Source organism: Podarcis raffonei, chromosome 14, assembly GCF_027172205.1.
Source record: "Podarcis raffonei isolate rPodRaf1 chromosome 14, rPodRaf1.pri, whole genome shotgun sequence".
NCBI classification, from domain to species: domain Eukaryota; kingdom Metazoa; phylum Chordata; class Lepidosauria; order Squamata; family Lacertidae; genus Podarcis; species Podarcis raffonei.
The window spans coordinates 34,084,441-34,336,994 of NC_070615.1; the positions used below are offsets into that span (position 1 = coordinate 34,084,441).

Consider the following 252,554-nt stretch of genomic DNA (forward strand, 5'->3'; position numbering starts at 1 on the left):
GGAAGACCCCGTACTTCTTCATCATTACCACTCCAGTCAAACTAGCAGCCTCTTGGAGGTGCTTTTTTATTTATTTATTTTAAAATTGTGCACACTTTTCTGTAGCATTCACACATCAGACGCTTCCTACGCCTGAAGTGTGCCGGCTGGTCATTCCAAGAGTGACTGTTTTAAGAATTGGTGTTGAGTTTGATTTTCCCACCTGTTCGTCCCTCCCTGTTTTTATCCCTTGTGTGACTGTAGTAAGCTTGCAAGCCGAGACTGTCTTGTCTGAATTGACTGTCTGGAAGCCAATCTGGAAGCCTTTTTGGCTGAGGAACGGGATACAAATGCTCTAAACAAATAATAATTTTTAGCTTGACCTTTGAGAGCAGAAGTGAGTGTGCATCTGTACTCAGGGTGTACACTAAAGGAATCTCGTAATGGTGCTGATGGGTGTGAAATGATCAGTTAAGGCTGCAACCCAAACAACACCCTAAGCCAGGGAGATAAAAACAAAGTCAGTGGCTGAAGAAGACTGCAAAGATATTTCACCACCGTAAACAAAAGAAAAGATACACCCAGATAAGAGCTAAGCGCTGGTGTGTTTTTTCCAGCAAATGGAAATTGTGAAACAGCCACAATTCCACAGATCTGGACCACCCATCTTTTTGCTGGCATTTTTGCCAGCACGCACACACACACAGAGAGAGAGAGAGAGAGAGAGAGAGCGCTATATGCAGCTAAGATAACATTTCATTTGATCGTAAGTTATTTGGTTCACAGCACGCAGTACCCCTGAGCTGAAATATAAACCCTTTGGGCATGAAAGTTTTCAGATGTTGTTACGATGACATCGGCACACTTGGGTTCAGGGATAAAAGAATACCATCACTGGAAAGATTTGCAAGCAGGAATAAATATATTTACTTGGTCCCCAAGTATATTTACTTGGTCTCTGTATCTCTAGTATTGGGAATAGGTGGGTTCCTGGCAAGGTGGGATCAGTTGTAAATTGTTGGTACATAATGTGATATCTGGCATATAGAGAACAAAATTAAACTGTCTTCTCTTGTTTCCCGATCATCCATCTGCTTAGACAATGGAAAGTAGTGTTATAGAGCATCTGTAATTCCCTCCTGAAACACATTTTCTTAAAGGCAGTGGTTTTCAAACAGCAAATTTTGGGGTACACTGGAAGCTAATTAATGGTTCTTCACAATCTGAAGATTAGTAGTGGTGAAATAGCACCCCTGAAGATGGCTTGTTCACGGCTAGCTGTCTTAGTTTCTAACCCACATTTGCAAATCCACAACCAACCCTCTTCCGAAACCACATCTGTGAAGGAATGCCTGAGCTGAGCAGCTGAGCAGATAGAAGGTACATGGGATGCTGCCTTATCATTACTGGTCCATCAGGTCTCTACTGTCCACACTGACTGGCAATGTCTCTCCAGAATTTCATGCTGGAAACATTCCAAGCTCTACCTGGAGATGCTGGGGGTTGAACTTGAGACTTTTGCATGCAAGGCAGATGCTCTTCTCTCTGAGCTACGGCTCTTCCCATGTAGATGCACTGTAGATTCCCAGGCAAGTGTTAATTTCTGAGTGACTTGAAGCACTTTTGAACCAGTTGGTGAATTTCTAGCAAAAAGGAAACAAATAGGAAGCTCCTACAAGCATAATATTTACCCTCTCCAGCCCTTAAACATATTCTCCAGGGTCCTCTGAATTGTGCAGAGGTTCCTTAGCAGGATTTCGGGGGTTCATTGACAACATCAACAGGACAAAAGGGTCCCTGAAGGAAGACATTTTTCTTAAACCATTGCTCTCAGATAAATACACCCAAGCAATCATTATTTCACAAATAAAACTTTGAACTAGGAATACATTCTGACCAACCAACAACGATAAACAACACTTACATACATGTTTGATGCCTTTAATTCTCTTTTTGTTTCCTTCTCCATCATCTCTTGGTAACAGAACAAGGTGACTGAACTCAAGATGTCCGTTCCAAATATTCAGCAGTGCCTTCCTTATGCAGAATGCTTTTCATGGAAGCCTCATTTACCTCTGCATGACAATTTGGTATATTTTTGGATTTGGGGTGGGGGAGTTAAAGGTACATCTCATGGAAGGGAACTATAGAAATCCAAAATCCCTCAACATTGCATCACTCACTTCCTTCAGCATCTGAGACCATTTAAGTAGGGTTTAGTTTGGGCTCACTATCATGAAAGCTTAAAAAAAATGGCAAGAAGATATTGTTCCTAGAATGAGGAGAGAGTTCCAAGTAATTTTTTTTTACTTGAGTTTTTCTAACCGACTAGCAATCCTGGCAATGCCTTCTCTTCTCTGGAATTACTTCTCTCATCAATGCCTATTTGTTACTTACCCCCCAGAGGGCTAGGCTATGGTGAAGGGAACTGATCTGGTTCTGGTCTTCCGGGGAAGCCTTTTACCCCTGGAGTATTTGAACTCAAAGGGCCTTGGTGGCCATATATCAGCCATACTCCTTGTGGTCCTTTCCAACTCTATGACTCAGTACCTCATGCTGTGACTTCACTCCCTGGCACCCAGACCTCTCATTATTCGGACATCACCTCTGTGGAGAGAAAAGCTGTTTTGGGCTCTCCCCCAACTGTCACTGTCAGCAGCCACTGATCATTATGGGAATTGTAACTTTAAGAACTGGCTCCTTTTTTCCTTGTGTCTTTCAGATGGTAAGCCTGAGGCACTGCAAGCCTTGCTACCTACTTCCTGTTACCCTGCTCTTTAGCTAAAAAGACTCTTGGAGTGACTTACAGGAAAAAAGCAGAAAGGTTTAAAATGCCTGAGGCAAATAATAATAATAATAATAATAATAATAATAATAATAATAATAATAGTAAGACACACCATGAAAAGGGGATGGGGAGAGAGGAGTAAAAAAAAGCAAGCTCAGTGCCAGTTCTTGGAAGTTGCAGATCTTTTACCTAAAGCAGGGATGACCAATGTGGTTCCCTCCAGATTTCGCTGGACTACATTTCAAATCAAGCCCAACCGTTATGCTGTCAGGGGCTGATGGGAGTTAGGTTCCAGCAACAACTGGAGGGAACCACATTGGCTGTTTCTGGGCTAAAAAGTAGGGTATAGGTGCTTTAAACAGATCAGTAAATAAATATACTGCACTTTCAGAGAATTCTAGAGAGGGTGGGACAGATCTCCAAGTAAGTTTTTTCCCCTCAACTTTCAGAGTCCGCAAACTCAGCTGTCTCTGCATCCATTGAAAACTGCTCTGTGTCCTCTTTTATCTCTTACACCTCCGCCCCACACCCCATGGTATGGATTTAAAGTGTTGATGTCGTTCTTCAAAGTTTGGGACCAAGTTACTTGAACAACCATCTTTGCCTATATAAACCTGCCTGGAATAAGGTTACTCTAAAGTCTGGCTCACAAACTGATTGATTGGTTGGTTGGTTGGTTGGTTGGTCGCTTTATACCCTACCTTTCCTCCAGAGAGCTCAAGTTGGTGTACATTGCTCTCCCTATTTTATCATAAAAACCCTGAGAGGTAGGTTAGGCTGAGAGTGAGTGACTGACTCATGGCCACCCAGTGAGCTTCATGGGTGGAGTGGGGTCATGGCCAAATGGGGGTTTGAACCCTAGTCTCCCAGATTCAAGTCTGACACGCTAAAAAACTGCACCATATGTAGTTCAGAATATATGGAAGGCATCTTGTTTTACTCCTGATCTAACCATTAGCGTCCAACGAGAGAAGGCACATCAGTCGGACATCCCAACCTATTAATGCTCCCTTGTCAAGTCCAAGACTCTGGGAAAGCATTGCCTGTCTCTGGCCCTCCATGTCATTGGACTCCCATCAGTCTAAGCCAGCATGGCAGACTTGATTCTGGAATGTCTCATTTTTCCTTAGGACATCCCTATTTTCATTGGAAAAATGTTGGAGGATATGGTAGGACATCCCTATTTTCATCAGAGAACTGTTGGGGGAGTGTTGAGTTATGCAACCCTCAAGTCAAGGAGATAAGTAATTATTTCACCTTTGGAAGACATCTGAAGGCAGCCCTGTATGCAAAAGTTTTTTTAATGTTTAAAGTTTCGTTACGTTTTTATATATGTTGGAAGCCACTCAGAGTGCCTTGGGCAACCCAGTCAGATGGGTGGGGTTTAAGTAAATAAAAAACATGATGGAATAGGGTGTCCCTATTTAAATTGGAGAAATGTTAGAGGGTATGGCATGGCCAATGGCCAGGTTACAATGGAAAGTGTAGCCCAACGATATCTGGAAGGCCCTGGGTTGCCTACTCCCTGCGGCAGTGCATGGCTCAGCCCTTAGACTCATTGTCCCACAAGATCCAGCATCTTCTAGGAATGCAATGAGACGCACAGAGACGCTGAGCTCATTAGCAATGGACAATCCGGTAGCAATGGGTGCAATTAAAACTGAATGTTTTCAAATGCAGCAATCACTCTAAAGTTTGCAATAAGAATGGTAATAAGTCCAAATGGGCCCTATTAAAAAGTTTGGCAAAACTTTGCTAGGGTTGACATGGACTGCAGACAACGGCTAGAAGTAGATTTTACTGGGAAACCCTACTGCAGATTGACCTTTATACTAAGGTTGGGGGTACAGAATGGGGGGTGGGGTACAGAAACCTGGGGAGGGTGGTATGGAATGCAATGTCTAGAATGCTGAACAGGAATACTCCACACAGCAACATCCTAACAGCAAACCCAGGGCAGATCTGCACCATGGGTTGAAAGCACATTTGATGCTCATTTATAGCATATGGTTTCCACCAAAGAATTCTGGGAATTGTAGTTTTGGGATGCTGTGAATAGCAGCTCAGTAAGGGGAAAACTACAGTTCCCAGGACTCTCTGGGGGGAGTCACATGTTTTGAATGTATGGCATGGATCTGCCCTCTGTTTTCTGAGCAACTGTACTATGTAGCCAAAATACCCCCCTACATGCACACAAGGGAGATAGCAGCAGCCTAAGGGGGAATGGAGCTAAACTTTGCAGAAGTATTTGCAACCAAATAAGGACTGAGTATGCTCAGTGAGAATAGAAAATTGAAAGGGGAAAACCAGAAAATCAAAGAGAGGGAAAATGGAATGGAATAGGCAGAGGAGGGTATGGCTGGCTATAACCCCTGAGCAGGAACATCCGCACTGCTTCAGTTAAGGCCTTTTTAAGGTAATGCCTCTCCCACTTTAGCCTCTGTGCCTGTGTAAATATCTGCACTTTTGATGTACAAGCAATAGAAATGAGTGAGAAATTATTTGACTTGAACTGAGCTGAATACATGAGTTGCCAAAAATCTGTAAAGAGAAAAACGTGAGTCAGCTTCATCCAGAACCCCATGTGGTGCCTTAAGAACAGGGGTAATGGGTGCTAAGGGACCAATCAGCTTTATGGGGTGACACATTCTCCTTAAGGAGAGAGGCTGCCCCAGGAGAAATTGCCGCAAAGTTCATTTATGGAAATTCTCCCTGTTTGGCTCACCAAGCCAAAATCCCACTCAGACAATAAACTTTGCAGTATGTGTTTGACTAGTGCCTGGGGAATCATATAATTTAGGTGGGGAGAGGAGGGAACCTGGGGGTCATCTTCTTGAACTTTCAGTTCAATGCAAGATCTAAGCGTACAGGATTGTCCTTCAAAAGGGCTTGCCAATTTGGTGGACTCCAAATCCCATGAGCCCCCAGCCAGCATGGCCAACAGCTAGGGATAAGAACATTATTTTTATATCGCACACCTAATCCTGGTTGTAGTCATTAACAGACTTATGTTCCACAAACTTTTCTAGCCCTCTTTTAAGGTCAACCAAGTCGGTGCCCATCACTGCTTCTTGTAGTGATGAGAATTGTATGAAAATACCTAAAATAATGCGTTCTCTAATACTGACTACCTTGGACCCTACAACTTGACAGGGCCTTTTCAGTAGTAGCTCCCTGGTTGTGGAATGCCCTCACTAGTGAGGTGTGCCTGCCTTCACCACTATTAACAGTTAGGAGGAATCTAAGCATTCCTGTTGACACTGGCTTTTGGTGGATGAAGAATACTGTTTCTGGAAACCTCAAGATCGTTGGAGGGAAGAACCTTTGTAATTGTAATTGCTTTTGGAATGTTTTAATCTAGAGATAGGGTTTTTTAAAGTTGTGCATCTGTTTGCCACCCTGGGCTTTTTGGGGAGGAGGGATGGGGTAATCATCATCATCACTTATTATTTATACCCCACCTATCTGGCTGTGTTTCTCCAGCCAGTCTGGGTGGCTCCCAACAGAATATTAAAAACACGATAAAAGATCAAACATTAAAAACTTCCCTAAACAGGTTTGCCTTCAGGTGTCTTTCTTCTAAAAGTCAGATAGTTGTTTTCCTCTTTGACATCTGGTGGGAGGGCGTACCACAGGGTGGGCGCCACTACCGAGAAGGCCCTCTGCCTGGTTCCCTGTAGCTTCATTTCTCATAGTGAGGGAACTGCCAGAAGGCCCTTGCAGCTGGACCTCAGTGTCCAGGCAGAACAATGGGGGTGGAGACGCTCCTTCAGGTATTGCTGCTGATTATGATAACATAAGAAGGGTTTGCCAGTTCAGGTCAATGGCCCATCTAGTCCAGCCAACCAGATGCTTGTGGGAAGCCTGCTAGCAATTCCTAGCAACTGGAATTCATAGGCATAACACTTCCAACAGTGGAGATAGGCATCACAGCTTTGTTGTTGTTTAGTCGTTTAGTTGTGTCCGTCTCCTGTGACCCCATGGACCAGAGCACGCCAGGCACTTCTGTCCTCCACTGCCTCCCGCAGTTTGATCAAACTCATGCTGGTAGCTTCAAGAACACCATCCAACCATCTCATCCTCTGTCGTCCCCTTCTCCTTGTGCCCTCCATCTTCCCCAACATCAGGGTCTTTTCCAGGGAGCCTTTGCTGGCGGAGGAGCTTAACCTCTTCTTTGCTCGCTTCGAGAAGGAGCCACCTGAGACGCCGGTATTACAGCCACCAGCCCATAGGGGCCCCTCATTCACGGTAGAGGAGCATGAGGTGAGAAAGGTGAGAAAGGTATTGAGGATGGTGAATCCGAGGAAGGCGGCTGGACCTGATGGCATCACTGGAAAGGTGTTGAAGGGCTGTGCGGATCAGCTGGCGAGGGTCTTTACTAAGATCTTCAACAAGTCCTTACACCAGTCTATTGTCCCACCCTGCCTGAAGTCGTCAACTATTGTCCCTCTGCCTAAAAAATCCACAATCAGTAGTTTGAACGACTACAGACCAGTTGCACTGACTCCAATCATCATGAAGTGTTTTGAGAAACTGATGCGCCGTCATATTATTTCCTGTCTTCCATCAACTTTTGACAACTACCAGTTTGCATACAGGGCAAATAGATCCACAGAGGACGCAATCACCACCACTCTCCATGCTGCTCTGTCCCATCTGGAGCAGCCGGGGAGTTATGTGAGGCTGCTGTTTGTGGACTTTAGCTCAGCTTTTAACACTATCCTCCCCCATAGACTGGTGTCCAAGCTAGAGGCGATTGGACTCTCCAACTCCACCTGTCTCTGGGTTTTGGATTTTTTGTCAGAACGTTCTCAGAGGGTTAGAGTAGGGTCACATATGTCCACAGCCCTTAGCCTTAACACCGGCTCACCACAGGGTTGTGTGTTGAGTCCCCTGCTCTATGCTCTCTATACGTATGACTGTACAGCCACCTATTCCAGCAACAAAATCATCAAGTTTGCTGATGACACTACGGTGGTAGGGCTCATTTCAGGAGGGGATGAGTCCGCCTATCGGGACGAGGTGGAGCGGCTCTGTGTTTGGTGTGGAGAGAACAATCTGGCTCTTAATACGGCTAAGACCAAGGAATTAGTGGTGGATTACAGGGAAAAAAAGGCGGACATTCAGCCCTTGCATATCAATGGGGAACGGGTGGAGAGGGTGGCGGAATTCAGGTTTTTGGGAGTAACTATCGATCAGGGCATGACTTGGAGCGCAAATACCACTGCTCTGGTGAAGAAGGCCCAGCAGAGAATTTATTTCCTCAGACTTTTAAAGAAGAACAATCTGAGTGAGAGACTGCTGGTGTCCTTCTACCGAGGCTCCATAGAGAGCATTCTTACATACTGTATTTGTGCTTGGTTCTCCAGTTGTACAGCTAGGGAGAGGAAGGTGCTCCAGAAGGTCATAACCACAGCACAAAGGATTATTGGTCAACCTCTCCCATCTTTGGAAGAATTGTACGGTTCCCGTTGTCTTAGGAAAGCAAACAACATCCTGCAGGATTCATCTCACCCGGGATACAGTCTGTTTGCACTACTGCCTTCTGGCAGGAGATATAGAAACATCAAGTCAAGGACAAATAGACTGAAAAACAGTTTTTACCCGAGAGCTGTGGCCCTTTTGAATGCTGTAACTCGATAGTGTGACCTGGGAGATTGATGGGTGTGGGTGTGGTTGGAATGTGGTTTGTTGGTTGTTGTTGTTGTTTTGCTTTTGTTGTTTTTAAGGGATGGCATCCAATTTCGTTGCACTTGTGCAATGTTGCACGTGTGTAATGACAATAAAGAATCTATCTATCTATCTATCTATCTATCTTCTCATGAGGTGGCCAAAGTATTGGAGCCTCAGCTTCACGATCTGTCCTTCCAGTGAGCACTCAGGGCTGATTTCCTTAAGAATGCATAGGTTTGATCTTCTTGCAGTCCATGGGACTCTCAAGAGTCTCCTCCAGCACCATAATTCAAAAGCATCAATTCTTCGGCGATCAGCCTTCTTTATGGTCCAGCTCTCACTTCCATACATCACTACTGGGAAAACCGGCATCACAGCTAGTAGCCACCAATAACCCTTCCCTCCATGAATTTGTCCGAAATCTTCTTTTAAAGCCATCTAAGTTAGTAGCCATCACTGCCTCCTGTGAGAATGAATTCCATGGTTTCATAGGTCATAGAGTTGGAAGGGTCATCCAGTCCAGTCGCGGATGACTCTGGGATTGCGGCGCTCATTTTGCTTTACAGGCTGAGGGAGCCAGCGTTTGTCTGCAGACAGCTTCCGGGTCATGTGGCCAGCATGACTAAGCCACTTCTGGTGAACCAGAGCAGTGCATGGAAACACCACTTACCTTCCTGCCGGAGTGGTACCTATTTATCTACTTGCACTTTGATGTGCTTTCGAACTGCTAGGTTGGCAGGAGCAGGGACCGAGCAACGGGAGCTCACCCCATCACGGGGATTCAAACCGCTGACCTTCTGATCGGCAAGCCCAAGGCACTGTGGTTTAGACCACAGCGCCACCCACAGCAAAACATGTCCCACAGCAAAACAACTCCACACCACCAGAAGTTCTTAAATTTAAAAAATTAAAGTTCTTAAAGCTCTCATCCATCATGTTATTTAATGTTGATAGAAAACCTTCTGTACCTCCACTAATTCTCCATAGCCCTTATGATGTTCAAATCACTGCATTCCCATACTTTCCCCTCCCTTAATCCAGATTTTCTCATACCCTCTGCTTTTTGGACTATCCCTGGTATGAGAAAATCCAGACTGTGGGAGGGGAGAGAGTGGGAAGATCTATGAATCTCACATTTGGTGGAGAACATCACATGGGCCACAGAGAATTAATGGAGGTGCAGGAAACTTACTATCCATGTTAAACAACTGGATGGATGAGCACTACATTTCAATATGGACAGCCTGGATAGCTCAGTTGGTTAGAGCACAGTGCTGATAACACCAAGGTTGCAGGTTTGATCCCCATATGGTACAGCTGCAAAGTCCTGCATTGCAGGGGGTTGAACTACGTAGATGATCCTCAGGATCCCTTCCAACTCTACAATTCTATTATTCTGTGCAATTAAGTACAAGATTAAGTTTTCTACTTAACTTTGATAGATGCATCTGGATGGGCATGCAATATACCTGTGTATCTAACTATGTGCTAATCTAGTTTAATTGCACAGTTGAGTTTGCGAGCCCTGTATCCCCAAAGAGTTAGCCTATTTCAAAGAAACGTATTTAGAAAATACGTTTCCTCCAGAGTCTCTCTCTCCCCCTCTCTCTTGGTGAAAAACACCAAGAAGTTCTCCCCATGATTGGTATTAGATTTGGGGAGAGGAAATGGTTTGAATCCACTGTTTCTTTCAGAACACCATGAGAGTCCAACAGCATCTTAAGCAAGAGGGAAGTTTTGCTTCACCAGTCTTATATGGCTGACCCTTTCCCATGACTCTGAAGTTCAGAATTAGGGAGGTCTACAAGAGGAAAAAGAGAAACTGCTTCTGCATACAGACTCTGTGCTGAGAATGTGATGATGACATAAAAAGCCATTCCTTCAGGTAAATGGGGGGGACGGGGACGGGACAGAAGGGGAGACAAAAAAAATTAAAACCTGACTGCAATTATGCTGACTGCAATTGCCAGTGTAACATTGCAATAATGTCTATATGAATACCACAAGATCTCGGCTGGAATTGTGTGCACAGTTGTGGTCACTGCACCAAAAGAAAAGAAAAGAGAAAGGCTCAAAAGGTGCTGAAAGGGGAAACCAAAATGATCAGGGGACTAGAAGAATTATTCTACAATAAATTATTCCACAATACAATGTTCCACTTTGGAAAAAGTTGAATTAAGGGAGAGGTATGATCAAGGTGTATAAAATGATGCATGGTTGTGGAGAAAGCAGGTAACAAGTCATTTTCCTCTCTCTTTCAAAACACTAGAACCCAGGGTGATCCAGTTTGGTAGAACGACCTACAGCTATGCTACCCTGAAGATGCGACATGTTAACTAATCTCAGTAGCTAAAGAGGGTCAGGCCTGGGGTGGGAAATAGCTTGAGGATACTGATTGCCATGGGGCAGCGGGTGGCGCTGTGGGTAAAAGCCTCAGCGCCTAGGGCTTGCCGATCAAAAGGTCAGCGGTTCGAATCCCCGCGGCGGGGTGCGCTCCCGTTGTTCAGTCCCAGCGCCTGCCAACCTAGCAGTTCGAAAGCACTCCTGGGTGCAAGTAGATAAATAGGGACCGCTTACTAGCGGGAAGGTAAACGGCGTTTCCGTGTGTGGCTCTGGCTCGCCAGAGCAGCGATGTCACGCTGGCCACGTGACCCGGAAGTGTCTCTGGACAGCGCTGGCCCCCGGCCTCTTGAGTGAGATGGGCGCACAACCCTAGAGTCTGGCAAGACTGGCCCGTACGGGCAGGTGTACCTTTACCTTTACTTACTGATTGCCATAGGGTATTTGCCCTTTCACTCTCAGTTCCTTTTTTACAAAGTTGCTTAACAAGCATAACCGATCAAAGATTTTACAAAAGAGAAAAACGACATTACAAAATCTAAACCATGACCAACTGTACAAAAACAAAAAACTAAGAAGCTTCTATGTGCAGACCCCACAGAAAGTGTTCAAGTAAATACTGCAGAGATGCAGTATTTAAAGTAATAAAAAGAGAAAACGTTTAACAAATTTATATATCAGCCAGTCTTTTGACATAGTGTATATTGATTTCAGTATGGTTTTTGACAAAGTCCCCCATGATATTCTTGCAGAGAAGCTCATAAAATGTGGTCTGGGTGAGGTAACTGTTAGATGGATTTGTAGCTGGCTGGCTGACCAAATCCATTAAGTGCTTGTTAATGGTTCTTCATCGTCCTGGAAAAAAGTGACAAAGTAGGATTCTGCCGCAGGATTCTCTCCTGGCCCATTGTTGTTCAACATCTTTATCAATGACATAGATGAAGGTGTTGAGGGGATGCTCATCAGATTTGCAGGTGATACCAAACTGGGAGGGTAGCGAATGCCACTGAAGACCGAATCAGGACTCAAAATGACTTTAACAGATTGGAGAACTGGGCGCAAGCTAACATAATTAATTTCAAAGGGACAAATGTAGAGTTCTGCACTTAGGCAAGAAGTACCAGTTGCATAAATATAAGATGAGGGGCACCTGGGTTGCTAATAGTACACGTGAAAAGGATCTAGGGGTCTTAGTAGACCATAAAGTCATGAGTCAACTCTGTGTGATGCAGCAGCAGCAGAAAATGCTAATGCTATTCTAGGCTGCATCAACAGAGGTGGTGTCCCGATCAAGGGAAGTAATAGTGCCACTCTATTCTGCCTTGGTCAAACTACACCTGAAGTACTGTGTCCAGCTCTGGGTGCCACAATTTAAGAGGGATGTTGACAAGCTGGGACGTGTGCAGAAGAGGACAACCAAGATGATCAAGGGTATTGAAAGCAAGCCTTATGATGAACGATTGAGGGAGTTGGGTATGTTCAGCCTGGAAAAGACAAGATTGAGATGAAATACGATAGCCATCTTCAAATATCTCAAGGGCTGTCACATGGAGGATGGGGCAAGCTTGTTTTTACTTGCTCTGGAGGGTAGAACTCGAACCAATGAATTCAAGTTCCAAGAAAAGAGGTTCCAACTAAACATCAGAAAGAACTTTCTGACAGCAAGAGCTGTTTGATCGTGGAAATCTCCCATAAGAGGTGGTAGACATGGATGATCTAGTTGAGATTCCCACATTCCAGGGGTTGGACTAGATGAACCTCAGAGTCTCTTCCAACTCTATGATGTTATGACTTTCCTTCTATTGTTGGAATTTTTTGCATAAGCAATCAAGCCTCTGCCGACTCTCCCAAGCATGTAGCTGCATTTATTTCCTCTAGCTATTCTTAGCCTACATGCTAGTTTCTCTGCTACGGCCATCTGCCAAACCCTTTTATACCATGCTGTTAAATTAGCTCCTTTAAGATCCTTCCAAAAAGTGGCAATAGTCATACGTGCAGCTACTAATAAGATAGAGATGGGAAAGCCTCCATCTCAAAACCTGGAGAACTGCTGCCATTCAGTGCAGACAATCCTGAGCCAAATAGACCAATGATCCGACTAGGTATAAAGTAGCTTCCTCGGATGCAACAAGCTAAAACACTGGCAGGACCAAACATGGGAGCGTGTGCCGCTACGAAGCAAGGATTGGATGCAATCTGAAGTAGTGGATGGGAGGAAAGAGCTAATCGTGTTTTTCCACCTTGATCCACCTTTCTTTGGTTGTTTCTTTCCAGTGGAGCCTGTTAAAAGACTGAAGATGGAAGACATCTGGAGAACTGTATGTTAGCTACCCATAACAGCAATATTTAAATAAAAATCAGGCAAATTAAAACCAGGAGCACAATACTCCACTCAGCATAGAAGAAGACAAAAGACTACTATTTAAGCCAGGGGTAGTCAACATAGTGCCCTGCACATGTTATTGGACTACAACTCCCATCATTCTTTACCCCATTGGGGCTGTTAGGAGTTAATTAGCCCTGATCAAAGCAGTGAACTGCGGCCGGAAAACCCCCATTGCTTTTTTTCTTCCTTTAAAAAATTATCTGTTTCGTAAGTTCATTAGCAGCACTGAATAGATGCTAATTGCAAATACACTTGTAGGCAAGGTTGGCAGAACATATTCTTATGCAGGGAGCTGAGAGAAAAGGAAGGGGCCTGTATGAGAGGCAGGGTGTCTTATGAGGATCATGTGAGATTTATTAATGTATTTTAATTTCCCCCCTTTATTTCTGTTTGATATATTTGTTATTATTCTTTTTAGTTTAGTTGGAAATTTATGGTATATTAGATTGAAAACCTTTAATAAAATTGATTATTTTTTTAAAAAGAACATTTTCTGGTGCAGGTGGAAGATTTTTCAGTGCAAATTACCCTATGCGAAATAATTTTTTGGGGAAAGTGTTCTAATTTAAAGTTTTCTAGAAAACTTGCATCCTTGGATCTAATAAGTCTAAATATCATGACAGACTGAGGCAAATGAAAGAGGTCTTCAGCTGGTACCATTGCCATAGCTTGACATTTATTGGCCTGTGGCAACATAGTAGCAGGCTTTTTTCCACTAATATCTCCAGTGTTAGGAAAAGCACTCCGTGCTATCAATACAAAAGACCCCCATCTCTACTGGCATTCCACCGGCTTTTGACAACTTGCCTGTTTACACAGGCATTATGTTTATTTCTCAAACCGAGTGCCTTGTTGTTAACTGATATGTGCTGTCTTATTGTACATTTTAATTGTGTAACTTGGTTTTTCTACTTCATGAACCACTTAAAATCCTATTTTGGCATTAAGCAGGATATATTAGTAACGGTGGTGGAAGCAGCACTCAAGAGGGCTGCAACTCTGTGGTAGAGAACATGTTCTGCATGAAAATTCAATCTCTAGTGGTTCCAAAAAGGGCTGAGGAATAGCCCAGTGTGAAATTGTGGAGAGGTGCTACACATCAGTGGGCCAAGGCTCATGCTTGCCATAAGGCAGTTACTTGTGTTGAAAAGCCTCCAAGGCTCCTCTAGAGCCTCCTACTTAGGTAGATTTGTGCACGTGGTGGTCCCCACATCCCAATCAGGTACCTTACACCGACTTCAGTTTCCCAAAGCAGCACAGAGACAAGAGGTTTTTTAAAAAAATATAAGAAACACATTTATTTTAAAACAAATTAAAAAGGTGAGCGATTGGGGGACAAAACAGTTCTGTAATCTATTGTCTGTGGAAGTTAAATGATGCATCTCATCTTGGCATAACAGGGGGCTCCAGAGCTCTGAGACAGAAGTCACAGGTACAGTCTCAGCCATCTCCTGTTAAAAGGGATCTCAAACAGCAGGGGGAGCAAACCCAGTTGAAAGAAACAGAAGTGGGTTGGCTGGTCTGTCACAGCATGTAGGGCAGGTTGTGGCAACTTGTGGCCCCCTAGGTGTTGTTGGACTCCGACTCCCATCAGTCCCAGCCAGCCTGGCCAGTGGTCAGGGATGATGGAAACAGTAATTCAGCAACATCTGAAGGGCAACAGATTTAACTCAGAGAGGTAGTCAGAGAATGAGGAAAATAAAGTGGTATGGTTCTCTATTTCTTTTTCCCATTGACAGCCGTTTAAATGCAGGCACTTAGTTGCAACAATAGTTTCCATTTCTAATTGAAAGCTGAAGATGGCATTTCAGCAGGGTTAAGATCGCAATGTGTTTTGAGAAGTCAGAAATGAGATTGACGGAAATGACTACTAGGTATCTTTGCATTGGACTGCAGATGTGCCAATCCTAATCAACTGGGTATTATGCTATGTATTGCAAGTGTGTGTAGACTCTCTTCATGGGCATAGCTTAGGGGCTGTCAAGATGAGTTCTTGCACTTTTGACCACTAAACCACTATTGTTCTTCCCACAGAAAAGTATAGAAATGAAAAACATAACCGTCATCACAGAATTTGTTCTCTTGGGGTTCCCTTTCTCCCCACTGGCCCAAGTCTTCCTCTTCATTATATTCCTTGTGATCTACACCGTAACTCTGATTGGAAATATTGCTGTAATCACTTTGACAAGCCTGGATCCCCACCTTCAAATGCCCATGTACTTCTTCCTCTGCAACCTGGCAGTCTTGAATATCATTTGCACTTCGGCCGTTGTCCCCAAAATGCTCATGAACTTCTTGGTGACAAGGAAGTCCATCTCAGCCGAGTTGTGTGAGGCTCAGATGTATATCACGCTGTTCCTAGGGGCGGCAGAATGCATCTTCCTTGCCGTGATGGCGATCGACCGATACGTCGCCATCTGCCACCCGTTGCGCTACTCTGTTCTAATGAACAAATCGGTTTGTATTGGCATGGCTGCTGGGTCTTGGCTCAGCACCTTCCTGGGGTCAGTGGTTCCACTCTTCGTCCTCAAGCTCCCTCTCTGCGGCTCCAATGTCATTGACCACTATTTCTGTGAAGTCCCAGCCATGCTTCAGCTGGTGTGCGCTGACACCTCTGTGAGCGAGAGCGCAATGTACATGGGGGGCATAGCGACGGAGATCATCCCCTTTCTCTTGATCGTACTCTCTTACGTACGCATCATTATTGCCATACTGCGACTCGCCTCTGCCGACAGCAGGCAGAAAGCTTTCTCCACCTGCTCAGCGCACCTGACAGTGGTGACTATCTTCTACACGACTGCCATGCTCATGTATATGCGGTCGAAGGGGCAGCGCACGCCGGAAGAGGACAAGGCCATCTCGGTCTTCTATACTATCATCAACCCCATGATAAACCCGATCATATACAGCCTGCGCAATAAAGATGTCAAAGAAGCCTTGATGAGAGTCTTAGGACGAAGCAAAATGGCCAAGGTTTAAATGAGGCAAAGCTTGAATAGAGGCAAAGCTTCTTGGGCCAAGATCTCCAAGTCCTACAATTTCATCAGCCAAGCCTGTTTGGTCCTTTTGCTTGCAATACAAATGTCTACCCTGAACAAAGAGATCCCAAAATGAAATATGATTGAACACTCAAGGCATTGTTTTAAACATGAAATCCAAATACCAGCATGACCCCTTTTTCAAAGGAGGAGGAAAATGCTAAATGTACTGTAACACAACATAGGCCGTGGAGTTTAAGGTTTCAGACCCCGCATGTTCTGGGTAAAATTCTCCATTTCATGTTCAAATACAGTGGTACCTCGGGTTAAGTACTTAATTCGTTCTGGAGGTCCGTACTTAACCTGAAACTGTTCTTAACCTGAAGCACCACTTTAGCTAATGGGGCCTCCTGCTGCTGCCGCGCCACCGGAGCACAATTTCTGTGCTCATCCTGAAGCAAAGTTCTTAACCTGAAACACTATTTCTGGGTTAGCAGAGTCTGTAACCTGAAGCGTATGTAACCTGAGGTACCACTGTACCAGTTATAAAGTGAGGTAGGAAACAAATAACACACATCGCAATATGGTATCTCCTTTGAACGTGAAGAAGTTATAAAGATTCACAGTAACATGTTTCCACTTCAAATAGGGAATTACCAGCTTGCAACTTAGGCAACAATAACTGAAGGCACCACAACCTACTTCATTACTGCATTTTAAAAAAACAACAGTGAAGCAGTAAGTAGATACAGAACAACATTGGCTCTATCCACAGCATAGAAATTAAGAGGAAAAAGTGGAAAAATTGCATAAGCCTAAACGAAGCTCCAGATAAAACTTTTTATTCACCATATAAAATCACTTTTTCTTTTGTAAAAAGAATTTTTGATATACAAACACGCTTGTGGTGTTACAGATTTTGAGAATGTGCAAGTTATAAATTAACCTCGAAGTCGTATCAGCTTAACTGCTGCTAAAAAGAGGAAGCACTGTCTGCTCCCAACTTTCATCCCACCGCAGCTGCTTGGTTGTGCAAAGATTCCTTCGGAATAAATTGAGCTTGCCTTCTGCAGAAGAATATTCCAAGAAAAGCATCTGCAAGGTTAGAAAGAGTGAGTGAAACAGATTAATACAGTATACAGGAAAATGGAAAAATATTCTACTTTCTATACCTGCAATTATGGAAAGATGCAGGTATTTTTCCCAGATAAAACTACATTGAATCAATTGCTTCCTCAACAAACAAACTGATGTCTCACTAGAAAAGTACCACCTTCAAAATTGGCACATGAACAGTAATAATGTGATAAGTCCCTGGGATTATCAAAGAACTGTTTACGCAAGTAAATTATAGTCAGAACTATGTATTCCAAGATTCAATAACCTAACCCATGCCCGATCATTATGAAATCTTGCTGACCTACTGAGAAAATAATGAAGGGCTTGGGGGGGTGCAATTCTATACTCTATGCATCCTAACTAAATTGGTTGTGTTTGATTTTTTTTTCCTTTAAGAAAATTGATTATATGTTTAGAATTCCATATACTGGAAAATCCTTAATAAAAAAATAATAAAGCTATATATTTTTAAAAGGACAACATACGCACAAGAGAGAGAGAGAGAATGAATGTCCCTTTCCACTTATTTAAAAGCAACTCCCTGCACAAAGAAAGCTAGTGCTTCAGGGAGCATGTTAGCTTATATATTTCTCCTAATTTTCTATGATCAGGAAGTTTTTGTTTTTAAAATATGAAGCAGCATTCAAATATGAAACTTCCCTCCTGCCACCAAAACATCCAGCTTCCTTGATGTTTCCAGAGCAATGAATGCTCAATGAGCCCCAGCAGCAAGTCAAAGTTCTCTTTTTCTAAGTTACCTTCAGTTGCTCTGCAAGTTCGCTTGAGTCCCGGAACACCAAACCATTTACTTCATGCTTCACAAGTTCATGTATACTGCAAAAATAAGCAAAACAGCACTAGAAAGAATCTCAAAGTTGTTTTCTTCAGTGAGGGAGCGGGTTAACAGTTAACATACCACATTAATGCACCAGCCTGGTGCCTTCCAGGTATTTTGGACCACATCAGCCCCAAACACAGCACAGAAAAGCACAGCAAGATTTCCAAATTAAAATAAAAACAATAGTTTCCCAATTATTTCTAACTAAAGGGAGCTGACAAGGACCTGTGAGCTGCCAGGGAGTATAAAAAAACCAGAGGAATCTGCAAGGAGCTCCAGACTGGCTGCAGCCTGAACAGGAGCATTCTGCAACTTTTTTTTGCAGGGCCCATTTGTAGTAACAACCACCACCAATAATAATAAACAAATAAAGATCTCAAAGAATAGAGAGATGGATTAACCAACAAGGGATACACAAGATGGGGGAATAGCTGTAACTCATCAGTAGAGCATCTGCTTTGCATGCAGAAGGACTCAGCTTCAAATCCCATTATCCTCAGGCAGGACTGGGAAAGACTCCCTGCCTGAAACCCCTGAGAGGTGCTGCCTGCCAGTGTAAACATTACTGCACTAGATGGACCAATGGTCTAACGCCAGGTTCTTTTGAAATGCTGAAACACACAGGTGTGCTCTTACCACTGGAAGTGCACTGCACACACAGGCAAGCAGCAGCCAAACATGTCCACGACCTTCATAGGTAGATCCAAGCCACTAGAGGACATATGAAGACAGACGCCCAAGTCAGCTGAGCCTGTAAGAGAAACCAACCCCCCATTGAGTATATTCTGCAAATGAGTTTTGTTTTGTTTTTTGTAGCTGCTCAAGTAATGGATGGCTTGTCACTGGGGGAAAAAATGAGGCATACAAATCAAGTGGTATTGAGGCCTGCCAAGGAGGAGTTTGTGGGCCAGTTAAAATGAGGCACGCAGGAACTGTACACCAGCTCTTGCATAGCACCCACTTGAAACTGTTTCACTGTCGCTCAAACATTCCCAAGCCCAGGTCACTTAGGAACCTGAGCCAGAATACAAGACCCTCTCTACTGACATCTTCTTCCCCCCCAGATCATCTCAGGTGCCAAGACCAGCAGAGAGGGGCCTTCTTTGTAGTTCCACTGCCCTTGGAGTTTCTAGGAGTGGTGGCCTGGGGGAAGCCATTCTCACTGGCAGCCTCCATGCTGTGGGATACCTCCCTCCACTGCAGAGGTAATTCTGGTGCCTTCCATTATGTAGCTTCCATTGTATGCTGAAGAGACAGTTCTTTACCTTAGCCAATTTGTACAAATCACTGCCATCTTGTTTTCCCTCTGCCCCGCCAGTCAGCACCCTTGTGGAGAAGAAAAGGGAGGAAAGGGTGCAAGTTCCTCTCCTGCTTCAAAGGACCCATTTCAAGTGAGTCGGGGCATCTGGCTGTTAACCAGAAGGTTGGTGGTTCAAGCCCACCCAGGGATGGCTGTGGGCAGGATTCCTGCAGTGCAAGGGGTTGGACTAGATGACCCTTGGGTCCCTTCCAACTCTACAATTCTATGATTCTATTATTCAATAGCAGGTTCTGCTATCACAGTCCTGCAATGGACCACTATCCTATACTCCGAAGATCTCATGAGTCTGCTCCTGTAAATTTTCAAAATGGCACACTGAAGCACACTGAGAATTCGAATACCTTCCTTACCGAGCAGAAGGGGGTAATCCTCTGCTTCCAGCCAGGGAGTACAGATCTGGATATGCTTGAAATGCAGCTCTGCAATCAGCTTTTTGTAATACTCCTTCAGAGGCCCTTTGCCTTTTTAAATGAAAGAAAATGAACAAAACGGTTTGCTGCTGATCCAAAAGGGAGCATTGTGAGAGTTATCATCCTCTGGGCAAGATTTCATTTGAATGCCCAGAACCAGCGTGGTGCCATGGTTATAGAATGTCAGGCTATGAGCTGGGAGAACAGAGTCAAAATCGCTGCTCAGCCTTGGAGCTCACTGGGTGACTTTGAGCCAGTTGCAGTCTCTCAGTCTAGCCTACTGCACAGGATTGTAGCCAAGATAAAGCACAGAAGGAGGAGAAACATGCCACCTGGAGTTCCTTGGGAGGAAAGGTAGGATGTAAATGTAACAATTATATAGTTCTCCTGGGGGGTGGGGCTGACACCATGCCAGCAACCTAGGGCAAGCAGCTTAAGGCACAAACCGAATACAGTGGTACCTCGGGTTATATACGCTTCAGGTTACAGAAATAGTACCTCAGGTTAAGAACTTTGCTTCAGGAGGAGAACAGAAATCGTTCTCCAGCGGCGCGGCAGCAGCAGGAAGCCCCATTAGCTAAAGTGGTGTTTCAGGTTAAGAACAGTTTCAGCTTAAGAACGGACCTCCAGAACGAATTAAGTACTTAACCCGAGGTACCACTGTACAAAAATGAAAGCAGGGTCCTCACTAATGCACTCAACACACAGAGAGCTCTGGAGCTCACAGAAACTTCCTTGCTTCTTCAGTGGTGGTGGAGAAAATGGGTTTCCCAGTATGAATATATAAGATGAAAAGAAGACAAATGATTTAAAAGCTGCTACCTGTTATCACACACACAAGAGGAGGAAGCTTTGCTCCATCGTTGAGATAGCGTTCATATTCTGTGCAACAAAAAAACAGTAAGAGTTGAGACTTTACCAAAACCATCATTGGAAAAAAGTGACAGGCTACAAAAGGCAACTTTTTTTATTTTTAACAAGTTTGGGATTTCTACAGCAAGCAGGAAGACTGAGGTGGGAAGAGCTACAGTCTTACAGCCAAGATTGTTTGTAGACAGATCCCAAAGTGAATCTGCACCAATAGGAGAGAAAAATTTGGGGGGGGGGAGTGGGCACCCTTGTAGTTGCTACCTATTTTTTAGTTTAGGCATCTAGATGCCACCCTATAACCAAGTTTTCAGCATGCCTTGATAAAAGAGTATTTTAAGTCAAGAATGACGCAAAAGGAAACTTTGTAGCCAACACCTGAATCCCAGATATGCACAGAACACATGTGGCAATGCAAACAGAACTGTTCCCCATCAGAGAACAAGCCTGTTCCCTGATGGGGGCCTTTTCCTTGGTGCTCTCACAGCTCTCGCTTTTTCTGATAGACATGTTGGAACTGCTGGTCCCAGTCCTCTGCTGAGAAAGATGCTCTGCCAGGGTAGAAGAGCCTGCAGCTGCCACTGCTTTTCTCTCCAGCCCCCCTTTTCTTTTTGCAGCTGTGGGCAGGAGAAGTGGGAGATTGAGGTTCACAGGACTGAGGCAACAATAGCTTTGGTTGCAGTAGGGGGTAACCACAGTTGAGTTCTGCTTATTAGCATTCAAGGAGGTGTGTTCACCTATGCAAATGTCTCTCCCCCACTGCTCAAAATACCCTTCCCACTCTTAGCCACCTAATAGTACACTGTTCCCAGAAAGTGAAGAAAGGAAGAGGATAGACCACAGTTCCTGCTTTCTGATCCAGTTGCCAATTCCGCTAATGCAGGGATGGGGAATCACTTTCAGCAGGAGGGCCAGAACAAATCAAATTATGGGCAGCCCACACTGTTGAGGCCGCCTGTGCCTCCAGTGACAGCAGTGGATCCAGGTTTGCTTGTTTAGAAAAACAAAATGCTTCCTAAATAACCCACCTTCTAAAGCTCTTAATAGGATAGAAAAATCTTCATCTTCTAGAAAAGGGAGAAAAAGTTTGCAGTTAATATACAAGAATCACAGCAATAACTCTGGTTTCACCTAAAGCAATTCTGCTTTTGAGTGCTGTCTCTGTAGCAACTGTATAACGTAGAGCAAATGAGGCAATCAACACGGTGCTTCTCTCTTGTACAGCCAAAGGGGCTCACAGCAGCTAGAAGACATGCAGCTAAAGTAATTTCTTCTGTATTTGTCACATTCATTCAAATAGCAATGTATTCTGTGTTGGCATTAGACATGTTTAAGCCCACTGAGACCAACTCTGAAATCAACTCCAAATGCCTTGTGCATTTGCTGGATTCCTTAAGGCCTTTTGACTATTCCACTGGCTCTTCCACAACTGTCTCCCAACAGAAGCTAACTGAACTGTTTTGCCATTATAAGAACTTTGTAACCTTTAAGAAACCGCTGCCTGAGGTTGCTCATTTTCATCTTCCCTTCCCATCGCTTTTAGCTTTTGTGTCTTGTCTTCTTGAGTGGAAACCTGAGGGCAGGGATTCATTTACTCTATAAGCAGCTCTGGGAGCCATTTTGACTGAAAGAGTAAAAATGCTTTAAATACATAAAATGACTGTCTACAAACTTTACACACACAGATGATCCCAATATATTTTGGTGTCTAAGGGAGAAGACTCAAAGAGTCTCCCAACCATATACTGTAATCCTAAATAAATTGTACTCCCTCAAAATATTCCATCTTACCCTGCCTAGTCCTAGGGTCAGCTCTGTTACTTTTACTAGGGAAAAGAATGGAGCTCTGACATAAATAAAAAAATAAACCCCGTTTATATTAGGCTGCCGTGTGCTCCAGGTCACTTATTTCATCCTGTCAATTTCAAAACTGCTTCATAACCTACAAACATTAATTAAAACTCAATTAATATTTGCTAATAAAACAAATGTTTTCCAAACATTTGCAAGTAGACTGTGAAAACCAAGCAACATCATCATGAAGGGAATGAAGGGGAAGAGAAAGGCTGTTGAAAAGTTAGTGGCCTGACACAGTTTTTGGAGAAATTCTAGTACAGAACAAGACAATGTTTATGTTATACTCTTCATGTGGAGCTTTATGTTCACAGCTCCTGCCCACATGATGAGATTATATTTTTCAACACAGCCATACATGATCAGAAATCCAAGGAAAGAGGGACATGAAAATTATCCTCTCCTTGGAAGTGGGATGCAATCAGCTTCTGTAAGCAACCATGATTATGTACTTCCGCTAATTTTTAAAAAAAGAATTCCAAGCAATCTTGAAGTTTTCTCTGCTCAAGTACTTGGTACACAGTTAGTACAAAGTCTTACAGCGGGAGTGGGGCACCTTTCCAGCCCAAAGGCAGCATTCCCTTCTAGAGGAAACATTGCCGTGGGGGGCAGAGCCAGGGGCAAAAGAGATGGGAACTGCAAATGTGAATTTTAACTTTCTACAATAGGCTAGTTTCTACTCCCAAACCCCTCTCCATCCAGACAAGCAAGAAGCATTATCAGAGGTTCAAGAGCACATTCCAGCCAGGCCAAAATACCCAAGCATATGAAGCAGGGCTGGTGAGAGGTGTGGCTTAGGAGGGGGTGTGGCCTATGGAGAGTCCCAGGGGCCAAGCAAAGAGACCTGGAGGGTTGCATTTGGCCCTGGACCTGAGGTTCTGCATCCCTATTTTACAGCTTCATGTACAAGCATCTCAAGCATACTGTATGGAAAGATACACAGACAATGGTATAGAGCCAAGACCTGTCCAGCTGGTGCTGCTGATGAGGAGAGCTGGCCGGCCCATGCAGTGCATCACGTTTCCGCTCCTGGTGTCTAGTTGTGTAAAGGCAGTTTTCTCAACATCACCTGGGAGGCTGGACTCTGCTCTGAGGAGAAACAGGATTCTGAAGACTAATCTTCAAAGAACATGTGTGATCAGCAAAAGCACACGCGCCAAACCAAACATTATAGCTCCCAAAATGAGATTAATGGAAGCCATAAAGGTCAGCTCCATATTTAGGCAGGAGATGTTGTCAATATTTATCCCTTCTCAAAGTTCCCTACTAAGCTTCTCAACCCATTAGTATTTAACCAAGCTGCCTTGGTACCAAATGAACACAAAGCATTGTTACTAACTCATGCAGAGCATAGCTAAATTATGGAACTCATTCCCACAGCAGGCAGTGATGGCTAATGTAAAGGTAAAGGTGCCCCTGACCGTTAGGTCCAGTCGCGGACGACTCTGGGGTTGCAGCGCTCATATTGCTCTATAGGCCGAGGGAGCTGGCTTTTGTCCACAGACAGCTTCCGGGTCATGTGGCCAGCATGACTAAGCCGCTTCTGGTGAACAAGAGCAGTGCACGGAAATGCCATTTACCTTCCCGCCAGAGTGGTACCTATTTATCTACTTGCACTTGACGTGCTTTCAAACTGATAGGTGGGCAGGAGCTGGGACTGAACAACAGGAGCTCACCCAGTCGCAGGGATTTCAGCCAGCCCTAGGCTCTGTGGTTTAGACCACAGCGCCACCCACGTCCCATTGATGGCCAACTTAGAAGGCTTTAAAAGAGGAGTTTGGCATATTAATGGAGGAAAAGGCCATCCATGGCTACCAGCCACAATGGCTATGCTCTGCCTCTATAGTTTGGTGGCAGTAATGCTTCTGTATACCAGTTGCTGGAAACCACAGGAAAGCAGAGGGATCTTGTGCCCAGGTTCTGTTTGAGGTTTGCCCACAAGCATCTAGTTGGCCACTCTGAGAACAGGATGCTGGACTAGTTGAGCCACTGGCCTGATCCAGAAGGCTCCTCCTGTGTTCTTAAGCACGCCAGTTCCAAACTAGGTAGGAGTGTATACAACAGCACATTTTAACTTACACAAGTTGGCCTTTAAACGGAGCATATTCTTTGGCTAGTTTCATGAACAACTTATGCTGATCGATCAATGGCGTTTCCTTGAAGAAAGAAGCTGGCTTGTCATAGAGGGTTGTCGCTCTGCAACGCAAAGGGGCCCAGGAGTCAAAACAATAAAGATATAAATCAGATACTATACTTGATCTTAGCCAAAATGACAATAATATTACTCATATATCTATTTAATAATGTATGGAAATGTAACTACGCTATATTTAGCATATTTTTTCTTTTTTTCTTATTGTATTCTTTATGTTTTGCTTTCTTTGTTTTTCTCTTCGCTTTATTTCTTCCAACTGAAATTATCTTAATAAAATATTAATATATATATATATAATCAGTGAATGTAAAAAGGTACTATAGAAGTGCCCTGGAAATATTTTTACACAAAATTAAGGCAGGAAAACTATGGGCAGATGTTATGTTAGAGAAGAGAAAGGGTACATGTGGTGAGAGCACTTGAGGCTTCATCCATGCTTGATATTCACACACTGGGCATCACATCTGAGTAGGCTAAGGCAGCAAGGACCAATCTGCACACTGTGATTTTGTGGTGCAAGATCCCAGGGGTTGAGGCGAAGCACTTTGGGCTAAACCTCTGTAGGCCCCTCAGTAAACCTAACATTCAAAGTGCTGGAGGAAGTGACCCTGCTCTCCCATTTGTTCTTATGATATGCATACTTTCATATGCTGTTTTTCAATACAATAAGGTTCAAAGAAATTTGCAGAGACAAAAAATACCAATATTAACAATATTATATATAAGTTATGTTTTAGTTAATTGTTAATATTAACAATATTGTTAATATTCCACTGGCTCTGCTGGATATTTCTATATGGTCTAGTAAAGGTCCTTGCAACACATACAACTCATTTGGTAGAGCCAATTGTGAGCCACTCATTTACCTGATGTTACAGTTCACCAGAAGATCCTCTTTCATTGAGTTAGTCACACAAATGTTATAGTCAGACAGGCGCCCAAAGAATTCTTCATACCTGAAATAAATTGAATGTCCATCAGTTACTAAATACTGGTTCTAACAACCCATCTCAGATGCTTTCATGGGAATATAAGTTTCTTCCCCGGTTGCAATGCCTTTTTTAAAAAATAAAAAGTAAAGCAAAATCATATGCTTTCCTTCATTTCTCAAATCCATTTAAACCTCAAAAATGCAATATATGTTCATATATTTCCTATACACAATTCCTCATAACCTGGGAATTCAATGGTCTCACACACTAAAAACAACAACCTGAGAATAACGTCAAACCTAAAAAGTTGCCCACCACATAACGTCATGGCCCAACTCCATCTCAAAACATTTTCAGCAGCTTTTATGCTATTACCCTATGAATAACTACTCAAAAGTAAACTCCACTGAGAGAGCTGGATCCAGACTATATTAACTGCATGAAATTCCCACTGAAATAATTGAGATTTAAGTCTTGCTGTGGCCTGAAGTTTTCATATTGATTTCAATGGAACCCATGTTCAATTAACTTAGTCCAGATGCAGCCCACTGCATATAAGATGAAAGCCATAGGCTTGACTAGCTTTACCTGGAGCGGGGCCCACACTTGTCATCATAAGAGATACACACCAACAATTTTATCCACATGCTATGTAAGCCAGTGACTATTCTAGTATGTGACTAATAAAATCAAAATCAATATGATAACATGTTCAAATATGGCAAACCTGTCCTGTTTACCTAAATACAGGACAACTGCATCTTAAGCAGGGGTTGGGTTCAAAGGGTTCTACGTATACACAAAAACAGTGTATATCCAAACTCTTGGAGCCACTCTTGGAGCAGGGGAGAGAGAGAATCCCCAATACTCCCACAGTCCACATGGTGAGCAAGCCTTGCCCAGCAAGCAAGGTGGAGAGCTTACCAAGCTCTTTTCATGCCAGGTAACCCAAGTGGATCTGGCACAAAAAGAGCTTTTAAGCTCTCTGCCTTGCTTGGATTTAACTTGTGCATTTTCAACCAGTCTGCCTTCAACCACGTATGGCTGCCAGTTAACTGCGTGTAAGATGTGATCATACTGTATTCACCTTCAGCAATGCACTGCATGAGGCCAGTTGCTAATGGATGTACAAATATTTCATCAAGTTTCTAGCGCTTCTGAAATACTCACAAAGGAGCATTACGAGGGAGTGTGGTGCAGTGGCTACTGTCAGATGAGGAAGATCTCATTCTGCCATGGTTCAAATGCCCACTGTCATGAAGTCACCTTGTGCCAATCACCAAATCTCAGCCTAAACTGCCTCCCAGGGTGGTTATACAGATAAAATGGGGGGACGGGGCAATATAGGACACTGTTCATAGGCCCTTTAAAAAGCACATGGGTTCAAAACCATCTTCTGTTGGGTTTCAAAACCATTATATTGACCCATAAGGAAGGAGATGGCTATTTTTAAACCTACATAAATACACGTGCACACACACACGCACGCACACACACATATAAAACAATGAATAATCCCCATGGTTCACTGACGACTTGGCCAACGGTGTCTAATAAACCATAAACAGCTGTTGTACAAACCACTTAGCAATCCGGACAATAGGGTGCCTCGTTCCATGTGTGAGGCTCATTATGGTATAGCCGTAGTTGTGCCAATCGATGATGAGCTTACTGCTTCTTAGAAGACAAGCCACCCAGGTAACAGCTATGCTGGGCAGACCTGGAGGATTCTGGTCATAAAAATGAAGAGAAAGAGAGCCTGTTTCAGAGAGCAAGAGACAGTGCAATACCAAAGAATAAGAGCTCTTGCTTTCTTCCTCTGACTGGGCCTTTAACTCCTACCCAGAATGCCACATCTCTCTTCCCCTACCCTTCAAATATTTCCTCCTAAGTCTCATTTTCCCCGAAGCCTTTATCTCAGTGCCATAGGTCATATCAACACCACACATTTTAAGCACATGGCTTCCCCCTAAGAATCTTGAGAACTGTAGTTTAACACCCACAGAGATTGAATTACCAATCCCTTTTACAGTTCCCAAGATTCTTTAGGATGGTTGCTAAGAGTCTCAGGTGAGCATCTTCTCTCAGTCCCATAAACATCAAAAGCATATTGTGGAATTCCCTCCCAAGAAAGGTTAGGCTGGCTGCTTCATTGTTATCCTTCTGCTGGCAGGCTAAGACCAAAAGACCCATCTAGTCCAGCAACCTGTTCTTACAGCAGTCACCATCACCTAATGATATTTGCTTGTGATTATATAATAACAGGCTGCTACCCAAATTTAAAAGTTAAGGCAAAAATGTAAGAATCTGCTCTAAAAACAAACCTTGGACTACTGCAGACAAAGCATACGTGTATCAATATTCCAAATATAGTATTCAAATTAAAACACACTTTAAATAAAACATTTCCCAACTGCCACTGCTTTAAAAGTGGTATGTTTTAAACAGACCTAGGAGACACAAATACTGTATACAGTTCTCATGATGCATATATACCTGGAGAAGTACATAGTTTGGTTTAGCTATCCTCAGCATTGTATACAATAGTTGGATGCTCTGTAAAATGACTTTTGCGATATACTGGAACATCTTTGGCCCAACTACAAGAGGAAATAAACAGTCATCAGAGTTGCAACACACATAATAAAACACAGAAAGCTGTTTACAATAAGTTCATTAAAAATACCAATAACAAACATTAAACTCAAGTTACACAATATGTTTAAAATACAAAATAGCAAAAAAATGCAATTTTTTCTGTCAAAGGAGCCTTGATTTAAAAACTGGTGCATCCTTAAAAAAAAAAAACCTCCAAATACTGCAATGTTCACCATACCTTGCCAAATTTTGAGCTCAGACATATGAACAATCTGTATGTTTCCATTACGTATAATCTCGCTGTGTGGCTTTGTGCCTGAAAGAAAAGTAAACAATTAAGAAAATCCATCCAGCACATACATAAACAGAACAGAATGTGAAAGCAAATTAAGTGGGAACAGCAAATATTAATTCAGTATATAAGCCAGCAATGTGGGTGTTCTGAGGGCAAAAACCTATATGTACACATATTAGGGTAACTCAGTGTATACCTATGGCAGTTTAAAAGGACACCCACTGCTGAAGGAGTGGGGAACCAGTAGGCCTTCAGATGACCATCTCTAAATGGTTGCATCTGAGTATATGAAGAGTGCCCCTTCTTCCCCAAGCACTTAAACTCTCTCACATACCTGGAACACGGGTTAGCAAAAAATTAATTATAATAAGATGCATGGCTAGCTACATTAACAGCATTCTGTTAATAACAACAACAACAACACTGCTGTGCAAGAGTGCATCTGAACATATGCAGAGTACCTTTCACAACGCTTAAGCTCCCTCACATCTCTGCAATGAGGGTGTGCAAAGAAGCAAGATCCCCGGCTGCATACCTTAGCGGTATTCTGTTAAAAATAACAATGTAGTGCAAGAGTGCCTCTGAGCATATGCAGAGTGCCTTTCATCGAACCAAAGGGAAGCGCAAAAGCCCTCGGACATCTTTTGGAACGAGAGGTTGCAGCAAGGAGGCGTGGCTTCCAGGCTGGAAAAAGCCCCAGCACCTCGGACTCACCCGGGTACCCGATGAAGTCGACGCAGCGGCCGCGGCGGGCCAACGACAGGGCGTGGTACTGCATGCGGGGGCTGCGGCCCAGGTCGCCCAGCACCACCACCGCCACGCGGTCCTCGGAACCAGCAGGCCGCTGCCGTTGCCATAGTAACAGGAGAAGCAGCAGCAGCGTTAACGTCGCCGACCCGCAAAGCGTCAGCCAAAGGAGGGCCGCCATCTTGTGGGAGATCGAGTGGGAGGGCTAGAGCGCCTTCCGCTGAATCTGACAGAGGAAGTATCGCCTGCATTATGTAGGTGGGGGATCATTGCCGAGATAGGCCGCTTTCAGATCGGTCGCCATCTTGGATCCAAATCCAGGCTGGATGGGCGGGATTCTTCTCTGCGTCCCTGTGCGGAGGAACCATAGCATTGTATAATTCGAGGGGATCCCAAGGGTCATTTAGCCCAACCCATGCAAGGAAATTAAAATATGCCAAGAGAACTACGAAATCTGTAATGCATGCAGGTTATGACAAGGGAAGCACAAAGTTCAGTCTTGAAGTTGTCTATTTGCAACTCGTGACTCGGTTGACCCTCTCTCATGGAAAGTGTGGGTGATGCGAGTGGTGGAGTCCAGTGAGCTAGTCCTTGCCCCAAACCACCACGGAAGCCCACTGCTACCAATAATTGCTTACGAACTTATTAGACCTCTAACCTTTCCTACAAGGAGCTCAAGGTAGCATATATAGTTCTCCCCATTTTTATCCTCACAACCAGTGCTTTTTTTTTCTTTTAAAAATGTTTAGGGATACGTACTCTCATGTTTGGGGACGCGGGTGGCGCTGTGGGTAAAATCTCAGTGCCTAGGACTTGCCGATCGCATGGTCGGCGGTTCAAATCCCCGCGGCGGGGTGAGCTCCCATCGTTCGGTCCCAGCTCCTGCCCACCTAGCAGTTCGAAAGCACCCCTAAGTGCAAGTAGATAAATAGGTATCGCTTTATAGCGGGAAGGTAAACGGCGTTTCCGTGTGCTGCGCTGGTGCTGGCTCGCCAGAGCAGCTTCGTCACGCTGGCCACGTGACCCGGGAGTGTCTCCGGACAGCGCTGGCCCCCAGCCTCTTAAGTGAGATGGGCGCACAACCCTAGAGTCAGACACGACTGGCCCGTACGGGCAGGGGTACCTTTACCTTTACTCTCATGTTTAGGGACATGGGTGGCGCTGTGGTCTAAACCACTGAGCATCTTGGGCTTGCCGACGGGGTGAGCTCCCGTTGCTCGGTCCCAGCTCCTGCCAACCTAGCAGTTTGAAAGCACATCAAGTGTAAGTAGATAAATAGGTACCACTCTGGCGGGAAGGTAAACGGTGTTTCTGTGCACCGCTCCTGTTCGCCAGAAGCGGCTTAGTCATGCTGGCCACATGACCCGGAAAAACTGTCTGCGGACAAACGCCGGCTCCCTTGGCCAGTAAAGCGAGATGAGCGCCACAACCCCAGAGTTGTTCGCAACTGGACTTAACTGTCAGGGTCAGGGGTCTCATTTTCCTACCCATATGAAATACTGTTCCTCAGTGAGGCCAAACTTAGATTAAAATAATGTTTAGGCATATGTGTACCCCTGCGTCCCTTCTCCCCCCCAGAAAAAAGCACTGCTCACAACAGCCCTGCGAGGTAAGTTATACTCAGAGTGTGTTCCCAGGTTGCAGCCGGAATGCCAGTAGGAGGAGGAGGAGGAAGGCAGTGGGCAGATGCACTAGCTGTCATCCTGCATCTGCAAGCTGATGGACCTGAGCAGCCCCCAGGAGATGTTCAGCAAGCTCTCCACAATGATCTCCCCTTCTTCCTAGAGGGCACAGGAGAGAAGGATGGTGACGGGTGGATGGTCCAGAAGCTGGCCTACTCCAAGGATGCAGATAACATCCCCAAGCCCTACAGACTGCACACAAGGATGCTGATTTTACCTCCAGAGCTGGTGGACCATTGCTCTAATGGAAAAGTTAACAAAAGATGCCCAAATCCTACACTATCCGAAAAGGAACAGCAACTTTTCAAATGTTTTGCATCCATTTTCTGAATACGTTAAGGTAAAAGGACCATGACTGGCAGCCACCCACTTCTCATGGACCGCTATGCAGAAACATTCTTGAATAGTAATGTATTTGTGAAGGAGAATTGTTAGGAATTATAACACTGTTTTTTGAATACTAGCACTCTCTCCTCTCCTCACTGCCTTGCTTTCTTTTCTTTAACTCACTTGCTTTGTCTATTGCTTTTTGTGTATTATAAAGTAAAAATAAAAACAATCACCCCACCAAAATGGGAATTGGAATCAGGGGTCACCAGCTGGACTCATCCAAGACTTTGCCACCTGATGGTTCTATTCCCAGCTCAGCTGGATAAATGCTTGCACAGTCACAATTGCTTGAAAAGGGGTGTTTTGTCAAGGCATGAATAAGGAGGGGACGACAACAATGCACCAATTTAACCTTGAAATGCTAATACAACATTTAAAGGGCATGTCCCCTTTAATTTTATGCCAAGAACTAGCAGAGCATGGTGATGGCAGGGGAAATCACACCTGCTGAAAACACTCAAATTGCCAATGATCGAGATGGCAACAGAGATAGTTGGGAGACAAGCTCTTCATTGTACTTACAGAAAATCTTTTTTAAGAATTGCTTGATTCTTTAGTGAGGAAGTTGGCAGAGGGGAGAGGGGTTTTTTTTGGCATGACTTCTGCAAGGCAACAGGATAAGACTTACAACTTTGTAAAAGTTTACAACCATGCCATAAAGTCTTTTTAGAACATTTTCCCTTGGTCTTTGGCTGACTGATATCCAATGCCCTTTTAAATGTGTGTTTGTTTTTGTTCATATTTTTATTACATGTTTTGTGTTTTTTACATTGTGATTTTATGTAGTGAACTGCCCTGAGATCTACAGGTATCCAAGGTCGTATACAAATTTCTGGTATACAAATTTCTGGTTTTCAGCTCTTGTTTCCAGTTAGGGCATATCCACACTTATCTTTTGATCCACTCTTTCCAGGCACATTTCCACACTTTAAAGCTCCATGTCCAAGTGTTTTTCTTTCTTCCTTTTCTTTTTCTCCCCCCCCCCCCCCAGACAGTATGGACTGTGCCTGGAAAGAGCAGTGGAAAGGTTAATGTGGATAAGCCTTTAAACTCTGCAGGAAAACTAGACTGAGAGAAAACAACCAAAGGAGATTCAACTCTGCTCATTAAATTGTAAAACTGGGCCCTGGTGCTTTAAGTCCCTGGGGATCTCCGATCTCACAGAGCATGAATCACCACAAAGGAATAGGCAGACAAGACGTTCACCCATTTATCTGTTAGAAATGGCTGCCCTTTATCACATACACAGCCCAACAAGATGACAAGAATCCACCAACAGCATACGAATCAATATGGCTAACCTGATTCAAAAACACCCACCCACCCCACTCACACACGAAAACAAAGTTCACCACAGCCAATCACAAACAGGCAACCGGCGACCGCACCCTAGGCCAACCCCAATTTCTCTCACCACCAAAGAAACACAAGTGAATAGCAAAGAGAATCTGCACAAACGATGCTGATGCAAAACCCCACACATACATTAAGCAAAATAGAAACATCGCCTCCTGACCCCACCCCCACTCGCCTTTCCTCCCTCCACCTCTCTCCCCCCCCCCATTTCTTCCTGTTGTTGTTGTTTAGTCGTTTAGTCGTGTCCGACTCTTCGTGACCCCATGGACCAGAGCACGCCAGGCACCTCTGTCCTCCACTACCTCCCGCAGTTTGGTCAGACTCATGTTTGTGGCTTCGAGAACACTATCCAACCATCTCATCCTCTGTCGCCCCCTTCTCCTTGTGCCCTCCATCTTTCCCAGCATCAGTGTCTTCTCCAGGGAGTCTTCTCTTCTCATGAGGTGGCCTAATTTCTTCCTAATGTAACCCTAATGTCTCAACAAATGAAACTGACCTATGGAAAATGTAACTTGAAAAAAGAGACATTGCGCATACCTTTGTAAACCAATAAAATTTTAATAAAAATATTATTTTAAAAAAGTAAAGAAAAGGAGAGCAATAAAAAGAAACATCCACTCTATACACAAACACCTTAGACTGAACTGCGGAACATTTATGGAAGAAGCCTGAAACACTAATTTAAAAAGAGAAATTCTTAAAGAAGAGGAGGTAAACTTGTCAACTGAAGTTGTTCAAGCTGAAAGCTCAGAATGGTTAACTCAGGGGGGTTGGAGTAGATTTGATTTGTCCCCTGAAGAGGATTGGATTCAGGTATCTCTCATGCTGAAATTCTAGAAGAAACAGCCACTGAGAAGAACCAGAATACATGGACTGACTAAAGGATCAAGAGGAAGATGAAATTCATAGCATCATAGAGTTGGAAGGAACAATGAGGGTCATCTAGCACAACTCCCTGCAATGCAGGAATCTTTTGCCCAACGTGGGGCTTGAACCCACAAACCCGAGATTCTCATGCTGTACCACCTGAGCTACCCTGCACATCCAGGAGAAAGGATGTGTGCAAATGATTCATCAGAAGAACAGCACCTGGACATTCACATACCATGCAAATGTTTCCCGAAGGTGTCCACGGAGTCATAGTGTAGTGCTTTGTCCCTCCCTTTGACAAGTATTTGCACAGAAAATATTTTGCTTTGAAAGAGTGGAGGAGGACACTTCCCAGGCACCGCTCAGAAGCAACTGGCACTCCTCAGTGGCAGAGCCCTTCTAGCAAAGCATGCTGTTCTTCCGTTTCCAGCTGTTGATTTTCCTCCTTAACCTGAATTTATCCAGATGTGAGGACAAGAGGAATTCGATCATCTCCGCACTGGAGAAAGCAACTTTGTTCCTGGAAGAGCAATATAATGAACTCAACATAGATGGAGTGTTTGGATATCGTCTGTTGCAAGGTACAGTTCCAGCTACTTTGGAGACATATAGCACAACCCTTAGGCATTTTTACTCAGGAATAATGGCTTATCCACACTCACCTTTCCTCCCCTCTTTCCAGGCATGGTCCGTGCGCTTTTGGTGTTTTAGCTCCGGAGCTTTCCCCATGAAAACTCGCTCTTTGAAGCTGAACTGAAGCAATCCCTAGAAAACCTAAAATGACATTTGCTCTGACTGAGCAGGTTTCTGTAGGGAAAGCTCAGGGCCTACAAAATGTGGGCCTTTGTCTGGGAAGAGTAGGGCAAAAGGAAAGTGTGGCTGAGCCCTAAGTCCCATTATGTTCAATGGGGCTCCCTCCCTAGCTAAGTGTGTTTTAGACTAATTCTTCCTATTACACCGCCTTTCTTTCTTTCTTTCTTTCTTTCTTTCTTTCTTTCCTCTCACCTTAAAAATTGCCAGCTTCACTCGTCAAGTCTGGGTGTGACTTTATTTTGTACAGTCATTTTCCAGACATCTTTCTTGGGTGAGGAGTGCTTCCTACCCCTCTGAGCATTAAAAACCAAGCAGCTTTTCCTTCAGGTTCTTCTAGACAGAGGCAAAATTGTCTTTGTTATAACACTGAATGAAGGGGCCAGAAAGTAAAGAAATAAGTGTAGATTTATTTAGGGGGCTGGGGAGGGAGAAATGTGCAGAAATGTGAAGAACTGTGGGCTGTGTCCAATGCTGGTCCTACCCAGAGTAGACCCATTGAAGTAAATAGGCATGACTCACTTAGGTTCACCAATGTCAATAGGTTTACAGTGAATAGAACTTAGTTGGATATAACGGGGGGGAGGGAATTGACCCACCCCAACTCTTCATCCTTTAGAGGCAGGATTCAAACATCTTCTTTCCCTTCTCTAAATATCCAGCGTATCTGAATGGAACATTGGAGAAATGGGCCTCGGTGTCTGGATTAGAGTCGGAGCGAGTGCGAGTGCGACGCTTGGATGCGAAGGTGTCAGCTCTGATTGAAAAGGCAAAGCGTGCTCTAGAGAAGAACGAGCCGGATTCTTACAGAGGTAGCATCAAACCTCACCATAGTGGAATGGGGGTGGGGATTGGCTGTAGCTAGAGAGGACGGTAGGCAGGCAGGAATCTGTCCTTAGGGCAAAGACGTTCCCCAAATATCTGCTATCCCCATGTTTCAAGGTGACTTATCACAGGGGTGGCAAGGCTCAACCCCAGGGGGAAAATGTCACCCTCCAGGCCTCTCTTTCTGGCCCCTGGAACTCTCCCCAGGCCACAACCCTCAATGGCCCTGCTTCACCCAGAAATGTTTCTGCCTGGCTGGAATGTGTTCCTGAACTCTGATAATCCCTCACGTTGGACTGGTTGGAGTATCAGGGCCAGCCTGTCCGTGAGGTAGACCTCAGGCGGCAAAAGGGGTTGGGCCGCCCCTGTGGAAGACAGAAAGGGGTGTGCAAGTGTGTGCAGAAATTAGCCTAGTGAACAATGGTAAAATTTGCATGCATTGCTCCACCCACTTTCACTTCTGGCCCCACCCCCCGCTGGCATATGGCCCCCAGGAGGTTGCCAAGAAGGGAATGTGGCCCTTGGGCAGAAAACGATTCCCCACCCTGTATTATTATTATTATTATTATTATTATTATTATTATTGATTTTTATTTGCAAATTAAATAAGAAGAAAAGAGAAAGAAGAAGAAAAAGAGAGACAATAAAATAAAATATGATAAAACAATAGGCTACCGTCAGTTCACATTGCAGTTACAGTGATCGTCAGTATATTAATCTTAAATGAAACATTTATATGCCAGCCCTCCCTAAGTTCAAATAGGTATCAACACAAAATTGACATATGTATGAAATATGTTTGAATGTAGTCAGGGCAATGAGGCCCTCAGGCAGGATGTACCTGCCTCTTAGCCATGTAAGGCTTCACAGATTCACTGTTGTCATCCATTCCTAAAAGGTAAAGGTAAAGGTACCCCTGCCCGTACGGGCCAGTCTTGACAGACTCTGGGGTTGTGCGCCCATCTCACTTAAGAGGCCAGGGGCCAGCGCTGTCCGGAGACACTTCCGGGTCACGTGGCCAGCGTGACAAAGCTGCATCTGGCGAGCCAGCGCAGCACACGGAAACACCGTTTACCTTCCCGCCAGTAAGCGGTCCCTATTTATCTACTTGCACCTGGGGATGCTTTCGAACTGCTAGGTTGGCAGGCGCTGGGACCGAGCAACGGGAGTGCACCCCGCCGCGGGGATTCGAACCGCCGATCTTTCAATCGGCAAGCCCTAGGCGCTGAGGCTTTTACCCACAGCGCCACCCGCGTCCCTCATCCATTCCTACCCCTGTCCTATTGGGACATAGGAAGCTCCCCTATTCCAAGTCATAACAATGGTCTCTCTAGCTCAATATTATTGCCTACAAACTAAGTCATTGCAAAATAATAACAAACTATTACCTCTGCCCCTTGCCACCCCCTCCCCCTTTGCAGCATTTCATCAAGCTTTAAGCCCAGGGTTTTGGAAGATTCCCCATCAGTGGGCTCAGAATGACCCTCCTGTTTCTTTCTCCCCAACCAACGGCTCATGTCTGGACTTGGAAACAAGCGATTACTGCCTATCCATCCTGCTAGGATCAGGGTAGGAATTTTGCTTACCTCTCTTTCATAGCTAGTGTTAATATTGTGGCTCTAGATCAGGGGTTGGCAAGGTTTACCTCGCCTGGGCTGGTTCATTTCTGCGGAGATCGCGCCGCAGGCCAGATCGCCGCAGGCCAGATCACAGATGTGTTTGTGGTTTCCGGCGCCACAGAAGCGAGTCCCCGCTCTGTGCTGCACCGGTTTAGCGCAGCATGGGGGGACTTGCCAAGCAGGCAGCTCGGTTTGGGGGCGGCTCATGGGCCATTTAAATGACCCCTGTGGGCCACTTGTGGCCCATGGGCTACAGGTTGCTGACCCCTGCTCTAGATTTATATATGTAAATGAAACCATAAATCCTAAAGATGCCACAGTCTCTGTTGACCTTCATTTTAAGAAAACCAAATGCTAGGTAATGGCTGGAACCCCAGGAGTCTCTCGCCACCTAGAGATTGGGGTGCATGCAACAGTATCTTGGTTTAACACCACAATACTGGTGTGTCTCGTGCAGTCCAGGTACACCCGAAGCATGGGTTGCCTGTTGCACAAATCTCTCACCTGTCTGGCTCTTGAAATTGCCTAATGCCATGCTTTTCTACAAAAGGGCTGGTGGCACACCTTGCCTTGTTCCAGATAACTGCAGAAGCATCATGATAAAAACACACTGCTCGGGATATGGCCTGTCCCATCAGCTTTTCTACTTCCTGTTTGCAGAGATGGTAAGGAGTTGGTCATGTGCTTTGCTTACAGGGCAGAAACATTAATGGGGGGCGGGCAGGGGTAGGGAATGGGAATGAGCCTAGCATTATGTTCAGAATACCACCTTTCATCCAGAATCAAGAACCTTGGATGAAAAGTACCATGAATACTACTACTACTACTACTACTACTATTACTACTAGAGTAGTACTACTCTAGTGGTAGTGGTGGTGGTGGTAGAGTAATTTATTACCCACCTTTCACTCACAGGACCCAGGACCGGTGACAATTTAATTCAGAATTAAAAATAGTTAAAACAGGTTAATGTTTGCAAATGACTTCTAAGGCACATTGTACATAAATGTGTGTGCATGAACAGATTAGTCAAATATTCATAGAATAAGTTGTACTGTCTGTATTTGATGTGGTTTTAACATTCAGTGTCAATATTTGACAGCATTGATAGTTGACATGCATTGGTTTAGTACTGGGTAGTATTTAATGGTTGACATGTAATGGTATTTAGTACTTGAGAGCAGCTGTTAGGTGGAAAGCACTTATATTTAGGGCTAACTGCATGTTACATAATTGTGTAAATTGCAGTTGGGTTATGGGGTATTGGGTTTTGGGTTTTGGGTTGTTGTTTTTTTAAAAAGAATCCTTGCTAGGAGTGGGGGTGGTTTCTTGCAGGACCACAATGCAGCCACTATCTTGGTTGAATTTGCCCTTCCAGTACTTCAGTTATCAACAGAAAATCTAAAGAACTATTATACCACTTTAAACAGTCATGGCTTCCCACAAGGAATCCTGGGGACCATACTTTGTTCCAGGTCCTGAGACTTCTTAAGAGACCCCCCTGTTCCCATTCCAGAGTAACAATTCCCTGGGAATTGCTAGGGGAAATGACTGATTGTTAAACCACTCTGGGTATTGTAGCTCTGTGAGGGGAATAGGGTCTTTTACCTATGTAAACAATCACAAAATGCCATCGGGTTGAAAGCACACTCATTTTGAATCTTTTAAGGTTCAAAGGTCTCATTCTAGATTTTCCCACTCAAATGTGTTCTGGCGAAACTGGAAATCTTCAGAGTGTTGAATATTTATGAATATTTACACTGGTTCTCTCTCTGTACCTAGTTTAATGATGATATTGGGAGGAAGAGTAATGGCAGTTTCTCTGATTAGCTGAATATTTTCAGTCTTCACCATCCCTTTCTTGCAGAGCAAAACTGTGCTACAAGATGGTATATGAAAAACAGTCTTTCTTCCCCTGCTTCTTGTTCACATCTAGAAAGGATGCTCGGATCCCCTCTTCCACAATGCGCAATATTACAAGAGTGTGTTCTGTCATTTAATGATGCAAATCAATGTCGAATCTGAAAAGCAAGCGCTCCTAGGGACCGTGGGAGACCTTTTTACGGAAAACAGTAAGTGGCCTTACTGCTGTGTTGTAGTGTCACTGTTCAAGGCACTGTTCTTCACTCAGGGAACCACTTTACAGTGGTACCTTGGTTCTCAAACTTAATTTGTTCCGGAGGTCCGTTCCAAAACCAAAGCGTTCCAAAACCAAGGCATGCTTTACCATAGAAAGTAATGCAAAATGGATTAATCCGTTCCAGACTTTTAAAAACAACCCCTAAAACAGCAGTTTAACATGAATTTTACTATCTAACGAGATCACTGATCCATAAAATGAAAGCACTAAACAATGTACTACAGTCACACAATCAATCAGTAGCTGAACTGGGTTCCACACAGTCACAAAAACAAAACAAAAAGAGCCGCAAAAACAAAAATGCAAAATAAATAGCAAAAACAGGCAGACCTCAAACTGAAGTATGGCACTCAAAACGGAGCATGTTCGGCTTCCGAAAAAAGTTCGCAATCCTAACACTTACTTCCAGGTTTGCAGTGTTTAGGTTCTAAGTTGTTTGAGCCCAAGGCGTTTGAGAACCAAGGTACTGTTAGGATGCTTGCCCCATGTTTGTAGTCATGAGATTGTTGTCTATCACATGACGGCATATGTTTTCATTCCACAGTGTGGGAAGTGATGGAGACAGGATGTTTTGTGCTACTGTGTTCCAAAATGTAGGGCTATTGTCCTTTCTTTCTTTCTTTCTTTCTTTCTTTCTTTCTTTCTTTCTTTCTTGTCTGATGGAAAAGAGGAAGGAGTTAAGTCAGAATGCTCCGAGTGTACTATATGTAAATGTAATGGTTATAGGGGTTGCTCGTGCGTAAGTTGCCGCCACTCCTGGCTAGGTTGCCTGGTTAAACCTTTTCTGTCTGGACAGCCCTTCACTTTGTGGCTGCTTCAGTTGCTAGCAGAATCTGTCAGTGGGCGTTTCTTGAACCTCTTCCAGCACAAAAGTTCTTTGACGCCAAGTCTGCACCTACTCTCCCTGCGCGGAAGTCTCCTGCGCAGGGTGGGTGTGGGTAGCGGAGGACCCATGCTCTCCCCGCTGGTCTCCGGCGAGGAGTCCTGGAGCCCCCTCGCCGATTCCCCCATCTGCCCCCCTTTATCCCTGGTGTTACGCTGATTTCCTTCCCCAGCCGATGAGCTGCCTCTCCCCCTGCTGGGCCCTTCTCCAGCATCGCTTGGGAGCCTTGCCTCCGCCTCTGGCTCCGATGGCAGTTCCCTGACAGTAAATAAAGTAGATTAGCCAAAATGCTGTGCTACTGAGTTCTGTTACGTGAACTGCAATACTCTGCAGGATCCCTAAGCATGCTAATGCCTTTTGGCATCAGTCGCTGTGATGTTCAGGCTGAAGAAAGCTTTTGAAGCTCGTGAACGATTGACCAGGAGGGAGAGGACATGCCAGTCGGGCATGTGTCTCTGCCAGGGTCCTACATGAAAGTAGGACAATCCTAACAGGTACCACTGCATAAAAATGGGACCAAAAAACCCTCAGAACATTTGTGGTATGAAAAGTTAAAGAATTTCAACAACAACAACAAAAATGCAAGATAAGCACTGAACAGAAATGAAGCAGTATGTCCACCCCAAAACTTTTGCGGGCATGAATAAGGTTGGAGGCAGGATTGTGTTGGGCCATCAAAATAGCACCATGAGCACAAAGCATCACAAATGCACAATAAGAAGGGCAGGGCCCCATGAAGACATGTGAGGCTACCATCTTTGCTGAAGTTAAGCTGGTCCAAGTCTGCTTGGTGTTTGGGTGAGAGACTGACTGCTGGGTTCTATGATCGATGGAAAGAAGGAAGGATGGATGGAAGACAATAGTTGCCATTTAACATGTTTGCATTCTGTCTCTCAGTTTTGTTTTGTGGCCTGGCTGGATTCTCTGATTTCTATAAACCACGGTGGCTGGACATCATTCTCAACTGGCAAAAAAGGGAAAGAGGATGTTTCTGGATGTTCGGTGAGTGAGCACAGCTGTTTGATTCATCCAGTGCTAGAGTGCAAATTACATAATTTGTGTTTTTTTAAAAAATCTATGGAGAAAATGAATGCTGCAACTTGAGTTGAGTTGCTACAAATTCAATAGTATTGGGCAAATTTTGGGGAAGGGGGTACCATCGTGGCCGCTCCCCCAGACGCTCGCCATGCATCCCCCAACCGAACCGGGCACCACACCCCTGTGGATGGCGAGCCACACCCCTGTCTGCTCTCCGCTCCCAGTGCCGGAGCATGCAGCTCTGCCACTGGGCGAGTCTAGCTTTGTTCACGCCCTCCGAAAACCTGGCTGAGGGACTTACCCTGGTGTATCTCTGGCTCAACCGGTGTAAGGTACCCAAGCTGGGAAAGTCCAAGACCTGCCAGATTCAAACTCTCATCTTGGCAGATCTTGGTTTGGATTGCACTGTTGGTAAAGAATAAGGCTACGATCCTATACCCTCTTACCTTGGAGTAAACCCTATGGAAGAGAACAAGACTTACTTCGGAGTAGATGTGTCTGTGATTACTCTGTAAGTCCCATCAAGCTCAGTGGGAAATCCCACTGAGTAACATGCACAGTTTGCCTTGTAAGTTTGTGACTGAATGAGGACCCACATTCTAAAGCACATCTTCTGCCTTCAAGCAAATGACTCTTTCTTTCTCGGTGACCTGTTAGACTCCTCCAGCCCAGTTTCTGAAGACCATCATAAGGAAGCACGAAGAGTTAAGAGAACGGAGAAGATTCTTGAAGGTAAAGATAATGGCAACTGGTGTGGGTGCATAGATAAAAATTGTTTCCCAACCTATCACACATTTTAAAAATAATGTACCAAGTCACCCATGAGTAGACCCATCGGATCCATTGATTTCAATGGATATGCTACTCTTAGTATGTCTAATACTTTGTTCAGAGACCTGCATTGGCTACCAATTTGCTACCAGGCAAAGTTCAAGCTGTTACTATTAGTATATGAAGACCATAACAACTTGGAAACAGTTTATCTGTGAGGTTGCCTTACCCTGTATGTGTCCGCTTGACAGCTTTGAGCTGCAAAACTGGCACCATTACAAGTGCCACGTAACACTCGTTCCATGTTTGTAAGAAACCTATAAAGCACAGAGCCCATTGTTGAGATTATACAGTTTGTGGGAACCTTCCCAGAATTTGCTAAACTAGAACTCCAAGCATCCTTTGGCCTTGGCCATGCTTCCCGGTGCTGATGGGAGCTGTAGTTAAGCAACAACAGGAGGGCTAAAGGTTCCCCAACCCTAGTTTAAATTATGACCCTCTCTTCCCTTTGATAACCAAAGGTCTCATTTCCTTGCAGGTGAATGTGCTTCTCACAACACCGCCGTGGCCGTAGGAGCGATTGGAGGATTTCTCCACTACGAGTTCTGATGCTTTCGTGCTTCTTTTTTCTTATGCAACTGAGCTTAACTTTCTGGCTTTATTATGCAATGCAGGACCTGTCGCTCTTCTCTCTAGGTACATTTTGGGTGCTAGTCAACATGACTGTGCTCTCAACCAGGGCACTGGAAAAATCATATTCATATTGTGGGGTGCTGTACTGCTCCCTAATTAGAACAGGGAGGAGACTCACCGTCTTCTTGAACTGTCTCCCCAGCATGGGGCAGGGGCAGTGATGTGCTGGCCCAGGATCTTTGGGATTGAAGACCTCTTACAATTTCTGTAAGAAACTTCTGTAAGAACACTCACGCTCAGGAAGCAAGGGAGAAACATGCTAAGAGGGAGGCATGCTTGGCATATCCACACCGTGATCAGCTCCCGCCCAGAAACCAATGTCCCCACTGTGGAAGGATGTGTGGATCCAGATTTGGCCTCCACAGTCACTTACAGACTCATTGTTAAAACCGTGTTTATGGAAGACAATCTTACTCAGGTACGAGTGATCGCCAAAGACAACAATTTCTGCAGCAGGGTCTCTGTGTCCATTGTCCTAGAGTCGCCCAATGAGCACGAAAGGGGAGCTGTTTAGCCACGGCATGCTCCAAAGCTAAGCATTTACGGACACTGAAAACACACGGTGCTGCAGTTTTAAGGGAATGAGTGGTGTGCAGGTTCTGTTGTGCACAATGGAACACAACTTAAGTCAATTTCTTCAACCTAAGGACCACATACCAGTGGTGTGGGTGGGGCCAGAGGCAAAAAGTGAGTGTACAAAAGTGTACAAAAGTTAAGAGTCACAACAGATGTGACTCTTAACTTTTGTACAGTAGGCTGCATTCCAGCCGCATGAAAGTCAGAGGCTTCTGCACAGAGGTTTGTGCTCTAAATGTCTGGTGCAGATGTGGCCTCAGACTGACAGCTTCATCCACACCTAGCCTAGGTGTCACTTACATTTTAATCTCTTTTATCCTATCTAATTAGGCTCCTCACTTGTCTATCTGGCTCCATTTGCATTGTTCCCTCCTTCGGCACCTTGTGCTATCCTGCTTCTCCCAGTCTTCCATATCTTCTGCCATCTCTATAGTTTTAACCAAATAATTGCCATTTCCACCTGAATGTGCCACCCATGTACTTAGTCTTTTTTTGCAATAAACTGCATTTTCAAGTACCCTAAGATCTGACTTGTCGTTTCTCCACCTGGATGCTCAGGTTTCTGCCATGGTTGATTACAATTTTTGGTTCAATACCTCAACAGGCATTGTTCAAGTCTGCATTGCATCTACACTCAAGTTGTAAAAGTGTGTTAATAAACCATATTTCTTAAAGACATGACAGTCTCTGCTGTGCTTTGATTCCTAATGGAAACACGAAGAACCCCCCTGGAATCTTCCTACCACTCAGTAGATGTTAGGGGTGGTGCAACCTTTGTGACTATGTGAAACAAGCCCTGCTAAAGTGTGCATGTGTGATCCCCCCCCCAGCTATTTAGAACGCAGAGGGAAAATGTATGTTTAGAAGACATAATGTTGCTTTTCTTGACACTAAAACAAAAACAAAGCAAAGTCTCCCATGTATATACATGTACTTATTTTGGTTTTGAGCTAACCAAAAGCCAGAGGGATGGTTTCGAGTTTGGAATGCACCGGAGACTAGAAAATAAGTCTCAAACGTATCTTAATAAGGAATTCCCCCCTGAAGCATTTTAAAGAAAGCTGGGAGACAATAATAAGGCCCCAGGCACCACGTCTGAAAGTTAAACAGGTCCTTTACTAGAAAAAAACTACAGCTAACTTTTAATGATCCCACACATTGTGCTTTACGTAGCAGTAGCTGAGGGACAGTTCCTCTGGGAACAGGTTAAAAAATTAACACTGCAAGAAGTTAAGTCGCTTGCATCTCTTATGAGCCTGCTGTTCTCCTAGTGTGCATTATCTGGGCAGAGGCCCAGCAGCTGGATCTGACCCCTGAGGCATTTGCATCTGTCCATTATCCAAATTTCAGTCAAGGTATTCCTTAAAACAATGGCTGCTACTAGGGATATGAGAAGCCATTGTTTTCCGCTCCACCCAGTATTTCACATGCATTTATTTGTAACATTTATATCCCACTAAGGAGCTCAAGGTGACGTACACAGTCCTCCTCCCACCCACCCCCCATTTTATCCTAACATCAACCCTGTGAGGTAGAAATAAATTTAATTTTTTTTTTTAATTGTTCAGTAGCACCTTAGAGACCAACTAAGTTTGTTCTGGATATAAGCTGGACAATTTTTTAGTTTTTTTATTTATTTTGACTGCGTCAGACCAATACGGCTACCTACCTGAACCTGTGAGGTAGGTTAGGCTGAGAGCGAGCGACTGACCCCAATATCACCCAGTAAGTTTAATGGATGAGTGGGGATTTGAAACCGAGCACTGTTTCCATTCTGCTGCAGATCATCTTCCCAAAACGAAAAAAAAAACCCACTGTCCACTGTGGCAAAATCACACACTTAATGTAATTTACATAATTAATTCCACAAATGGCATCATCATTATGTTATTTCACCCCATTTGTTTCCATGCAAAGGAAACACACTGCAAATAGCGGATGACATAATCAAGAATGTATTTTCTGTGGACTGAAAGCAACTGTGCCAATTGTATTCACTGGATACCAACACTTGCCCAGGGTTCGGTTCCCTTGGAATGAGGCTCAGCGGAGACAGTGGTGTCTTTAGGATATGCAGTTTTATTCAGGCATATATACAAACTGTGCAGCAAAGAACACCTCTCCCAACTGCTCCCCACGGCTTCACCTCACCTCATGGGTGGGCCAGCCCTGGCCTACATCCACATGAACCTGCCAGTGCGGCAGTGTGTCTTACTACTGTACAGAGGACAACTCTCTCCATCTGATGGGTTCTCTCTTTGAGGGGCTGCCTGGCCCAAGAACAGTTTAAAGATAAATAATCCCAAGGAAGGAGAGAAAAAGGGGCCTCAAAGTTGCCCACACCCAGTGAGCACCAGCAGAGCAGAGTGAGGAGGAACACTGTGGGGTCTCAGGAAAAGCCACAGAGGCCTTGTCCTGTTTTTTGGTTAGCCTAACTGATGCCATTTTGCTTCTGTAAAAAAACCTGCCTGCTTTAGAATTTAGGAGCGTGAGCCACAAATATGTGAAGACCAGATAAAGTTGCTAGGCGATTTTCAGGAAAACCTCCCTCTGCCAGGTGACTCTCCCTTTCAAGACCTTGAGGGCAGGGTGTTTTGATCAGTGCAAGGAATTTTGATAGAGGGAAAGGGAGGGGGGTGCCTATAAAAAGTATGAACAAAGGCTATTTGGAGAGGCTTCACCATCACACTGGTGAGTGTGGCTCGCCTGCTCTGTTTTACTCAGCTGAATAAACGAGTAATTATGGGAATCTCCTCTGTCTATAGCATTTATTGGCTTTTCAGTGACAGCTCGGGCCCGATTAGCAGACCCCAACAAAACAAGTCACCTGCTCACCATCTTCCCCACTAGGGTGAGATGCATTGTGTCTCCGTTTAGATTGTGCAAATATGTGCTGTTTGGTTCTCTAGTGCCACTTCTGTGACCACCCTAGCATCAGTCACAGACCCTCCAAGTGTCCCTATTTTCCAGGGACAGACCTGGATTTACAGACGCCATCCCGGTTTCTGATTTGATCCCAGAATGTCATGCTTTTCCTTAGGATATCCCCGTTTCATCAGATAAATGTTGGCGGGTACATCACAAACAGGGTTGTTTAGGGTAGACCCCTAGAAATGCTTGAGGAAGGAGCCTGGCTCGGTGGCAGAGCATGTGCTCTGCATGCAGAAGGTCTCGAGATCAAGTCTCAGCATCTCCAAATGCAGCTTGGAGAGGCCCTTGCCTTAAAGCTTGGACAGCCATTGTCAATGTAGACCAGGAGTAAGGAGCACGGAAACGCCGTTTACCTTCCCACTGGAGCGGTACCTATTTATCTACTTGCGGTGGTGTGCTTTCATATTGCTAGGTTGGCAGGAGCAGGGACTGAGCAATGGGAGCTCACCCCGTTGTGGGGATTTGAACCGCGAGCTTCTGATCGCCAAGTCCTAGGCTCTGTGGTTTAACCCACAGCGCCACCTGCGTCCCAGACTAGGGGTAGTCAACCTTTTTATACCTACCGCCCACTAATGCATCTTTCTTGATGCCGTAGAACCCCCTACCGCCCACCTAGAATTCTGAAATGCCCACTAGTGGGTGGTAGGCAGCAGGTTGACAACTCCTGATGTAGACAATATTAAGCTAGATTTATCTCACCTGGTCGGCCACTGTGAGGACAGGATGCTGTCCTAGATGGGCCACTGTCCTGATCCAGCAGGCTCTTCGTATTTTCTTATGTTAATTATTCCCTTTTCATTATCTGTGACAACAAAACCCCCACGGTGTGGATTGCTGGATCTGAGAGCCTTTGGTGAATACATATCCTCAGAGGCACAGAAGCATTTTTAAATGTCAACCCAAGTAAGCACGTTTCTACAGACCTTGGCTCCCAGCAAGGTAAGCACCTCTTCTTCCCCCACCCCTTGTTAAAATCAGGGTAGATGTTTTTCTAGTTAACCCAGCTCTGATGGTTCAGAAAGGAAGATTCGACATTAATACAAATGTGGAAAGATTCTGGGGGAAAAGACAAGGGCTGGTCCTCAATAGTGAGAGAACATCATCACCGATTGTAGCTGTACCGCATTATAAAAACACTGAATTTTTTCAACAGATACATGCAACAGATTCTCAAATGCTCTGCAGCACCTCTGTTTTCTTCTTTCATGTCCACAGGTCCCTTTGCTTCACAATTCTGTTCCAGTGAGGCAGCCTTCTGCAGTGGCCATCATGGCTCCTGGCTTCAATGGTAGGTGTTTAGATGGTATAAGTGGAAGCTGTAATGAGGAACAAAGGGAGAAATTAGGTTCAGTTTGCATGTAACTTGTAATATGTACAAAAATGCATAGACTGGGCTAAAAGGTGCATTAAAATGCATGCATTAGTGAAAATAACACACCCAAATGCATTTGGGGGAAATTTGCTTTGCAGAGAGGTCTACATATGAGGCAAAATTGCACACGAAAATGTGAATATTGGAAAAGAAAAGACATTTCTTGGAAAAGAAAAGAAATTTATATACAGCTTACTTTAAAAAAACTTAAAGCAGTTTACTAAAAGAATAAAACAAGGAAATCATCAATAAAGAGAGAGAGAGAACAGAAAAAACAGCTGTTTAAAACATTTTAAAAAATTAAAATCAATGCTAAGCTAAAGCCCATGAGCTCATGTCAACATTTTACATGAATGAATAGGTTGGCCTAAAGAAAAATGTTTATAGCAGGTGCTGAAAAGAGTACAGTGAAGGCACCTGCCAGATGTCAACAAGGTTCCAAAGTATGAGTGCTGCCACACCAAAAGATTGATCTCTTACAAATGCACCTGGGCCAGTTCTGCACTGTTGAAATGTGGAGAGCTGGTCTTAAGAGTGGGGAAATTAGAAATTGGTGAAACTGAAATTGACAGATTTGCCCATCCGCACCAGGAACAATGTCTCAGTATAAAAGAGGCTGCTAGTTTGATATGATATGCAGGAAATGTCCTTAATAGCTCCTGTAGAGAAGGAGGAGGAGGAGGATGGGGAAGAAGAGGCAGGGGACCTGTGGCCTTCCTGATGTGGCTGGACTCCAATTCCCATCACCCCAGACAGCATGGTCAGTTGCCAGGGATGAGGGGAGTTGTAGTCCAGCAGCCCCTGGCAGGCAAAAGGTTCTGATTTAGGGCTCATCCAAACCTCCCTTTGCTCCACCACTTTCCTCCGGTTTCCCCAATTGCTGTTTGTTCTGATTTAGTGCTAAAAAGTTGGTTTTCAGTGGGAAAGCAGCAGAGCAAAGGCAAAACCGCTCAGAGCCATGCCAAGGAAGCACGGGGCAAGCAGAAAACCACTTGGACTCATGCTTTCTAGGCACGAGACAAGTGGAAATGTGGGAGAGCCCTTAAAGTAAAATGCATGGCGTCACAAATCAGCAAAACACCGCTCAGAGACCAGCTGAAGGCAGAAACAGAATTTAAAACAAAGGGTTCCATTTGCTGCAGCTCTTTCCTCGACATTCTTCATTTTGATCCAGAACTGTTGAAGTAACATTGTTAGATTTTCAGTTGGTAGATTTTTACTTGTATGCCTCTGTCCTTTTTTGCCACATAATTTCCATAAGCCAGGATGCGGGTGGCACTGTGGGTTAAACCACAGAGCCTAGGACTTGCCGATCAGAAGGTCGGTGGCTCGAATCCCTGCGAGGGGGTGAGCTCCCGTTGCTCGGTCCCTGCTCCTGCCAACCTAACAGTTTGAAAGCACATCAAAGTGCAAGTAGATAAATAGGTACTGCTCCTGTGAGAAGGTAAACGGCGTTTCCGTGCGCTGCTCTGGTTTGCCAGAAGCGGCTTAGTCATGCTGGCCACATGACCCGGAAGCTGTACGCCGGCTCCCTCAGCCAATAAAGTGAGATGAGTGCCGCAACCCCAGAGTCGGTCACAACTGGACCTAATGGTCAGGGGTCCTTTTACCTTCGATAAGCCACCTTGAGCTCCTTTCAACTGAAAGGCGGGTATGCATCCTCAAGACAGACAGAGAGAGATTTGCAAGTTAGATTTGGTTTTAGTCCCCTGGTCTTAGGCTGCCAGCATTTCTTATGCTCCTTTTGAATCTGCGTCTAGGGGGCTGTTGGGACAAGGAATTGTTGAGAGTGAGGGAAGGCATGTTTGTGTGTGTAAATGTAGGTGTAGTTTGTTTGGTGTGTGAATGTGTGTGGCATCCATGCGGCAAGGAGGGAGTGGAAGCCTGTTCTATGGATTTCAATGCTGTTATTGCTTTATAGATTCTATCACTTACTTTTGTTGTTCTGTTTCCCTTGCAAGCTGCTTTGCAATCTTTTCTGATGAACCCCCAGCCCGCTTTCTTGCTCCATACGGCATTTTAAGGTATCATTGGGGTTTTATGATAATTTTTTTTGTTTTCTTGTCTCATTTTCTTTAAGTCCACTGCTTAGAAATGTGAATAATTAAATGGTGTATAAATATCTTAAATAAATTTTATATAGCATAAGAGCAACAATGGCTTAGAAGTATTTAAACCTGAGCATTCTGCTATTAGAAATCCTCAATCTTTATTCTTTTCCTCCTTTTCCACAATGCTTTCTAGAATTTCCCTAGATAAAGTTGGTGGTGTTAACAAAAGTTGGCTGCTGAGTAGGTCTTACCAATTCAGCCTGCCTGTGATCTGAAAAACCAGAAAATCAGGTTTGCGCCATTTCCCAATAAAACTTTTATTTGCTTATGTCCCCATATAACTTTGCACTGCATATCATATATACATGGTTCATGAAAAGGAGACAAAATAGAAATTTGATTGAAATGACCCACCAGAAGCAATGAATAGATGGATGTTGCAGATAAATGGATGGATTTCATAGTTTACTGGAATGTGTGTTCTGACCACAGAAGTCTGTTTCTGTAAATCTTTTTTGCTGGATTTCTTCAAAACTACCACCCTCCCCACACACGTTGCTCTTTTTACTCTGTTAATAAGTGTTGCTTTTTTTTGTAACTTTTGTGAAAAATATATAATCAACAGGTAAAAATGAAGTAATTCTCTCTCCATATCTTGGAGGGTGATGATGATATTGGCATGCATGGGGGGGGGGGGTCAGACAAGGGGGCATAAATCATCCAACATATGTGCCAGGCAGACTGGAGTCAAGAACCATTGATGGATTATTTTTAAGGGGTTTCCATTGATATTTTTTTGAGACGGATCTAAATGTGGGAGTAGTAAGCCATAGCTTTTCCCACTGCACATTATCCAATACACTTCCAATATCAATCTCCCAAAGAGACTTCAAAGGAAGGAGAGAAAACTGAAAGTCAAGTGTGTATGCAAAAGACAATGGACATTCTGCACATTCTGGATCTAACCAAAGCCTCAGATGAACTCAATTTCTCTTAATGCAATCATTGTGCATGGATTTATACTGGACTGTCCACGCCTCATTCCATTTTCTTCGTTGTTCTGTGATGCTTCCCCATATTACTGCATTATTGCTGCCCAGAGGGGCTCCCTTGCACTACGGTACAACAAAAGCCGAACAAAAATAAGAAAGAATGTTTGCAGTATAAAGAGTTGCGGGACTTTGGCAGGAAGTTGCAGAACAGGCACAAATTGAAGACGAAAGAGCATGTCCACCCCAAAACTTTTGCAGGCTCAAACAACATTGAAGGTGGGATCTTGTATAATAGTCCTGACAGCATCATGAGCGCAAATAATTGCAAGCAAAATAAAAAGGACTTCAGGAGGGGCCATGTGTGTGTGCGTGCACAGAGTTATAATTCTTGCCCCATTACTGCCCCCCCTCAAGATTTTAACTTTTGGGGATGAGAACACCTAAATAAGGCTTAGGTTAGTGACCATCACTACGTCACATGACTTCCAAAGCTTCATTCATACTCTTTCTTCTTCCCAATGTGTAGGAAACCTCCAAAATCAAACCTCCATCCGTGAATTCGTCCTCCTGGGATTCTCAAACCATCCCGAATTGCAAATATTTTTCTTCTTGGCCTTCTCCATCGTTTACACAGTGGCCTTGACAGGGAATCTTCTCATCATTCTGGTTGTCATGGCCAACAGCCGTCTCCACACACCCATGTACTTCCTCCTCGGCCACCTGTCCTTCATTGATCTTTGCTACATGACCGCCACCGTCCCCCAAATGCTGGCAAATTTCCTCCGAGAGTCCAAGACCATCTCCTACGCTGGATGCATGGTCCAAATCTTCTCCCTCATTTCTTGTGTTGGGTCAGAGTGCATCCTCCTAGCGGCCATGGCTTATGACCGATATGTAGCCATTTGTCACCCGCTGCTGTACACGGTCATCATGAATAGGAAAGTCTGCTTCCAAATGGTGGCTGGGTCGTGGACAGGGGGCTTCCTGAACTCCCTTGTACACACTCTCTTGACATCCACCCTGTCATTCTGTGGGCCGAGGGAGATCCGCCATTTTATGTGTGATGTCCCCCCGCTTTTGGAGTTGTCCTGCACGGATACAGCCCTGAATAATATTGTGCTCCACACAGCCAGCATGTTCATTGGGGTTAGCCCTTGCTTCTTCATCATCATCTCCTACGTCTTCATCGCTTTAGCCATCCTCCAGATCCGTTCCACAGAGGGCAGGAGGAAGGCTTTCTCTACATGCACGTCTCATCTTGCAGTGGTCATTATGTTCTTTGGGACTGCTCTCTTTAATTACAACCGGCCCAGTGCAGGCTATTCCTTAGATGTGGACACACTGGTCTCAGCCCTGTATTGCATCGTAACCCCCATGCTAAACCCCATTATATACAGCCTACGGAACCAGGAAGTGAAGCTGGCAGTGAAAAGACTGGCAAGCGCAAAGTGGAACGTCTTCTAAATCAAAGGTGGGCAGATACCAGGCTTACTAGATCTACTATTTTCGCTATTTGCTAGAACCCTGAGGTTCCTGATTCAGAAAGCGGAAAGACCCATCCTCAGAGGAGGCTGCCTGGTGTCTCTCTGGATGAGCCCCTGCTCCCTTGGCTTTTCTCCTTCCAACCACGAGGCATACCTAGAATCAATAACTCATGTAGAAACACTGGGGTTTCCTGTGAGAAGATACTTTCCCATTTAGCTACTATTACTGTGGATATGCGGGACGCGGGTGGCGCTGTGGGTAAAACCTCAGTGCCTAGGACTTGCCGATCATATGGTCGGCAGTTCGAATCCCCGCAGCGGTGTAAGCTCCCGTCTTTCGGTCCCAGCTCCTGCCCACCTAGCAGTTCGAAAGCACCCCAAGTGCAAGTAAATAAATAGGTACCGCTTTATAGCGGGAAGGTAAACGGTGTTTCCGTGTGCTGCACTGGTGCTGGCTCGCCAGAGCAGCTTCGTCACACTGGCCATGTGACCCGGAAGTGTCTTCGGACAGCGCTGGCTCCCGGCCTCTTAAACGAGATGAGCGCATAACCCTAGAGTCGGACACGACTGGCCCGTATGGGCAGGGGTACCTTTACCTTTACCTTTACTGTGGATATAGCAGGACACTTTAAAAGACAAATAAGTAACTAGGATTGCAGTCCTTTACACTGGGAATAAGCCTCATTGAACTTGGAGGGATTTATCTCTGAGTAAACATGTATGCTTGTGCTGTTAAGAGTAGATTTTTTCTGAAGACCATTTTAAATTTCTTCCCTCCCACTTTGAGCACCCTGTTCTGCTCGCTGTCGTAATGACAAGCGGTGCCCCACCCCTAATCACTTAAGCCAAAGTGTCCTGAAAAATCCACTCTGAGCAAGAGGAACTCTACACTGGATAGGACAGTTGGTGGCAGCGGTTGTTGATATGCCCCGCTTCGAATTGTTCCTGAACCAAGCTCTCATTCATTAAGTGGAGGCTGTCCATCTATAAAGCAAATTTCCACCCCACTCAGAAAACAAAACAAAACCCTAGATAATGCAAAACATCAATTTAGAGATGTGGTGGTCCCAGCCTGTCTACAACCCTCTTAGGTGCACTGACTTAAGAGCATAAGACGAGAGTCCTAGATCTAGTCCAGCATCCTGTACACACAGTGGCCAACCAGATGCCCACAGAAAGCCCACAATTGGGGCAGGAGCACAGCAGTACTCTCCCCTCCTGTGGTTTCCAGCAACTGGGTCGTTTTCATCTGACCAGGAGGCAGAGCATAGCCATATTGGCTAATGCTCATTGATAGCCTTGTCCTCCATGAATTTGTCCAATCCTCTTTTAAAGTCACCCAAGTTGGTCGCCATCACTGCCTCCTGTGGGAGCTAGTCCAAAGTTGTTGTTGTTGTTGTTGTTGTTGTTGTTGTTTATTAAATTTGTTCATTGCTTTATCTTGCCCAAGGCTCCCCAAAGTGACTTACAGCCAACAAACCAAGAAACCCACATAAATATATTAAAACCAAGGGTGGTTGGAGGGGGGTGCATTTAAAACATCCCACACATTTCTAAAAGTCCACAAATAGTTGAAGGCCAAAGGTCTGGTTATAGAGCAAACTTTTTGCTTGGTGCCTTAAGTATGGACTGCATGAAGAAGTATTTTGTCTATCCTGACAATCTTCCAATATTCAGCTTCATTGGATGGCCCCAGTTTCTAGTGTTATGACAATTAATGGAAAAAAACTTCTCTCTATCCACTTTTTCCACCTTTGCTCTGCAGGTTGGGGTGCTAACAGATTTCAGGGCCCGCCCTAACATTAGACAGTGGGGTGTTGTCCTTAGGAAGCAGGTGCTGGGTGTGGTTGGGTTCAATGGGCAGACAAAGGACCTAGGCCAGTGATTTGTGATGTGCTGTCCCTTGCTCACAGATTCATATCCCCAACTGCTTCATGTAAACACAGCTGAGGAAACTAATAGGCAAGCAAGTCCCAGGGTCAAATGCAAAATCATCATACAGAGCAGCAAGCTGTGCAAAGCAGTGGGTGGAAACTGCTCGTCTATCCCAATGAAATACCATTAGAGGACTGGAATAAGGTAGAATGGAAATGACGCGATGGCTTAAGGGTGCAATCCTAGCCCCACTTACCTGGGAGTAAAGCTCCACTGAATTTAGTGAAACTAGCAGCTTATCCACACTTACTTTTCCAGACACGGTAAATCCTTTAAAGCTCCGTGTCAGAGCACCTTTGGGGGGGGGGGCTTGGGAGCTTTCCACGCAAAAACCCACTTTTTAGCAATCATTCGGAGCTAACATGAATCCCAAAGAATCCCAAGAAATGTAGTTTGTTAAAGGTTCTGGGAAGTGTAGCTTTGTGAGGGGTAAATTACAGTTCCCAAGTCTTTGGGGGAAGACGTATGATTTAAATGTCTGATGTGGATGTGACCTTAGTCAGGACTGCTGCCTTAGCTGCACTATTGCAATGGAGCCTGCACCCAACCCTAAGCAACATGTAGCTGGGATAATCAAAATGTGGTGTAGTGGTTAGAATGCTGAACTAGTTGCTGGGAGAGCAGGGTTCAAATCACTGAGCTCCTTGGAGAAAAGGTGGGATATAAATGTAGTAATAAATAAATATTCCTTCCCTCCTCAACCCAGCACCTCCCCCTTCCTTTGTGGTTTGTCTGGTGTCAAATTTTAGATTGTAAGGCGGGTGACAGTGTGTCTTAGTTTACAGAAGCTGTGCTCAAAACAAAAATTTTTTTTTCCTTCCAGTAGCACCTTAAAGACCAACTAAGTTAGTTCTTGGTATGAGCTTTCGTGTGCATGCACACTTCTTCAGATACACTGAAACAGAAGTTGCCAGATCCCTCTATATAGTGAGAAGGTGGGGAGGGGTATTACTCAGAAGGGTGGTGGGAATGGGTGATTGGCTGATAGGTGTGATGAGCCTGTTGACGACTCTTAACGACTGCTGTGCTGTTAGAGGACAGCTCTCCTGTCTGAAAGGCTGTCAGGTCCAACGCCCACTTGAAAGATAAGTTAAAGTCATAAAAGGGAGGAGGGGGTTTCAGTTGCCCACCACGAGATAACACCTAGACAGAGGACAGAGAAGGCACACTGGTCCCCCGGGTCAGTCTTTCCCATCACCATGAGATCTGGTATGTCTGTTTAAATTACAGTAGTTATTATTTCTAAATTTGCATCAAATTAGCATAGTATTTACATCAAATTAGCATATGCAAATGTTATGCAACAACACATCCTGTTCCAGCGTAAGTGGCCGCCTTAAGGACACAACAATAAACAACAACAACGAAAACAAGAAGACACTTGCTCCTCCTAATCTCAGGCGAGCAAATTCTGTGACACCTCTAGTGGGCCACCAGAAGGAGCAGTGAAACCACGCTTCCTTTTTCCGATCCCGGCTTTGCTGCTTTTGAAATAGTCTCACGTGATGGCTTGTCATGCGGCCGTGCGGCAAGCTCAATATGGCGGCCTCCATAGAGCGCCTAGTGCATAGAGTAGGCGAGGAGCAGCGACCGACTGCTTTGGTTGTTTTTTCTATGGTGCTGCTCCGCTGCTTTCTGGGAGTTCAGGGTCACGCCGTAGCTTGGTAAGTACTCAAACCAGAGGAGAAGCCTTTCCACCTCTGAGCATCCTGTGGGCGCGGGGGTGAGAGTTTCCGGCTCTTCCCACCCCCGCCGCATTTAGCTAATCTTTAGCTGTGCTTGTACGTGAAGGAAACTCAGGTGATAAGAGGGCCGAAGAGATCAAATTGACAATACCTGGGCTGATGTCCCGTTGAACAAGTAACACTGCTTGCAAATATAAAGGTAGTAGAACAAGGAGAGGATTTTGGAATAGCGCCGTATTCCCAGCGTGTTTTTTTGTTTTAGGTTAGAGAGTCTATATGCATACGCATACAAGTTCTTGCAGGGAACTTTTTTAATTTGGGAGAGCCTTAAAAGTATGCCACGTCACTACTATCCCATCTTAATCTTATCACATTTGTGGATCTGGCTTTTTTCTCCGCTGTGTGCAGGAAGCTCTCCAGTTTTCTCGAACATTCTTCTTTGTAACTAAATTAGTTCTGTTCTAGAACCTGGTGGTAGTTTTGTCAGGCGGAAATGGGGGAGTGAGACCTACTAGGAGGGTTGCTTTTCATTTCCTCTGTTCCAGTTGCTTTAACACAGAGACTGAGTGAAGTTTTTCAGTGGTGGAGAAAACTCTGGGCACCTTAATTTCTGGCTCTCAGGCTGCATTAAAAGGCACGGGGGGGGGTAGTTTTCTTAAATCCACTGAGTGTTCCTCCATCTTCTTACACAATATGGGTTTCCTTAGAGTCTAGTTTAGCGCAGAACTGCCCTCGACGTGTGCTTCCTCATCCAAGCACAAGCCTGATCTTGCCTGTCACCCTTTTGATTTCTGACCTGCTTAGTGGCAGTTGTTTGCAGTCCCTTGAGTCAGAGCTTCTTCTTTGGTCAGCCCCCTCCCCTGGCCTATTTAGCTCGATGTAAAATTACAGGCATGGGAAAAGAGCAAACTTAATGTGTTTATTACCTGAGTATTAATGGAACTGCTTTTAATGGCTCATTAGAGCTGCTTGTGGTGAAATAGAGGCGTTGTCTTAGAAAGATCTTCACTCCACGTAGGTGGAGAGGTGGTGTTTCCTAATGGATACCAGTCTTATAACAGATGACATTTCTTCCACCCAAATATACTCCAAGTTCTAAATGCCTTCCTCAGTGCATCCTATGATAATTCAAAAAAGTAATCTAGAATTTAAGATTTCACAGAATAATGACATTATGAGGCTTGCATAGTTTGGAGGGGATATCTCGCTAGCAGGGGGTCCCACTCTGCAACTTTATTTGTAACGCAATGCTTTTCAGTTAAAGGGGTAATAACATTGAGGACACCAGCTATCAGTCCATATTTAATTATATGGGTTTTGCATTTCTTGGCCCAGCTTTGTACAGATTTATTAGAAATTTGCTCCAAATTACATTTTGGGGTCAATCTTATACCGGACGTATGTTGTAAGGAGGCAAGGTGGTGCAAACGATTTGGCAGGGCAAGCTAGTGAGTCTGAACCTGTATGATTCACACTGGAAACTTGCAAAATTTCAGGAATTCATTGAACGATGACCTATTACTGCCGTATCCCCCACCTCAACACGGTCCGCGGCATCACCATCGGTACGTTCGGGACTGTCAAGCTCTCCGACACGGCAACACAACACATGAGTCCTGGCCTAGCAATAACAGCACTGTCTCTCCACTGACCGTCACAAGCATCTTCATCTCTGACATCCCTCCAAAGGGTCAGAATAGTCGACATGTCTATGGCCATCTCACTACAGTGAGGGACCCCCTGAGGACGTTCTCTGTGCTGGAGCCTGGTGGGCCAGGGGGCTGCGGTAAACGCAGCCGAGCAACAGTGGAAGAGACTGCCAGGCATGGCAAGTGCCTTGTGGCCCAGAATGGGGGGTACTTCAACACGAAAAACGGAATGTGCCTTGGGAATGTTGTGAGCGACGGGCATCTCATCCAGTCCTCCGGAGGGATTCAGAATGCTCATTTTGGCATCCGGAAGGATGGCACTCTAGTCTTTGGGTAAGGGATCAGCAACTCTTCCTTTTAAAGCAGGTGTGGGGAGCTGGAAATCACATAGTACCTGTCAGGCCATTGGGCCATCTGGCTTAGCATGGTCAATACTTACTGGCAGTGACTTTCTAGGATTTCTGAAATCCTAGAAAGCAGGGGAGATACCATGATCACAGACTTGGAGTTTAGAAGGGACTACGACGGTCATGCAGTTCAACCCCCTGCAATGCAGGAAACTTTCACCCAATGTGGGTCTCGAACCCACAACCCTGAGATTACAAGTCTCATGCTCTTCCACCTGAGCTATCCCTCAGGTCATGGTGAACTGTGAACTTGGAAGGGACGTTGGTGGCCACACTTGGGTCAACCCACTCTTCAGAGCTGGGTTTGCAGTGCAGAGTGTACTGCAGCATCCCTGATGGAGAGCCATTCAGCTTCTGCCTCATAGGAGAGCTCTACCACCTCCTGAGATAGCCTGATCCACTGGCCATTAAAGCTGTATCATACCACAGTCAAGGCTTTCGCCAGAGGATCCTGGAAAGTGTGGTTTATTAAAGGTGCTGAGAACGGGCCTTTGTTCCCATCACAGAGCTACAATTCCCAGAGAGGAATTGTCCTTTAAATATTTTCAAATGTCGCTTCCTCCTTACAACATGGCTCCTCTGTTGTCTTTTCAGCTATCTCTCTGAGGAGGACGTGTTGGCTAAAGACAACCCCTTTGTGCAGCTTGTGAGTGGGGTGGGTTGGCTCTTGCGAGATGGGGAGGTCTACGTGAATCAGAGTCGGGCGGTGGAATGTGACGAGACGCAGGAAACAGGTAAATGTGGGGAGGGGGCCTGTTCCTTTTGTCTGCCTGATGCACTGGATGGTCAGAAGGGGAGAAGGAGCCATAACAGGGGGCGTGTATAGATCTGTCCATAATGGGAAGCACCCACAAGGCTTGTTAGCCACCCAAGACTGGAAGGAACTGATGTGTCTTGTGTCTTTTCCTTCAGTCCACTGTCTTTCTGTGCCCCCCCTCCCCTCATGCCTTCTGCACTGTTGGGTGGGTGAAGAGCTATGGGATTCACTTGGTTCCTCTGGTGAGTAAGGCTTGGGCGGGGGAAGAACACGTTCCATGATGGTCCTGGCATGACCTAGCAAGCTCTAGACCACCCCAGGCTCAGCAGGCTCAAGGCCAAGGCTGTCCATGGCCCTAATGGAAAAATTAAGATATAAGATGTAAGCATTAGGAAAAGGTAATCAAAAAGACAAGTGGTGATTTGTGGTACTGTTTAATTGAATTTGTATGCAACAAAGAAAACCATTTTGCACCTCCTCAAACACACCAGTGACTTGTGGTTAATGGACTGCAGCTAATCGTATTAATTTTTATTTCCTTCCGAGAACCAGATATCTGGGGGTTTTTTAATGTTCTTTCGTTATAATCACCATGCCCACGCTTCAGCGAAACTGAATTCTTGTATTCTCTCTTCAAATGATTCATTACATTTATGTTTCTTGTCTGTATGCTCATGAAAATTAAATACATATGTTTATATATGGTGAAACAAAAGACCAGAGCTGTGATGGTACCCAGTTTAAAGCAGACAGTATTTAAGAAAACAAAACATGCATACACCATTCTGCTGTAAGGAGAGGTTTTGCCCTGTGATTATTTTTTTTTTAAAAAACCATTCTTGTAGCAGAGTGATTATGTTTCTCAGCTATTTGTACTTTGTCTCTCTTTCTCCCCACCCCTTTGTGGTAGGTACGTTTGACAAGTTCATCAATACTGTGTCTGCCAGGACAGCGGTGGGGCATGACAGGCAAGGACAGCTGGTGTTGGCACACTTTGATGGGCAGACACATACAAGGGGGTAAGTCTGATTAGTTTTTGAAGTCGTTCCTCCTAGTGGGGCAGGTGGTCCATGCCTCAGATTAAGCTCTGCTTGGAGGGCCTCTTTGTCTCCTTGATGTGTTGTGGGTCAGTTTTCCTTTTTTTATTTAAGTAACAATTCAGGAGAAAAGTTAAATAAGGAATCCAACTGTAGGTGCTAGCATTTAACATGTAGGTGTCTGAAGAATTTCCATCCTATGACTCAACAAAGAGTGATGAGATTTGGGCATAACGCTAAGCCATGGTTCAATAAACCATGGTGTAGGGACACTTGGTTCTGGTATGTTTAGTAAACTAAGGCTTAAACAATCCCAGAGGACTTAGTGTCATGTATGAACCAGGCCTGCCTAGCACCAGACAAGTATGATTCTTTAATGTATCCCGGTTTGCCCATAATGCTAACAGGTTGGTTTGCAAACCTTAGTTTATGTTAAGTGCAGCAAACCACGGCTTACAGGCTAAGGCACTGGAGCAGGTTCAGATGATTAAATTAAACCACAATTTAGTTAGCCAGGTCTATATGAAAGAGCCTTCTTTTTTTAATGACCTGAATTGACCCTCCTCTTAAAGAAAGCAGAGCCAGGTTTGGAAGGCTGGTTACTGTGGTACGTGAATTCTCTCTCACATGAAAATACATGGTCGTCCCCACCAACCCAACCCTCAAGCTGTTATCTTGCCTGCGCTACAGTAATCACTGGCTCTCTTTTCAGCGCTGCCCTAAGACTTCTCACTGCCCGAGGCAGATGGTGAAGTCATGTACAAAAGCCTAGCAGACAAACAGTTTAATCTTGCGTTGACACTGTTAATGTGCCAGAACATTCCACTACACACAAGGACCACAGGCTAGTGTGGCCGGGAACAGAGCATGCCACATGGCTCATCCAGTCCTAACACTTAACTTTTGCTCCCTTCTCTCCAGCATTTGCCTCCTTCCTCCGCCTAAGGATAGGGCCGGCCCTTACTCTTCTTCCGCCTATGCAAGGCATCTTCTCACAGCTATCCCCATTATCGTTTGCACAGCCTCAGCCTTTGGGATATGGCTGATTTCCTGAAGCAGCAAGGCGTCGTCAATGCCATCAACTTGGACGGCGGAGGGTCTGCAACCCTGGTCTTAAATGGAACGCTTGCTAGTTACCCTTCAGATCACTGGTAGGTGCTGTCGCTGTTTGCTAAAGGGGAGCTTGACTCTATACTTGTGGACAATGCAGAAAGAGCCGCCTGCTGTCACACTTCTGGTCCTGAAGTGGTCAGGCTATGTTTGGGGGGTGAGACAGTTTTCTGTGGGTCTGCATCAGTGTCAAATGAAGTTACTACAGCTGAGAAACCTCACTGTTTCTGCCAGCATTAAAGAAGGGGCAGGATGTGTACTAGGGCTTAGCCTGGCTGTTGTTGTTTTTCTTTTGGTGCAATCAGTATTTCTTTCTCCCCAGCGAACCTTACCCCATGTGGCGCTGCCCTCGGCAGGTTTCAACTATCCTGTGTGTCCATGAACCTGTCTGCCAGCCTCCGGACTGCAACGGGCATGGGCACTGCGTCCTTGGGGAATGCCAGTGCGACGGAGCTCTCTGGAGAGGACCAGCATGCGATGTCTTGGACTGCGGCCCTTCCAACTGCACCATGCATGGAATCTGTACAGAAGGCAAGGCCACGTAGGCTGGGAGAGCTGTGAGCATGTGGGTCAGGTAGAACAGGTGCCCGGCCTCCAAGTCAGGGCTGCCTATAGAGATGGGGCTCTCGAAAGCACATCACAAGTAGCAAGTAAAAGGTAAAGGGACCCCTGACCATTAGGTCCAGTCGTGGCCGACTCTGGGGTTGCGGCGCTCATCTCACTTTATTGGCCGAGGGAGCCGGCGTACAGCTTCCGGGTCATGTGGCCAGCATGACTAAGCCACTTCTGGCAAACCAGAGCAGTGCACAGAAACACCGTTTACCTTCCCGCTGGAGCGGTACCTATTTATCTACTTGCACTCTGACATGCTTTCAAACTGCTAGGTTGGCAGGAGCAGGGACCCAGCAACAGGAGCTCACCCCGTCGTGGGGATTCGAACCACCAACCTTCTGATTGGCAAGTCCTAGACTCTGTGGTTTAACCCACAGCGCCACCCGTGTCCCTACAGCACCCTTGATTTGGAGGCTGCCTATAGAATTAGGGTTCTAGAAAGCGCATTGCTATTAATAAGTAGGACTCCTGCCGAGACTGCTTCTGGGCAAAATGGGTTTTTAAAAAATCCTTGGATATATAGCAGTGGATGCTTTTTCACTCCCTTTTTTTCTTTTGGTTAAAGGCAGCCTCGGACTAACCTGTTCTGATTTGTTAGGATGCTGGCTCTACCATTGGGCAGAGTGAAGCAACTTCTTGGTATCCAACATAGGAGCAGTGATGGCAGTTTCCCACCTACTCCTCCTGAATCCCCCATCTTGGAGGACAGAGCTGTGTTTGCCCCCCAGGCTCCCCTTTGCCCCCTAAACTGGCCTAGGCTTTTAACTATCTGTTTCCTTTTTGTGTTGGTGGTTCTGCTTGTTTTTAAATAGAACTCTCTTTTAGACTTGTTAATGCTGTTGTAATGTATTTACATGTTTGTTACTTTCTTCAAATATTTTCAGTTGCTTTGAGTTGTCATTGAAAAATAAGGTGACTAATTTAATAACAATATTCCCCAAATGTCTTCTGTTTCCCCTTGGCCGTGGCTTATCTGAAAATCCCATGTTCTGTCCTGAATCCCCTCCTTTGCTGGCACTGGTGTCTCTATTCCCGGTTGTTTCACAACTTACCTCTCTGTGCCCATGATCTCACTGCTCCAAAATCACATCCATTTCTTCTTTCCCCCTTTATTGCAGAGGGATGTCTTTGTGATGCTGGCTGGCAGAGCCCCAACTGCAGTGAAGGTAGCTGGATTTCCTCCCTAACAATCCTTCCTTTGGAGAGTTGTGTGTGTTTGTGAATATTTATTTATTGCATCAGTTTGTAACTTGGGAAACCAATTGCAAAAGTTAGGGCAGCATTTGCCAACCTAGTGCCCTCCAGTGGCCTTGGACTGCAAGTTCCATTGGCCCCAGCCATCGTGGGGCAGAGTATAAACTCAAACAAAACAAAACAAACTTTTCTCCCTTTGGCCAAATAATAAGCTGAATTGTTACAGTCCTTGAAAATACGCTGCAGTTGATTGAACTGGCAGTAGCTGTTTTTCTCCAGTTTTATTGATTTTATTGCCTTGTTCTTCTTTTATTGCTTTACTTTGTGTTCCTTGCTCCAAGCATTCTTTGGTCAGGATAGAAATTAACTACGGTAAATATATATTTCCAGGGCACCTTACAACGTGATTGACTTTTCTATCTTGACTTTGCTACAGATGTGTTGGGAGGAGGCACTTTTGGTGGCCTGCATTGTGGCCACCAAATGCTGAGTTTTTTTTATTATTATTGTGATTTATTCCAAAAGAAGGAGGAGCTTATGCAAACTGCAGAAACGACATGGGCTGCATTTTCTGTCCTGGGACAGATGTGGGGGATGGAGAGATCCACAGCCCCCCTCTTATCCAGCTTACTCATGTCCATGCAAGGTCCTTACCATCTGTGTTACCAGGCTAGTGCTTAAATGCAAGGTTGGAATAACTGTGTGTGTGACCCTTTGTAGCAGGGAAAGCCAGCAGGTGTTCTGTGGCTGTTCTTGTTGTTGGACTCCAGCTCCCATCAGCCCCAGCAAGTGCGGCTTGTGGTCAGGCATGATGGGTGCTGTAGTCTAGCAACATTTGGAGGCTGCCACGTTGGCTATCCCTGCTTTACAAGGGAGGGGTAGAACATGTGCTCACTGGTAGAACATGTGCTTGGAATGCAGAAGGGTCCCAGGTTCAATCCTTGCATTGTATCAATTGTCTGTATATAAATATATCTATAAATAAAAAATCCTGGCGTCTGTGGGGAAGGCTGGGCAAGTCGGCCATTCTGAAAGCATGGAAGCTGCTGCCAATCAGTGCAGACAGTACTGAGCCAATTGAACAAATAGTCTACTTTGGTATAATGCAGTTCTATTGGGGCTTCCCTTGCTCTTGACCTGGAAGCTGCAGGCAATGCAGAATGCTGCTGCACAGCTGCCCATGGGACTGACACCCCACCAGCGTATAGCACCTCTGCTCAAGGATCTGCACTGGCTTTCTACCAGGCCAAGTTCAATTAGTTTATTACTGTTGGTATATAAAGCCCTTAACAGCTTGGGAGCAGTTTACCTGCGAGATCACTTTGCCCTATATAAGCCCACTTGGCTGCTCTGAACTGGCCCTGTTAAAAGTGCCACATAATATTTGTTCAGCATTTGTAAGAAATCTGCGTTTTAGCATGGCAGAACCTTCACTTTGGCTCGCACTATTGACATCAGGCAGAGTACTTACAGCGAAGGCAACTTTCTGGCGCCTACTAAAAACAGTTTTGTTTAGACAAGCCTACCCACACCTGTGGAATGCTGGCATGTGTTTTCATTAGGCTTTTAGCTTATTTCTGAAGGTTTTTAATTGGTTTTTAACTGATAATTTTATTGCTTTATTCTTTTCTTGTAAAGAATTTCAGGTTGTTTTCTTTTTGTAGGATGAAGCGCTATATATAATTTTTGCGAAGCAAACAAACAGTAAATATATATTCCTCGCCACCCAAAGTCCTGATGGTGTTTTGCATGTGGTCTCCTCCCTCCCTCTGTCTCTTCTGCCATAGCCTGTGCTCCTGGTTCCTATGGCGACGGCTGCCTTCAGAAGTGTCTCTGCCTCAATGGTGGTGTCTGTGACCCTGTCCACGGAACTTGCAATTGCTCAGCTGGCTACCAAGGCACGCATTGCGAAGAAGGTGAGAGATTTGTTTATTTTAACTTGGCTGTGGCGATAACGTATTTGCTCTACTCCCTTCTTGCCGAGTTAAAGCTTGCTGGTTAAAACAGCACTGTCTGCACCTGGTACTTGTGACTCTCGCTGCTCCCCTCCCAGCCTTTATAATTCCTTAATGTGGGGAGGCATGCTTTGGGCGCCAAAGAAATTGGGACAGCCAGAAGACAGGGTGGAAGCAGCGAAGAAATGGGCGAGTTAGCTGACAGGAGAGGCTCAGTGGAGCCAGCTAGTGGGTGAAGAATGTCCAACCTTTCCACATCTTCTTTGTTTGCATCACAGATTCTACACACAGTGCACAGTTAGACTGTGGAACTCACTGCCACAGGAGGCAGTGATGACCACTAACATGAGTGGATTGGACAAATTCATGGTTATTAGTCACAATGGCTCGGTTCTGCTTCCACAGTCGGGGTATTCATGCTTCTGAATACCAGATGCCAGAAACCACAGGAGAAGAGAGTGCTCTTGCACACACGTCCTGCTTTCTGGTTTCCCCACAGGTATCTGGTTAGCCTCTGTAACTTGCTCTGGGCAAAGGCAGAAGGGCTTTGCAAGCTTTGGCAATCAGCTGCTCATCCATGCCTGAAAACCCTGCTGTAAGACAGAGAGCCAGGCCTGATTCTGCCAATGTGTTTCCCTGGCCTTCTTGCTGTTGTGTAACCCCCAACTTGTCTTCCCTGTGATTGTTTTCTCAGCCTGCCCCAGCGGACGGTACGGGCCAAACTGCCAGGATGCCTGTCCCTGCCCAAACCAGCGTCCTTGTGATCGGAAGACGGGCAGTTGCAGCGTTTCTGCTGAATGCCCCCTGCCTGACGACGTAGTCAGAGGTAAGTGGCTCAGGGGCCTCGTGACTCAGGAGGAGACACAGCCTGAGCTTTTCTTTCGGAAGGTTTGGCCCTTGGCCTTTTTGCTTCCTGTTTAAAAGGGTCCTGGAAAGATAGGAAGAGGCCTTATTTAGACTCTGGCTCATTGGCCTACCAATCTCAGTATTGTCTTCCCTGACTGGCAGCTGCTCTCCAGGGCTTCGGGCAGGGATCTCTCTCATGTTGTGGAGGGGGCTGACTAAAAATCAGCCCTCCTGCCAGGGAAATATCTCCTCACTCATATTCATATTCTCTCTCTCTCTCTCTCTCTCTCTCTCTCTCTCTCACACACACACACACACACACACACACACACAGATATATGAGAAGCAAAGCTTTAATAGTAGAAAAGTGTAACATGTTGACTGAGAGAAATGAAACATATTGAGGCAAGTGATAGGTAGCCTTTTTAAACGGACAACCTGAAGAGAGGGGCCAATTCTAAAGTACAGCATAACAGCCCAACTCACTAGAGGCCAGGTATTCTATTGATAAAATTAGGACTCAGTGCTTTTCTTACACCTTAGCCCAGGCATAGGCAACCTCGGCCCTCCAGATGTTTTGAGACTGCAATTCCCATCATCCCTGACCACTGGTCCAGTTAGCTAGGGATCATGGGAGTTGTAGTCCCCAAACACCTGGAGGGCCGAGGTTGCCTTTACCTGTCTTAGCCCTACCTGGAGATGCTGGAGGCTGTTGCTCTGCCTGAGCCATGTGGTTCTTCCCTGTGGTGTTATACCTGGGACAGCTCTTTCTCTCCCGGGCTGCTGCCTGTCAGAATAGCGGTACCGTGCTGAATAGGCCAAGAGATTTGATGGCTTCATATATCCCAGCTACCCTCTTCTTGGTCTACATTCGAGAGTGCCTGTGCATTTTGGGGTAGCTTTCTAGTGGTGCAACGTACAAGGGAAGACGACGGATCAAAAAGCTGTGGGAAATGGGAGGATGCCACTGTATAGAAAAGGGGGGTGGGAAGTGGACTTTATTCCTGGTGCGTTTCAGGGCAGCCTCTTTCCCAAGGAGTGTAAACACTGTAAATTGAGGCTTTGAACCAAGTGAAGTTAAGACCTGCTTGAGTCCCATTGGAAATCTCGTCGATTTCAAGGGTGCTTAAGCTCCAGTTGCATTGGAACCAAAGTTACTAGGTCTTGATCTCTGAATGCTTGAAGTTGAGCAGATTACAAATGGATCGAGTCTGATGGAATGTATGGATTCTTTGAGAAGGAATTCCTTGAAACAAGTTAGAGCACTAGGGGCGTCGTCTCTTTTTTTGTCGCCACCCCACCCCCTTGCACAGTTGTCATCTGCGTTCGTCTTGAACAAACTGTCCTGCCCATCCCTTTCAGGACAGCAAGAGAAATCTAGACTCTTGATCTGACGCGACAATTAAGCCTTCATAGATCCTTTCCAGTCTATTTGCTGCATTGGAGATTTGCCTTGTCCCTTGTGCTTGGCAATTAAGCATCTAAATGCATCTCTCTCACACAGGGCAGTGCTTGCTGAAGGCTGATGAGGAAGGTGTGCTCCTTGGGTTTACAATGTAAGTTGTGTGCTTTGTGTTTTTGTAGTGTGGTTGTGTGTTGTAATATTTTCTAGCCTCCTGTAATAGAGCTAGTCACAGAGTCCTAGTCTACAAGGCCACCTCCACCTCTGCGTGGTCCAGTCCATTGCCCAGTGCAGGCAGTATAGATCACCCCCAATAGACAGCTGTCCATCCTTATCAGGACACAAGAAGAGTCCTGCTGGATCAGGCCAGTGGCCCATCTAGACCAGCAACCTGGTCTCACGGTGGCCAACCCAATGCCTACAGGAAGGCTGCAAGCAGGAACTGAGCACTCTGCACCTGCAAATCCCAGAAAGTGGTATTCAGAAACATTACTCTGGAGGCGGAGCATAGCCATGGCAGCTGGTAGCCTTTGTTAGCCTTTTCCTCCATGAATTTGTCCCATTCTCTTTGAAAGCTATCCAAGTTGTTGGCCATCGTTGCCTCCCACGGGAGCAAATTCCATAGTTTTGACTATGCAGTGTGTGCCTCCGCTTTGAAGAATCTGCATCATGGGAGATGCTCACCACCTCTCTAGGGAATCCATCCCATCTGGCCTTGCCATCAGGAAGCTGCTTCTAATGTTCAAGCACAGTCTCCCCTCCTGCAGCCAAAGGCCATTCTAGCCTCGTCTGCTGGGACAAGTCTATTCTAGCAAAGTGATTACAAGGATGAAATGGGAATCTCTTGACTTCTATTGTCAGTTCGCAAGCTGGTGTGTTAAGGCACTGTAAACATGCTGATTATTATTTTCATCGGTTAACATTATTAATAGTATTTTTATTTTGTTTTTTTACAGTAAGGGATGGTTTATAGGAGTCTTATCTGTGCTGCTTCTGGTTAGCGCCGGGTTCAACATAAAGCACTTTTGCTGCAGCAGCTCCACAGGCCGGCAGAACTATAACGATTACTTCTCCAGGCGTCCCAACAGTTCCCACTATAAATTATTAGGGAAATCAAACAGTTTTCCACTTGCAGGAGGAGAGAATGAAGACTACACAGAAGACACAGAGACCTAACACAGACGCCTGTGATCCTTTGATGTGAGAACCAGCAGGAGGCCCCATCCATCACTCTTGTGTGATGACACACTGTAGCGGAACCTTCCAGAAGGAACTAGTGACTTCCACGTAGAACTTGACTACTGCTGCTCTCATTGGCCTCGCCTAGGGGCAATGGACCTTTTCCCAGTCCAAGGCCCCATATTCCCATCTGGAAACCCCCAGCAGCGAGCAGGACCTAAGGCGAAAGAGGGCAGAGCAGTTAACCCAAGTTTTACCTTTTTGTGTACTGTAGGCTAGTTTCCACAAACACACCTCTGTATCCTCCATTGCGCTAAGCAAGAGGGAATATCAGAGTTAAAGGACACATTTCAGCTGTCAAAAGAAACATCTGGGGAAGTGTGGGGCTTGGGAAGAGGGGTTGCGCCGTGAGGAGGGTCCTGACGGACAGATAAGAGAAGGATAGATTTGGCCTCCAGGCCTGAGGTTCTCCACCTCGGACCCATCCTTTCCAGAATGAGCCACTGCCCTTCCAGATGTTTTAGGTTGGGGAAAGAAGTCTAGAAGTCGCTGGAGCTGGCCTTGATCTCTCTGCTGCTCCAGTAAAGGACTCCAAATAGAATCCCCTGCGCATAAAAATAACCACCACATTACAGTATGGACTCCAACTCCCATCACTCTCAGCCACCATGGCTGATGGCCACAGATGAGGCAAGTTGTAGCCCAGCAACAGCAAAAGGGCTGGAGGTTCCCCACCTGTGGTGTGTCATGAGCCAAAATGGCTCATGTAAAACTACCAGTTTTTCCTTGCTGATAACAGGTGGATGTAGCCAAAGTGCAGAGTGGGGCTGTTTAAAAGCCTTCTTGCAAACAGCCCTGTGCTGTTTTGCAGAGGCTGCTGCCTTCCTCTCTTTCCCATGCCCCCTTGACAGCCCAGATCCGGCCTAAGCCTGTATGCCTCTGCCCCATTCCCAATTGGTTTGGGATCCAGGCTTGGGCCGGATCCAGGGGTGTCATGGGGCAGGAGAAGATTCTGGGTACATCCTTACTAATTTCTTTAAGTGGTGGTTGCAGCTTTCGCTGGGAAGACTAATGGGCTGCTTCAAAAATAATGTTAAACCCTAGTTACAAATTAACTGGCTTGATGCAAATGAGCAGTGTGCTGGTTCACAGTGCTCATTACTTGTTCTTGTATTGCTCCAGTCTGTGCCATGCTGGGGGGAGACGTACCAGAGCCTGGTTCAGCATCACATGTTGAGAAAGTGCTAAAAGAATTAATAATGAAAAGGGCTTCACTGTGAGGAATTTTACTTCCAACTCTGGTTATCAGAGTGCTTGACTCCTAACGCCTTAAGTATGATGGCCTAAGTTAGGCCTATAGCATACAATCTTATGACAAGTTTTTTAGTAATATATTTTGTAAGATGTAGCTGAGGGTGGGGTTGCCTTCCGATAATTTATTTTAAAGCAGAAATTGTCTCGGCCTGAATACATAAACCACTTTTTCTTTCTGTTGCACTTTGCCTCTTCCTTCATAATGCCAGGGGTCTTTGGCAGCCCATGTGAAATGTTGTGCCATATTTTAAATTGTGTGTTTTGTTAGCTTCAAAAGTTGAACAACAATTGCAGCAACCATCCATGTTTGGTGCAGGGATATACTTTTTATACAATCAGGACTATATACTTTTTACACAATAAAGTGACATTTTTTCCTCTTGAGTTATGAATGTTGTCCTTTGACTAGCTGCAAGAGGGTGCCAAGACTTGACATTGTTTCCAGATGCATAGTGACAATAGTCTCGTCCATTTTTACATGGTCCCCAGATACCTTAAAGCCTACATACAAAATTGGAACTCTACAAAGGTTCAAATGCACAAAAATACTACTTTATTTTAGATCAAAAATTAAAAAAACACATCTTACTAAAAACTTCCATCTTACTATAAATTACAAACAAAAACTCTAGCAATGTAGTTATGTGTTAAGGCCACATTTGAGATACAGTAGTGGAAATATTAATTGTTCCACTGCCTGGTTTATGAGCAATTCCATTTCTATCAGCTTTGCACCTCAGAAGCAAACTATTGCCCAATCATCTGTGGATTCTAAAAAAAACACAAACATTTGCAAAATCTGAATTAAAAAAACACTCTAGAACATCCCTGATAATACTCCTTAAAAATATCTTTCTTTCTGAAAAAAGAAAGGCAAATTTGTGCTCACAAAGTTTACACTCAGTGTTTATCCTTATCATGGTCATGGCTGATTTTTGTGTGTGATTTTATATGTTTTGCCACTGTATTTGCTGAGAGAATACAGCAAACTGCTGGAGTGTGTGTGTGTGTGTGTGTGTAATCCCTTCTGGTTCTCATACAGTCAACATAAAACTTAGTAAAGAGAACCATAAAATCAAAATTTAGTATTGGGACAGATGAGCGAGGAATAATGAACCCATTTCGGTCTCTCTTTTTGGGGGGAGAGGGAGTAATGTTCAATGTGTACACATTCTTAATGCTAAGAATCAAGAAACTCATCCTAATCCATATGTACAGCAAAATTGCATTTTATACACATTTAACTTGCGTGATTTGAACCTTACGCAGTTGAAAACCAGCCAGTTGAAATCAGACAAATTGCTTGCACCCATGATGGGAGAGCTTAAAAGCTCCTTTTGCACAAGGTTTTCCTGGCCCAGAAAGAGCTTTTAAGCTCTCATACTTGCTTACTGGGTTCTGGGAAGTTCTTGTGGGAGAGTGGTTTGAGTATATGTGTTTTTGCGTATATGCGCCAGGCCCAGACCTTTACCCCTGTGCAGGACGCAATCGTACTGTAATACATAACAAGTTATAGTTGGGTATAACGAGCTCAACTAATATATAGTAAAAAAATAGAACGAGATCATCTCTTCGTCAGCATTTCAAAAGTGACATTCTGGAAGAGTATCTAAATGACCACCGCTGCTCTTCATGAGGGGCTGGGCTATTTCTGAGTGACCACTGCCCATCCTTCAACCTCAAGGCGGTCAAGGAAGTGTGAAAATGCTGGTGTGTTGGAGCCTGATCCTGAGCAGCTTAGGTCAGTCAGTCCTAGAACCTTCCCTTTCAGAAAATGTGGATGGGGATATGCCCTGCTTGCTTGAGAAGTGGCTGTTATCAGATACCTGCATTGATGCCCACTGCATCCAACAGGAAAGAGGGCAACAGACACCCCCATAAAATCCAGGCATCAACCTACAAGCTTGCCTGCCCCAAATTTCAGGAGCTCTGATCAAGCTAGCTGTCCTACCATGGTGAAAAAGGAGATAAGACAGCCAGAACGTAGGCAAATGTAGGAAAGGGGACTCCTTCCCGTCCTCCATCCCAATATGAAGCAGAGGGGGGTGATTGACAGGTAAGGGGCTTGTATGCCTAAATGGAGGAGAAGCACATGTGGAAGAGGGGGGTGACGTTGGCGTTTTGGCTCCCAATCCCTGCAGGCTCTGGCTAATCGCCACTGACCACTTTCACTTCCTGGAATGTCAAATGGAGATCATGGAATGGTCCCGCCTGGGTCCAATGGGAATGGTCCAATGGGGACAGCTGTGCAGCCCCTGGGCATTTTCGGTTGCTGAACTCAGAAACAGGAGGCTGGAACTGGTGCACAGCATCGGGATGGGGAGTTTTCAGGGCTGTGAGGTAGCAACCATGTTTGCATCCGACTCAACTGGTGATGGAACCTGCTTTCTGCGTTCCTCTGCTGTGGACCTCCCACACCAGGATCTCATTATAGGAAGCTGTGAAGAGGCGTTTCCCAGACGGGGTGAACCGGCAGAGGCACACAGCATCATCGTGGCCCAGGTAGTCTCTCTCGGCCTTCTTTGGGTGCTCGATCAGCCTCAACATGCGCTCTGTAGGGCAGACAAAACCACAGACTAAAAAAACATCCTTTTATAAATCAAGGACAGTGCCATTCTGCATTTGAAGGATGTGTACATGTATAAAAATCATCTGCCCAAGAATCTCAGCCAGGGTTGGTGTCAAGATTTTTGAGTTCCCCAGACAATAAATCATCAGGGTGCCCTGCCCTTGGGGGGGGGCAGAGACATTAATAAAGAGCACCCAGGAATCTTCTGACCAGATGACTCATGCAAGCAAGTCTACATTGCTCTGAAGGTGTTTTTTTTACCAGCCATATGAAATTGGTCATTGCTTTGTCACCTGAGGGCAATAACAGAACAGGTTTTGAAAGAAAAAAAGCAAAGGCGATGCAGTGCCCGAGTTGGAAAGTTTTGCTAGCTTCCTTGGACCTCCTCGGTGGGCTCCCTGTGGGCTTTAAGACAAAGCCGACTGCCCTGCTTTCTGCTCCCTAAAGGTGCGAATGATCTCAAGTTTCTAGGCTTAATGACTATGAACGTATGCTCAAAAGCATACGACTAACACTTAGCACCAATGAAGTCTCCTGCAAGTCCATCCCTATGCACAACTGGATGGCTTTATAAAAGGATTAGACAAATTCAGAAGGGTAAGGCTATCAGTGGCTACCAGCCATGATGACAATGTTCTACCTCCACTGCCTGAGGCAGGACACCTCTGAGTACCTGGGACTCATAAGTGGGGAGAGTGCTGCTGCACTCAGGTCCTGTTTGTGGACTGCCCATGGGCACCTGGCAGGCTCCTGTGAGAACAGGATGCAGGACTAGATGGGTGATGGCCTGATCCAGCAGGACTCTTCTTACGTTCTCACAAGTGCCCCACCTGTCTGACAGGTGAGAACACGTCTGTTGGGAACTGGAAACTGCTAGAGCATCTGCCTTGCATGCAGGAAGTCCCTGGCATCTCTAGGTAGGACAGAGAGAAACTCCCAGTCTGAAAACTTAAGAGTGCTGCTACCAGTCAGTGTAGACCATACTGAGCTAGATGAACCAATGGTCTGACTCAGCATAAGGAAGCTTCCTATGTTCAGTGCTGTATTTCCAATGCAGGCGGCAACTACACCACTCTTGACAGCCATCCAGCATCAACTTAACTACTTTCATCACAGGAGAGCCCCATCACCTTCCAAGGCAGCCTGAAGTGCCATAGATATTTAAGTAGAGCATTTGCTTTGCATTCATAGAGATCCCAGGCTCAGTCCCTGGCAGCTTCTCCAGGTAGGGCAGGGGGAAAACCTCTATCTGAAACACTGAAGAGCTGCCAGTCAGTGTAGCAATACTGAGCAAGATGGACAAATGACCTGACTCCATGTGAGACTGTCTCCTATGTTCCTATGCAAGGTTACTTGGCTCATTCCATACACAGGACTGCCTTCCCAGGGGTCTTCAGACACTACCCCCGCCTGCCCACTGGGGTCTTCTGAATACCCACCACTGAAGCCAACGGCTATAATGCAGGCAGCAGGAGACAAGCTTAGCGACGTGGCGAAGTACGGCAAGGAAATCTTCTCTATGACCTGCACACAAGCGAAAGGAAAAGTCCCAAAGTGTTAGAATCTATTGCAAAATGAAGAGGAGGTGTTATTTTTGCAGTGTGGAAAAGGCTGCTTATTTTCCACCCCAATACACACCAGGAAGGCACAGGAGGAGAAACTTCTCCCTACAGGCATTTTTGAACAGAAAAATGTCCAAATCAACAAAGGAATGCAACCTTTGTATGTGTGGGCTTGCAATAAATGTTGCAATCTGCTCTAAGATTCTGCTGCAGAAGTGATGGCTTCTTCCGTTTTGCAGAGTCAAATTGCAGCATCTGGCAGAGGCACAAAAGGTGGAACCCATTAGGCTGGGCAATTTGACTCTGCAAAACGGACTCACTTCTACAGGAGAATCTTAGACATCTGAGAAAATGCAAAGAAAAGAAAAAGGTTGGGGAGAGAGTCAACCTCCCCAGAGATAAGTTGAGTGGTCTATTGAGAAAACGGAGCAATCCATGGGTTGCTCTGTCCCTCTCCATTTCAGCTGCAGTTGAAATCCAATCCTGCTCAAGTCTGGGGGTGGGAGAGGCTGGACGTTATACAGCGTCCAAATCTGTTGAACTGCAGTGACCTGCTACATCTCGACTTCCTTGGCGCTGCTTTGCTTTTCAGTCAAACTCTATGAGCTAAACAGAACAAGGAGAAGCTCCCTGTAACATTTCTGGTGCTAGGGGCATGTGGCATTTTTGAGACTAAAGGCAGGGGGCCACAAGTCTTCATGCTTCTCCCACATAGGAGAAGGGTCATGGCTCAGTGGCAGAACATCTGTTTTACACGTGGAAGGTTCAAAATTCAATCCTTGGTATCTCCAGGAGGGACTGGGAGAGACTCCTGCCTGAAACCTTGGTAAGTCACTGCCAGTCAGTGTAGACGGTAATGGATCAATCATCTGACTCAGTATAAGGCAGCTTCCTATGTTCACCAAACCACAAACACCTAGAGATTCAGGCAAATAGCCAGAAACCCTTTGTGTATGTGAGTTTTGCATATATAACAAATATCCCCTGCTGCCGCAGGCTGAAATTGTATAGCCCAGGAACATAGGAAACTACTTTTTGATGAGACACATCACTGGTCTTTCTAGCTCAGCACTGTCTACACTGACTGGCAGCAGCTCTCCAGGATCTCAGACTGAGGTTCTCTCTCAGCCCTACCTGGAGATGCTGGGGAATGAATCTGGAACCCTCTGCATGCAAAACAGATGCTCTAACACTGAGCGACAACTCTCATATGATGTCAAGTTTCTGCTTGTCTAGTGGAACAGCTAACAGAGCTAAAATAGACCCATAACAAAGATTAAGGGAAGCGTGCCAACAGAAGGTGACCCACCACCAAGTCCACGGCTGAGCCAATAACATTAGGCTCACTGGTCAGATGCAACTCCAGCAGTCCTGCTGGTAGAACACACAAGATCTCAGACAAGCCAAGATATGAGGCACCTGTTTCTGTTGCAGGCTGTAGAAGAGGATCTCCTTCTGCAATCCAAAGCCTGTATAAGCAATCATGCTCCTGTCCCAAGGGCAAAATGCTGCTAGGCTGGGAGGCAGAGGGTTGGGTACCTGGAGGGGAAAGGCAAAAGCATGAATGACAAGGCAGGTGTGCATCATTTGGAGCTAACCAACCTCCAGTTCAGGGCTAGCACAAAGTTAATGGAATCTGAACAATTATTTCTTCTGGGGTGTGGAGTGGAGCGCTTTCCCCTCTTCGAAATATGGAAGCTGCAGCCAGAAACCCTTCTAAGCATTTAGTGCAAACTAAACCTGCCATTTGACTATGTAGCTCTTTTCCACAAAAAATGAGGAAATAGAAACTAGTCCTTTATTTAAAGCCAAAATTCTACAGATTCTTTGTGACCACGGTTTTCTAGATCTCCTGAGCTACACAGCTAGCCTCGTCCTATATATTCATTTGGCAAATGCCACGAAGGCACTCAAACTGGCTTCTCCCTTGTAAAATTTTCCAGCCTCAGGAAATTTTAACAAGCAACACTACAAAACACACCACATGCTGAAAAGCTTATTGCTCAACTCATGAGCAGAGGACTGGAGGCTACAGCAAGATATCCTCACCTCGGGACCTGTAGGAGCTGGGAAGCTTAGCCAGTCAATGAGCTCACATTTGTCCTTCATCCAGTCAGAGACCCAGACACTGACACGTCGGTCGTCACTTGCAGCCAACCAGAGATCATCACCTTCAACGCCAAGTTCTAGGTGCTAGAGGACAGGATACCAAAATGACAACGGCTCTTGTTTTACACCTGTCCTCTGAGACTGCTGGTGCAGCGCATGATGACATACCATTGTACGGATATGTAAAAAAAGGGAGTAACAAGGGCTCAGTATAAATCCAGAGTGTGTGTCTTGAGGACTAGCCACCCTACTACTGCTGAATACATAATGTGAAATAAATGTAAGGAGGGAACAAGAGAAATCATTAGGGGCACAGAACTGGTTACATATGAAATAATAATACAATTAGAAAATAGTATGAGATTGGTTAAAATGGTATACTCTTATTTTTAGACTGCCTTTCTCTACTGAAGATTTTCCAAATCATAAGCATAAAGACCCAAATTACTTGGAGAACAAATACTTGGAAGGAATGTCTTTCCTGATACCAACTGGCCCATTTTTCAAGAGCTGCAAGCGAGGTCCTTTTGTTGCCTTGTTGCTGGATGTAGTAAACTGCACAGTGATGCACAGTAGGATCTTCTCAGCAGTGGCACCCTGTTTATGGAATGCTCTCCCTTCTGACAGCGTGGTTACTGTTAATTTTTCAGTGCCAGCTGAATAAAGACCTCTTTGCTAGCCTGCTGTGCTGTGCCAACTGGTTTAGGAATTTGTCATCAAATGTTTTTACATTTCATACTGCAATTTTTTTTCTGATTTGAACTGAATTGTTGAGTCTTACACATGAATCTTAGTGGTTGAATTATTGCCTGGAGTGAGACAAACCAACAGCCCGAGTCTGGATGTAATGGGAAGACAAACCATGGTGGCAACAGCAGGATGGAGAAAGGAGTGCAGCGCTTGGAACCTTTGTTCAGTGAAACTGCACATTTCCTCATTCACGCTAAGTCGTGGTTTGTCTTTGTGCTATGCGCAAACTGGGTCAAAGTGGCTTACAGCACAGATTCAATTAAAAATCAAATGCTGAACATCCATTGATCCGCCAGTGAGGAAAGGTTGTTCGGACATCACACAGATTTCTGTCTCACCTGCTTTCTTGTGCAGTGGATAACATTGATAGGAGATGATCGGTGGTCAGTCAGGACACGAATGGTCATCCCTGTGCGTGGACTACTGACAGCCATCATCCCATCCTTGCCTCCAGACAAGATGATTTCCCCTAGAGAGTGAACGGAGCACAAAGAAGAGGGGAAAGAGACTCTGAGGTTGCCATCAGGGGGTTGGATGATTTCATCTGCCTTGCCCCACCCTCCAGCCCTAGGAGCCGTCAGAAGGGAGCTGCTTAATGGATACTTAAATTCACCCACTGTGTGTTTACTTAAAAGCTTACGTATGTTAAATGAGCTGTTGATTGTTGTTATTAATTTTTAGTGACCCCTGAGCAGTACTTTTTATTATTTTGACAAAGTAATAATCATAAATAAATAAGAATAAAAATGTGCACCCCACCACTGAGACCATTCCATTGTAACTATCCAACTTCCCAAAACTTCACACCTCTTGCAATGGTTGGACCCCTTTCCATTTTAACAGTACAATTTCTACAAACACTCTCCATATCGCCTCAAAATCATTTCTCCTGCATATCCCCCATCTTACCTTAATGGCACATGTTAATTTATCATTAATAGCTATATCCCACACCTCTTTACACAATTCTTCCATTTTATATTCTGCTTGCCCCTTCCACTTCCTAACTATAATAATGCGTGCAGCTGTCAATAAATTTGTGAGCAAGTCCTTCAAAGCCTGCGAACCTTCCACCCCATTGCAAATTGATAATAATGCAGTGCTTTTCGGGGCAAGATTTGATGTTGGCATCTAACAAGGTCCTACCGTCTGCAGAGTATCCAAGTGCGGTTACAGCCACAGGGTGGGGGTGCATCTTGAGTTCCATCTCTGTCCGGGAAACGCTGAACACCCGGATGGTGCCGTCGCTGTACCCTGCCACAATATGCTGGCTTTCTTCCCCACTGACAGTGGTGGCCACTGGGCTCCACGCCAGGCAGAGGGAACTCTAGGGGGGAGTAAGGAACATATTGGGAACCATTGGTTCTTTCAGGCACAACACCACAAATATGAAACTTCTGGGCTAGGAGGTTATGCCATCAAAAGAGTCACTCATCTCTAGTGAATTCTAGGGTGTTGTGAGACTGCATTTCATCTCGGCAATTACCTGATTGAGCACTTGAAACTGCACCACCAGCTCCATGCTGGCAAGGGACCAAACTCTCACGCTGCCATCCTCCCCACAGGTAGCACAGTGAGACTCTCCAGGGCTGAAGGCCACCTCGCTAACCTGCAGTGGCAACAGAGAGGATAGAAGAAGAAGAAGAAGAAGAAGAAGAAGAAGAAGAAGAAGAAGAAGAAGAAGAAGAAGAAGAAGAAGAAGAACAACAACAACAACAACAACAACAACAACAACAGGAAGAGGAGTTTGGATTTGATATCCCGCTTTATCACTACCCGAAGGAGTCTCAAAGCGGCTAACATTCTCCTTTCCTTTCCTCCCCCACAACAAACACTCTGTGAGGTGAGTGAGGCTGAGAGACTTCAAAGAAGTGTGACTAGCCCAAGGTCACCCAGCAGCTGCATGTGGAGGAGCAGAGACGCAAACCCAGTTCACCAGATTACGAAGCTTTGATAAACTTCCAAGAAGAGTGGTCTCTTTACCATCAAGGAACTGCTTACAAAACTTCTTACCTGGTTCTTGTGCCCACTAATCAGCCGGATACTGGTGTTGTCTGCCCAGCTGACGTACCACAACGTCCCTGCCGTCGTGCCAACAATGCCCATATCCATACAGTCGTCGAAGGCGGCACTTACAATGGTTCCATCCAGGGTCATTTCCTGTTCCAAAAGGACTGAGCTAGATCTACAGGGAGGGAAAAGCACAACAATAGATCACACTCTACCTGGGCTTCAGAGAAGGGGTGGGGAGCCTGCTTCAGTCTGAGGGCCACATTCCCTTCTAGGCATCCTCCCAAGGGCCACATGTCAGTGGTGGGCAAAGCTAGAGGCATGATGTGAATTTTACCCTTGTACAGCAGGCTAGTTACTACACACATTCCAACTTTCCTCTGTGTTCTCCCATCCATACAAAGAAGAGGCATTCTCAGATTTCAAGGACACATTCCAGGCAGGTACAAACACTCTGGGTAAAAAGACAGTGGCAGAGCATTCCAAGGGCCAGAAAGAGGGGCTGGGGCTTATGGGAATTGCATTCCAGAGCACCAGGTTAGGCAAGGCAACCCTAGATGCTCTGTTTACAATAAGGCCCATGTAAGAGCCATGTCTGTATTCAGTTCTTCAGTCCACACAACGTGACTGTTCACTAGAGCTTTATAATGCAAATTATTAACATGATCCCTAATATTCATTTGCAGACAAATCAGGAAAGAATCATTAAGCCACCTCAATTAAGCAAAGAAATATTCTTTTGCCTTGGGAGTAGTCATTTCAAACACAAAATATTCTTCTTTAAAGAGTTTGTCAAAGATAACCGCCTAGAAAAAGTGTGAAAGCACTTGCTGGTAAAAATATAAAGGAGCTGCTGCTCTCCAAAATCAATAAATGGCTCATTAATCAAGCTTATCTTTTATTGATGCTGGCCTGTGATCAGGGAACTGTTGGCTCTCCAGATGCTGATGAACTAAAAAAACCCATTAGCTCCAACAACCATGGTCAGTGGACAAGGATGATGGGAGTTGTAGTTCAGCAACACCTCAAGGCTGAAAGGCTCCCCACCTCCCTGTGATCATGGAACTGATTTTTAAAATATGGATTGTTGTTCTCCCCTCCACCCACCCACCCAGTACAGGTTCCTAAGTGGACATCTGAAATATCACTTCTCTCTAGGGCTAAGCAAACCTGAGTCAGATGATGCATTACCTGGCACTGGAACCTTTTACTCTCAGCTCCTGAACCGCTGCCACTGACCACAGCTGAATTCTTTTGGTGTTGCTGCCGCTGACTAGCCTGTCTCTGTGACACTGCAGCACCCCTAGACAAGTCAAGCGTTTATTCTGGTTAATGGCTGGGTTTCCTCCTCTGGTGATGTCAGCACCATAGAGACATCCCTTCCAGAGATCTTTGACTATCCAAAGCGGAGCATTGAGGGTACAAACCACAAGACTCTTTTCTTCCAGCCTTCGCTACTGCAGCTCCCACAGCCAATGACACAAACAACTTTGAAAAATCAGCAGCAGCTTGCCAGGGCGGCTGTGGGAGCTACAGCAGTGAGGGTTAAGGGGTGCTTTATGGGAAAAAATGACACAGACAACATAAAAAACATCTTAAATCCAGCCACAATCAATTCTAGCATCTGAGAATCAAAACTGGGCTGGACCAAGGTGCTAAGACAAAGCCAGAACATTTCTCCAAGTAGCTTAGTACAGTCCACACTGACTGCCAGGGTTTCAGATAGGGCACATTCCCGCCTGTATCTGAAGATGCCAGGGATTGACCCAAGACCTTCTGCATGCGAAGGAGATGCTCTTCCACTGAGCCATGCCCCTCTCCTGCTTCTCCTGAAAGCTTGGTTGTGTGAAGACAGCTGCCCAAAGACTCACCAATCTCCCCCTCAACAGCTTCCCATGTCATGAAGCAACGATTCGTCTGCATGTCCCACGCACAGATCTGTCCCGTGCTGGTCCCAGTGTACAGAAGGCAGCCGGCACTGTAGCACAATGAGGTCAGCTCCACTGGACCAATTGCATCAGGGACAGGGACTCTGTGAACCTGAAGTCAGAAAAAAAGTAGTGCCTTGGGAGCTGTTTATGTCCCCCCGCTGTCAGCCTTAAGGCTGAACTCCTAACCTCTACTCCTTTTCTGGGTCTCAAAAACATGGGTAGGGCACCTGTTGCTGCCCAAGGGCCAGATTCTCTTGTGGGTAAACAACTGGGGACCACATGTCATGAAGGGCCTGAGGCAAAAGTAGGTGGAGCAGCTATCCCAAACCTTGCAGTAGACTACTTTCTGCACACATCCACCCACCCACCCTTTCTATCCTCCATCTAGGTAAACAAGAGGCATTATCAGAGTTCAAGGATACATTCCAGCCAGTGAAGGATGTGGTCTTTGGAGGGTTTGTGTGGTCAGGGGAAGAGTCCTGAGGGCCAGATTAGGAAGGCCACATTTGGTGTCCTTGCCTGAGGTGCCCCACTGTCAGGATGCTGTCAGCAGCTCCCAGCTGGTTGCCCAGGAAAGTATAAAGACAAGGAAAAGTTTCTTACAGCTCTTTTTTATTGCAGTCTTTACAGAGAGAGGCTATAGAGCCCAGCCTCTTGGATAATGGTGTTGTCCCAAGTGAATCTCCACCCCCTACCTCTCCCAACTTCCTCATTCGTCATCCTCTTTGAGCTCTTTGCTCTCCTACTTTTAAGGCTCGCTGGGTTCTGGGAGATGGAGGGTCTGGAATGCTTTCTAATGGCAACGTGTCAGCCAGGTTTTGCTCTGGTTCTCCCAGGATTTCCCAACTTCTCCCCTCATCTGCCTCTGAGCTGCAACCTCCCTCAAACTCCTGTTGTAAATCTATACTGTCTTCCTCTTCCTCCTCCGTGGAAGGGTCAGGATGGGGGGGGGGCAGTCACCACCATTCCTCCTCTGCCCAGTCCCTGACACCCACCCCTGCTGTGAAACACCAGAGTGTGACGCAGGTGAAGTACCTTGAGGCTAATGTCAGCTCCCTGTTGCTCCGTTAGCCAGAAGGTCACTGCTCCCTTCCCCACGCAGGCAAGGTGTCCCGCAGAAAGCGGACTAAAAGCGATTTCGTGGACTGGCTCGGAGACGCGAGTGGATGACATCAGCTCGTAAGTGTGGACGTTCCACAAGGCAATGACTCTGTCAATGTAGTCCCCTGGGAACCACAGAGTACACAAAAACACATCAAAACGAACAAACCCTTGAACAATAAAAGCCAAGATGCTGTTCAAACCATCTCTCCCAGCCCCACCCTAGCCTGGAGAAGAGAAGATAGACAGGTGATATGATTGCCATCTTCCAATAACTTTAGGGCTGTCATGTGAAAGATGGGGCAAGCTTGCTTTCGGCTGCTCCAGGGGGTAGGACCTGAACCAATGGATTCAAATTACAAGGAAGAAGATTCTAACTAAACATCAGGGATAACTTTCTGAGGGTAAGAGCTGCTGGACAGTGGAATGGGCTACCTCGGAAGTAGGTGGACACAACTTCATTGAGTTTTTTAAAGTGAGGCTGGATGGCCATCTGTCAGGGAGTCTTTAGCTGTGATTCCTGGGTTCCAGAGTTGGACTAGATGCCCCTTGGGATCCCTTCCAAACCTACAATTCTATACCTGGAGAGTCCAAGGATTGAACTCTAGGTCTTTCAACATGAAAAGCTCTGCCAATGCCCTGTGTGCTCTTCACTGCTTATGCCCACCTAGAGTAGCAAGGAGGCAGTCATCCCGAGAGTACGCCATGGCTTGGACTTGGGTCTCGTGATGGAACAGAACCTTTTGGCAGGATCCATCCTGGACATTCCAGATGCGAATTTGGCAGCGAGACTCTCCACGACCCTGACCAGAGGCAGAAGCAAGCGCCTGCAGGGATATTCATTTGTTCATTTTATTAGTTAGCATTTTTCTTATCCTGCCCTTCTACTGACCTGGAGTGCAATCTGGGCGGTCAACAATACAAATCACTCAAGCAGCAGCAGAGCCAAGTGGCAGCCCGCTTTGCGTCAGGGGCATGAACAAATACCCAAATGGCAGACCAAAAGCTAAACACAGCCTAAGGCTTAGCGAAATGCTTGGCAAGCACATTCTTCCTCCTCCCGTTAGTGATGAGAAAAGGGAGCAGAGCATTCATAGCCCACTGGCTGTTCAGAAGTGCTGTGCCTGTCACCAGAAGTACCCACTGCATTAGAAGGAAAGCAGGTGGTTTGTGCTAGCGAGACCACCCAGATGTTCTTCATGGAAACAGGAATGTTTGTACCTGAGCATCATGGCTAACAGCTAATGTTGAAATCTCTTCAGGGTGACCAAGCCAATGCTTCTGGAATCCAGAGTGCAGGTCTTCGACAATGAGCAGACAGCCACAGCTGTAGGCAAAGAAACCTAAGGAGAGAGAAGAGATTGGACTTCAGTGCTTGGAATTCTGCATGCAAAGGATGGGCAAAGCCACAAACCACCAAATGCAGTCAAGTTGGAAGTAGGAGCCTGTCTGGATCCACCATGTGAAAAAGCAAGCACCCTCTGAGTGTCCACTGCCTGGCAGGCTTTTACCTTCCAATATCTCACTCAGCCAATTATTGTCTCTCCCACATTTCCAGAGAGTAATAGAATTATAGAGTTGGAAGGGACCACGAGGGATGTCTAGTCTAACCTCCTGCGATGCAGGAATCTTTTGCCCAACATGAGGCTCAGACCCACGACCCTGAGATTAAGAGTCTCGTGCTCTACCAACTGAGCTACAGGAGATAAGCCAAGGGAGGTAAAAGAAGGAAGATGTCTGCTGCTGAGAGACCTCTCCTTCTCTATCAACACTGACTTCAAGGCAAACCCCTTCCGCTCTCCTTGGAGGTCAAGAGACAGCTTTCACAAGAAGCGCCTGGCTAATGGGATGAGCAACTAGACTCTAAGACCAACTGATTTCAGAGGGCTTTGCACTCCAGCCCTGAACATGCTACATAATTTCAGTAGAACTGATTTTCTTGTAATGCATTTCTGACAAAGATGCCAGCTGGTTTGGTCGTCCAGCTGAAGGTTTAGGTACAGAAGATTTACAGATTTTGGAATCTCAATTCGCAAACGCAGACTATACCTGTATCTGGATTCCAGACCATATTTCCCCGGCCATTCCCATTGTAGCCAATGACTGCTTTTAGTTTCAGGCCCTCGTTACTAGTTACAGCAGAGGAGAATACCTAGAAGAGAAACACACACAGCTTCAGCGTAACTTGAGAAGAGATTCCAGACATGTCTCTCACACTGCCTTGAGAAAACTTGACCATGTGCAAAAGGGGCTCTCAAAAGCACCGAGACTCTTATTTTGCTCAGAAACCATTTCATCAAGTCTTGAGACCAGACCAGTATCGCTCTGAACACCAGTTGCTGGGGTTTTCAAATGGGGGGGAATCCTGTTGAACTGGGGTCTTGCTTGAAGACTTCCCATGGGCATACTGCTGACCACTATGAGAAGAGGATGCTGACCCTAGTTAGGCCTTTGGTATGATTCAACAGGATTTTTATGTTTACACCAGGCCATTTCTTACCTTCTGGGGTGCCGATGTTTTGAAACGAGGGGTAAAGTGCCTGTAGCAGTCTGGGCGGGTGTTGTTTTGGGGTTTGGATCCTTTGCTTTCCTTTCTACTTTCTAGCACGCAAGAGAAAACAATTGGAAAGTATCTTTTAGCACAGAGTTTATGACAGCATTATTGAAGAACCATTGCTATATAGAATTTTAGCATGTTTCCCAATACGAGCTGTGAAAATTGGTCTGAATACTTTGCAAATTTGGGAAACGTATGAAGCATACAATCAAACTGGATGTACTAACATACATATGGATAAAAAGCAAGGATCTGCTATCTTGAGAAGAAGAAAAATTAGCAAAGCCACTGTACATGTTGACTTACCATTCCCTGCATGGCTATGGGGTCTTGGACAAGGCTGAATAACTTCAGGTTTCACAGCCAGAGAGTCTTCACTAGGGACAGTGCCCTTCAATGCAAGAACTAACCGGACTTTATCCTCCTTAACAGCCTCTCTGTGGCTGCCTTTCTGATATTCTTCCTTTTCTTCTTCAGATTCAGAAGTATCTGAAAGAGAGGAAACAGGGGAAAGTGACTGAAAGAAGAGCAACAGCCCCTTGTTGTACATCAGTTTCTGGAGCTCAAGTATAGCGATGGAACACTTTAGCTTCAGTTCTTTCATTTAGGTACTCCAAAATACAAAGCCCCCTGAGAACCATGCCTGGAAGAGAGACCAGGCCAGTTCTGCAGGGCAAGTCCCATGAATTTTAACTTACACCAAGTGTGCTAAGGATGAAAGTGCCAGAAAGAAAGGGCTACTTCCAGCCTTCTGCCTGAACAGAGAAGGAATCAGATTGATGTTTTTTCATCCAGTTTGGTTAGAGTGCTGTTCACAGCAAGCGGTAAGGGGGAGGGTCATATCTCAGTGGTCAAGAATCTGCTTTGAACACAGAAGGTCGCAGGTTCAATTCCCAGCACCTCTAGGTAGGGCTGGAAATGCCCCCTGCCCTGAGACCTTGGAGAATTGCTGCCAGTCAGTGCCTGCAATATGGAACTAGATGGTCTGACTCAGCGTAAGGCAATGTCCTGTATTTGGATAACTTTTCAGTGTTTGTTTTATGGGATGCAATTGATAATCCTTACCCCAAACAAATGGAATGTTCGCCTAGGTCTACTCGGAGTAGACCACTTGAAATTAATGACATTACTCACTTTGATTTATTAATAATAGTAAAGGTTAGCTGGATTCAACCCACTTTGATTAAGCATGGAAGGGAATGAAAACAGCAAGTGGCAGACAACAATGGTTCAGGGCGCCTGGAGGATTTTAAGGGGCTGACAAGGATTTGCTTCATTTGGAGTGCTCTCTGCTCACCGCAATGCCCCATTGGATGGATGGAGCTGAGCTCCAGACAAGGCGGGGACACAATGGTTGGCCGAGGAACCACCTGGCGGGGGACATCATTAGCCCTGGGCGTCAAATCATGTGACCTTTCCAGATTGGCTTCTGTGAATAAAGAAGAGAAAAGGGGGGTGAGAGGCAGGGTGGCTTAATGGTTAAAGTGCTCAACTGGCACCAGGGAGATCAAGGTAAAACATTCCACAGTCATGAAGTTTACTGCGTGACCTTGGACCAGTCATTCTCTTGTCAGCCTAGCCTACTTCCCAGGGTTGAGAGGATATAAAGGAGTGGGGGAAGACAAAACCTTGAACTGACCTGAGAAAGGATAAGATACAATTATAATGAACAGAAGCAACACCTTTGTCACCTCTTTTGATGGTTGTAGTTGTCAACAGCTCTAATGTCTGTTAGGGTTAAACTGAAAATGGTTATGTCCCCATTTTTAATTTTTTAAACCCCCCCCCCAGTCAAAACAGGAAACTTCCTGAATTTAAAAGGTCATAGTTATTAGCCCAAACCATTTTTACTGGTCCCTCTGCCCCATATATCAGGCATTTGGTCCATAAAAGGAAATAGCCTTAACCATCCCTCCCTGCTCTGCTCCCCTGGAAAATCTCTCTACTTGCCAAAGACAACCAGGAAAATGTCTGTCTACAAATCTGTGTCAAAGACATACACAGACAGTAATAGATGCAATGGCAGAGCTCTTTAGAGACTACTGTACTGATGAATACCCAGTCCAAACCCCCTGATGATCTCTCCCAGCGGCTGCATGTAGATGTTGAAAAGCATGGGGGAGAGGACAGAACCCTGAGGCACTCCACAAGTGAGGGCCCAGGGGTCTGAACACTCATCCCCCACCACCACTTTCTGGACACGGCCCAGGAGGAAGGAGCGGAACCACTGTATGACAGTGCCCCCAGCTCCCAGCCCCTCTAGACAGTCCAGAAGGATGTCATGGTCAATGGTATCAAAAGCCGCTGAGAGATCCAGCAGAACTAGGAAACAGCTCTCACCTTTGTCCCTAGCCCGCTGGAGATCATCGACCAGTGCGACCAAGGCAGTTTCAGTCCCATGATGAGGCCTGAATCCCAGACTGGAAGGGATCCAAATGGTAGATTCTTCCAGGTGTGCCTGGAGTTGTTCAGCAACCACTCGCTCAATCACCCAGCGAAGTAATGATAGCTATTTCATTGTAAGACAGCTGTGGGATTTTGAAAGTAGCATAACTCAGCAACAAATGCAGACTTACCAACTCTGTTAGAATCTGAGGACTCGGAGGAATCGATTCTGGAATGGTAACAAGTCCAAAGTTTAAAAGACGGGAAAATGAAGAAGTAGATGTAAATATGCAGGCACCTACAGACTATCAAATTTCCAAAGACAATTGCTTTATTGAGGAAACATTGGGCTCTTACTCATCCTTGAAGGACTCCTCTGCAAACACACCTAGGAAATCCCAGAGGAAGATGGCATCTCCAACACTGATGACTTGCCTTTGGTCAGGGGTGAACCTCACCTGCTGTATTGGCTCAGAATGGCCAATAAACACCTGGAGAAAGAAAAGCAAAAGCAGAATGTCCTTTGTCAGTGGCTGGCCTCTTGGAACTACATTGCAGAGCATGTAAAGACAGGGAAACCCAAATTATTATAGCTATACCATGCAGACTAGTGGTTAGAGTGTTGGACTAGGATCAGGGGAGAGCAGAGTTGAAATCTCCAGTCAAACATGAAACTCCTCTGCGCTACTTAGGATTTCAATATTTCATTTTCAGGGGTGTTTACAATAGCAGCTTCAGTAAATATATTATTGCATATATTTCTGGCAGCTCTATCCTTTTGTTGTTGTTAGCAATCTTGATTAGATGTAATTATTTTCAAACAATAAGTGAAATGAATAAATGAAAACTTATATGCTGAGGGCTCAGATCCTAAGCATGCACACTAGATAATATGTCGCACTGAACATGGTGGGACTTACTCCTAAGTAAACATGCATGTGACTGTGCTACAGAGCGACGGCACTGCAAGCCACTAAAAAGATAGATGCAAATTTTAATCATCACAGAAGACAAGCCAACTAATTTTTCTATCCAAATCACACCTGGTATGTTCTTTAATTAAATTTGCACCCCATCTCAGATCATTCCAAATCACTTCCTTTACACTACGTTTTTCAACAGTCTGCTCCAAATCAATTCAATTCCCCTCCAATTTCCCCCACTAATTTACTCCCCAAATCATCTTTAGAGAAAGTCATCCTATCTTAATTTATTCCCTCAAATTAATTTCTTATTCAGTAATCAATGTATCCACTGTATTCACAAACATAACATGCAGAATGAAGTGGGGGGTTTTCTCAACAACTGACCATTGCAATGTATTCTTACATTTTTAGAGGGTTGCTTCTATTCAGGATTCCAGTCAACCATTCTATTCTCTCCTCACAATTTCCCCTTTTTTCCTTTTCCAAGTGAGGTTCAACATCCAATGTCTGCTGAACATTTTCACCTCTCCTTAATCAGTTTCAGGGAGTTCTGCACCTCTTGGGCGTTGTTGTTGTTCGCCGAAAGATATTCCCCCGAGCACAACGATACTTCTCCCCCCTGTTTGTTTCTCTGTGGCCCTGTTCTGGCTCCATTTCATCACTTGAATGCTCTACTATGCTGTTCACTGTACAATCTAGCCTGAACACTGACAACTGGAGGGGAAAAGACTGCCCTGCTGTTGAGTGTAGTACCTGAGAGTTGACATCAAATCTCATGCCATAATCCCACACCTTGAGGACCCTATCGCCAGCTGTCAAAAGAAACTGGGCATCGGAGCTGAAGGCCAACGAAGAACAAGACTGCTTGTGCACTTGCGGGACCTGCAATCAAGACAAACCACCCCCAATATTAAACCTACCTGTTTCCACCAGAAAGACAAATACACTGAGAACAGACACAAAGAAAAGAATGTTTGTTAAAGAGATAGGAAGTAATCAAATAAGCGGAGTTAGCAACCCTGCGAAGAGATTTATATAAAGGTGAACCGTATCTAGTGTCAATATTTCAATGCTTTAATCTCCTAGCTACTGCCTCCACTATTACGGTCCCCATGGAAAACTGGGTGGGGTCCCGGGTAGCATTGGCAATGGAAGCTACCATTTCAGAAATCGTGTGTGTGTGTGTTTTTGGACAGAGTCATTATGTGGTTGCTCTACCAAGCCATCCAACCAAACCTAGCAGAGAAGGCTGCCCTAAGGAAGAGTGAACACAGGCTCCTGAGTAGGGTTCAGGTCAAAGTCTGAGCAGTGCTCTGACACATCTTTGAGAAGCGCATCTCCATCAGTCTGCTACAAAGGCATCCACTGCTGGGACTTTAAGGTCCTCTATGGCTTGCTGATCAAAAGAATAAAATCTTTGTGCAAAGCCATTAGATCATTTGGCTATGTCTAGCCCATTCTGACTTTGAAAGATAAAAGGGAGAGGAACTGCACACTGAGAAGATTTTGGTTCATGAAACATGGAGGGTTTTTCAAGAGGCTGCAGTAGACAGATCCTTTGAGACCAGTTGGAGACCCAAGGATAAGATTACTTTGAATAGGAATGGTAAGAAATCAGCATCATTAGAGTCTGGTATTGGAATCACCATCTACGTGGCCTCATTCCATTTCTCAAGATCTGAGAAGAAGAGTCCTGCTCTGGAGCATGGGGCCTGTGGGGGTGGCCTATTTGTGGGCTACATTAAGCTGCTGGGAACCAAATGAGGACAAAGAGATTCATTTCCCTCTTCTTCAGAGGAGTGCTGTCTGATCATGATGATTAAGCCGAATGGCCTTTGCTCATTCCTTTGCCATCACTATGTCTACAGCATGTTTCATTTTTGGGTACCAGCTCCTTAGAAACGTCAACCAGGAGAGTATCTTTTGTTTCTTTGAATAAAGAATGTCTCCATAATAAATTAAGGGAATAGGGAGCACTAGCTTGATCAACTGAGAAACTTCAAGAGATACAAATAAATTGGCATCTGGCAATAATTTAGTAATTTCAGAATGACACAATCCCTAGGATTTTCACTGCAGAGGCAAATACACATGGAAGAAACACCCTGGAAACTGTGTGCGAGCCCAACCTCAGAACACAAAGAAGTGACCACGGGAGTCCCTTACCACTCTGATCAAGCGTCCAGACTTGGCATCAATCACCAGAACCTTTTGTGAGCATGTCGCCACCAACAAGTGGTCCAGAGGGAAAGGGGCAAAGCAGAGTCTCTCAGCCATGTCCAGAACAGTGCTGTCCAAATCCAAAATGCTCATATCTACTCTCAGCAGCTGCCAGGCAGAATAATAATAATAATAATAATAATAATAATAATAATGTCCCATTTATTGAAGCAAAATATTTCTGCACTAAAACAGAAGACGAGGAATATTTAGAAAGAGAACACTCAGGCCTGGTCTATACATACAGCACAATTAAGTGAAGTGGACTGTACAACATCATAAGGCATGAGATGCACTATTTATCAATAAAGGAGCAGGGGCCGACCTTAGTAATACAACCCTCATGCCACCTTCCCGAAGTCAAGTAAATGGGCTTTTGGGGAGGAGGCGCGAGAGCTCTGGCAGGGTCTTAGAGCCTTCCTGTCTCCTTCCCAAAGCTGGGCAAGCATTAACTGGGCTTTGAAAAGGAGGAAGGGGGACTCTAGGACCCTGTCATAGCCATTACACCTCCTTCCTGAAGCAAGTGCTTACTAGGCTTTGGGAGAGATGGGAAGGCGCTCCCTTGGCCCCTTCGACCTGTGTGGGGAAACCAGTCATGCTGTCCTACATCCACCTCTGCAAGAAGGGATCCTGGCCAATCAGGATCAAACAAATGTTTGTCAGGAGAGAACGGCAGCACTATGTAGTGACAACGGTGGACAGGAATAGCCCCCATGTTTATAAAACAAACTGAAGGGGATGTGCATATCACCCTGCTATTACTGCAGCCCAGCAGATGTAGCTAAGGGCCACCCTGACTGAGAACAGGCCAGCATTTCAGGTGCTCCCTGGGTTTAGACAAAAAAACCCTGCCAACTTTTCCACTCTGTAACTGTGAGGGTTACGTGTTTCTGGAAGCTTCTTTCCTGAGGAACAGCGAGTTGTGGGCAGGTGTCAAGTTACCTCATCTAAGGAATGAGCATCCATGAGAGTCACAATGTACTTGGAAGGTCCCACAAAGGCCAAGAGATGTCCATCGCCGCTGACAGAGAGAGCATCAGGACCGAGGTCAGCATCTTGTGAGGTGACATTTGCTGAATAAAAGGTAGATATTTAGTATGAGAGTTTATTTGTTTTATTAAATCGGTGCATTTCTACCCCACCTTTCCCTGCAAGGAGCTCAAGATGGCTCATTTTATTCCCACAACAACCCTGTTAGGGTGGGACTCAGTGATGGGCCCAAAGTTACCCAGTGACTCATGGTGGAGAGGGTATTTGAACCCTGGTCTCCTGGGTCCTAGCTGGGCACTCTAACCACCACACCAAGAAAGCAGAAGGAAAGACTCACTCATCAACTCACACCAAAATCATAATGCAGCACGAGTTCACAAACCATTAGGGCCCAAGTGAGGACCCCTTTTCCTGTCAATGGCCACATTCCCTTGGGGGTAATTTGTTGACTGCAGCACACCAGTGGTGGCAGAACCAGACCCAGAAGTGGGTGGGGGGAACCCCTTTTCATGGAAGCCTTTCCCAAATGAGGAAATAAAAATGGAAAATGAACTTTGGCAAAAGAAACGCAAGCAAAGGCTCTTGCTGGTGGTGGAGCACCACTTAGTTAATAGCCGTTGCAGGGATAGGACTGCAAGAGAAAGGAAGCAAAGAGCAGGGTGCTTTAATGGGCGCTAGTACAACTAATTGGTCTTAAGAACAACTGTTTAAGAATTGTTACCTGAGTTTGCTTGCTTCCTCTTCCCTCCCTATACCCTTTTCCTTTTGTGCCATGTTGAAAGAGTGCAGACAGAAGCTGTCCTGTTTTAATTGATGGTATACAAGCTGCTCTGGGACCTACTAAAGCTGAAGGGCAGAGTACAAATGCTCTAAGTAAATATATTAACAATCAAACAAAAACCTTACCTAGTACTCTGATAATGTGGCTTTTCTGGATGGCAGAGTTATAAAGAGCCAGGGTCCCATGGCTGCAGGAACTGTACATGAAATTGCCATCTGGGGAGAAGGTCAGACCTGTGATTGACCCACGGTGCTGCCTGCAAAGTACCAAAAAGAATGAAAGAAAGCAGAATGGGGAACCGGAAATTAAGATGGCAGTCAAACTAGTTCATGTATTGATCCTTAATGAGGCAGCACACATGTCAGGGCCATAACACTTCAGATGGCAGCAGTGAGCTCACATGATGGAGTTAAAGAAACATATGGAGGGCAAGGCCATCAGTCACTATTAGCCACAGTGGCTAGGTTCTACCTGCATTGATGGCAGCAGTATGCCATTTGCTTGGAATCTCAAGTGGGAAGAGCACTGTTGAACTATAGGCATTTAGTTGGCCATTGTGAGAAAACAGTGCTGAACTTGATAAACCATTTGTCTGATCCAGAAGGACTCTTCTTATGGAATGTTCCTCCATTAAAAACCAAAACCTTTCGCATAGAAAACAAGAAGGATTCTAGCCTAGCCTTCTCTCCAACAGGCAGGTTTTCTATATGGAGGGATATATATTTTTTTGTAATGGAGGTGTGTCCCATTTGATTTCTTCCCCCTACACTCTCAAGTGGTACAGCCCATACAGAGCTTTTACCATTTCACTGGTCAGAACCAGGTCCATGTCAACAGAGAAGCCCGCCTGCTCTCCTAGACCTCACCCCACCCTGCACTTTTAGCCTCTTTCCCAGCTTCTCACAACATCAGAACTGGAACAGAGAACTCCAAAGTCTGCAAGAAGCTAATATCTACACAAGATAATGTTGATCTCCCACATTTCTGTTCCTCTTGAAAGAGCATCCAACTGAGTTGTATCCAATGCTACTCAGAGTAAACCCACTGAAATGAATGGAGATTAGTAACAGGTTCATTAATTTCAATGGCTCTTCTTTGAGTGGATACAACCCATTGCCCTCAACTTTCATCATTTTGGATTGACACATGGAAGAACGCTCAGGATGCAACTTTGAAAGTATATATTGAAAACATACTTGTGTTCCTCAAGGAGTTTTGAGGCAACCAGGCTGATGGTTCTCACGACACCAGTATCAAAACCGCAAGCAAAGATAAATTGTGAGGGATGGAAAGAGACGGCACACGGTGTTTCGTCAGAGGCAGTGAATTCATAGAGCTATAGGGGGCAGAGGATCATGCTGATCAGACACAAAACGGGCTGGCAATAACAAGCTACCAAAGTCTTAGGCCTCATTCTCACTACACATTTAAAGCACTATGATACCACTTTAAACAGCCACAGCTTCCCCTAAGGAATCCTGGGAAGTGTAGTTTGCAAAGGGTGTTGAGAGTTGTTAGGAGACCCCCTACTCTCCTCACAGAGCCACACTACCCAGTGGTATATTAACTAATCCGTCTACCCAGGGAAACCTGAGAGCTGTAGCTTTGTGATGGGAATAGGGGTCTCCTAACAACTCAGAGGAGCCTTAACAAAACTACAGCTCCCAGGATTCTTTGAGTGAAGCCATGACTGTAATACTTTCTTGTTTCAATAGGCTTCTGGGAATTTACTATTTTTTTAGGAAGGAGCTGTTGCTGTGCTGTTTGTATTGTAAGGATTTGTATGTGATCTTCTATATGTATATATTTGAATTCTACTAATGGTTCATTGTTTTTTAATGACCATTTTTTTTAGCTGTTTCAATTTTAGTTGTAAGTAGCCTTGAGTCCTATCAGGGAAAAAGCCAGGATATCAATAATAATAATGCGGTATCACAGTGCCTTACATTTATAGCACAGGTGTTGCCTTAACCTCAAATCTCAGCTCAATGTCACACAAGCAGATAGGCTTGAACCCAGCAAAACAACTAACAGGAGATAACTCACCAATTCAATCCAATAGACGTATCAGCTATTAAGGAAGGACTGAACCATGGTGGGGGGAAGACTGACATTAGTGCTGTCATCTAGACCTAGGATAGTCACGTCCATTGATTTCAACAAGCTGACTCCAAGTAGAATTAACGTTTGATATGATCCTCTGAGTCCCCGGTAGACTTTACAAAAAAGGCATTCTTGACATTACCTGCTGCATAGACTCAAGGTTCCAGACGCGAATGGTGTTATCCTGAGAGACAGTCACCAGCTGCTTCTGGGATCTCTCCACAGAGAATGCCAAAACAGAATCCAGATGGGAGCGCATGACGGTGCAATAGTCCTTAGACTGGATGTCCAGGCAACCCACATTCCCAGAGGCAGTTGTGCACAAAACCTTCAGGTTATCTGGGCTGATGCGGACCGAGCTCACCGGGCTGTGATGCTCTGCAGGAAGACAAGCCGCCCAATGAAGAGTCTGCAGGTGACATGCTTGTGACTCATTTATGCACAAACTTATTTCTCACTTCCAGGCATGAGTGTTTATGCTTGTGAAACCAAAGCGACACCAGCCACAGGTTTGGCAGAATGCATTTTTTAAAAGAACAACAACAATACCCGGAGGCTCAGAGGCAGCATGCCTCTAAATACCTGTCACTGTGAAACAATAGCAGGAGATGGCTATGGACTATCCTGCTTGCAGGCTACCCAGATGACATCTGGTTGGCCACTATGGAAAACAGGATGTTGGACTAAACAGGCTTCTAGGTAGGCCATGAGAACTCTTCATATGATTAGGGAAGCAAATGGGCACAGATCTTACACAGTTTTTCTAAATTTACATGTAGCCTGTTAATGAGACAATGAAAGATGTCCATGGTGAATAGGTTACTGGAGCCATGCCTGCAGGGTGAACATGCCACAGGGATTGGTAGTGGAATTGCCACAGAGCCCTGTTTTTTAAAACAGGGGACCATTTATCAGTCCGAGGGCCACATTTCCTTCTGGACAACCTCCCAGAGGCTACATATCACTGGTGGGCAGGGCCAGAGACAAAAGAGGACAGAACAAAGGATGTGAATTTTACCTCTGCACAGTAAGGCAGTTTCTGCACATGTTCTGCTATCTCCTCCATCCAGGCTAGCAATAGGCATCATCAGAGTTCTAGGACATATTCCAGCCAGGCAAAAACTCAAAGAGGCTGCAAGGATTGGCCAATGAGGGGTGTGGCTTGGGAAGAGCTCCTGGGGCCCGACGGGAGAGGCTGAGAGGACCACGTGGGCCTGAGGATCCTGAGGATCCTTAGTTTACTACACAGATCTCGTCTTGAGATGTCTCAATTATACACCTACGCAGAGCTTTAACAGCATGATCCCGAAGCTCTACGCACCTGCCTCCAAGAAGATTTCAGAGAAGTCCAGTGGCCACAGGCGCAGGTAGCCATCTTCAGAGGCTGTGGCACAGAAAGTTGATGAGAGACATATGCTGTTCAGTGCTATCCCAGGACCTGAAAGAACAAAGATCCAGTACACTCTGAAGCACAAGAGGTGGGAGTGAAGGCCTCACACTGTATAGAGTCAGCTGTAATCTGAGCAAGATTTGGAGCTGGCCCAGATACCCATGTAAGCCATTGTGGGATAATTCTGAAACCCTTTCCGTGCTAGAAGCCTTTAGTGCAACCTTCCACAGCTAGCCAGAAGTAGCTTGTGTAGAGGAACCTGATGAGATCTATCCCTCAATCAGCCATTCATTTCTATAGAGCTGGGCAGGAGAATATTGCATGGGTCAGAGCCATATCCCACCATGACACTCTTAAAGGCATCAGAGCCTAGCTGATTTCTGCCACCAACATGTTGCCATTTGAGCGCTAGGAAAATTAAGCAACACTGAAACAGAAATTATTCCTTGAAAGAAGACTGCTCGCTCCTGCACAACAGCTGTGTTACAAACGGATTGTCTCCAGGCTGTTTTGAACTACAAATCCCATCATCCTTGACCATTTGGCTATGCTGACTGGGACTGATGGGACTTTTATTCCAAAACATCTGGAGGGGACCAGGTTGGGAAAGGCCAGTTTGGCAAGTTCCCAAGAGGAAAGTTCTGTAGGCAGCCATGGAGAAACCTATGCAGCCCACCTGAGTTAAAAGTTTGCTTCTCCCGCCGATGAGAGTGCTGCCCTTCCGATGGCAAGAGGCGCCGGGCATTTCTGACAGCGACATTCTTATAGTTGATTTCCAAAACGTGTCCACTCCGGCTGCAAACAAACCTGAGAGGAAAGCAGCAAGGTCACCCAGCAGCAACATCATTATAGGACCAAAAGCAATTATAAGACTTTTAGGGGTGCCAGCTTTAAATCAGTAGGTCAAGCAACAAAAGTTGTAGCTGATTAAATCTACGGCTGGCAATTTAATTAAACAGGAAGAGAGTTAAGGGAGCTCCTGCTTATTTCATGTATACTGTATTTCTCAGAGAGTTATGCAGTTATCAGCTTTTTTCAAAAGCATTCATCAAGGAGCAATAAAGTGGAGCAGCTTCTTACAGTGTCCGGTCTTGTGGCTCTCGCTGGGTGGAATGGCCTGCTTCAAAGTCCAAGTCCGTGAACTCCATGGAACGGTACTCGCCCAAATTTACTGGGCAGGAGCGCAGTACTCCACTCCGGACCCGCCACAGCCTCACGTTGTCTCGGCCACACGACACCATTCTGTTATGAGAAATGCTGGGAGTATGAAACTAGACAGGACTTTGTTTTTAAGGTACAAGTCTTGCATCGTGCATTGTCACAGTTCAGGTTCCCACAAGCAAAGGGGTGCCTCTTTCTCTCCTCCTGCGTGATGCTGCCTTTCCTTTTTCAGCCTCTGCTTGCTGCCCTGGGCTCCTTTGGGAGGAAGGGCAGGATACACATGCAATAAAACAGCAACAACAAGCTCCACTCTTTACCTGGTGTCATCAAAAAAGGCAATCTTTAAGGCCTGGATGTCCACATCTGTGTGCGCTTTGGCAAGCATCACCACCTCTCCCCCATGGTTCACCTGAACAGTATTCCACACCACCACCATCTGCAAAGGGAGGGGAGAGAGAGGCAGCTGGGTGGGACACAGGAGAGCCAGGCTCAGATCCCTCCTCTTCCCTAAAAGCTCACCAAGTGGATCTAGTCAAAGTCAGCACAAACCAAACAAACACATTGCCAGGAGCTTCTGCACAGACCCCAAAGGCAACTTCTCCAGCAAGCGTCAGACTAGGGCCCTGCGGGACTTGACATCTTTCCACAGGGCCTGTTCTACCTGGCCTTTGGTTTGGACTCAGTCTGACCCTTATGTTTCCCTCCCCTTATGGTTTTGATTTATGGGCTACTATTAAAATAAGGCTGCATTTTAAATTGTTTTTCAACCCATATTTTAATAAACTGGGTTTTTGATTTTTTTGCTTTTGTTTTTTGTCCCCTCCCATTATGTTTTATTGTAATTTTATTGGTGTTAGCCGCCCTGAGCCCGGCTCTGGCCGGGGAGGGCGGGGTATAAATAAAAAAATATTTTTATTTTTATTATTAGACATTCAGTGGCATTAAAAACACAGCAGCTCAAGGAGCAGACCACTAGCCAAAATCTTGGAAGGCCTATGGCATGAGCCTGACCCTGAAACAACTCCAGCAACTATCTCAAAAAACAGGTCAAAGACATAGCCCTTGCAGAAGGGGCACGTATCAGTAGTGTAAAGGTAAGGTAAAGGACCCCTGGATGGTTAAGTCCAGTCAAAGGCGACTATGGGGTTGTGGCATTCATCTCACTTCAGGCCGAGGGAGCCGGCATTTGTCCACAGAAAGCTTTCCGGGTCATGTGGCCAGCATGACTAAACTGATTCTGGCACAATGGAACACCGTGACAGAAGCCAGAGCGCAACTCAGCCTGACATCCACCTGCAACTCACCCTAAAGCAGCACTTCCTTGTCATATAATCAATGCAACACTCTTCTAAGGTACTGAGATTTTTTTTTTTTTAAAGCAATAGCAGCTCTAGTAAAGTTTCATTTGGATCTCAGTACATTAACAACCAGGTGAATAACTGATCAGGAAAACCTTGCACCCCCTTCTTGCCACATGCTATGACAGAACTCACTCAAGAATGTTAGACAGCAGAGACCAGAGATGGGCAACCTCAGGAGAGGGCATGGGGAGTGGAATGCAGCACCGCAGGTGTTTCTAGCCAGCCCTTTGGATGCTCCGCCCACACCACACCCACTGCAAAGAAAGAAATGCTGATTCACTCACTGTTTTCCCATGTCGGTCCTTCCCAGTGCCACACAGGATACCCCCACTGTAGGAGAAGCTGCAAAAGAACGAGGGGCCAGAGCTCAGCAGCACGCAGAACAACCCGGGTTCAATCTCCAGTTAAAAGCATCAGGTAATAGCAAGTGATGTGGAAAACCTCTGCCTGAACCCCTTGGCAACCTTATGCCCATCAGAGTAGACAGCACTGGCATAAGTGGAGAAGCAGTCTGAGTACTTACTCTAAGCCAGATTCCGCTGTTCACTAAAAACCCAGTTTTGACAGCATCAAAACTGGCAGTCTTTCATTTTCTACCTTGCTGCCATGAGTCCTGTGAAGGGGTCATGAACAGGGTGTGTGTGAGAGAGAGAAAGAGAGACCTTAAGGAGGAGTTTGGGCATAGCAGATTTTGATCAAGAGACATCTGTTGAGATCTGCCCTCCAAAGGAGGCTCAGGAAAACTCTCAGAGGTGCCTTCTGTTATCTTTGTTCCAGACACACACTCCTCAGCTTTACCAGCTGAGATGTCTCCAGTGCCTTCCCGTTACACAGCAGCCTTCCCAGGAAACAGAGGGGAATACATTTGATGCCAAGCTGGCAACTAGGGCATGGAGATGCCAGTGTGCACAAACCTCACCTAGCCAACCCACTACAGAAGGAGTGCCCTTTTGCCTGCCTAGCCTCAGGGCTCTGGCTGCTTGGCTTGCTAAATGCTGTGCCCTCCTGTCCCTCAAATGGAAGGTGCAAGGGGCTTGTCACTTGTCGGTTCAATATTTTAGAGCATGCCCAACCATGCCTTTGACCTCCCATGTAACCGCTGGTTCTTGCAACCTGTGACTTGCCTTACGTACCATACTAATCTTAAAATTAAAGCCTATGGGAGTCAAGAGTTCCAGCTCCTCCTTGCGCCCCAGCCTACCCTGCTCCCTCCTGCACTTACCTGAGGCAAGAGATTGATTGCATCCCCGTTTTAAACATGCAGAGGCACCTCCCCGATGGAAAATCCCAAAGACGTATCACACTCAGTTGTCCTATCTGTGCAGAGGCCAGCAAAGTGCTGTTGCCGTTGAACGCCAATGCCGCCACCTGCAGAAAATTGAGACATTGTGGGAAAGGGTACCCTGTGGCATTAAGCAGAATTGGATTCCTTTCAGGAGAATCATGTGCCTTTTACATAGGAAGGAACTGCCTGTCACTGCTCCGCTTTCAAACCACACCAATTTGCCCAACATACAGGAGCTGATCAAAGAGCTGAAAGGTAATCAAATCCTTCTTATGGGGTTTTTATTAAACTGGTAACAAAAGCATGAAGGTCTCCAGAGAATGGCTGTTGCTGCTGTAACCTCGGCCACCACCTGCTACTTAGCATTCACATAGAACTGGAAGAGCTTCACCTTCACTCCCATCACCCCTAGCCAGCTAAGCCAACTGCTGGGAGTTGTACCTCAATCTGGATGACCACAGGTTCCGCAACCCCACTTTCACAACAGCTGGGTGAAGTCTATGAGATACCGAAATACTGCTTCTAATTCTACCCAAGTCTCAAAATGCATTCATCTGATGTTATGAATGCTCCTGGTGCATACCAGGCTTCTTCAACCTGGTGCCCATTCCTGGCCACTGGCCATACTTGCTGGGGCTGAGCAGAGTTGCAGTACATAACATCTGGAGATCCCCAGGGTGAGAAGGGCTGGTGTATTTTTAAGTCTCTCCTGTATTTTTATTGACATGTAGAAAAACAAGACAAAAGAAACAAATATTACCTTATCGGTGTGCCCAGCAAAGAACCGCTGTCTGCCAGTGTCTAACGCAATTGCTATAATCAGAGCGTGGCAGGGGTAGACCACCACAGATCCATTTGCAGCCCACAGAGCCTGGGTGACAAAGACGAAAGGTCAAATGAGAGACTTCTGCAGGGAACGGACTACACTTCTTACTTGAAGCATTAAGTGCTAAATACGTACAATGAATAAATTCAGGTATACTGACCCATTTGGTGCTGCAGCCTCCAAACCCAATAACCCTCTTCAACTTCAGGATTGGATCTGGCAAGAGCTTCTGGAGGAGAAAAATCAATCCGTCATCAGATTTAAGATACAGTGGTACCTCGGGTTAAGAACTTAATTCGTTCTGGAGGTCTGTTCTTAACCTGAAACTGTTCTCAACCTGAAGCACCACTTTAGCTAATGGGGCCTCCTGCTGCCGCTGCGCCGCCACTGCACGATTTCTGTTCTCATCCTGAAGCAAAGTTCTTAACCCGAAGTAATATTTCTGGGTTAGCAGAGTCTGTAACCTGAACTGTCTGTAACCTGAAGCGTATGTAACCCGAGGTACCACTGTACTCTGCTAAGGCCAGGACTACATACAATAATACACTGAAGTGAGCCTCCATCTTTTCCATTCAGGAAAGGAATCTCGACATACGTAGAAGTTTCCTTTAAGGGCATGTTACCCAACCAAATTATGGGATGGGAGAGGCCTCTCCTTAACATAAGGACTGTTGTTCTATGACAAAGCGCTTGCTTTTCAAGCAAAGATCCCAGGTTCAATCCCTGGATAGGGAAAGGTCTTGTTGGAAGATTAAGGACGGATAAAATAAATAGCTCCCTCACACAGTGCATAGTTAAACTAAGGAACTCACTCCTGCAGGAGGCAGTGATGGCTGCCAAGTTGGCTTTTAAAAAGGGAATGGAGAAATTCATGGAGGACAAGGCTATCTATGGCGACCATCCAGAATGGCTATGTTCTGCCTCCAAGGTCAAAGGCATTATGCCGCTGAATATCAGGTGCTGGGAACTGCGGATGGGCAGAGTGCTCTGGTTAGCCCCTGTGAGAACAGGATGTTGGACTAGATGGGGCACTGGCCTGATCCAGCAAGCTCTTCTTACGTTCTTAAGATTGCTGGCCGAAAGGCCTGGCGAGCTGCTGCCAGTCAGTGTAGTTAATAATCACACAGATGGACCAATGGTCTGACTTGGGATAAGGCAGCTTCCTGTTTCCAGCAGCTGCTCCATGCACACATAGCTTGTGGCCAAAATTGGAGGGTTGGCAGCCACTGCTAGCGCAGGGACTGATGTGGGCAGCAATGATCATAGGAAAGAGGCCAAGACTCAAGAGATCCACAACTTCTCCAGCCAACCTGTGGATTCAGAATTGATCCTGATTTGCTTGTACGAAAAGCTTTTGAAGTGGTAAAGCCATGGCCAGTCTTTATTGAGCCTACGTCATGATTTGTTAAAGGGGTGTGTGTGTTACATGACAATGAGCATTTATCCTGATTTGTTTACAGGGTATTTGCACATCTTACCATTAATTATTTGTTCATATCAAACTTTTCAATTCATTTCCTCGCTGCTTTTCAAACCACTAATAGTCTTGTTCCTTTTTAAAGTGGATCAGTTATACCAGGGCAGTGGTTTTCAACCAGTGTGCCGTGGCACCCTGGGGTGACTTGAATGATGGTCAGGGATGCTGTGGGCAACACTGGTCTCTGTCCCTGTTTCCTTCCCATCCTTTGATGCCTTCCCACATCTCTGCTTCCCAAAGGCTTGCACAACTGTTTTTTTGCAGCAGCCCTGGCTATATGTTCCGCAGGTGAACGGTGGCTCTGGGAGGCACCTCTATTTAGTGGGGAGGAAGCTCACCAGAGACCAGGACAGCAGCAGCAGCTGCCTGGAGGACTCCCAAGGAGAGGGGAGAGGAGACTGAGGGAACACTCCACAAGTGAGGGTGTCCGAAAAAGTGAGAGGCTGTCAGCTCTGCAGGCAAGGGTTGCCATAACTGGACTCTTGAGCCCCACAGGGTTGCCGCAGAAAGAATGGATTTAGCTGGTTAAGAAAACAATGGCCTCAAAAAGTTTGAAAAAACTCTGCACCGGGGTAAGAAGTGTGATTTAATCCACTATAAATATGCAAATCTAAAGTTTCAGTTTGTGCCTGAAACTCTCCTGCAAAATACTGACAGTCTGCAGCTATCAGTGGCTGAAGAGGCCTGTGAAATCAAGGCATCTCTTCCAAGTAGCAAGGGGAGATGGGAAGTTAAACAGTGGCACTTTAAATAGTTCTAAAAGGCAGGATCTCTCACCATGCAACGAACTGAGTCCTTGGTGGAGATCACCTTTGGTCCCATCGCTTGTGCACACACATCCTGGAAAGAGACAAATTAAAATGTTGGCATGGGAGTCAAGAACCATTTAGGGGTGTGTTATTATTTATTAGCCCTCCAGATGTAGTTGGACTGGCCAGCATGACCAGTGGTCAGGATGAAGGGGGTTGTAGTCCAACCTCTGGAGGGCAGTGGGTATCCCACCCATGTCATAGAGCATTATCTTGTTTCTATGTTGCTTGCACTCTTTGTGCAACCTTATAAAGGTAAAGTTCAGTCTAGTGGCTATATCCCAGATGGCTCCCCATAACATACAATTTCACTGCACATAATACTCTCACAATCAAGCAAAAGGAAGTAGCCATTGAACACTTCTCCTGACAGAGACAAGAGTCATCTTGCTGCCCTGGAGTTCTTTGGAAGGAATAGTATTATATATCTTCCCCTTAACAGGTAAGAGGTTCTCTGGGAAGCAGCAATGGTGGCTCTTTTGCTGTCTATTTCTTGAGGACTAGCAGATAAGCCTTCCTCATCTGACCATCTCTTCCAATCAAAGGTGAAAACAAGCTATGGATTTGTTATTCTAGAATGTGCACTCAAAAGTCATGGCTCTGGTGCATGCTTACCTCATCAGAATCAACACTGACAGCATGAACAGTAACATTCCCATTTTTGTGGGCGTAAACATGAATGCTGCCATCGCCCTCTGAAGGTGCTGGGAGAGAGGAATCCCCTCTGGCCTGTGGTTCTTCCCTCCAGCAGGTCTGGTCCACAGTGTCTACTGTCTGTAGAGGCGCAGAGGTTGCCCGGTGAATCTTGGGGATGCTCTTTGTAAGGAAGGGAGACCGGCGAGGAGTCTGAGAAAATGATAAGCGTTGAAAAGCAAGGATCACAGTCACAAATCTCCAATTTCTAAGGAGGGCTAAATCAAGACCCTTTGCCAGATGCCATAGAGCACTGCTTCCTGAAAAGGCAGATGCAATCCAATTCCAAAATATACATGGCTCTGGGCAAGAGAAATAGCTACCAAGGCATACTCACTCGCTTTGGACTGGTAATTTGTTGGATGAGAGACACTCTGTCCTGAACAGGCTTGCTCAGAAATACTTCCTTTGGAAGCTGGCCAACTGGATTGTCTTCTACATGAGCAACTGAAAGGACAAGCAGAAGACATGTGACAACAATCCACTGCAGGTTTGCTCAGAAATAAGTCCCACTGCATTCAATGGAGCTGTGCTGTCAGGTAATCATATCTAGGCTACATAACCTCACCTGGGACTTCCTTCTGAATAGATATGTAAAGGATTGCACCATTAGGTTATTGAAGACCTCTAGGGTAAACTGTCTCAAATGGGAATCGATTCCAGGACCGGAACAAGCCACACATTGCTGCAAAAAGGACTGTATTCTATTGCTAACTCATTTCTTACTGAATTCAGGAAGGGAGAGCAGAAAACGTCTGGAAGCAGGCCTGAGTGCAACAATGTTCTCCCCAACTTAGGATTCCCAGAAGCTGATACGCTGCCTCCAACAGTGGAGGTAGAACATAGTGATCATGACTAGTAGCATCTTTTAGTACAGGGTTAGCCAATGTGGTTCTCTTCAGATGTTGCTGTACTACAACTCCCATCATTCCTGACCACAGTCCATGCTTGCTGGAGTTGATGGGAGTTAAGAGTATCTGGAAGGCAGCACATTGGCTACTCCTGTAGTAGATGTTTTGCTCACATCCACTCTCATCTGGCATAAGGTGGTCTGTGTTGGATGGATTTTGTCCTGGGATGAAGAGCTTCCATTCCCCTACAGCCTCCCTTTTCTTCTTTTTTGCCTACCTGCAGCAGGATTCAAAGTGCCTTTTTGAATAGAGTCAAATGGCATCTTGGACCCATCAGAAGGAAACCTGAGAAGAAGATCAGAGAAAGGGTGACTGGTAAAAAGCATGGAATGTAAGGAAGAAATGGTTTTGTTTCACTGGCTCAAAGGAGGATGCTGGACTACCAGACAAAAACCACAGAGTTACACTGACTATGTCCATTGAAATGTGGCCAGATGCAGCAAATTCTGCATGTTGCAATAAACAACCTTGACAAACCAAAGAGAGTGACCACATATCAAGATACTCTTAATGAATGGTTAGCAGCCAAATGGCTTTCTTCAGGGAGCTTTCTGTATTTACACATATGCGGAAAATATCTAGTTCAAAACCCCAAATGCAGTAACAGGAATGCAGCCCAATGATGTTCCTTGGTCCCAGCACCATAGAGGTGTTTATCGAGATCTTGCCCAGTGCAGTATCACTGCCAACACTAAGTTCTGGAGGGGCACCTCTCTTCCTACTGAGCTATGTGCCAGACTCGAGAACCACAGAAATACAATTCAGCAAACCATACCTAACATAATCGTAGAGGTCATGCCAATTTTCACCTTTTGGCACAGGAAATGTCATTTCTCGTGGCATAGGGGAGATGCCCTGAGTCGCTAATTTGGACTGTTGAGCCTCAGAGGAGGTCACACCTAAAAGCACAGAAAGGATGAAGGAGGCAGAAGCATCATTTGTTAGAAAAACAGCTTGCAGAACTCCAGTATTGACCTCTAGAGAACAGTATTACACCAGCCCAATCCTATGGTATGCAAACTAGTCAGTATCCTATGACTGATTGGCAGACTGAGGTCTGTTTGTGCTATAAGTCTCAACAGCTGGAATTCATGACTTCCAATTAACAAGTGGGGCTCGGCATGAACATGTTGCAATCTGGAGTGTCCAGGGTTCCAAGCAACTGGACTGCATTCCCCGCCTTCTCAGTTTTCTTCCACATTTCAGTATTCCGTGCCCACTGAGGACGCTCCATCCTCACTGGTCTATAGCTGTAGGTGGTAATTCTTCATTTTGGATTTTGGGGTGAATACAAGGGGGGCAAACTTGTGCCCAATCCCAGTTACATAACGATCTTTGATTTTCTTATGTTGAAAAAAGGCTGTTCCGTTTTGCTGCTAATGAGGCTGCTTGAAATGTGGATTTTTTTGTTTGTTTTTCCATTTGATTTTCTTTCATGTTCTTTTTTTGATATATTGTTACACTATGTTTGTGATGTTTGAAGAAATGTTGTGGGCTGTGTATTCCCCGCCCCCCAAGTAACGTGGCATATAAATGATTTAAATAAATAAATGCCCTAGATATAAAACGGCTTTAACCATGAGATTTTAGCAGCCACATTCATGCAACTATTAAGTCAGTGATCCTTTATACAAGTTCCTTTTAATTCTCACCTGGATCAAAGAGCAAGTCACTAGTGAACAGGTTTTTCACCAGCAGGTTGGAGCAGAGCTTGACACTCTTGAGATGGCTATAGCTTCTGTTCAAGTACAGAGAGAGGATGTAGCGGAGGTCGAGAATCAGGCAGGTCCACCGCACACTGCTGGGAGCCAGGCCCACCAGGTCTAAAGGTCAGAAACACACCAAGGAAACACCTGAATTTATATAGACATTCAACACACTAAATCCCAAACCTTACAGGCAGAATGGGCTTCACGCATTAGACCACTTCTAATTTTCAAATGCTTTGTGAGGGAGTGGCTATGATTGTGAGCTGGGATCCAGGTAGGTACCCAGTTCAAATCTCTCCTAGGTCCCAAACTTCCTAGGGAACCAATAATCTTTCAGTGCCTGCTTCCCATATAAAGTATAAGGATCACCATCATGGTCTACTTTAAAGGACCCTTAGAAGGACTGCTGTGATGACATATAGGAAGCGCTGGGAACAGTCAAAGGTGCTATTATATAGATGCCCAAAGCAGTATTATTTTGGGGGTGGCAAAGCTTTGCTTCTTCATCCATAACCACGTTCTGTTCTCCCTACCAGATCAACTCAGAGTCTGACCAAAAACCTAGTTTCTCAAGGAACTTTTTTTTCCCCAAGTAAATTTTTATTGTTTTCCTTACATATTCTTTTCCAACAAATTGTAATAGCACCATACATTCCCTTTGACTCTGCCGAGTCGCAACCCCCCTCCCTCCCCACAACTGGTATATTTATCCTCTTTCCATCACGCACATCATTCTCATATTAGTACTATTATACATTGGAGGTATTATGTCAATCCTGCTAGGATAGCAGGTTTCTCAAGGAACTTTTAATTTCAGCCACCAGCATCCTGAGGACCAAATCAGAAGGCATTCAGAGCTACCTAAGCTTGCTGAGCAAACAGGAATTTGGTGGGTCTTCTTTGCGTTTTACCTTGCTTGGAAGTCTTGGATGTGCTTTCATAGACTGACCCTCTGGCTGCCCCACAAATAAACGGGAACTGCAGCCATGTGGCAGTTGACTTGAACTCCTTAAAGAGATTGGAAAAGGAAATGCGGACCACCTGGCTGTCCTGGAAATAAAGAAATGCAGACTATTCACATGGGTTAGCTATTTCAACAGGAAGGCAGCAAACACCCAGTTCTTAAGAAACAATAAATATCCATAACAATGGCTGATGAAAGAAAACCTACATTTTAAGCAAAGCTACATACTGTGACCCATGTGGACCAATGATGGGCAGAAGGTAGTTCAGGATCTACTGAGTGATCTCTGGATGATCAGCAAGGTGTTCTAACTCCCAACTGTTTGGCTCCACCTTCTTTGAACTGTGTTCATTCCAGCTTGGTATTACAGGAACAACAACAATCTAACTTTAAGAACTAGTGTCTGAGTTTTTATGGCTTCCCCCATCTTCCCTCCTCGCTTCCTTTTTCTTTTTTTGCTATGCCTTTCTGACTGTCTGTTGGTGAGGAATGTCTTTTATTGCCCCTGATTATATGTAAGCTGCTCTGGGAGGCTTTTTGGCTGAAGTGTGGAGTAAAAAAAAAAAAGTTAAGATTAAACTAGTGGTGTGAAGGATTTCATTTGAGCTTTTCTGTATGCACAGCAACTGCTCTATAAGTGAGCCAGGGAGTGGGGAAGCTCTGCCGGGCAATGACTTTCCATTCATGTCCCACAGTAATCTTATTCCAGAGGACCTTTGAGATTTCTTCAGGCCTGTCTTTGACAACCGAAAGGACTAGAACTTTGCATTTCATAAAAGCGAAAGCTACAATGCTCACAAAGCCAAGTTCTGCAAAGGTGAATGGACCAAGGCCTCCAAAGAGGATAGGCCCACTCGATGGTACCACAAAGGGTACTGTAAGAGATCTGCATTTCCTCAGACCACCTAACATTGCCCTCTTGCTCATTTCATTACACAACTGGTCATTAATAAATAGGAGAGAAACCCTCACCCACCTCTGTGGCAACGTCCAAGTGCACCACGAAATATTTGGTCGGTGCTGGCTTGAAGAGGATGTAGAGGTAGCGACCGGTGAGACCCAATGACTGTGTGCTGGTCTTGGGGAGCTGGAGGTAGTTACTCGCAGGCACAGCACCACTGATGCGGTACACTGTCCCTTTCAGAGTCTTGTCCTGGACACAGGAGGATAAAACAGATGGAACAGCTCAGGTAAAATAAATCAAGTCACACAAAAGCTGGAGGAAACCAAGGATGCTGACTCCCGTATGTAGCATAATGGCATTAAGGACACAGCATTAAGGAAATATCAGCAAAGCACTTAGTGTTCCATTTCACTCTCCCTGATGTGATCCCCAAGTGGAGGGGGACAAGGATCCAGTTCAATTCCCAGAAAGCTCCAGGTTTGAGACCTCCAGCAGATGGAAGTCCTGACACATATGAAAATGTACAGGGCTTTGGTGTGAAGGCATATGATGCAGAAACCTTCCTAAACCAAACAGGTCTGTGGCTGACCCAGCCTTCTTCAACCTGGTGTAGTGGGTCAGTGCGCCTGGCTGTTGACCAGAAGGTTGGTGTTTCAAATCCACCCAGGGATGGCTGTGGGCAGGATTCCTGCACTGCAGGGAGTTGGACTAGATTACCCTTGGAGTCCCTTCCAACTCTACAATTCAATGATTCTATGATTACAGGGTTTTGGACTACTACTTTGTTGTCCAGATATCTGGAGGAAAAGGTGCCCTTATGCATGCTACTTTTGAGTTCCATTAGGGAAAGGCAGGATAAATTTGTCGCTCCTTCCCTCTTCCCCCCATTCATGGAAGGGAGAGCTCACATGCAGCAGTGGTGGCAGTGCCATACTTGGTTGTCTGCAGACTATTTCCACTCACCACAGGTGACCAGCTGAGTGCTAATACCAAGGCTACATTTAACTACCCAAGAAAGGATCAGGAACTTCTGACGCTACCATAAAGGTTGTCACATCGCCCTCCTTTGTGGACCTTTTCCATTCCTCAACTTTAAAGTGCTTGAAGATGTTTAGATAGGGATGCTGCCACACTGTAGAGAAAACAGATCAGTTAACCCACAAACAATGTAATTCCTGCTCTTGAAACTACTTCCCTCCCTTTACACACAGCCGGATTATCCCTATGCTATCTTCCAAAATTAGAATTAGACTCCTAAACAGAAGGACAGCTATGAGTCTCAGGGGGGGGGGATTTGTATTTTTGCTAAAATGATCTCATTCTTTCAATTTTCCCACAAAACAAACTGTTAAAGAAAATCAATAGAAATGCCATCTTACTTTCCAACATCAAAAAATGAAGAAAAAGAAATAAAAACTCAGCCAAGGTATATGTGAGAAGGATCAATGCCTAAATAATGACCTTACTTTTAGTAAGGGGATGGGGGTTGATTCTTGTTTTGTTCTATGTGACTTTTTGGAATGAACACTTTTAGTATATTCTGCTTTCCCAGATTGTATTTTACTTTTTCTATTAAGGCACTGTAAGTCCTACTGAGCATTTAACTACTGCATATCAGACAGATATCTAACAGGTGAAGACCCCCCTTCATACCAAAAAACTTCACTTGTTGAATTTCTACCTGTCATATAGCTGCAAAATGCCTATAACAATCATAGATGCAAACTATTTTTCCTAACAGTGTTCCTGTGCATTGAGCTGCATGGCAGACAGAAATATAAGAGGTTTTTTTCCAGGGATGAATGAAGAATAGTTAGCAGTGCCTGTCATGCACTGTGAAATGTACAGGAGCTCAACCCAACTAGGAAAACAATAATGGATCTCAAAGAATGGAACACCTTGATGGAAACCAGAGCTCATGGAAACGCCGTTTACCTTCCCCCCACAGCGGTACCTATTTATCTACTTGCACTGGTGTACTTTCAACTGCTAGGTTGGCAGGAACTGTGACAGAGCAACGGGAACTCACCCCATTGCAGAGAAGCTCAGTGGTTTAGCATCCCGAATCTCAAACAATACTGCAGAAACAATCTAACAAGTAGAGTGGGGAGGCAGAAATGGGGGAGGGGGCAAGAATAAGCCTGTTGTGACTTATGCCCATCATACTATATATTAAAAAATTTCCCCTAGCACAGCTCCTGTGCATTTTAACACTGGTATGTGAGACAGAGATCTGATAGCTGGACTTTGTTTAATCAGGGATGGTAGAAATCACCACCAGTTGCATTTTATCCATGTTGTGCAGCTGTTTAATACAACATCGTATAAACAGAGTTCCTGTGCATCCCAAGCTTCCTTCCTCTCGGGGAGGGTGGAAGGCTGGACCTCTGGCAGCTATACGACTGCTCAATACAATACAGTGGTACCTCGAGTTAAGTACTTAATTCGTTCCGGAGGTCTGTTCATAACCTGAAACTGTTCTTAACCTGAAGCACCACTTTAGCTAATGGGGCCTACCGTTGCCGCTGAGCCAGCGGAGCACAATTTCTGTTCTCATCCTGAAGCAAAGTTCTTAACCCGAGGTACTATTTCTGGGTTAGCGGAGTCTGTAACCTGAAGTGTATGTAACCTGAAGCGTATGTAACCCGAGGTACCACTGTACATGCAACTTACCGGTACATTCACTTATTCATTAATTGCCCTGTAACACAGCTCTCTGGGCAATGTAACAATAAATGTTTAAACACAACTTGCAAAATGTTAAAAAGACCCCCCCCAAAAAAAAACCCCATCCCGATTACGGTCCAAACATAGCACAGCTAAAAAGATCCAAAACATCACAGACTATTTCATATATATACTGTATATGCATATCTACCCTGGGCTCCTCCTGGGGAGAAAAGACAGGATATAAATCCAAATGAACACACACACACAGCAACTCATCTAGTCCTCCAGAAAGCCAAAATCATCTCATAAGCACTAAAAACATAAGAACTGCGTCCAGTCACGGTTGCCTACAGGCAGAAATCCAGCAGGCGAGGAGATGCGTCTCCCCTCATCACAGAGAGGAGCGAAAAGGCTACACCTGGTGAATTTCTGCCTGTCCTGTCATGCTGCTGCTGCTTTGAAAGCGCAGGAGCCCTGTCAGGAAACAGCAACAGCAGCAGCTCCACGGGTTTTCTTTGTCTCAGAATAGGGGAATCGGTGGGGCTGTCGGGGACTCTTCCCTCTCCCGCCCCGTGGATGCTCAGGCTCCGAGGAACCTCCAAACCAGCCCCGCCTGACCCTGCTGGGGTCCTAGTGCCCCTCATTTGCCCAAAGCCCAATACCCGCTCTGGCTCCCCTGCCCTCCCGCTTCCCTCGGCGGGCACCTCTGGCCATGGCTGCCCCGCTCTCTCTGCGGCTCCGCTTCAAGCCCGCTCTCCCTTCCCGCCTCTGCCGGAGAGGAGCGCGCCCAGCCTCCCGCAACCATAGAGTCGCCTCGGGCGGACCGCGGAGGATGGGGGAAAAACCTACTATTCTGCTAGGGCTAGAGCGGCCGCCCCATCCCCCCTGGATCACAGAGTTCATGGAGAGAGTGACGAGCGACGCTCTCGCTTCCGATTTCCGTCTGGGCGTTCAAGAAAGCATTTCGCGCGCTCTCAATAAGGTGCGTGGCCTCTCTGTCACCATTATATCTCTATGGTGGGCCTGTTCCCATGCGTTCTATTTACGCAGAAGAATCTATAAACCGCTTGCCCGTAATGCATTAAAACCCTCAGAAAAGCAATAGGAGATGCAACAAGTAGAAATCCTTTGTTATGTCAACTCCAGGGAAAAGGAGCAAAATAATGAGAATGCAGCCGCTTGTGTTGGGTTGACTTCGCTTGGGGGAAAGAGCTCTGTTTTTGTGTGTTTATTTAGGGCACTTTATATCACGCTTTCTGGTGCTAAAATCAAACTCAAGCCGCTTGCGATGAAAATATAAACAAACGAGCAATCCCTAACTAAATGTTTTAAATAGTTTAGATAATGGGGTGTTTTATTTCGTTACTGTAGCAACTTCAGGGTGAGTGCTGGCGCCTATTTTTCTAGAAAAAAAGCACTGCACACACAATGTCAAAACCATAAATGAGAACTATCAGCTCACTGAGGGGAGGCAAATCCAGTGCTTTTTTCCCTAGGGGGACGCATACCCCTAAACATTTTGTGAATCTAAGTTTGGCCTCATTGAGGGGCAGTATTTCAATATGAGTAGGAAAATGAGAGTACCCCCTAAACATTTTTTTTAGAAAAAAAGCACTGGTCAAATCCATATGACTTTCTTTAGGTCAGGCTTTGTGACAGGTCTTTTAGGAACATAAGAAGCTATCCTAACACCAGTTTGTTCCCACCTAGCTCAGATTGTCTACCCTGGCTGATAGCTGCTCCTGAGAGTTTCAGACGGGGCATTCTCAGGCCTACTGGGAGATGCAAGAGATGGAACCCAGGACCTTCTGCATGCAAAGCAGCCGCTCCAACAGACCAGCAGTCCTTTCTTTCCTTCACAGGCACACGGAATTGTTATGCATGGAATAAGGGATGTGTTTTCTGCTCTGTTCGGATTGCTACGCAAACTGTGTTTTTGCACAAAGGGTAAAGTCCACCAAGGTCACAAAGTAATTTCAGTATGGCCATTTTGGCTGCAAATGTTAAAGGACTGGAAGAAGATTCGGTAAGTTTCTTGTTGCAGATTCTCTTATTAAGCAGGAGACACTTATTTGCACTTTATTTTTTTTAATGGTTTGTTTGTTTTTTAAAGTCTGACTTTCCCATTTTCCCAAGCTGCCCTACGGACCAGAGATCTGTCCTTTTCTTTTCTTTTCTTTTTTTCTTTTTGCAGCCAATACTGCAGTGGCAGAGATGCAGCATTTAACTAGGAACTGATTTGCACATTCCTTTGTTTTTGCAGGCATGGATCATGACGACATAGAAAGGCTGGCGGCAGAGCTGCATAAAAAGGGGAGTTCCTGGAGCCCTTTCCAGGTGGCAGCAAGCACCAGCTTGGTCCTTTATTTTGCCTGGGCCGGATCTCTTGCCCTAGGCCTGCGCAAAGTGTATTTACAGGTATCGGGGGTTACCACCATTTTAAAATGTTAGAGAGCAGAGCAAAGGGAACAGGAAAAGCTCCAGGTCTGTGGAGGGTATGGGCAATAAGTGACTTACCACAAGGGGGCAGCAGAGCACACATCCAAAGGGTACTGGATGATTGTGAGAAAGGGGATAATTAGGTGGGGGTTGGCCAAGGGCTAGGGACACGGGTGGCGCTGTGGGTTAAACCACAAAGCCTAGGACTTGCCAATCAGAAGGTCAGAGGTTCGAATCCCGTGACGGGTGAGCTCCCTTGGCTTGGTCCCTTGTCCTGCCAACCTAGCAGTTCGAAAGCACGTCAAAGTGCAAGTAGATAAATAGGTACCACTCCGGTGGGAAGGTAAACGGCATTTCCGTGCGCTGCTTTGGTTCACCAGAAGCGGCTTAGTCATGCTGGCTACATGACCCGGAAGCCGTACGCCGGCTCCCTCGGCCAATAAAGCGAGATGAGCACCGCAACCCCAGAGTCGGTCACGACTGGACCTAATGGTCAGGGGTCCCTTTACCTTTACCTGGCCAAGGGCAGACTGAAGCTGGCTGGGCTGTGCATGATACCTCCGTATTGATCATCTTCTATGGCCTAGGGACTAGATAAAAAAAAAAATCTATGGGAATCACCCCACCCAATCTCGTTCTCTGGTTTTATTATCTCCCCTTTTACATATTTTTTTGAGACTGGCCCTGGTAACCCTTACCAAAGGGATGGCAGACAAATTCATTCAGTGAATGAATGATTCATCTTAGGGGAGGACCAACTCTCAGCAGTAGAACACATGCTTTTCCTGCACAGGGTCCCAGGCTGAATCTTTGGCATCTCCAGGTAGGAGTGGAAATGTCCCTTGCTTGAAATACTGTATACCCTCCAACATTTCTCCGATGAAAATAGGGATGTCCCATTCCATAATGATAATTTTGCTATTTATACCCTACACACCTGACTGGGTTGTCCCAGCTACTCTGGGCAACTTCCAACATATATAAAAACATAATAAAACATTTAAAAAACTTTCCTATGCAGGATTGCCTTCAGATGGCTCGGGGGTCAGAGAACGCCATACCCTCCAACATTTCATGTGGTATAAGGCAGCTTCCCATGTTCCTAATATCCATGCCTTTTGCAAAACTCACCAGCTTCTTTCCTATTTAATCCAGGTGCCATATGTACCCTCCAGTGTCAAGCAAGTGAGGAATATGATGTCGCTGCTTCAGGGGCGCTCTGGGAAGCTGGTGGATTTAGGATCGGGTGATGGCAGAATTGTAAGCACATCAGAATCCACCCGAGTGTGGAATTGCCAAGGCCGTTAGTGCACGGCAAGGATCAGCATCTGCCTGCAACACTCACTGCTCGATTGTGATTGAGATAAACTAGGGATAAATGACCTTTTGTTGATAGGGTGGGGGCTGTTTAATTACAGGGGTGTTTTTTGTTCTAACACTGAGCTATATACGCACTTCCTCAAATTTAACACCAGAAATCCTACCCTTTGCGGCTGTGCATTGTTTCAGGGGCTAATCTGCACCGTACATTTAAAACACTCTTATACTGCTTTCACAGTCATAGCTTTCTCCCAAAGAATCCTGGGAATTAAATTCTGCTAATTTCACATTTTTTTATTATTATTAATTTGTACCCTGCCCGTCTGACTGGATTGCCCCAGCCACTCTGGGCAGCTTCTAACAAAACATAATAAAACATTAAAAAGCTTCCCCTTTCAGACGTTTTCTAAAGGTTGTATAGTTACTTATCTCTTTGACATCTGATGGGAGGGCGTTCCACAGGGCAGGCGCCACTACCGAGAAGGCCCTCTGCCTCGTTTCCTGTAACTTCATTTATTGCAGTGAGGTAACTACCTCTTTGCCCTCAGTGTTGGATCTCAGTGTCCGGGCTGAACGATGGGGGTGGAGACGCTCCTTCAGTTATACTGGGCTGAGGCTGTTTAGGGCTTTAAAGGTCAGCACCAGCACTTTGAATTGTGCTCAGAAATGTACTGGGAGTCATTGTAGGTCTTTCAGGACCGGTGTTATATGGTCCTGGCAGGTGCAGTTCCCAGCAAACTATATTTCCCAGGATTCTCCATAACTATTGAAACAATAAAAGAGGGTTTAAATGTGTGCAGATGTGACCTGCACCATGAAACTAACACAGCATTAGGCAATAGACAATGTGCCTGATTCTAGCTGCACTTCCAGGTGTTGGAGGCTTACAAACAAGGCTTTAGGCCGACTGTTGGCTATGAGCTCAATCCATGGCTTTTACAACTGTCCAACTTTCGTGCCTGGAGGGCTGGGTGCTATGGAAAGGTTGTCTTCCGGCGAGAAGACCTTTGGAAGGTAAGCTCTTCCCACACGGAGGCAAGAAGCTAGGCCTATAAGGAGCAAAGTGCAAGAAGGAGCTGTCTGCAGTAGCCATCTCACCTGCATCTTAAGTGAAGCTCAGGAGAAGCAAACATTAGCAGCAAGGCTTCCCCTAAGTTTTGCAACTTCCAGATATTGTTGGCCCCCCAGCTGCTATGAGCACCAGCAGCATGGCCAGAAGCCCGGGGTTGATGGGAGTTGTAGTCTAACAACATCTGGTGATGGGAGTTGTAGTTCAACACCAACCAACCCACACTGGTTGCTCCTGCTATATAGTTTAGCTATGTGTTGTGAAGCAGTGTTTCCTTGTGTTTGTCCCAAATCTCCCAAGGTTCAGCATCACTGGTTGGCCCCAGGTTCTTTTAAGAGAGCAAGTTCCGTAGCTGAACTATGTGCTGCAATATCTGAGACCATGGGACTGTGCTTTGCCTCCCAAAGCATGGTGGGAAATAGTCCAGCCCAGAATAGGAAACAAGCATTGAACCAACTCTCTTGACTAATTGTCTGCCGCTGGTGCTGTTGTTGTTTTAAGGCAGATCTCTCTGACTGCAACAATGTCACTGTGTTCCTGGCTCCCAGCTTGGTGAGTAGTTTTCAGATAAGCTTGTCTATATTACCTAAGCAAAACCAAGGATGGTCAGTGCAATGCCCAGTCTTCACGATATCTAATGGACTAATGCCTTCAATTAACTGGCAGAAGTATTATGCATTCAGTCTTATGAACCTGCTTATGAACAGTCTTAAAATTGGGTCTGAAACCCTATTTGTTAGGCTCACCTCAGTATCCATTAGGCTGGTGAGTACTGGAGACAGGGCCTTATTAGTTGTGGTCCCATATCCTTGGCACTCTCGCCAAAAGAACTGCATACGACCCCATCTTTCTTAAGTTGTAAAGGTCTGTTTAAAAACAAATTGCATTCTATTAAAAAGTGTGTTGGGTTTTGAACGCCTGCTGTTTATCCTTTCTATAATTAGATGTTTGCTTTCTTGCATTTATTAATTATCTTCTGTAAGCTGCCCTGAGAGGGCTGCATCTGAAAGGCAGCATAGAAGCATTTTAAATGGATAAATTCATCGTCACAGCCAACGAGCGGATAACATCTTCTGCAAAACACTTGCTCTCATTTTCCCCAGCAGAAGGACTTATCCCCATCTGCTTGGTACTGTCCAGCCTCTGTCCTAGAAATCAGTCGAGACATAGACATTAAAACCTTATACTAACAGTGGTGGCAGCTCCATTTGAGCAAAAGGGGCACAGCCAAACAGCCTCTGTGTGCCTGCATCTGACTACTTCACTTGCAACCAGCCTGGGGAGTCAGCTCCCTCCTCCTTAGTCCCTATACAACTCAACAGGATAACTAGAATTAGTTTTCTGCACCTGCTTAGTAAGGTGTGTTTGTTTTTTTTAAATCATACTCCTGTACTGACAGCCAAAGGGGATTTAACAATCTTCACCACATACTGATTTAGTTGTTTTGGCAGTGTCTTTCATTTTAACACTGTCTGCTGGCTTTCCTTTGTGGGACCAGGTGGCAACAACTGAGTTCATCCATTGCTAAAGAATGACGATTGCCCTAGAAGCGCCCAGCAGTCTTGCTGAGGCAACACAACTGTGTGCTCTATTTACACTGCTGCTGTGTAGTCACCACAGCCAGATGCTGAGCTTGCCAGCTTCCCCCACCCCCCAACTGCAAAGTCAGCCGAAAGCAAATAATGTTGCCTCATTTCTGCAGAGGCTGCAGTTTGAAATTCACTATTCCCAAGTCACCTTATGCTAGATGCTGGTCAGTTAAGAGAGAAATTGGCCCAGTCTTCTCTTTGCAGCTTCCAGGAGTCACCTTGAAGGGTTTCCTTTAATTGATTTAAGTCCGGAATTACCAAACTGAATTCTTTCTGAAGGACCATCTGCCCCTGTATGCATCATCGGGGGGTGTTTTAAACGTAACTCTGCCTCTGCAGACTATCATAGGGTATGCAGACTGAAAACGGGCCTTTTTCGCTGTTCCCACTGCTGCACAGGAAGAGACATCATCAATTTGCTTCAGACACCTTGTAGAAACACCATACAGTGGTACCTCGGGTTAAGTACTTAATTCGTTCTGGAGGTCCGTACTTAACCTGAAACTGTTCTTAACCTGAAGCGCCACTTTAGCTAATGGGGCCTCCTGCTGCCGCTGCACCGCCGGAGCATGATTTCTGTTCTCATCCTGAAGCAATGTTCTTAACCTGAAGCACTATTTCTGGGTTAGCGGAGTCTGTAACCTGAAGTGTATGTAACCCGAGGTACCACTGTACACTCAGATAGTTGAAGCTCCAGTTTGGCAATTATCAGATGGTGTTGTTTCAGCTCAAGAAGAGGCTGATCTATTCGTTCATTTTATATTAAAAACAAAACATTATGGCCCTGTGTCTCCTCCCATGTCCCTAATAGAAGCTGGCTGCCTTGCTTCGATGAAGCTTCTATGTTAGGCAATGGTAGAGGAACATTCACATAAACTCATCGCATACTCCACATGAATTTGGGAATCAAAGGAGCAGTTGGGGCCAAAATTCATAGAAATAGAACAATTTTCCTGTAGGTTTTCTTTTAGTTCATGCAACAAATGATTATGCTTCAGTCTGAAGTTCTGTACAGCCCAATGGTGGCTGGTCCCCTTTGGAAATGGTAGGGCAGAAAGCAGAAAGACCAGCAGTAAGTGGCGCCAGAGCCAAGGACAGGCAGAGCCAATTCACGGCAGATCCACACCATACTTTTAAAGCCTTTTCAGCACACATTTAAAGCATGTGACTGCCCCCACAAGGAATCCTGGGAACTATGGTTTCACCTGCACAGAGCTGCAGTTCCCAGCACCCTTAAACTAGTTCCCAGGATTCTTTGGAGGACGTGTGTTGAATGTTGAATGTTCTTACATATGCCTTGAATGTGCCTTCAGTGTATGGTGCGGACCTGCCCTAATTCTCGTTTCATCCCCATCCTCTTCCCTGCTGCATTCTACAAAGGCAACCCTGAGACTAAGGGGCAGAAAACGGATAGGCGGTTCAATTCCTGGACTGATAGTTAAGCAAGGAGGCATGCAGATGGGGGCTGACTGAGTGCAGATGGAGGTTGGTGGGACTTCGCCCTAATAGACCAACTTCTGCTGATAGAGAAGCACTTTTGCCCTCCCCAAGGCTTTCTTTGTCCACTCTGAGATTCATTGTTTGTCAAATCTTGCTGCTGTCAACGTCATTGTAAAGCAGACCTCTCTCAGCAGGTCCCACTCCTGGAGAAAAAACTGCTTTCAGAACTCCCAGATGGGGCCTGCGTGGTGGCTGCCCGCTTCCCTTTCCTCAACTGGATTCCTACCAGCATTGCTGGAGACAGCTTAGAAACAGCCTGGGCCTATAACATCACAGCAGTACGGCAAGCAGGCAGGCAGATGCCCAGCCAAAGGCTAAACCTGCTCCATAAAACTCAGCTGTGCAGGGAAAATGGAAAGGATGCATGAAATTGACAACAGTGCTTTTTCTTTTGCTAGTAGTTGTCTTAACTAGTGGGGGGGGGAGTTATTGGTTTGCATTTGCTTTTGCTTTATTATATTTTGTATTCTCATTTTATATTTTTTCTGTTGTGAACCAACCTGGGATCTTCAGATGAAGGGCGGTATACAAATTTTAATGATGATGATGATAGGTTATCATGGTCCCGCAGTTCAGATGAGAGGGCCAGTAAAATAAATTGCCATAAATAACCACACACTTATGCCAAATGCAACACCATGACACTAGCAGTAATCCTTTTATTCTGTCTCCCCCACCCCACCCCTCAAATAATGGCTTTATCACCTTAAGGGGCTGGTGGGTACTTAGAAATACCAGTGGACGAATCTACCCACATTTTTTATCTCATTTTATCCTTTTTCCCCCAGTCTTAAGTTCAGTTTACCACATTGGTTTGCAATTTGTTCCCCTTAAAACCAGGTAGTGGGCCTTCTCGGTATTGGCGCCCGCCCTGTGGAATGCCCTCCCATTAGAAATAAACAACTATCTGACTTTTAGAAGACATCTGAAGGCAGCCCTGTATAGGGTTTTTTAATGTTTGATGTCTTACTGTGTCTTAATTTGTTGTAAACCATCCAGTTTCAGTGCACATTTTAATATGCCCATTTTTCAAACAACTTCCTGCTTATGTAATGCATATTTAAATGCTACTTTCACTGGCATATACATATTTTTACACAATTTCCTCTAACTTGCATGATCTTTTGGTATGAGAACTGTGTTGCAAATTTCAAAGATAAGCTGATTTTTAGTTTGCTTAATCATTCTGGGAAGTATGAGTTAGGCTGATTCCCACTGAAATGTGAACCCACCCAAGTTTCTACACTTTACACCTTCACAAACACAAGTAAAGATGAATTATCCTGGGAAGTATGTAGGCATCATAAGGAACAAAGAAATATTAATGTGACTATGGAAAAAAGGAATTGGCATGATTTAGGGCAGTATCCAACTAATGTGTCCAGTCAGTGCAATTTCTGCCTGCGCAATGGAACATCCTTCCTCTGCTCTCCCTGTGTGCCCCATATCCTCCCCAGATTTGTTCCAGAAGGTTGGAGGAACCCCCATCATAGATTTAGGGAGCACACAGAGCAGAGGTCTTTGCACTGATGGAATGAGTTATTTAACACTACAGTACTTTGGATACAAGATTCCCCAAGATTACTGATTTGGTGTCAGTTAAGTCTTCCTATTTAAAAATCATCTTTTCCATGAAGTTTGAAATAAGTCGTCATGCCAGGTTTCTGCCAGGAGGAGGGAGGCTGAGAAGTCAGGGTGTCCATAAACCTGTATTTTGGGAGAAAAGAATCTCTGACCCAAATTGTGTGTTGTGGGGTCAGTCAGTGCATAGGGGGTCCTACAAAAACCAAGGTCCATGGGTTAAAGTTAAAAACTAAATATAAGCCCAACTGAACAGCTGAGGAATAGTCTAGAAGGCTGAGGCTACTGTCAAGAGATGCTAGATTTATTTTGTTGGTGTAGTGCAGAGAGATGTATGTAATGTTTTCTGATTTCCTGAACCATGATTAAAAGATGAACATCAGGCTGCAAGCTTGTGCGTTCCCCGCTTTTCAGTTTTCATGATTTAGCATGCCATCTGCAGAGGGAAATATTAACCATGGTTACCTTTAAACAGATTTTACAAACCAGCCTCAAATTCCCAGTATCGAACTCAGCTTTGTTAAAACTAGTCATAAAGAGTGTTGACCTCGGTGCAGACTGCAACACTGTAGGACAGATGGGCAGAAGATAGATTGGAATCTCCTGGTGGTTATTTGCAGTATAGATTGGAAAGGGTTTCTCCCTCCCTAGAGTTCAACACCAGCAAGTAGAATTGGTAGGACAAACCTGTGTATTAATTGGTTGCTGGCTTTTGCACAGCTGTATTGGCAACTTTTAAGCTTGCATTTTAGAATCCTTACTCAGACTGCAATATATAGCTCTGTATATATCAGGGGCTACCAGTAAGTTCCATAGGCACCAGGTTTGTGGCATAACACAAAAGGCCTGCCACATTTAAAAGAGCAGAATAAAGAGACAAGAACATAGAACAGGGCAGGAATATTTACCAAGATCTTTTCCAGATACCATAGGAGGTACTGGTGGGCACACTGTCACACACAGGGCCAGGTTGGCAGTCCCTGCTATTTATGCTATATGGCTTCCTGGGTAAAATAGGTAATTGGCACCATTATTTTGCACCTGACTTTGAAACGGGTGGGGCAGGAGTGTGTGTGGGAGAGAAGAGCGAATGCACAAACCCATGAGGCAGTCCTGATCTCTTGACCACAAAACTGCATATGGAGATGTCACACTTTCCCCAACGCTTTAAGCCAAAACCAACTCGTCTCCAGTTTACTTTATTTTTCTCGTTTTCAGTTACAGCAAAACAGAGGACAGAAATGTATTAGTAATACCTAGCTTCTGACAGAGACACTGCCACAACATAGCTTTCGTATCACATTTGCTGATCACCAACATGCATATAGTGATCTGAAAATCTCTTTTTTTTCGCAGATAGGAATGAATCTTCACTATAAAATAACAGTGACCACTACATTAGCTTTGCCGTCCGTGCATTCAGAATGTCTATTTCAGCAACTCAGGCTTTTTAAGTGCCGCAAAAAATGATTAGTCATCACACTGGAACCAGTTCAGCCCCTGTCAATACTGATAGCCATCCTTTGCAGGAGGGGGAATTTTAGCAGCTCCTGTAAATCTAATAAGGTACTATTTGCAAAATCTCTGTAAAATGCCCTTAATATAGCCTTTGCCATAGGCTGTGCAAAATGGTTTACTATCTACATTATTAATATTAATTATTTTTGCATTGAAAAGGTCACAGTATAGTGGTTTAAATAACTAGCACAATAAATAATAAATTATTATTATTATAAAGTGGAAAGAGGAGGAGTCTAGTTAAACAGCATCAAAGACAGCAGCTAGGTGTATGGCACTTCAGTTCAACGTACTGAGGGCATATCTACACTTCCTCTTGTCCTAATACTTTCCTCCAGGGTAAACTGCTCTTTAGTGCTCAATCTGGGTTTTCTCCAGGCTGATGTTTGCTCCGATTTAGCACTAAAGAGCTGGTTTTCCCTGGGAAAGGAGCGGGGGGAACTGCTTGGACCTGTGCTTTTTAGGCATAGGACAAGCAGAAGTGTAGATGAGCCTTGGGTATCTCCACATATTAAAATAGGGATCAGCACCTGGTGGCCCAGAGACTAAACCCCCTCCCTCGGCAAGAGTTACCATCAGGCCCCTGGAGGAAGCAAAGGGTATATATGTACATGGGAATTGAGGTGATGTCTACGAAATGTTCCTTTGCTGGCAAAACCATTTGGGACTGGGGTGGGACCCTCCATCCTTTCCTCAAAATGGCTCAAGAACTAGCTACTAATCAGGGCATCACGATGGTCTGGTCTCTCTCACACTTGAACAAACCCAAACGACCAAATCTGCAGGAAATCAGGAGTCAAATGATGCAATCCTTGTGCCATTTCGATGCTTTTGAGTTGCAAAATGCAAAAAGGAACCAAGTTGAAACAAGAGCACTCTATCCTTTTTTACCAACACACTTCCCTCCGTCCCATCACCTTGACAAAGTACAACACTCATTCCTCAAAACAATGGAAGAAGCCAAACACTGAATAACCAGATTCAACAGTGGCTGGTGATCTTAAAATGAAGGCTTTGTTCCATGTGAACTTGAATGTGCTGCCCACCATGGCATCTAGAGTCTCAATCTTAGCTGGCATTTTACAAAAACCTAAAGGTCCTAGTCCTCATATCTGCAGACTGAAGAGTGAAAATGCAGGTGCAGCATCTTCTAAAAGGTAAGGTATGGAAGGGGAATCTGATCAGAACTTCTGGTCAAAAAAGGTTATCTACACAATCCCTTTCTATGATTCCATGTCCCTCATACCTTTTTCCCTTTCATATCTCCTCCCATTAGCTTCCAGCCTTTTGCCAACACGGAAGGGGCAAAAAAAGTTAATTTAGGTTTCTGTAAATTTACCCAGGATGGATAACGTAAGTTTCCTCTGGCAGAGTTCAGGTTTTTAATAAGTACATAGCCCTGTTCTAAGGTTAATAAGAAAAACATCAGAGCCCTTCTGGGTCAGACCAAGGGTCCATCTCTTCCTGCTTCCTACAGTGGCCAACCAAATTCCTCACAGACCTGCAAGGCTTTGAAGGCAATAATAGCACACCACGTCTGAACGTGGAGGTTATCGTTATTTCAATTTACCTACCTTTCTTCATATAGCACTAACAGCTGCTGAAGTCATTGATGTACTTTCCATGAATGCATCTGAGCTCCTTTTAAAGACATCTAAGCAGTGACCCTCACCACATTAATATGGCACTGTATTCTATGAGTTAATTGTATGGAGAAGTACTTCTGCTTATCTGCCCTGAACCTCCCACAAATCAACTTTGAAGGATGAACTCAAATTCTAGTACTGAGAGTAAGAACAGCTGCTTTTTAAAGGTTTACCCTACCTTGCCTTCTGTTCACAAACACACCTGTTCATGTGGATAGCTGTGTTGATCTGTCATAGTCATAATAAATAACAAATATAAGCTTTCAAGGTATGAGCTTTCATGTGTAATACACACTTCGTCAGGTACTCTGAAGCAGAAGTATGTATATATATACACCAGAGCTTATATTTAGTTGATCTTAAAGGTGCCAAAGGAATTATTAAAAAAGATTTTTTCATCTTTCATCTTGTAATTTCTTACACCTGTTCATGATAGCATCTTAAGCTCTACCCCCAGCTCAGAAATGTGCTTCTGTCATGTGGTTAGAATAGCTCCTTAACCTTCTATTAATTCCAATAACAGAAGAGTATGGTTGCAAGGCAAATTCACCCAGACCCAGCAAGGAGATTGCCTCAGATCACTTGCAAATGCAATGGCTTAGTCTAGCTAAACAGTCTCTGGCAGACTGACACACTGCTTATAAGTCAACTGACCTGGTAAACCTCTTCAGTACCATGCTCTGAGTTGGCAGAAATAATACCTATTACAAAGGAAGTGTCACGGCACACACAGGGGCGAAAACTACCCTGTCCAGCCAGCAGCCTGTCAGGATGACTCTCCTGGCTGCCTTATGGGCCACCTGGGACAGGCCAAGGAGGAGGAGGAGGAGGAGCAGCCGGCGACATGGCCAGTCTGCGCCCCTTAGACCCCTGCCATTCAGGTCTCGCTGAGGGGGCTGTGAGTGCATCGCTCCCTGCTCGACTCTCTTCCTTCCCTCATCTATTTTAAAACTATGCTGAAATGGGGCAGCGGTGATGTTTCAGCTACTAAATCTGGAGCTCTTGGCCCATTTCAAGCAGCAAGCATGTCAGTGACCGATTTGACAGAAAAGCTGGTACAAAATGAACAGCTGGTAGCAGGACTCAAAGAACTTGTCAGGGAAAAGGATAATGAGTTATGCCTTAAAGCACAAGAATTAAAGAAAGAAAAAGAAGCACCTGAAACCAAGATTTCCAAATTAAAGCTGCAAAACAAAGCCAAAGTAATATCCTTAACAACACAGTTAGAGGAACTCAAAAAGCAATGATCAGGAGATGAAATCCAAGAAGGAATATACAAGCAAAAGAGCTGCAAGTTGTGGAAAAATATTGGTACAATCATACCTCGGGTTAAAGTTGCCTCAGGTTGAGTGTTTTCGGGTTGCGCTCCGCGGCAACCCGGAAGTAACGGAACACGCTCAAAATGACATCAAGCGCATGCGCAGAAGCGATGAATTGCGGGTTGCGTTCTGCTCAGGATGTGAACGGGGCTCCAGAACGGATCCTGTTCGCATCCAGTGGTACCACTGTACTTAAAAAGAAAGTTGAGGAACTCGAAAAACAGAATGCCCCCATAAATGAAGAGCTACAGAAAAAGGAGGTGGCTGCATCTTTGTTCTTGGTCTTCAACTTTGTTGATAAGGTTCTGAATCAGAAATTTCATACTCTGCAATGAAGCCTCCTTTGAAAATTGACCTGCTGGGAGCCTGAAGGGCCCTGCCCTGCTTCTCTCCACCTGGCTTGGGGCGAGGCCTGACAGGCTCCATAAAGAACTGCTGCTGCTAGGCAGAGTGTGCTCCATTTTTTTTTTAATTGCTTTTATTTTTTATCTATGTCATTTTAAATTGTTATTGATATTAATGCTGTATTCTTAGTTTTAGATTTTATGATTTATGTGGAAATTGTTTTCCATTTGGTTGTGTACTTTTTGATGTGTTTTATTTATTGCTTATGACTTTTGTTATGTTGGTAATTATGGAAATCTTGTCATGTTGTAAGCCATTTTGAGCTTTTAACTATGGAAAGTTGGCATACAAATAAAATGATGATGTCAAGGATGGCTATCTTTTTAGAGAAATCTGACCCGTGTGGTTTTTATGTAGTTGCTCCCCGCACCCCACCTCCTATGTTCTGTAAAATGCCTAACACACTTGTGAACATTATTAAATTCTAAATATATAGCAGCAGCAATATTGTACTTGAATGCACCCTGGCCCAGGACCCAAGTGCTGTTCACGTGACTATAGTGGGAGCAGGAATCACTGAACACAGCAATAACATCTCGCCTTTTTCATGTTGCTATAAGGGGAATAAACTGATAGTAGCTTGGGGTAGATTCTAAATTATAGTTACAAAAGCAGCTGAATGAAAACCAACCTTCCTAAAGAGCAAGTCCTGCTTTCTATAATTAGAAAAGACTTGTTGATGAAACTTTGAATGATTATTTAGCCAACTCAGACTGCTTTAAGCATTTAAGTAAGGGGGGGGAGGCAGAGAGCCCTTTTAATACCAAAATATCTTTTAATTGCACAGTTAGTCTCTAGAAGAACCAAGCTAGTCTCAAAATACATTTAAGGAACCTCTAAGCCCCCACATTAGGCCCAAGTTTCCATCAGACATAATCAATGTGAGACACTATAAGAACAAAAGAACTTGCTGGATGGGGCCAGTGGTAAATCTAGTCCAGCATACTGTTCTCTCAGTGGTCAACCAGATGCCCTAACAGGAAGTCCGCAAGCAGGATCTGACCGCAACAGCACTTTCTCCTCTCCTGTGGTTTCCAGCAACTGGTATTCAGGGGTATGCTACCTGCAACAATGGAAGTAGAACATAGCCATCGTGGTGCTCAAGGCACTAACAAGACTGGGCACGTGGGATAATGAGGACTGGCAAAGCTTCCCACACTTGTGCACCAGCAATTTGGAGTGTGCCTTAGACAACTAATAATGGATGTTCTTTCCATGCTAATAATAATTAAAGGTTATAGTCTTAAAATACTTATTGTACATGGGATCATACATTTTTACTTACATTTATATCCCATCTTTCTTCCATGATGGAACTCAAGGCAGGATGCATGGAGTTTTCAGGCAGTCTCCCATCCAGACACTGACTTCTGCAAGGCTGCTACATCCTTTGTGTCCAAACTATGCCCTAGGGCCCATTTGGGCAAACAACACATATATATACCTCTGTTGTTTCCAGCTGTTACAGGTCAATATGTACTGGGATCTACAATGAGATGGAAGACTATAGGCAAGGCGGGAAAATTATAGGTAGAAGCAAAGGTCTGGCTGCCACAGGAAGTCAGTAACATAGAGCAGGCTGGTTCACATACCAAAGCTGCCACCCACTTCAGAGGTTGACTCAAGAACTAGGCTGTTTGTCAATTAATAGGAAATTCAGGTTGTCACAGTTAAAACTGGGTTGGAGGAGAATGGGAAGGGACAGAGGACTCTTCTTCCTCCACTGACAAATGGTAGAGAAAATTGTTTTCCCCATCAATATGGGAAGGATCAGTTCAATTATATTGGTCATGACAGGGCATCTCCAATCTTCATCTCCTTATTAAGTCTTTGCACACAAGCTTCATTCATAATCAACAGCAGGTCTGCATAGCCCTCTACCATCCTTCCTATCATTCATATTAGATTCACTCTTGCAGAACAGAGGTGCTGATTAAGCAGGCCCTAACCCTACTAGGTTGCAGGAGAAACATCCTCCTGAGTCTAGACTCGAGACTCCTCAACATCTGAGAAGGAAAACAAAAATTAAGCTTTAGAGAATATATGCATTTATAAAGCTGCCGTCATCATTTATGACACGAAATAGGTCTTTAAAATGAAGCAGAATCTGACAGTAACCTACAGATTAAGTAGTCTGCTGAGACCTTAGCTGAGGCAGATCACAACCTGCTTCACTGTAAGAATACTTAAAAGTGGAACTGGAAACCCTCTTCATTTTCATGGGAAACCTAAAGTACCTGGTATTTCTTCCTCTACAACCCATGCAACGTTTTTGAGACATGCCATTCCCAATACAGTCCAAGAGAGAGAAAGCAGCCATAATTTTCCTTTAAAAAGAGAACTGGAACCATCTTAGACTAGGTATTATTCCAGCAAAGTTGGAATTTGCTTTAAGGATTAAAGTAGATGTTACATCCAAAATATTAAGAAAAAGCAGCCTCAGAAGGCTATGACAGGAACCAGAACACTAATGTTTATGCATGCAGTTACCGGTAACTCTTCCTCCCCACCGTCTGGTTTTTCAGCTCAAAATTGCCCCCTACCTGTTCCCTGCCCCAAGCTGCTTTTCATTAAATCTCCTCTCAGGAGATTGCATGCAACATTCAGCCTTGGACTAAGATAAAGCAACCGAAAGTGTTACTTACACATTACAGCTATTTCCTCAAAAGGATTGCTTGGAATTAGGCTTCTAAGGCAAGCTTGGGCAGCTAATTCCCTGCAGTCCCTCTGCACAGAGAAACAGCAACACTGACGCACTTTGCTGTAGTGACTGGTCCTGCTTGCTTCCCTTTTCTCTCCCCAGCACTGCAGTGCACCTTTGAACAAACACACAGGCAAGCGAAGGCAGCTGGAATCTCAGCTGATTTGTCTTCTTACTTATCCCCTAATTACAGGAAGTAAAAATAAACCTTGCCAAGGAGAACTCGTGTTTCATGCATACTCAGAAGTATCTCAACATTCACCTCTCCTTTTCTTCCCTTTCTATGTAACTTCACAACAATCTTATTATCAATAAACCATGCCCACCCCACAGTGAAGTTTGTGCAGTCCCAGGTGTTATCGTTCCAGGGCATATAAATTTTACAAAATCAAGGTCCTTAATTATTCAGGGCCGTATTACCAGAGCAGTTTTCCAGTTACAATGTAGGCCACAACCTTATCAAACTCAAAAGATTAAATGGAGACCTGTGCAGGTAATTCTGCATAATGCAGTCCTGTGCTCCAAAAATATCCAGTTATGAAACCATGTTTCAGTGAAACAGCCTTACAAAGCTGAATATGATCAGAATTCCTCCTTCTGGCCCCAAAAGATCAACACACCAAAAGGGAAGGGCATATTTCATAATACATACTTGAGTTGTACCTATAAAATGATACAAATAAGTTATTAATTTAAGTCTTAATCTTGTTTGAATAAAGAGGAATTTTCATATATTCATGCACACACACGCGCGCGCGCACACACACACACACACACACACACACTCTTAAAGTGCCCACCCCAACTTGAATTTGTGCCTGCTTTCAAAAATAAGAGCTTCGTCAACACTGTGGAGTTGTTTTGTGCCTGTAGAAATTAAATATTGCTTTGCTTAGCCCTTTGTAATGGAATTCACTTCCTACCCTGAGAGAGGGATGGGGCAGAGATCTACTCATTTATTGCTCATAGACCTGAGAAAAAATGGGGGTGGGGGGGAGTATCAGTGCTTACTCCTTTAAGAAAGAAGGCGTTTCTGTGCACTGCAGGAGAAACTTATGTACATTTTTGGGGTCTCTCAGGGATGCCAAAGCATGTTAAACTAGCTAAATCTAGGTATCTAACCTCAGATATGTTTCCTACTTGAAGTAACCTGGAAACCTTGTTTCCTCCCACCCACCCCCATCTATTTATGTACATATTAGCAGTTTGCATGTAATCCCTGCTACCGAGGCACCTTATGCATCTTGTTAAAACACAAATGGCACTGGCTGATGCCCCGGTGAAACTAGACTAGTTTTTGCTACACATAAGAGACAGCTCTACAGGTCCTAATAGGTAAGGCAACACCAGATAGCTCTACATTTACGTAGAGTTAAGTTGACTGGAAAGAGCCCTTTAAACCATAGGAATCACGTAAAATTCATGCAAAAGTGATATGCAGTCTAATGCACAGATTTGTTAATACACGGTCCAGGAAAATCAGTCTTCAAGGTTTAGAAGCTGCAAGTCTATTCCCGAAAAAGCAAGGATTTCAAGCGGCTCCCTAGAAACATCTTTGTGTCCAAACTGCTGTTACTTGTGTTCCCCTAGAAGGTCATCCCTAGGCACTAGCATTCCGCCACAGGACTCTTTGGCTCGTTCTATGGAGCAGACCTGAGGAAAGCATCTCAGCTGAGCAGTTCATTGATCAGTGTTCAGCAAGTTCCTAGATGATGTTATCTAGAAATCAGAGAGCTGCTCTGCGATTGGTTGGAAGATGTTGTTGCTCCACTGAGCTGTGAAAATCCACTGTTGCAGGATTCCAGACTTGTCATGGATCCCCTGGAATAGAAAGAAAGAAAGATGAAAGTTAGTGGGTTGGGGAAGGGTCAACAACCAATTCACCTTCACTTCTTCCATGAAAACCCCAACAGGATTGGTAATCTCTCATTTGCTGCCAAAAATCCAATTCCACCTTGAAAGAAAACATTTTAAGTGGCAATCCTGATAAATCCTATGAAAGCAGAAACTGGTAGCAAGATTAATACCATCACCATTTTCCATGCTTGCAGCTATCCAGATATGCTTAACTGGATCACCTGGAAGACACATACCAATAGTGGAAAGAGACTGATGGCAGAGCTCTGTTGTCCTGGAGAACTGAGTTCACATGGTGATGCTCCAAAACAGGATTAAAAAAATTGGGAATGCATTCACATTATTGGCACTTGTGAACTACAGGTGTGTTGCAAGCTTATTATCTTATTAATTGAGCAAAACATTATATTGGATTAAAGGACAAAGAAGTAGATCAAAGAAAGCAGCAAGGCAGTTATTAGAAATCCTGCTGATAGCTTTCAAGAACCATACCAAGCACTGAGTGATGCCCATCATCCCCACATATAACAAGTCATGCAATGGCTCCTCCTGCATCCCTCCTACCTGAATTCCTTGGATGCAAGCACCTCATAGTAATACATAATCTTGCACTTGTGGTTGGAGACCTGGAGTGTAGCCAAGACATCATCAACCCGAGAGAGGCTGGTCCCAGCACAGGGAGTTGGGCTGTGCATTTTCCACTGGAGGATATAAAAGCCAGGCCAACGAGTCACATGAGAACCCTGAAAAGTGATAGATAGTGAGAAAACCAATCAGGTAAACATAAAGGATTTATGTTTGTTTGGCTTTGTTTCAAAGCCATCTTGGCATCTTGAAACAAAGGCCAAAAATTGAAGTAAAACTGATGCATGCAGGCCAGGGGAAGTCAACAGGTAGAGTCGTTAACACTTTCCAACTAACTGGGTCTTTTTAGCTGAAACAGGGATTTGCAAAGTGTGATCCAAATGCACATAATCTGAGGTTCCTTGCAAGTTTATCAGGGGCTCCTCAATGACAAGCTTAGTAATGGTAGAGGAGCTTGCTGGGCCAATACCAATCTTTCCCTGCAGTGTGCAGTCAAAGAAGAATATTGGGTGTGCACAGGAATGCACCTTCAGTTCATACAGGGCAATGGTGAAGCTTAGCCAGGGCCCTTCATGAATTGAGCATGTGACATAAACAAGTTCCACTACAACATGCCAGGATTCCATTGCAGATTTGCAGGGATTCCTTGGCAGATATTGATATGGAAAGATCTTAAAAGGAAGAAATTTTGAAACCCATTCCTCTGAGACATAGAACCTAATTCTGTGCAATAGGTTTTCCCCCTGTGTTTAGTCAACAGTAATAACCAGGGCATTCTACTGGATAAAGTATACTGGGCTTTAATATGAGAAGCCTGGGTTCATGTCCAGCCATTAACATATTAGAGGGCTTTTGGCAATTCACTACGCTCTCTGGTTCAGTTTTCCATCTATAAAAGGTAAACAGCAGCAACAAAAATAAAATGCAGTGAGAGGGGGCACTTCACTGCACATTTAATATATTATAAAATATGTAACATCCCAGAACTAAGTGCCACAGGAAGCTTTTTTTCACAGGACAGTTGGTGGATCAAATATGCTCACTAGCAGTTGATATCAAGAAGCTCCTCACCCATGTTGGAATTTCACAGAACAATGAAATGGCCTTATTTCCAAAACTGTTTTGAGTTTGTAAGCCACCCTGGGAATATTTAATGATGGGTACCTACATTAATGTAATTTTAAAAATGAAAAAGGAAGTTCCCAAATATTTATGACAATCAAACCACAAAGGCCCAGCATGAGATCTTAGGCACGGAACCGCAACTGACCTGGATGCTCTCGCCTTCACGACACACCAGCTGGGACTCCACACGGCTATAGTCCACCCCCAGGACCCAGCTCTTGCCTATTAGCTGTATATTATCCCCCACAGTCAAAGCATTTGGCACTGTAGGCTCCTTGCGGCAAATCTCAGGTGCTCTCTTGGAATGGAAGAGGCTGAACACGACATCTCCTTTCAGAATGTCGAAGTCCCAGGTGATCACCGATTCACCTTCCAAGATTTCCACAACTATCTAGATTAGATAAAAAAACGACAGCATCCATCCTGTTCAATTCAGTGCTGGCGTTGCCCCAAAAATCAATTAACTAGTGCAGCAACATCTGGCTCTAAGCAACACAGAAATGATTCTCCTTTTTGGGAGGAACTAGCAAACTCAATAAATATATTTTAAAAATTATTCCAATTTTCTCCTGACTGTGAAGAACCTAAGCACAAGATGCCAAGCCTCACACACTAGCTCTGTATTTGTGGACAACAGTTCCTCCTTGGGGTGCCCCGGTTCAGAATGTATATTAGTTGGGTAATAGGGCTTAGGGAGATCTTAAGTCACAGCCATCCACCAGCATTCCTACCAATACCAGCCTGAGAACTTCTTACAGAGACTCAGAATAACTATAAGTAGGAAGAGTAGAGTTTTAATTCTTCCTTTACAGCATCTCCAAAACCCCACCTAAACCTAACTGCCAAATCTAGAAAAGCACAGAGCATTCACCACACACACATACATTTTGGCCTACTACTTTCAACACTTCTGTTGACCAGAATAACTTCCTCATCCTACCTCATGAGGAGCACCTTTGAATATATTTGCAGAGTGATAGATGGTTTCTGTCCAGAGGCGGATATGATCAGAGATTTCAGGCTCTTCATCTGTTTGATAGAGTGATTTGGGAACAAGGCCACCTTCAGGCACATTACACTGTGGGATGGGGGAGAGATGGGGAGTGAATTTCAAAATGCAGATCAACACTTTAAAACAATGCCAACTGACAGAATATTCCCTACCATTTCATACAGCACAGCCTCACCTTCCTACTATTTAGCAAGTAAAGTGAGAGAACAGAAACAATCTCATCCCCCACCCTGCCCACTAAAGCACCTTTTAACTAGATGCAAACAAGAATAGATATAGCAACCAGATGAATTCTGAAAGCACTTTTATTATTTCAATCTCACTCATTCATCCACATATACATATACATACTTTAGAGAATGACCATTATTCGGACTCGCATGTCCTCAATCTTGCTGTCAATGAAGTAGAAGGCTGGCTGATAAAAAGGCTTTGCCAAACTAAGAAGGTAAGAGGGTCTACTGTAAATAGTAGGAAGCCTAGTCCAGCCTAGAAGCCAGACAGCAAAAAATCATGGAAGCATATTCTACATATTTAAGACAGACACTGCAGTCTGTCTGCTGCTCCTTCAAGACGGAACATAGCAGAAAATGGGACAATGCAGTTATGCAGTTTGTATGAATGTATGCAAACATTAATTTGCAAGACTCATTTTGGGGATTACGGTTAAAGAGCAAAAAGGCAGAATCTGAAGAATAACAGGGAGTTTGGATCTTCAATTTGGTACAGTGTGTCTGTATGCTGCTAGATGAGCTAGAATGCACTGTGAATAAATGTGCTGCTCAGTGAATTTTCTGCTTGTTTATTAAAAATATGTACCTAAAATAGCATAGCATTTAAAAATAGCATATTTTTAAATTGTCTAAGTTTGAATTTTAAATTGCTGCCCTGCCCTGTGACCTTAGGGAGAAAGGCAGGCAAGAAATCAAATCAATAAATAATCTCCAAGCAATTAACAAAACAATGCAACAACATTTAATAACACTTATGTTGAAGAGGTCACTCACTCATTTATAATTGAATCTGTACTATGATAAACCATCCAGTCTGAATTTTTACAATAGTTTTGCCAATTGCCATAAACAGTACAAGTGTTATCTGAACTATGATAAACGATTCATAAGGCAAACCAAGCAGTTTTTTTGCCAACTGCCTGAAGGGGAAAAAATAACTCACCAAAGCATCTTGAATTCTAGAAATTTTAGAAATAAATCACTAATTCTGCTCTAAACAGGGTGCCCCCTGAGGCAGGATAGAGATTACAAATTACAACATTGACAATTGAATGGATCTTACATCAAGGATATAGACAGCATTTTTCTTTTGGCAAACGAAGGACACAGAGACAGTAATGTCTCTGCAGGCTACTGAAAACATTTTTGTTAAAATAAGTAATCTTTCCAACAGAAATATTTTGACTTTATCCAAAGGCCCACATACTGTCCTCCTGCACTGTGTAACAACCCAAGTAATACTGTACAGCAAGTACTAATAATAGCAAAAGTGCAGACTACCATGCCATATTTGTATACAGTTATTAAAGCTTCTCTAGCCTTCTCTCCAAAACTAAGAGTGAAGGTTATGCCCTGATGTTCATACAGAGCTCAGCACCAACAGGAGCTTGTATCTCAATTGCACACAGCACACTAATAGAACTAAACATTTAATAAGGATGTAATGTAAGCAAGATTAAGTCTCACCTAAGAATTTTGTACTACACACTTTCTCCAAACTTACCACACATTCTCCTCCAAGGAAGTCTGGAATCACATCTTTGTCAAGATAATCCACGAGCCCTCCAGGTCCCTGATAATTGTTGCCACTGTAAATGAGGAACTTCTGCCTAGTGTTCTCATTGATAAAGGGACTCACCTGAAATAGAATGTAAAAGCTATTCTTCTCAGGACTCGTTAAAAAAAGAACGGTCAAGTCCCAGCAAAAAGCATTTTAAAAACTCAACCCGCAAGCCAGTCCAAACAAGTCACTCTTGGTCTTTAGCAAGTCTATAACTGGAGGAATATTTTCTTGTGGTAGGGCGGACTTGAAGAACTCTCTGTAAATGCTTGAAATCTAGACCTAGCGATGTTAAAAAAGCACTCTCTGTTGAACTTAGAAACCATAAAATGAGATGAGTGAAGAGGCAGGCTTTAATGTTGGGGTTAAACCATGTAACACTTTACCAGTCACAGTTTCTCCTATAATTGAATAAGAGGGAAAAGTAAAGATACTGGAGGAAGATGTGCTCCACAGAATCATAGAACTGTACAGTTGGAAAGGATCCTGGGGGTCATCTAGTCCAACCCCCTGCAATGCAGGAATCTCAACACACAGTCCCTCATCCAATTTGAAACCATGCCGGTCCCTGATTAGTTTTGCAAATGTGCTGGCAGTTTTTTTGTACATCACCAGGAGGTATATTCAATGTTTCTCTTCTAGGAAATAAAGGTGCTGGTACTCATCATGAAGTTGTTACAGTAAGTGACACATTTTTAACCAGTGCTTTACTTCTAGAAAAAAAGATGTCGGTACTGTGTACCCTTGAATACCCCCCAGAAAAAAGCACTGGGTATTTTAGAGGAAGACTAGAAAGTTACATAAACAAATCAACAGTGCCAAAGTTAATCAGCGCAGACCTTGCACTTTTGAACCCAAGGACTATCCCAAACAAGATATGGCATTATTACCTGTAATACAGTAATACAGTAACTCTCACTGCAAAGGTGTTTTACAGTTTACAGTTATCTTCATTCTGGCACCAAAATATAAATTCTGCATTAAATAAGTTGCTACTACCTGGACAGGAACCTGAACCCAGAAAAGACATATCCTTGTCTGTCAAAACAGAACTCATAGGTTTGCCATTTTCATTCCTTGGTGGGACCCAACAGACTAGTAATATCTTCTCGTTAAGGCCAGAGCCAAGAGTAGGTAGCATCTCCCCAGCACCATCACTCACCAGAGTCCACAGAACAGGGAACACTCTGGGTGCTCGCACAATCAGAAGCCTTCCCAAGGTCTCTGGGTAGTTTTCTTCAACCACTTCAATAATTCTAAGGAGTGCTTTTACTCCAGGGCGCCAGAGGTGGCGCATGTTCAGCCCTTCAAGGTCAACGAGACAGGTCCAAGATCTGAAAGAGGTGAAATCCACAAAGCTGTTTCTCAAGCTACGCATTTGGCATTCAAAACCAGAAACAACGAATACAATCTTCCTGTATGAGGCTTAACGGTGTTTCCACAAGTGCTGAACAGAACAGTGCATCTGTAAATGGCACTCCCACAAATTTGTAAAGTGTGAAAAAAGCCACCGTACATGGTAAAGGACCCCTGGATGGTTGAGGCAGTGTTTGTCCACAGACAGCTTTCTGGGTCATGTGGCCAGCAGGACTGAACCACTTCTAGCACAACGGGACACTGTGACGGAAACCAAAGTGGACAGAAATGCTGTTTACCTTCCCGCCGCAGCGGTACCTATTTATCTACTTGCATTGGCATGCTTTTGAACTGCTAGGTTGGCAGGAGCTGGGACAGAGCAACAGAAGCTCACCCCATTGCAGGGATTCGAACTGCCAACCTTCCGATCGGCAAGCCCAAGAAGCTCAGTGGCTTAGACCACAGCCCCATAGAAGTGACAGGTTCCAGATTAAAATGCATCCTTAGCACTAGCTGTGAAAAGAATTCTGCTCTGAGGACAAGGCATCAACAAGCTTTTAAAAAATGTTCTCTTGCTGCCAAGGTTTACATGAAGCAAAAGAAGAAAGGTGTCACTGCATAACTGCGTGGATACTAACGTGATTGGGCGGCCAAATAGATTGGTGTTTTCCTCACACCTCCTTTGTCCTTCCTCGTTAATTGACAGTACCTGAAAGGAGAACAAAGAAATGACTTCAGTTACTAAGGAACATCCTCATACCTTCTCTAAATTTTAGGCTTTGCAAGTTATGACAAAATTTTACTTAGAACATAGCAAGACCAATTAAGACCCTGTTGTAATATTTCAGGTTATAAATGATAAAATCTCCCCATTGTGTATTGTTGGCATCAGTCTGTCTTCAGAGAAAATGGAGTGCCCCTGGGGGTGATGTCAAACCAAAGGGACCTTCTCAGGGCACAAGCCTGGGCACTGTGTATGAAAATCAGGGGGTGCCCAGACAACAAGGCATTCCGCTGATGTGGTCCAAAAGAAAACAGAGCAGGGTTTTCCTTCTCCAAACCTGGGCTACGTTCCCAGACTGATAAGCCCCATCTGCCCCTCATTTCTCTCTAAAGCACATGCAGAAACTGCCTTCTTGAGTACTGGACCTACTGAAGCCTGAAGCTTTTCTAGAGAAACCATGCATAGATAATACAAAGGCAGCATCTCCTTACATGACGAAGGAGTGACTCCTCTCCCAGTGCTTTCACAAGACCTTTGGTGTCCATCTGACCAAGGCGAAGTATGTAAAGTGGCCTTCCATCTTTAAAGACAAAAATAAACAAAGCAGCTGAATGAATATGTTTTTGCACTGTTTGTGTCCTACTGTACTTAACTGGGAATATTAAAAAATTAAAGGCATGATTGCCCAAGTATGTTCCCATCCAATTTCTTTTTGGAACACAGAGAACATCTCAGGCTGCTTCGCTACATTTGCCAACTTGTGAAATGTGAAATTTATCAACTCTGAAAATGCATGCAGGGAGGTAAGAAGTTTAGAGATGCAACACAGAAGAACAGGGGATGGATTCTACTAAACTTTACTGATTACATCTGACCATTCCTGTGTTACAATAACACTTCTTGGTTTCTTGCTTGCACACTTTCAAAAATTAAGCACAGAAGTACTCAGAGGTGTCCTTAGGTGACAGAGTGACATGTGGCCTCGGTCAACCCACATAACATAGTATGTCCCAGGGCACAGTACGCTGGCTTAAAGTGAGCTTCCCACCTTTGTCATGGTAATGCCAACCACCAGTATAGTATTCTTCCAGAAGAGAAGGTGGTCTCCATGTTTGCAGGATGTAGTCTACTTGGTACTGCTTGCGCCAGGTCAGTGACTGGCACAGCATCTCTCGAGCCTTGTCAATGTTGAAGTCACGAGCCCTCAAAAAACGGAGGATATGTTCATCTTTGGGTATCTGAGCAAAAGAAGAAGAAGGCAAGGCTCATCCTATTGTCAAAGGCATGACCCTTTAAAGAATTCCTGCAGAAGAAGAACAGCTCATATGTCAAATTTTGAAAACACAAACAAACAAACAAACAAACTACTGTCCTCATTAACAATCTAGAATATAGTGGTACCTCCATTTATGAACTTAATTCATTCCGGAGGTCCATTCTTAACCCGAAACCGTTCTTAACCTGAGGCGCCGACCGCTGGCGTGCGACTTCCACTCGCATCCTGGAGCAAAGTTCGCTACCCAGAACACCTACTTCCGGGTTAGCGGAGCTCATAACCCAAAGCGTTCGTAAGGAGGATGGTATGTAACCCGAGGTTCCACTGTACAACTAAGTTTAGGCCCAAGTTATCTGTTTCTTCTGTTCTGTCTAGCGATTGCTGCATTTTAATCACCCAAATCAGGCAGCACCAACACAGGTGGACAACTTGCAAAAGAGCTGCTGGAGGAGAGATGTGTGGAGACCCTAGAAAGAACTGTGAGTAGAGGGGTTTTATATTTGCCACAATTTAGACCCCCGGGGAAACTTAACCAACCTAAGCTGCTGTAGTGGGGTGCTGGGTGTGTGGAGAGTAGCTGAATGAGACACAGCTGTGGGCAGCCTGATTGGGCTCCATCAACCTTGGTGACTGCCCATAATGGTTTTATTGTGTGTTTCTGTAACATTTGTCATTGTTTTTAGTGTTCACTGCTTAGAGATATTTATATATATTAAGTGATATAGAAATGGTCTAAGCAAAAACCTTGAACAATTTCAGCAATGTGTAAAATAGAGGAAAGGCAGGGTCCCTTAAATATAAAAATATGCAGTAGGTACAAGGATACTAGTTCTATAATAAAGCAATTAAGACCACCTGATTGCTTAGTCTGATTAATATTTACTTTCACCAAACAGAGAGCCTTAGCCACAGGCGCTTACCTTGCCTTTGTGTGTTTCTTGCAACCACTGACGGAGTCTGATCAGGCAGCTTTCCTGCATGGGAGTCAATTGCCCTAGGTACCTTTCTATGTAATCAGCATCTAGTTTGTCAGCTGAGGAGGCGGAAGAAAACAGTCCCATAAGGAAGCAAATCAATAAGACCAGTGACATATTTCTGCCAATTATTATTGCTTCCAACAGCAACACTGCAAAACTGCTTCAGTCTTATACAAAAAATGGTGGAATATAGTTGCAATAAAATAAAAATTTAAAAAAATCAAAATAACAATAAATGCAAAATACCTAGATGAACTGGAGTGGAATATCACCTTTATTACAAAGCAGCTAAAGGCACTATTTTTACAAGGGGGAAAATGATATTCCATCAGTGCTCACAAAGGGGACTACAGCAGGACAAAACACAAACCCTTTGCTATGTGGGCACTCTCTGGATATCATAGTGCAAGGTACTGGAACAAGAGTCAAATAGAAACATTTGGAGTAGTGAGGCAGATATGCACCAACAGGCATGCACAGCCAACCTCTAGCAAAGGGGACTCTGTAACAGGAGGAAAATATCCTGGGACTGCAGCTGTGCTGGGAGCAAATGGGAACAAACAAGAGGGAGTGAAGGAGGGGAAGGATTTTCTGGATCGGCTCCATATAATTTTTTTGTTCATGAACTCAGTAGTCCAGAGTAGACCTGATGAAATGCCTTAGGATAAGCAGCTGCCAGACTGCAGGAATGCCATAGTCAAAATTAGGCTCTCCCAAATTATCCAGAACATAAAGATATCTAGTTACAGGTAGGTAGCCATGTTGGTCTACTGTAGCCATAACAAAATAAAATAATTCCTTCCCGTAGCACCTTAGAGACCAACTAAGTTTGTTACTGGAATGAGCTTTCGTGTGCATGCACACTTCTTCAGGTATGCACACGAAAGCTCATACCAATAACAGACTTAGTTGGTCTCTAAAGTGCTACGGGAATGAATTTTTTTTATTATAAAGATATCTAGAGACAGGATTGCAAACTATTGGTCAGGCATGAAAAAAGAAAGGAGGGTAAGCTGTGGCAGGTTTCAAGCTGAAAAATGCTGAAAGCATCCTAGTGAGATAGCAAGGAACTGCTGACTGGCTTACAAGCACATACCATCGGGGGTTGATGCCTCCACAGAGGAGCAGGTGCTGCCTCGCTGTTCTTTGTCACTTCCGTGTGGGGGGGCTGCTGCTGGTACAGTGCCACACTCACATCCTGATGAAGGCCTCTTAGCTGTTTTCCCTCTGACTGCTGGAGGAGTCCATCGGGGGATAAAAGTGATCCCCTGGGAAATCAGTTCCTTTAGATAATGCTCTATCACTTCTTTGCCCTGAAAATTAAATGATTTATTAGAGTCATATTCTCAGTCTATATGGCCTATACAGATTTGTCAATGAAGGATATTTACATGCAAATGCAATGTTTGCCTAGTTAGTGGATGGAGTTCTAGGTGAGAATCTAGGTTCAAATCCAGTTTTATCTGTGAACTGTCATATCCCAGCCATACCCTCTCAGGCCAACGCCAACACACCCACACCCCACACACTTGCAGTATTGCCTATATTCCCTTTAACAAAAATAATCTGGCAAGTTCAAGTGTTCTATCATTTGGAGACATCTATGCAGCAAACACACAAACACATTTGGATGTATAAACATTATCTCATATTCTCTATATTTAATATGTTACAATGTGAGAAATAAACAAAGTAAACCAGGAATAGAAAGATGGTTAATTCTGTTAAAAATATTTGAATTCCCACTTAGGAGAACATCAAGAGCTCGTGTCTTAAACCTGATAGATCCATCCCAGAAAAGGCAGAGCCTAGGAAGGACATAAGGTCTCATTTGGGCACCACAACTTATCAAAACATGTTGTGACCTTGGAGCTGTGCAAGGTCCAACTGCTTGACTCCAATCCAATCTGCTCTCCTGAATTGTGGGCTGATTTAAACCTGCTTTCTTTTTGATGGCCCAGCCAACAACATTCTCTAGCTCTGCTGGCTTGCAGGCAGAGCAGGTCAAGACAATAAAGTGCTTGGAGTTATGCTTGGGCAGTAACTTACAGCAAGTTTTGTCTAAAGTAATTCATTTATTTTATTTATTCAACCAATCACAGCTCACCCGCTTGATGTTGGCTGTGTACTGTTTCATTGCAATTTTCTCCACTGTGTTTTCAAAGCCAAAGAATGACTTGATGTCAAGAGATGCAGATTGTTCAAAGCATGTCCAGTCTTCATTCTCAGGGTGAACCTAACCTCAGACACAGATATGTCACAATTAGAATAAGTGCAGCATACTCTAGAAAGGCTGTTCATGATAAAGGCAAAGAAACCAGTTCTCAAATGTACTTTCTTTTTGTCTGTTCTCCTTCTAAGAAAACTGAACATTTCTTCTGGTGTAATTGTCAAAAAGGAATAAAGTGTGCAGTTGGCAGCTGAAATGATGACTCACCTTGAAAACTGGTTTATATGGACATCTATTGCCTAGTGTTCGTACCTGTTGGAAACAGGGTTAGCGTGGCATTTGAACTGCTTTGCCTCAAGTCACAAAGTTTTCCTGACACTTCAGGGAGTTTTTAGTTTCTGTTCCAGTCACTGTAGCAGTAGAGAGGCTATCCACCCAGTGAGAATGGGTGGAAGATTCTCAGCAAAATAAATTGACTGAGGAAAATATAGAATTAAAGCTAAGCTGAGAATGAACTCATAAAGCTCAGGCTCCATAAAAGTATTCCTCTTTCCCTCTCCCACTCATCAGAAACAACAATTGGTATGCAAATTATAGTGATATTCCATAAAGTCACCCTCTTTCAGAACTCAAGTCAGGTCAAGAACTAGATGTGATGGTGGGAAACCCATGTGCTGAACAGCTGTAAAGTAGGGGAGAGAACACAATCTCCAAGTAAAAAGCTGTGGGCAGGAGGGGTTGCTGAACCCTTCTGATGGTTCCTTCATACCATTTTTCTTCAAGCTTGAAGATCTGAAATATGCCAGCGAGTAGAAAAATAGTGTGGAGGGGGAAGCGACAGTTGGAAGGATTCAGCACCACACCACCCACCATTTTCCCACTTGAAATCACCTGCCTAGCTTTTCAGAATTTGGGTAGTGACCTATATTTGAAGACAAAGGTCTGCTACCTTCATGTCTCATTCCATCCTCAGGCAGCACCTGAGATAAAGCCAAAGAGACAGCAGAATAGAAGTGCCACTGTATTTTTAAGCAGCTGCACACAACACATTTGTTCTTAGCTGTAGAGAAATAGACTGAAATTTAAGAGACCTGTAGGCTTTAGTCACAAAAGGTCACCCAAAGCAGCAGAAGTTCCATGTCTCTCAGCTTTCAAGAAGCTGCTGTCTTGAATACATGCCAACAAAGCAGATAAGTAAGGTAACACAATCTGAGCTTTTGTTTATCAAACACAAAAGGGTATTTAATTGCTTTCCCAGATAGACTAAGCTGCTCTTAAATGTCACTGGTAGAACCAAGCCATAAACCTCTGCTGCACCAAATATAGGCTTACATGGCAGATGACACACCATTGTTATAACAGCTACCTGGCTACATAGTGGTGGGGTTGCAGCAAATATCACTAACAAAAAAATAAGTGGGAGACATAAGGAAGAAAGAACATGAGGCAGGGAATCTAGGAACTACGTTCACTTAGGGTACAGTTGTTCCTTCTGGTTTCTGCTGCTCTAATTATGAAAGTTTTGAAGTGCACAGCTATATTAAGACAATCGATAGTATAGACCAGAACAGCCCTGTACCAAATTCAGCTCCCCCTACCTTACAATCCCTGGGACCAAGATAACAGCAGGCATTTTGCTAATCTAATGTTAGATATTGCAGCTTGGTAACATGTGTGTCAGGCTGGTCGGTTAAGCATTGGCAGAACACAAATGTATGTTCAACTCAAGTGAAAACCACAAACACAGACAGCTTTATAACTGTCCTAGTAGCCCTGTGCTTATCAACACAACACCGTATTTCATGCATACTGGTCGCCACCGCATAATAGTTGCACCTCCCCTTTTCTGGACCCCCGATATGGTCCCAGAGCATTCCCCACATAATAGTCGCAGGGTAACTTATGCGGCACCACTAGGCTTCAGGCCCCTTCATTTCCTCCTCCAGCTACTGCCACCCCTGCTCCCCTTGTACCACGCCATCTCGGCCATGAACTCCTAGTGGGAGCGGAGTGGGAGAGAATGTTTCTCCCCATCCACCTGCTGCTTTTTTATTGTTGTTTCAATGGGAACCAACGCAGGGGATGGCCAGGCCATGTGCACTGAGGGGAGACGTGGCGGGAGGTGGCAGGCCTGGCTGCCAGCACCACTCGTTTGCTGTTCCCACGGCATTCCTTACCAGAACTTCCTGTCCAAATTTGAATGGCTATTCCGCTCTTGCAATGCAAAATATAGAGCGGTTTCGTTCACCATAGAGATTTTGATAAATGAGCGACACCACTGCATGTCAGCAGTCTGGACAAGAGAACATACGCACAAGGGAGGCTTCATTTTTACAGAAAGGTACACTAGTGTCTTTCTGTTTTCTCTCCCCATAACAACAGTTACTTTGTCTCTGGTTCACGCTCACTCTCCCTGTGCCACTGGCCCGACTCCTTGGATCCACCTGCTGTAGTCCCTACTTTTCCACTCTCACATAATGGTCGCACTTTCGTATTTCCCTGCATAATAGTCACACACCCCTTTTTGGAAAGGAAACATCGTCACCAAAAATGCAAACATTACATGGTGAAATATGGTAGCTCTGGAACTAGATGATTTTTCAGCATCAGTACAGTACAGGATCTTAGCTAAAGAGAACCAAGAAAAAAAGAAAAAATAACAACACAATCCCATCTGAAATGTATGCCTCACCATTCAGCAGCCAACTACAATCCCCAGAGCACTTTCCTTTTTTTCAGTTTAGGACACCTCCAAAAGCAGCAAGCAGAGATAACTTATTTTCTTTGCCAGTATAAGTATAAGGGTTACAACCCTTCAAACAAACATACAGAGATGCAAATCCAAACCAGTAAAATCTGCATTCAGTTACAGCCTACTGTACAAGCCTAAGAATGTTATTCCTAGTAACAATAAGACAGAAAGCACTACTAGAGCCACCAAGATTCAAACCCACCCAATGCACTTTGAAGGGAAGGGAAATCTGATAGACAGAATGCTTACTGAATAGTTACATGTCTCCAGGACAATGACACGGTTGGCAAAAGTCTCATTATGAGCTTCAATCATAAGAGTTCGCTCCTTCCAGTTGACCGTGTTTTTTTGTATGAAAAAGACATACTCTACTCCAGCAATCTGAAAAAGAGAAATAAGATTAGCATGTAAGGACTACAATGGAATATATTATGAGCACAGCCCAGGCAGCCTTAAGAGGAATCTTAGCTCTCACCTTCTTCAGTAACCGAGGTGCATCTACATTCAATTTACAGCTGCGTTCAATTATGTGGATGGCTCCATCATCACTCTTGGATTCACTAAGGATCTCACTGCCCAGGAAAACAGGGATCTCTGGGCAAGTGGGGAAGCGCTTCTCATAAGCCTGAAACACACACACACACCCAGAGAGAGAGAGAGAGAGAGAATATGTTAATGCTGTAAAGGCCATTCTTCTGTTCTTGGAATCTTCTTGTTCTTTATCACACAACTCTGCAGCACACATCACTGTAATGAATGAAAATGGATGGTGTTTGAAAGTTCTTTTTTTTTTTTAAAAAAAAAAAGGTGGATGAATGCCTGTGAACCTGAACAGTAACACACACATGGAATCTGCTGTGCTTTTGCTCACTGAATGCCTGTGCAGCTGTGTTTGATTATTAAATATTAAAATAATATTGAATAAAATGATTATGATGTGATTTGGGCTGAGGTGAAACCATGGTAGAGGTCAGTGGAAGTGTTATATCATGGGTGTTATACTCAGACTTCAGAGTGGTGTAACAGAGTGTTGGACTAGGACCTGGGACACTAGGGTTCAGCATGCCCAGTGGTCAGGGGTGATAGAAACTGGAGTCCAACAATATCTTAATGGCCACAGGTACCACATTCTTCATCTACTTTGACTGGCAGCAGCTCTCCAGGGCCACAGAGGAAGTTTCCCACTACTTGCTACCTGACCCTTCTTTCTTTTCCTGGTGGTACCAAAGATTGAAGCCAAGACCCTCTGCATGCAGAGGATGTGACCTACCATTGAGCTGTACCCACTGCCCAAACACAATATGAAAAGTCAGGACAGAAAAACCCTGGATAGCTATTAAAAATAGTAATAAGATATAAGAATGTTACATGCCATGCCCAATCTCTGCTGAGTAGTAGTTAAGATTTTAGAGGGTTCCAGGCACTCACCCAGGGTTGTGTTTCCATTGGAAAATCAAGGCACAGAGGAGTCTGTAGTGTCTTAGAAATATGGTTTATTCATACATATCTACATCTGAAGCCTTCAATGGAGAGAGAGTGCAAAACATTACACCCCAAGAGTGTCCTTTGTTGCTCCTTTCATAGCTTTTGCAAGCTTGGGTCCAAAGCAGCAGCCAATCATGCCCCCTGATTTCTCAGTGCAGCCTCTCCTAGCCAGTGCGCATGGAGTTCTCCCTAATTTCCAGAACACCTTGCCAAAAACCTCTGTGTAAGAGGACAACTTGTTTTCCTGTAACATCACACCCATGCTGCCCTGGCAACCTCCCATAAGGTCTTTTGTCTTGTGGATGGCTTTTGCAAACCACAGAGCCTAGGGCTTGCCGATCAGAAGGTCGGTGGTTCGAATCCCTGCAATGGGGTGAGCTCCCATTGCTCGGTCCCTGCTCCTGCCAACCTAGCAGTTCGAAAGCACGTCAAAGTGCAAGTAGATAAATAGGTACTGCTCCAGCAGGAAGGTAAACGGTGTTTCCATGCGCTGCTCTGGTTTGCCAGAAACGGCTTAGTCATGCTGGCCACATGACCTGGAAGCTATCTGCAGACAAACACCGGCTCCCTCAGCCAGTAAAGCGAGATGAGCGCCGCAATCCCAGAGTCATCTGCGACTGGACATAATGGTCAGGGGTCCCTTTACCTTTTACCTTTTTAATGGCAGGGCCATTATCTCCATCTGCCCCTCTATCTGGCAGAGAAACAAACTCAGCCTGTCAGCTCACCTTTATTATCAAGGCTCTGATTAAACCCTAACACCCAATAATTTAGAGGGGGAAATCTGGGAGATCCCTGTTCCCCCACTAACTCATAACAAGAACTTTTGAAGACTGTTTAATTACTTTTTATTTGTATAAAGGATATTTTTAGTAAAAAAAAATGCATTTCTTTCCTCCTCATTTTTTAGATCGACTTTTAGTTTCAAGTAGCAAGGGATTATTCCCTATTGTTTGACTCCCCTGTTGCCCCCAAGGGTATTGTTTTGTTCTTATTATTGTTTATTATGTATTTTGTATTTTTATGCTGTGTACTTCCCTGAGATCTATGAATGAAGGTTGGTATACAAATTTAATAAATCATAATAAATCAATCGTCATTTTCTAGCTAAAACACAAAGCCCTTGTGTTATGTAAGATGCCCTGTCCCCAACTGGCTCTTGGAAATCAATACAGACTATGGGAAACACACAACTACTGTTATTGTTTTTTGAGCAGTTGTTGTTAGACTGGCTCATACGAAAGTCAGTTGCTGTGTGGCAGAAGTTGACCAATAGATATGTCACAGTAGTAAAGGATCTACAGTGAAGGTCTCCAGAGACAATGCTATGCAGAGCTACTATTTTGGGCAGAATCCCAAAAACACAGAACAATGGAGCATTTTAAGAAATACACAATAGTCTGTTTCAGGCCAATCGCGGGCTCTGGCAAGTGTGGAATGGCTTATACTGAAAAACTCAATTATGCTAGATTTTAGAACACGCCTTTGGACTTCTATATCCAAGACGTTTAACAATCAAGATATTTTGCAGCACAGTCGCTGATCACAACTCAGGCAAGCAGTGAACAGCTGATGTTATATTTAACATGGTTCACCTTTAACATGACAACTTTGCTAAGGATTAAATTACATTTGATGATGCACAAGTTACCATGACCTCTCAACTTTGTGTGGTGCAAAATTCCTGCATGGATCAAATAAGGGGAGAATAAAGTAGGTAAGGTTTATATAGGTTTATTACTCAGGATTTGCTAGGGGAAATGATGATGATAATAATAATAATAATAATAATAATAATAATAATAATAATAATAATAATAATACATTTAGGGATGAAAATCTTCAAAAGATAGATGAAAGTTGTTTCAGCTGGAACTTGAGAAGGAAATGGCATTATGAATAGATGCAAACCCTTTCTATAAAATAAGATGTATTCCTAGAAAAGGTTCTAAAAAGATATACATTAACCCAGCAATTCTCTCAATATATGTGATTTTAAAACAAGATTTGGAGTCCTGCTGAAATTGTGGAGCGGAGCAAAGAGAACCAACTGTATTCTGGCTGATTTTAGATGTCAAACATATCACACGGCAGAGCAAACTCAGTAAAGGCTAACAGAGCCAATGTGCATCTGCATAATTTTCACAAAGTAACAAGCCCTACATGTGAGACTTCTATGGATTCTAACAAAAATTCAGAAGTGTATTTTTTGATCAGAAAAGTGACTGCAATGACAAAAAAGCAATTATTTTGTTTGGTAAAGACTGAAACACAAATGTACAAAGGAGGACATTAGCTTCTTATTAGCTCTTGCATCCTGCCACTATGTCAAGGAGCTTAAGAGTGGCAGTTAAGCCTTACAGCCATCCTGTGAAAGGTGGCCATTTGCCCAAAGTCATCTAATGAAATTTGCAGCCAAGCAGGGATTTGAACCTGAGTATTCCAAACCTGCAGCCAATGCACCTCACTAGCTTTCTTTTAGCCAGCATTTAAGTATCTAAGCCAGTCTTCCCCAACCTGGTGCCCTCCAGATGCTTTGGACTTCAAGTTCCATCTTCCCTGACCTTTTGACCATGCTGACTGGGGCCAACAGAAATTGCAATCCTAAACATCTAGAAGGCAGCAGGTGGAGGGATATCAACACCGATTCTACCATCAGAGGACTACTACACAAGCTATTCTTTCATCTTATCATGGTCTATTTTTGCATGCCAGGTAGGACAATGAGGGAACAAAGCACAGAGGCAGTATCAAGGGCAGCAAACTAGGCAAACCTTGTTGTCAAGCAAAGGAAAAGAACAAGTTCAGCCAATGAGGACAGCTGGCTGAGAACAGCAATGTATGTGTCACTCTGTGTTTGACAAGACAGTTTCCACTTGCCAGGGACTGCAGTGAAATTTCATTAACTGGAATATGTAATCAAAACCAAGTCCTCGGTCAGAGTTTTATAGTTACCTGATTTGCATCTATTCAAAAGGCCATGGCTAGGTTATTTAATCACATGGGGTCCAAGGACTGAGTTTTGTATGTCTGAAATAGGACACTACTTCAAAGATTCTGTGTTCTACATTGTTGTTGTTGTAGTTGTTGCTGTTGTTGATAAAAGTCACTTTCTTCAAAAATGTGATCCAAACCAACTTACAAAAATAGAAATACCAATTCTATGAAAATTCTCTTTCCTATTTCAGGTTTTTCCAATATATATTTCTCCTCTTATGCTTAAAAATGGCAATTTAAATTAATTTCTTTTATTTCTTTTATTTTAGGAAAAAGAACCAGATTCAGTCAAAAAATATTTTTTTAGGCACAGGAACAAAGGAGGGCTAGGAATACCCAGTCTCAAACAATACTATGCAGCTTTCTAAATTAAATCATTGGCACCCTCATTAAAGGCAAAGTGGATATTTCATGGGTACAAACAGAAAGCACCCACACAAGACTATTGGTACATGCTCTGCCCTTCCTGTGGTTGTCTCACAGAACAAGAAAGGTGGGAAATCCATTCTTAAAAGTAACATTGATGGTGTGGTGGAATTGGAACTCAGTTTTGGCTTTTAGGCTTTCACCGCGGATGCCTCTGTTAGATCACTCCTCATTAAAACATGCAGATAAATTTAAGCAACTCCTAGATTTTGAAAGAAATGGTTTCTATAGAATTAGAGATAAGTTTGTAAGAGCTAAAGCAATCGCAAAATAGGAGCTGGTGGCAAAGACAAAAGGCATAAAATTGTCATGGCTGCAACTGTATCAATGATGCACTTTTGTAAAGTCTCTGGAATGCATGGGTGAGGGCTTCGGACCCTTGACACTTTTTGATTCGCTATGTAGCAGACCTAGCCATGACCCAAAACATCTTCCTCCCAGAATCTCAGCACTATAAAACACCTGGCTGCAAATGTTTAACTAGGCAACACTGTTAGTACACAAATTCAACATAGACACAAGTGTACATGTATAGCCGCTATCAGGTTCCTAATAGCTGCCTTGTTGAAGCTGTGACCTAGCCTGAACCTGCTTTGTGCAATACCATATTATCACAACACATGGAGATTTAGCTGTAGGCCTAACAAGGAGCAAAAAGGTGTGACTAAATGCATATTTCAGGATGAAGCACAATGCTCAAATGAATACTGTACAACAGAAGAGCTACACAATAGGAATGCTGCTATGGGGACTATTCCTTCAAGTTATTCAGGGGAAAGTTTCTATGCAAACAGACCTCAGCTATAGCCGTAAGTCAGTACAAAATACTTGGTTTTAATTTTAGCAGATAGTAGAAAAGAATTGTGTGTTCTGCAAGTTATGCCAGCTAGGGCATGCAGATGGAATGGGCATGTGGCTATCCAGAGTCCCATGTATCAGCATTTTGCTCTCAGCATAAGTAGGAACTTCCCATATCTGTATATGAGGATCAGCCTGACTATAAATGAAGCTGTCTGATCAACAGTCCTGATACCAATCACAAATGTGAAGTCCCCCCCCCCGACTGCAGGATAATGAGAGGAGCAGCAAAGAAACTGGACAAAGCCTAGCACCTGTTCCGCAATACCCACAGTGACAGAGTGCACTGTCACAACATCTCTATCTTATGGGCAGGATGAAGTTGTTTCCTATGCATTCTACTTGTGGAAACGTTATTGCCAAGTCTATTTACTCATTTCAACTATATAGCAAATAGTAATGATTAACAGCCCAGATTAAAGTAAAGATAGGATCAGAGTGGCTGCTGGTTTTCCTTACTATTCTATGAAGAAGAAGAAACGTGGGCATTAGAAGTAAAAATTCAAACATATATGTTTTCGCACACAGAGTAGCAAAAGAGAAATTGCAAATGTTCAATGCAAAAAAGTAAATAATAATAATAATAATAATAATAATAATAATACATTTATAGCCTGCCCATCTGGCTGTGTTTCTTCCCCAGCCACTCTGGGCGGCTTCCAGCAAAATATTAAAATACAACAATTCATCAAATATTAAAAGCTTCCCGAAACAGGGCTGCCTTTAGATGTCTTCTAAAAGTCAGATAGTTGTTTATTTCTTTGACACCTGGTGGGAGGTCATTCCACAGGGCGGGCACCACTACCGAGAAGGCCCTCTGCCTGGTTCCCTGTAACTTCGCTTCTCGCAGTGAGGGAACTGCCAGAAGGCCCTTGGCGCTGGACCCTCAGTGCTTGCTCAGAAACCCTTTTCCTAGTCTTCTTTTTGGTCAGTATTACGGCTACTTCCTAGTTATTTTTTCTTCAGGGAAATGCATTTGAAAGTTAGTCCTGTAAGAAAAATCATAAACTGGCAAGCAGTTACAAACCAGTGATGAGTCAGACACAATGTATGAGAGTCTGGAGATGGATTAGCCTATGTATCTGCCATAACTCCCCTCAACACCACCACACACATTCCATGACAGTACAGCTGCCAGGCCACATACGAAGGGGTCAATGAATACTGTAAGCTAGCCCCATATTGTGTCTGAATCTACAATTACAAAATACATCCCTAAGCAACAGTACATTCACAAACCACACAAAGTCATGTTCCATTGCAGATGTATTTCCTATGTGGCTGGAGGGCCTACGCTGCATCTCATGTGCAGAGCCATCCAAGGATACGGTAGGCTACTGGGGACAAGTCTGCCATTTTGACATTCGGATAGGGACAGAGCTCTGTCAAACCACTTTAGCTGCTCTCCACAAACCTCTGAAATCATCAGCTCAAGTCTCCTAACTGCTTCAAAGGAAATTCAGTCGCTAAGGAACTGCTCTTTGCTGCAGGGAGAATCCTCTCACGAATGCAAAGCTTGAGGGAGTAAAAGTCTGTCACATTATGCATATCCGAGTTAAGATTCTGATTTGAGAAACTTTAAATAAAAATTAAAATATTAGGGCCTCCCGGGTCTATATTTTAGGAAGTGGCTGTTTCAAGGAACTAGATTATGTTTGACCTAGATACGGTGACAACTTCTCATAGGATGGATCAGTACAATGTCAGTACCTGATGCTGAGATAAGTATGGGAAAACTAATCCAGTAAATTCATTAAACTCAACCCCATGGAAAGCACAAAGTATTTGCAAATAATCACAGTGGGTCTGCATACCACCCCTTTAAGCACAGTGTCTTCAGAAAGACTATCAAACCACATGTAGTGTAGCAGTGACTACAGCATCTCTGTTACTTACGGAGTGTGTACTGTTGAAAAACATAATATTGTTTTGTTTTTTATATGATTTATTATGCTTATGCACCAACAAGATACATAAAAAGAAAATATTTATGTCATTTGTTACAAATTACACCGTTAACCAAAAAGAATAAATTTGTATAATTGACAATAAATCTTCTTGAAATACATTGACTTCCCGTCTTCTCCATACTTCATTTCTAGTTTACTAACTTTTTGCATAAATCTATCTATTCATTTTACAATAAAACATTATTTATCCTGTATCCTTATTTCTTACTTAGTACAACTACAGAGGTTATTCAAAAGCAGCAACCGAATTTAGACTTCCAGTTGTTCTTAAGATATGTTTTAAGAGGTTCTCATTTTACAATAAATACTTGTTTTGACTTATCCTTCATTCTTTCAGATAATTTGGCTAACTCTGCATATTCAGCTAGTTTCTGTAATCATTCTGACCTCGAAGGGGCTTCTCCAATTACTCGCAATTAAAATTCTCATGACAATGGTGGCATATAGAAAGATATATTTCACATTCTGAGGAATATCGGGTCCTATAATTCCCAGTAAGAATGCCTCTGGGGTTTTTTTGTGAATGCGGCCCCCAACATTTTTTAAAGTTCTAAACAGACACCATCCCCAAAAGGCTTAATTTTATTACATAGCCACCACATATGGAACATTGTACCGGTACAACGAAAAACATGATATTGTTGCTTGATTTTGGGGTTGTATAATTTAAAGTAGTGCTACTGGTTTTAATTTAATTTCATTACATTCGTTTAACATGTGTAAGTTACGTTTGAGTCCATTTTTACAATGAAAGGCAACTAAAATAAATAATGAACCCAATTAAGTACAGTACTATCCTGAATGCCCTATTCCAGTCCTCTGGAGGAAAATATTCATTAAAGAAACACGCTTCCTATAAATCAAAGCCTCATCTCCTCTGAGCAAAAGCATCTATACAATACCCACAAGATTATCATACTGTTCCTTCAAATCTTTCTCCAAGAGATGCATTTCACACATTAGCAGATTTTGAATCATCAGATTGAGAAGTTGCAACACTTGGCACACAGATGGTGCAAACTGCGGTGAAGACTGTTAATACTAACAGAAATACTAAGGTGAACCTCAGAACAGCAATCTACAAGAGTGTGTTGACTGAACCCAGAGGCCCAGCACCCAAAGAGTTCATTCTTTATAAGGATCTTTTTTATTTACCGAGTGGGAATACCTCATTAAAATTGTTTAAAGTAAAAGCTTCCAGAAGGTAGAGATAATATGATCAACCAACACTTTGGCAAAATATTCCCAAAGATACAAAAGATGATCCTACTCTTCGGCAGCACCCCAACTTTTATGTAGTCATCCTCACAAGTTGACATTTTCTACAGTCACTTCCTAAAGCAAAATCTCCACTCAAAGTTTCTGTCTACCCGTCTGCACATTCCTCAAGTGCATTTATTGTATTCTTCATAAGAACAGGCTTTAATGATCCATCTGTTTATTCTGGCGAAGAACTGGTGAATTCCAAACCAAAACAACATAGAGATCCAGGGCTCCACTTGCCTAGAAGCCAAGCCCTTTGATATTGTTCCTTTGATATTCTTATGCTCTTTGATATTGGCCCTTTGATATTGTTATGCTCAGAATCATATTATTGCTATTACAAAAATGTTCTCGGGCTAAATCCTAGCACTAAAAACAAAAGCTAGTGCTAGGTGTTGCCTTAAGTTAAATTATTTAAGCAACATATTTATGCTTAACTGTATAATGTAATCAAATTTCATTTTGGCAGTTACACTTTCTTGTAAGTAGCAATCTTTTTGCAACCTAGGCATCGTGGACAGACTGCACCATGTTTTTCTAGAAGCTCTTGAGTTCACACATGTGATTTAAGATATAGCTGAGGATTCAAAACATTCAGGATTCAGTTTTGTTTTTACCAGAGCATAATTCATTTAGCATGTTAGTTTCACTTTCTATAAAGCCAAGGGGTTACAACAGTACATAAGATTGCCTAAGACATTTTGTCAAGTAGAGAAAAATTCTGAAATAAAAAATGCAACAAAAAGAAATGCATCAATATTTGGTCTTTAGAAGATATATGCTACCAAACTTACAACAGATTTGTCTAGCTGCAACCCTCCTGTATTAACAGCCAATTTACTGACAACCACCTGACATCAACCATCTGTGTCTAATGGAGCTGAAGCGCACATAGGTGCTTGTTCTGTTTACCAGTGCCTTTGTGTTGAATACTGCAAAACACTCTACAGAAGGAAGTCAGGGAACTGTCACTTGAGATACCAAATGTACTTGGAAACTTTCAGTGCAATGACAACTGCTTTTGTCATCCACAACTCCACATGTTAATAGAAAATAGTTCATATGCTTGCCTGCCTCTCTCTCTGAACTGAAGCTTGCAGAGAACTTTAAATGGACTAATTCTGCAGACAAAAGTACTAAATGCCCAAAGCCATTAGCCATAACTCACAAGGGATACAGGAACATATGTCTCTTCCCCCTGGTGCGAGTCAGATAGATCTGGTAAAGATAGATGACGTTAGCAGAATAGACTTAGCCACAGTTTTTAAGACTCTCCTTCCAACTTTGTTTTTCAACAAGATCTGAAGCAAGATGCACAATACACTGGGATTTTCAAAAAGCAAATATTTAGAGAGGCCAGGGATGCCAGACCTGAGTGCAAATGAAGGCGGGGAGAGGAACTGCTAAGTTTCCTGAAGTCACTTGGTTATTTTAATTAAAAAATGAGAGCTGCTCTCAGAGGCATTCAAAATCACCACCAACATTGGCACAGTGTATTTCTACACCAGATACGGAAGAGGCAGCAAGATCTCAAAGGTCCCAGTTTTCAAAGGACCCCTAAATAAGGCAAAAGGTGGAAGCCAATTTGTACCATAAGGACATAAGAAGAGTCCTGATGAATCAGACAAACATCCTTCTAGTCCAGCATTCTGTTCTCACAGTAGCCAAGAAGATGGCTATAGGCAGCTCACAAGAAGGATATGACAGCAATAGCACTTTCCTACTTGTAATCTCCTGCTTCTGGTATCCAGAGATGTATTGTCTCTAACAGGGGAGGTATAATACAGCCTTCATGATTGATAGTGATATATAGCGACATGAATCTGTCTAATTCCCTGTTAGTTGGGGGCCTCACTACATTGTGTCAGAACAAATTTCATTGTTTAACAATGCACTGTATGGAGAAGTACTTTATTTTATAGTTCTTGTAAATTCCAAAATTCAGTTTCATTGACTAACCCCAGGTTCTAGTATTATGAAGAAAAAACTACCTCTATCCATATTCTCCACATCATATATAATGTTATACACTTATGTTCCTTCCCAGCCCTTATTCACCTTTTTAAAAAAAACTAAGACTTGTAACCTGTAACTATTGCTCATTTGGGAGTTGCTCCAGCCTCTTCATCATTTTGGTTGCTCTTTTTACACTTTTACCAGCTCTACAATATCTTTTGAGGGCCAGCAACCAGAACTGTGAACTGTATTCCAAGGGCAGTTGCACCATAAATAATAAATTATTTCCAGCCCCTTTCCTAATGGCCCCTAAAATGTGATGTGCCTTTTTCACAGCTACCACACACTGGATTAACATTTTCATCAAACTATTCACCATTATCCAATAATTATTTCCTGCTTAGTCATCAGTTCACACCCCATTTCATGTAAATGTGAAGTTACAATTTTTGCCCCAATATACATCATTTTACACCTTGCACTGAACCACATTTGCCTTTTTACTACCCATTCACCCAGTTTGGAGAGATTATTTTGGAGCTCCTAGCAGTCCCTTTTTTGTTTTTACCACTGTAACTTTTACCACAAGTTTACATCGTTAGTAAACTTGACTACCTCACTGCTCACTCCTATCTCCAAATTATTAATGAAAACGTTAAATAAAAGAAGTGGTCCCAATACAAATCCTTGAGAGAACCACTTCTTACCTATATTCATGGTGAAAACATTCCATTTATTCCTACAGTACCTGCCTTTTAATCTTATGACTGCTAAACTTTCCAAATCTAATTTTTTACATTCCTTTCTGATAATTACTACAAATAAATTCAGCACTGGATGACAAAGAAGTTAGAAATATTTTTTTGTGAAGTTGTGAAATTATGGTATCTTATGACAAGAAACCCAATTACAGGTTGATCCTACAGAAAGTTTAACCAAAAGAACAGATATAAACCTTTCATATACTGCAAATCAACACATCATAACTCTGAATACCACAAAAATCAGAGGCTTCTGAATATTTTTTTGAGCCTCTAAAGCTATGAAAGACACCCGAGAATTAATGAGAAATATCACTTACCGCCATGACCAGCTCAAATGGGTATTTGTAGACCCTAACAGGAGACTGATATTTTTGCACCATTTTTACTTCACACCTGTAATGAAAGATAACAGAAACCTATTTTAAAAAAGAAATCTACTCTGAACATCACACAGCAAGCCTAAACATACGCACTTTAGACTCTGCAGTAGAACTGCTATTTTTCCCTTGGTGATCAAAGCCAGGAGACAGAACAGAAGCAGAGGTTCAACTAAGATGGGCCAGATTTCTACTATGGGTGCCCAAGAAAAAGAAGCCGTTTGTATGTGAGTCCCGTAATATTATAACCCTTTCCTTTTTATCTTATGTTTGATGTCATCATATCACCACCCTGAGACTAATGCTTTTGATTTTAAAGGCTGTTTAAACCAACCACATTCAAATTTGTGCCCAGCTGTGCTAAAGTCATTTGATTTTTAATAGAAAGGGGGTGGGGAGAAAATCCAGATGCAAGCTAGCATAATTTTACAAAATGTTCCATACACAGTTGGGAAAATTATACCATTCTGACAAGTGACTCAAAACCAGCTGGTTACCTTGAAATGAACAAAAAAGCCCTGTGGGATTGACAATATCCATCTCTGCAGTTCAGTTACCCAAACCACTGGAATTCCTCCATCTGCCCCCATCAACAGCTTTTAGCCCGCACACGCATGCCAGTTACAAGAACCCTGAGAAATAATGAATGCACTCTAACAAAAAGCTCATTGAGTTCCATTCTGCAAACACTGTAGGATATGCTGCCTCCATTATTAATACTAAATGCCCAGGAATGCTAGAAGTCCAGAAGGCCTCTAGGTTTAACTTTTCTCACAAATATTCCAGGACTGAAAAGGCAAGCCACCATACAAGCAGTGAAATCAACACTGGGAACAAAGAGCTAATCAAAGAGAGCTTGAGTCAACTGTGGGAAATGAAAGAGTTAAAAACACATAGGTTCTCTACACCCACCTTCAGGAAGCTCTCCATCTAAAAGCCATTTAATGTTCTTAAGAACTACTAAGTTCTCTGATAAAGGAGAGGAAAAGAGAACATGGCCATTCATGGCCTTAACGATACCTGGAGTTTGCAAATTGCTTTAATCAGTCCATTAATTTTCAGAACGTCTCAACACTTCAAGTCCACTAAGCAACCATCTGCGAATTGTGAAGTCCTGGATAAGAGTTATCACTGGTACTACACCGATAGGAATATCTAAAAGACAGAGCACATAAAGCCAGTGTTGGTGAGCGCTAACAGGACAGTCAAGCTGCAGAAAGCTTTGCTGATATCATATAACAGACACCCAAGCTACAAAAAGTGCAGGGTACCTTACAACGTAAGGATGTAAGTCCAGTACTTGGAGTGTACAGGGGACATATGAGTAGGTGCTAACAAAGTGAAGGAATATTATCTGCAAAATAAATTTAACTGTAGTCTGCCTTGCACTTGCTGACCTACCATCTAAGAAATTCATGTTACATTCTGCAGGAGGTTCAGCATTCTAAGGAAGCCTTGACCTGCCCTGGGCTATCAAGCAGCTACCAGTAGCTGCTAAAATGATGGGAAAGTATAGGCATAAGCCAGCATTTGCACTTTACTGCACTTTGGGATAATGCAACAAGTAAATTCATACAAGTGTATTTCATAAGATAACTCTAATCTTTTAATATTTTGCTTGCATTGTACCAAGCAGATTATCAGATTCCTTGCTTGCTTGCTTTCCTTTCTCTCTCTCTCTCTCTCTCTCTCTCTCTCTCTCTCATACACACACATACAGTACCTACCAATGGAGGCAAGCTTGCTGAGTAAATTATCCCCTTGTTTTTGTTCACAACAGCATGATCACATTTCCCTTCAGCTTTCTAGGGACAAAACCCCCAATTTACCATCTGCCCAGGTAAGAAGAGGCTCCTGCCTCCATTGGATAAGAATGAAATGTATTACTCAGGCCTTGTGCTTGGTAACACTGTTCTAGGGAAGGGGATCCTATTTCCCTGTGGCAACTGCAGACCTGGTCAGGCAACAACAAGAACAAGAGAGATGACTTTTTATGCTATTGTTCCCCCAGCACCCCTAACTACCTCTGTAACAAAGAGCTTCAAAAGCCAGGAACTACTGATGCCATCTGCTAAGGAGGACTACAAGATTCAAGGCACATGAATTTTTTTTAGAATTAAAATCTGCTATATATTTTGGAACACGATTTAGCTGTTTGCATGTCCATTTGCTTGCTCTCTATACATTTGGACGCTTCTTGAGATACCATTCCCAAACTCAGCCTAAGAATTTCCAAAGGGGGGTAGGTGTTCATCACTGCCTTGATGATTGTCACCATTTTGAATCAATATAGTGAACTGAAGCATGACTTTGGCATGACCTATTTTTTGGCATATGTTTGGCCACCTCTCGAGATACCATCACCAAACTCAGCATGAGAGGTTCCAAAGAGGGGCAGAAAATATCATTGCTGTTTGGACACTGGGCACCAAACATCAGTTTGACAGTACATTGCCTGTTTTTTGACGTAGGCCCAGTCACACCTTGAGATATCATTGCCAAACCTGGCATGAAGGATCCTCAGGTGGAGGTCTATGTTGATGTTTGGATGTCATTTTCAATCAAGCTGGTGGACCAAAAGGTGACTTTGGAATGGCTTTACCCATGGTTTGGAAAAAAATTGGCCACCTCATGAAATATTGTTGCCCAACTTAGTACAAGGGTTCACAAGCTGGGGGCAGCAGTTTTCATCAAGGTCTGGATGCTGGGCATCATTTTGGGCATCAATATGGTAGACCGAAACATGACTGAAATTACTTTGCCCATTTTTTGGCTTAGGTTCAGCTGTCGCTCAAGATATTATTGCCAAATGCAGCATGAGGGCTCCAGAGCTGACGGTGGCACTCTTCATCGTGGTTTGGATGCATGCTGCCATTTTGAATCAAGATGCCATTTTGAATCACCTGATTTTTGATGTTAGTGGTTCAAAGTCACAAACTACACTATCAATTTAAATATCACATTTTTTCTGGTTTCTACAAAATCTGGGCAGCACCGGGCACTCACTTACAACCCCTGCAATGCAAAAATTGCTACTAAATAATCTGTAAAATGGACATCCAACCTCTGTTTTCCAATGACATTATCTGCACAGCCAGTTGTTTACTTCTAGTATCTTGTTCTTTTCCTGGGCCATGACCTTCAATAGGAAGGAGTGATAAAATGACCACCTGTGCTCCAAGTTCCTTCAGCTTCCTACTCAGAATCTCACAGTCCCTTGCAATATGCTGCAAGAAGTTTTACAATGGTTTAGTTCAAATCACAACAGAAGAAGAGAACCACTTCATATAAATGGCTTAACCACTGATGGTGATTAGGCCTCAAACTGATTTCTGTGAAATAGCCTTCCACAGGCAAGAACCTTTCATAGACAAAAGCATATTTCATGTGTCCAAACCCCTTAAAGTTTAAGTACCCATTCAAAAATCCAGAGACTCTGCATCACCATCTGTGTCTTGTTTCTCTAATGTGTTTCTTAAAACAGCAAATTGAGTTTGCAGCCCTTAGCTAACAGGGCTGTATTGGAAAAGCAATTCATTGAACAACTGTATGTGTGGAAGGCTGTGTGAGAACATATTTTTTATTAATTTAATGAAAAACTAATAATACAATAACAAGGAACAAAAATGCCCATCCTTCCTAAGTCTAACTTTGCAGCTATGTCATCATCTTTTCCTTAAGTAGACACAGAGCTGCTGGCCTGCCATCTTCTCAGTCAGCTTCATCCGACTTTAAATTGACCACTTTCCAAATATGGGGTTCCCTGTAAGCTTAGGAGGGGCTTTTCACTGAGAAGCACTTCCCTGCTTACTACCAATGTTCCCATGCAATGTGCAGGTAGATTCTAGGGCCTAGGCCATGCTATGAAAACTACAGTTCACAGAAACTGCAGATAAGAAAGTATAGCTGCAGCTGTGATATATATTCCACACTGCAGATTGAAGGCTCACCATTACAGAGTACTCCTACTCATAAAAATGCCTGCACACTAAAGCTAGGTGGTCGGGACTGGGAGAAGGGTTCTAACCAAGCATTCTCCCTAGGATGCTAGCTTCCTATATGCAGAGAATGTTTGGGGGGTTTTTTGCCTGAAGAAGCATTCAATCTTATGAGCCCCCCCCCTTGATTCTGAAGTGATACAATTCACATGACTTTACAGCAAACTCACAGAATCCTCTGCAGAGATTCCTCAGTAAATAAGTCAATACGGAAAGTATTCCCTCAAAGTATAATGTATGTAACTCCCTATTGGAGCCTTGTTCAAAAGAGACTGTGCTTACCAATTATGTCTGGATACACAAGAGGCATTATGTTACCCTGTGATTTTGAGTCTACAAGGCAGAAACATTGAATACTGCTTTTAAAAATACCTAGAGATTGGTTGGTGACCTAAGAACACTAAAAAGGAGGAACAGGTAATTGCCACATAAGCCATTTACTTCGTGACAAGAAGTCACTTAAGATTGTCAGTCACTTGTCACCATCTTTAAAGTTTTACTTCCAGTTCTGCTTCCCTAAGGCTCATGACTAAGTTTTCTTCCATCTTTACACATCTAAAAGCACAGCAATTCTTTCCCACCCACACTCTCCTTTTTTCAAGTCCTAGCCCCTATAGTTATATAAGCTTTTTATTATTCTTTAAGAAGTTTTGCCTACATGGCAGCAGCAAGTGGAAATCCCACTACTGAATATACCCATTTGGCCTCACCACTGGGAGCTCACATGGAAACAAGGCCTTGGCATTTATATCAGCATGAAAGTTGTTAAGCCTACTCAACATAAATGACACTGATCCTACCCAGCAGGAGTTCTTAATCAATGCAGCCAAGACAGCAGAACTATGTATCCACTTCCGAACTAATCCAGTTGTTATGTTTGAAAAAAGTTTATGTTTTCTCATCACTTTTTCTCATTAATTACTGAATTCCTATGACTAGAAAACAGCACCAGCAGAGTCTTGCGTACCTTTTTCAGATTGAGGGTCGCATTCCCTCAAGGGCAGCTTTCCAGGCCACATGCCAGTGGTGGGCGGGACCAGAAGCAAAAGTGGGCAGAGCAATGGATGGGACTCTAACCTTGTACAAAAGGGTATATTTCAACCACCACAAACTCTGGGTTTTCTATGCACACTCCAACACACACATATATTTTTGTTCCCCATCCAAGCAAGCAAAATACATAATTACAGTTTCAGAACACTTTCCAGCCAGGGAAGCAGTCAGAGGGCATTGAGCAGGGTCAGTGGGAGCTGTGTGCTGGGCAGAAGGGGTGTGGCCTAGGAAGGGGACTTGGTCTAGGCAAAGTTCCAAGGGCCAGGCAGGGAGGCATCCAGGTCCCAGGTTCCCCAGACATACCTTAAAGGCTAGATGAAATCAAATCAAATGTATGACATGCAGAAATAGGTCAACTAATCTGGAGTACCAGCTGTGCTGCCTGAAGCAAACATATATTACATCCAGAATACCAACCACAGACCCACTTCCAAAATGACACAAAAATATGCTTCATCTCCTGTCTACCCTTCTCCCAGATAGCAAAGACAGAGCATACCCAGGCTAGGGGTGATCCAGCCTATCACAGCTCCTTTTGGCAAGCCAAGACAGCAGGCAGGGACCCACAAGAATAGTCAACCTATTGCTTCACTGCACTCCCATGGTGCAATGCTATAGCAACTACCTCTCTTCTCAGGCCAGTAAGCAGACTCTCTCTCTACCTACTGACCTGAGGAAACAAGCCTGGAAACCTAAAGACAGAAAGTGAGTTGCAACAGCAGCAAGCGGAGATAGATAGTCATAAGGCAAATGCAGCAGGTAACTCCCTAAATTAATGTATTACTGTTGTTATCACCAGCAGCAGCACCAGCACCACCAGCAGCAAAGCTATTCTAAATTATCTCTCTGTATGCTGCATAATGCAGGGGTGGAAACCCTACAACCCAGTTGCTTAATTTCATCTAGTTCACTGGATACACAGGTCACACTGTTGTCTGCCAGCCCAATCCACTTTCAAAGCTCTGCTAAGGCAGGAGGCTGTCCAATACTGGGCAGCCTCCTGCCCAAGGAGGAATGCCTTTGAAAACATGGATGGACAGCCAATAGCTGACAATAGGGCCCCCAGTTGACATCATTCTGTGCATCAATATTCCCCCAATAGAAAAATGGTTTTCTACTCCAGTATAAAGGTTTGTCTTCCTTGAAAGAGAAGAGTTAATCTTCTCGATGGGAAGACTGCTTCAGTGTGTATGTTTACTCTGTAGCAGCAGCAGCTATTTAAAGCAAGCAAGTTTGAGAGCTGAATCCTTAACCTGGATTAGCTGTATCTTTAACCTGATATGCCAGACCCATCATTTAACTGCACAGTAATTTTTCCCTTGGTACATAGCAATAATGTCAGAAACAAACTCAATGTACTTTCCAGGCTTAACTTATCCTGTAAAATATCCTACTGATTCAGGAAGAAGAAGTAAATTACACAACTGGCTATGACTGTATGGCAGCTTCTGTAGTCTCAGCAGTACATGGTGGGGGCAAACCTCTGTTGGATACTCTAGAAAGCTGTTGGCAGACACTGAAGGCAATATAAAGCTAGATGGACCAATGGAATTACTTGGTATAAAGCAGCTTCATATGTTGATTTAGGCCATGGGTAGGCAAACTAAGGCCCGGGGACCAGATCCGGCCCAATCGCCTTCTCAATCCGGCATGCGGACGGTCCTGGAATCAGCGTGTTTTTACATGAGTAGAATGTTTCCTTTTATTTAAAATGCATCTCTGGGTTATTTGTGGGGCCTGCCTGGTGTTTTTACATGAGAAGAATATGTGCTTTTATTTAAAATGCATCTCTGGGTTATTTGTGGGGTATAGGAATTCGTTCATTTTTTATTTAAAAAAATATAGTCCGGTCCCCCACAAGGTCTGAGGGACAGTGGACCGGCCCTCTGCTGAAAAAGTCTGCTGACCCCTGATTCAGGCTGTACTTGGGGAGCAGTGTTTGAACAAGGCACAGATTTTGAGAAATTACTGCCACTACAACACATACAACCATGAAAGAGGTACATGTGAATGAGAGTGTCGAGTCTGCTTTTCAGTTAGGCATCAGCAGCCTACTGCAGAGGGATAACAATTCTGATTAAATAAACACAGGCAACAGTGATGTGGTACATAAAGGAATCCATCATATGTATATGCACATTTATAATTCAAAGAACTGAGGACAGTAAGTGAGCCCATAGGTAAAGATGACTATTTTTTGGACCTTTCTGTGTTACACAGAAAAATATATATGATCTGGAAGAAATGAAAATGGATATATATATGTAATACTTGCTCATTAAGCTTAAACTTTATTTGCTAACTCAAATACATAGCAAGGCTTACATATATTTTTAGCATTCAAAATAGTGCCTTTCATATTGTTTTTATTCAAACAGTTATTATAAGTATACCTAAGATTAGAGGTGGAGCTGCAAGCTGCTGCACCTTAAAAAATGTTATGCCAATTAACAGGAAAAAGCTGTTAAAGCAAACTATCATACAAACAAAAGGTTGCACTACTTTGGCTTAAGTACTTGTAAACTCAACAGCATTGTGTATAAAATGATGAATCTCTTCTGTATCTAGTAAAATGCTCATTAATGTATGTCCCTATTATGTTGTTAGCATCTGTCTGTCTCGAGAGACAATAGAGTGCACCTCCGGGTGGTGGTAGGAGTCAAATCACTGTGTTAGTAGCATTGAAATGACCTCCCTGGAGTGCAAGCTTGGGCAGTGTGTATGGAGGTCTTGAGCTGCCCAAACAACAAGACCCCACACTCAGCCTTGCTGATGTGGTCAAAATGTAAATAGAGCAGCACATTTGGCACCAGCTTGGCTGCAGGAGTTGCCAGAAGGAGACGTACAAGGTATCACCCAACCACCCTAGGGACTCGACCCAAGATTTGTGTATGGTTTACCCCTTAGCCTTTTCTTGTCCCAAAGATATCCCACAAGGCAGTGGAGGTTCTCCTAGATGGGCTAACCAGGTTAACAAGCCCTATCTGCTCCTCATTTCCCTCTACAGCATGTGCAGAAACTGTCTTCTTGATCATTGGACCCACAATTAGCCTCATCCGCTCAATCTGCCAGAGCCGGTCTTCGCATGCAGAACTCCCTAACTCACCAAGGGGTTGAGACCCATCAGCTATCCTCACCTGGTATAGATGGTCAGTTGAAGCTATTCCCAAGATATGGCTGCTGTTGCAGGGTAGGGCTCAAAGGTGGACAAACTACTCCAGTAGGAGCACAACTTGTGCCCCACCAGAGGTGCTGCCCCTCCCCAACATCCCATACATGTCCTCATTATGTAATCAACAGATAGCATAAGGGCTAAGTGTGCATTTGACTATTGAGCAAAACTTCATAACCATACTAGACTCTTAGACATGCTTCATGAAACAGTTGTGCATGCTCCCAACAGTGTAGATTATTGCCACCGCCATTGTGCTCTGAAAGCTTTCTAGAACTTTCCAAGTGATCACTGTTGGAAACAGAATGGAGGGCAAGATGGACCTTTGATCAAATCCAGAAAGCTTCACTATCAACAAAACTAACTGTCCTGAACCAGTATACTGTATATACTAGAAAGAAGACCATGTTTTAAGTTTCTTTCTAATCAACAACTTACAATTTTATACCTGAATTTTGGGATATGTTTATTTATTAGAACATTTTTACTCTGCATCAGTAAGAGACAACCAGTTTAAGAATTAGGGGGACTGAGAAGGGAACCTAGGGATTCAAATAGTGTTTATTAAATGTTCAGTTCATCTTTCTAGCAACCCTGTGAAGTTAAGTTGCTTGGGAAGAGCATGTATTAAGAGGAAGAAGGGCTAAGTGCTTAACTTCTATAAAAAGAGATGCAAGAGTTCAAACTTGACAGTATCAAATCTAGAAGCCCTTTCCAACTCCATTTGATGTTCCTAAAGTTCAAGGAACTCAGTAGTTACCAAGCAGAAAATAATATACACTGCATACCTTCCCCCCACCCACAGAGAAAGAACTGAGATTGAACAGAAATTGCCTATATAACATATATTTAGTGCGTACTGCAAGGAGCAGCATCAAGGATGAGGCTTGCTTATTTGTTATTGTTAGGGGCACCAAGCTATTGACAAGTATTTTTAGCCCTGAGAAGAGCCTGTGTGTTTGTGTGAGAGAGAGACACACCATTCAAAACCAGCCACCTGTCAAATTCTTTTAACTATTAATAATATTAATAACATTGCCACAAAACTGCCACTGAACAATTTAACTGGAGATGCTGGGGATTCAACCTGGAACCTTCTACAGGCAAAGCAGGTGCTCTACCACTGAGACCTACCCCATAGGAGAAGTAGAAAGAGAAGAGTGACGGTTTGTGGGTGGGTGAGAGCACATGTATTTGTGCAAGAGGCATCATTCAAAGCCAGCCAACTGTCAAATTCCTTGTTCCACTAAGAATCTGACAGGTGGCCAGCTTTGAATGGTGCCTCAAAACACACACAAAACCTCTTTTCATAGGGAGATGGGGAAGGGCTTATTGCAGCTGAGTGGCAGAACACCTTCCTTGCATGCAGAAGATCCTGGGGCTCAATCCCCAACATCTCCAGGAAGGGCTGGAAGAAAGCCCTGCCTGAAACCTTGGGAAGCTGCTGCATGTAGACAACATAGAGCTAGATGGACCAATGAGTCTTGAGTCAATATCAGGCAGATTCCTGTGTTCATCAGGAGCACCCATAGCTGAGCGGCAAAGCAATTGCTTTGCATGCAGAAAGCCCCTGGTTCAACAGCTAGCATCTGCAGGTAGAGCTGGGAATGTCCCCTGCCTGAAATCCCCAGAGAACTGCTGCCAGTCAGTGTAGATAGTACTAGAACTACTTGGCCCAATAGTCTAACAGAGTATAAGGCACCTTCCCAGTGCTTTTCTCTGGGGATACGCAGGGGTACACATACCTCTAAACATTTTGTGAACCTTTGTACTTTTGTCCATTTACTGTATTTATTTTTCCCAATTTGAACTATAAAATGGTGATTTTCTTGGGTCAAAATGAGAGCACCCCTAAACATTTTTTTTAGGAAAAAAAGCACTGCACTTTCCTATGGTTCTCTGATTGGGAAAGGGAGGAGATTATTTATTGCATATATTAGTAGCCTCATAGAAGATTCGCTACAGGGGCAACCTGCAGTTTTACAAACTAGTAACTGCTAAGGTGGAGTGAAGCTCCCAATGGTTCTTCCTCATCCTTCTGAAGCCTTTTGAGGTTGCATACACACCATAATTTTAAAGCACACCCCTGCTTTTAAGGAATCCTGGGGGGGGGAGTTTACCCCATTTGGTAAAGGTAAAGGGACCCCTGACCATTAGGTCCAGTCGTGGCCGACTCTGGGGTTGTGGCTACAATTCCCGGCAAACTATAGTTTTTGTCACACTGTGTGTGTGTGTGTGTGTGTGTGTGTGTGTAAACGGGCTTTAAATGTGCTCTCAAAATGTATTGGGCCCCATTGGTGGCTGGGGTGAAGGGATAATGGGGGGTGAGTTGAGATAAGAGAAAATGCCCGTCTTCTGTAGTTGGGATTGTATTTCTATTCGGGATTATTTCTTGCATATTTCGAATATTTCAACCCCCCTCTTCCGCCCTAAAAGCGAGGGGGAAGGAGGTGTCGCTAAGGGGGGGGGGTAGAGGTGGCCCTGTCAAAATCGGGGGGCAGCGCCCTCAGCTTGTTAAGGTGGTGGTGGGGAGCACCCTAGGCCTGTCAAAATGGGAGGGGTCGGCAGCACACAAGGCTTGGTTGTTGTTGTTTTTTTAAAAGGGGGGTGGCAGCACCCTCAACCAGAGCCATGGGAGGAAAAGGAAAGAGATCCGGCCTCCCGGTTCCCACCCCCCTCTCAGAGGATACTCACCATCATTCACACCAAGGAGAAGCCGAAAGAAAAGCCCGCAAGCAGACCCAGACCCAGCGCTTCTGCCCGCGCCGCCGCCATCCTCCTGGTCCTGCCCAGAAGGGTAGGAAGGTGCAGTTTACCTCAGCGCGACGGTTCCCCTCAAATGAAGGAAAAGCGGGGAGAGGATCGAGGGGGGGGGGAGGGTGAAGGGGAGGGGGTAAGGCGGCGAAAAGGCCGGCCGGCGCGCCTCAGCCAATCAAGAGCCCGCCAAGCTCGCACGCGCTGCGGGCTCCCGCGCCCCTGCGATTTCTTGAACAACTGACTCCCCTTCGCCGCCGCGGCTCAGCGCCACGCCCACTGCGCGCGGCCGGGCCACGCCCACCTACGAGAGGAGAAGAACAAGGAGCGAAGGCGGCTTGGCGGACTCCGCCCACCGGCTGCCAATCTTCCGAGAAAGCCCGCCCCTTCTCTGTCCGGGGGAAGGTGGTAGGTTAGAATTAGATCGAGCAGCCGTAGCGCTGCGTGTGATAAGAAATAAATATAACGATCGGAAGGTTCGCAATCCAGAGCGAGCTTGCTTGGGAAGGGGCACAGCTCAGTAGGAGGATGTACTTATTTATTTTCTTGCGTTTCTGACCCACTTTTTTCTCCCAAGGACCTCAACGTGGGCATACATGGCTCATATGCCAACTTGAATAAAATATTCAAGAAGGTGGGGGCGGGGAGGCAGGTGAGTCATGCCCCACACAATCGATTACACGAAACGGCACACGCACAACATTTGAATGGCAATGTCTATCAACTTGGGGTGACCCCCTCAAATATTTTATTGAGGGGCCAAAGGGTCCTGTGCTCATTTAATCCCCATAGCAATACTGTGTGGTAGGTGAGGCTGAAAGGGTGCGATCGGCTCAACATCACCCAGTGAGGTTCATGGCCAAGTGGGGATTTGAACCCTGGTCTGTCAGGTCCTCCTCATACCCCCAAACCACCACACCCAGCTGGCTATCTAGTAAAGCAACTCCTTTTTTCAGGCGGAAGGCCCTGGGTTCAGTTCTAGACATCTACAGTAAGGTTTAAGAGAGACTTCCTGTCTGAAATCCTAGAGCTGGTGTTTAAATGTCTTTGCTGAATTATGAAAAAGCTATCAGTGGTTGTGGGATGGTGGTTTTCTGGACAATCATCTGCACTCCTGCTTCTCAGAAGAGGTCCTTTCTAAAAATGTGAAGCATACTGTTTAGGAATTTCCAGAGGGGTAGCCATGTAAAGCTTTGTTGCAACAAAGACAACTCCTTAATAACAACATATCTTGTGGCACATTGAAGATAAGCTCTCTAAAGTTTATTATGACATAGGCTTTCATGGGCTACAGTCATTTCCACCAAAGCTTATGCTGTAATAAATGTGTCTGTCTTTGGCCTGGTTTATCCACAACACTAACCTCAAGTGGACCCACAAACAATCAAACAGACTATGGCTTTTCTTCTACTTTCAAGCAGTTCTTAACTCATGATTTTGTAGTTGGTGAGCATCTGGGGTAGGGTGGCCAAACAAACCATGGTTAGGGGGTTGGGTTCACACATAATGCCAAGAAATAAATAAAAAAAGCTATGGTTTGTAAACCAACAGCAAACCATGATTTCAGATAGTGGTTTGTTGACTATAAACAAAACACAATTCACCTGTGGGGCAAGGTTTGGATGATCAAACAAATGATGGTGGCTTTCAAAAACAAAGACGAAATAACTCACCCACAGTTTAATAAACCATGGTGTGGCATTGTGTGTGAACCAGGCCATTCATGTGCCACAATACTTGTTTTTATGTACTGGGAAGGAAGTTCGATTGAATGCATAGTAGCATGGCTTCTCATTGTATACAACTCTATTTCTTTTGTCTCATTATTGTTTGTCTGCAAATAAATGTTGCAGGTTTTTGAAACCCCGGTTAAAAACAGACAAACCCTGCAGAACCTGCAAGGGGCAACAATGGATCAAATGAAATGAGTGTGTACACAATGGAAAATGATGCTTCTGTCCTTCTTAAATACTGTTGACTGTCTCCAGCCTAGGAGGGAGAAGGACAAGCTGGTGTGTAAACACTACAGGTAATTGAGACTCTTTTATATATACAACCTTAATCCCAGTCTAGTTCTACCTCCACTGTGAGAGGAATCATGCCTCTGAATACCAGTCACTGGGAATCACAGGTGGGCAGATTGCCCTTGAATGTATGTCAAGCTTGCAGGCTTCCCACAGGTGTCTAGTTGGCCACTGTGATAACAGGATGCTGGACTAGATGGGCCATTGACCTGACTCAACAGGTTGGTCTTATGTTTGCAGATGTAATAAGAGGATTTAGATCAGTGACTGCTCCTCCCTCATGAAAGAGAAAGAGCACCCAAGGGGAGGAGGATATGAAGCAGGGCTGATGGGGAGTGTGGCTCAAGAGGCTGTGTGGCCTAGGGACACATGAAACAGCATTGCACCCCCATTGATCGAGCCATGAACTGTTGGTGTATGTTTTAGTGGCAAAAGTGCACCAGAAAAGATTTGATATATTCAAATGCAGAAACCACCAGAGTTTGAAGTCTGCAATTTTGAATATTCACAACCACTTATATTTAAGAAACTGTCACAAAGCTATATCTAGCATCTTCACTGTACAGCTTTCACCATCAGTTGAAGATGCACCTCTTTACCTGGCTTGAACAGCTAAGGTATTTTGATTTGTGGGACCCACATCTTTTGCTAAATTCATCCTATTCTGTTCCATTTTGATTTTTTCACACATTTTTTAAAAAAAATTGCAATGAGTTTATCTGTTTCTGTAACTACATACTGTAATGTTGTAAGCTGCTCAGGGATTGTGTGGTGAAGGGTGGGGAAGGAATCTTACAAATAAGCTATTAAAATACAAATATAATATCAAGGTCTTACAAACTGGGCCATTTGAAACTCCTGCCCCAGGCTTTCTTGCATTTTTCTTGAGACTCTCAGCCAACTAACAGCACACCCATTTGCAAATTCAGCAATCTCAAAAGCTGTATCGTCATTTTATTTGCCAGAACTGTGTTCTCACATTATAGCTCTACCATATTATTTGCTAATCACATAAAAACCACTGCCTAATTTTTATTCTCTCCCCCCTCTCCCAAGACTGCCCCTGCAATTTTTATTCTTTTTACAATGAATTGCTGTTGAGATGGGCCAGCTGGGAAGTCTTCCTCAGTCATAATACAGTATTTGATGCTCCGTGTTGCTTTCAGTATTTTGTACATCGTCTTGTTTCAGGGACATCTACCATACAACCATCTGGTTGTCTTCTCCTTAATCAAGGGACACAGTTCATATAAGTCTTTACAATCGACAAGAGATTCATCCAAAGATAGCTATGCAGACCTAATACAAATGACTACAACACCCTACAGCCTGAAAAATGTACTTTAGTTTTTCATAAGAAATGCAAACGGCCTCTGGGTAGCCCCTCAGCAGCAGGCTGCTGCTCTTGTTGCTATAGGCTACTGGTTCTTCAGCCCTCTGCCTGGGAAATTCAGACATCCTATGGCAACACTTTCCCCCAGGTATTCTTTCTTGTTCTGAAGCTTCAAATCCAGGGGGAATAGCCTCATGTGCAACAATCCAGAGGTAGCCACCAAGAGGACTGAATTGTTACTTAAAGCCTTGGACGTTTGGGTTAGGAGAGTCAGTCGTCTTAAGAAGAGAAACATTCGTGGGGTTCTTCTCATCAGCTGCACACTGCTCCTTTTCTGCCTCCCAGGCAGAGTGTCCAGGCTCAGAATATACAAAATGAGGAATAGAAGGAGCAGATCGAGGCTGGAGACTTATGCAGGCTTGTCAGAGGGACCCTTGGAGGTGCTTGGAGGCTGTGGATCGCCATTGGTGCTTTCACTCGGAGGAGGAGGAGGCCACGTTGTCTTCTGGTGAAGATGGCTGGAAAAGTAAAGCAGGCGTCACTCCGGGGCGAGGTTTGGGGGCAGGTGATGGAGGTGGAAAGAACACAAGGGAAGAACAAAGGAAGCGGGAAGGGATCCTGGCTCAGCTCCTAAGATTACAGCCAGGAAGTCCTGATGTGAGAATGGGCCTCGTGGGAAGAAATGCTTCCCCTCCGTGCATCTTTGCTGATTCTACAGATGCACTATTTGTTTCATTTATTTAGTATGGGGATTTCACATTCCACTTTATAGTCTCAAAGGCAATGACATAATTAAAAGCACAATAATATTAATCAAGTCAATAAAAATTATTTAAAAGAATTCAAAACAATGTAAAACAGATTGAGAACATTAGATCTTAAAGCATGCACACCGAATCATACCACAAGTGATCTAGGAACAGTTTATGTCAGCTTCACCAACTAATTAACACGGGATTTGGGGGCAGGATGATTTCCCAGTGCACTGAACCTCATGTAGGAACTCAGCAAGAAAAGGTGACCCGGGCACATCCAGTCACTCAGGGAAGAAACCAGGTAGCGAGAGGTTTTTCTCCTCTCAATCTTGGTTGGAGGAAGTTGCTTACTTGGAACTATCTATGGTGCGGCAACTCCTGCCTTACACCCTGGAATCAGATCATACTAGGACAGGCACCTTCCAAGGCCCACAGCTCTCCAGTCGCCATCCAATGTATCAGAGCACAATTCAAAGTATTGGTGCTGACCTTTAAAGCCCTAAACGGCCTCAGTCCTGTATACCTGAAGGAGCGTCTCCACCCCCATCATTCAGCCTGGACACTGAGATCCAGCTCCGAGGGCCTTCTGGCGGTTCCCTCATTGCAAGAAGTGAGGTTACAGGGAACCAGACAGAGGGCCTTCTCGGTAGTGGCGCCCGCCCTGTGGAACGCCCTCCCTTCAGATGTGAAGGAAATAAGCAGCTATCTTATATTTAAGAGACATCTGAAGGCAGCCCTGTTTAGGGAAGTTTTTAATATTTAATGCTGTATTGTTTTTAACACTTGATTGGAAGCCGCCCAGAGTGGCTGGGGAAACTCAGGCAGATGGGCGGGGTATAAATAATAAATAATAATAATAATAATAATAATAATAATAATAATAATAATTATTATTATTATTATTATTATTATTATTATTATTATTATTATTATTGGAAAGGGCTATAGATCAGTGGTAGATCACCTGCTTTGCATACAGAAGATTCCAGGTTCAATCCCTGGCATCTCCAGGTAGGGTTTGGAGAAATCCCTGCCAGTCAGTGTAGGCAATACTGAGCTACATGGACCAATAAACATAAGAACATAAGAAGAGTCCTGCTAGATCAGGCTGGTGGCCCATCTAATCCAGCATCCTGTTTACACAGTGGGAAACCTCAAGCAGGACCCAAATACAAGAGCACTCTCCTCTCCTGTGGCTTCCACCAACTGGACTTTAGAAGCATTATTGGCCCTGACCATCTGACCTAGTGGGAGGCAGCTCCCTATGTTCATAGCCCTCCTCCTTGCTGACACTGCCTATTCCCCTCCCATCTGCAAAAGAGCAAGCAGTGGCAAGTGTGAGGGAAGATGGAGCAGTATCTTCCACTTGTCTGTCCCTCTGCCCTCTGGGCAGGTATGTCAGTGGGGCCTGGGAAGAATAGGAGGGTCTGCATAGGGCATTTGGCCAAGCCCCCACCCCAAACTTGGATCTGGAAGTGTGCACAGTTTCTAATAGTCTGTGACACACACCCACACACCAAATTTTTGTTCAGCAAACACCTCAGAGGTCCAAACTGCAAGCAGCTGATCTAAGTCTCAGGGGACAGAACAAATGACATGGGTGTGCTGTTTTAGGAAGCCGTGGGTGGTCTGGCAGATCATCCGGATATGAGAAGAAGAGGATTAAAGAGTTTGGTCTTTAATAAACTGGATGCATTTTCAACCACATTTTCGAAGAGCCTTTAATAATTCAGATAACAAGCAGGGGGTACAGGATGGGGAAACAGACTTTCATCTTAGAACTAAGATTAGGGGATGGTGTTTAGCTGGGCAATAGAGCACCTGCTTTGCATGTGGAAGGTCCTGGGTTCAATCTCTGGCAGAAAGGGCTGGGACAGATTCCTATCTGAAACCCTAGAGAGCTGCTGCCAGTAAGAATAGGGGTAACTGAGATAGATGGACCAATGTTCTGTCTCAGCACAAGGCAGATTGCCATGTTGTCTCTTGGTAGCAATACTTACTTCAAAATGTGGTGAGCTGGCATTGTTGCATTTGGGAGCCTCTCTGGTCATTCTGCTGAGTGGGACCCCCATCATCTGCCTGAAATCTTGCCATGTAGCACCATTGGTTGTAGGATCATTACCTGGTGCTTTGAAATCTCAGGTTTGTTATGCCATTACCTAATCCCTGGTCTTCATTTCCAATGGCAAGAATCTAAATATATGTAACTGCATTGAGCTCACATTTACTTCATGTTCCCTTTGCCTCTCTTCCCTTTCTGCCCTCTCACCATTACCTTATTTATTTATTTATTTATTTATTTATTTTATTTGGGCATTAGTCACTCACTACAAAGGAGCCACTAAGCCGAAGGCATAGCATAGAAACCAAAAAGAACACATTTCAATAATACAATTACAAAGACCATCAACAAATCCAGCTAAACAGCAGACCTTCAACAGCAGAAAACAGTTATAAATGAACAGCAAAATTTGTAAGTATTATGCTGTAAAACTCCATATACACAGATGGTCCAATGCAAATGGTAGTATTTCTTCTTCATTTCCATAACTAGACTATGCAAGCACAGGATTTAAAATGGGGAAGGGGGAGTAAGTTTCTAGTCCATCTGGCTTTAGAGTTCCTGGTGAAATTTCAGAAGTCAGTCCTGGCTGCTACATTTCTTTATGACACCATTCATGCAACAGATACATATGCTTTGGAGAGGCAGGAGAATAAGAGAGGCAGAGACTCTGATAGGTGATTTGAAGAAGCTGCATAAACCAGAGATGGCTCACAAGCTTCCTGTTGAAGAAAAGGTGCCAAGATACTCACTCTTTGTAGTCAGGGGTGCTGTCACCAGCTGTACAGTCATCCCAGTCATACAGAAAAGCTGTCAACCCAAGTGAAAGAGTAAAAGTTCAGAAAGCACTGTCACATCAATATACAACAGGTCTAATGTGGTATTAAATGTTATCAGTTCTTAAATCAACAGCTGAACATCATAAATTAGGATCTAGTCAGGTGACCAGCAACATGGTGCACACATAGCCACACCCCCAAAGTTCTTCTCCTGCTCAGATTTTAATCTAAGCCACAGAAGAACTCAACCCCACTCTCTTACCAACCCACTGGCCCACTCTCCCACTTGGCTCTAAGCCCCTTCTCAAGCTCCACCAGGGTGTCAAAGCTGGGAATATATGTTCCACTGTACAGTTGTGTTCATGTCCATGAAGCAGGTGTGTGAGTATTGTTCTGTAACCACCTATTCTCAAACCTTAGGTAGAACTAGGGCTCAGTAACTGAGCTGACTTCTGGAATATGTGTGGCAACAAAGAATGGATGCCCCTGAGCATGTGTAGAGTACCTTTGCTGCACCACTAGCCAAAGGCATCAACACTCATACATCTGAGATGCAGGCTACCTCTGTGTGTGTGTGTGTGTGTGTGTGTGTGTGTGTGTGTGTACACATGGAGCAACGGAGCAGCTACTTTCTTATCCTGCGTCAGCTGAGTGGGAGGATTTTAACTGAAGGAAAGAACCGTGCAAACACATATTCCAGTGTGACTTCAGTGTTCATACACAAACACTCCCCCAAGTGGCATTGAACTGCATTACAGGGAAGGAACTTCCACAAAGAGGGTTCAAAGGGAGGCTGACTTTTGAGTAGGAAGCTGAATACTTTCAGAATAGCATTAAGCCCTCAAATTTATTGGCTTATCAATTAAATCTCAACTCACCCCAAATACATGAATCCCAGTGATGTAACTAAGTTTTCTAAAAGTGGACTTTTGAGTGCATTGCCTACAAATTGAGTCAATTTGTATGATTCGTCTTTTGCAGAACAGGGCATAACATGTGCTGTGAAGTTTTGTACAACTTGGTTTGGGGTGTTCCTTCTTTTTCTCTAAAGCAGCTTTCAAGTCCTAGGTATGGAGAACCACTTCAAAAGATGTATGCAGCAACTGGTGAAAGGGCAGGGCTTTCAGCGGCTATGAGCATAGCTTCAGCACCTTGGACAGGGCACCCTTGATTAAAGGCTGGGAGGGATCTTCTGGTCTTAATCAGCTACAACTTAATCTTGGGATGCTTCCAGACTGTTACTAGTTTCCAGTGGGTGATTCAATCGCATACTAGCAAATTCAAGTTGCGCAATTCAAGTTGGTTTGGCACACATTTACAACAAACCCTCTTCCTCCTCTCCCCAAATTTTTTCTTTCTCTTATTCATAAGGTATGGGAAATGCATTAGAAAAGTGTGAGATAACAATTGGTGGAGACAACATCATATAACCTCCCCCCAAACAATTAAGAATGAATGTTCAATAAACAGCTAGTGTCACTGAAACCTCCCTCCCCAAAAAATAATTATGATGAATGGTTAATAAACAAGTTGTCTGGCAGTGACCTTGGAAAAGACCCCTGTGCAAAATTGCCTATAGAGATGTGTGTCTCATGTTTAACAGCCCCATGTCTATTACATGGGCTGCCCATTCATCAAGCATCTCAGCTGCTTCCTCTCTTGGGTTTGGATGAGCAACCTTTTTCAGTCCATGGGCCACATTCCCTTCTGGAAAAGTTCCTGGTGGGGTGACATATGCCAGTGCTGGGTGGGGCCAGAGGCAAAAGTGGGTGGAGCAACAAATGTAAATTTTACCCTTTTAGAGTAGACTAGTTTCTCTGTTCTCCATCCAGAGAAGCAGGAGGCATGATCAGAGTTCAAGGAACACAGCACCAGCCACACAAAAACATTGGGCGTAGGAAGCAGGGTCAGTGAGGGGTGTGGCCTGGGGAGAGTTCTGAGGGCCATATAGAGAGACTCAGAGAGTCATATTTGACACCCATGCCTGGGATTCCCCACCCCTGCTCTAGGGAGAGACTTTTGAATTTATACATAAATTTCTATACCACCATATCAAAGAAAAGTTCTAACCAAAGCAGGGTTCATAAAATCAAAGGTTAAAAACATAAAAAGTAAAAGATTGACAGAACTGAAAACTGGGTCACATGGCAGGCTACGTTTGTGTAAATAAAAATGCTTTAAGCTAGTGCCTGAACCCAAACCCAGAGGACACCTGCTTAATGTACAAAGCCACCAAATTCCACAATAACAGGGCTGCTTTCATTGTACCTGCCGAACTGATGTTATATGGGACAGTTTGCAACGCTACTCTGGAATATCTCAGAGAACAGGCAGGAACACCTTAAATTTGATCCAGTAGCCAATGGAGACTGGTCCATCAGGGCTAAGATGACACTACTCCACCAGCCTCCAATTGCCCTCAGCCAACCCTCACCTACCCCCATTCTCACTTACTACTGGTTTATGGGCTGGTGTCTTGTAGAACTAAGGACCGAGGAGGACGTGGAGCAACCTGGAGTTAGTCGGCTGCACGTGCCATTGGCTCTTAGCTTCTGCAGTACCAGTTCCAATGGGCACGAACCACCAGTGCCAGCAGCATGTTGGCAGCCAGTACCAATTCTTCGTCAATGAGATAAACCAGCACCAAGCTGCAAGGAACTCACCTTCCTTTGTGGCATTAGATGACGAGATGGGCTCCAAGAGTTCTTTTGCCTCTGCTATCAACAAGCCTGCAAGATCTGGAGGTGGAAGAGGAGCTTCTGTTGTTCTTCCTGTTTTATCCTCATCGGCTTGACTGTCAGCTCTTACAAGAGAAAAAAAGATCTTGTTTTCCATTTTTCTTTAAGATGGACATGCTAAACAAGCAAGGGAAGTGCCCCCACCACCCTGACCTGGTTTCACTCTCATCTGAGCCACAAACTCACTAGGTTGCCTTAAGCAGGCCACCACACCAAGCGGGGTGGGAGGGCCTTTTGCAGTCCAAGGGCTGCATGCCCTCGTGGGCAACTTAATGGGGGGGGGTACATGTTGGTGTTGGGCAGAAGAAGCACAAAAAGTGGCCAGATCAATGAATGTGATTCTTAGCTTTGTACAGTCAGCTACATCCCAGTCACACAAAAGCCAGAGGTTTTTATGCATGCACAAACATACCTATCCCTCCATCCAGGCAAACAGGAGGCATGCTCACAATTCAAAGACACCTGACACAAGCAACTGAGGAAGAACAATTCCCACACGCCATTCTTACCTCTTCTCCTCCGGTAATGTGCTAGATGTGCTCAAAAGCTTATGGGCATTCTGTGTGAAAATAGAAATGGATTGGGGGGGGGGAATGGCTTTCAGAATTACAGGAACAAATCTCACACCAATCACGGTACAGCTTTTTATTTATTTTGCTGAGCTCATTGTCAAGTCAGTGCCCTGACTTCTGATCCCAACTAGTCAATCCACAGCAAAATAAACAATCTATACAAGTCAGTCACAGCCATTTAATGCTGTCCCCATCTTCAAAAAGGGTGGGGGGAGAAGACCCAGGCAACTACTGACCGGTCAACTTGATGTCAGTACCAGGAAAGCTCCAGCTACGAAAGCTGAGGCTGCTGAAGGGGCCAGAGACCATTTTGCGGTCAATCCTGGAAGACCTGCTTCCTGCCTTGTAGGCATTTTCCACTTGGCCTGAGAGGACGGGGCCCTGACTGACTCCAGCTATGAAAGCCGAGACTGCTGAACAGATTTTTGGGCTGGGGCACTGTTTAGGGGGTGGGTTGGCCGAGAGTGGGCGGCACTGCCACATCACCTGCACAAATAAGAGCAGCTTCCTATTGTGGAGCTCCAGGCGTTTCCGCGTGACCTCAGACTTTCTCAACTGCCCGTCAACCAGGGACAAGCGCCTTTTCAGCTCTAGGACATCACTCTGTTTTGGAGAGAGAAGCAGAAGAGGGTAGAAAGATTGAGACAGAAGAAGAAGATGTCTTGGGAAAATAGGCTTTCCCATGGGAGAAAGCATGGGAGTTTAGGCAAGGACTTCACTTGACAGCCAGCAGGATGGGCTGCCATCCCTCTCCTCATCTTTCCCAGTAAGAATGTCATGACTGCCAGGATTGTCTTGCCCCATATAGGCTCGCTTGACCAACTCCATCTGCCCCCACACTCCAGAAAATTACATTTTCTATTACCTCCTCTCACTGCAGACTGACCTCTGCTTCTGAAACCTGTTTCGTCTTCTTCCCCACCAGCTGAGTCTTCAGCTCTGTGATCTCAGCCTCCAGCAAATGGATCACTTCTTCGTAATCTTGCTCTGCGCTGTGGGCTTGCCGCTGGGACACCTCTGCTACCTGCAGCTTGTTATGCAGGGTTCGGTTCTCTGAGAGGAAGCCCAGTGCCTTCTGGGAATGGGGGAACAGAAGCGGGATGTTACTCCCAAAGTGCAACAATCAGTCCCTTCCCTTTTCCCGAAACCATATCCTTTACATGTCCATCAATAAAACTCCCCATCACGAGGGCCAGATTTATACCCAAACTAAGTAAGCTACAGCTTAGGACTTCTGAATAAATTTTTAAAATCCCACAAAGACTAAATTTCAAGTTTTACACAACTGGTCTAAAAAGAGACAAGGGAAAACAGACATTATCAATGTGGCAGAATTATTCCTTTGTCGGGTGGGGAGGAGGCTGTCAATCTGAATGATGCCCTGATTCCCTTCCAGTTCTTGGGGTCCCTAGTGAGGGTTTGAACCTCAAGAGAGGATTCTATTAGCAAAACTAGTCAGACAAGTTTCTTTGTAAGACAATGACTTTAGCGGGCCACTTAAGTGTCCTCATCAGCATCCCAAAAAGATTAGCTAAGTTGCAAGAGCTACATCTAAGAGATGGTTCCCTCCAGGCTAATGCGTAGGCCTTTTCTCCACCGTACTCACCTAGCTGCTACCTAGAAGAACAATACACAGTGTGTGTGTGAGAGAGACAGCTGTGCAAAAAGCAGCTTGGAAGCTGGACACAAAGATATACTTGATCTGTGATGGAGCCACAGCTTTGACTAATGGAGAAGCAAGATCTGTTGGGGTGTTAATGCTGTGATCACCCCCTCCCCCAAATCTTATGCTCAGGTTGTATATATGTGTAGGTAAAGCCATATATATCATAAGGACACCACAGTCTCTGCTGTCTCTCATTCCAGGAAACCAAACCCTGGGTAAGCCCTGGAATTCAAGGAATCTCTCACCACTGGGGTGACGAGTAGCAATATGTAATTGCTACAACATTATTTGTCACATTGTGCTTATAAATCTGTGCACAAATAACTGATCTGCTTTTCATATATGCTAAGGAAGAATTAATAAAGTATTTTCAAGTTATTTTTATTGCGAGATATATGTTTTAGTTAGATAGGTTTTAGTTGCATCTTTCATCTGGATTTCTGCATTGTGACCTGTGACTGTAATTCTACTCATCTGAGGAAGGACCACAGCTAAGTAGTATAGCATCCATCTCCAGCAACAGCTGGGAAAGTCCCTAGTCTGGTACCCAAGAGAGTTGCTGCCAGTCAATGCAAACAATAATGAGATAGTAGCCCCATGGTCTGATTCAGTATAAGGCAGCTTCCTGCGTTCTTGTTAATTACCTGCACAAAAAATGCCAATGAAAAAAATCAAGAGTGTAATCAATCACCCAGCTTTTCACTGACCTGGTTCAGTCTCTGGAGCTCATCTTCCATGGACTTCTTGTTGCTTTCTACCTCCTTCAGGAGAGACTAGAAGACAGATTGCAATGTCACAAACTCACCCAGCCAGCAATACTGTCCAACCCCAAAGAAAAACACTGCCCTGGACAGATCTGCAACTTCACCATCCATTTAAAAAACACATGCAGAAATCCTCAGGTTCAACTGCATTTCCAGGAAAGAATAATAGTCCCCCATATGAAACCACCAGACAATACTGAGTTAGATGGCCTTTCTTAGTATATGGCAGCTTGTGGTGTCTTTCAGCTTTTGTGAGCATGGCATCAACATGCTTGGAATCAAACCCACCTGGGGGAGCCTCTCACCTTTAACCTCCGGACTTCTTGCCGCAGGTCTGTCATTTCCAGCTGTAGCTGCTCCAACTCTTCACTGTCATTGCAACTGACAGAGTCGAAAGTCTGTAAGTAAGGATTTCCAGCAGCTGTGTTAGTCTTGTTGCAATGAAAGTCACAAAGAGTCTTGTGGCACCTTAAAGACTAACACATTCATTATGGGTGTTTCATTTCCTTCTGATCTCATCCCCCAAATCGTGTACATGATCATGTAACTCGGAATAACACTTCATGCAACCGATGAAGTGGACTGTGGTTTGCGAAAACTTGTGCCATAAAATTTTTGTTTGCTGCTATTTTCAGGCGGGATACAGCACTGATCATTGCAATGCACCCCCAATTATTATTATTGCATAATTGTAAGGCTATTGTATAACATTCGAAGGGTGTGTGGCTGTGAGGGGGTGTGGACTATGACGAAAGGACTATGCATGTCTTAATTTGGCACTGCACTACTGGCTATCATTAAGTAAGTACACACTTCTCAGAATATGGGCACAGTTCCCCAGCCTGGAGCAAGGATGGGAAAAGGAAGAAGAGACTTTGGACTAGCCCAAGGCTGACCAGAGAATGGAAAGCTGACGTGTCCAGTAGGGTGGCCACTTCATGCTGAGTGAAGAGCACTGAGTTGGAATTGAGGCCGGCCTCCTCAAGCTCCTCTGGCAGCAGATCCCTCAGGGCTTGGAGGAAGTCTGCGATGGAAAAGGAAAGTGTTAGAAGAGGTGCACAGTGGTGAGAGACCGTTGAGATCTCTTGGTGCAGCAGTAACTCTGGTACCCACAGTAGGTTATTTCAGAAACAAATCTAAACCATGGTTTCCAAAAGCTGAAGTTTAGACTCTAAGTTTTGTAGCAGGCATACAGGCCAACCATGAGCTGCCAGCTCCTTTCCTTCATCACCTTCCCTGATGCTGTCCCAAACAGTGGCATCTGAGAGTGGAGCAATGTCCCAAACCGTAGGAGCCATGTCCCCAAACCATGAGACAGGAGCAAAGCCTCAAACTATAGTCTCTGTTGTGTCCTGAGCTGAATCCTAGAACAATAGGATCCAGAATGCAGCAGTCTGATTGGTTCGCAGGAGCCACCCAATCCAGCTCCAGGTGGAAGTGAATCAGGAGCAGCCAATCAGGCTTCTGGAGGAGGTGAATCCGGAATTAGTCAGTCACGCGGGGCCCATTGTGTAAATAATGTAAAGTTTGGGGAAAGTTTCATTCATTACTACTATGAGCTGAATAAAGAGCATGAAATTCACACTCGACTCCGAGTATATTTCAGTCTCAGATCCTGGTTATTGCACATGCTCACTCACATCTCATACACCATTACCTTTTTTTGTTGGACAGTGTTGGTTTGGTGACTTTCCCCCCTTTCATTCCTCTTCCTCCTGCCAGTGGCTGCGATGACAACAGTGGGAGTGCAGAAAGGCCTGCCTGGCCACCTGCCTGCCCACTTATTTGCCCTTCCCACTTGCCCTACAGGGGAGCTCACTCAGGGATTCCCAGGCTTCCCTCGCTGGCTGAGCATGCCCACTCAATTAGGGTTGCCATATTTCAAAAAGTAAAATTCCTTACACCCACAAAGTTATTGAGCTTTTTTTAGGAGGCCCCAAAATTGTTGAGCTTTTAAAATCACCAGAAATAGTGGTTTTAAGCCATACATGCCCCCTGCTGCGATTTTGCTCTTTTTTAATAATGTGTTTCCTTGTGGGAGGGAGTGACTCCCTGATCCAGGAGGTGCTATATTAACGAGGGAAACGTCCAGAACTGCACGAACCTTGAAAGAGCCATTTACAAAACTGAACTACAGAGGGCAGCACCTCTCTACTTTTCGCTAGCTGCTGAGCAAAGCTTTTCTCAGATAGTATGTCCCTTGCCTACTTTTTCTGGCTATAGTTTGGGCCAGCAATGCTTTCAACTGCTCCAGCCCCCCCACCCCCCATTTCTTCATGGGAGTGGAAGAAAAATAAAATAAATACTGTATCAAGTCCACACTGCTGAAACTCACCTCCATAGGCTACTGTCCCCTGAGAGTCAGTTGTCAAACTTTGCCGCAACTGCCTCTTCTTCTCCTCATTCACATCGAGACTTAAATATTGCAGCATCTGATTTCGGGGAAAGAAGCAGCGAATTTTGCAATGCAGAATTCCATGGGGAGAGGGATTGATTATTAAACAACTCTGGGAACTGTAGCTCTGGGAGGGGATTCCCTAAGAACGGTCAGTACCCTTAGCAAACCACAGCTCCTGTAATTTGATGGGGGAGCCATGACTGCTCAAAGCAGCGTCATAGGGTGTGGTGTGAATGTGGCCTCTGTTTTGAGTGGGACTTTCTCGTCAGACTCACCAGTTCAAGTTTGCCGTCCTTGAGGCGAATGTGAGGATCCAGGGCCACTTTTGGCTTGGTGGCTGGAGCCGCTCGCTGGTTTGAAGAGGAAACAGGAGCTGTAAGACAAGAAGTCACCGTTCATCTACACTAGCAATGCAAGGATGCCTGCTCCTTGCATTTGGTGCCAAAAAAAGGTCTGTTTGCACTCTGCTTTCTCCACCCCCCCATTTCCTGTGGGGCAGAATTAAAGCCTCACTTGCTTCCACATGCTGGGGGGTGGGGAGGGGAGGCAGGCGGAGATAAGGATGAAGGACAGGATCCAGGAAGATTTGGGCTGGGATGGAAGCGGCATTGGTAATGGTTGTATTGTTACTGCAGTTCTTCTTTGCACTCCAAGTCAAACCTAAACCCAACAGCACTACAAAGTTAACGGAAGAGTTTCTGTTTGCAATCTAGAGGTTAAGCAGAGCAATGGGCCCTGCCAGGGGGCTACGAACACCAGCTGGCCCTGCTGTTGGGCAGTTGTGTGTGGCTGATTGTCTCCCATTGTGGAGAGCTGCCTGGCGGAAGGTCACCCTGAAGGCAGCTCCTGATGGCCACCCCGCTGCACCTCTCAGGTGAGGAGGAGGGTGTTTCACAGGAAGGTTGGAAGAAGCGGCAGAGGAGCCACCCTCACAAGCATAATCCAGCTAAATCCTGAGCTCCGCCAGTCCCTGCCAAGCACAGAAGAGCTTTGTATGTGGCCTGAGGGAACTGACAGGGTTTGCAGGATTTGTCACCCACCATTCAGCCCAGGCGGGTTCAAGGACAGAGCAACTCCCCCTCCGCCTCCTTGCTAATCGGGATTAACCGGGGGTTTTGCTCATTAGATCAGAACACAGATTTCCCAGGTGCACCTAAAGGCCAGCCGGCACCCATTTCCTCTCTCTCTCTCTCTCTCTCTCTCTCTCTGATAGCCCCCTTCTGTCTGTGGCTAGACCAAGGTGGAGTCCTGCCCTGACTGTGGCAGAGATCACTCCGAATATAACTCAACCAATATAACTCAATCTTTCTTTGAACTAGCGGTGCCTTTCTCTGTTGTGGGCTGCACTCACATGAAGAAAGGGTCAGGTTGGGAAACAAAATGGGCAGCCAGATCCAGGGCCACCTTCAGGAGGTAGGAATGGACATATCAGTCAAGTTTAGTTTATCTTAGTTTCTCGGTTTCCCCAAAAAATTTCAGTTCTCCACATTTTCACAGCAGTTTGCGATTTTTTTAAAAAATAAAGAAGTCCTCCTGAAAATCCACCAGCGACTTAGAAAGAAATTCTGTGTTTCCCTGATCACATCTAGTTTGGCCTGTTGCCTAGTCTTCTCCTTACAATTTAGATTTCCATGTGTAGGTAAGAACAGTACAGGAAAACAATCTACAATGTGCAGCCTGCCCCCTGTGCCCCTGAGGTCTGCAGTGGTACAGTCCAGGAAGGACTTCAGTGGCTTATTTTAGCACACTGGAAGGAGTGATGGGCTGATTTATTCCACCAGTTCAACATGCCATTGAGGAAGTCCCCCTACCGGAAATGGTGAGCTCTGGCGGACAGATGTCTGGAGATGGAGAAGGCACAGGGAAGGGACTGTCGTGTCTGCTCTGGAAAAGAAGAAATGCAACAGAAGACATGTTGGACTGGGAAAAAGCTGAGAGCCTGAAAGGCTCCCTTGGAGCCATAATAAAGTGAAGCCATTGAGCAGCCACAAAGGGTCTTCAGCTTCACAAGTGTTGGTGTGGAAACAGGGTTGTATTCAATGCTAGTCCTATTCAGAGTAGATTCATTAAAATTACTGAACACGACTAACAGATTCTTTAATTTCCCTGGCTCAACTCTGAGTTGGATACAATCCATACAGTCCAGCAAACTGAATAGGCAAGTGAATCTACCTACAGTGGGGATTGCAAACATGGTGCCCAAGGGTACAAAGGGCACAGAGAACAACCCTGAGGTCCACAGAGCCACCTGACCCCCCTGAAATGCTAGTGGAATAGACACTGTCACAATAGTAAACCACACTGAAGATGTGGGATATTTCCCCACACATACACACACCAGAGCTTGCTAAAAGACCAAAAACAAGTTGAGTCTATTTGCAGAGCAGAGAAGGATCTTTCAAGCATCCTTTGCCACTCTCAAACATCATGTGAGCATTTGCACTTGCAATATTTTAGTGGAATGACCTAAGAGAAACAAGCAGAAGAGCAAATGTGTTTGTGATCATAAGGGCAAGCAGAAGAAAAAGTCATGTTGACTTTGGATGTGGACCCTGAATACATGACACTAGAAGTGGCTCACCAGATGAGGTGGGGCTATGATAGCATGCCATAGCATGCTGCTTACTAGGAGAAAGGTGGAGGAGGGGTGAGGTCGCATGCTGCAAGCTCACAGGTAGGAGCACTGGATTGGCTGCATCACTGTGCTGGCACCATGTCACCTTCCCCACTGCCTTGCTCTTCCTGGTAAGCAACAGCAGCCCACTTTCCAGAAAGCCAGCAAAACAGCTCTGCTTCACCTGGTGAGCCACTTCTGACTACAACCATAGACCAGTTTGTCACAACATTTGTCCATAGCATCCTGGGAACTGCAGCCTCAAAGGATTATTGGAGAATTTTGTTTCAAAACTCTTTTCCTCACTCAGAATCACAGTTCCTACATTTATGGGGAGGGAGGGAATATTTTGTGGCGTAGACTTGGTGCTTTTCATAGTAAAATCCCTGCTATCCAAGGGGTGGGGGGGGGAGAGGAAAGCTTGCTAGCAATACTACCAGAAATTCCCTGCCCTGTCTAGGACCCTTCTGTCAACAGGAGTGTTGCAAAAACAACAAGCTGGCTATTTTTAAATATAAGAGACATCATATGGAAAGCTCTAGACAGCACCCTCACCCTGAACAAGGAGAGGGCAATTGGGCCCAAGCTGCTATATGCCACATCTTTCCCCAAACAAGTAATCCATAAGGATTATGGCCAAGATCAAATCCTGTTGGAAATGGAGAACATTTGGGTGAGATCTTTGTGAGTTCATTGAGTCTCACCACCTTACCTCAGGGGACCTCACGTGGACTTTCAACCTGCAAGTGCCCAGGCCGTTCCCCACAGCCTTCGTCGGCAAGGAATGGGTGCTGTTGTGAGCTGAGAGTCCAGGATGGAACCGTCCTCTTCCGGAAATAAAGGCCACTTCAGTGTTTCCCTCATGTCTTAAAAACAAATGAGAAACCAATTTAGAACTAAACAGCCTCATGCCCAGGAATTCTGAGATGCCAAAATATCGGCACAGTTTTGAAAGGTTCCGTCTGCCATCTTGATTCAAAATGGTGGCCAGTTGTAGCCAAACACAGACACACAAAAAATCAAAAACTCCTCTTCCCTGTGGTGCTGCCCCATGTGGCTGTGTGAACATGTGTGTGGACATTGCAGTCTGAAGGGCTGTGGAATTTTTGTTCCTTGGAATATGGTCAAAAACGAGGTTGGACAAGCATAAGCTTGCAAGGGGAACATGCTTCAGTTGCCTGGAGCCAATCTTGTTGTAGACACATTTTTAAATGCAGTGCACTTTTTTAAAAGGGTACTGAGATCAACATTTTGATCTGGAAGTGGGAACGAAGGCAGCTTTGGCTATCTCAATTCTGTTCAAGATGGCCCACTGCAGTTATTCCAGCATCACATCATTAGCATCCAAAGGGCTTTCAGAAAGTCTCCTTTACCTGAATTTTGTTTTTGCAAGAATCCTTTTGGCCTCTTCATATGTGGCCCCCACCAGAGAGTCTTTATTGACAGCGATGAGCTGGTCGCCTACCCGGAGACGGCCATCCTGTAAGAGCGCCAGAGAAGAATATCTCTGTGAGATCAAGCTTCATGGAACATGGAAGAGTGAGGTGAATCAGGACCACATTATTTCCTCAGTCATCCTTCGCTAAGAGTAGTTAACCTTTATTGGCCTGAGGGTCACACTCACCCTTGACCAACCATCTGGTGGCTGCATACCAGTGGTGGATGTGGCCACACCGACCCACACATTTGCACATGCAGCACACACATTACACACATGTAGAGATGGCTCAGCTGAGGAGAGAGGCTATTGTTGCCTATTTCACTCATCACATGATCAATCTGATGATCTGGGAGGTGGAGATTTGTATCTTTACCAGGGTGAAGAGGTTTGAACTGCTCTGCTCATCACAGCATTGTGTCTTTCCCCCCCTTTTACCACCATCCCCAAAATTAGTGAGGGACCAGAACTATCTTCTGGGATGGTACTTGATCCAGCCCCTGAGGACACACTCCTTGCTGAGGGGCTATGGACTCAGAAGAGTCCCTAGGGCTCGATGGAGAGGCCTGGTGGGGTGGCACATGCCTTGAAATATAGCAGTGCCAGCCTGAAGCTGTTCAAATGCTCAGCTCACCCTGTAACAGTCGCCTTCTGGTTGCACCTCTTGGATGTAAACCATGGGTCCATCCGGCCGGTTGGCCCCTCCTCCGATGGTGACACCCAGCCCAGAGGATTTTGCTATAGAGATGCTCTGGATCCCGGATTCGATGGCGCAACTGCAAGGGAAGAGGGTAGCAGGTTAGTGGAAGATGTTAAGAAGAACCCAGCTGAATCAGGCAAGGAGCTTGTATCCAACAGCAACCAGCCATGAGAAATGTAGGGAGAGGCCTTACAAAGAGTCATACCACCAGTCCATCTAAGCTCAGTCTCACACTGACTGACAGTGGCTCTCCCAGGTTTCAGACATTATATTGCCCAGTCTCTCCCAACCCTACATGGAGACGCCATGGATTAAACCCAGGTCCTTCTACATGCAAAGCTGATGTTCTGTCATGGTGCTATTACCCTTCCGATTTATACCTCTTAGAGGCACACAAACAGAATATGATGGCAACAGAAGACCCGGGAAGACCTGAGGCTCACCCACTCCATCACAGTAGATTACTGAAAATGGGTGTGTGGTACCAACAACGAGGCCACTTCTGGTGCTCCTGCTATAAAAGGGCTCACTTGCAGCTGGTTTCTTGCTAGAGCAACTTCAGAGCACTGTGTTTCCCAAAGCACCACCAGAGCTGGGTATCCAGCCTGGACCCTGCTCCCCCCGGTAACCAGCTTGTGTTCTGCTGGAACTTCATCCCACCTTGCCTTGCCTCCTGCCAGAACGTCACCTGGTCTTACACCTTGGCTAAGCTTTGCCTTGCCACACTGCAGAGCAAGTCAATGTGTTTCAAAGCTCTGCAATGTGAAACAAAGACAGAACTCCGTGCATGTGGAAAGTTAACCCCTCAGGGAAAAGGCTTGGGTGAAAGTCCTTTCTCCTCACATGCTGGTTATTCTCTTGAATGAATGTGGCACATCCATTCTTACGAGAGGTGTGTCTGCCACACAAACGGCTGCACAGCTTGCACAAGGAGGATGTGTGCGCATGCGCACTCTCATCCGTCAGGATGCTCCACACATGATGAGGCACATGAGCACATACAGGTGATCCAACGGGATTGCAGCCAACCATTGACACCTCTCGAGAACAATGAAGTACATACTGCGATGGTGGGTGTGGCGAGTGTCCTGCATTCCCAATCAGCGGTCCATGGGAATTTGCCGGGCTCAGCAACAAAGGGCTCTGGGAACGAGACGAAGACCCCGAGGACGTACTCTCCAAATACCTGCCTGAAGAACAAAGCCAGGGACACTGTTTGGAGGTGAATGAGAGACTTCCCTGGACATCAACAAGCTGCAAGTCATACTGAGAATGGAGGAAGGGCCTGACGTTGCTTCCTCCCCCATCCCATAGCCTCTCTCCTAGTGCGCTCCCTCACCACGGGAGCAGTGGCATGAAGTGGGAGGGATCTGGTTCCTCGGGAGCCCATGAGGGTGGGGACTCTAGCCCTATAGGCTCTGGTGGTCCAGGAGTTCCTCCTGGATGCTTCTGTCTGACAGCCCCAGGTGCTGCTGTCTCCTGATCTCCAGCCATCATTTTAGAGCCTGAGTTTGAGCCACCTCCTAAGCTGTTGCCTCTACAATTTCTGACTCTGTGTCTCAATTGCTTGAAGCATAAAGAGCTGTTGAGCCATTTGACTGCAGCAACAAGGGCTGTGATAAGTTGGACAGTGTGCAAAATTTAATAAAACTTCATTTTTAAAAAATCATTTTTATTGGTTTTTAATAAAACTTCATTTGAAAGGGGGGGATGACCACTCAGTCCAGCAGCAATTCAGACACAGAGTCAGAACTTATAGAGGTTCTGAGCTCATAGTGGTTAGTGAGATGGTTAAAATAGTTTCAGGCAGAAGCTGACCTGCAGTGGAAGAGAAACAATGACTAAGAGACGGCAGAATGGAAAATGACAATATCTTACATCCCTAAGTATGTACTGTTTTGTTTTTTTGTCCTCCTTCTTTCCTAGTTCCACTGCTAGTTCAGTTCACTCAAAATAATAAATACTGACCCCCACCATGGAGAACCGGTGAGCTGCGTGCCGAACCTGTGTTGCTATGAGATCCGAATTTTTCCAGCAGTTCTGCAAATTCTCTCCTAGACAACAAAAAGAATGCTAATTAGTACAACTGTCTACCCCCAAGTATAGTGTGTGAGTGTGTATCACACATGGATTGTCGTGATGTTTCAAAACTACACCTATCTGAAACAAAGGTGAACTTTTCATAATTATTCTTTCTTTCTAAAGTTAGGTTTTCTGTGGCACTCCCCCCCCAAAAAAAACCCCTCATCACATAGAATCTTATATCTGGCAGACATATTGTAAAGGCAATAATGTTAAATTAATAACTTCAGTATTTTGCACCCTAAATTCAGTTCTCCACATTTCCACATCAGTTTGGAAATTTATTTAATTTTAAGTCCTCGTGTCATGAAATTCATTCTCATTTCAGTGCAAATTGATCGTACTGTGCACATTTTCCTCTACAAGTTTGCCTCACACACACATTTTTGCAACGCAAGCTTCTGCTAACTCAATGTATTTTTCTGTTATTTTCAGAAAGGTTTGCATTTGCCAGGTTTTGGAGGGCGGGGGGACACTCTCCCTTGATATATGCATTTACCTATACATTACTCGGCGGCAGAACTGTGATGCCAAATTCGGAGCAGCATGGATTTCAACGAAAGGCTCTTTTTTGTTTTGTGCATTGTTTAGGAAAGTGGAAATTAAGTTGGTTCAACCTTCAAAAATGTGACCTGAATCAGATTTCTTCCCCATCCCTAAACACTATCAAGTCTTGATGCAATGAGAAATCACATTTAGAATATGGATGTTTGATCATGCCGTGGAGACCTATAGGATTATAGGCTGGACAAAGATTGGCCAGGCTGACCACTGACAGGCTGAGTCATACATTGATGCTCAAACAGCTGACCTCAAAAGAACAGAGTGGGTGGGACAGGGAGGGGGCGATCTGGGCACCTCACCAACCCAGGTCACGTGATCTGCGTCAGAAACGCACCTCTGACCCTAAGGTGGAGAGAAGGATGATTACTCCTTCAAGCTCATGGGCATGGCTGAAAGATAAGGGATAAATGAAATAATAATGCTAAAAAGGCCAGCATAAAACCACCCTCTCGCTCTCGCTTCCTCTCCCCTTCTTCTTAATCTTGGAGATATGTATTGGTTGTATTAAACATTTTGTGAGATGATTATGTAAGTGAAATCTCTACAAATCTTTGCCCCTCCCAAAAGCTTACAGGCCAACTCCCCCTGTGGATGATCTTTTGCAGATTTAGTGCATAACTGATAGCAAAGGATGGCTGTAAGTGTTGCTCAAAGTTTGACCACCTTTCCTTGGGCTCGGTATGTTGTATATGATTTAATTTCCTGGCCATTGAGGGGCAGGAAAGCCTCTTTATATTAGCAGACATATGCTGCAGTTTAAAAGATGTGACTTTAGGAAGATACGACTGGGCAGCGTGGAACAAGCAAATAGCAGTTATCGCAAGAGTACAGAAGATTTCATCGGAGGACTCACAAGCCTACTGGAATGAGTTTGGGGGTTAGACTGAATGGGCTTTTGGGGTCTCCTTCAATCTGAAAATGAGATTCTGAAGAAAAGGAAACTGCTAAAATGCTCAAACCATTGTGCCATATTGGTTTGAGATGCTTCATAAAAAGCAATCAAACAATTAATAATAATCAACAGCCAATCGGATCCAGTCAGATCACTTGGTCAGCTGTTTCCCAGTTGGTGGAAAGGAGGACCAGTCTCTTTTGCCAATGTATTCTGCCCCATTAAGGCTTAGATAATACACACACTGTGGTCTCGATTCTCCTTCCCAGGATCTTGCTAGTGATGAAGACAGGAATCTCCATTATTAGTGAAAGGATTGTTTGGGTAGGGAAATCTAATCTCAGATGGCATGTGCCCTCCAAGGCCAACTGCTTTGAAATAAAATCAAAGATAGGAGACTGCAGTCAGAGCTACCAGGGTATTATGTGTTAGCTAGTATACAGTTATTATCTTCCAAAGCAACTACTCTATTCTGAACTTAAAAATGGAAAGCATAATGCTGGTGGTCAACAAAAGGGGTTTAAAGACTCTCTCAAGGCAAATCTTAAAAAATGTAGCAGAAACACCGACAACTGGGAAACACTGGCCTGCGAGCACTCCAGTTGGAGAACAGCCTTTACCAAAGGGGTCATGGGCTTTGAAGGTGCTTGAACTCAGGACGAAAGGGAGAAATGTGCTAAGAGGAAGGCACACTTGGCAAACCCTTACCACGATCAACTCCCGCCCAGAAACCTATGTCCCCACTGTGGAAGGATGTGTGGATCCAGAATTGGCCTCCACACTCACCGTTAAAACTGTGTTTATGGAAAACAATCTTACTCGGTTACGAGTGATTGCCAGAGAAGAAGAAGACAGTTCAGGACCAGGTCATTTGAGAGACCACCTTATCCCTTATACACCCAGTAGACTGCTGTGGACTGCAAGAGAGTTTCTCCTGAAAGTTCCAAAGATCTCAGAAGCCCCTTGCACAGTAACTCAGAGTGGGGCTTTTAGAGGGGCTGCCCCTGTTCTGTGGAATACCCTTCATGTTGACATATGACAGGAGCCCATGATCTTCACTCTCTAGAAACTGCAGAAGACATTTTTGCTTTGACTGGCTTTCTCAGCTGGATAAATGGGTCTTTACCACAAATGTCCATTTGCTTGGGTTTTAAATATATTTGCTGTTTTTAACTTTTAATTATCGTATATGTAAATCGCCCTGAGACCGTGGTTTAGAATAATAAATAAGTGGTCATTACCACCACCACCATCACTCTTTGTCCCAAGTCTATCTAAAAGAGCATCCTGTTTTCCTACAGCAGCCAAGTGCTTCTCAGAAGCCGACAAGCAGGTCGTTCAGGCAAGAGCCCTATCCTCTTATTTATCCTCAAGCAGGACCCTAATTCAGGGGGACACCGATTCTGAAGAGGGAGGCTCTCTATATGCCATGATTGGGGGAGGTCCTGTGCAGCCAACAGATAAGATGAGAGCCAGCTCCTCCTCTGAGAGCAAATAGGGACATCTTATTCCGTAATAATAATTTTACAATTTTATACCCCACACATCTGGCTGGGTTTCCCCAGCCACTCTGGGCAGCTTCCAACAGAATATTAAAATACAATAACCTATTAAACATTAAAAGCTTCCCTAAACAGGGCTGCCTTCAGATGTCTTCTAAAAGACTGGCAGTTGTTTTTCTCTTTGACATCTGGTGGGAGGGCGTTCCACAGGGCGGGTGCCACTACTGAGAAGGCCCTCTGCCTGGTTCCCTGTAACTTGGCTTCTTGCAGCAAGGGAACTGCCAGACGGCCCTTGGTGCTGGAACTCAGTGTCTGGGCAGAACGATGGGGTTGGAGACGCTCCTTTAAAAAAAAAAAACTTTCCCTATACAAGGCTGCCTTCAGATGGCTTGGGGGTCAGATAACTCCATGCCCTCCAACATTTCTCAGATGAAAATAGGGACATCCTAAGGAAAAGCAGGACATTCCCGGATCAACTCAGAAACCGGGACAGCTTCTGTAAATCTGGGACTGTCCCTGGAAAAAGAGGGACACTTGGAGGGTCTGTTTATGTAAAAGCAGTAAACTCTGAGCTGAAATGCACAAACTTTATAAGGCTGGCTTCACCATTAGGCAGAGTGTGGTAGCTGCCTCAGGTGGAATATGCTGGGCAGGGCACAAGAATATGGCCTGCCCTGCGCTCAGCTAGCCTGCTACCCTCAGGCCAGTAAAGGCTGGTCCATTCAGGCAAATGGAACACTGCCCTGCCAACCTTAGCCAGCCCCCATCTGCCTGCCTTCTTATTGCAACCTGTCCATGAGGTGGCGCTGCCTTCCTTCTGCTAACCTCAGTGTGGAACTCAGCAGAGAAGAGGAAGCAGGAGGTGGGGGAAATTAGCTCTGCCTGTCATTGACTCTGGCTCCACTTACTGTTGGGTTCCTTGCCTTCCACCCCCACCCCCAGTCCCAAAGGGCACCAGCCAGCATTGCCTCAGGTGCAGTAGAGGATGCTAGTCCATTGCCAGTTTTGAAGGAAGAGTCAATGCCAGCCCAGTTGGCTTCTGTATATGGAATGTGTGAAGGAGGAACATTGTCCTATGTCCTGGCAGCAAAATGCCAACCCTGCACAGTGAAGCTGCAATCCAGAGCACCCTTACGTGGGAGTAAGCCCCGCAAATAGGCTTACTTCAGAGTAAATATACACATAATTTCACTAGCATTCTGTAGTGAACCCACCACTTAATACCATCAATTAATAATGCAGCAGATCCACTCCCCTCTATCTGCCCCCAATTAAATATAGTGCGCCCACCTCATGATACACCAGTTACACAGATTTCTACCATATACCACAGATTATCTAGTGGGGGGACTTGTGTGAGTCTCAGGCAGGAGTTCATTGAGCAAACAAGAAAAGTTTGATTAAACAAAAGAGGTTTATGAAACAAAGTGGGTCAGGAACTGCGTTCTTTCAGGTAGAAGTTAACGTGTTTACTTTAACTAACTCTAAGACGTCTCAGGCTTAAAAAAAACACTATAGGCACAGCTCTTCTTAAACTCCAGTTACTAAAAATCACTTCAGGTGGTAGATGTTCAGGTTTCTAGAATAGATGGTAGAATGTTCAGCTCAGTTCTGTCACTTAGATATTACAGTTAAATACTTCCAACACCGTACAGTTTCCTTCACAGCTTAATATTTTGGTTCATGAGTGAGGGCACTTCTCCTCAGGCACCCACTCTTTTAACAATCCCATACCTGAGGTCTTCTAAATGGCATAACAGACCCAAGGGATCACCTCACCCCTTGTTACTGGGTTGGGAGTCTTCAGTACCTAGAAGAACTCTCCCCTCCTGGCTATACGGAGACCCAGGTAGCCTGAATTCCCACAAGATCTACCTCTCCTGGCTCAGAGTCAGCCCTCCCAGGAAGCTCCTATCTGTATACCTTTCCCAGACCCTTGACCTGGTCTCCCTATCCAAGCTGCAAGGCTCTGTCGTCTCGCTATGGATAGTCTCCTCAGTGTGTATGTTTAACGTCACTCAGAACCAGTTCTTCTTATCACACTCCAAACTCCCAACTCCAATCAAACCCTATCTCTTAACCTGAACCTTTGCCCCTTCGCAAAATCAAACCCTATCTCTCATTTTAAATCCAGCTCCTTTTATTCTCCCCTCACCCCAAGTGCTGTTTCTTCCCCTTCTGTGGCTAACTGACTCTAGTGAGAGGCTCCAGCACTCTGGTGGAGTTTCAGAGGAACTGCGACACCAGACTCTAGTCCAGGGGTCAGCAAACATTTTCAGCAGGGGGCCAGTCCACTGTCCCTCAGACCTTGTGGGGGACCAGATTATATACAGTGGACGCTCGGGTTGCGAATGTGATCCGTGCGGGAGGCACGTTTGCAACCTGCAGCACCACGTCTGCGCACGGGCAGGTTGCGATTTGGTGCTTCTGCACTTGCACAGAGCATGATATAGTGCTTCTGCACATGTGCGAGCACCGAAACCTGGAAGTAACCCGTTCCGGTACTTCTGGATTCGGCACGGTGCGCAACCCAATACCCCACAAATAACCCAGAGATGCATTTTAAATAAAAGCACACGTTTTACTCATGTAAAAACACCAGGCAGGCCCCACAAATAACTCAGAGATACATTTTAAATAAAAGGACACATTCTACTAATGTAAAAACACGCTGATTCCCGGATCATCCGTGGGCCGGATTTAAAAGGTGATTGGGCTGGATCTGGCCCCCGGGCCTTAGTTTGTCTACCCATGCTCTAGTCCAGGGGTGGCCAACTCCCAAGAGACTGCGATCTACTCACAGAGTTAAAAACTGGCAGTGATCTACCCCCTTTTGGGGGGATCAGGTCAAAGTTGTTGAGTTGTTTTAGGGAGGGGGAAAGCCGCATTTGGGGGGGTGCAGCGCAAAATGGTTGAGCTTTTTTCAGGGGAGCCAAGCTTGTTGAGCTTATTTGCAGGGAGCCAGTGATCTACCAGTGATCTACCACAAACGCTCAGTGATCTACTGGTAGGTCACTCTCTACCTGTTGGACGTGCTCGCTCTACCTGTTGTCTCTGCTGTCTATCATGCATTCCTCCCTGCCCCAGGTGTAAGAAAAAGTCAGTCCTTACCGGGCATCGTCATCTCGGGCAATAAGAAGGCGCATGTGGCTGGTGGCAGAAGCCGTCCTGAGGATATCCACCGCTCTGCAAGGAAGAGGAAAGAGAGTGATATGCGGCAGGTGACTGACACTCACCAAGAGGCCTTTTCAGCCTGCAAAGCATCTTCAGACTTGGGTCTCCAGATGTTAAGAACATAAGAAGAGCCTGCTGGATCAGGCCAGAGGCCCATCAAGTCCAGCATCCTGAAACAAATTCAGAGCCCTGATCCAGAATGCTATACCTTTCGCTTGTAACGCCAAGCAAAGTGTCTCCGTTAACTTCTAAGATCTGGTCCCCTGGTTGCAGGCGGCCTAAATCAAGCAAACAGGCAAGAGAAGTGTCACACATATGGAAAAAGAACATACTCCCTATCCATAATTGCATGGGGACAATAGGAACACCAGCAGCTGCCTTATCCTGAGCTGGATCATTTGGTCCATCTAGCTCCATACTGTCTGCACTGACTGGCAGTGGCTCTCTGTCAGATGGGAATCTCTCTCTCTCTCTCTCTCTTTCTCTCTCTCATTTATTAACTTTTCTGTTTGCAATTGAGAGTATTCATTTAAATAACCTTAAAGTGTCAATTACATCCCTTCTTCTCTTTCCGCGGTTCATTTCGCATAACATATTTTACATAAACTAAACCATTCAGTATTCCATGGTTACATCCATCAAAGCTTATTTACACTCTTGAATTTATCTTAATGCTGCCAGCGTTTTCAACAAATGGGAATCTCGTCACAGGGTCAGCATCACAAGGCCTTTAGGTCAGAAACAGAACCAATAAATGGCACTTACCATCAGCATGAGCAACACCTCCTGGTAGGATTCTCTTAACGTAAACCCCATATTCCTCTCCAGTAAATTCTTTAATGCCTCCAATCACTTTAATGCCTATCAGGAAAATATAACATAACATAACATAACATTTCCTTACTAAGAAGCAACTGCTACCCCATCCTCTGAAGGCATACCCACCCTGCACACTAGTTTAAAAGCCATGGGATTCACAGCTGTCCATGGAAATGCAGGTCAATTCTGTGTCCAGGGCAGCTGCCTACCAGCTCCATCTGGTACGCAGGCTAAGACCCTACCTGCCCGCGGACTGTCTTGCCAGAGTGGTGCATGCTTAGTTATCTCCCGCTTGGACTACTGCAATGCGCTCTACGTGGGGCTACCTTTGAAGGTGACCCAGAAAGTACAATGAATCCAGAATGCGGCAGCTAGACTGGTGACTGGGAGCGGCCGCCGAGACCACATAACACCGGTCCTGAAAGACCTACATTGGCTCCCAATACGTTTCCGAGCACAATTCAAAGTGTTGGTGCTGACCTTTAAAGCCCTAAACGGCCTTGGTCCAGTATACCTGAAGTAGTGTCTCCACCTCCATCGTTCTGCCCGGACGCTGAAGTCCAGTGCTGAGGGCCTTCTGGCGGTTCCCTCCCTGCGAGAAGCTAAGCTACAGGGAATCAGGCAGAGGGCCTTCTCGGTAGTGGCACCCGCCCTGTGGAATGTCCTCCCATCAGATGTCAAAGACATAAACAACTACCTGACATTTAGAAGACATCTGAAGGCAGCCCTGTTCAGGGAAGTTTTTAATGTGTGACATTATAATGTATTTTTAATCTTTGATGGAAGCCGCCCAGAGTGGCTGGGGTACAAATAATAAATTATTATTATGGGAATGCTGGGAATTGTTGGCCTGGTGAGGGGCCTGGAAGGGCTAACTAAACATTGATATGGCAACAAAAAAAGTTGCCTCATATCAAGTTGGGCTGTTGGCCCATCTATCTGTTAGGAGAGGCTCAGAACTTACAGGGTTAAGAGTTCTGAGTGATGACGCCTCAGGTTCACAGGGACGTGTAACCCGTGTTTCTAACATGTTTGTCTCTTTCTTACAGGCTGAATTGAAGGTTTATGTTCTCCCTGAGATAAAACATTGCCTGCTGTCTGTACCTTGTCTTTTACAGGAGGGATATTCAGTGCGTTTTGAAAAAGATGTTTGCACAATTTCCAGAGGTGGGAGGCAGCTCATAAGTGTTGCAAAAAATCAGAACAACCTCTTTGTTCTGGAAACTCCACTGGAGGAAAAGGGAGTGGGGAACACTCATGTGTCGTGTGCTTGCGTGTGGCACAAGAGGATGTCACATGGGTCCTGTGAGGACGTCCAGATGTTATCAGAGTGCACCAAAGGTTGCAAGGTAAAAGAATGTGGTACACCTTTGAATTGCAAGGCTTGCAGAAAAGCCAGAAACAAGGGATTTAATGATCCCAGGGTGGAGAGAGTAACCACAAAGCCTTTTGAGCTTGTGCATGCAGCCCTTTCTGATATGCCACAGCCAAGTCTGGGCAAGGCCAAGTGGCTGATGGTGCTGACAGATGATTATACGCAGAACGCATGGGCGTTCACGCTGAAAACAAAGGATGAGGCAACACAACTGATCAAAGATTGGGTTGCTGAGGTGGAACTGAGGTTCTCCACCAAGGTGCAAGGTTTCCAGTTTGACCGTAGTTCAGAGGTCACTGGGTCTGCTCTAAAGGGTTTCTTTCGCCAGAGGGGGATACGTCACAAGGTGACTTCTCCTCAGGAGAGTGGCGTGGCAGAGCTTAGGAGTAAAGCTCTGGTTCGAGCATCCGAAATTCTACTGGATGACTCTGGTTTGCCTCACAGTTTCTGGGGGGAGGCAGTAAAAACGGCCAATTTCACGATGAACAGGTGCTACAATGCAGTGGTAGGTGACACCCCGTATTTCCTGCTTCATCAGCAGAAGCCGCTTGTGCATTTCTTTCGCACTTTTGGTAGCAGAGCCATGGTGCCTGTACCTAAGTTTCTGCAGCAGGAGGGTGGCCCAAGGTACCAGGAAATGATCTTCTGTGGATATGAGCCTGCGACAAAAGGGTGGAGATTCGCATATCCAGAAGGTGATCAGACCAAGCTTCTGGTCAGTAAACAGGCTGAGTTCTTTGAGCAGGATGGTTGGGCAAGGCGCAAAGCGCGCTCTGACGTTCACTCAGATTGTCTGTCTGACTCTGAGGAGGAAGGAGAGCCAGAGCCTGAACCTGCTGGTGGAGACCAGGTCCCTGAACAGAGTAGGGCGTCTCCACAGGTTGTTAAGGGGGTGTCCAAGAGTGAGCCCTCATCTCCTGTGCGCATAATGGAGAAAGCTCACAGACGTGTCAAGTCAGAGGGGGAGTCTTCTGATGAGGAAGACGCACATACTGGCCCCAGTGGGTCAAAAAGAGCACCCCAGTTTGTGCCCAGGCGGTCTTCGCGGGCTACAAAGGGGATTCCACCTGAGAGGTTTCAGGTCACAAACGCGTGGGTTGGTTTCGCACAGTGCGAACCTGAGGTTTGTGAGGTTCAACAGGTGCCTAACAACGATGCCAGGAAGGGGCGGAAGGCAATGGGGAAGGTGTTGAACACTCAGAGGTCCTCTCAGAACGTGATTCGAGAGGGGGTGTTAGGAGAGGCTCAGAACTTACAGGGTTAAGAGTTCTGAGTGATGACGCCTCACATTCTGAGGGCGGGCTTAGAACACTGAAGGGAGTGGTTTACTGTGTTCTTTCAGTGTGCGTGTTAGCTCCGTGGAGAAAGGAGCAACATGGGCGAACTTTCGCCAGGAGATTTATAGATGTTGTGTTTTGCTAAGCAATAAAGACTTTAAGATAAGGAGACTGCTGCGTTTCAGCCTGAGTTATTGCCTTCACACGAAGAACGTTTCTGCTTCTGCTTCCGCTGTGTTTTACAAGCTCTGCTGAGTCAAAGGTCCCAGGGGGGAAGACCAGAGCTGCGCAAGAGAAGTGTGCCGGACCCCTGGACGTAATTGACCCTCAACACTATCTCAGTATTGTCAACACTGACTGGCAGCAGCTCTCAAGGATTTCAGGTAGAAAGTGGATAGATATTATTAGAATTTAGAGGCATCCAATTAAGCTGAATGATGGGAGGTTCAGGATGGGGGCGGAGGGAGGACTCCTTCACACAGAGCATAGCTGAACTATGGAGCTCTTTCCCCCCAGAAGGAGCAAGGGCCACTGACATGGATGGCTTTAAAGAGTATGAGACAAATTCATGGAGGGTAAGGCTAAGACAATGGATACTAGCCATCATGACAATGTTCTTCCCCCACTGTTAGATGCAGTAATGCTTCTGAATTTCATATGCCTGGAGTTGCAAGTGGTAAGAATGACTGTTGGGCTCAGGTTCTGTCAGAACAGGATGCTGGACCTCAGGGGCCACTGGCCTAATCCAGCTTCTTCTTCTTAGGTCCTTATGTATCAGTCCTTACCACTGAAATACATATATTCCAATTGAGGCATAGAGAACGAGAGTGAAGTGAGCAACCTCAATAGTGGCCTTAAGGATATGGAACTCCTTCATCAGGGAAGCTTTTTTATAGATCAATGTGTTTTGCAAGATGAACCTATTGGGTTGGAAGTAACACAAGTGATACTCCCAGAAAACTGTGCATAGTCTTCCTAATCTGAATGAACTGGAATAAATAAATAAAAATGCCCAGTAGCACCTTAGAGACCAACTAAGTATGTTCTGGGTGTAAGCTTTTGTGTGCATGCACACTGCTTCAAGCCCGAGGGATAGGAAGATTTCAAGGCAAACAGTTCTGCAAATCAAACTGTACCCTTTTACATGTCCTCGCTTTGCTCAAAGTCTTCTGTCTCTTATGCCTTGCTTGGGGCATGTGCTGGATACCTGCCCAGAATGCCTAGTGCCACAACATCTCTGACATTAAAATGACACAGAAGGCCTGTACACTGTATTTCTAGTGCACGGCTGAGGAGGATTCCAAGCCAAAAACAGCTGGGGTGAAAAGTTCATTGGGGAGGGAGAGGAAGGAAAATAGGTCAGTTTTGATTGCTGTTTATTTATTTAAAAGTTAAACCACATAAATGGTTTTAATCCCTCCGCAGTATATAAAAATAACATAAAACAGTATCAAATAGCATAATAAAAATGGTAAAATAGCATTATAAAAGCAGGGGGTTGCAGCCATCTAAATTTCACTCGGAGTAGTCTCATTTAAATTAATAGGTGTAAGCTAGTCATCTCCATTAACCTATCCATTCTGAAGGAAATCAGCCCTGAGTGCTCACTGGAAGGACAGATCGTGAAGCTGAGGCTCCAGTACTTTGGCCACCTCATGAGAAGAGAAAACTCCCTGGAAAAGACCCTGATGTTGGGAAAGATGGAGGGCACAAGGAGAAGGGGACGGCAGAGGACGAGATGGTTGGACAGTGTTCTCGAAGCTACGAACATGAGTTTGACCAAACTGCGGGAGACAGTGGAAGACAGGAGTGCCTGGCGTGCTCTGGTCCATGGGGTCACGAAGAGTCGGACATGACTAAACAACAACAACAACAAAAGTCATGTCCATTGATTTCCGTGGTTTACCCTGAGTTGGACCATACTGGACAAAGTGTGCTGTAATGGTTAGAGTGGTTAGGATCTAGGACATGAGGATTGAAATCCCCACTCATCCATGAAGTTCACTGGGTGACCTTGGAGCCAGCCCCTAACCAGTGGCGTAGCATGGGTTGTCAGCACCCGGGGCAAGGCAAGTAATTTGCGCCCCCTAACCCTAACCCCCAGATGTTGCGCCCGGTGTGGCCAGCCCCCCTGCACCCCCCACGCTATGCCACTGCCCCTAACCAACCTCACAGGATTGTTGTGGGGATCAAATGGGCGGGGGGGGGGAGAGCCTTATAGGCCACTTTGAGTTCCTGAGAGAAAAGGATGTGATATAGATGCAATGAATGAATGAATGAAAGAGCAAGCAGGAATGGGACACTGGCCTGATTCAACAGGCTCTTCTCATGTCCTCATGGACTTTTGCTAAGTCATGCCCATTAACTCTTTTAATATCTGTCAATAGAGAGCTTCAGTATTTCTTAATATTTGCACATGTTCACACAATATTAAATATCCTTCCTCAAGGGGCTCAGTAATGCATCAGTCACTTGAATTCAGATTAATTGTACCCGTGTTAGAACCCAATTAGATATGGGGTCTCCAACATGGTAAGTGGGCAGGCATCTTCCTTGGTGCCCTTTAAGGCTTCCTGCCCCTCCCAAATTTTAGTTAAAAACAACAACAACTGAGGTGTGTTTTTTGTTTTTGTTTTAAGGGGTTGCTTGGGAAGAGTTGCTTGTTTCTTCTTTAGCCTGCATTTTATTGGTTTTGGGGTATGTGTAGGTGTTTTTGTGTGTTTGTTTAAGGGAAAGGCATTCTCAGCATTGCCAGTGTTCCTTCTGTGAAATGGGTATATTGTGGTGCCTACAGACAGTTCCAAATGTGTCCCCAGCTCCCAAAAGGTCAGGAAACCCAGAGTAAGGCAAATTCTTCCAGTTTCAATTTTCTTGGCTGGCTCTCACCTCTTTCTCATGCAATCCTATTAGAAAGCGTGGCAGATAGTCGCATCTCATCCGTATTAAACACACACACGTAGCCAAGGGCTACTGATTGAGCACAAATAATAGGAAGAGGATCCCTTCCCGCAAACAATTTTTCAAGTGTCTGTTGTTGCACACCCACAGTGCCCTCTGGCGGTAATATATAAGGACTGGTGCTAAATCCGAAACAGAACTCTAGTTCAGAATCAGGCAAAAAATCAGGATGAAGCGTGCATGTGAAATTTCCAGTCTCAGCTCCATGTGGAGCTCTCCAGGGTGCTACTGGGGGGATAGAATTTTGCTTGCCTCATCATAACCCAAATCCAAACCCTTACCCAGAATCTGCTGTCATGACAGGATTATGGATGGAGTAGAAATTTGGTTTGGTTCACATTTTAAAACAGCTTTCAAAACTTTCAAAAACAATATGCATCTTTTCAAATTCAATCTTTTCTGAATTTTGCAGCACAACTGTGCTCAAATACTGCGTACCAAAATGCATGTGTACATAAAAACGCACATAGTCATGAAAATAACATGCAGAAATGCAGTATATCAGAGAAAGCGTCTTTGCACAAATGTGTATATTAGGCAAAATTGCATACAACAATGTGTATTAGGAGAAATTTGCACTAAAATGCTGAATTTTGATGAGGACTTTTTTAAAAAAAGATTCACAAACTGATGTGGAAATGTGGAGAACAGAACATAAGATGAGAAAAATGAGAAACTGAGACCTCATTCATACCATACATTTAAAGCACCACGATCCCACTTTAAACAGCCATGGCTTCCCTCAAAGTATTATGGGAACTGTGTTAAGGATGCTGAGAACTGTTAGCAGACCCCTCTTCCCCTCACAGAACTACAATTCCCAGAGTTCCTTCTGAAGAGGGATTGATTGTTGAATAACTCTGGGTAACAAGTACACCCTCCCCCCCGGCAGCAATAAAAATGTGCTTTAAGCACATGGTGTGTACTCAGCCTTTGGGTACAACCGACACAACTTGGTTTTTGGTCATTTAGAATTTCTGGTGATGTTTTTTAAAACAATTGGACTGTTTCAATGAAATGAACTCTCTACTGGGTTTCTTTTAATTTTGTTTTATATTTTACTATTTAATGTGGAATTTGTGGTTCTGATTGTTTGGATGTGTAAGCTGCCCTGAGATCTCTGCTGGTGAATGGATAAACTAAAAACATGAGATTTGACACAGAAATGCCTGGCAGGAAAAGGGCAAAAATGCAATTTATCAAAGGCTCATTAAATTCTAATTTCTTGGAGTCTGGGCTGAAGGCTGTAGGATTATGAATGCTGGTTTTAATTAACAAATCAGCCAGTCAGTGAGAGCCAGCGAGATCAGACTTCCTTGCTCTCAATCCAAGACACAAATAGATGTGTTAACAGACGGAAGGAAGCCCACAGACACTGAGCATCTGTCTATTACAACCACACACAACACACACAGCACGAGAGGCAACTGAACCAAGGAATCAACACCATTGACAAACATGTTTTGCTTGGAGGTATTCTGCGAAGCCAAGATCAAAGTGACTGATCTGCTCATGCCTAACAAATATAAGGACATGCTTATTGAATTGCTCTTGTTGGGGTACAGAAAGTTTCAGTCTGAGCCACCTAGGAAAGAACTCACCTGGAGTCAAGACTCCTGGTTCATCTAGCTTGGTCATGCCCAATAACAATAACAATTTTATTATTTATATGCCACCCATCTGACTGGGCTGCCCCAGCCCCTCTGGGTGGCTCCCAACAAAATATTAAAAACACAATAAAACACCAGCCATTAAAAGCTTCCCTGTACAGAGCTGCCTTCAGATGTCTTTGTAAGGTCATATAGTTATTTATCTGTTTGATATCTGACGGGAGGGCATTCCCACAGGGTGAGCCAACAAGACCCTCCTATACTGACTGGCAGTTGCTCTCCAGAATTTCAGGTATGGCTCTCTCCTAGTCCTACCTGGAGTTGTTGTGGATTGAACTGGGGAACGCAAATCAGATGATATACCACTGAACTACAACCCTTCCCATTTACACATTATGGAAGGGTCTGCTTTGTCTGCTATCTTCCTTTACTCTGCAATAGCCCAATATTGAACTGAAATGATTGGAACACAAACACACACAACAGAGCGCCTTGCTCACCCCACTTGCTAACACCCTGCTAAAGGTAAAGGGACCCCTGACCATTAGGTCCAGTTGTGACCGACTCTGGGGTTGCGGCGCTCATCTCGTTTTATTGGCCGAGGGAGCCGGTGTACAGCTTTCGGGTCATGTGGCAAGTCCTAGACCCACAGCACCACCCGCGTCCCTGCTATTTTCCCCATATTCACCCTCTAGAGTGGTGGCTCCCAAACTTTCTTCGACCACTTCCCTTGGTTCCTTAAAAAAATTACTCAGAATAGCAGTTTGCACAACCCATTAAGAAATAATAATAATGCAAAAAAAACCCAACAGCAATCAATTGCACATTTATTCAGATTCCAATTAAAACTATCTAATCTAATTACAGTAAGTCAACCAAATTGATGAACTTCATTCAGTGATGCCAACTGCTCAAAGTCGGTTAGTCATTTACACTTCCAGTGCCTCTTGCCACCCGGTTGCCTCTTAATGTCCCCCTAGGTAATTCCAGTGCCTGCCCCCCCCCAGTGGGTGGCACACCCCACTTTAGGAATCAGTGCCCCCAGACCTTCCCCCTCCCACCCAATGTAAGCACTAAGTTTCACTTTCTGAAAGCCACTTCTCTCTTCTGTTCTGAAGCTCCACTTGGCACCCCCGTTTTCACCTTTGCTCCCATATCCATGCACCCTTCCCCTCTGTTCCTCACCCCCTTTGACAAACACCCATTTTCACAGGAGAGGAAGGAAGCCTGTGGGAAAGGAAAGGGATATCCTCAAGGATCCCAAACTGAGTACAGTCATACCATGGGTTACAGCCGCTTCAGGTTGCGTTTTTTCGGGTTGCGGACTGCCGAAACCTGGAAGTGCTGGAATGGGTTACTTCCAGGTTTCGGCAGTTGCGCATGTGCAGAAGCACTAAATCACACTTTGCGCATGTGGAGAAGCCCCGAATCACAACCCGCACGTGCACAGATGTGGAGACGCGGGTTGCGAACCCTGCAGGTTGCGAACGTGCATCCTGTATGGATCACGTTTGCAACCTGAGCTTCCACTGTATATGAAGAGGGTGTGGAGCCAGAGCCATTTGATGGGACTTAGTGAAGGGCAGCTGGAATGCTGGTTCCCCCTGCTCTCCTTCCCTGGTTGGCTGGCCACACCCAGCATCTTCCACCCAACTGAGCAACCGTGGCAGGGCAAGCTGGCCTATGTCCTGCTGCAGCTCCTCACCCACATCCTGCAATTTGCCAGGATGCTGCTGGTACTCCTCTTCCATCCTGGCCATCTGCTGGGAGATGTAGCAATGTAGCCCAGGGCCAGGAGGGTACCAGCCATGTCCCTTGCCCTTCAAGGCATTGCAGCAACAGCAGCAGGCCTACAAGCTGCTTGGCCTCACCACTGCGGGGGAAAAGACTGCGGTGGCAACTCCACCTTCTCCTCCTCTAAACTGGGCACTCTCCCAGCTGTGGGGAAAGGGGAGACTTCAGTGATTTCAGGCCAGGAAAGCAAGGAGGTTTCCCATGAAGGGAGAGCTTGACATTAACAGCTCTGCCCACCACCCCCCTTTTTGAGGTTTACCTCTCCAGATGATGCGTTAGTGGGAGGGCAGTGGGAAACTCAGGCTGGCTACATATTTGGCTACCGGTGGCAGCAGCAGCATTCCCCAGGGGGGCACCTGTCCTGTGCACACTGTAGCCCAGCCAGTGTGATGGCAGCAGCATACTAAACTGCTGGGAGGTGAGTGGAGTGCCTGTAGAGCACCTGAATGACGTTTGCAGACCAATGGGTATATAGAGCAACAACAGTCAGAGTTGTATCCAAGGCAGTGCGCATTATGTCAGCACAAGGCTTTACCCTTGTACAATGGAACTTCAACCATCCTCTTCCCAGATCTGATCTGAGGGTTGGGGAACTCCCACAACAGATTTAGGGGACTCACTGGAGAAGGAGGAAGAGGGGAAATTCCATGGTGCAAGCATAAATCCTTGCATGGATGGAATGAGTTAGTGGGATACCACCTTCTCTTTATATATTGGGGCAAGCCCGGTGGAGTTTCCAGGTGTGTGTGCACACCTGTATTTTAAAGATGGAAATGCACAGCTGTGAGAAGTGCATGATGCTTGCAAGGTGCATATTTTCTATAGGACTAGGCTAGTGCAACCCTGGCATTTCCACAACTATCATAATGTGCCAAGTGGTCCTTAGTCACCCATCCCTTCCCATTTAATATTTCAGCAGATGCTGCTTGCACACTTATAAAGACTAGAAACTTAAAAAATAAAAATAGAGGACTTCCGGGTTGGCGCCTCCGGCAATGGCGGAGCTCCTCCGATCGGGAGGAATTTGCTCCGTGAAAAGCAGGGTCTGACTGCCACGGCGAAGGCGGAGACCCATTGAAATCACAAGCAGGAGAAGCTTGTGAACCTGGGATTCGGCTGGCACCTTTTGCGCCTCCCCTACTCGCGGGGAAACCCGGTTTCGGGGATCCGGAGCGACATGGGGTGAGTGGCGCGGTGCTTCAAATTGACTGCTTCTTTCACGGAGTGAAGCCGCATTGCTGTTGCCGGAGAGCGCTGACTTTTTCCTGTGGACAATTGGATTTTAAACAACTACCCGTGAGTAGAACGGAAAATTGGATCTTTAAATACCTTAATTTGGCACCAAAATGGGGAAGGTCTTAAACAGGAAGTCCGCCTTCCCCTTTTGTAAATAGATTGAAGCAAAGACGTTATAAGCTAAAGTCTTTGAAAGCTTTTGGCAAAGGATTAAACTTTCATCGGTTAAAACTACAAAACCCCCCTTGGAAGCAGGAGAAGAGGGGGGAAATTTTGGACTTAGCGAGCCTGCAGGAGAGAGTGAAAAACCAAATTACCACTGCTCCGAACCTGGTAAGGGCTGCCAGAAAGAGTGAAGTTTTGGGAGAGTTCATTGACTGCGAACAAAACATTTTTGACAGCTAGTTAAATAAGAGAAGATACTGTTTCCATTGTCCTCTTCTGCGTTTAAAAAGGAGGAAAAGTAACTGGAAATTGAAACTATTTTTATGGCTTGAATTGTGTCTGAAAGGATTGATACAAGGGGAGACTGTTTCCCTCTAGAGGGAGTCTTTGAAACTGTCACAGGAGTGCAACTGGGGAATCATCAGCTGCAAGATAATTAATTGTGAGAACCAGAAATTGACCTTGGACCACTCAAAATGTTGACAGGAGAAGCCATTGTGACGGTATTATGCAAGATAAGCTACTCGCTGGAACAGCTTCATAAGAAGACGGATGACATGTCTTTTAAAATTGACAACTTGGATCAAAAAGTGACTAATTGGAGTCAAAAAGTGAGTACCAACACAGAAATAATTCAGGACTTGGTACAAGAATCTACTTTGGCAGGACAAATTGTGGAGGAGAAAGAGAAAGCGGTGGTTGTTGAGCCTAAAGTAATACAAGCGGGATCCTCAGTCTTACAGAAGCAAATTGGGGATTACAAGTTGAGGCCTTCTATGATTGAATCTAGAAAAAGCCAGATTTTGAGGATTGGATCCCGGCTTGAACGGAAGAAGGAAAGTTGGAAAGATCCCTCTATGCAGGGATCAACTGACTTTTGGGACATGGACTTGGGACTGGAGGAGATTGGAGTTCTGGGGGCCTTTGGATTTGGAGGAATTTTGAAACATGTCATGAAACATCTTATAGACCTCAGCTTCAACTATGGAAATTTGGTTGACCTGCCTGGAAGGAATAAAAGCATTGTTAGGTTGGAGTCTTCCCGAGATCTGCTCTTTGGCATTAAAGAATATGAAGAAGACCTGCAGAAGGGACCTGGAAAAGAGCTAAGAGCCTCGGACATAAGATCTCCAGGTTGATGGACTATATGGAATTGACGGAAGGGACTGGCAGAATCCGAAACCAGGGAGAGGAGATGGTAGAAGAAGATTAGAGAATTTAAAGTTTATATATAGAAATACCGTAAAATTAATGAATGACAGAAAAATGGTGGAAAGAAATTTTATGGCCTTAGCAGAAATGTTATAAGGGGTTAAGCATATATAAGTATTTTAGTTTTAATGATAAAAAATATGTTAAGATATTCATAATATGACAGAAAATAGAGAAAGATGGAAAGGATTTGCTGAAACAATTAATAGAAGTGGAATACAAAAAGGGAGGTGAGAGGAAGTCGAGGAAACAAGGGAATGAAAGATAAGAGTATGGAAAAGGTGTGATGTATGTTTTAAATGGTTATTGTTTTGTTTTGTTTAGGGTTAAGGTGGGTTAGTGTTTTGTTTAGTTTAGTTTAATATGTTTAGGTTGTGTTTTGTATTGTTTATATATTGTATTGTATTGTTTTTTTTCTTTCTTTGTTTTTTCTCTTTTCTCTTTTCTCTTTTTCTTTTCCTTTTCTGTAATCTTTAAAAGTAATAAATATTATTAAAAAAATAAAATAAAAATAAAAATAGAACTGAGATTTCCAAAATGCTGTGCTCAATTCCAGGTTTTGCCATTTACCTCCATTGCTTGCATGCAATTGCAAGACATACACACACAACACAATATTTTGGTCTGTTTATTTCATGCACTAGAATTGTCCTCTTGCACTCTGGAACAGCAATCCAGATCTGTGACTAAGACAACTATATTTAATTACATTTGGCTTAATCTCTTTGTTTTGCTTTCCAGTCTCTGTAGCATCTTTTCCTTCGCCTGGGGTGAGGATTTGGCTATAGGTGAAATGAAGTTAAGCTTAGATCTAAGAAGATGAAGGTTAGGATAATTGGATCTCAGCTTTTCAGAAAAAAACATTGTTTAACTGGCACCTCTCTATGGTAACTAATTTCCAATTAAATGATCAGTGCAGATCTCTAAGACACTCGTGGAATTTAGGTTCAGGGAGTTAATTCCAGATTACCAGCTGCACCCTGCACAACAGAGAGTAGATATAATATCCTGGTCTATCCTACAAAGTCTGTGGACACAGCAACCATGTTTTTAACTCAGTGTGTGTTTTAAAAGTGCTGTGCCAAGAGTGAGTGGTTGTGTGAATGCCAGCACCATGCCCAGTAGTCAGGCTGCACTACTTCCAGACTTTGGCATGTCATCATTGACGCTACTCAAAACATAGTAGCTGCACAGAAATATAAGGAACTGTCTTAATATATACTGAGCCAGACCACTGGCCTATTTAGTTCAGTATTTGTTTTAACTGACTGGCAGTGCTTCTCAGGTGTGTCAGGTAGGGATCATTTCCAGCCCTAACTGGAGATGCTGATTCTTCTGACATCTCCTTCAAATGTACTAGCATCTCCAAGAACGAACCAGTGCTGAGGACAGGAGATGCTGCTGACCAGCAAGTGATGTGCCTTCCCTTTGTCCTGGACCAGAAGGCATGAAAGACTACAAAGCCATAATGCAGTGCAACATCGGAAACTGCTTCACACTGAGTCAGGTCATTGGTCCATCTAGCTCAGTATTGTCTACTGGCAGTTTCTCCCAAGAGTCTCAGGGAAGGAACATTCCTGACCCTACCTGGAGATGCGAAGGATTGAACCTGGGAGTTTCTGCAGGCAAAGCAGATACTCTGCCATGGAGCTTTGGTCCTTCCTCTGGAGGAATTTCTATGATGTTTCGTTTAAAGTAATTTTTACTGGCTTCCACAAATATATAACTAGACAAATTAGGCGTAAAGATAAACAATAGCACAAACAAAGCCTGGCCTCCTCCCAAGCTTGCCAGTGACTGAAAAAGTATTCATGTCTTTATGATACCCTGTAGTTTTTATAAAAAAATTATCCTACGTTGTTCAGAACCATTGTATGAAAACACCCATCCCCAGTGAGACCACCTTCTCCAACTAGAGGACAGGAACACACTTCAAAACGACCTTGACAGATTAGAGAACTGGGCCAAAACAAACAAGATGAATTTTAACAGGGAGAAATGTAAAGTATTGCACTTGGGCAAAAAAAATGAGAGGCACAAATACAAGATGGGTGACACCTGGCTTGAGAGCACTACATGTGAAAAGGATCTAGGAGTCTTGGTTGACCACAAACTTGACATGAGCCAACAGTGTGACGCGGCAGCTAAAAAAGCCAATGCAATTCTGGGCTGCATCAATAGGAGTATAGCATCTAGATCAAGGGAAGTAATAGTGCCACTGTATTCTGCTCTGGTCAGACCTCACCTGGAGTACTGTGTCCAGTTCTGGGCACCACAGTTCAAGAAGGACATTGACAAACTGGAACGTGTCCAGAGGAGGGCAACCAAAATGGTCAAAGGCCTGGAAACGATGCCTTATGAGGAACGGCTAAGGGAGCTGGGCATGTTTAGCCTGGAGAAGAGGAGGTTAAGGGGTGATATGATAGCCATGTTCAAATATATAAAAGGATGTCACATAGAGGAGGGAGAAAGGTTGTTTTCTGCTGCTCCAGAGAAGCGGACACGGAGCAATGGATCCAAACTACAAGAAAGAAGATTCCACCTAAACATTAGGAAGAACTTCCTGACAGTAAGAGCTGTTCGACAGTGGAATTTGCTGCCAAGGAGTGTGGTGGAGTCTCCTTCTTTGGAGGTCTTTAAGCAGAGGCTTGACAACCATATGTCAGGAGTGCTCTGATGGTGTTTCCTGCTTGGCAGGGGGTTGGACTCGATGGCCCTTGTGGTCTCTTCCAACTCTATGATTCTATGATTCTATGATTCTATGATTCTAACTAAGGCATCCACAAGTACGCATAGTCATGACATCCACATTTGCAGCGATGTGGCTGATAACACCTACATACTTTTCAGTAGTTTACAAAATAAACTGCCACCAAATACACATAACCCCTTTCCTTTCAGCCCCATTACATTATGAGTTACTTTCTCAGATATAGCCAATCTCCATACATGTTTACACCACAGGTCTGCTCCCAAACCCTGTCGATTCCTCCACCATGTTTGGGTAATGGATAGCGGTGTAGCTAGCCACTTGGGTGCCTGGTGCGGCACGTGTGTCCTGCAGCCAGGGGTGGGGTGAGCCGGCCATGGGGGTGGGGTGCACTGCGTGGAGCCTCTCCTCCGCCTCCCCCTCAGCTGCAGGGTGGCTGAGGGAGAGGCGGTGGGCAGACACAAGCCCCACGCTGCCGTTTCAGCACAAAGTCTGCAAGCCACCACGTCACTCCCAGTAGAGATGTGTGGCTCAGGCACGCTGCAGGCTCTGCGGTAAGTGTCACGGTGTGGCATCCAGTACCAGCAGTGTTTCGTTACATTTCTTGACTGAACTAAAAAAATTTGTGAGCCCATAAACAAAAAACTCATATTTTTGTCACCCCCCTCAGTGATGACACCCGGGGCAGACCGCACCCACCGCACCCCCCTTCTTCTGCCACTGGTAATGGATCAGCGGTTCTCAACTTGTAGGCCCCCAGGTGTTGTTGGACTACAACTCCCATCATCCCTGAGCTCTGGCCTTGCTAGCTAGGGGTGATGGGAGTTGTAGTTCAACAACATCTGGGGACCTACAGGTTGAGAAAGGCTGTAATGGATAGTCATAATGCAACAAGCAAGGGTGTCTGGTGTTTTACAATGCTGGGTAACAGGGATGCAAGGGCAGTTTCCAGCCAAAGGGTCACATCCCCTTGGGTACCACATGCCCCTGGTGGGCAGGGCCAGAGGCAAACGTGGCCAGGGTGATGGGTGCAACTTCAGTAAGCTACATGCCAGCCACATACAACCCAGAGATTTCTGCACACCCACAAGTCTCTATCTTCCATCCAGGCAAGCAAGAGGCATCACTGCAAATGCGCTGATAGAGGGCAGGGAGCAGGGCCAGTGACAGGGTGTGGTTTGGGGAGTGGCTGTGATTAAGGCAGAGTTGTGAGGACCACATTCAGCCTCCAGGCCTGAACTGTCTCAGTCCTGCTGTACAAAAAGGGTGTCAAACAATCATAGGCGTCGACTTTAACAAAATGTTAATTTAAGGTAGCCTTCCTAATGTTTCCCCCAGACAGACAATTAGCAATAGACTGCCTGCAGCAGATAGAGTGAATCTTGGCATTAGGGACTTCTGGAAAGCAAAGTAAAACAGGGAAAGCTCCCTTCAAAGCTCCAGACTTCTCTGTTCCCTTTTTCACCTCTCCACAATACCACAGACACCAGAAAAAGACACACTCACCCAGCCCATTGGCGCAGTCATAGAAGTCAATGCAATGGACAGTCCGATCCATTCCGTATGGTCCCATTAGTGTCCTGAAAGCAGAAACCAGGATGAAAAGGAAACTGTTTGTGGACACCAGGGGCATCCTGATTCTAAAGAGAAGAACTGTTATACTGCATCAGGCCTATGGTCCTTCTAGGACAGCCTAGACTACCCTCATGGCCCCCCAATGTTTTGGACTACCACTCCAATCAGCCCTAGCACTAAACAGAGTCCTAGAGATGGAGAATAAATTTGACGTTATGTGTTTATTTAGAGCATTTGTACCCTGCTCTTGAGTTAGGAAAGTTACCACAGTGGCTTATATACAATCAATTAAAACAAGGCAGCCTCTGCCTGTAGGGTTACAAGCTAAAAAAACCAACAATAACCCACCAACCACAGCACACAAGGGGCAAAGGACAGGGAGGGAAGGGGGGGGAGAACCAATTCTTAAACATGTGTTCTTATAATGACCAGCTGGCACAGTTCAGGGGTAGGAAGTGCCTGGTGAAGCCTGGCTTTCAGCAAAGCTGATGGAGGAAGCCCTGCTTCCCGTCTGTCCCACCGAGGCAGCCCGACTGAACCTGGGACCCTCTGCATGCAAAGCGGAGCCTCTGCCATGGAGCCACAGGGGGAGCCTGTGTTCTTACGTGTGTCCCTCAAGTTCTCTACATGACCCAATGATGTGCCGGCGCTTGCCTGACCCCCCTTCAAGCCCTGTTTCTGAGCCGTTACCTGCTAATAATGACAGCTCCCTTGTAGAGGACCGAAATGGCTGGCATCTTGTGTGCTGGAGATGTCCAGTCCGCTGCCTGGCCCGTAAGCGTTCTGCTTTGGCCGAGATCCGTCAAAAAGTGGCGGAGATGGGGAGCGGCTCATGTGACCATCCCCATGGCACGTCAGGTCCACCCCAAACATTAACACAGATCACTGGGAAACCATCACTCTCTTAAGATTAAAGCTTACGCAAGGCTTTTACAGATGCAGCCTCGGCCTATCACAGAGGGATTCGGCAGAAGAGAGGGGACAAAACAATTCAATTAGACTGAAATAAATCCTCTGGACGTTCCCTCCCCTTGCTCTTAAATCATCGTTGCTCACGCATAATTAGAGCAGCAGAGTAATTATTCTGATGTGTTTTTATTGTTTGCCAGGCAGCAAGGGAAGGACACCGCTCAGATGAAGTCAGGTAACCTTGATGTTGCCCGGGGTATGTTGAGATCCATGGAAAGCCCCTCATTGTAATAACTTGTTGCCGAATTTCTCGTTAACGTCACCCCGTTCCTTTTGCTGCCCTATGTAACTGTGGTGGGGAACCTCAGACTTGGGAGCCAAATGTGGCCCTCAAAACATCTCTGTCTGGCCCCAGATCTCTATCTGGGCCACACACCCTCTCCCTAAGCCATGATTCTCACTGGTCCTCCTTTGACCCCTGAATTCTTTTGCCTGGCAGGGATTTGTCCTTGAACTCTGGTGAGGCTTCTCTCTGGATGGAGGACAGAGGTGTGTGTTTGTTTGTGTGTGTGTTGAGTACCTAGCCTACTGTGCAAAGGTAAAATTTGCATTTATTGCTCTGCCCACTTTTATTTCTGGCCCCTCCCACCCCTGGCAGGTGGCCCCTGGAAGGTTGCCCAGAATTCACACACACCGCAGGGAGGTATCAGCAGACCAAGGGGTGGAACCCAAGGTTTGGAGACACACAAACAAATGGAGGGAGCCCTAAAGGAAAGACTGTCTTCAGGCAGGCCTGATTAAAGTCCCCTGCCACAACAAGGGCGCCCTCTGGACGGATTTGTTGCTGCCTAGACATGACATCATATAACCGGAAGACGCACATGCTGGTTTGGGGACTCCAAAGGTTGGGTGGTATGGACTCCTATCCCCCCTCCACGGAACTACAATTCGAAGAGTGGTCTAACAGTCAATCCTGCTTCTTCCCAGAGAATTCTGGGAACTGTAGATCTGTGAGGGGGAATAGGAGTCTCCTAACAGCTGTCAGGACTCTTAACAAACCACAGCTCTCTGGAATCTGTGCCTGTTAAGGTAGTCTCACAGATTGAATGGAGTGGGTGTAATCCAAGACTGAACACGCATACTGATTAGGCTTCAACACCACCATTTCCATACAATGTGCCTTACACAAACATTTGCCATGCTGCGATTTGGAAGTGCTTTTCTGTATCACCTGAGCATCAGTAAAACACTTTAACAAGCCATGGTTTAGGAAGCTGGCTTTTTCAACAAACCATAGCTAAGATGAAGCACAGTTTAGGGTTTGCATGTTACACTGGAGATGCAAATGACCACTCTCCCTTTGATGAGCAGAGAGATGCAAGAATCCATTCCCGCATCCATCCTCCTCAGCTGATCTGCAGGAAGTGGGGAGGGGGACTACCTGGCTGTGTAAATAACAGAGTCCTGTGTGTGAGCATGTGAGAGTGTGGGTTGGGCACACCTACCACTGGCATTCAGCCTCCAGGGAGTTGGCAAGAAGTGAATGCACCCATCAGGTTGAAATGGTTAGTCACCTCTGCTCAAACCTATAATGTTCCAACTGAGAAACTAGTCCACAAATGACCCCCCCCCCCCAAAATAGTATTTTTTTTAAGCTGAGGGTGAACTAGAGGTGGCGTGGATGATGAGTGACCCATATCAATATTGTGTTTTTCTGATCAAAATCTCTCATTGTTCCTGTGCATTTTTCCCACATCTGGATAGGAAAACGGCTGGAGGAAAGGCAATTTTGACTGGAAAATGGCCTGGACAAAAAGGATTACATAACCCCCAAATACCACCTATCGCTGCTCCTATCAAATAGACGGTCTCTCCTGGCTGCATTTCAGATTTGTTTGTTTTTCACAACACCCAGCCAAGCCTAATTTGGTCTTGTGTTTCAAGGGATCTGCTGACAACGTAAAAAACTGAGCCATGCCCTAATGCAGCTATATAAGGGGCAGGATGGTGGCCTATTTATTTTTCTCTGATCATTATTCTGAATATTGAGGTCTACAAGGTCACTGGTGCATTAGAGGATTTGGGATGAGACAGTGACTTTTGGCTGCATAAAACAAAAGCTGTGAGATAGCAAATAAATGTCTGTTTGCAAATGAGCTCCAACAGCCGCTAGTTCAGAGCCCAAATGTGGTGCTCAATGCACCTTATGTGCAGCAGTTTTTTCAGAGAGAGGGAGACTGATCATTATAAGCTTGTGGTAACGTGGAGGCAGGCTTTTTACCTGGTGGCATCAGTGTTGTGGAATGCCCTCCCTCCTGAAATATGAGAAATCCCATCTGCATTGGCATTCCACCGGCTCTGGGAGACACACCTGTTTAGGCAAGCATTCCCCCGAACATGACCTTCTGGTCTTATTGTTCTAATTATTTTTCACTGTTTTAATTGCTATGCTTTTAAACTGGCATAATTTCTTGTATTTTTAAAATTATGACTGTTTTAATGCTTTGATTGAATGGTTTATTGTGTGTTTTAATTATGCATGGATTTTACAATTGATCTTATAAACCACTTAGAAGCCTATATCTATCTATACTGTAGATATAGCATCGTCATAATCAGGGAAGCAGCAGGTGGACAACAGGAGTTTAGCTCTTTCCTATGCTGCAGCAGTCTTGACAAAAACAACACTTTAGAAGTCACATTCCCTTCTGGTAGGATCAAGGAATCTGTCAGTTTCTGCTTCTCTTAGGGTTTCACACACCCTTTCCCCAGTCTTGAATTCAGTTCTCCACATTTCTGCATCAATTGGGGGCGGGGACCTCATGAAAATTCATCAGCATTTTAGTGTAAATTTATCCAAATAGTCAAATTTTTGTACTCAGTTTTACCTAATCGACACATTTTTGTAAAGCAATTTCCTCTAACATAATGCATTTGTGCAAATTATTTTCACTTAATATATGCAAATGTGTTTTTCTGCACATTACTTGGCTGCATTGAAAAAAATCAGAGAAGTTCCAGTTTCAAAAGATAACTTTTTTTGGTTCGCACACTCTCTGGGGAAATGTGAATGATGCAAACTGGCTGTTAAATGTGAACTGAATAAATGTTGTCTCCCCCCTCATCCTTCCCTTCTAGGCAACCTCCTGGGCACCGTCCATGGAAGGCCTCCATTTCCCCCTACTGCTGCCATTCCTGCGTCTCCGTCTCCCACAGAGAGTTAAATCCTCAGCTGCCAAAGAGCTACGTCATCTCATCCTGTTTCCCCCTCTGCTGAGTCGGCCACCTAATCTGATCAAGGGCCCACTGTGTGCTGGAATAGGGTGATTAGAGAGCTGGATGATGCAAAATGGCTGTAGCCATAGCAACGGGGGAGAAAGGCCATGCACCACAGAGGTGTGCTTAGTGCAGAAAGCAGTAGATAGCAGGAAGCAGCTTTGTGGGCAAAAGGAGCAAAGAATCCCATGAGCAAGTAGCTGTTGCAATAGGCTGAGCCCTCTGAAGATCAGTTGCCCATGCAGGGCTCAACCAAAGGATGAGATGGATGAAACTGTCAATATCAGTGTCTCATTTTCCCCCCCTTCTTAAGTTCAGTTTCTTTCTTTCTTTCTTTCTTTCTTTCTTTCTTTCTTTCTTTCTTTCTTTCTTTCTATATTGCAAAAAAGCATTAAAATTTTACTGCATTTTTTCCCTATTATGCACATTTTTTGTATTCAGTTCCTCTGGATATACAGTCAAAGGGCATCTCCTCCACCCACCAATGTCTTTGAAGTCCTTCAATGCCACCCCTCTTAAGAATGTGGCCCTCCAATCTTTCACAAGGCACAGCATTTCAGAGTAGGAACTTTATCTCAGCAATATCAGAGGCAACCCACAACGGACAAAGAGAAAGCACCAGGAAAATGGTTCCAAAGAAAATGGTTCCATCAAGAAACCATTCAATGGATTTGATGATGTCATCATGGAACCAATCAATGTTTGACTGTGGTGACATCAGCAGGAGCAAATGAATGCAATTGTGGATTAGGGTAATGCTTCCTAGAGGAGTCACACTGGTGATTCCATACAATCAGGTAACCTGGAGAAAATGGGGTGTGTTATGGAGCTAATTATATTTGACTACTGGCTGACATCACTGAAAACAAAACAAAACAAAAAAGACAGGCTGGAAAAGTGAGGATTTCTTTTCCCTTCTACAAAATATGGCGAATGGTTAAACAGGTTACAGCAGCTCTAAGATAAAACTGTGTATCTAAATGGGACAGAACTGTACATTCTGACATCTACTTCAGCACAAGGGATCCAGCTAAACTGAGTGCAAATCCATCCTGTAATAGCCCCACTCTGTTTTGCACTAGCTAGATTGCATCTGGAGTACCATGTCCAGTTATGGACACCACATTTTAAGACGGACATTGACAAAAGCCCTTATTTACAGTTCCTTAAAAAAACAACACAACTCAACAGATGAATACTTGTTCTCATGTAGGAGCTCTGCACGACTTTTTTCCTTTCTTTTCAGTAGGGGAACAATTCTGAAAGGAGCAGCCATTGCTTTATCCCAGCTGAAGAGACACTGGAAAGTCACCAGAAGGACTGAAGTATTTTCAACAGGCAAAGGTTTAGGTTCTGAACCATCGTAAGTGCCAAATCATGGTTTGGTATTATGTGAGAATTGAATCACTGAACATGATGCAAGCCTGCCCTTCATAAATCCTTTCCATTCAGGAGAATGAGTCTATAATAACTCCACATCTGATTCTATAATATTAAGGGAGGGGGAGAGTTGGAGTCCTCGCTGAAATCATTTTCCTTGCACTCCACTAGTAAGTTATTAAGGGTTAACGTGATTATCCATCTTCTGACATTTCTAAATCCCTCCACAACTCTCCACCCCACCCCCCACCATACTCCCCAGTCTGTAGGATTTTACCAGTTATAAACTTATTAACAGAAGCAGGTGGTCCGATACTCCCGTCTCTAGACTGTCTATCCCAGAGCTGACCTCACCAGATCATGTGGGGCTCAGGAAACTGGCTGAAGGACTATAGTGGGTGGGAAGGAAGTGGAGAAGCCGTTGCAAAATTGATGTCCTTGTGGGGATTGAGGTGGGGGTGGGATTTGCATGTGTCTGGATATGACAAATGAGGACTTGCCTTCAAGGTCATATGGGCTCATGACTCAGGACTGCAGGATGGTGGAGGGAAGCTTGCCAGGAGTGAGCCATCCCTACCTTTAGACAGAGTAAGGCATATGCCTCAAGCAGCAGTGGTGTTGGAGGGCGGAGTTTTATGTGCTCTGTGGCCCACACTGCCCTCCCTAAACTAACCTTAAGCTAAGTTGGCTTGCCCTGCACTCTCTAAAGCAACTCACCCTGTACTTCCCAATCTGCCCTGCATTCCTTAAGCTAACCTGCTTTGTACTTCCTGCCCTCTGCTCCCTAAACTGGTTTGCCCTGTGTGGTAAGCAGTAGAGAAATTAAATTATTTAATAATAATAATAATAATAATAATAATAATAATAATAATAATAATAAATGTCACTGCTTCAACAAAGGAATAGAAAAATCACCACTGGATATTACCACATAAGGTAATGGAAGTTGTTGTTGTTGAAATTTGTATACAGTGGTACCTCAGGTTAAGTATTTAATTCATTCCGGAGGTCCGTTCTTAACCTGAAACTGTTCTTAACCTGAAGCACCACTTTAGCTAATGGAGCCTCCTGCCGCGCCGCCAGAGCACGATTTCTGCTCTCACCCTGAAGCAAAGTTCTTAACCCGAGGTACTATTTCTGGGTTAGCGGAGTCTGTAACCTGAAGCGTCTGTAACCTGAAGCGCATGTAACCCGAGGTACCACTGTACCACCCTATACCTGTAGGTCTCAGGGCAGTTTGCAACATGAAAATTACAATATAAAGACCACAGAATACAGAATAAAAATAAGAACAAACCAATAATCCTTCCTCCCACAACACATTTAAAAGGTCATCAAATGTCAATCAGCAAAAGAAGAGGAACATTTTCGCATGGCTCCTAAAGGTGTATAATGAAGGCACCAGCCAAACCTTCCGGGGGGGGAGCACCCTTGGAATGTGGAACTTGATCACATTTATGTCTTCTGCAAGCATATTTGTGCCCTTGGCATGGGGATAAAAAATAAAATAAAATCCCAGTCCATGGGACCCTGTGTTTGCTTGGCTATGGAGCTGGACTGTGTCAAGAAGCAATCTCAACCATGCCCGGTGCTTCCCCACCAGCAGCTCTTGCAAACTCCCTCCCTCCCTCCCTCCCTCCCTCCCTCATAAGAGAGGCGCTTCCAATTTTGACAGGCGCTTAAAATCTCATTTGCTTTATCCTCATCCCACTAGAAGCTGGCAGACCGAGCCGTGCCGTTTTGTGACAATTTTGAAAAGCTGATTTCATGGAAGCTCCGAAGCGAAACAGATACACCAAGCATTCCTTTTTTGGGTGGGGGGTGGGGGTGGAAGGCACGACTGATTACATCTATGTACCACTTCAAAGCCCTCTATGCCTAACTTGTGGTCTGGCTCATTCTGCTGTTTGGCAGAACGAGATGGTTGCATCCTGATATGGTGGGGGGGGTGGACAGCACCCACTTGAGGCTGCAAATGGAGGGGTGTCATTTTTGAATGTGCCCCCTTGGAAAAACAAGCTCCCTGCAAAGTTTAAACAACAACAACACTGGCCACGTCAGGTAGAAAGGTTCTAGCCCTATTTCATTCCCTGCAGCACTAGTTTTCTAAATTCAGGGGGGTGTTCTTTACCTAGGAGAGCATCCAGCCCTGCTGTTGCTAAAGAAGAAGGAGGAGAAGAAGAAGAGTTTGGATTTGATATCCCGCTTTATCACTACCTGAAGGAGTCTCAAAGCGGCTAACATTCTCCTTATCCTTCCTCCCCCACAACAAACACTCTGTGAGGTGAGTGGGGCTGAGAGACTTCAGAGAAGTGTGACTGGCCCAAGGTCACCCAGCAGCTGCATGTGGAGGAGCGGAGACGCGAACCCGGTTCACCAGATTACGAGTCTACCGCTCTTAACCACTACACCACACTGGCTCTCAGGCGATACTGACCCCATGGCAGGGCCTTCTTGGTATTGCTTCCACATTTCTGGAACACCCTTTCTGGTGAACATCCATCGTTCTGCCTGGACACTGAGATCCAGTGCCGAGGGCCTTCTGGCGGTTCCCTCATTGCGAGAAGTGAGGCTACAGGGAACCAGACAGAGGGCCTTCTCGGTAGTGGCGCCCGCCCTGTGGAACGCCCTCCCATCAGATGTCAAAGAGATAAATAATTACCTGACATTCAGAAGACATCTTAAGGCAGCCCTGTTCAGGGAAGTTTTTAATATGTAATGCTGTACTGTTTTTAACACTGATTGGGAGCCACCCAGAGTGGCTGGGGAAACTCAGCCAGATGGGCGGGGTATAAATAATAAATTATTATTATTATATTATTATTATTTTCATAGATGAAAGCTACTGTTCTTGGCAACCTTGAAATTATTAGCTATGAGGACATACAGCTGTGCTTTGATGTTTCTACATGTTTAATGCCTCTAAATGTTTTTTTTTTAAATTAAAATATTTTTTATTTGATTTTACAAATTCGTTCACACTCATAATCACAAATAATAAAAATTACACAAGGTTCTTCCGAATCTCAGACTTCCCTCCTCCCATACATGGGTACTTAAGTTTAGGTAGCTTAAAAAAAATGTTTTTAATGTATGCATTGTTTTGTGATTTTGTCGTTTGCCACCCTGGGAGGAAGAAAAACAAACCCCTGTGTTGCAATACAGAGGTATCTGCTCAAGTACAGCGGGAACACATAGCTAATGAATGTAATAAATGTAACTTGGGTTAAGTATTTAATTCGTTCCGGAGGTCTGTTCTTAACCTGAAACTGTTCTTAACCTGAAGCACCACTTTAGCTAATGGGGCCTCCTGCTATCACCGCGCCACCGGAGCACGATTTCTGTTCTCATCTTGAAGCAAAGTTCTTAACCTGAGGTACTATTTCTGGGTTGGCGGAGTCTGTAACCTGAAGGGTCTGTAACCTGAAGCGTATGTAACCCGAGGTACCACTGTATTGGTAGCAGAATGTCATCCAAAATCAACAATTTCCAAATAATATCCAAATAATACATATGTCAGTCCATAACCAAAGAGTAGTCAACGTAATGAGTTACTGGCGAGGAACCCAAGTGATTTTTTTAGAATATCCATACAGGTAAATATAATATTTGTGGATCAGAGCTCATTAACCAGTGTAGCTAACTGAGGCTGATAAAACCAATGTAAGAACTTATAAACTGTATGGCTATTCTAAAAAATTACTTGCTGACGAAGATTCATCTTCGAAACAGTTGATCCAATCCAGTTATACTGTTTTGCTTGTTTGCTGATTGCTATTGAATTCGTTACGTTGGAGCACCCACTACAATACTTCTTGGACATTGAAAGGCATCCTGCCTGCATCATGGTCTTCCTCGCCAGTAACTCATTATGTTGACTGCTCTTTGGTTATGGACTGACATATATATTATTTGGAAATTGTTAATTTTGGATGAGATTCTGCTACCAATAATAATACATTTATTACGTTCATTAGCTACGTGTTGCCACTGTACTTGAGCAGATAGCCCTGGGAGGAAGGGCATGTGTGTGTGATTGGAATTAAATCCCTCTGTTTCCATGGGATTTATTCCCTAGAAAGCATTTCTTTGGGAATGGTGGCCTTAGGAGACTATCATGGTGTCAGGGGCTCAGGAGCAGAAGCACAGGGGAGAGAGGAAATGGAGAGCGAAGGGGAGGAATCCGAGGGGAGCGTAGGGGAGTATGACAGTGACCCGAGAGATTCCATGAGCTTCTCCAGCGAATCAGAAGATTCCCAGAAGGGGGCGCCGATGGTGAGGGCAAGGGGGGTCCCAGGGGGGACGCACCAGAAGCAGGGGGCCAGCGGGGACTCCCAAGGCAGCAGCGGGGGATCAGGACCAGCTCCCCCACCAGAGCGCAGTGGGGGGGGGAAGAGTCACATGTGTCAGGGCCAGCCTCTCCTCCAGCAGGGAGAGAAGATGAGTCAGGGCTGACCACGCCCCCATCGGAAAGTGGGGAAACGGAGGGGAGGTCAGTTCCAGCTAGCCTCCCCGAAGGAGGGAGTAGTGACAGCAGTGTAACGGTCAGAAGGAAAGTGGAAGGCTGGGCGCGCGCGCCAAGTTCAAATGTACAGGCGCGCGGGACAGCAGGAAACCCGGATTGGGAGCCAGGTCCTAAAGCCCGACGGAGGGAGGGGGAAGAGTCAGGGGACACAGCGTCAGAGGAGTCTAGGAAGGGAGAGACCCCGACGGGCAGGCGGACCCAGAGGAGGAAAGAACAAAGGAGGATGTGGAGCAAGGCTAGAATCTTAAACTGGTGTCAGGGGGGAGGAGATTCAGATGGAGCTTCGGCGGTCTAGAGTTTGAGACGTAGTGCTGCACGCTGCGGCTGTGGAAGTGAAACTGAACTTCAATAAAGACTTTTATACCAAACAACGAAGCAGCGTTGGTCCTTGGTGAGCTGGGACCTCGGGCGGCACTGACACATGGGCTCAATATATGCCCCATGTATTCATTGCTAGTCCTGCTGAAAGTAGAGGCATTGACAATACTTTGGCCACCTCATGAGAAGAGAAGACTCCCTGGAAAAGACCCTGATGTTGGCAAATATTGAGGGCACAAGGAGAAGGGGACGACAGAGGATGAGATGGTTGGATAGTGTTCTCGAAGCTACCAGCATGAGTCTGACCAAACTGCAGGAGGCAGTGGAAGACAGAAGTGCCTGGAGTGCTCTGGTCCATGGGGTCACGAAGAGTCGGACACGACTAAACAACTAAACAACAACAACAGGCCTGTTAATTCCAATGACCTGCTCTGAGTTTGAGGCAACCCACTGAGCACAGGGGAATTCCTACTTGGTGGCACCAAACAAGTCACTTGGGAAAAAGACAGGAAGTCAGCCCTAGAGTTAGCCATGCTCAATGCATTTGTGCACAAATTGACTCCTAATTGATCTTGATTTGAATTACAAGAATATTATCGTTTGCTAGAGAAAGCGCCAGACCCAGTATACATCTGATTACTTTTGAACCCATCAATTTTGACTTCTAAACAGAATGGCAGCATCACCAAGGCTGGCACTTGGGTAGCATGGAGAGTGATTCAATCTGGGTTAAAGCCCCACATTTTTTTCTCACCCAGGATCATGTCCACCCCCCACCCCCCACCATTTGCTTCTGAAGATTCAGCTTGCAACAGGCATCACCTTCGGGGGGGAATAGCTGTCAGAAGAGGTTATTTTCAGAAGAAAATTGGCACACGTCCCTGTGATCCATATTGGGAGTGGAAGCATGTTTTGGATCAGGGGTCAAAAATAAAAATGGACAGTTTTAACACACTCTTAAAAAGAAAGAATAGGTTTCCATGCAATTTCTCCCTGATATGAACAAAAATGTGATTTCAAAACAGCATTGTGAAAGTAACATATCACTGTTACATTACATTTCCTAAAAACACGCCATGGAACCTGAGTGAGTAGCAGCCTGTTTATATTTTTAATAAGTAATAATAAGAAATACATTTGAAAAATGACTAATTCACTGACTGTGTTCTTAGCTGTCCCTTCTCCCCAAAATTTGAGGTAGTTCAACTGCAGATTTTTAAGCTGGTAATGCAAAGGGAGAGAGAGACATCTGCCCCTCCAGGTGTCTCCATTCTCTAGGGACAGTCCCAGATTTAGAGAAGCCGTCCTGGTTTCTGATTTGATCCTAGAATGTCCCGCTTTTCCTCAGGACGTCCCTATTTTCATTGGAGAAATGTTGGCGGGTATGGTAGGATGTCCCTAATTTTATTGAAGGGCATGGAGTTATGCGGCCCCCGAACCAAGGAGATAAGCAATTTAGAAGACATCTGAAGGTAGCTGTATAGGGGAGTTTTAAAAAATGTTTCAAGTTTTATTACAGTGGTAGCTCTGGATACGAATGGGATCCGTTCCGGAGCCCCGTTCGCATTCTGAAGTAAACGTAACACGTGACTGTGCGTCTGCACATGCACAGGTTGCATTTTGCTGATTCTGCGCATGCGCATGAGGTCATTTTGAGCGTCTGTGCATGTGCGAGTGGCAAAACCCAGAAGTAATGCGCTCTGTTACTTCTGGGTCGCTGCGGAGCGCAACCCGAAAATACTTAACTTGAAGCTACTTCAACCCGAGGTATGACTGTATTTTTTTATATATATGTTGGAAGCTGCCTAGAGTGGCTGTGGCAACCCAGTCAGATGGGTGGGTTGTGTGTGTGTGTGTGTGTGTGTGTGTGTGTGTGTGTGTAATAGGGTTGCCATACGTCCTGAATTTCCTGGACATAGTCGGAATATGGCAGTCGGAAACAGTGTCCAGGCAGAAATCGCTAAAATGTCCTGGAATGTTGGAGTATGTGATATATTTGTCTTTCCAAAAGCACAAGGCAGGAAAACCAGCCACTTTAGCACAGACTTGGCTTAAAGAAGTGGACCTTCATTCCGCCCCTCTCCAAATGTTAGCATTAGAAGACATGTAGTAATCATGCCCCCTCGGCTCACTTAGAAACATCTGACATAATAAGCAAGATAAAGGTATCTGTAAACATGTGCAGAGTGCATTTCCCATCTGAGAATGGGGGAAAGAACTTTTCTGTGAGAAAGGGTTTCGTTCCTGGCAAGCTTCAGTCTTACTTGCTGTCCATTTTAGATCCATTTTAAACAGGGCTTAATTTTAATTAGGCCTAAGACCCTGGACACGGGTGGCGTTAAACCACAGAGCCTAGGGCTTGCCAATCAGAAGGTCGGCGGTTCAAATCCCTGCGACAGGGTGAGCTCCCATTGCTTGGTCCCTGCTCCTGCCAACCTAGCAGTTCGAAAGCATGTCAAAGTGCAAGTAGATAGATAGGTAAGGTAAACGGCATTTCCGTGTGCTGCTCTGGTTCACCAAAAGCGGCTTAGTCATGCTGGCCACATCACCTGGAAGCTGTACGCTGGCTCCCTCGGCCAATAAAGCAAGAAGAGCGCCGCAACCCCAGAGTCGTCTGCGACTGGACCTAATAGTCAGGGGTCCCTTTACCTTTACCTTTTAAGACCCTGGACCTTGTTTTCAGAGCCCTTGCAGGAAATGAGAAGTGATGTGATAGGAGCGGAAGATGTTGAGCATGTACAGAGTCTTTCTCACCACAGAGTAAGAAAAGTACTCCTTGTGCAACTAAGATTAAGGAAGTCATAACATCACCACCACAACAACAACAATAGAGTGGTTTAGTCACTTGCTATTAGGGATGGATGAATATGTCAATTTTGGTCTATATCTTTGTTTCTCATTTTTCAGTTAGCAGTGTGTGTGTGTGTGTGTCCCCTCATGAAATTTATTTGCATTTATTGCGAATTTCTCTACTCATCTTTGTATGCGGTTTTTCCTAATGTACACATTTTTTTTGCAAAGCAATTTCCCCTAATATAGTGCATTTTTTTATTCTTTTAGATTCTAATACCCTAGTGAAGGTGCACAATTGGTTGGAAAACTGCGTTGCAAAATTCAGAAAAATGAGAATTTTTGCAGGATGGCTATGTTTTGGTTCATTTATGGTTTCAAAAGGCAAGTATTGGGTAGATTGGCCTTTAAATGTGAACTGGGCCAAATTTCTCCCCCATCCCTGTTTGCTACACAAAAAACCCCATTGAGAGTAATAGACCTAAGTCATGTTCATTCATTTCAATGAACCTACTCCGAGTAAAATTAACATTGGCTGCAATCCTATGCATTTACACCATCATCATCATGATCATCATCATCAGAATCCATGATAATATTCATCCGTACAACATTTTTTGCCCTATTGTAAAAATGCACCATACAGTATATAATGGTATATCATGTTGCATCCTTGAATTTCCTTGTTTATTTGAAATGGTGAGGAGGAGGAGAGGAATTTGGCTAGGCATGCTCCCTTCTGGGGGGAGAGAGAAAGAGAGGATAATGGGGCATTATCTCCTACCTTTCCGTATCAAATTCTGCCACATGTGGAGATTGGAAAAGTAGCAGGCCAAGATCTTTTTCCTTCTTCTCTTTCTCCTTCTCCTTCTCCTTCTGTTTCTCCATCTCCTTCTCCTCCTCCCCCTCACATCCCCAAACTCTCTAACAAATTAATCTTTTAATCAGTCACTGAGTTGGGCCATATTTATCAAAGTGATGGGGACACATTATCTCCCCGGCCATCTGTTTGCTGCCCTCCAAAGCTGGCTTGCTGGACAAAATCCTAATAAAAGTGTAAGGACAGCTGAACATCAGGCCGCACAGCTGGCCCTTTTCACACGCAGGGGGCCGCTCTGGCCATAGAGCTCCGGCTTTTGCTCAGGGCGGGCAACTTGCCGCTGATGCGTCACCAGAACTAATCATCCCCATATTGGAGAACAAACAGAGCAGCCTCTGCCGGGAGGGCTGCCATTTCTTATTCTCTTTCTCTGGCCAGGGTTGGGATGGGCCTGGCATCTGCTGGGGTCCACACTCTGACAGAAGGCTCACTGTCAACCATGGCTGCCCCCTGCTTTCCTCCCCAGAAGCAGGCAAGCTGCTGAGTCTGCTAAGATCTCCTTCACCCTTCCCAGCACCTCCCAGAACCAGCCGGTGCTGAGTGGCATTAAAGACTACATAGTCTCAATGCAGTGCAAGTGCGCACCTTCTCCTTGCCAGAAGGCCTTAAAGACCACAAAGCCATGATGCAGTGCAACATAGCAAGCTACCTTACACCAAGTCAGAGCATTGGCCCATTTAGTTCAGTGCCATCAGGCAGGGGCTCTCCAGGATTTCGGGCAGGTGACCCTCCCAGCCCTAACTGGGGATGCTGGGGATTGAACCCGGTGCCTTCTGCATGCAAGGCAGATGCACTAGCGCTGAGCTGCAGCTCTTCTCCTAGAAGAACATGAAGGGGCTTATACTGAGTCAGACCACTGGTTCATCTAGTCCAGTATTGTCTACACAGTGACTCTCCAGGGTTTCAGAGCTGTATCTGGAAGTACCAGGGACCTTCTGCAGGCAAAGCAGGTGTGCTGCCACTGAGCTGCAGCCCTTTCCCTGATGCTCATTGTGCCAGCAGCAGTGATTCGGGCACTCTGCACCAGCTGGAAGAGGTTAGAAGAGAAAGGGGAAGGTGGTGGCCATGGTGATGGAAGAAGTAGTTGAGACAGTGGGGCATCTGCCCCATGCACTGTGCCTAAGGGGCCTGGAGGTCCAGTACAGCAGGAAGGGGTCCACAACAGGGACCAGGGAAACAGGGAATCAGCCAAGGCTGGGGCCAGCACCTGTGGCATCTGTCCCACAAAGCATCTGGCAGGGCTGGTGTGTTCATGATGCATAGATGGGTGGTTGCCTCAGCCAGCAGGCCATGGCCAACTGCTAGCATTGCCACTGCCAGCTGCCCCCATTGCCGACTGCAGCAGCCGCCATTGCTGGTTGCCACCAGCACCATTACCAGCCACTGCTGCACCCACAGGGCAGCAGTTGGAGGAGCAGCTGAAGGAAGCTGTTTACCAGCAGATTGTTTTTCTCCTTCAAGGAAATAGTAAGTAATACACACATTTTTCAGAACAGGTCACTGATGCCCTGGGAAAGTGGCAGCCTAAACTGTTTAAAAGGAAAGATGGAGGGGAAGTTTAAAAAGAAGAAGCTGGTGACTATGCTACTGTCTCTAATAGGGATGGAGGAACCAGTCAATGTTGGTTTCTCATTTTCAAAGAATCTGCCTACTTCACTTTCTCATTTTCCAAGAATCTGTCAGTTTCAGTTTCTCTCTGTTTCTCATTTTTCTATTTTTTTTTAAGTCCTCATGAAAGTTCACCAACACCTTAATCTGATTTTCTCCTAATATTCACAGTTTTGTATGCATTTGTGTGCAAGAAGATGCATTTTTTTGCCTGTTATGTTCACCAATACATGCATTCTTGTACACACTTTCCCCTAATATAAGAATTTGGGGATCAGAGAATTTCACTGCAAAATTTAGAGAAGAGCGAACTTCAAAGGATAGTTGTGCTTCAGTTCACAAATAGATTCATGGATTGCGAATTAAACAGGTCTGCATTGCAACACAATCCGAAGCCAACTTCTCCCCCAAAAGTATGTCCCCTGGCTGCAGGTCATCTGAAATACAGGAGGAATGCAGCTGTAATGGGAAAATTGTGGCAAAAACTGTTTCAGGCAAGCAACTAAGGAGGAGCTTAAGAAAAAAAGAGATCTTCAACTGTGCAATGATCTTTTGACTGTGAAAGTCATCTGGATTTCTCCTGCCCCACCCCTGTGAGTGTGAAGATAGCACACCCCCACCTTTGCAGCCTAAGAAACCAACTCTAAGGAAAGCTCCCCCTTTTCAGAAGCATCTCTAGCAGCTACCCAAAGTAGTCAGTGTTGCAGAGGGTGCTTACCTGACCTCCCACCAGCAGTATCACAGCAGCTAACTGGGCAGAAGAGGGTCAAGGTGTTAGTGAGTTCAGTATGGTGTAGACACCCTGGTGGGAGCACTATATTGGCTCTGCTGGTGTGTTGCTGCTGTGCCATTCCTCCCAATCTCTCTCCTGATAAGCTGCAGAGATCTCAGGCAAGCATCACCACCCCACCATGCTACTAGTAGCTACTTTCTACTCTTCTGGCCCCATTATAGTTGTAATTTCCCTAACCAATGATGTGGTTGGCAGTAGTATAACTGGCTAGTAATGCACTTTTAAAAAGGCACTTCAGACCCATTGGTCATTCTCTGCCCAAACTCAGACTCCAGCTGCCTCCAGACTTTTCTAGGTATGATTCCATTTTATACCACCATATTTAGATTGTGCAAAATTCAAGTTTTTTGCCTTAAGGATAGTGATGGGCAAATGCCCTGGAAAAGGGTGAGATAATGTCGATGCTGAGCAGCTTACTAATAACCTCCGCACGAACCAATCACAAAGAGCACCCAATGGACAGCAACTTTGTGTGACTACCATGCAAATCTTGTGCAAACAAATGAGGATGGACACTCAATAAACAGGCTGTGTGGGAGAGTCCTCCCAGATAGTATAATAATATATTCCTTTTGATACAAATTTCTGAGCTGGGACAGGAATTATTTCCACATATTTAGACTGTTTAGGCTCATTGCTCAGAGCAAGAGCAGATATTGCACCTGCTGATCTCACTTGTAGCTCCAGCACATAATGCGACTCTACAGCGGGAGTTGGGGTTGCTGCATTTTGCAGGGTACCGAATTAAGTTTGGGTGCAGTGCCTGTACACAGAGAAGCTAAAGGCCCTGTGCATTCTAGAGTCACTCAAAGCAAGGGAGATGAGATTGGGGACAGCGGCTGTGAACATGCTGCCCATCCAATGCATTGAGCCTGTGCACATTCTAGAGGTGTTCACGTGTTACATTCAGTGAGTGTACAATCGGTGTGTCTATATACACTAATAGTTGAGCTGTACACTTGTATTGTTATTCCCATGGGGTGTTCTCACATTGCGTTCAACGAGTGTACAATCTTTGTACCTGCGGACACAGATAGCTGAGCTGTACACTCATACAGTTATTCACATGCAATGTTCAATGGGTGTACATGTGTACACAACAGCTGAGCTACACCAAAAAAAGTGCAGTCTCTCTGTCCTCCATCCAGACAATCAAGAGGCATTATCAGAGTTCAAGGGCACAGTCCATCCAGGCGAAAACACTCAAGTGGGGGTGTAAACCAGGATTTTTTGAGAGGCGTGGCTTGCGGAGAAGGGGTGTGGTTGGGAAGGGGCTGTGGTGTAAGGAGAGTTTTGAAGGCTAGATAGAGAGGCTTGGAGCGCTGCTCTTGGCTCCCAGGCCTGAGGCTCCCCACCCCTGATCTAATCAAAAGGTAAAAGAATCCCTTTCTTGCAAAAACATAATACCCTTGAAAAGAGCAGCAAGTTTCAAATGCACCAGATAACATTCTGTTCCAGCACTTTTGGCTAAGGTTACCGGTTTTTCCCCCCCAAAGAATCCGGGGACACTTTTTTTAAAAAAATAAGAGAAAAAAGTTATTTTTTAAAAACCATTTTTTTAAAAAATTAAGAAGTAATATCTTCTCTTCTGGGTCTCCTCTGTTGTGCAGCTTTCCTCTGGGCTGATCTCTTGGAGCGCAATCTGCCATGAAGTAGGCTCGGGTCGGGCCTGGACTTGGCCACATGTCCTTGCCCTCCTGGCGCTCTCCTACCTCTCTTCCTCAGCAGCAGCGGCCAGAGCAGCATGGCAAAGTTGGGGCTCCCCTCTTTTTTCTCCTTCCTCTTTCTCTCTCTTCCTTCGCCTTCTCCTTCTCCTTCTTTCCTCCTTCTCCTTTCCTCCTTCTCTGAGTCGGCTCTGGGGTTTTTACTGGCCCTGGAACGCTGCTGGGCAGTCAGCCAGGTGGCCAGGTGCTCTCTCACCTGGCTCGATTTGGGTCATGGAGAGGGTCAGCGGTTCCCCCAGTTGATGCGCCAGTCGTCCCCAGTTCCCCCTCAGCAGTGGCAGTCTCAGCAGCCTGGAGCCAGCCTGGTAGGGCAGTTGGCTCTTGCTGGCTTCAGGAGCTGCTCGCTGCCCTGGCACCCGCCATTTTGCCTCGCCGAAAGTCCCCATATGATGTGTCTTGTGCCGTTGAACCAATCATGCAACATTCATTCCCTACTAATAAATCTACAACACGTAAAATATAAAGCCGGGGACATTAAATGAAATCCAGGGACATTCCAGGGACGAATTTTGTCTGGGGACAGATTTGTAAATCCGGGGACTGTCATTGGGAAACGGGGACGTCTGGTAACCATACTTTTGGATGTTTCCCTCCCATTTCTTCTGTAGGCTGGTGTCATTCCTTTGCTACTGGATCTTTTCACAGCCTGCTGCTCACCACACTGGCTCATCAGTCCATGTCCCCTTTTTATCCTCATGACAACCCTGTGAAGTAGGCTAAGCTGAAAGACAGTGACTGGCCTGAGGTCACCTAATGAACTTCATGGCTGAGGCAGATTTGAACCCTGGTGTCCCAGGTCCCAGTCCACCACTCTAACCCATGGGTAGGCAAACTAAGGCCCAGGGGCCAGATCCGGCCCAATCACCTTCTAAAACTGGCCTGCGGACAGTCAGGGAATCAGCATGTTTATAAATGAGTAGAATGTGTGCTTTTATTTAAAATGCATCTCTGGGTTATTTGTGGGGCATAGGAATTCGTTCATTCCCCCCCCCAAAAAAAAATATAGTCCGGCCTCCCACAACGTCTGAGGGACAGTGGGCCGGCTCCTGCTGAAAAAGTTTGCTGACCCCTGCTCTAACCACTACAGCACAGCAGCTGTCTTTTACAACCTACTACAATTGGCTACCACCAACCTTCTCCTTCCATACTGTGCTACCACCAAAAAGCGGCAAACAGAATCCATTGTACCTGCATATCTGGGGTGCCATATTACAAAAGGTGAAAACCCAGACACAAAACTGCTTTTGCAAAATCTCAAAAAAAAAGAAAAGAAAAAAAGTTTTTGAGCTAAAGGAAATTTAGCAAAATCTAGACTTTTGACATGGGTTGCCATTTGTTTGGACTTCCCTCCCGGACACTACTTCTGACTGCCGTTTTCAGGCTATGTCTGGGAAATTCCAGATGTATGGCAACCCGATGCATATCAGTCTCTACCAGGTGTACTAGGCAAATATCTTAACACATGGAGCAGGGGTGCAGGGTTTTACATGCCACACATGTCTCCATTCATGCACGCCAATCAAAGAGTGGGGAGGACTAATGAGGGAGGTTGCCTTCAGAGGTGTATGGGGTCTGGGAGGGGGCGTACCCCAGGGAGAGTCTTGAGGGCCAGATCAAGAGGTCTAGGGGGTGACATTTGGATCCCAAACCTTAAGTTCTTCACCCTTGCTTTAGACAAAATCCATTAATAGTTATTGGTCAGGCTCAGAATATGTACATCGGGACCTAGTGATGTCCATACTACCTGACTGACATCTGTTTCTGCAGAGTCTCCAGTTACACTTGGAGACTGCAAAATATCTCCTGTTAATACTACGTGTTTGTGTACAGTTCAATATATTTGCAGGAACTTGTGCAATGGCCAGTGTTCCTGCACATTCTCCATTCAGCTTGCACGAACCACAGCATATGCATCTGTGCAAACACAGACTCAAGGCACACATACCAATCCTGTGAAGTAGACTGACCCAGGGTTTTTACAACTGCATGCACATCACTGAAAGGCATTCAGGTAGGCATGAATAATATTCCCAAGCAGACCCCATCCATCCAGGGACATACCCAAATCTACAGAGAAAATAGCCGTCAGCCAGGATAGCCTTCAGTCATGTCTACATGCAAAAGCGGGCTATGTGTGCACATCAGGACTTTCCTTCTCCTACAAAAGTATCTTGCAAATAACAGAGGAGACCCCCCCAAGGGGGGAAAAAATCATGACTGCAAACTGGGGCCATTGTGTGCACAAAACATTTCCCCCTCCCACACGTGGCTCGCTTACCCAAACTCTGTGTGCACAAAAGAGGATACACACGGGTACATATGCATGGAAGGATACAAGTTAGTTGCCCGTGCAATAGGTATACAGCCACGCCTTGCGTAAAGATGTTGGCATGTGGGTGGTGGACACGCTCCATGCAGATTTAGGCTTGACCTGTAGGCTGCAAGTACCACAACTGCATTGCCAAGGGGAACTTTAGGATTTTTTCTCCCTAGCAATACCAACAAGGTTCAAAACATTGTCCCAAACCAATGTTCAGTCTAAAATAGATGTCTGCACTGTAATCCAGACGTTACTGATTTCTCCCACAGATCTTTAGATGCGAGTCCCTAGAGAGGAATGTTCCTCAAGCTTTTCATTGTTGTTTTGGTCACCCAGGCACCCCTTTAAATGTACTGAGTTCCCTAAGCCGCTTCTCCCCCACCTGGCAACCCACCAGAAGTCATATCTGGGGTCATCGTGTGCACAGAATTCTTGTGCAAGCCCATCACATGCCACACACTTTGAATGGTGTAAGGATCTGTTGACTGAGGTACCAATGCAACACTGGAAGAGGTAAAGATGGGTGAAAATTGTTTCTCCCCCCCCCCACAACTCATTTCCCCAGCCTTGTTCACCATATATCTGCATCAGCATTTAATTTGTCAGCATTTAAATGTTTCTTCTAAACTACACACTTCCTGCATGCAACGTTGCTTCATACACAAATTTTCGCAATAATTTCCCCATAATATAATGGTTTTAATCTGGGTCATTTTTTTACTAATATGAGCATTTTTATAAATAACCCCCCCCCCCAGTGCATGCATGTTTGTGCCCATTTTTAAGCTGGAAAATTACACTGCAAAATTCGCAGAAGAGTGGCTTTCAAAGGATAGCTGGTTCCCAATTTGTCCATTAACAGGCTTGGAACTTCACTATATCTCCCTGCAAGTATTTTATGCCAAGGAAACCTGCCCAGGAACATCCTCGCCTTTTCCAAAACAGAGTATCCTCTGATTCAGTCTTTTGGCTGTGTACCAGCATCTTGGCATTTACCCTCCTTTTAAGAAGCTTTATGAAAAGACATTCTGATCTGCAACTTGGTCCGGCCTCACGAATCTCTTGGGCGAACATTCCAAAGTACACAACACCACACAAAAACACACACCCCACACCCTGCCTTGGCAGGGTTCTGCTCATGCTTCCTAAAAGCCCCGAAACGTCTCCACTGACGTGCAAAAGACAAGTAGTTGTGCAGGAAGACAATTAAGCCTTCTCCCCACTCCCCAGACCACAAGCAGCCCCTCTTACCAATAAATCAGAGAGAGTCCGTCAAAGCGTTCAAGTTCCCTGCCAGTCGGCTTAAGATAGGACATTCTCTCGTGGCCCCGGAATGACTGGCTCCCTCCTATTGTCCCCAGCGATGGAATAAGACCGTGCAACAAATCTGGTCGCTGAGTTGCAAAGCCATATGTCAGTGACCCGACGGCAAGCGCTTTCCCCGACAATCCAAACACCTACAGAATCACGGGAGCGTTTGAGGGGTGGGATCCGATGCCTCTAATTCCAAGGAAAATACGCGACACGCGGCGGGCTCCCCAGAGTCGGAGGCCTCTTGGCTCTAAATGCGAATTGATTTGAGGAATAATTTGCAAAAGGGCAATGCCCTCAACTCCCTCCTGCGTCGGCTAACAAAGGTGGGCTGGCGCCGCGGTCTTGGCCTGAGCATTTCATTCTGGCAGCCTTTCGGGCACAGCGTGCGAGGAACAGATGTTGTGACTCTTTGTTAATCCTAAGTGGCAGGTCCGTCAAGGGCAGAATCATTCCCAAGGGCTTCCAAAGGTTTTAGCTCTGGCTCCAGACATAACAACAAGAGGGTGGCTGTAAAAACCTCCTGGAAGGGACAGCTAGGATCAGAGGGACCCCCCTCCCGTGTCTCCTTTTCCCTCCTGCATGAAGGAGAGCTCCCGGGAGCATCGTGGATGCTGCTGTTAGTGGGTCATGAGTCTGTTTCATGCGCTGGGGAGACAAGCAAGGCGCACCAGGAGCCCTCCGCAAGGTATCCTTGGGAATCACACTGGGGACGCAATAAACGGCAGATTGGCACGGAGCCTTTTCATTGCTCCCCGCCTTCCAGACTTACAGATGCTGCCAATCAAGTCGGCAGCCCTTCCCTCCCACTCAGTTGATAAAATATCCTTTGCCCAAGAGCAGATCAAGGAAAAGAAGATTTTATGGTTTTATTTAGTATGTAAACAGTCCAAATATCCCGCCGGCCAGTTAAAAGAAAAAAGAGAGGCAGAGAGAGAGATGTTTGTTCTAGGATGTTTAAAATATAGAAAACTCTTTTAGATCACATGTGTTGTTGATCACATGTTATTTATTTTTAAAATCGCAATATATACACATATATAAATTTGCTCACCCGCTCTGTCCCCAACAACAAAATTCAGGCTGGGAAAGAAGAGATTAAAGAGAATAGAAATGTCCCTCTTGGAAACTTTAAAAATCCAATTTCAACAGCTAAGGAAAACAGATTAATGGATAGCTCAAGCCCGCCCCCTCAAAGGCTGCCCAGAGATAGATTAGAGAGCTGCCTTCACACTTTCCACGGCAATCATGTTTGCAATGGATACATATTTGCGTTCCAACAGTATTTGCAGTGTGGGAAGAGCTGCAAACAGACATGCTCTCAGGCATGTAGTGGCCTGGTAGTACAGCACTGCGGTCCATCAGAGCTCCCTGTCAGGGATGCTGGGGAATTCAATTCAGTTCATGTTTAAAGGCAAACCTAATGCACACTTTCCGAAACGCTACATGAAGCAAAATACAGGCATCCTTCAAAATTTGCAATTCTCAGAATTTTGCAGAGCAGCTCTCCTGCCAGGTGACGTGTGCAAAAATGCATATACTAAGCTGTGCGTAAAAACACTGCAAAAATGATGGACAGAAGTGCATCCTATTAGGGAAAGTTGTTTTGCAAAAATTATGGAAAACCTAAAGGTGCATATTAGGATAAATTCAAGAAAATGCTGACAAATTTCCATGAGGCCTTTTATTTTTTTATTTTTTTTAAAAATCACAGGCTGATGTGGAAAGGGGGAGAACTGAAGATGGGGAAAAGGGTTGGAAACTGATATATTTGCCCATCCCTACTCCCTGGGCGCTTAGGAATGCATGCCTGCTCGTCACATTTTCTGTATTTGCTTTGAGGGATACGAGTTAGCAAAGCCACAAATAGCAGAGCTTCCATATCATCTGAAGCACGACTGGCCTACCCTCAGAAAGGGATAGTTCACAGTATGATTAATAGAATCACACAGACAAGCAACAGGCCAAGATGACTGTCCTATGAGAGGTGGGTGTATCTGCCTCAGTTTCTCCCAGGTTCTCATTTTTCATAGACTATGGTTCAGTTCAATACATTTCCACATCAGCATGAAATGTTTATTTTCAAAAAAAAGAGGTCCTCGTGAAAATTTGTCTACATTTTAGGGAACCTTCCTGCTAATATACATATTTTTGTATGATATATTGTCAAATGTGCACGTTTTTGCAATCAAGTAATTAAAAATGTCTTTATCGGGGAAGTGTGCATAAGAACCCAGATGTTTGTGAACATAGTGCGCAAAATATATCAGGGGAAATGGCTTTCCAAAAATGAGGAGATGAGGTAGCCCAACTTACTGAATTGTGTTACTTCTTAGTGAGCGATTAGGTAAAATGTTGGCTGCCTGCTTAGACCTCCATATTTTAAGATCTAAGTCTGCACAGAGTGATTCAATAATTCAACCCATCAAGCATTCCCCTGGAAGTGTATGCTGGGGGAACTTTACCTACTGAGTTTCTGCTTGTAAAGCAATTATAAAAAGTATAGGACCTTATCTTGGAGAAAATGGTTGGTGCTTATTACTGCAAACTGGAGAAGAAGATGGCCTTCTGGCTGTCTTTAGCTGAAGGCACTTTTTGAATCTTGATCCCTAATATTATGTAGCATACAGCAAAGGACACAGAATGCCAAATATAAGGGGTGTTTGCACCCGCGTAAGGCTGCCACCTCCTGCAAGCCTGAGAATATAGCTGTGGGTTTTTTTAAAAAAGAAAATGTATAAAAATCAGCAACGGATGGGGCAAAGATGTACAGAAGACTGGAAGGAAGAGGAACAGAGAGAGCATTGAAACTGACAAGACAGGTCCATCCTTTGGTATGCGTCTTCTTTCAAATGTCTTCCTTTGCACAAATGCCGGCTGAGATCCACCACAATGAAAGAGCTTTCAGATCCGGCAAGAACTTCTCCCTGCCGTAGTTAGAGAGACGAGTGGAAGCTGCAGGTGGGTGGGCATGGAGCTGTGAAGAATCAGGGCACCTGCCAGGGTGCATAGGTCTATTGGATCACGGGTGTTAGTGAAGCTAAGAGGTTAATCGCTGGTGGAGATGTGTCACACCTTGGCAAGGGGCTCCTGATGGAGTTGATGGCAAGCAAAGGCATTAGTGGCACAAAGCCACGCTGAAGCTCCAGGCCTCTTAATAGGCACTGCTGTGATTAAACAGTGCTGAGCCCACCAATGAGGACTGTTTTACAGGCGAGCAGCCCCCTTTACACCGTGGGTGGGGAACTCCAGGCTTGGGCGCTGAATGCCACTGTTGGGATTCACCCCTCCTTAGACCACACATACCCTCCAGGCTGCACCCCTCACCTGACTTGAGCATTTTTGGTTGGCTGGTTTCATGGACTGCTTGGACGCAGAGGAATGGCGCAAGGAACCAGCTGGGGAACCCCCAAGGGAAGGAGGCTCAGAGCCAGGGGAGTGGTGGTCGGACAACCGTGAGTGGTCAGAGGGAGAAGGCTAGGAAGAGGAGGTGTCAGAAGCTGAAGTGGTGATAGGACTTAGAGACCTGGGAGAGTCCGTAGCAGAGAGAAGTGCAAAATCAGAGGCAGAAGCTGAAGCAGGAGAATGGAAGGAAATAGACCAAGAGGCAGAGATGAGCTAGGCCAGTGAAGAGTCATGGGTGTCTCCCATGAATGGTATGATTTACTGCTGGTTCACTCCTGACAGCGGGCATGGGTCCTTGAACCCTGAAGATGCCTCTTGCTTGCCTGGATGGAGGAGGGAGAAGGGTGTGCCAGCGTGTGTAGAAAGTGGCCTGAAGTAAAATTCACATTTGTTGCTCCACTCACTTTTTCTTCTCACGTGGCCCCCCATAGATTGCCCAGAATGGAATGTGGCCCTCCAGCTGGAAAAGGTTCCCCATCCCACTTTACCTGCTCAATGAACCAGAGAGAGATCTGTGTAGGAGAAGGGCTCAGGGGTGGAGCATCTGCTTTGCATGCAGAAGGTCCCAGGTTCAATCCTCCGGATCTCCAGGTAGGGCTGGGAATGCCCCTTCTGTGAAACCCTGCAGAAGAGCTGCCAGTAAGTAATAATAATAATAATTTATTATTTATACCCCGCCCATCTGGCTGGGTTTCCCCAGCCACTCTGGACGGCTCCCAAGCGAATATTAAAAACACAATACAACATTAAACATTAAAAACTTCCCTAAACAGGGCTGCCTTCAGGTGTCTTTTAAAAGTAGGATAGTTGCTTATTGCCTTGACATCTGGTGGGAGGGCATTCCACAGGGCAGGTGCCACTACCAAGAAGGCCCTCTGCTTGGTTCCCTGTAACCTCACTTCTCGCAGTGAGGGAACCGTCAGAAGGCCCTCGGTGCTGGATGTCAGTGTCCGGGCTGAAAATGGGGGTGGAGACGCTCCTTCAGGTATACTGGCCCAAGGCCGTTTAGGGCTTTAAAGGTCAGCACCAACACTTTGAATTGTGCTCTGAAACGTACTGGTTGATAATGCTGTTGATAATGCTAAGCAGAATGAGCCAAGGGTCTGACTTGGCGTAACACGGCTTCCTATATTAGACATGGTTGGGGAGATGACAAGTGCACATCATCTTCTGCATTCACCTTCAGCATAAGAGCCTAGGAACCTAAAAAGAGTTCTGCTAGATCAGTCCCTCTAGTCTATTATCCTCTTCTTACAGTGACCACCCAGATGCCCCAATGGGAAGTCCGCCAGCAGGACTTGAACGTAACAACACTCTCCCCACATCACGAGTCCTGTGGCATCACCGAGGCTTGGAGTGGCAGGCAGAGGCATGCAAATATAATAACAAATAGTAGTAGTAGTAGTAATTGCTATTGTTATTATTAGCATCAAGAGGACTGTCCACCTCACTCCCTCATTTGTAAAATCAGCACATGCCACTTTATGTTCCAGGTTACCAGGCTCAGAGCAAGCCAGGATCTTAAACCATAGTCTGACTGTAAAGGTAAAGGTAAAGGTAAAGGGATCCCTGACCATTAGGTCCAGTCGTGGCCGACTCCGGGGTTGTGGCTCTCATCTCACTTTATTGGCTGAGGGAGCCGGCATACAGCTTCTGGGTCATGTGGCCAGGATGACTAAGCCGCTTCTGGTGAACCAGAGCAGCGCACGGAAATGCCGTTTACCTTCCCGCCGGAGCGGTACCTATTTATCTACTTGCACTTTGACGTGCTTTCGAACTGCTAGGTTGGCAGGAGCAGGGACAGAGCAATGGGAGCTCACTCCGTCACAGGGATTCAAACCGCCAACCTTCTGATTGGCAAGCGCTAGGCTCTGTGGACAAAATAGGGAACAATGGTAGTTTGCAGCAAAGGTACTGTGTGCTTGGGCAAAATGTTTGTTGAGTTCTCAGCTGGTTAAGCCAAGATTGGGGACAGACAAATCTGTCAATATCATTTTCTTTCATCTTCTCATTTTTCCAGTCTTCAATTCAGTTCTTCACATTTGTGCAACAATATGCTTAAAAAAAACAAAACACCAGCATTTTAGCGTGCTCTTTTCACCCTAAACTGAAAACCCAGCCTCTCACTCATGACAGCAGCAGCAGCACTCGAACCAAACTGAACATCTGAGTCCTACTTAGCTGGCAAGGCCACCTTCATTTAAAAGCCCCTAGACACCAACTGAATGTAGCCCAGGGGCTCCCTCTTGTGGGCAACATAGAGCACATCCGCTTAGCATGGTTTGGCAACATGGACCACGTACGGTGATCAGTGCTGTGAGCTTTAGTTCTACCTGTTAACCAAGGACAGATCTTGGGTGGTTTTTTCTTTTTCTTTAGAAAAGAGAGTGTGCAAAATACTGGATCATACTTGCTCAACGCTTAGGGCCCAGGTTCTCCATTGTGGGGAAACATACAAAACTGCCTTTTAATCAATCAGATCATTGGTCCATCTAGCTCAGTATTGTCTACACGGACTGGCAGAAGCTCTCCAGGGTTGCAGGCCATGGATCTCTCCCAGCCCTACCTGGAGATGCTGGGAGTTTCTGCATGCAAAACCAGTGCTCTGCCACTGAGTTACACTCCTTCCTCACATCTGTGGTTATAACCTTTCCCTCACTTGGAATGTGCTTTCCTGGAGATTTGTTGATGCATGCAAACATACTGCCTCCAGGGGGCGCTCTCTGATCTCTGTCATGTTGAAAGCCTCACAAAGGCATCAGCCCTGGTGTAGCAATCAAAGCTGAGGCAGCCTCACCCCCTTGCCAGACCACTTGGGGAGCCCAACCCACTCCCTGTGTTTTAAACATCCCTGTGTTCTTCTCTGTCCATTCTCGGGCCCAGCTATTCCTTCTATTGTTCCTCTCAGGGATGGGCCACTGGTGTCACAAGTACAATGCCACAAGTGTTATTTATTTTCTTTGCAAAGCCAATTCCTTCTCCTGTTTGCAAGAGAGCCATGGGGCAAGTAGGCACACAAGGAGGCGATTGGCAAAAACCGGCTCCACCTTCAGCGGAGGAGAGGCTCAGAAATTGGGGGAGGCTTTGTTGAAACTGTTCAGGATCCAGCCCGGCCCCCAGGTGACTCTGGGTTCGAGGAGCTCAGCCGGCCCTCCACCAACAAATCTGCTGAGATATTGGGCGTTGCAGCAGCTCCTGTCACAGCAAAAGGCTCGCCTCCTTTAGCCTTTGTTGTTTCTCAGCCAAGCATTTCATTTGAGAAATACAGTAGTGTAAGGCAAGCAAATCCACAAGCAAGAAGGTGAAGTGGGCATTTGGTCCCGTAAAAAGAAAGGAAAGGCAAACCCCAAGACTGATGGGCAGGGGAAGCTGCAAGTTTGAGAGAGGCCCATGCAGAGCATAGCTAAACTATGGAACTCACCACAGCAGGGGGCAGTGATAGCCACCAACTCGGAAGGATTTAAAAGAAGATTGGGCAAATTCATGGAGGAGAAGGCTGTCAATGGCTGCTAGCCACAATGGCTATGCTCTGCCTTCAGTAGTGCTTCTGAATACCAGTTGCTATAAACCACGGGGGTGGGGCAGTGCTCTTGTGCTCAGGGCCTGCTTGAGGGTTTCCTGCAAACATCTGGGTGGCCGGTGTGAGAACAGAACTCACATAGCAGGCTCTTCTTATGTCCAAAGTGAACCCTGGAAAGTCCCCTCCGTTGTCAGGAAGGCCCTGTAGGTTTCTGTTAGGCAGCCATTGTTGCAATCAACACTGCTTGGCTGAATCTAGCTGCCATTTTAATTACAGTGGTAAGCTGTACGCCGGCTCCCTCAGCCAATAAAGTGAGAATCATAGAATCATAGAGTTGGAAGAGACCACAAGGGCCATCGAGTCCAACCCCCTGCCAAGCAGGAAACACCATCAGAGCACTCTTGACATATGGTTGTCAAGCCTCTGCTTAAAGACCTCCAAAGAAGGAGACTCCACCACACTCCTTGGCAGCAAATTCCACTGTCGAACAGCTCTTACTGTCAGGAAGTTCTTCCTAATGTTTAGGTGGAATCTTCTTTCTTGTAGTTTGGATTCATTGCTCCGTGTCCACTTCTCTGGAGCAGCAGAAAACAACCTTTCTCCCTCCTCTATGTGACATCCTTTTATATATTTGAACATGGCTATCATATCACCCCTTAACCTCCTCTTCTCCAGGCTAAACATGCCCAGCTCCCTTAGCCGTTCCTCATAAGGCATCGTTTCCAGGCCTTTGACCATTTTGGTTGCCCTCCTCTGGACACGTTCCAGTTTGTCAGTGTCCTTCTTGAACTGTGGTGCCCAGAACTGGACACAGTACTCCAGGTGAGGTTTGACCAGAGCAGAATACAGTGGCACTATTACTTCCCTTGATCTTGATGCTATACTCTAGATGAGTGCTGCAACCCCAGAGTTGGCCACGACTGGACCTAATGGTCAGGGGTCCCTTTACCTTTACTTTACCTACCTCGGGTTAAGAACTTAATTCTTTCTGGAGGTCTGTTCTTAACCTGAAACTGTTCTTAACCTGAAGTACCACTTTAGCTAATGGGGCTTCCCGCCGCCGCTGCGTGATTTCTGTTCTCATCCTGAAGCAAAGTTCTTAACCGGAGGTACTATTTCTGGGTTAGCGGAGTCTGTAACCTTAAGTGTCTGTAACCTGAGGTACCACTGTACCCACAACACCCCAAAAATGATGCTACATCAAGGGCACTTTGGGCCAGCCCTAAGCAGGGGTGAAGGGACTATATTTACTTCTTATTATTATTATTATTATTACAAAAATGCACATTCCTTGTCAGACCTCATAGTGTCAAGGCAGTTTCTAGCTGTGATAATATTTGACATGCAAATATTGAGAGGCAAAGAGAATGCGATGCAATAAAAATAAGATATATCAAAAGCAAGCCGCAATGCCACTGGGTGAGCACCCTGTCTTTTCCACTATAAACATAAGAAGAGCCTGTTGGATCAGGCCAATGGCCCATCTACTCCAGCATCCTGGTCTCACAGTGGCCAACTAGGTGCTTGTGGGAAAGTGGCCAGCAGGATCCGGGCACTGGAACACTCCCCACTCCAGTGGTTTCCAGGAAGTGATATGACTCAAGTATCTGTTGCCTTTTGCACCTGATCACTCTGTTTTCTGATAGGGTTGCTGGATGTCAAAGGAGAGCAGTGTTTTGGCTAACATTCCTTTCCTGTCCCCTAGGGTCTGCTCTGTCTTTTTCAGTCTGTGGATGGGAAACTTCAAGGCCCCTCACCCACAGTGTCAGATTCAGGGAAAGATCCCATCTCCAGGTCACAGCCAAGCACACCTCTTTGCAGAAGAAGCCGTTCATTCAAACCAGTAGCAATTCATCAATCAGAGACCCACACACAGCATTCTAGGCCAGATCAGGTATGGCCAGCCACTCCCTCATGAGCAACCATCCAGGGGCCTCAAAATGTCTGGGAACTGTAGTTTCCCAAGGGAGCTGAGAGCTGTTATTATGTCCCTCACAGAGCTAACAGTGAGTATATCACAAGTTCTCCATTGCTGGCCTAAGGCAACACCTGTTAATCTCTGAGCTATAATTCCCAGAGTTCCCTGGGAAGAGGGATTGATGGTTCAACCATGATGGGAATTGCAGCTCTGTAACAAACTGCAGTTCCCATGATTCTTTGGGGTGGGAGCCATAACTGTTTAAAGCATGGGTTGGCAAACTCAGGCCCGTGGGCCAGATCAGGCCCAATTGCTTTCTAAATCCGGCCCACGGATGTTCCAGGAATCACTGCGTGGATTGCCAGTGTGTGGATCACCAGTGCGCACGTTCTTTCCCTCTCCCTCCTGCTCCCTCACACAGTGGCGGCGGCACCTCCCCCCTCCTGGTTTCTCCCCACCCAGCCTAGAGGAGGAAGGGGCTGGGCTTTGTTGGTGCCAGCCCCTCTCCGGAGCCCTTTCGCATGCCTCTCATTGTCCCTACGCCACTGCCAGCCCCTGCTGCTCACAAGACACAGGAGCCGCAATTGGCTGAGCACCCCTCTCGAGCAGCTGCCATTTAAAGTACCCCTCTCCCGAGCCCTTTCATGCATCGCTCATCATCCCTCGTTCATTTCCCCCAAAAAAAATATAGTGCGGCCCCCCACAAGGTCTGAGGGACAGTGGACCGACCCCCTGCTGAAAAAGTCTGAGGACCCCTGGTGTAAGGGGTGTGGCACTGTGTTAAATGCATAGTGCAGACACGAGACCTTACGTAGGTGCAGCAGGCTACATTCTAGCCAGGGAAAGGTCAGAGGGTTCTCCCATCCCACCTCTCCATCCTCTATCAAGGCAGAGAAGAAGCACCATCCCAGTTCAAGGACACATTCCAGCCAGGCAAAAGCTCTCAAGGAGGGTGTAAATTAAGACCAGGGAAGGGTGTGGGCCGAGGAGAAGCTTGGAGAGCCAGAGTTGACCTCCTGACCTGAAGTTCCCTGCTCCTGGGCCTGATCCACCATACTCGGAAGGGCATTTGGAAGGAGCACTCAGCTTCATGAGTCTTCTTTCTGCTTCCCAACCCCTCTGAATGCATCTGACAGGGCAGCAGAGGTGGGTGCTGCCTCTACAGGCTTTGAGGGTGGGGGGCTTCAAGAGACTCTTTGGGGCCTGATGCTGTCACCCACAGATTCAAGCTCTGCTCTCAGGGATGGGCTGCAGATTCCAATCCATTGACAGAGAGAGAGAGAGAGAGAGAGAGAGAGAGAGAGAGAGATATGCAACACACTGGAGGGTGTAACCCTCTACTTTCTTTAGAGATGGAATGAGGGAAGGGTGAAGGCAACTCCGCAGGGCAGGCCCAACCTGTTCCTGAAACCCCAGAGCTGGTTCGTCAAGGGAGAGGCTCTGCCAAGAGTCAAGGCTGGGAAAGTCAACGCTCAAAGGGAACCTGTGCTCTGTGGTCGGTGGCGGTTTCAGGTGTGCGAACACAGAAACAGCAGGCTCACAGACCTGCCCTGTCAGGAGGGCTTGCACCTGTACACCGACCAGAAGCCCAGGGAATGACAGCGGCAACTCCCTCTCCTATAGCATAGCAATGCCGTTGGAGAAAGGATCAGTCTAAAGCTCAATCCCCCTGTGGGGAAGTGGTTAGAGCAGGGGGAGAGAAGCCTCACGTCCAGAGGCCAAATGCAGACCTCCAGGCTAGGGGCAACATATTGTATTATGCTGCTAGAGGCACAATGGGAAGTGCCACCTTGTCCTGCTCTGCTGCTTCCATTGGTGCCACCATTACCGCTGCTTCTCCACCCACCTCCTCAGCTGCTGGTGGAAAAGCAGTGCTGTCATCGTTCCCATTTTGGGGCAAGGTCGCCCCTGATTTGAGTAGATCTTGCCGATAGTGCATGAGATCTTGCACGCTGTTACAAGATCTCATGCAATTTTGGATGTGATTTCAGTCAAAATCGGCACTAACACTAGCGCTGCTTCTGTGCCACCTTAGGGGCTTCTGCCGCCTGAGGCAGCTGCCTCAGTCTGTCTAATGACAGAGCCAGCTCTGCTCCAGGCCTCTCTGGAGTTGAACAATGCATAGAATCATAGAACTGGGGCATTGGAAGGAACCATAAGCAGACCCTCCAAGTGCCTCTATTTTCTAGGGACAGTCCCAGATTTATAGAAGCCGTCCCAATTTCTGATCCGATCCTGGAATGTTACACTTTTCCTTAGGATATCTCTAAGGAGAAATGTTGGAGGGTATGGAGTTATGAACCAAAGAGATGAGTAACTATTCAACCTTTAGAAGACATCTGAAGGCAGCCCTGCATAGGGACATTTTTTTAATGTTTAATGCTCTATTATGTTTTTATATATGTTGGAAGCCACCCAGAGTGACTGGAGCAACCCAGTCAGATGGCAAGCTATAAGTTAATAAATAATAATAATAATTGAATAGGACGTCCCTATTTTCATTGGAGAAATGTAGGAGTGTATGCATGAGTCTGGCTGCCGGATTAGGCCAAAGGCCCATCCAGTCTGCCCGTGGGAGTTCCTTCAATAAAGGGTGGGGACAAAAATGAAACAAGCAAACAAAGACGAGAAGAGGAGCCAACATGTGCCGGAGTCTCAGCAGCCCATTTGTGCAGGGATTTAAAATCAGAGCGTTGCACCAGGTCTTTAAATTTCTTCTGCTTCGGACAATGCGGCACCGGTTCTGCCCACATAGCCCAAGTGCCAGAAAGGTGATTCATGCCCCTCTTGAGGGATGGGTGAAATGAGAATGCCACGCATACCTGTGTGTCACGTGAAGAAGGAACACCCTGGGCTAACCAAAAGTGGGGTTGGGGGGGTTGGGGGGGAACAGGGCTTGGCGGGACAGGACAGATTCCTCTTGTACTTTTGACCGCCGAGGAGGTTTCTATTTTGGCAAGAAGCTCAGCATTGGATTAATAAGGTGCTAACCTAACAAAGGGTCATCCTGCAAATGAACAATTTCCCCCTACTCATTGCTAGTTGTTTCTTTAACAGCAATGTGATGGGCAGCGATCCAGCTGGCAAAGCTGGGGGGATGCAGAACCAGCTGAATATGTGTCTGATAAAGCACAGAGCTCTTGTCTGCCAGAAAGGCTGGGTGGAGGCCCTCCTCTTTTGACACTCTGGGTTCTCTCCAAGTCCTGCTCAGAGTAGACTCATCGAAATTAATGTGTTGAAGTAAGTCTTGCCCTTTAACTTCAGTAGGTTTACTCTGGACAGGACTAGACAACACCCCTAAACATGCAGATTCAGGACACGTAAGTTGGCATATGCAAATGTGATGCAAATACCCGTCTCCTTTGGTTTCCTTTTTTGGTGATATGTTAAGTGGCGGCCCTCCTCCTCCTCTTGGTGGCAACCATTCAATTAGATCCCAGGACAGGGCAGGTTGTTCAGCAGGCTCCTCCATGTAGGCGGAAAGGTATTAAGAAGTAGGGGGGGAACACCCAAATTGTCAACAGCCAGCTGATATATAGCAGTTTGACTTGATGGGAGAAAATACCTGTAAGTGACACACAGCTTATTTATGGCTTCCTGTCGCACGTCAGGGCTTACGTTGCGTGACAAGTGATGCCTGTTCACCTATGATGTCAAGAGGCCAGGCACACTGGTACCATGTTTTCCATGAACGCATGTCTTCTGGTGGCAGTCTGGTGGCAGTCAGTGGTACAAAGGGAACATCTGCATTTATTCCTCCACCCACTTTCCTCTCTGGCAAGGCCCACCCCTGGCACGTGGCCCCTGGAAGGTTGCTTCAAAGGGAATGCGGCCCTTGGGTTGAGAAATGTCCTTACACCTGGGATAAGTGCACAAGTCTTGCTCCCAAAAGTTCCTTGAAAAATGCAAGGGGTTTGCCCTCCTGCAAACTGCATATCCAAGCGACATACGAACTAATTCCAGCTCATCCAATGATGTGCCCATCTCCGCAGTGATGTTGGCAAAGAGCCTGTTTCTGGCTCCTCTCACAGCAGGCAGTTTGCAGCTGAGGAGGACTTCCTCGAATTTCACACCCCAGCTGATGTCATAGTTGCTCAGAGGGGGGCCATGATCCTCAGGATTTTTGTGTCATTTATCACGAACTTCTTTAACATAGCACCTTTGGCGTACTTTATAAAGTCACTTATGCCGAAACAAAACAGGACAGGTCTCTGCCCTGATGACCCTACATTTCCATAGCAAGGGAAACAACAAAGAGAAGGAAGGAAGTGTTGGCAGAGGCACTTAAATCAGGCTGAGGGAGTCCTGAGAGAAAAGAAACTGGCAATACTTTACTAGGTGAGCTGAGCAAAAACAGCACATAATAAGAGGAGAAATAAACAGAGAGGAGTTGTCTTTCTTACAAGGTTCAGGTCTAGTCCATAGCAGGAAGAGATACAGAGGAAAACTCACTCAGAACTAACCAGCCACTCAGAACTTGAATTACCTCAGTGGGGCCAATGTGGCTGGTTGTTGGGAACCACTTCTTAGTTGGCTGACTGTAAAAAGAATTAACCCATTGGTTAGTAGCTGAATGATCCCTGGTGTTGTACTTCCAATAGGGAGAAGCTGGAATAAATCAGGGATAAATGTGGGCAAGTGTAGTCTTCCGCTCTTCTGGCAATGAGGACTAGAACATCCATAAGGCAAGATGTATTTTGAGCTTTGGGAGGGGGAGTTCTGAAAGAAGAAAGAGAGGTGGCCCCATCATGTGGGCATTCTGGAAGGACATTCTAGGCATACAGACTACAAAGGATGGAGCTCTTTAAGGGACATGGGGACGTGGGTGGCTGAGGGTGGTAGAGCTGGAGGAGAGAAGGCCAGAAGCAGGAAATAATACTTACTTGGGAGCCAGTACAATGAAAGCGATCTATGACTTTTATATCTGAGTTTTATAACAGTTTTGCTAGCCCGTGCTCCTCCACCTTTAGCAGCAGCTTCACCTGCAGATGTTAGCAGGCGATCACATCCATCTCCCTGCCCTGAAAGCTCCACTTGTCAATCTCTGCAGATAAAACTGCTGATTAAAACTGCACAGGAGCGAGCCAGCCTGATTTCCACCCCCATCAGTTGGCCACCCTATTTTCAAGGCAACACAATCCTTCCCTTCGAGCATCCCATGAACCTATAGGACTTGATTAGTGTAATTGCTGCCACTTATTGCTGGGACACCAAAATTGGAGGGTGTTTGATTTTCTTTAATTACATCCGCTTTGCTCTCTCTCCTTGCCATAACCCTACAGTGCAGTCCCTGGGTGTCTAGTTGTTCAAGAGAGGGAGGAGAGGGAGGCTGTGTAATATTGCCTCCAGGGCTATAGGCAAGCCGTTTGATGTTTGAGAAGATCCGCGTCAATTCATGGATCCAAATAGCCCAGAGGGATGTGGAAGGCTGCTGGGTGACAAGAGTCTTAGAACAGACCTCCCACACTGGGATGTGGAAGCCTGACATGTTTGTGTCTTTTAAGTGTTCCAGGGAGCATGAAATACACCCGTCATTTAAATTTGGACTAGTTTTCTCGCATGCATAGAAAAAGAAGAACAACACTAGAGGTGATAATTAACATAGCAAAGTTAGGATAATTGTGTTTTATCACCCATTACTAGAATTGTGAATGGTCTTTGTGCTGATTTGAGCAAACAGTTCAGCTTTAATTCAGGGGTGGGGCTCTTCTGGCCTGGGGACTGGATGCAGCCCTCTCATCCTCTCTGTCTGGTCCTCTGGCTTCAAAACTTCCTAGCTGCATCCCAACCTTGAATTTTCTGACCTGGCCGAAATGTGTCCTTGGCTCATGACTCTTGTTTCATTGGATTGAGGATAAAGAGGCACGCATGACCACGTGTAGAAATAAACTAATAATAAAAAATAATAATGATAATAATTTTTATTAATACCCCGCCCTCCCCAGCCAGGGCAGCTGACACCAGGTAAAAACATTTGATTAAAATACAACTTAAAAACAAGATTAAGTACAGCATTAAAATGCAGCCTCATTTCAGTAGAAACTCAAATCAAAAACTTTTTGCGGATGAAAACGTTAAATCGTCACCAAGGCCAACTATCCAGACTGATCCTACGTGGGCCAGAAAAAAGCCAGGGAAGTCCCCAAATAGTAGTTCTATCACGGAAGGAGAAAGGAAAAAGGAAAGAGGGGGAGGGGATCAAGTTTATTCCAAGCCAAAGGCCAGGCGGAACAGCTCTGTCTTACAGGCCCTGTGGTAAGAAATCAGATCCTACTAGCCTACTGTGCAAAGGTGGCATGTATATTAATTGCCCTACGCACTTTTGCTCCCCCACCACTACCACTGGCATGTGAGCCCCAGAAGGTTGCTCAGAAGGGAGTGTGTCTCTCATGCATGCAGCCAGCTCCAGGGAGCTGAGGTCCCTTCACCACCACCCCCTGCAATATTTTTTTTGAGAAGGCCAGATCCACCCTCCCCCAAAAAAGTTGATGGGCAGGTTCAAATGGTGGGTGGGTGCCACATCAAGTGATTGATTATACAAGGCAGGATTTACCTCCCCCCCCATATTTTATTCAAGTTAGCACCCCTGCCGCCATGCAAAACAGGGTATCCTATCCCTGCTTTAACTGAATTTTCACAGATACACTTCATAGCTAAATGGCTTCACTTATTAATATTTTGTTTCTTTGATTTACATACAGAATGTTTTATACCACCCTTTCAACTGCCTATATACCACTCAGGGAGGCTTTCAACAATTTATTATTTCAAATACAGTGGTACCTCGGATTAAGAACTTAATTCGTTCTGGAGGTCTGTTCTTAACCTGAAACTGTTCTTTACCTGAAGCACCACTTCAGCTAATGGGGCCTCCTGCTGCTGCTGCACAATTTCTGTTCTCATCCTGAAGCAAAGTTCTTAACCCTAGGTAATATTTCTGGGTTAGCGGAGTCTGTAACCTGAAGCGTATGTAACCTGAAGCGTATGTAACCTGAGGTACCACTGTAATAGGCATTAAACTACAATGAACAGAAGAATCAACATATATCTTTTTATATTGCTGTAATGTGCCCCGGGACCTTTTGGTGAAGGGTGGGTAATAATAATAATGATGAACAAATTTTAAAATCTTTACATGAAGATTTCTGTATAATAAATTTTCCTTCCGTGTCCAGATATACGTCTGTCTGTTTGTCTGTCTAAGATAGATACGTTGTCCATTTTTTGAATCAGACTCTAGTCCACAAAGTATATCAGTTTTTTTGGGAATTGCAGGCGGATGGAGTAGTGTTGTGCTCATGTCCAGATTTCAGGCTTCCCATTGGGGTATCTACCGTATTTTTCGCCCCATAGGGCGCACCGGCCCATAGGACGCACCTAGTTTTTTTGGGGGGAAATAAAGGAAAAAAAAATTATTTCTCCCCCAGGTGCGGGGCTGGGGCGGGAGAAGCCCGAGCTTCCCCTGACCCCAGCCCCCAGAACAGGCTGCTATCCGCAAGCCGTGGGAGAGCTGCATGACTTCGTGAGGCCAGCGGAGAGCTGCGCGAAGCCGGAAGCCTCGGGCGTGCTGAGCTCAGCGCGCCCCAAGCTTCTGGGTGCAGGCAAGCTCTCCAGGCTTCAGGAAGCTCTCCCACGGCTAGCGGAGAGCTTCCTGAAGCCTGGAGAGCGAGAGGGGTCGGTCCGCACCGACCCCCCTCGCTCTCCAGGCTTCGGTGAAAGCCTGCATTCGCCCCATAGGATGCACACACATTTCCCCTTCATTTTTGGAGGGGGAAAAGTGCGTCCTATAGGGCGAAAAATATGGTAGTCAATCACTGTGAGAAGAGGATGCTGGACTAGATGGGCTACTGGCCTGATCCAGCGGGCTCATATTACAGTCCTAAAAATCTATGAAATCATTCCATGGTCTGAACATAAGCAAGGCTACCACCTTGCTGAAGCTAAGCTCTGGGTCTGGTCATGCAGGCTGCGAGCTGTAATGTAAAACATCTGGGCAGCACCCGGTTGGCGAAGCCAGTTGAATTCTTTTTGGCTGCAAATGTCAATGCATTGAAAGAATTTTCCGTTCGCCTCTCAAGATTAGAGCAGAGAGGGAGAGGCCTGAGAAAAGGGGTGGAGGAGAGAGAGAGAGAGAGAGAGAGAGGGAGGGAGAGAGAGGGAGGGAGACAATGCTATGTATGAGCAAACCATGTCATGTTTTTGGGTGTACAGTTTGAATTTACAGCCAGGTGGTGGTGGGTAGAGCGGATCTGCAGCTCTGCTTTTGCCAGAGGGCATTATCCATGTGCTTCAGGGGAAGCAGTGGCAAGCAGAAGCTGCTATTGAGTAGGTGCAAAGGAGAAGGGAACATAAAATCATAGGAAGCTGCATAGGCGTTGCTGCTGCCCACCAAGTGGTGTGCCTTCCCATTTTCCTGGACCAGGAAGCATTAAAGACTACAAAGCCATAATGCAGTGCAACATAGCAAGCTGCCTTATACTGAGTCAGACTGTGGGTCCATATAGCTCAGTATTGTCTGAGCTACCTAGTGGTGGCTCCTGAAGCCCCTACCTGCAGGGCTTGAACCTGGGACCTTCTGCATGCAAAGTAGGTACTCTACCACTGAGCTATGCCCCCAACCAACAAAGATGCAGTGTCTTAGATCAGTGCCTTTATTGAGAATACTTTCAACACAAAAAGCCTCCTCCTCCCCACCCCCACCTCCCCTCCCCTCATGGGAAGCAGCTATTTCAGACAATATTTACAGATAGCAGAGAGAATTCAGGGCTGGGCAGGAGAAGGGTGTGAGATGCATTTCAAAAGAGAGAGAGAGAGAGAGAGAGAGAGAGAGAGGCAGAGGGTGCCAAGAAAATTAATTGCATAAGATGCTTTCTCTCTGCCTGGCCCCTCCCAGCCTCCTGCTGCTCCCACAAGTTATGGTAGAAAACCACTTTTAGATCAACAAGTGCCGCACTGCTGGAGTCACCTGCAAAGAATCTGCTCACAGAGATGCCACAGGAGGAGACTGTCAGCGTGGCTGCCAACTTCACACTGGTCCAGCCAGTAAAGGCTTTTATGTTGTTAAGCCACCAACTTACTATTCAGGTTTGGAAAAGCCACTGAACACATCAAGAGGGTGGTGGGGTTTTTGTTTTTTTAATGTAACCACAACAAATGCTTTCCAAATCTTTATTTATTTGTTTGTTTGGCAAGACTTAGACACTGCTTAATTGTAAAAAAAACAAAAACAAAACTCCAATGCGCACCCAATTTTTTTGGCAAGAAAATTCTCCTAATATAATGCGTTTTTAATGCTGTTTCTCTCAGTTTCTATTTTTTTCAATCTTAAATTCAGTTCTCCCCATTTCTGCAGCAGTTCCCATTTCGTTCTGAATCCTTGTGAAAATTCACCAGCATTTTAACATGAATTTCTCTTAATAAACAAATTTCTGTGTGCATTTAACTAATGCAAACATTTCTGCATACAGCTTCTCCTAATACAATGCATTTTTGTATATTTATGCACACTGTCCTCCTAATATATGCATTTTTGCAAATAGATGTTTGTTTGGAGAACTACAGCGCAAAATTCGTATACTTGCCAATTTCGAAGGGTGGCTGTGTTTCACTTGTCATATTGCTTCAAAAAGTGTGGATTTGATAGATTCGCCTTTAAACGCGAACTGAATCGAATTTCTCCCTCCATCTGTAATCAGCAGAAGACAGAATGGGGCTTGATGCACCAATATTTCAAATGAGAATAAGCCACTTTCATTATTTACTGGATCTCTGAGCGTGACCGAGAAATCAGTGTAGTGAAATGCAGGTGTGAAATCTGGCAAGTCAGGACAACTCGGAAGATTAACTGGAGGGCCTTGGAAATCTTGGCACTGGCTATTGCCTTCCTGCTTTGTTAGAATTCTCTTGAGGCTTGTTCCATCTTGCTCCCATCTCCTCCACTGCTTCCCAACCCCACAGGCCTTTTGTTTGTGTGTGTGTCTCCCCACACGCTCTAGAACTGATGCCATTTGTTGGCTTCAAACAAGACTCCCTGACAACTATGGAGTCCTAGACCATATTCACATTCCCATTTACTAAGCACACACTGCATTTCCCATGCTGCCTTTTTAAAAATCACAGTTCACACATGACGTTATCCAAAATGTATATGTATCCTGTATTTTCATTATAAAATATTGCCATTGCTCACACTGAAGCACTGTGTGATGCTTCAAACACTCACAACCTCTCCCAAATAATGCTGGGAACTACAGTGGTACCTTGGGTTACATACGCTTCAGGTTACATACGCTTCAGGTTACACACTCCACTAACCCAGAAATAGTGCTTCAGAATAAGAACAGAAATCTGGCTCCGGCGGTGCGGCAGCAGCAGGAGGCCCCATTAACTAAAGTGGTGCTTCAGGTTAAGAACAGTTTCAGGTTAAGAATGGACCTCTGGAATGAATTAAGTACTTAACCTGAGGTACCACTGTATTGTTTGTTGACTATATTCATTATCGCAAATGCACATAAATAGCAGGATGCATGGAAGGGCAGCCGTGGTACAGGCCCTTTCTTTAAAATATAAATAGGAGTGGAGTGGCTGGGAAGGAGCGTATTTGCACATCAGCTCTTATTTTGATTAACCCTGTTGTCGTGAAATTGCACACTGAATTTCAGCACAGAGCTGGATGAAAGACCAGCTTCAGGCGTTGGGCCAAGGTGGTTTTTAAAATGGTGAATTGATAGGAGCGATAAACAAGATGACATAATTAGAGTGCAGGATCAGCAGCCAGCACTCAACACAGGCCGGAGAGAATTCACAGGTCTCTCCTAAAAGCTCCAGAGAGAAGTTAAAATCAACAGACTGAGCCTGGGCACGAATATTTTAAAGAGAGAGAGGTGGCTGCAGGTTTTCTCAACATTATATCCTTTGGCAGGCAGCTCACAGGGCATACATACTCCATCAACCTCAAGAGAACACAAGAATAGCCTTGCTAGATCAGGCCAGAGGCCTATCTAGTCCAGCATCCTGGCCTCAAAGAGGCCAGCTAGATGAGACCTCAATGCAACAGTGCCCTACACACTTGTGATTCCAAGCAACTGGTATTCAGAGGTATGCTTCCTCCTGTGGGAGTGAGTTCCATAGTTTATCTGTGCACTGCACGAAGAAGCACTTTATCTGTCCTGAACCTTCCAACATTCACCTTCGATGGATGTCCATAAGTTCCAGTCTTGTGTGAGAGGGAAAGGAAAACTTTCCACTTTCTCCATGCAACTCACAATTTTTTAAACTTCTATCATGCCACCTCCTACTTGCCTTTTCACTAAACTATAAGATCCCAAATGCTGGGATTTAGAAGCAGAATGCTGGGAGTTAGCGAACGGAATTATAATGGGGAGAGAAATATTTAATGGGTACTTCACAATCGAAGTAATACCTATGGCTGCTTAATGGGGGTCCTCTGTAAGACTAAGTTGAGGGTCTAAAATGGTGATGATGAATGATATCCAGGTGAGCAGATAGAGAAATCTTAGGGCGGGTACAGGTGCAGACATTACAGACTTACCCTTCATGAATTTGTCTAAGACTCTGAAGAAGTGTACATGCACACGAACGCTCATACCAATAACAAACTTAGTTGGTCTCTAAGGTGCTACTGGAAGGAATTTTTTTATTTTGTTTCGACTGCGGCAGACCAGCACGGCTACCTACCTGGAACTTGTCTAAGATTGTGTACATGCTCCTTTTTCCTCCGCATCCATTGCGCTCCCAACACTGGTTTGGGAAGTGGTGTGCACATGGCATTAGCCATAGTCCATATCCATCCTTTATCTATCCTGTTGTTTCTTATGTAATACCGGGTTTCGATGCACCTCTGCCAAACCACCTTCAATCTGAATTGAGAAAGAGAACAACCTAGCTGCATTTTGTAATATGTGCACAGCCCTGGTCCTCTTTCAAAGCTATCTAAGTTGGTGGCCATCACTAGCCATCAATAGGTCTTGTAGGAGCAAATCCCATAGTTTAACTTCTTTTGTCTACCCTGAATCTTCCAACATTCCATTTCATGGAATGTTCCTGAGTTCTAGTATGATGAGAGAGGAAGACCCTCCCTGCCCACTTTCTTCGCACCATGCAAGTGATCTCCATTTTGCTTAATTTTGAGGAACAACGGTGAGGCTACTTTCCTGCTCCCGTTTTCCTGATCTATGTAGCCCTCTTCAGGGTACTATTAGCTCACTTGGAAAGGAGCAGTTCTGTGCTGAGGTTCAGCATTGGAACTCCCAATTATTTTTGTCAAAAATACTGGGAGAGCC

The 252,554-nt window shown here is 45.0% G+C and overlaps 9 protein-coding genes across 17 annotated transcripts; 5 read left to right on the forward strand and 4 right to left on the reverse strand.

Moving 5' to 3' along the window:
* The first annotated feature begins 15,111 nt into the window (after positions 1-15,111).
* On the forward strand, positions 15,112-16,156 carry LOC128401448 (olfactory receptor 10A7-like). The gene has a single exon (XM_053364519.1). It carries the CDS (start codon positions 15,213-15,215, stop codon positions 16,143-16,145), a length of 933 nt encoding a protein of 310 aa, XP_053220494.1. The 5' UTR covers positions 15,112-15,212; the 3' UTR covers positions 16,146-16,156.
* Positions 16,157-16,970: 814 nt separating this feature from the next.
* On the reverse strand, positions 16,971-29,643 carry ALG1 (ALG1 chitobiosyldiphosphodolichol beta-mannosyltransferase). 3 transcript variants are annotated; one of them, XM_053364653.1, is made up of 13 exons: positions 29,248-29,643; positions 28,477-28,554; positions 28,137-28,240; positions 27,222-27,370; positions 25,575-25,664; positions 24,633-24,749; positions 23,518-23,642; positions 21,728-21,766; positions 20,655-20,714; positions 19,773-19,883; positions 18,738-18,852; positions 18,022-18,097; positions 16,971-17,239 (listed from the first exon to the last, which is right to left on the reverse strand). In XM_053364653.1, the coding sequence occupies exons 1-13, from the start codon at positions 29,459-29,461 to the stop codon at positions 17,108-17,110; spliced, it is 1,410 nt and encodes a 469-aa protein (XP_053220628.1). In that variant the 5' UTR covers positions 29,462-29,643; the 3' UTR covers positions 16,971-17,107. The 3 variants fall into 3 exon arrangements, with proteins under 3 accessions (XP_053220628.1, XP_053220629.1, XP_053220630.1); XM_053364654.1 differs by lacking the exon at positions 29,248-29,643 and adding an exon at positions 29,069-29,219; XM_053364655.1 differs by lacking the exon at positions 29,248-29,643 and adding an exon at positions 28,995-29,015.
* Positions 29,644-33,175: 3,532 nt separating this feature from the next.
* Positions 33,176-43,456, forward strand: C14H16orf89 (chromosome 14 C16orf89 homolog). Its single transcript, XM_053364656.1, has 8 exons — positions 33,176-34,159; positions 35,051-35,200; positions 36,635-36,782; positions 37,383-37,497; positions 38,769-38,904; positions 40,753-40,857; positions 41,551-41,625; positions 42,203-43,456. The coding sequence occupies exons 1-8, from the start codon at positions 33,988-33,990 to the stop codon at positions 42,271-42,273; spliced, it is 972 nt and encodes a 323-aa protein (XP_053220631.1). The 5' UTR covers positions 33,176-33,987; the 3' UTR covers positions 42,274-43,456.
* A 5,046-nt stretch (positions 43,457-48,502) lies between these two features.
* On the forward strand, positions 48,503-51,937 carry LOC128401956 (olfactory receptor 5V1-like). Its single transcript, XM_053365618.1, has 2 exons — positions 48,503-48,516; positions 50,735-51,937. Exons 1-2 carry the CDS (start codon positions 48,503-48,505, stop codon positions 51,741-51,743), a joined length of 1,023 nt encoding a protein of 340 aa, XP_053221593.1. The 3' UTR covers positions 51,744-51,937.
* A 3,103-nt stretch (positions 51,938-55,040) lies between these two features.
* NAGPA (N-acetylglucosamine-1-phosphodiester alpha-N-acetylglucosaminidase) lies at positions 55,041-69,229 on the forward strand. Its single transcript, XM_053366217.1, has 11 exons — positions 55,041-55,362; positions 56,880-57,365; positions 58,034-58,173; positions 59,107-59,215; positions 60,256-60,384; positions 60,666-60,874; positions 62,074-62,121; positions 63,937-64,065; positions 64,799-64,930; positions 66,455-66,506; positions 67,309-69,229. Exons 1-11 carry the CDS (start codon positions 55,214-55,216, stop codon positions 67,526-67,528), a joined length of 1,803 nt encoding a protein of 600 aa, XP_053222192.1. The 5' UTR covers positions 55,041-55,213; the 3' UTR covers positions 67,529-69,229.
* Positions 69,230-69,375: 146 nt separating this feature from the next.
* WDR90 (WD repeat domain 90) lies at positions 69,376-109,830 on the reverse strand. 4 transcript variants are annotated; one of them, XM_053366214.1, is made up of 43 exons: positions 109,704-109,830; positions 107,370-107,461; positions 106,402-106,578; positions 105,373-105,511; positions 104,405-104,575; positions 103,528-103,651; positions 102,970-103,037; positions 102,179-102,288; positions 101,764-101,994; positions 101,117-101,179; positions 99,023-99,091; positions 98,797-98,907; positions 97,974-98,119; positions 97,036-97,093; positions 95,708-95,826; positions 95,310-95,471; positions 94,906-95,036; positions 94,161-94,277; positions 92,982-93,217; positions 91,933-92,072; positions 90,862-90,992; positions 89,908-90,038; positions 88,912-89,073; positions 87,499-87,627; positions 86,177-86,310; positions 86,011-86,048; positions 84,732-84,863; positions 83,741-83,923; positions 83,378-83,478; positions 82,927-83,029; positions 82,099-82,220; positions 81,545-81,704; positions 80,812-81,002; positions 79,717-79,885; positions 79,037-79,148; positions 77,849-78,020; positions 77,322-77,444; positions 76,982-77,162; positions 76,174-76,304; positions 75,026-75,169; positions 74,396-74,515; positions 72,854-72,938; positions 69,376-71,397 (listed from the first exon to the last, which is right to left on the reverse strand). In XM_053366214.1, exons 1-43 carry the CDS (start codon positions 109,711-109,713, stop codon positions 71,210-71,212), a joined length of 5,616 nt encoding a protein of 1,871 aa, XP_053222189.1. In that variant the 5' UTR covers positions 109,714-109,830; the 3' UTR covers positions 69,376-71,209. The 4 variants fall into 4 exon arrangements, with proteins under 4 accessions (XP_053222189.1, XP_053222188.1, XP_053222190.1 ...); XM_053366213.1 differs by having other exon boundaries at positions 105,373-105,532; XM_053366215.1 differs by lacking the exon at positions 109,704-109,830 and adding an exon at positions 109,418-109,642 and having other exon boundaries at positions 105,373-105,532.
* Positions 109,831-110,231: 401 nt separating this feature from the next.
* Positions 110,232-118,887, forward strand: LOC128402205 (adenine nucleotide translocase lysine N-methyltransferase-like). Its single transcript, XM_053366218.1, has 5 exons — positions 110,232-111,417; positions 112,594-112,698; positions 113,632-113,772; positions 114,329-114,379; positions 117,051-118,887. The coding sequence occupies exons 1-5, from the start codon at positions 111,265-111,267 to the stop codon at positions 117,282-117,284; spliced, it is 684 nt and encodes a 227-aa protein (XP_053222193.1). The 5' UTR covers positions 110,232-111,264; the 3' UTR covers positions 117,285-118,887.
* Positions 118,888-124,607: 5,720 nt separating this feature from the next.
* On the reverse strand, positions 124,608-165,002 carry SEC14L5 (SEC14 like lipid binding 5). Of its 3 annotated transcripts, XM_053364621.1 has the most exons (17): positions 164,728-165,002; positions 154,831-154,965; positions 153,751-153,826; positions 142,190-142,339; positions 141,964-142,095; positions 138,900-139,028; positions 137,889-138,105; positions 136,736-136,848; positions 135,588-135,777; positions 135,031-135,119; positions 134,454-134,524; positions 133,622-133,793; positions 132,403-132,537; positions 130,594-130,731; positions 129,799-130,044; positions 128,508-128,686; positions 124,608-127,907 (listed from the first exon to the last, which is right to left on the reverse strand). In XM_053364621.1, the coding sequence occupies exons 3-17, from the start codon at positions 153,811-153,813 to the stop codon at positions 127,802-127,804; spliced, it is 2,130 nt and encodes a 709-aa protein (XP_053220596.1). In that variant the 5' UTR covers positions 153,814-153,826; positions 154,831-154,965; positions 164,728-165,002; the 3' UTR covers positions 124,608-127,801. The 3 variants fall into 3 exon arrangements, with proteins under 3 accessions (XP_053220596.1, XP_053220597.1, XP_053220598.1); XM_053364622.1 differs by lacking the exon at positions 154,831-154,965; XM_053364623.1 differs by lacking the exons at positions 154,831-154,965; positions 164,728-165,002 and adding an exon at positions 154,723-154,787.
* A 2,746-nt stretch (positions 165,003-167,748) lies between these two features.
* Positions 167,749-231,993, reverse strand: LOC128401702 (syntaxin-binding protein 4-like). 2 transcript variants are annotated; one of them, XM_053365054.1, is made up of 23 exons: positions 231,350-231,421; positions 210,266-210,524; positions 209,507-209,580; positions 193,610-193,705; positions 193,053-193,122; positions 192,782-192,856; positions 186,599-186,684; positions 185,694-185,820; positions 184,565-184,706; positions 183,866-183,972; positions 183,205-183,358; positions 181,690-181,762; positions 180,154-180,251; positions 179,816-179,912; positions 178,377-178,504; positions 177,786-177,878; positions 177,424-177,489; positions 175,937-176,125; positions 175,537-175,653; positions 174,988-175,037; positions 174,404-174,543; positions 171,714-171,771; positions 167,749-168,662 (listed from the first exon to the last, which is right to left on the reverse strand). In XM_053365054.1, exons 2-23 carry the CDS (start codon positions 210,310-210,312, stop codon positions 168,554-168,556), a joined length of 2,196 nt encoding a protein of 731 aa, XP_053221029.1. In that variant the 5' UTR covers positions 210,313-210,524; positions 231,350-231,421; the 3' UTR covers positions 167,749-168,553. The 2 variants fall into 2 exon arrangements, with proteins under 2 accessions (XP_053221029.1, XP_053221028.1); XM_053365053.1 differs by lacking the exon at positions 210,266-210,524 and having other exon boundaries at positions 231,350-231,993.
* Positions 231,994-252,554: the final 20,561 nt, after the last annotated feature.

Bases quoted from the DNA above. Each gene is read 5' to 3' on its own strand.
- ALG1 (XM_053364653.1), bottom strand. From the start codon at position 29,461: ATGGCGGCCCTCCTTTGGCTGACGCTTTGCGGGTCGGCGACGTTAACG. The intron at 21,767-23,517 runs GTCTTGGCTCTA...TCCCTTTTCTAG, and splicing joins CAGCAGCACCAGCTGGACAG to AAGATGAAGATTTTTCTATC. The intron at 17,240-18,021 runs GTAACTTAGAAA...CTAACCTTGCAG, and splicing joins AACTTGCAGAGCAACTGAAG to ATGCTTTTCTTGGAATATTC.
- NAGPA (XM_053366217.1), top strand. From the start codon at position 55,214: ATGCGGCCGTGCGGCAAGCTCAATATGGCGGCCTCCATAGAGCGCCTA. The intron at 55,363-56,879 runs GTAAGTACTCAA...GCAAAATTTCAG, and splicing joins CAGGGTCACGCCGTAGCTTG to GAATTCATTGAACGATGACC. The intron at 58,174-59,106 runs GTAAATGTGGGG...CCTTTGTGGTAG, and splicing joins TGACGAGACGCAGGAAACAG to GTACGTTTGACAAGTTCATC.
- LOC128401702 (XM_053365053.1), bottom strand. From the start codon at position 231,414: ATGTCCTATCTTAAGCCGACTGGCAGGGAACTTGAACGCTTTGACGGA. The intron at 184,707-185,693 runs GTATGTACTTCA...CTTCCCTTGCAG, and splicing joins TCGCCACACCCACCATCGCA to TTGCGCCATCGAATCCGGGA. The intron at 174,544-174,987 runs GTAAGAATGGCG...TTCTCTTGTAAG, and splicing joins ACATTACCGGAGGAGAAGAG to AGCTGACAGTCAAGCCGATG.
- LOC128401448 (XM_053364519.1), top strand. From the start codon at position 15,213: ATGAAAAACATAACCGTCATCACAGAATTTGTTCTCTTGGGGTTCCCT.
- WDR90 (XM_053366213.1), bottom strand. The intron at 101,995-102,178 runs GTGAGTATGCCT...TCATTTTCTCAG, and splicing joins AAATTACCAGTCCAAAGCGA to ACTCCTCGCCGGTCTCCCTT. The intron at 75,170-76,173 runs GTGAGACAGAAA...CCTGTCCTCTAG, and splicing joins TCCACTGCACAAGAAAGCAG to CACCTAGAACTTGGCGTTGA.
- C14H16orf89 (XM_053364656.1), top strand. From the start codon at position 33,988: ATGCTGTTCTTCCGTTTCCAGCTGTTGATTTTCCTCCTTAACCTGAAT. The intron at 37,498-38,768 runs GTAAGGAGTTGG...GTTCACATCTAG, and splicing joins ACTTCCTGTTTGCAGAGATG to AAAGGATGCTCGGATCCCCT. The intron at 38,905-40,752 runs GTAAGTGGCCTT...TCTGTCTCTCAG, and splicing joins AGACCTTTTTACGGAAAACA to TTTTGTTTTGTGGCCTGGCT.
- LOC128402205 (XM_053366218.1), top strand. From the start codon at position 111,265: ATGGATCATGACGACATAGAAAGGCTGGCGGCAGAGCTGCATAAAAAG. The intron at 113,773-114,328 runs GTAAGCTCTTCC...TGTTGTTTTAAG, and splicing joins GGCGAGAAGACCTTTGGAAG to GCAGATCTCTCTGACTGCAA. The intron at 114,380-117,050 runs GTGAGTAGTTTT...CTCTCTCAGCAG, and splicing joins TGTTCCTGGCTCCCAGCTTG to GTCCCACTCCTGGAGAAAAA.
- SEC14L5 (XM_053364622.1), bottom strand. From the start codon at position 153,813: ATGGTGCAAAAATATCAGTCTCCTGTTAGGGTCTACAAATACCCATTT. The intron at 130,045-130,593 runs GTAGGATGAGGA...TATCTAATCTAG, and splicing joins TCAAAGGTGCTCCTCATGAG to ATAGTTGTGGAAATCTTGGA. The intron at 128,687-129,798 runs GTCAGTTGCGGT...ATCACTTTTCAG, and splicing joins GTGAAGGCGAGAGCATCCAG to GGTTCTCATGTGACTCGTTG.